The sequence below is a fragment of the Schistocerca gregaria genome, chromosome 2, assembly GCF_023897955.1.
Source record: "Schistocerca gregaria isolate iqSchGreg1 chromosome 2, iqSchGreg1.2, whole genome shotgun sequence".
NCBI classification, from domain to species: Eukaryota; Metazoa; Arthropoda; class Insecta; order Orthoptera; family Acrididae; genus Schistocerca; species Schistocerca gregaria.
In genome coordinates this window covers 393,792,919-393,998,809 of record NC_064921.1, presented here as the reverse complement: position 1 = coordinate 393,998,809, position 205,891 = coordinate 393,792,919, and the positions used below count along the sequence as shown (strand labels likewise).

Genomic DNA, 205,891 nt, shown 5'->3' with positions numbered 1-205,891 from the left:
GTTGTTGTCAGCCATCTTGAGCTTTGACGAAAAATATGATGACAGTGTAATACCCCTTCTAGCTCTACATTAAAGATCTGTCAAATATATTTGACGGAATATTTGATCACATCTTTGATCAAATTTTTGACAAAGAAATTTGATAGTGTAATACCAGCCTAACCAACAAGTGACCCCATGTTATGTCCAACCACTGCAGTACTTGTAAGTGCTTCCTCAAAGTGCTCGAGAGCAGTCTCTTCAAATGCAGCATCACCATGATGGCCCGCTAATGAGCACGTTTCACCAAGTCACCAGTAAATGTTTCAGGTGTGGGTGGCATCTTGCTGGGTACTGTTCCTCATACAACTTTCGAGCTTCATGCGCATTACCGTCAGCTATCCCATAAACAAAAACCATATCTTGTTGTTCTTCAAATTAATACTGTGCCGCCATTCTTACTGTATGACTAAATTGCAGGTGACGTGTGTGCTCTGAAGTGAAGCTTATGTATGAATGCCTCTGACTTGATATGGAGACAAACAGCAAGACCTGTTAGACACGTGTGCGTATTACATTGTGGCGTGATGGGATGAGGGACATTTGTAAGTGTGAACCGACAACCATAGCACTGCCTTTCTAACAGCAACAGGGTGATCCTATGGCCAATGCATGGCACTAAGTTTCCGAAGTTAAAAAATGGTGCATTGTCGACCTACACAATATTAGTAATTTTGGTTCCTACTGGCATCAGCTATCCAGGGTTAAAATGTTGACACAACTTTTCTCCACCCTGTATATACAGGCTCACAAAATGCTGTTGTGCATTTCAGCAGTACTGTGTGTGCAAACTAATTTTACATGCAGAAAGAAAAGTTACTTTTTGACAGGTAGTCGCCAACAGACTAACCTAGCAATGGCCTAACGGCAATGTGTTTACGAGACAAGTTCACATCATGTGGAAAACTTGTTGTGGAGAGTAATAAAACATTTATTTCCTTTATTAATGTAAACTTCCCGTTTTTCCATATGTCAAGAAGTGCACTCAGGACCGTCTTACCTTGCCCCCTATTCCAATCCGACAATAACGTGAGGTATGATCAAAAAGTAACAGGAATTTTTTTTGGGAGGGGGGGGGGGGTCTTCATATGTCTGATTTTCAGATTTTTTGTGTGTTTTTGACTGCTCAGCAAATTTTTACTTCCAGAAAATATGGGTCAAAGGTTTTGCATGAAAAATTGATTAAAGTGCAGAACTGCATTTGAAATGTTGCCTGGCTTTTGGCGAATTTACTATGAGTAAGTCAAGAGTTAACAGGTGGTATAAATATTTTAAGGGGAGCCAGAACAACCCATCTCCTCAATGTTAATTTTAGCAAATAGAAGGAACATTTTTTCCAAAACCATTAAACATATTGCTCTGAAATTTGGACCCTATGTTCAGCGAATATTTCTCTACAAAGTTATAAAAGTTGTGTGAAGTTAGCACACCTTTTTCGAGAAATATACATTTTTTTCATGGTTCTCGATAGATGTGCCATAGTTCATTGTTCAAAATTTGAGTAGTCCTGCATAATATAGCAAATTAAACAATAATGTATACGACAGCTGCTTCTGGAACCTTTTCCTTCTGACACAGTTCTTACTGTTGCCACAATAAATCACTTATGTATAGTTTCCAACCATATTGAGTATTGATCATTACAAAAATGTGACCATGGACCAATGGCGCACATTCTTGTAGCATTGTACAAAGCATTCAACTTATACATTGTGAAAATACCACACTTGACGTTATTGTAAAATTTACAGTGGATGGCTTCCGTTTATCTCCATGGTCAGCATCTATCGAATTACCTTCATACAAACACGATGCCAGGATTACTCACTTCCCCTTTTAGGTTCAGAGGAAACTAGAGTTCAGTCTTGTGAAAGCCAAAAAAGGAACTGTGGGCAGCCCTTCCTTTACTGATAGCAGACTAGGGAAATCTCACGCCTGTTTTTCTTCTTCGTACCAACAAAAGAAAAATCCTCCCTTCATAGCTCTTTTATCACTCCAATACTAGTAAACCAGTTGTCTGCTTTCACATTTCGACCTAACTGATATACAGGTTTACACAGTCACAAAACAACATCGGAATGTTTATTGCTCAGTTTGTACAATCCTTACAGTTGCAACACAGTGTATATTTCCAAATTGTAAAGGTAAAAATATTCAAGAATCCACAAAAGCATGGATTTTAAATCCATATTTGTTTGTTTTGATACGTACATATTGGCGAAAACTGTACCTTCCACAGAACTTCCAGCTTTTTGTCTACTGTAACATTTTCTCCGAGGGTATAAGATTGTTAGCGTGTGTGATTGTCTCCTTTCATCACAAATAGTGCGACTGTAAAATGAAAGGCACCCGACAATAAAATTGAAACGTTTTATGTTCATTACGCGGCGAAATTTTTCAATGCCATCCCCATCAGTTCCACGCAGATCTTCTACACTCTATCTGTTACTTTTGTTAACAACGGTTAAAAACAAAGAGACTGATGAAGACTTTCAATTCAATAACATCTATTGATTTTAGCCCCCCCTCACGCTGAAATGAAGCTTTGACACTCAAAATGCTGATTTGAATACAAAACTACAATAGACAAAGTATCGTCATCTATGAGGTTGTGCCTATTGTTCCAGGTCTAAATTTTGAATATTATCCTCTTCGAACAATATGTTTTGGATTTCTTAAACATGATCTGGTACATTAATTTGACGTTCAGACAGTGGACACTGGGGTTTAAACAATTCAAAAAGAATTTAAGTGCAATTTATATTGTGGATTAGCTTTGTACTACTAGCTACATTGATAAACAAATAAATTATTTGTCGAAATGAAATACGAAAGGCCGCAGTGGATGAAAATTAGCAATCGGCTCATATCCGTCAACAGAGCACTAGTGTCGATATTGCATCATATAACAATGAAAACATACAGAGAAAGGAAGCTATAACGAGAAGGCGCCAGTGCTGCCAATTGTTGACGTAACAATGAAAAGCATACGGAGAATGGATGCTATTAACCGCTGATACTGCCAATTGTGGAAAAGCAATTTACAGAAAATGTCAACGTGTATCAATCTGAACAGCTACGCCCGATTGATGGCGGTAGCATCAGAGTTAATAACAGCAACAACTGCACTTTTTGGGTGGCGCGCCCCGTGTCGTATAAAAGCGCTGCATTTCGCTCCTAGATCAGCCCCTAACGAGTAACACAACAATACTACTCACACTCCTGCGAATAATCATTATTCTCGTTCAGTCAGAGCTCTTGTGCAGTCGGCGCTGCTGTATAAGTGATATTCATGAACCGCAATACCCATAAAAATTTTCTTGAAGATCAAAGGAAGATGTACAGAATGCCGAGCCACTTTCGAAGGGATTGCTGTGAAGCGGCCAAAAAAGGACAACGATATTATTCTAAACTGCAGACTTTCAGATGCTATTAATCACCTCAAAAGAAGACAACTTCGTGGCACGAGAAGACAATAAGTAGCTGCTAAATTGGTTGATAACAGGATGCCTGCAGCTGTTTCATGAAGCGAAAAAATATGTCTTTCGGGGACATGATTCCTCCAAATTTATCAAATGCTGTTGTCTTGAGAAAGGCTAAAGAAGAGGAAAGGGACAAACGATTTGGTATAACTAGTAAACCATTTGAAAACCTGCAAATCGCAAAACATACAACCCATCAGGACGAAATTCACGCAATGTGATTGGACCCATTCTTCTGTATATATAGGCTGAAAGGTCAAATTCAGTTGCACAAATATTGTCATCAAATAAATAGCAGTGTATACGATTCAGTAGATGCTACAGGTGGCGTTGCATTTCGAGTTATTACACGATTTGGTGACGTCAAACAGGGCTGACTCTGTGGAAATTAAGTCAAAGTACATATACCTTTATCAGTACATTTGCATCCTTGAAGTAAACATTACTACTAAAGAGCCAAATATCGTCAATAGGTCATCAATCTGTTGCCCGACTTACCAGATTATATCCTCTACGAAAGACGCATCATTTTTGTCATTTTTATTTGTGGAAATCGTCAGATCTGGAGCTCCCAAACCAAAAATAATGGTAATTGATTTTGGTAAGGCTTTGTTGGTTGCCATTTCTAGAGCAATAACCAATTGCTCAGACTTAACAGATTATGAGAATAGGTGTTATAGTCATATTGTTTTGCATGAAAGAGTAATTCTAACATCGAGTTGTCTGAGAATATATTTAAACCATTTTATGGTCATGATATCGAGGTGGAAATGCTTATCAAGAGGTAAATCAGAAGTCAAACAACAGTATCTTCGCGTTTTGCCCCATATTTACATTATAATAGATATTCGTGATATCGAAAGAACTTTGCACTCACTTTTGCTTGTTGTTTTGGCTGAACATCTTGGTATTGATGAATGCAGTCAAGAATATTCACCAATGGAACCTCATCGCCACTTTTAGAGGTGGGCCACGTCATTTACATATTGTTATGAGGGTTTTTAAAAGAACTCTTTTGGTGCTATCCAGAACTGTCAACAAAAGGGTTGTGCCAATTTATTATAATGCAGAGCTAGCAAGTCTCTCGTAAATATTATCTCATTACTGTTATCCCTACAAAAACGTTATTACAGTTTTCGGTAGAACTCTTGCGGCCCTATTAAGAAACGCCATCAGATCTTTTGTACGAATTTATCACTTTTACATAACAAAAGTGAGTCCCACATTAAAGTAATGATCTCATATAATGTTTTCACCAAAAATGTTATAGCTTCCGGTAGAGCTCTGTGGGTACTATACAGAACTGTTCTACGAATTTTGTTTTCGTAGGGAAAGTATCAGATTAAAACAATTATCGCCAAAAAATGTTCTTAACATTTTCAATACAACTCTTTGGGTGCTATCCAGAACTGTTACACTTTTTTTCCAAACTTAGAAATAATTTTTTACTACATCAAAGTTTTACCGAGTTATTGTTTTCTTCCCGAAATTTCTGCAGAACTATTCGTGTTTTGTGTAGGATACTCTAAAACTGATATATATCTCAAGAACTATGAACAAACGCATATTTCTCGTAATAGGGGTGCAAACTTTACGGGAAATGCTCATAAGCATTCCTTATTAAATGCAGTTACTTCGTAAACAATTATCTGTGCAAAATATGTAACTAGCATTTTCGATAGAACTCTTACAATGCTATCCAGTGCTGTCATCAGAATTGTTGTACGAATAGATATATTTTTTCTTGTAGAGTAAGTGAGACCCACAATTAATCAATTATCGTACAAACTATTATCAACAAAAAGTTATTATGATTATCGATAGAAGTCGTGGGGTGTTACTCAGAACTGTTCATCAAAACTGTTGTACGAATTTATTTTTTTCTGTGGAGAAAGTGGGTCTAAAGTTAAAGCAATTATCGTATAAACTGCCATCGCCACAAAAAGATATTATTAGGATTTTCGATCAAACTCTTGGTGTTCCGTTCATACTGTCCTCAGAACTATTGTACGAATTTACTTTTTGCGATAATTGACAAAGAATGGTTTCGATACGAAAATTTTTTCGAGTATTGTTTTCTTCGCTAAATTCTGCAGGGCTATTGAAATTTTGTACAAAGAACTCTAGAACTATGGCATGTCTATCAAGAACACTTCACAGTAAGTGAAAAGGTTTCATCCTTAAATTGCAATTATCTCGTAAACTATTAGCTGCACAAAAAAATGTTATTGGGCTTTTGATAGAACTTGCGGTGTTAAGCTCTCTATACAGCTTAAGCATTTACGCGGACTTACTTGTTGAAGAATGCTGGTTCTGTTTTCTTGCAGCGCCCATGTCTTCTGCTAGCACCGGACGCTTCTCCTAAGATTTCACTGCTAGGAAGGGGAAATTTTCTCTCTCTCTCTCTCTCTCTCTCTCTCTCTCTCTCTCTCTCTCTCTCTCTCTCTCTTTCTTTCTCTCTTTTTCTTCTTATTAAAAAATACACTACTCTTAGAATATCATTCAATGCACCAGAACATATTTATTTCCACTTTATACAAAAAAACTAAACTTTATGACATAAGTCCACACATTACTGGGCACCCAGAATCAGTTAATTACACATTTTTGAACACAATTAATACATAAGCTATTATCGTGGCTGACTATCCACGTCCAGTCCACATAATCTCACAACAGCAGTTCAACGTCTAATAAGCAGTCACTATTTCGAGTCTCTCCGTTTCTTTTTTAACAATACAATGCTACATTACTCTTTGCAGCCGGCCACGTAGCTTCTGGGTCGTATTTGCTTATTCTTGGCAGGTTGGTCTTAACACTCGACAGCGCCGACAAATTATCTCCCTTCCAGTTTCGCCTGCACAAACAATAAATGGGTGCAGTATCCCATGCTCATCCTTACGCCCTGCTTTAAAATAACGTGTGTTCGAAACGACTGGAACACAAGTGTCTCCAGACTTTCGTAAAATTCTGGGGGCACTACAAACTCTCAGAGTTCTGTTCATAACTGTCCTCAGAACTGTTGTATGAATTTCCTTTTTGTGGAAATTGACAAAGAATGTTTTCGATACGAATTTTTTTTGTAGTATTGTTGTTTTCTTCGTCAAATTCTGCAGAACTATTCAATTATTGTACAAAGAACTATAGAACTAAGGCACATCTATCAAGAACTATGAAAAAAATGTGTATTTCTAGAAAAAAACGAGTGCTAACATCATACGACTGTTATAATGCCATGTTAAGAAATATTTATTGGTTTTTGTTTTACATTTACATGTTTTTTAAAAAACAGATACTTATTTTTTCTCTAAAATGTTGTACTTTTTCTTCTATAACTCTTTAATTATATAATATTTTTTACAGTTTGTTATAAAAATGAAGGAAAAGAAGTAAACAATATTGTGTATAAATTTCATTGGTATACTGTTAGCAGTTTTTGAGAAAATTTTCCTCAAAGATGGAAATTTTAAAGTTACAGGAAATGGCTTCCAAAGTTTTTTAATACATTCCTGCCCCATATGATGGATTATAAGCATTCTCTTCTTTTTCCAGTGTTAGTTTCCTTTTCACTGGTCTTTTCTTCCCTTTTGCTGCATGTTGTAGGCTTTTGTCTCCTCTCCGTGCACCTCTTAGTATTTCTTCATCAATTAGGCACATTGTGGAAATGATTCCTTAATTGTATGTTGCCACTGCATCTTACACTCCAAAATGCAATGTTTTTACTGTACAAACACTCTTTTTAGGAATCCTAATCCAAATTAAATAATTTAAACTTTCATTTGCATTTAGTGTTTTCCCATGTAAACACTTTTCCAATAAACTTGGCTGTGATAAATCTCTGAATATGGGTTTAATTACATCAATTACAGCATTTGGCGAACTGTTTTTATGGGCATATTCCTTTCCTGATTGGTACTTACACCATGAGTCATCACATGTGGGCCACATTGCATGTTGAGGGTGGTCATTTGTTGATGCAATATGAAAAAATAATGCCCATACTGCTCTCCTCATATGCTCAGCGCTTCTTGTATTTTGCCCAATTACACACACATAATACCTCTACAATCTATCAGTTGCTTCGTCTGTCAATCTTCCTCTTCCTCCAAGGGTCTTACCATCACTAATCTTCTGGGATCCTAATGTCTGCTTTAGTTTGCACAAGCGAGCCCCCATGCGCTTCTGCACATGTCCAATGCACTCCTGTTTTTTAATGTGAATTTCATTGCCATAAGGTTTGAGTTCCTCTACAGCTTTATATCCCTTGGAATCACCAGCTCCAAGATAGTTAGTGTATCATACATTATATCACTCCTGTGATCTGGAAAAAATTGTTTTCACTCACTGTACTTCCATCGCACCACCAATGCCGTGAAAATTTGCTTCACAACTTTCACTAGGTTCGTCCTTGGTATTGCCCTTACATTTACAATGTTTTGAGAGAATAGCAACATCAATTACTTTGCAACTGTCTCCACTGGTAGCTGTCACAACTCAATTTAGAGGTGACCTCTACATTGCCATGATCCATCTAAAGCAACAGTTAAATCTCTAAAATCCCCATTATCTGTCACAGCTTCTTCAACTGCTTTCTTCATTGTTGCTTAAGCAATATCTTCAACAGTAGATCCCACCAATTCATTATAAAATTCAACTTGGTTGGTGGTTTTGGCAAGTTCTTAATTCCACATAACATTGTCCGTGCAGCACTGCCCGTGCCAATGCAATGCAAGCCATACACTAGCCTAACATTATATCACTTTTACCACTACAAGGAATACTGTTAGAATTAGAAAATGGAACTTCTACAACACATTTGTTACACTTCAATAACATTATACATGCCAAACAAATGTGTGAAATTATTTTCAGTTCCAGTCCTCTTTCTTTGCAAACTTGGCATATTATGTTTCAAAATATTAGAGAGCAAGGAAATGTTAATTAATTCAATGACTTCATTACTGTCACGTTCATAGTTTTCTGATTTTTCTTTGCTGTTACAAAGTTTCTTGCTGGAAGAAGTTCTATCGCAGTCATTTGGGGTAGTCGGTGGAAGCAGTCGAAACAACAAAAGATCTTCTTCCACTCATTGTGCCTTTTCTTACACAGTCGATTGCTGAAATGGGGCATTTTGATATCCACAAACCAAATACGTATAACAGGTACGACCAAAATTCGTCAAATACGCAACATTGAACAACTAAACAACACAAAGCTAACTTCACAAGTCAACACACACGGTGTAGCGTTTATTAGAGGTGGCAAAAAATAACGTAACTGATAGAAATAACCGGTTACTGAGAAGTAACGGTTACTGCGATAACCGTTCCTCTGATACATGCAGTTACTTCAATAACTGTCTAATGTCAATAGTGCCTCGCGCCATCTGTTGACCGAAGATCGTACTACTCTTTCCCGTCTACTCATCGGAGATCTGGCTAGGAACGAAGGAGAGGATAGACCATTTGGAAGACGTTCTATAGGCCATGGGAATAACTGAGACTGCGCGCCACCTGTTGATAAGAACTGTGTACTATATCGTGCGCCTTGGTTACTTTTAGCACAAACAATTAAATAAAGTTAATGTCCGAGCGGTGGCTGATAGGAGCTGTAGTACAGGCATTAACAAGTACGGTCGTTCCCTTGAGCCACTGCCTCATATGTCAATTTAGCTTGAACGGGTAGTATAAAGAGAGGTACCATAAGGAATTCGAGCGACTATGGAAATAACTGACAGAGATCGGTATTTTCCTCTGGCAGCAATGAAATATCGGTGCCAGTTGAAATGGCTACGTATAATGCCTCATGCGAGACAGACGACGTCATGTCATGATATGACGTTATGATTCCTCGGGGCCCGCGAGCCGCTTCTGCTGTGTTTGGTGCAATTCAAATATATACTTCCGTAATACGAAAGTATGCAGCGTATATGTTGCTGCAGATCAAACGTCTTTCCAAAATTTCTCTCCTCTTTTTTTCATTAAAAGTCTTTCCAAAACTTGTTTCCCCTGCTTTTTTATTTTTTTCCCGCGAAGTTCTATGCCAGTGTATAAAACGTTATTTATTCTAAAGATTGATAAGTTTTACAGTTCCGAGGGAAAAATCTACGGAAAACCTACTGTCACTTAGCACGGAAAAAGTGTATTTTCGGCCAGGCAGAAATGCATTTTTTAAACGGCATATCCCGGATTTTTTTTCTTTGTCTATGTATACACCCTATTACTTTAATTGAAGAGTTTTGCTTGGACCCAGTAAAGAAACTTAAGAAGCCTATAACAGAAGGTCTGATAGAAATCATTTTTGATCATTTTTCTAAAATAAAACCATTTTATCAATACAGCAACACTCTTGCCTCAGTGGTAACACTGGTTCCCATTAGATCACCACAGTCAAGTGCTGTCGGGCTAGGCTTGCACTTGGATGGGTCACAGCCCAGCTCTGCCGCTGTTGGCAAGTGGGATGCGCTCAGCCCTTGTGAGGCTAATCAAGGAGCTACTTGATTGAGAGTTGGCGACACTGGTCACAAAGGCTGACAACAGCGAGGGGAGCAATGTGCTGACCACATATCCATCCACATCCAGTGACACCCAAGGGCTGTGGGTGACACGGCGGCCAGTTGGTACCATTGGGCCTTCAAGGCCTGTTCAGACTGTTTTTGTTTCTTTGTTTTTATCAATATAATATCAGAAAATCATTATGTCAACCATAAATATCTAAGATAAAGAAAGGGATAGTGATAGTTCAGATAAAGAATTTTTTGAATCATCAGAAACTATTAAAGAAGAGTAGACTCAGTTTGCTAAATCATAGGTCTATCAATTGCTGTAAAATTAGAAAACTAAGTGAATAAAAAAGATCTTTTCGACTTGAAATTTTGAGGAAGTGGTAAGTACAGTCAAAAAGAACATTGTGTTTTATTCAGTTGCTGTCGACGGTCCATAAGTAAAAATTATCAATATGCCGTAAAAGAACATGGAAGGTCTAAACCATATGATGATTTGAAAGAAAAGCTTGAAAACTAAATGCAATTTTACAAACAAAGAGGATAAAAGTATTTATCACTGCCCAATTTTTGGGGATGAGCATAAGTTAGTTGTAAATTTAATTTTTCAGAATGTTTGGTTAAATTAACAAGGTATTTAGTAAATGTGGTACCCATATCGATATTACAACATTGGCAATGGAATTGCATGTTTCTCATGGATGCCAATAGCGGTCATGCGGTTTCTGGCAGGCACAATGGCGCACACAAGCTGAGCGACACCTCCAGCGGCTCTGGACTATGAGAGCCTTCTTCCTTTGCAGTGTAGGACAGCTAATGGCTGCCACACACCCCACTTGTGCTTGGAGCCTGGTCGCTACATTGAGCTATGCAGGCACCACCTAGTCATAGCTCTGACTCCATTGTTTGTGCTTGATACAGCAAGCATCATCCCTGTTGACATTGAGAGCTGGACTTTATTTCTCGCTTTATTATTTGTAATAAGTCTTCATTCACTTGAAGAAATATTTTGTTTGTTGTATTCTCTACTCCGCTAATCATTTCTGCTCCTGCCCAGCTTTCCGATGATGACAGTTACTTCACCACTCAGTAGCCCACCTCTCCTTAGCATTGTGTATGAAGTAGTACACAACAGTAAAAGAAGAGAGAATTTTACGTGCGTAACAAATGAAAAATGCATCTAATTTCCTATATGAAATGATGATCGAAGATGTTATTAGGTTTTATGAAAATAATGATAACAGCCACGACGCCTGACAAAAAAGATTGTATCTGTGAAAGAAAATGGTACCAAGGTTCAAAGACAAGAAAGGTTAATATCATGTTATTTAAATGAATTATTCACTGAATTAAGAAAGGAAAATCCGGACATTAAAATTGGAAGGTTGAAATTTTGCGAGTTGAGACAGTGTATCATTGCAGGGGCATCTAGCACCCATAATGTTCGTGTTTATTTGCATCACCAGAATGTAAAGTTGATGTATGTGGCCAATCTTTGAGTTGATTGTAAAGACCTTTTAGAAGTTCTGGTATGCAATATATTGACAGCTACAATTGTATGATCATGGGGAAAATGTCAGGATTGTCCAAGCAAATAAGCTTTGTTTAACAACCTGACAAATCTAAAGAAGACAATTTGATAGTTACAATATAGAACACAAAGAATGTGTGACACGAGACAAAACGAAAACTGTGACAATCATAAAACCACAAGAAGAGAATTTTGAAGTGCTAGTAGCTAATGAAGAAAATCTGAAAATGCATCAGTTTGTTGCCAAAGCTCAAGATAGATTTATAAAGAACAAAAAGCAAACCTTGGCTGTTGATGGATGATTAGTTATTGCCAACTTTTCTGAAACTGTTCCTTCATTGTTCTAGATGAACTACACAGTCACCATAGGATAAACAAATGAGCCGTAGTTCAAGCATTTGTGTTCTGTTATAAACATGAAGGTAAACCAAAGTCACAGTGTCCGTGTTGTAAGTGACCACCTTGAACACGACACTGCAGCACTTTCCAACTGCAATTTACAAACTACATAAAACAGCACTACCCTTCCATAAACAAACTGATCTACTTCTCTCGTGGTGCTGCAAGCCAATATGGAAAAAAAAAAAAAAAAAAAAAAAAGTTATTAACATCTCCTCTCACAAAGAAGATTTTTGACATGATGTAGAATGGCACTTTTTTGCATCATGCCATGGGAAGTATGCATGTCATGGCATTGGGGTTACAGCAAAGTGAGCTGTCACAAAAGATAATCTCTAGTGGACCTATAAGAAACAGATTTTGACACCTCGATAAACATTTAAATTCTGCAAAGAACAGGTAAATGGTATTACCTAAGTTTTTGTGAAATTTGCGGTAGTACAAGAACTCTATGCTAATTTCCTGGAGGAAAGATTCCGTGCTTCTCCGAAGATTAAAGAGCTCAATCTTTTCATTGCTTCATATCCCAGTCTCAAAACTTGCTCATGTGTTAAGTTCCCATCAACATCCCCTGATAATAAAAATTTGTCAGTGACGAAAACTTATACCACTGACACTTCAAAATAAGGACATAGTGGTTTGTGTTTATGTTGAACAATGCTGGGTTGTCGAAGTTGATAATTTTGATTGTCAAAAACAAGATGAACATGTTACATTTTACCAGGAACAAGGAACTCATTTAAAAAAGTTGAGAAGGATCCAATTTGAATGCTGGTTGAAAGGTGCTGAAGAAGCTATCTCCCCAAGAATTTACAATTTAACATCCAAACTGAGAGGGAAGGAACAAGGAACTCATTTAAAAAAAGTTGAGAAGGATCCAATTTGAATGCTGGTTGAAAGGTGCTGAAGAAGCTATCTCCCCAGGAATTTACAATTTAACATCCAAACTGAGAGGAACAACATAGCAAAAACTAATAAAATGAGAAAAAGACAATACAGTTAACTGGCTCATTTTCAATAAAAAATAACATGTAATCAGATATGTTTAAATTATATAATTGATATACTTTTTTCCATTAGCTCAGATGTCACAGATGCTAAAAATTTATTTTTGACTCACATTCATAATTTAATTCCAATTTAATCTCAAAGTTGAAATTTTTCTGGTCCACTAACAAAGATACTGTAGACCACAAAAATGAAAAAAATCTGTTTTGAATTTGTTCAAGTGTAAGCTTCTCACCATTGATGCTCTACAGAAAGTAACTGTAGTATATAGCGTAATAGCACGAGAAGTATTAAGGCCGATAAATTATTCCTCCTTGGGAAAACTACTGCTCAAAAATTGGGTTTATTTAATTTGTGACCAATAACTTTGCGCTATTAAAAATATGTTAAGGAATAAATTCAGCTTGGTAATACCAGTTTTAGTTTCTAGGCCAGAGTGCTGAAGTAAATGCTTTTTATCTGCAAGGCCTAGAGCCACCCATTACTGAACAATTAAGGAAAGAACACAGTTGCTTGCAAATGTGAAAAAATGCTTATTTTAAATAATGTTTCTGAGTCCATTACACATCAATTTTTTTCTAAAATGCTCAAGCAACCAATGCTGGATCACTTGGTTTCAACTGACTTTCCACTGTCATTAACTACCAAGGGACAATTGTTGTGTAACACACCATGTTGGATACAATCTAATGTGCCAAAGTATTCTGTAGGTAAATCAATCCAGAATGACATTCCAGTTTCACTGAGGTGATCAAATACAGGGCATTTCAAAAATGACCGGTATATTTGAAACAGCAATACAAACTAAATGAGCAGCGATAGAAATACACCGTTTGTTGCAATATGCGTGGGACAACAGTACATTTTCAGGCAGACAAACTTTCGATTCAGCTGTTCAATTGTTTCTGGATTCTGGCGGTACACTGGTCTTTCAAGTGTCCCCACAGAAAGAAGTCACAGGGGTTCATGTCTGGTGAATAGGGAGGCCAATCCACGCCGCCTCCTGTATGTTTCGGATAGCCCAAAGCAATCACACGATCATCGAAATATTCATTCAGGAAATTAAAGACGTCGGCCGTGTGATGTGGCTGGGCACCATCTTGCATAAACCACGAGGTGTTCACAGTGTCGTCTAAGGCAGTTTGTACCGCCACAAATTCACGAAGAATGTCCAGAGAGCGTGATGCAGTAATCGTTTCGGATCTGAAAAATGGGCCAATGATTCCTTTGGAAGAAATGGCGGCCCAGACCAGTACTTTTTGAGGATGCAGGGACAATGGGACTGCAGCATGGGGCTTTTCAGTTCCCCATATGGGCCAGTTCTGTTTATTGACGAAGCCGACCAGGTAAAAATAAGCTTCGTCAGTAAACCAAATGCTGCCCACATGCATATCGCCGTCATCAATCCTGTGCACTATATCGTTAGCGAATGTCTCTCATGCAGCAATGGTAGCGGTGCTGAGGGGTTGCCGCGTTTGAATTTTGTATGGATAGAGGTGTAAACTCTGGCGCATGAGACGATACGTGGACGTTGGCGTTATTTGGACCGCAGCTGCAACACGGCAAACGGAAACCCGAGGCCGCTGTTGGATCACCTGCTGCACTAGCTGTGCGTTGCCCTCTGTGGTTGCCGTACGCAGTCGCCCTACCTTTCCAGCACGTTCATCAGTCACGTTCCCAGTCCGTTGAAATTTTTCAAACAGATCCTTTATTGTATCGCTTTTCGGTCCTTTGGTTACATTAAACCTCCGTTGAAAACTTCGTCTTGTTGCAGCAACACTGTGTTCTAGGCGGTGGAATTCCAACACCAGAAAAATCCTCTGTTCTAAGGAATAAACCATGTTGTCCACAGCACACTTGCACGTTGTGAACAGCACACGCTTACAGCAGAAAGACGACGTACAGAATGGCGCACCCACAGACTGCGCTGTCTTCTATATCTTTCACATCACTTGCAGCGCCATCTGTTGTTGAAAATTGTAACTACTGTAATTTCGAAAGTTTGTCCGCCTGAAAATGTACTGTTGTCCCAAGCACATTGCAACAAACGGTCTATTTCTATCGCTGCTCATTTAGTTTTTATTGCCCTTTCAAATATACCGGTCATTTTTGAAACACTCTATAAGAACTGGTGAAAAGACTCCACAGGCATCGAAATGCCTGAAAAGTCACTAGACTTAAATCCAGTTGAACATGTTTGAGCACTGATAGTCAAAGACTGAGAGCTGTGTCAAAAACTTCAACAGACTTTCAGAATCTTTTTTCTTCCTGTGTGGGAGAGCATTAAGTGGCTTCAGTGTATTAGTAGCTCACACATCTCTTCCATCCCTCAAAGTCTCAGTGAAATGTTGAACAACAAGGGGTGGTGGACTTTGTATTAAAAATATAAAAGAAGCACTGTTAAAGAATCACCTAACAGAAGAAATACTTCATCTGTGAAAGAAGAAAATATAAAGAAAAATAAATAAATAAATACAGCAATATACAGGGTGACAATTATTGAACTATAAAACATAAAATCGTCATATCTTCTAGACAGTTTGCATTAGCACGTTCAAACTGCATGGTTGGCCAAGGGACATGATGGGAACTGGTATGGGCATGCATGGTTTGGTTTAGCAACGAAGCCCAATTTGATTTGGATGGGTTCGTCAATAAGCAAAACTGGCACATTTGGGGGACTGAGAATTCGCATTTCATGATTGAGAAGTCTGTTCACCCTGAACGGGTGACTGTGTGGTGTGCAATCTCCAGTCGTGGAACAATCAGTGCAGTATTCCTCAATGACACAGTGACTGCTGAATGGTATGCAAAGGTTTTGGAAAATGATTTCATTCCCATTATCTAGGGTGACCCTGATTCTACACCTACATCTACATTTATACTCCGCAAGCCACCCATCGGTGTGTGGCGTAGGGCACTTTATGTGCCACTGTCATTACCTCCCTTTTCTGTTCCAGTCGTGTATGGTTCGCAGGAAGAACGACTGCTGTAAAGCCTCCGTGCACGCTCGAATCTCTCTAATTGTACATTCGTGATCTCCTCGGGAGGTATAAATAGGGGGAAGCAATATATTCGATACCTCATCCAGAAACGCACCCTCTCGAAACCTGGACAGCAAGCTACACCGCGATGCAGAGCGCCTCTCTTGCAGAGTCTGCCACTTGAGTTTGCTAAACATCTCCGTAATGCTATCACACTGTGGCGATTAGTGCACTCTTCTTTGGATCTTTTCTATCTCCTCCATCAACGCGACCTGGTACGGATCCCACACTGATGAGCAATACTCAAGTATAGGTCGAACGAGTGTTTTGTAAGTCACCTCCTTTGTTAATGGACTTCATTTTCTAAGGACTCTCCAAATGAATCTCAACCTGGTACCCGCCTTACCAACAATTAATTTTATATGATCATTCCACTTCAAATCCTTCCGCACGCATACTCCCAGATATTTTACAGAAGTAACTGCTACCAGTGTTGGTTCTGCTATAATATAATCATACAATAAAGGATCCTTCTTTCTATGTGTTCGCAATACATTACATTTGTCTATGTTAAGGGTCAGTTGCCACTCTCTGCACCAAGTGCCTATCTGCTGCAGATCTACCTGCATTTCGCTACAATTTTCTAATGCTGCAACTTCTCTGTATACTACAGCATCATCCGTGAAAAGCCGCATGGAACTTCCGACACTATCTACTAGGTCAATACATTTTCATACAGGGACTCGACCACACAACCCTCGGATTACCATTCTTCACTCTTCCCTCTGCGCCACACCGCTGACAAGATGTGGTTCACTCAAGGCAGATCTCGACTCCATTGAAACAGGAGTGTGTTTAATGTCCTGGAGGAGCACTGGCTCTGGGGTACCCAGAGGCCACTGGCATGTGCCTCAGTTGGCTGCCACATACTCCATATTTGAACACATGTGACTCCTTTTTGTGGGTTTTTATTAAAGACCCAAAACTATTACTGAACTGAAAACAGCCATTCAGGTGTTCATAGAGAGTATTGATGTTCCAACACTTCAGTGGGTCATGATGAGTTTCACTATTCGTCTGCGCCATATCATCATCAATAGTGGCAGGCATATCGAACATGTCATAACCTAAATCCGAATACCTGGAGTGACATGTGCATGTTGAACAAAGTGTGTGCATGCTGTAATTTGTAAATAATGTACAGTTTTTCCCATATAGTTCAATAATTGTCACCCTGTAAGTCACTTAAGAATCAAATCAATAAGAAGTACAGGGAAGGTAGAGCAATATGGCTGCAGTAAAAATTGAAAAGGAAATGGTTGTCACAAAAAGAAAGGCTGTCAACATTTAGAGTCTAAAAGGAAATCTACAGTTAAACACACTAGAGAGACTGGATAGATGGAAAGAGTACATTGAGAGCATCTGTGAGGGGGGAAAAGCTGCCTGCTGATTTGGTAGAAGAAGAAGAAGAAGAAGAAGAAGAAGAAGAAGAAGAAGAAGAAGAAGAAATGAGTGTCAAACTGGAAGATGGGATCAAGTATTAGAGCCAGAGTTTGACATAACTTAGGACCAAGCAAGGCAAATGTCATAGATAACATTCCTTCAGAATTTCTGAAATCAAAGACAGTTATTCAAGTTGGTGTGCAGATTTTGAGAATTGAAATATACCATCAGATTTTGGGAAGAAGATCATCCACACAGTCTCAAATATACCAGAGGCAGGTAAATGTAAGAACTATCCTACTATCAGCTTAACAACTCATGCATCCAAGTTCCTGATAATAATTTATACAAGAATGGAAAACAGAAGACAATCAATTTGGCTTTACAAGGTGTGGCTATAAAATAATGGGCCTGATGCTATCACAGAGTAACTGTGCATATGCCAAAGAAGAAGTTTTTGATGTGGCTGAGCAACAGTCATACAATAATTTTTAAATGGACACACTGCCATTTGACTGTATTGTTGTTTATTTAATTACAAACCAGGTTTTGGCCAAAACCTGCATCTTAATAAAATAAACAACAATACAGTCATATGGCGGTGTGTTCATTTAAAAATAGATGTGAAGCCTTCTTAGTCAGATATGGCATCTCCGATGTCTGCAGACAAATCAGTGTAGCTGTGGCCTTCGTTTGTGTAAGAGTTGTCGTTTTGATTTGCCGGAAACATCATCATCATCACTGTAATCATCTCCATCCAAGTATTAGGTGTTGTAGTCATCTGTTCCCATCTATCACTCATCCATTTCTTCGAGGTCTACCCAGTTCTCTGTATCCAGCTGGCCAATAACTCATTTTATTTTTTTGGCAATCTGTTTTCTGTCTGTCCACATCATCCTTCCATTTCATTTTATTCTCTTCTGTCTTCTTGTAAACTGAAAAGATTTTTCAGTTTGATCTTAATGTGTCATTCCTTATTTTAACCATTTTATTATATTTTTTTGCATATCTCATGATCATCATCTCTGCTGCTTGTGTATGTGATTTTTTTACTGTCCATGATTCGTAACCATATACAAGAGTAGGTACACCCATAACATCATAAAATTTCATGTGTTTTCTTGTTTTTATTCCCAAAGTTCTTCCATTTCCAATAAATAAAGCTTTTTCTGAATGTCTTTGTCATAGATGGGATGGTTTTCCATCCATATGAAAAACATAAATCATAAATCTCTAAGGAATAAACTGGAAAAATATAAGTGTAATGGAATTGGAAAAGCTTGTACTGAAACCTGTGTTTTGCTAAAAGACCAAAGTGTAAGGCGAAGACTGAGTTTTTGAGTGGTTCAAGCAGTTCCAAGATCGCTGAGAAGTCAGTCAAGATGACTCATGTGATGCACTGGAAGAACATGCAATGGCTTTTGCATAAGGACAGTGCATAGGTTTATACCACATTATCTGTGCAAAGGTTTCTAACAAAGTACAGCATCCCAATGTTGAACCACTCACCTTATTACCTGGCCTAGTACCATGTGACTTATACAATCCCAGGGTCAGATCTGCATTAAAAGGAACCAGATTTCAGTCCGCTGAATCAGTGGAAGAAAAAGCATCACACTTCCCCAAGTAGCTCACAGCAGAAGACTTCAACAAGCACTGTTTCCATCAATGGAAAATTCACATGGAGCTTTGTAGGAATGGAGGGAAGTATACTGAAGGCGACAATAACTAAATATGAACATTTTTGAAATAAAGTGTTTTAGACCCTGTTATTTTATAGCCACACCTCTTGTACTCCTTAAAATTACACTGCGATTGCAGTGGAATTGGGCGTTCTTGCCAGCCATGCTTCACAAGGTGCTGTGTGTACTCACAAAAAAAAGGGGGGTGGGCAGACAATGGAATGAGCATTTGGTGCTTGAGAAAAAACTAAGAGTGACTGCTTGCCTGCACCACTCAACTCACTGAAATGTCAATCACAAAATAATTTTAATCAGAATATATAAAAGGCAATGTCTTTTCTTGACAACTGAAGAAAGGCTAAAGAAAAATCAAGACACATTCATAGGGTTTTTCAATTTAGAAGCAACATTCAACAATTCAAAATGGTGCAAGATATTTGAAATTCTCAGAAAAATAGTTATAAACTATAGGGAATAATGTATAATGTAAAGCATGTGTAAGGGGCAATCAAAAAGGTCTATCCTAAGGTATTCCAATCAAGGAAAATCGTTGTGAGCATTGAGGCAATCATCCCACTGATGCACCAGGTTGAAGATAAATATTGGTAAAACGCCATGTCCTGCTGCTTGAAAAAGTCCATAATCGCCTGCTGCACATCCTTGCTCAACAGGGGCCGTCAGGGTCTTCTTTTAAGGAACTGAAGATGTGATAATCGCATAAGGACAATTGGGTTGTTGGGGGGGGGGGGGGGGGCACAGCTTCTTCTGCGTGACATTTGCAACAATTCTGGGATGTGCATTACCATGAAGCATGAAGCAACAGCATCCCCAGTTGTAGAATGGTGGTTTTTGACAGATGTGCTTCCCCCTATACATTCTTCATTCTCTGATGGTCTAACAGTGTTCAGCAGCCAAGAAGAGAAATATCACATTGGTCCTGTTTGGATTCACTTGGTAATAATGTAAGCAATGTTCTCATTTTCACATTTACAGCAACTCGATTTTAATTTCTTGAGATAAATCCAGCACCAAATTGCTTTTAAACTTATTTATTAGTATTCTGTTAACAATTTTGAGAGTGCTGTAGCATGTCTTCCCATTTTCAATTATTAAAAGTCTTTGAAGTCATTTTGACGAGAGGCACAGAAGTGAAAACACCTCAGCTCATCACAACAAGACTGCCAAGCCAGAAGAACAAAGTGAGTGACTGTTACAAAACATTTTCAGGCAAACAGCAGTCTAGCTTTCAAAGTAACATCGCCTCTTGCAAAGTTTCCTCCGCTTCCACAGGATAACCACAGCATTTGTGAAAAGACTATGTAACACCAGTATAATCTTATCATGAGATTGTGTTTGTAATGTCATTTAGCCAGAAGATGAGGTATTCCCTCGAAACGTGTAGCAAAATAACAACCAAAAAAACTTTACATACTAAAAGTTTTTACAATGTTTGATGTAAATATGAGTCTTCTCTGACATGGCATGTATTTTGTGCACATTTTATCCTTGATGTGTCTTTTCCGGTTTTTAAAAGAACTACAAATGTAAAAGAGTGACATGTTAAATGTTCTGTAAGTTGTTTCATTCATATTAAATGAAAGGCCAATTTGGAGATTCTGTCTGTTAATTATTGCTTTGCCTACATCCTGCAAAAGCAGTTCAGTATGTAGGCAGTAAAGCTTTTTAACTTCGTTTCGCAGTAGGCACACTGGCTAATTCCTGTTGCCACTGATTATTTTTTTATCCCTCCTTTTTCTTTAACCCTCTTAGTACCAATGGTTTTTGCCTGGAATCACCATTTTATTTATTTTGTTTTAAAGTACCAGTGCCTTTTGCATTCACTCTATTGCAAGAGAGACATTTAGTGGCACAATGAGGAACTTCTACAAACGTAGTGCATTGTATCAGTCGCAGCATTCATAGCAGGTGCCAACAATAAGATTGTGCTATATGGCATTTTTAGTGATCATATTGAGATCAGTGAAAGTAAGTATATCTAATTCTGTAATGTAAATTTGAGTTTTTTCGATTCTTTTGAGTGATTTTGAAATAAAACCATTGGGCCATATGTATTTTTGATACAAATGTACATCTTTGCCTGTTCTTAGGACTATAATTTGTTGTATGCATTATGAGTGCATGGTTTCAATATGTGGGATTGTGTAAGTAAAATGTGAAATTGCTTTCAAATATATTTTATATGATGAGTGGTTGAGAACTGTATAGTCCAGTGGTTCCCAAACAAAAGCACCTCCTTAAAACAATTGATTGTTTACTTTTTGCCATTTTATTCTTGCATTTATTTTTTACTATGATTGTCAATATTGCAAAAAAAAAAATTGTTTTGTTTTTGGGACTCAAAGAATTAAACTTGATCTGAATATGTAAGAACATACTCCTTGACCATGTGTCAGACACAGCAGTTCACTGTAATAAAAATTAAGAAATAAAATCTCTGTAGCAGTAGGATGATATGATACTCTGACTTCCATATAAGACTTTTTTTTTTAAGGCAACATGAGCTAGAAAATAATAAAGGCCAGAGAAAAGCATTCTAGAAAGTATACCCAGTAGGTCAAGATATTTTGTAATACATTTTGAAATTGCATACCACTAGCTTCTGTGTTAAATCCCTTGCACCAGTGCAGGAAGTAGAGTTAGTCGAGCTATCGTTGGCAGCATTATCCAGACTCTCCATGGCAAACATGTCGAAGATTTAAAACAAGTGGAGTAGTGGATTGTGCAAAATTCTACCAATGTGTTGGCCATAGATTTTTGACTTGCAGGGCTAGTAATCATAACTAAACTGAATATCTTAATTTTATGTATATAAATTTAACTGTTTAAATATCTTCAAATTTTATAACCAACATTGCAAAGAATAAGATAAAATGTTGTAACTAACCTAGTCTCATGAACTGATGGTCTGCACACAAGACAACTCAACCACAGCACCATTCCGGCCATTCTTCTTCATAAATCCCTCATACTTTATGCTTGTACAATATGCTGCATGAAGTTTCAAAGAAAAATACTGACCTGGTGCTGTGAGCAATGTAGCACTCATGCTGGAAAGGGTGACGTCAAATCGGGAAAGGTACAGTTGAGGACAGACAACACCCTTCTCCGAGTTGATTGTAGCATGGCTGACCATTATGTCAGTATTTGACACTGGTTTCTCATTATTCTGGAAAGAGTGCTACAAAACTTGTTTTTGTCCATTTCATTTGCATACCAGCACACATTCTAAGAAAATGGTGTAATTTTAGTGCGATTACCAGCTAGCATTTGTAGAAAATGGGCATTATTTTAGTGTGATATTTATAGTGTGTTGTAGCATGATAACCATGTCCCTCTGCACAAGTGTTAGAAGACACACTGCAAGTGTGAAGGGTACAGTAATAGATACACATACTCATGGTCAGTCTCTTGAAATGGGGTGTGAATTGTGTTTTATTCATCTCATGACGTACATTTGCAATCCATTTGGTTTGCGTACAGGAGACATGTCAAAAATTTATAAAACAATTACAATGATTTTTACATTAATTAATGATAGCACTATAATAAATAACAACACTATAAGGATATTTCTTGGAACATGTAACACATTGTACCCAGCTCAAATTTCCAGATTGTCCTGCATGAATTCATCCACTGAGTAATAACACTTCATTGTCAGTACCTCATATAGCTTTCTTTTAAGTGAACCTAAATTCATCTGCATCAACTTGTTCCCTTTTAATTTATTAAAAATTTTCATTCCCATGTATTGAGGTCCCTGGGCAAACAGTCTGAGGCGGTGGGTGGGGAGAATAAAATTTTCTTTGTTTCTGGTATCATGTGAATGGACAAAATGGTTTCCCTCAAATAAGTCGCGTCTGGAGTACAAAAATATAATAATCTCATATATGTATAAGGATGGCAGAGTTAATATTTTGAGTTTCCTAAATAATGGTCGACATGGTTCTTTGTGATTGGCAGTGCACATATTTCGTATGATTTTTTTCTGTATTTTTAGTATCCGCACTATGTTTGTCGAGTTACCCCAAAAAACAATACCATACCTAATAATGGATTCAAAGTAGCTTGTATATGCTACTTTCCGCGTGTCAATGTCCGTTGCAGTTGATAATATTTGCATTGCAAATGCAAAGCTGCTCAATTTGTTTGCAAGGTATTCAATGTGTGCCTGCCACCTCAAATTTTCATCTACTTTTAGACCTAAGAATTTGACTGAGTCAACTTCTTCTATAACTTGGTTGTTGTGTACAATCTTAATTTGCTCACATTTTGACTGTTTGGTTTTGAACTGCATCACGTGAGTCTTAGATATGTTTAGATTCAGCCCATTTAGCTGAAACCAAGTTTCTAAGGTACTGAGGGTACTGATCACAGATTTGAGAATTTTTTCTGAATCCTGATCTTCAACTAAGACAGAAGTATCATCTGCGAACAGAACTGATGGGGAGCTGATATTTAATGGTAAGTCATTAACATAAAAGAGAAATAGGACTGGGCCTAATATGGAGCCTTGTGGAACACCCTCAGTAATTTTTTTCCAGTCAGAAAAATAATATGCGCCATTTGAAGAAATGCTAACTCTTTGCTTTCTGTTGGATAAGTAGGATTTAAGCCATTGTAGGGCACTGCCGCCAATGCCATACTTTTCAAGTTTGTAAACAAGCAATGCGTGGTTTACGGAATCGAATGCCTTTGTGAGGTCGCAGAAAATTCCTGCCACCTTATTTCTCTTGTCTAATGACGTACTTATTTTCTCAATGAAACTGTTAACTGCATCTACGGTGTTTTTCCCTTGCTGAAAACCAAATTGATTGTTTAGAATAACAGAATATTTTGCAATGAAGTTTTGGATTTGAGCAACAGCAAGTTTTTCAAATATTTTAGATAGGACTGGGAGAATTGAGATAGGACGATAATTTCCCATGATCTCTCTTGATCCCTTCTTGAAGAGTGGTTTGACTTCAGCATATTTCAGTACCTCTGGGAAACAGCCCTCTTCAAAACATTGATTTATTATCTGAGCTAGTGGGTTTGCAATTCTATTGTGTACCACTTTAATAACTTTGGTGGGTATTCTATCCCAACCTGCAGATTTTTTGTTTCTTAATGTTAAAATAGCATTTTCTACATCCTCAAAAGAAACTTTTGAGAATTTTGTAAAGTTTTCAGAGTTTTTGCCTAGGCCAAAGGGATTTACTTTGTTGTGATAATCTGCTACATCTACATCAGATTTTGCTACATTTATAAAGAATTCATTAAAGTACTCTGGTATTTGAGTTGGATTTACAACAGTTTTTCCTTCAATGTCAATTTTTGGAATTTCTTGGTTACAGGCTTTAACACCTAACTCAGATTTAATGACTGACCACACAGCCTTTGTCTTATTTTTATGATTTAAAATTAACCTGTTGTTTGCCAGTTGTTTTGCTGCCTTGACAACTCTTTTAAATATGGTTTTATAGAGTCTAACATATTTAATGAAATTTATATCTTTATTATATTTTAGTTCTCTGTGCAGTTGCCTTTTCCTTACACTGGAAATTTTTATGCCCTGGGTAATCCACTTTACTGTATTTGTTATCTTATTGCTGCAGAGTCTAGGTGGAAATGTTTCATTAAAGTCTGCAAGAAAACTATTTAGGAATTTCTCAAAGTTTTTATCACTTGAGTTACCATAATCAAAAGGCCATGTTTTATCTCTTAGCTTCTCACTAAATGTTAGCAAGTTTTCTTTGCTAAAGTTCCTGCTCATATGGGTTCTTGTATGTGAAATGTTTGTGTCTGTCTGTGGCAGCTCAATAAACAATACATAATGATCTGAAATACCTAGATCTACACAAAATTTATACACATCTTCATATACATAATTAGTTAGAACATTGTCAATGCATGTTGCTGATTGCCCATTGTCCCTGGTAGATTCAAAGAAATTCAATTTGAAACCATATTTCTTAACTAAGTCAGTGAACCTTGAAGCTTGGCTACTATTACATGTGATATCAATATTAAAATCAGCAGCTATTACAACTTTTTTCTTTGTTTCTCTACAAAGGTCTTCTAGCATAATTTGAAGCTTAGATAAGAATAGTTCTGTTGTTGATGTCCCTGGAATTCTGTATATTGAGATTATTATAACATTTGCTAGCGAGTCCACTATTTCTACACAACAGCTCTCGAACACACATTCTTCATTTAAATAATTAAAACAGTTTCTGGTCTCATAATTTATGTCATTGTGTAGAAGTATACATGAGCCTCCACGTAACTTGTTTCTTCTACAAAAGCTACTTGCTAATCTGAAGTTCCCTATTTTGTTCAGAATTTTAATTGTCCCCTCAGTCAACCAGTGTTCATTTAAACAAACAACTTTAATATTTGCATATTCTGACAGAATGATTTCCAATTCATCTATTTTGGAGCTTTTATTATTAGAAGCATCAGTGTTTAAGCCATTTATATTCCAGTGGATAACATACCTACTTTGACTATTTCTTACAGGCTTTAGCATATTTCTTGCCAGATAATGGTTTGGTTTTTTCTTTCTTAATGCTACACACGTTTTTTCACCCCCATCACTACTTATAAGTTTCCCTTATTTTTTATGATCTGGCAAGTATCTAAGAACATCTTACTGAATATTTTTGAGCCCAACCTGTTCAGATGTAGACCATCTTTGGCAAGACACTTTGCACTTAGAAATTTGTTGGGATCAATAAAAACGACTCCTAGCTTATTGCACTGTTCTTTAATATCGCCGTTTATTCGCTGCACATAGCTGTCACTCACCGATCTCCTGTACACAATGCCACTTATTATTATTCTGGAATTCGGGTACAGTCTTCTGGCCGTTCGGATGAGGTTCCTTGTGTGGTTTACAATTTCTTCCTCACTGTTGGTTCGAAGCGAATTTGTTCCCACATGGATAAAAACACCTTTTGGATTTCTGCTATGCTTATTTCCTGCGTTCTCTCTTGAGTTTAAGACGTTGTTTAGGTGTGTATGCAATTGATGCGTCCTGATTCCAGGCCGAACGTCAATTTCGGAGTTTGGTACGATTATGTTTTTCAATAATGAGTCACCTATAATAAAAAATTCACTTTCTGTCTTATTATAATGCTTCTTTCTGTCTTTTTTGTACGTTACGCTGGTCCACTTATATTTATTTGGTACGTCAGTATCTTTAGTTTCTTTTTCTTTCGTAATGGCGGCTGAATTTTTTCGTTCTTTGTCAGTTGTATCACTCCGCGTATTTGCCGAAGTAGGTCCATCCAATACTTGAGTTTTTTCACATGCACAACACTTTTCACGTTTCAATGCTATATTTTCTTGCTTTAGTAACGTCAGTTCTGCTTTCAGAGCATCAATGTCACTTTGAAGAAGACGGATAATTTCGTCCTTAGAGCTTAGTGCGGATGTTAGTCGCGCATGTTCGTCACTAGTACAGTCGAGGCACGTCCACTGAATATCGTCATTTATAAATTTCAGACACACGTTTGCGCACTTCTCATGTAACCAAAAGCTGCACTTAATGCACCGAATTCCTTTGACTACACGTTTTTTACACTTTCTACATGAAGAACTATTTAATTTCAACTGATTTTGGAGCATCATATCACCACACAATCCTAACGGCGCCATCAGTAATGAAATATCAGTAAAACCTGTGCATTTTTATTGCTGCTTTTCATACTGAAAATCAGTTTTTAATAATTAAGAGCCTTTTGCTTATCTGTGACAAAATTAATTTGTTATTAGTATGTTCTTATTACTACTTCATGCTGATGTCAATTTCATTATTTGTCACCAAAGAGACAATTTTTAATTCATTAGACAACTCACTAGTGGCTCTTCTGTGGCATCATCATCGTATACATACAAAGAAATTCTTTCATGGGATCTAGTGGAAGATATAAATCAGTAGGGATCAGAAAAATTCGCATTTTGTTATAGATGTGAATTTTGCCTCAAAATGCCAAAATGCAAAATTAATCAATTGATGCTGTTTCATAGTGAATTGTATGCAGATGAGCTACATATCAGAGTCAGGTTGAAACAGCTTTATTATCTGCATACAATATCAAAACCGTAAGCAGTTATTGGCCTTGTACAACATCTGGTGAAGCCCAATTTGGAAAATACGAGTGTACGAATGCTACCATGCCAACGGGGACTGTTGAATGGCCTGTTTAATGTGCACATCACATAATGCAACAAAGTACTCAGCCTTGAGACATAGTGTTTATAAGAAGGAAACACACTCTGTGTGTGTGTGTGTGTGTGTGTGTGTGTGTGTGTGTGTGTGTGTGTGTGTGTGCTAAAGCTCAAAAAGATACTATAACGTGGACAGTTTTGACATACAAAATAAGCTGGTAGCTGATTTGAGCTGTAGCTGCATTGAATACCACTAGAGGTCGGGCCTGAATTACATCTTTAAGGTGAGATCAGACCCCCTATGCCATCAATGCTAAATTCTTTCAACTTTTAACCCATTATTTCTAAAACTGTTGAGGATACCGGTATCACCACCAAATTTTTACCAACTGATTATCTGAATGTATTTAGTTCACTGATCTAGAATGGAAAAAGTACACATAGTGGAAATTGAGATACATTTTTTTATAAATATACCTGTTTATTTGAACAAATTATTGTGTTTTATACAATATAGTATCAATTATATAACTCTCAAAAGACTGATTGTAGATCCATATAATCACCTCCTCTATATGAACAATCCCCATAAATTTTATGTTTATTGGTTCATGAGAAAATGAGTCTTTTGGATGGAAATTTAATTTTGAGGATATTCAAGTTCAAGTAAAAAGTCTATAGAAACACACCTTTCTTCTCTTTTTTTTTTTTTTAAAAAAAGGCTAGAAGCAGCCTGCTCCATAATCTGGTCCTCCTTCGCCTTAATTCTTCTTTTCTTTCTTGCCTCCTTGGTCATTTGCTGAGGAGAAATTTCAGCTTTATGCACTCTTAATCGGTTCATGGCTTCCAATGTAGTTGCCGTATTCCGCCCTATATTTATTCCCAGCTGATCCAGGACTTTTAATCTTCCATAATTCCCATCATTGAAAGAGGTAACTGCATCATGCACACCTAATCTTAAAAGTTTTTATGCCTTAACACACTTTTTGGAATCAGTGTTCACACAATATTGTTAATTGCATCGTTAACATTCTGTGTTTTACCATGGAGGCATTTCTTTACCAAGTCTGGATGTGCTAAGTCTCTGAATATAGGCTTAATGGCCTCCATTACTGCTTCAGGTGCCGAATGTTTATGCTTAAATGTATCTAATTTTCCTGCTGCCCCTGCTTTTCTATACTTGTGCCATGTATTTGGTGCAGGTGGGCACAAGCTATGTACAGGGTTAGTGTCTGTGGATAACCTGTGAAAGTATGTTGCCCTCACTGCTCTTTTCATGCTTTCCAAATCATGTGTGTTTTCTCTTATGGCTTTGCCGTAGTATTCCTGAAATTCATCAATAACTTTATCATTAAGCCTTCCAGCATATTTTATACTTTTACCACCTGACAATTTGGTGTTGCCATGTTTCTTTTTCAGCTGCTGAAGGCGGGCTCCCATCTTTTTCTTTACATGGCCTACACATTCAAGTTTTGTAGTAGGTTCATCATAGGGTTTGTTTTTTAAAACAGTGTTGAAGGATTTACAGTCTCCATCTCCCAGATGCACTGTTCTTTGTAACATAACTTTCTTACAAATGGGCAGACATACTGTAGAAATTCATTGCTACAAGATACAAAAAGTGTGCTAAAATAAGCAGTACATCTTCAATGTCTAGTTTCTTATGACAACTGTTAGATTTTTTCTGTTTCAGCACCCAGCATAGATACTGTTGCCTACCACCACCTGAACCTCTTCAAATCTTACCATCAACTTCAATTTCATCAGGGAGAGAAGAGTATTACTGTGAGCTACAGTTGATGAATACAGTGTTATACCCAGTCGTTTCCTTCCAGGCTACAGGACATTTCCTTATTTCCTCGAGCACTGTGGTAAAACACATAGATTCCCCTTGCAGTGTGAGAGGAAAATGATACTCACTCCCTCTAAACAATCCTGTCAGTATCAAATTAAGATTTCAACACTGTTTTTCTTCCAGCTGGATTGTGATGGAGCACAATTTCAAGGGGCACAAAATCAATAAAACACTACTGAGATTTCTATGAACAGGGCACATTTAAAAGAGAAATGTTTTTAATACTTCTTTACTAAAACGTAATTTTTGCCATTATATGTAATGCTGACTGACTCCAATGGAATGCATAAAGGACTGCACAATGCAAATAATAGCTAGCTGCAGTTACCACCATACCACACATCCCAACAAAATGAAAAAAGGCTGCAGCCTAACAAAATGAAAAAAAGGCTGCAGCCTAACAAAATGAAAAAAAGGCTGCAGCCTAACAAAATGAAAAAAAGGCTGCAGCCTAACAAAATGAAAAAAAGGCTGCAGCCTAACAAAATGAAAAAAAGGCTGCAGCCTAACAAAATGAAAAAAAGGCTGCAGCCTAACAAAATGAAAAAAAGGCTGCAGCCTAACAAAATGAAAAAAAGGCTGCAGCCTAACAAAATGAAAAAAAGGCTGCAGCCTAACAAAATGAAAAAAAGGCTGCAGCCTAACAAAATGAAAAAAGGCTACAGCCTAACAAAATGAAAAAAGGCTACAGCCTAACAAAATGAAAAAAGGCTGGACTTGTCAGAGTGGAGCCCAATTTGGACAATGAAGAGTGTCAATCAACAGTCCATAATATTGGCTAATATAAGAAATGCATTATCCTCAGTGAAAGACATTTAGAATGTGGTGTTGAATTATAGTAGACAACTATTACACAATGCCAGTTTTTAAAACATACCAGTTAATAAGATTATGACTTGTGTGATATGTATGATAGTTTCAGTGTGAACATGGCAAGTTTCATCTTTAATAAATCCATTAGGTTGAATTGAAGAGTTTTAAAAGATACAATGTAAAGATGTGCTGCTTCACTGCAACAACGGTTGCTTAGTTTCCATGACATAACTGCCTTTCCATAAGCAGGTGATGAAAGTTTGGATGCCACTAAAACTGTTCTGAAGCTCTCAGGAGACCTCAAAATCACTCTTCTTCCACCAGGATTTATAAGGCAACAAAAACAGTGTTTGAACAGTTTGTGTGACGGAACAAAGTGTTTAGCTCACAACCTAGTGCAGACCACCACCACCACCACCACCACCACCACCACCTACACCTCCACCTCCACCACCACCACAAGTCACTATATAAGCTTCCCTCGATGTAATGGAGCAGATCGGTGAAATTATTAAGACAAGCCAATTTAATAAATACTGTGTAATAAACTTTCTTTTGTCTGTATGGTTACAGTGTCTGGAGACAACAATGATCCCCACACCCTGTGTGTGTGTGTGTGTGTGTGTGTGTGAGTGAGTGAGTGTGAGAGAGAGAGAGAGAGAGAGAGAGAGAGAGAGAGAGAGAGAGGGGGGGGGGGGGTTGCAACAGTCTATTTTTAAATGTGCCTGACTGCTGTTCAACAGCACATTTATATGGTGAGTACCAATCTATCCTAGATCATATTGTAATTAAAAAGTAGCTGGTAACAATCATGTGGCTGCCGCAGAAGAAATAATTGTGGAAATATCATTTGAAATCTCAAAGATTTATTTTGTTTAATTATGAAAGAATGATTTATTTTAATGTCAATGAATACATTCATTGAAATTTAATGACGTATAAATGATATTCATTTTATTTTGTTGACTTGAATTATGGGTAGACAGTATATTTTTCTGTCTTCAGCAGAAACAAATTAGAAGAAGAAGAAGAAGAAGAAGAAGAAGAAGAAGAAGGGATTTTCTAGACTCGAGCAGCACACTTCAAATGACTGATCTTGTGCCTTGTTGATAGTCATTGAGAATGCAAGTCGAATGGGGAACTGCAGTCATCTGAAATCAAATGGCACAGTGGCAGAAATCATGGGAATGAGTGGAATGAGCTCATCTTCTCCTTTCAACTTTCCGTTAAAAATAGTTACCCTGATGACATTCAGCATCAGTTTCTTCACAGCAAGTCTTATTCCATTACACAGTTGATGGTGGATTAATGCTCTGCATAACATTCCACAAGAAATAATTGATACACTGGCTTTGCGCAGCAATTTGTGCAGTAGCACACCCAGAAGATCCAATGAATTTAAAAAAATCACTTGTATACTGAACAACTTTGTCCGTATTCATGTTGTCAATCAATTTACACATAATAGAATTGCCTGCAATTTGTTCTTGAATTGCATGGTTGACTGCACTGTCATCTATGTTTTTTTTTGCTGGCAAAATAGCACTTTCACAAAGCAACTTTTTTATTTTTATAATAGGGTGACAATTTGCGGAAACTTTCTGAAACAGTTGTTCGATGGATGGCACAATGATACAAAAGTTCAACGAAAATTAAATACATTTTGTGGTAGTATTGACTCATACTTTTACTTCACCGATGTTCAATAGCTGTTGTGAAAATGTGGCTGCAGACATATTGCACTGCAAATATACACGCACATTCGTCTTTAATGTACAAGGTGTACAACTTTGCTTCCGCCATTTGCCAATAGGTGGCAACAACGATAAGTAGTGGACGAAAGAAACAATTTGCAGACCTCAGGCAGTGATCTTGGATCTCAGGTCAATGTAACCTCATGCAAACATTAGTCACTTTGTGTTGCACCATAAAGTTTTTCTTGATTGGAAACGTCAGTAATTCTTGTCATTTGTGGGAGATGTTACTGTTTTGTTTCCATATGAAGAAAACAGCAGCTGAGTTTCATTGAATGCTCTCAAGTACGTATGGCAAGGGCACTATTAGTGAAAGAACATGTCGTGACTGGTTTCAACGCTTCAAGAACTGTGATTTTAACATTGTAGACTGGCTAGTTGTGGAAGAGAGAATGTTTTCGAACATACAGAATTGGAGACATTGCTGAGTGAAGACTCACATCAAACTCAAGAAGAATTGGCACGATTAGTGAGAGTGACACAGCAAGCCGTATCAAAACCTCTCAAGGCTATGGGCATGATTGAGAAAGAAGCCAAAACCAAGAGACGTTGAACAGCGTTTGGGTTTGTGAACAGTTGCTTCAGAAGCAAAAACAGAAGAGATTTATGCATCACATTGTGATTGGAGACAAAAAATGGGTTCATTACGATAACCCTAAACGCAAAAAATCATGAGGATATCCCAGGCATGCTTCCACGTCGACGGCCAAACTGAATATTCATGGCTCTATGATCATACTCTGCATTTGGTGGGACCAGCTCGGCGTCGTGTAGTATGAGGTGTTACAATGAAGTGAAACAATCACAGGTGCTCGTTATCGAATGTAATTAATGCATTTGAGCAGAGCATTAAAAGACAAATGGCCACAATACAGCAAGAGGCACGATAAAGTGATTTTGCAGTGCGACAACGCTCGACCCCACATTGTAAAAAGAGGTCAAAAAGTACTTGGAAACGTTAAAATGGGAAGTCCTAGGGGCAATAGAAGCTCTTATCTCATCCCATGCTGGATTGCATGTATATGTGATGAAAGAGTAGGGGCAGCTAAATGAATGCACATATGTTATGGCATATTCATGCAGATGTCGTGGGCATCCACTGAACATTGCTGGAAGTATGACCATTTTACCAGCATCAGAAACGTCTTCATCATTTGGAACTGCATCTTGTAAATGAATGTGTTCTTCTGAACACACACAACAATGTTTGATGTAAGCAAGTGAATAACAAATGTTTGGATTCAACTTTGGCATACATGTCTAATATGTATTGATGAAATAGTTGATGACTTTGCAGAATATGTTTTCTTTCATTCTGAGGTATCATTATGCAGTATGAATAATAATTTATTGCTGATACTTCTTTTATTGAGTTTTTCGCCTGTAAGATATATATATATATATATATATATATATATATATATATATATATATATATATATATATATATATATATATAGAGAGAGAGAGAGAGAGAGAGAGAGAGAGAGAGAGAAGGAAAATGTAAATTTCACTTACAAGTGTTTGAAAGTTAAAAGGAAAATAATATTTTCATTTGATAAAATGAAATAAAGATAGCTGTATTTACCTGTAACTGAGTTTCATTGATGGTAGCATCCAGCATGCTGTCCAAGTAATGTTTTGTCCACTCTTACTTTAAATTTGTGATTATCCACCAGTAAGTTGTTAAAGTTTTGCAAACTTTATCAATGCATTGTGTTGGAGGGAACATGTTAGCAAATAGGATATAATGTGGCATTTGGTACCTAGAATTGCATTGCAATGGTGATCCGTTTGTGCATCGTCACCCATACAGTAGATTTGTAGAAATTTACGTTCAGTGTCCAAAATCGGTAGAAATGAACCAAGATGGTGAGATATTTATTCTTGAATTTTGAAAGTAAGCATATACTGATTTAGAAAAACACTACCAGCTCTGAAAGATGTCATTTGAAATGCTGAATTATATTTGTGAATGTTCTGCAAACAGCATCTGGAACCAGATGAGCCACCCAAAAGCAACGACAACAGCAGATCTGGTGGTGGACACAATGTCAGCAATTTAATGTTCCCATTCATACAGCACATTCCTGGTGTTTCATTGTTGAAATTAAGTGAACTGCAATGCCCACACACCTTATCCATTTTGTTGATATTTACACTGGGATTAAAGTGTAGTGTCATGCCAGCAAGCTGCGCAACATGAGCTGCTTTCAATTGCAACTCTTACATGCTCAATGTTTTCACGAGTATGCAATGTCTTTGGATTAACAAGTTCTTCGTTGCTTTTGACAAAACCTCTTCAATTGCTTTTCTTTGTACAGGCAAGTGGCACTTGTCAGCCGCAGTTAATTTGAAAATGGGTGTAAAAAGCATGACTTGCACAAATACTATCATTTTGGTAAAAATTCTTTTACAGTGTATGCCCAATGCTCCGGTGTTCACTGCATGACTGCTATTTAATGTTAAAATGACAGGAATGTGGTCAGCTGCATCCCTGCCACTTTCCATCACCTTAGCACAATACCTGCTCTTTTCAAAATCTTTCTTTACTCTGGCACAACATGTATATTTGTCATATAAAGATTTTTTTTAGTACATGATCAAATGCTACAGCATAAGCATGATTTGGATTGGGATTTTTTTTTTAAATTATCAAGTCTTAACAAATCTCTTTTAAAAGAATTTAATTAAGACAATCCACTGTATAAATGAGCTTCAAAGTGCATACCACATTTTGTTCTAGTTGCGTAACCTGCGTTTACAAAACTTTTACATGGCAGCAACAATTCTGCATGAGGTATAAAAGATGTACATAGTGTGTCCAAATCACATCTGGCCACCTTAAATTAAATTTCATACCACTTCTATAAAAAAAAGATGTGGCAAAAAGGTCACTGCCACTGAATAGATACAGCAACACGCATCAGTACAAGATGCAACTTGACACCGAGCAATTCAGAAAAAGTATTATTTCCGTTCACCCCAACAGTAAGTGGCGTACCTCTTGCAGCAGATAATGAATCTGAAAACTCAGCAAATTACCAAATTATTGGACAATAGTTCAATCTGGCACCTGAAATTTGTACAGGCTTCTGCATGTCTCATAACATGGCCACAGATACAGAATTAAGGTTGTATTTTCTCCGTTCTGTTGCACAGGAGTAAGAGAGTCGAGATCTAAATCACTAGTTTTCTTTTTAATGAGTAACAGAGTAAATAGTGGAATCCAACTAGATGATTAACAAAAAAAATTGTACTTGGCTGCACTTTGGCTGCAGTTCAGTTTATGTTACTTTCTCCTCTTTGTATTCAGGCTTCCAAAACCAGTCAGCATCAACTCTTATAGCACTCAAGCATGGAAGTGGCAGCACACAGCTAGTTGTAACCAACTCTTAAGAACACACCAACAGCACAAACATCAGTGCTTGTTTATTAGACTGATAGTCATAACTTGCTTCTCACTTTTGCAGTACGCAACTCATTTAGCTGTTATCACTTGCCTTCATCCTGTTCATCTACATAAGGTTTTACAGTGTTGTAATGCTCTCCTAATCTATACATGTGTCTATGATATGTCAAAATTATACTCTTTTGGTCATTATATTCTTCACCAATCACAATAGTAGGTCCAACAGCTTGAATAACTTCTATAGGACATTTAAGTACATGTGATAGAGCACGCAGCTGAAACAAATGAGAAACAGTGTCTACATTTATTTCTACATATAAATACCATGTAATTATGAAATATGTAATCTAATACTGTGTTCCCAATAGCAGCTTAAGTATGGATAAATATGATAAGTCATGCTGCATGGAACTAAATATAAAAGAAATTCTAAGTGACCTCAACTAACTTGAAAATATGAATATTTAGTTACTCAAAGACGGTAAAAACAAATGATAAAAAATTAAATCAGTTTAATAAAAGAAAATATTATGCCAATTTAAAAAGAAAGCTTTTGTGTCATCAACCAGTTACAACATACCTCCACTTGTCCACCCCAACTGGATGTGTTGGCAATCTGATCACAGTATTCTTCATACTGTTCTTTTGAAAATGTATCCCCTGTCACAGGATCACTGAGAAATGGAAGAAAATCAGAGCAGTTTTTCCTTAAGAACTGACTGGTCAGCATCCTTAAAGTCTGATATCCCATTTCTTCTCCCCCAACTGCTGCCTGTGCAAAATCTATTGCACAATATAAGCTATGTGGAAGAAGAATTTTTAAAATAAGTTTTTTATTCTCTGGCATTCAGCCACTTCTACAACTTTAAAACATTTCAATTCCACAGTCATTTCTCAAGATGGATACTATAACTGAATTTATTACTTTACAAAGATTTTTCTCTTTCCTACTACAAATTTATATGAAAATGGAATTACATGATAAACATTATGACCCACTCCAGACATTCCAAATTTCATATAACTAATCATTTGGGCAAAGTAACTGCAAGTTTGAAGAATGAAACACGTATTTACAGTCACTGCCCAATGCATAGGCACTCTGTTTTGCACTTCTAATAGACACTTCAAGTTGTTTGCCCAGACACATCTCCCATTCACACACAAATTATGTTCTGTAAATTCCATCATGAAGGAGAGCCTTAATGAACTGTGCAAAGACCCAAGTTAAACAACAGCTGACAGAAGCAGCCAATACATACAACACCAAGAAATTGTGATTTATGATAATCCTCTCACACTCATAATTATATGAATTACTTCAACATTACTTTACATACGTATACCAGGAGAAAATCCATTGCTTTAGAGGGGAAAAAAGGCCTATGCTGCTCTCCTTGCTGAACTGAGCTGTCCCTTTTTTCCTTTATCTTCCACTTCATACAAAGATTTGTGTGTCTTTGCTGATTTAAGAGATTATTGATTTCAGCTACCTTTCCACTGAAAAATTAAAAACTTATTTAATATAAACATTAGTGTTAACCTTACTTTGCATCCCAGGGTGTAAACATTCCAATAAATTGTAGGACAAGTGGCTAATATGGTAGTACTTTACTTTTGTTTTACGTATCAACTTTACATAATATTCTTAATACTGGTTCATGTGGGGACATTAGGTTGCAAAACTTGTTTCTTGAAACCAGCATTGTGAAACAATGTCTGTCTATGCAACAACACAAGTTTCTTCTTCAATTTCAACAATTTAGAGTGCCCGGAGCATCATTCCTATCAGATATGAAAACTGCCCTGTCAATTCGTATTCATGGAGTTAAAACATGTTTGCTAGATATCAGTAAAAAATACAAGTAAAAGGGCTGTCGAAATTAGTAGTGGTGGAGTTAAGACTTGTCTACTCAGTAGCAATAAAAAAAAGGAAGGAACAAACTTGTTTAAATTCATGACTGGATAAGGACAAGATATTATCTCTGATGTTCAGTGACAAACTATTGTGAATTCCCCAGAAGCTACATCATCCAGCTAAGAATATCATCCCAATAAGTCACAGATCTTCAAACAGTACCGGATTCATTGAGGAATTAAGACGCTAAGTGCAAGAAGTGTTATTGTCAGAAACAGCAGTTCATATTGAATTTACTGTGGAAAGTGGAGAGTCTCATTTGTCTCTTGTTTCTATATCACATTCCAAACTCCACAACTGGCCCATTTATATCATATTTTTTAGTTTTGTACATATTAATTTTTCTATTTTCACCAATAATTACACATTATTTGGCTCACTTTTGTATTTGCGCAGGTGTGTGTGTATTGTAGTTTGCTATTTTGTCAGTATCTTCACAATGCTTTTATACTGACCTCAGAGCATCTACAGTATTTTCCAACTACACACAGAAATCTTTATTTCTAAATTGTTATTTATTCCACAGTGTAATCTGCTCAGTAATGTTGACATCATCAGTCCTTCAAAGTCCATATTATGAATAATTGTCTCAATTGCAGTACTGCACATAGTGTATTCCTGCAAAAATTATCATTAGTGTCCTGCAAGGCAGAGTTTTTATATATCAGTATTGGACTTCGTGGCTCTAAAACAATGGCCACAGAATAAATACTTTTTGCCTCCCCCCCCCCATCCCCCCTATGAACCATGGACCTTGTGCCATTGGTGGGGAGGCTTGCATGCCTCAACGATACAGATAGCCGTACTGTAGATGCAACCACAACAGAGGGGGTGTCTGTTGAGAGGAAAGACAAATGTGTGGTTCCTGAGAGGGGCAGCAGCCTTTTCAGTAGTTGCAGGGGCAACATTCTGGATGATTGACTGATCTGGCCTCTTGACACTAACCAAAATGACCTTGCCAGTAATGCAGGAGTAGGTTTAATAATGAATAAAAAAAAGTAAGAATGCGGGTAAGCTACTACAAACAGCATAGTGAACGCATTATTGTGGCCAAGACAGATACAAAGCCCACACCTACTACAGTAGTACAAGGTTATATGCCAACTAGCTCTGCAGATGATGAAGAAATTGAAGAAATGTATGATGAAATAAAAGAAATTAATCAGATAGTGAAGGGAGACGAAAATTTAATAGTCATGGGTGACTGGAATTCGAGTGTAGGAAAAGGGAGAGAAGGAAATGTAGTAGGTGAATATGGATTGAGACTAAGAAATGAAAGAGGAAGCCGCCTGGTAGAATTTTGCACAGAGCATAACTTAATCATAGGTAACACTTGGTTCAAAAATCATAAAAGAAGACTGTATACATGGAAGAAGCCTGGAGATACTGACGGGTTTAAGATAGATTAAACCATGGTAAGACAGAGATTTAGGAACCAGGTTTTTAATTGTAAAACATTTCCAGGGGCAGATGTGGGCTTTGACCACAATCTATTGGTTATGAACTGTAGATTAAAACTAAAGAAACTTCAAAAAGGTGGGAATTTAAGGAGATGGGAACTGGATAAACTGACAGAACCAGAGGTTGTAGAGTGTTTCAGGGAGAGCATTAGGGAACGATTGACAAGAATGGGGGAAAGAAATACTGTACAAGAAGAATGGGTAGCTTTGAGAGATGAAATGGCTAAGCAGGGATGGCTAGAGGACAAATGCAAGGAAGTAGAGGCGTATATCTCTAAGAGTAAGATAGATACTGCCTACAGAAAAATTAGAGAGACCTTCGGAGAATAGAGAGCCACTTGCATGAATATCGAGAGCTCAGATGGAAACCCAGTTCTAAGCAAAGAAGGGAAAGCAGAAAGTTGGAAGGAGTATATAGAGGGCCTATACAAGGGTGATGTTCTTGAGGACAATATTATTGAAATGGAAGAGGATGTAGATGAAGATGAAATGATAGATATGATACTGCATGAAGAGTTTGACAGAGCACTGAAAGGCCTGAGCCGAAACAAGGCCCCGGGAGTAGACAACATTCCATTAGAACTACTGACAGCCTTGGGAGAGCCAGGCCTGACAAAACTCTACCATCTGGTGAGCAAGCAGTATGAGACAGGCGAAATACCCTCAGACTTCAAGAAGAATATAATAACTCCAATCCCAAAGAAAGCAGGTGTTGACAGATGTGAAAATTACTAAACTATCAGTTTAATAAGCCACTGTTGCAAAATACTAACACAAATTCTTTACAGACAAATGGAAAAACTGGTAGAAGCCGACCTCGGGGAAGATCATTTTGGATTCCATAGAAATGTTGGAACACGTGAGGCAATACTGACCCTATGACTCATCTTAGAAAATAGATTAAGGAAAGGGAAACCTACATTTCTAGCATTTGTAGACTTAGAGAAAGCTTTTGCCAATGTTGACTGGAATACCCTCTTTCAAATTCTGAAGGTGGCAGGAGTAAAATACAAGGAGCGAAAGGCTATTTACAATTTGTACAGAAGCCAGATAACAGTTATAAGAGTCGAGGGACATGAAAGGGAAGCAGTGGTTGGGAAGGGGTTGAGACAGGGTTGCAGCCTATCACCAATGTTATTCAATCTGTATATTGAGCAAGAAGTAAAGGAAACAAAAGAAAAATTCGGAGTAGGAATTAAAATCCATGGTGAAGAAATTAAAACTTTGAGGTTCATCAATGACATTGTAATTCTGTCAGAGACAGCATAGGACCTGGAAGAGGAGCTGAACAGAATGGACAGTGTCTTCAGAGGAGGATATAAGATTAACATCAACAAAAGCAAAATGAGGATAATGGAATGTAGTCGGATTAAATCAAGTGATGCTGAGGGTATTAGATTAGGAAATGAGACACTTAAAGTAGTAAAGGAGTTTTGCTATTTGGGGAGCCAAATAACTGATGATGGTCAGGGTACAGGAAATATAAAATTTAGACTGGCAATGGCAAGGAAGGCATTAATGAAGAAGAGAAATTTGTTAACATCAAGTATAGGTTTAAGTGCCAGGAAGTCATTTCTGAAAGTATTTGTATGGAGCGTATGGAAGTGAAATGTGGACGATAAATAGTTTAGACAAAAACAGAATAGAAGCTTTTGAAATGTGGTGCTACAGAAGGATGCTGAAGATTAGATGGGTAGATCACATAACTAATGAGGAGGTATTGAATAGAATCGGGGAGAAGAGAAATTTGTGGCACAACTCGACTAGAAGACGGGATCGGTTGGTAGGACATGTCCTGAGGCATCAAGGGATCACCAATTTAGTATTGGAGGGCAGCACGGAGGGTAAAAATCGTACAGGGAGACCAAGAGATGAATACACTAAGCAGATTCAGAAGGGTGTAGGTTGCAGTAGATACTGGGAGATGAAGAAGCTTGCACAGGATAGAGTAGCATGGAGAACTGAATCCAACCAGTCTCTGGACTGAAGACCACAACAACAACAAATACTTTTTGATCTTATCTGCAATCCCATCTGCATGTCAACACAGACAGATTTCTAGATGCATTTAACTACCACTTTAGTTTATTATCCATATGGATACCTTGGGACTTCACACGTAGAATTCTGTCTAGTTCAGTCCACGTCTATTGATCTCCACATACAGTACACATAAGTCATTTTTATTTGTTTGGAACTGCGTGAAATGAATTTCTGAAAATTAGATGTTGAGCTGTTTGCTGTGGACCACTTCCAACCTTGTTCCGTTATTTTTCAGGCTGTGTCTAGTGTGGATGTGTTTGGGCCCTTTATCACTACCGTATTTACTCGAATCTAAGCCGCACTTTTTTTCCTGAAAAATGTTGGTAGGTGTCGCCACAACTAACTTCTTCCGTTAAATACATGTAGCGCAACACAGGTATGCTTTGCAAGCACAAAAATAAATACTGGCGCCAAAACCTCTGCGTCAGTAAAAAAATTAAAAGAAAAGGTAAAAGAATGCAAACATTATGCCATGCATTCTTTCGTGTTTGCTGTTATCTCATTTAAATCCTGTCTGCCTAATAAACTACGAAACTAGAGGAAGACAACAGCAAACACGGAAAAATATACATATAATGTCATGTTTATATTCATATTATTCTTATGCTGAATTGTGTTACAGTCAGAAATGAAGCACGGCAACTGACTAGATTTTTAAATATAAGATGACTAATTTCAGTGCAGAATGTAATGTACTAAAGAGGCGTCTGCAAAGATTTTCAAATGGAGAAAAGTTTTCGCTAAACTCTCGTTCAGAACATCATCTATCATACGCAGTCTATTATTTGGTTCTTGTTGATCATTATGAAAGAAAGCAGCAGTGTAAGTAACAACAAATAGCAGTCTCTTGCCATTGTTTCGCTTATGAGACAATTCCTCTCTTTCTTTTTATTGTAAGCTGTGATAGCGCGCACAAAAGCAAGCCATGCCGCAAGCGGCAACAGGGCATGAACACTCATTATCAGAATGCGACAAACAATGCATGACGCAGTACAATAATGCATTTTCAGTTTAGAGTGACATAAACCCCTATAACAAAGAGAACGGCACTTATCAGATCAAAGCAAAATAAGCAATCGATTCAAACCAGACGAAGCATGCAAAAAAGGAAGGGTACCTGTATAAATACGGACGGAGCGCCTGACACAGCATTGGCTACTTGGTAAAGCTTAACTGTCAAGCTTACGACTTGAACCAAACTACTGTAGTTGTATCTTCATCCATTCGATCTCAATTGTGTTTCACGTTACAATGGACCAACTTTGTTTCGATATGGAGGGGCGGTCTAAAACTTTTCTCTCACCTCGAATTTCGAGTCTCAAATTTCAGGAGCGGCTTAGATTCGGGAAAAATCTTTTTCCTTGATTCCGAGTCTCATTTTTCAGATGCGGCTTGGATTCGAGTAAATACAGTACACTTCTCAGCAAACCTCACTTTCAGAAGCATTCTCCGATACCCTAGGAAAATTATTTATATAGGTCAACAACAGAAGTGCACCAATCCGTGAACCTTGCAGGACAACATATTTAATATTTCCCCATTCCAAATTAATTCATTTGTTAGTGTGGCTCTTATTTGTTAAGACAAGATTCTCCATGCAACCACAAACATTCTTCGACAAAGGCATTGACCATCTCGTTCCACAGTGTGATAAATATTAACACCTATGGTGATTACTTATAGAATAATAAACAGTTTATTTACTTTTTTCGTTCTCTTTCATTTTCATGTCCCTTATATGCAGATAAAAAGTTACGGAGTTATCAAATTTGCCAAGAGACAATTTAATCTTTTTGCAGCCACCATGGGTCGTCTACACATTACCTTGTGTCTGTGGGCCTTTCTCTAGGTGCTTAATAGGTAGTACAGCTGTTGTGTGAACCGTTGTTGTGTGTGAATTCTAATAGGAGAGCCTCCTACTAGCGTTACTGGTGCACTTTCGCATATTATTAGGTGGTGTGATTGTTATATAAATGGCAAACAGCAGGTGCCATCTCAGTGTTATGTATATTGCTACAGCAAGATACAGCCACACCATTCTGTTTATCATGTTTATAGGTGGCTCCTACAGACAACTTTATAATGCTGAGGTTGACTATAATATTGCTACACTCACAGCTATCTCCCAACAATTATTCTGTGGTCCCACAGTTCTGTATGGTATTAAATATCATTTTGTGATGAGTAAAATGGATGGTGATGATCAAAACTGAGCTACTATTGCTGTTGTTCATAAAGTAAAAAATATGACAGTCATGCTCTTTCCTTTCACCCAGTTTCCCTCTTACTTTTTTCTTTTCTTTATTTTTTTCTTTGCCTATTGAGCAGCAACAGTCTCAAGCAGAAGCTTGACATTACATAGCCATTTCACACTTATTTTGCCTATTATTCCTTTAAATATTATGTACATATCAAATGGGGAACCTTTATCAAAGTTACTTTATTCTTGCCTAATACCCACTAACCAACTACTACACACTGAAGCGTTATTCTTTTTTTAATTTAATTCTATTTTATTTGAAAGCTCATTGTGGAGGACTATCCTCTTGGTACCCCTTATTAACTGAATGTTAACACCTGCTGCAAGTCCACCATAGCCAACAGATATTTTAAAAAGGACTGATGAAGCCAGTTCAATGAAATTCTCATGAGGATGTAGAGAAATAACCTTTGACATTTGCAGGCCCTGTGTATGTGGGCAAGCCTAATATGACTGAGGTGCAACAAGTGCCTCAGAGTTGCTTGCCAACAACTGTTTTACTCGATCAACAAATTTTGACCTTCAGCAATTTTTACTACAGGTTCTTGCTGACACAAAATGTTCTAAGATCATAATGAATGCACAATCGGATGATACATTCTCACTGTTGTAGCAGTAATAAGCTGACATATAATTTTCTTGCTGCTGAAGATGGGACATTTCTTACTTCAGGATCCTATTCTAAAATTAGAAGGAATTTCTATTGGCAGGAGTCATATCTAAAAATTTTAAATGTTTGTTTAGAGTAGAGAAGAATCTTTTCATTGCTTCTTAGCAAAGTGCTAAGAAGACCTGCAAAATTGTAACTAACCTAATTACTCTTCTGTTGATGGATCTGCAGCACAAAAGCACTTCTCAGATATATGAAGTGAAGTGTTTTCGAGGTTACCTGGAGCATATGGAACTACTCAAGTAGAAGTATTAATAGAAAATCAAGGGTGTATCCAACAGTTATAACTTTCAGCTAGAGCTGTACGCTGTTGGAGGAGGAATGGTGATTTTGAAATGAGGAAGATCACTGGAAATCTGTTCAGGAACAATGGTAAACTAAAGTCTGGAAAATGTGAACATCAAACAGACTGGGACAATGCGGACACAGACTGCCATGTTTGGAAACTGTTCCTGGCCGTCTATGATAGTAGGACATGTGATCAAAAGCTACTAATCACTCTTGCCATTATTTCTGTGGTTTCTTTATTCAGATAACCAAGACTGAGCTGACCTCGTTCCAGGCCTCTCTACACCACAAAAAAATCTGAGGAGGTACCAGGAATCAAACCCAGGTCATCTTGCACCAAAGGCTGTGATGTGGATGTGATCATTGATGATTATTTAATGTCTAAACTGTATTTTTACTTTTTTCTCAGGGCTGAGGTTCTCATCTAACCTTAAAATTGCCATTCATTTCCCATATACAGAATTGCTGCTCATCCCATGTACAGAATTGCCGCCTAGATGTTTTCTGACCCTTCTGCGCAACAAGTTTACCAGAAACAATATTTTTCCAGAAAATGCATCATTTTGGGTGTGAGTTGTTGTGCAAAAATGCTGAGAAATGTGACACTGGTGCATAAACCTGTTACTTCTATTCAAAGTTAACATGGGTTGAAGGTGAGTTAATTATAGTGAGAAAACAAATTTTTGAAAATGAAAGCAGTAAGCTCCTAAAACTCAAGGGGAGAAATATGTTAGGCAGAGGTATCCAACAGTTATAACTTTCAGCTAGAGCTGTATGCTTTTGGTGGAGGAAAGGCTACAAATTGTAATGTCACATATCCTATGCAAGTCAGTGTTCATTTGTTCATTCACACATTAATTCATTCACTGTGTTCTAGAAATCCCTTCAAGAATGAGAACCCTACGTATTTGGAATAAGTCTACAAGTACATTAACAATGCACTATCAATACATTGCTTATGCTTATGCTGGCTAAATGTAATTGAGTAAATTAGGAATAAAGCTGTTGCTTTGAAAATGCTACTACCTTCTCAGTTATATTAAATGGCAGTTCTTTATCTCCTATTGGGGGCTTAATGTTTACTTGATTACTTTTTTTATCTGTAAAAACATGAGTTTTGTTTGCAGTAGATTACTACTTTCAACACAGCTTCACAATGAACATTGTTACTTGGAATGAATCTAACAGAACTATTCACTCCATGAATCTACATGTTCAAATGATGTTAAAAAGAATCCAGTGCTCTAAGTTCTCCTCCCAACTGTGGAGTAATGAATTCTACTAACTAATGATAGGGATTGCTGAAAACTGCAATATCACACATTAGCTTTGACCCATAATGTCATCAAGATGGCCGATACCCCTACTTAAAGCTTAGACAATATGCGGCCACCATGACATCTCACATACACGCCAGTATACAAAAACACAAAATAAATTAATTGCAGAAACAACAATGAACTACTGGAATAAGCACATGAATCGGAGGGCTTTGGTAGGAGACAAACTAAATACACGACAATATTAATAATCAAGATGTACCACAACAAACACTAATGGACAAATCAACAAGTGAAAACCTCAGCAATAAACAAAAAAAAAAAAAAAGAAATAGATATCAGAAACTTCACTTGCCTATATAGCTCAAATGACATCCACAATATCACATATCAATAAAAATATAGTACCGGAAAATTCACTTGACCTATATATCTCAAAAGAATGAAGTCCTTAATACCAACAAACCACAACTAGTAGAACTAAGTATTCTCAAAGTCTAATCAGACCAAAAAGCCACAACACGCTCCACAATACCCACAACTATAAACTACTAAATAAGAACTTCAACTACCAACTCAAACCATAAAAAAACTATTTCGACATAAATTTAGCTACCTATATCTCAAAATTACATACATCAACAAACCTGCCAAATTTCTTACAATACAAATCAAATTCATGCCTTTGTAAATATAAAACAAATAAATACAGAACATACTAAGACAAATCTAATTTCTCCCTACCACAATACCTTAAACCACATCAAACAATCCCCCTCCCCCACGAGGTTAACCAACAACATTCGGCCTGTGCATTTTCCCAACAAGCTTCAAAAGACACTGAAAAGAACAATTTTCTGGCAAACTGTTCTTCCAATAACACTCATTAAGATGATACTATAAAGCAGAAGGCCACCACTTCTCTTACCCTACAACAGACTTCACAGTCCCACAATAATCCTCTATAGTATTGGTACAAGCCATCGCTCCGTAATCTTCCAACTCTACACTATGGTTCACCTATAAATGTCAATATCCCTTGTCCTAACTCCCAGTTTGAAGAACAAGAATCTACAACACTAGTCAAACCCTCTACAATATACCCTTCAACTAACTAAAGCAATTTTTTTTTGTGCTCCTCCCCACCACCCTAAAGACCACATGAGAATTCTCACCTCTGGTAACAACAACCCCCCCCCCCCCTGCCTCCCCACACCACTCACTCCCATGTTCCCACTGGATGATCACCCTTCCAACACTTAAGCCTTACTCAATGCAGACTCATCATTCTCTACCACTACTCCCCTTAAAGTCCACTCTACAGTTTATGAACTCCAAACACACCTCACAACTAAAAGAAAATCAATCAAACAAAAATCTACCACTGAAACTTGTTTCATGAGAACAAAACCAAATAGAAGAACAATACACCAAAAATAAGTTAACACAACAATACCCCACATAGTGAGGCAGAGAACATTATTGAAGGAACTGGATTACTCTGTGTCATCAATGTGCTATGTAGTGAGCAATGAACTAATCTGGGCATAGTGTACACAATTCTGACGGCAACCTGATCCTGAGCCATCTCTGTCTTTGATACTATTATGGCTTTCAGTGGTGGTGGCAGACAACTATTCCACAAAGTGTGCAGCAGGTTGTCTGCCATTGTCACAGAGTCCACCTCAGTATGCAAATGCCATAAAAACTGGAAGGTTTCTGGTCCCCTATATCTTCTTTGGTTAATGCTTTCCAGAGACTTTCCTCCTGTGAAGCAGGAACCTGTCAGATCAAGTCTCCTTTTAATTTTTCATTATTGTTTTTGAAAAATGTGTTTATAGTGAATAGTGTTGGCCATGTAAGATATCAGTGGAAATGGCAGAAGTAACCAAGACTAAAAACTAAAATGGCCTCACATATTGTCATTGCGTGAAACAAAACCAGCAACCAGGGTGCAGTAAGACATTTTATTATTGACCGCTTTTGACCAGTATGTCTGGCCTTCCTCAGAATAACAACCTGTGTTGAAATTTGTAGCAAACATGGGAGCTGCAATTTGCAAACAGCATGTGATGCCTCATGCTTTATTCATTTGCTTCCAAGGTCTACTAAATGGTGGCACTAGCATCTAGTACCTTCTATTTTAAAATGTTTTGAGATGTAGCAGTGTTTTAACTTTTGTTTTTATTGGTCAAGCCATTTGCACATGTTGTTTTAGGTTTGTAATAGCATTTGCGCAAATTCGTATAAGATACATAATGTAAAATTTCTTAATAACGCCTTATGGGCAAAATGTTCATAGTTGTACTAAGTGACAAGTTGTATAGCTTACTAGTGTTGTAAAGGAATGCATGGTATGTTTTAGATTATAGAGGAGAAGTTGTTAAGGTCTTTCTGGATATTCAGCATTTTTATTCTCTCACCCTCCATTTTATTTTTTCATTTTGTTGTGTTAAATATTCTTATTCCTATCTTTAAGCAGCACAAAGTACGCACTTTGACAAGACATAAGCCTATGCAAATTCACTTGCACATAGGCATCTCTGCTGTAGTCTTTCTTTCATTGAAGCCCCTATGCTTCTTTTAGCCTTTTGACTTAATACAATGGGTGTACTGACACACAAAAAATTAATGACTACAATTTTTAACACAGGTTGTAATTCTGAGGAAGGCCAGACTTACTGGTCAAAACCGATCAATCATAAAGTGACACAGTGCATCGTTGCTGGTTTTGTTTTAAATTTACTACACATAATCAAAAGGAACTGTTTGGACAACATAAATAAATTTTATATGTTGTTTACATTTGGTTGTGTGAGCAAGGTGCCACAGACTTTCCATTCCCTGCCAGATTGGACGAATTCCCATGGTGTATGTCTGTCTCACATCTACAGCATTTCAATCAGTTCCAACACCATGGATTTCACCTGGCTAGCTGAGGCACAGAAATCTGACAAAGAGCTTTGACACGTCTCAATGACTAATCGACAGTGTTGAAGTTGAAATTAGTGGATATACAGGCACCAAAATATACTATGACTTCTCAACTGGTAAATCAAGGTCATTCTTACTGGTAATGCTTTGCATGCCCACCTTTGACAACCTGCTCAACTTAAGGCATCTGGGCTGCAAGTCAACAGTTTGCCTACTCCCTCAACAATTCGTGTGGCTGAGTATAGAAAAAGAACATTGGAAATGGATCCACACCATGATGAATGCCAATGTAGTAAGATCAACCACCACATATGCTCACCAGCTGGGAACTTTCTAATGTCAAATACACAATTTGCACATCCAAATTGGACATGTTCTCCCAGCTAACAATGTTCTCAGCCACAGTGCATCACAAGACCATCAATTACTACCCAGTCAGCAACAGTAAGATTGAGCGCAGGCATTGCTCACTCAAGGCGTTCAGATTGGATGTCAGCACCAACAATATTGCTGGGCCTCCAATGACATTTAAACCCGATTTAGACACTTCAGGTACAAAACTAGTTTAAGCCAAAGCCTTGCACCTACCTGGAGAGTTTGTAGAAGCACAAACCCATCACAATCATTACATCCCAATACCAGCAACTTCACACTAAAACTGAGAGAACATGTAACCCAACTCAGCCCACATCAAGTCTCAAGGGATGGCACTCGCATCACCTGCATGCATCAAGCACATGCACTCACATCATTCTCCACACAACCAGAATCAGGTCTTCACAAGACACTGGCTTCCACAAGATGTTACAGCGAAAGAGATACTGGTCCATAGAGAGTAAAAACAGTGTATGTTCCACAGAATGAGTGACCACTTCACACTCAATGACCAAACCCATCTATACCAGCACCAGCACCAACATCATGGAGAGTACATTTCCCATAATGCTATTAGGATGGTACTCCGCTTCCCCTAGGGTCTGATGTAGTGAATGAACCACATTTCTCTCAGTGCAGTGTCAGTTGTGCACACATGGTGTGTGTTAATTACCATTATGATGCAGCTGTCCAACACCTCCCTGCGCCAGCTGCCTGAGGTGTCGAGATTGACAGCAAATTAACTCCAAGCCATCATTGAGATTTTATGGAGTTCTTTTGTGTATTTTTTCCAAACTATCATTAAATAATTTTGAACTGAAGGATATGTTTTGCTTTTGGGTAGGTTGTGTATCACCAAGCTATTTACTACAGTTTCCAGCAAGGAATTCCAGTGCTTAAGGAACATAATGCAAAGAGTGATCAAAGCTATGAATATTCAATTCGAAGCACCTCGAGCCAGAAAACAGATTGGTCGACGATGATTAATTCAGTATAATTATTAGCACTAAGGCCCACAACTTAATTACTCTTCTTTTGTGTAGAAATTGTTTTTGTGCTTCTGAATTTCTATGGTGTCTGCACGTCCTTGCATATTAATTATTAAATCCTGCTAAAAGCACAGTGTCAGAAATATATTTATGGTATACCAGTCTTAGTGTGCAATCTGCTAGTGCTAATTTATCGGTCTTGCCCAGGAGACAACTGCTCGTGTTTGTTAAGGTGGGTGCCAATGATTTTTTTTTTTTTTTTTTCCTGTAGTTCCTATGTACATTTGCCTCCTTTGATATTGTCCAGCATTTGATATCTTCTTTTTCCTTTTCCCCTCCACCATTCCTTCTATCCCTTCCTTCCATAAACAGTCCCTCCTCAAACAATGTCCAATCCAGTTCCGTTTTCTCTTTCTGATGTCTTTCAGAGTGTTTCTTTCTTCTCCAACTCTTCTTAATACTTCTTCATTCCTCGAATGTACTCGAGACATAAGCTGTCACAAAATAGCACCAAAATTTGCAAAAAATTTAAACTTAAGTCGGCAAAACAGAAAATACAAAAACGGTAACATAATAGAACTATTTTTCCTGTCAATAACTATAAGGTATACTTTCATGGACAATAAAGCAGAAAATCTTCACCACTGTGTGGAGAGAAGTCTTGATTTCTGAGGAGCTACTGAATGTTCTCAAGACAGTTGCTAAGCAGTGCATAGAAGTTAAGTCCATCAGTACTTGCAGCAATTCTACTCCCTTTCCTAATAATTACATGAGCAAAGTAGGTGAAACTTAATAGTGCTGTCAGTCTTAGCCTTCAAAAACTGTAAATTTCCCATTCCTTTTTACAAACAGCCTTACCACTATAACAATAAAAAAAAATTATACCATACCATTATTCTCCTCTTTTTAGAAGCTCTCATTGATCACAATACTAACCATTGGTGTAGGACCACTAGTTGAAAATATTGGAACAAAACACACGCGAGACAGATGGGGGAGGAAGGAAGGAAGGAAGGAAGGAAGGAAGGAAGGAAGGAAGGAAGAAGAGTGATGTGTAACATAGGTCTACTGCTGATAACCAAGTCTTCAGGGACAGAGCGATACAATAGGGCAAGGTTGGGGGAAGTTGGCCATGTATTTTTCCAAAGGAACTATCTTGGCATTGACCCCAATTCCTTTTAGGTCAGATGGAAGTTTGCATTCTGATTCCCCCACTAACACCCCCCCCCCCCCCCCCCCCCCCACCCCCCCCCCCCAAAAAAAAATGGCTTGCATACAGTCAAAAAATATCATAAAAAGTACCCTGTGTTGTGCCATGCTTCCAAAGATAAGTTACAAATAGATAACCAGTAAAGTGGTCTCACCAATCTCCATGTTAATCAAATTATGTCAGAAGGGGGTATACCTTCAACATTTTGCATGAAGACGTTACAGTAGTACTTACCAGTTGCCATCAGATGGTATTTCATGTAACATCAATTTCTTCTCTTTCAGAATTTGTTTTATCTTCTGCATTTCTATGTTTCTAGCTCCATGTACATTTTCTGTCTCCTGTATTGCTATTAATCTCTCTCTTTCCTTCTCTTTTGTTGCTTTTTTCTCTCTCCTTTTTTGTGCTTTTGTTATACGTTTCTGTAGATTTGGTCCACCACAATGTTCTTCTTCCTCCTCCTCCTCCTCTTCCATTACTTTTTCTTCAGGTTGTTTTTCATCTAAATGCAACTTTTCCATATCTGTTGACACCCCATTAACCTATGAAAATAAATAAGCCACTGTTACGTGAATTGAACATGTGTTGCGTGAAATGTTGAACATTAGTACATTCTTAACCTCCGTAATTCCTCTTAGTTTATCCAATTCCTCATTCTGTTTTTTCTCTAATTCCATCTCTAATGCAGCAATTTCCTCCATCACTTCTTTCTTCTTCTTCTTGTCACCTTTTGTTGCTGTCTTCTTAAGTGCTTGAATTTTACCTGGAGAAAAGAAAGCAGATTTTGTCATTATACCAGCAGAAAAGATGTATCAATAGCCCTACATAGTAAAATATCTAGTTAAAAAACATTGTCAATATTACACAGAACTGTGATTGCTTCTATATGAATTTTTATTAAAAAGTTTTGTGTACAACAATGACAAAAATTATAAATTAGGGGAAAAAAATACTTTAAGACCTTAAAAGTATGCTGCCTATCTCCTACTGCGAGAAAATAATGGCATGGGTAACATCAAAACTGGAATACTGTCCACAAGAGAACAATGATCAATTATAATGTGACATGCTGAGTGTAATATACCATAGAGACCATTCACTACAATAGAAATTCTTGAACTGTCAGGCAAAGTATCAGAAAACCCTAATATAACCAGAGTGAATCACCGAGCCACATCATCATCATTAGTCAATAATTTGCTCGTGTTATGGTTCATGCCATTCACAATATTGACCAGGTGAGAGAACATAGGACAGCGTGATGGATTGCCATCCTACGGGCCCAGGTTCGATTCCCAGATGGGTCGGGGATTTTCTCTGCTCAGGAACTGGTTCTTGTGTTGTCTTCATCATCATTTCATCCCCATCAGGTATGCAAATTGCCCAATGTGGCGTCGAATGTAATAAGACCTGCACCAAGGTGGCCCGATCTGCCTCGTAAGGGGCCTCCTGGCCAATGATGCCAAATGCTCATTTCCATTTTACCATTCTTGTGAACTGATCTCCTTCCAACCCAATTTGCATTGGTGCACTACAAAAGGGCTACTAATACCCGTTCCTTTCCTAGATAACAGAACTACATGACTCTTTTCTGTTGAATGAATGTACCAAATGGTGAGAGACACCCAAAGGGTTAGAGCATAGAAGGTGTTACCAGTTACAACAATGTCACATGTGCTACAGTATCCCCATGACATTTGAATCTGTCGAGTACTAAATGCCAGCTCTCACTGTGGTTCGCTCTCTATGTTAAAATGCAGGTCCCCCTGTAACTGTCTGGAAAGCTACTTCAAACGTTGGACAAATGCAATAACACCACACCTAGGTAAAATAACCAAAATCAATCTTCAGGTTGACATCATTTTGATCTTATACAACATGCTCTGATATTGTGCCAATAACAAATGCCCAACAGCACAAAATAAAACAAATTACCCTAAGTATCCTCAGCTACCAAAATGCGTTTGAATCAACTCATGTCAAAGATCTAGAATGTGTACCATATCCCGGTCACAAGGTTCTAATTTAAAACTTATAGGCATGGATTTGCTGTTCGTTCATAGTTAATACAAATCTGATCATATGATGTGCAGCCACCTTGGTTAATTAAAGAAACTGCACCAAATTTTATCCAAGAGTGAGCTTTCCAGGGACATGCAAAAAAATTACACTAAAAACTCATGTTTGTGGAACTTCTTAATTCAATATGTTTCTTTGATAAAGGAATTACTTTGCAGTTCCTTCTTCTCTTTTCGGTGTTTCATTAATAGAGTTTCTTCATCCATGAATTCCGTGTTATCTGCCATAGTCACTTTCTACTGTTCTCCTTTAAAAGAAAAAAATCGCGTACAATTAGCGAGGGCAAACCAAGTCTGCTGTCAATTTCACAGAAACGTCATCTCCTTGTTATATATTTCCACAGTCTGAAGTAGCCACTTCTCATATGAACACCTCCTGGCTCCTCCTACAACTCCAATGTCAACAACCCAAAGATCTTAGTAGTGCACGCGTGTGTGCACGGCCGCCTATATTAGAGGCCGGAGTCGTCAAGCTGACAACGTCGTACCCTGTGACGTCAGTAAGCTGGCTAGCGTGACCAGCTAGGCCGAGACTGAAGTTTAGATTCCGTCGAATGCAGACGACGTGTCAGATATAAATACGCAATCACTTTTTTTTGTAGATTTGGTGCCTATAAATAACACGGTTACCTAGAAAAGCTAATTTCTCACAGTATTACGACGACTTTGTCGGAATTACGCATTTTATTCTCGTTTCCTTGCAACGATGAACTTTTCAATAACTCAGATGTGCTTCATAGCAGTATAGCGTTTCTTACCCGAGATTTGGAGATACAAGTTCAGCAAACAATTTTGTGAGGTACCTATTAACATTATTTGCAGATTAGCAATTATTTCAGTCTGTTGTTTGAAATGTATTATCATGTTCCTTCCAATATAAATGACAAACTAATATAAAAGTTTCTGACAGCTGCAACATATCTTTCACACCTTTATATATGAGGGTGGCATAATAATAATTTTAACGAACGTTTTTTGTGTATTGTTCATTAGTATGTTAGATTTTTTTTAAAATCAAAGGTCATACACAATCTACACATCTTTCTGAGTCAGAATGAACTGCACAAAAAGCATGACTGAAATTTATCAGTGCATTAAAGTTTATTTCATAGTGGCCACCTCCTCCTTGCCAGTACTAATTATAGCATTTAAGGACTGAGGTTATGAGTAAGATAGAAGTTTCATAATTTTGTGTCAAAAGTTATGTAATGTTTTTAATATTCTATTAACTCCCTCCTTCTTGGAACATATTAAATGATCATTTTGGAGTTTGGTATAATTATTTAACAATATGTTACACATAATGGAAACCGGCTTTTTGTAGATATCAGTAAGTGGCCTTCCACAGGAGACATGAATCTGTTAGGGAATCTGAACACTGAGATGTAACCCTCTCCCTTGCTGGATGTGTAGTTGCTGTTCCAACCAGGAACACATTTTTCTGGCATCTGCAAATAGAATGATGCATTAATTGCTAACATCTTAAATCAAAGTACTGTTATGTAAAAATAGCAAATGAGAATTTGAGTGGACTGGTTTTTTCTACTGCTTGGACATCACGAAACACAAGTCCACAAATAGAATCAAATGTGTAGAAATATTCATAATATTAACACAAAATCACTTAGGAGACGATTCTGATACTACATTTATGTATTCAGAACTTTATTTTCAAATTATATCTACAATATAGTAGAACTTTTGTTGCAATTGTGTAGACGAAAGTCGATCACGTATCACACTTGCACATATACATGTAAAAACACTACAAACTTCTCAGAATTGTATACTTACATTGTGTTATATCTTCGACTGTAGTCACAACTACTTGCTATAATTTTTGCAAGTCCAGTATAGCATAATTACACTGCAGTGTCGCATTAAAACAGACACTGCGAAAGTACATAAATAACTGCTTCCATTCGCTACCTTATAGCCACAGCCATGCGGTAGGCCTTAACGTAACGTTGCCACATTTCAGTCCTCCGGCCTCTAATACAGGCGGCCGTGGTGTGCGGAATTTGGTCTACTGTCTGCTTGACCCGGCACGTGATCAAATTTGTGTTTTTCCAATTCGCCGTTTGCTATCCACGGATTTGTCAACCGAGTGCGCAGATGTGCCAATATGATTTGTCGAATTTAACCATCCTTTTGAAGCAAATAACGCGAAGTATTTTGGAATGATAGGAATGACCATCAATGCAGAGTTCTTTACATTGACCTTTCTTTCTTTCCTCGGGATTTGTTCATACGCCATCTACCTCATATACAAACTAGCTTTCTAAATGGTTATTCTGTTATGCACTTCCTTAATTACAAATATTAAAAAACTTGAGGTACGAATATATGACTGACGTCACCAGCATAAACTACTCATTGAGAGATTGTACCGTAATAATAAGAAAAGAAAACATAAAATCATACAAAAACCGTGTACGTACATAGTGTCTCTCTACAGTTAAGCCAAATATATTTAAGTGTTTAAACATCACATTTAGTACTAGGCCACTCATTTGCCTTAACAACAACACTGTTATAGATGTTAAAAGAGGAATCTTTGCTTTAAGGTGCGTACTGCGTACTCATTAGTCCAACCAAGGCCAACGAACGACAGAGACTGGATTCTGCTGAACTTTGGTCTCTGATGCATTGGCGTTCGGCTTCTATCCAACGTTGCTCCTGTTTCGTTATGTTTGTAAATTACTGCTTTAATTACAATTTCACGTGTCGACATTGTAAGGGTAAAGAGGCTTTAGCAGTCGTCGCGTGTACAGCATTTACAGGTAGAAACAATGCTGGTGGACGACATTTCTTTTAAAAACTAAGGAGCTGTGTGATGGCACAACATTAATGTCTGCCTTAAAGCTGAATTAGAATATGAACTATTTCATAACTTCTTTCCCAATGAAAGCTCCAGATCTCGAGTTATTACTGAATTGTGTAGGTCCTAAAATTTCCAAATGTGACATTTCTTTTAAAAGAGCTGTGCATCCAGAAGAAGGTTAATTGTCATTCCCGATTTTGTTTGTTTCTCTGTGTCATTCGCGGCGAAAAGGTATCAATAAAGACACCATTTTCTTCTCCACATCCTGCTCGTCACTTTCTACTTACTGACATATTTCCCCCAAAGCACACAGTCTTTTCACTTCGTTTTCATAATCATAGTTCTTAGGGCCCCATAAACATTTCCATTCACGATGAAACTCGTGTCAGCTTTAATGCACTCTCCATATTCCACTGTATACTCCATTATTTTTAAACACAGTAAATGCACACCCATATTGAGAGGATGCATAGCCTGCAGGGGAAACAGCGACTGTTGAAACTAATTTTTGAAGTACATCTACAAGTCACACTCAGTGTATTTTATTGACTAGTTTTGAACTTTAATCCAACCACTGTATTTTAAACTGTAAATTCCAGAGGTTCTGATGATGCTCTTGTTAAGTTAAAAAGTGAAGCCAGTCAATAAAATATACTGAGAGTGACTTGTGGCTGCCCAGAAAAACTTAAATATACACCTGTTCTAGAGACACACCAAATTGCTTCTGAACCAACGAACATTGGACGTAGCGTCCTTATCAGAAGAGGGATGCCAATTTCAATCAACCATCAACGCTTTGATCTTATTGTCAGCAGACAGAAATGCAACCAAAGTGAACCGCTTCATTGGCTCCGATTTGCAGCCCTTACATACTAAGAAAATCTTGGCCAGCGAAGCAGTTGGCTGTCGTTCATTGGTATTCATTGGCCTAGTGTGTATGCACTTTTAACCAACGGGTTGATAAAAGATTTTTCTTGTGTCTTGTAGCTGGTACATGAGAATAGTAGATGATTCCTATCGTCTTCTTTGTTGCATAAATCATATAACAGAGATTCCATTAATCCTATTCACCAAAGTTGGGTCGGGAATTTTCCATGAATAAGAGTACATACATAGCAATCGTTAATCGTAAAGTACTTTATCTAACAACTGGCCATGTTGTACTCCTTTTGATATCTTTGTCGAATCCCATAGTGTCTGCGATTCGTTTCTCGCTTTTTCTTGGATTACGTTCAGCGTTTCTTTACAAGAAAATCTGCCATACAGGATTTCGCCTAGGTTTATTACTCACTTCCCTTAGCTGTCTGCTGTTTGATGTGGAAGATTCTACTGTGCTCTGCAATCCATAAGAAAGGTATTACTATTCCTGCCTGCTCATTTGTAACAGCTTTTTAGTAATGACTTAATTATGTACACCACAATAAGAAAGAAGCAAACATTCAGTTTCCACTGAAATGTCATTGCAAGATAGACCAGAACTCTGTGTCCATGCTTGACAGATCCAGTTGGTTTTACATATGTTTGTTTTACACCTGTTTTACTGAGTTATGGCTTCCTCCAGTTTTTATGACGTGCATCTTATGTAATTTTATCTTTGTTTTTCCCTGACAGTCTGCTTCTTCTGTTATAATTCTACCAATGTTTCTTCACTCATACCTTTTTTGTGTATTTCTCTTGTACAGACTCTGAGAATGGTAATAAAATTAATAAATATGGTGATCAAAACTAATATCAGCTTTTGAGTGCTTTCAAAATGTCTGCAGCATCTCGTAGAGCCGATATTCATTTTGCTGCTTGGTTTTGTGAGGTTCATATCACCATATTACTTTTTGTGCAAGATCTGCTGTATTTTATTGTTTCCCTAACTGTGTTGCCTTTCATGTTGCCATCTAAGGTAAAGAATGTAGGGCTTCATAATTTTCTACAGGGCTGTATGTTGTGCATCCTACTTTATCACTGTCAGTGCTCTTTGATCCATCTGTACATATTTTCGTAGAATTGAGGAAAATAGTATTGAGCAAAATAGTGATATCAGTCTTCAACTTTGGAAACTGTTTGTACTGTATGATCTCATCAAAGATTAGTGCATTTTGTTCTTAGGACTGGTAGCCGAATGTGGCTGAGAAGCCTTGTAAGATATCGTATTTCTCTATTCTATTTTCAAACAAAGTGAATCATTCAAGAGATTTCATAAACAGTGGCTTCTTCTGTTTCCAGAGAAACCGTTACATTTTCCGGTATCTGGCCAATATTTCATTAGGTCATTGATTAGTGATATGTATCAATTTGAATTTTTTCACAAGCTTTACCCTTCTGGTGCTCAACAAGGAGAGTATTCCTAGGTGTGGACAGAATGGACCCAATGCGTATTCGGAGACAGTGATGCTGAAGTGTGTCCAGCTTCCATATCGAATTTCTTTCCTCATCAAGATAAAATATGCATTCATAATCCAAGATTGATCTCAAAAGACTCCTATATATGTTGAGCAAAGATTTTGGGTATGCTCCTCACTATGTGCTAGCCACACATCTCTGTGCATTCATCTTTTTTCTATCTTAGAAGAATCATCATTTATGTGAAGTCTCCAGGCTACTCTGCCTAGAACCTTAGCCTGATTGGGATATGTATTCCACCAATCTTCATACTAGTCAGACAATGTGGAACTTGTCTTCGCATAATAATAACTATCAATGATTTTTTTGGTGTTACCTCCCAACTCTCCTTCAGCCAAATCCTAAAGTGTGATACAGCATGACACATACCCACCATAATCAGGCTAATCTACAAACATTTATCACTTGTTTAGTATCTGCACAGGCGTGACAGTGGCACTACACTACAGAGCATGGATACTTCATGGGGAAACAGAAACCCATGAGGAAAAGGAACTAGCTGTGCAAGCTAATCTATGGAAAACAGATATTTCTTACCCACGTAGAGACAGCCATAGAAATGGCTCAGCACATGGCTGGTGCAGACAGCTAACGGCTAAGCACTCAGCAACAACTCACAACTCGAAGCACACGGCGAGGTCTGCAGTGACTGAACCTGTGGTAAGCACTGCCTTGCTTGGTTCACTGCTGCCTACACGTAAGCACCCCTGCCAACTGGTCAGCCCATACTAAATGTCATTTGCACCCTCCATGGCAAGTTTCTGCACTACCCTGCTACACTACACATTCCAGTGCATCTGCCTCCAGTGTGATGTGTGCTGGCAGGGGTACTAAGTCCCTCCTCCCAGAAAAGGACACATAGGTCAGAAAATTACCAGACTGGGGCTGTGACCACTGGCGCAGAACCAGAGAGGCCCCTGGAGAAACCAGCAATGGACTGACCAATGAAGGAGGTAACGCTGGTGCTACAGGCTTCCCTGGAAAGGTGGAAGGGCTCAGATGCTGTGTCAGTGGGAGTCCACTGGCAGCAGTGGAACAAGGTCACCTCCACTGGTGAGGAGGAGGAGCAAATGGAGGAGGAAGAGGGCAGATCAAAATCCATCGACTCCATATTGGCAGACAAAGGTGCGAATTTCATTGGAAGCTGAGGCTGCAGGCAATGGGAGGCCAGCAAAGGGCGTGGAGGGGGAAGAAATGGGGGGAAGTACGCCACTACAAGTGGGAGACCTCATCCATAACAATGTTGTGACCACTCTTGCTGTTTAGAAGACCACTGTGGTGATGTCTCAACAACATGCAGGTGCAGCTGACTCGCATGACAGATCAACTGTTCCCTGCAAATATCCACCATCTAAAACTGCCGACCATTGTGGCCCACCATGACGCCCAGCAGCCACCCCTGCTGCCCTCTGAGTGACTAGGCCCCAACAGCAGACCCATGAATTAAATGCAGCACTCCACATAAATGCAGTGGCATGTGACAGAGGCTGCAGCAAACCCAGGAGACCCCACAGCTAACACCTGTGCAAATGTTCTGCCAAACTGGAACTTCTCACTAGTGTTACCCAGTATGTGGCCAGTAAACTCGACAATGGATTGTCACGGTACAAAGCAGACTTGGACTTTTCGTTTGGTTATGAAATACGTGCATGAAATGCTCAAACTCCGAGTTAGAAGACAGTTGAAACAGGCAATAGTAACATGCTGGATACTATTGTGAAAACGAAATTCCTCAAACTACATTGATGCAAATTAACTACTTTTCTTGGACACAGGTGTCCTGGGGGATCTCTAAGTGGCAAAAATATCCAAAATTCCTGAACAATGACAGTTCACAATGTGGAGGATAGCTTGGGAAACTGGACAGTGTAGTTGTCGCCCTCAATCACACACTATCTAGAAATGGACTGGTGAAACCGAAATGCATCCTGTCCCAAGGGTGCTCTGCGACAGGACAAGAAGGAAACTGGTGTGGTGGTGCAGCCAGCTTATGTGCACAGACCCCAGAAGTCCACACCAGATGTTTGATGTTACGATCGATTGCCAGCCAGTAGGTATGATGTTGTGCCAGTGTCTTCATATGAGTTTTACCCTGTGTGAAACATGTAGCAACAGGAATATGCGAGGACACAGTACTGGTGGAAGGAGAACTCTACAGAATTGCTCCTCTGTGGAAAGTATGAGGTCCTCTTGGATTCCATTGAGACAATCACATAGGAGAAAAATGTAGGCCATGTCTGATCGATACCTGAAGAGATGGATTTCAGCAAACCCAATCGACAGTTGAAAGGATTTTCCAGAAAAGCAGGTAAGCAGCCTATGACTTCTTGTGCTGTCAAGGAAAACCCGACAGGGTTTACTGCAAAGCATCATCCAACGTGAACATGAGATCTTCCTGACAATCAAACTCTGGATCAAATTCCACAGGTAGTTGCTACAGTGTATCAACATTGGCATGCTTGGAGGTAGTGCAATGATGAAATTCATAGAAATAGTTAATGAGAAAGAGCTGCAATTGGTCGGCATTCTTTTACAGCAGCTTCGAATGAGAGCCAGATAAAGAAACCAATGGCTTGAATTCTTTAAACTCCAATATTAATAGCTAGGGCCTCCTTTTATATCTATGAATAATTACACTGTGCAGTGTCAAGTATCTTCAAGGCTTAAGCAATAGGTTGCTCGGTGCCATATCAGTTCAAACGAGACAGAATGACACCAATGCTATCCTGGGACATGTCACAGGCTGAATAGGTACAGTGTGGGGTAAGGTTGGGAATTGATTAATAATTGCTTGAATAGTTGAAAAATTGGTTGGAAAGAATAGTTGAAAGAAATTTGAAGGTAATGTATGAATCTGTACACAATCCTGGGTGAACTCTAACTGCTACAAATATCAACATACCTCCAGTATCAATATACTCATGGTCCCATAATTTGTATTACATACTGCTTCACATTAATTCCATTGTGTTTAGTATTGATTTTGACAATGTCAATAAAGGATCGTTCCTCCAGGATATCGCATAAATTCTTCTTGTCTGCTCCAAACCTCTTGATGCAGGATCTCGGTAGCGAGTGAATGATAAACAGATAGGAATGGACGTCATAAATATGCGAATAAATTTTGCTTTTGTTATAACTTTTTATAACACTTTTAATGTGTGGTTGAAAGACACATTTTTAACAATGATGGTATGACGGATAAGGCATATGTCAGTATGCTGCCACTTACCAAAACAAAAGGGTGAAGATACAGGAATTAATAAACTGAAGAGCTTATTTTTTATTTTGTTTCATACGGATATTTAACAGTGAATCAAAACATTATTCTTGCCACAAAACAATCTTTTAATTTACCTTTGGTAGGGTGTATAACCCATTCAGTTTACATATAGCTTATATATTAGAAAAGAAAAGAACGAAAAGTAATATGATTCAGTACAATTGCCCCCACTGTGTACTGACGTCATAAGGAAGTGCACAGTGTCTGAGCTTATTTCCCTTTTTGAGGGTTGGTAATCCTGGCCAGTATGAGCATAGGCTTTATTTTCGGCCATTAGTGTTATCCTGAATAGTTACCAATTTATATGGGCATGTCTGCTTCTTTTAATACATACATATATAAGATTTCTCTCCTAACGAAGTGCTTGCTGTAACCGCATAGTACCATTGAATTACGTTACCATCTGCACAGGGTTTAGGTTGCGAAGCATGTGCACGCGCCCCATCGTCCATTATTGTCAGAGTTCGCACTCAGCTGTTCAATATGAGTGTCCGTGTCGTACATTTACAGTAGCTTTCACTGCACAAATATGTGAAGATCGTATTGAGCGATGTGATCCTTTGTGAAATCTTCAATGGGGTGACAACTGATTTCCATAGTAGTGGCCCGAGGAATTTGTTTCACTTCGTCACTCTGACTTATTCAGTGGCGAGACCAGTCATACATCCGACATCCGTCAACAAGGTAAGTTCTGTGCTGCTTTTCCGACGTTGTTGAGAACAGAAAATTCATGTTACTCTAGATATTGCCTTTTTTAGTTTACCACGCACACACCCAAGCATTGTTTTAACACATGACACTTAACGCTTTGCAGCCAGGTTTCGTACGTTTTTGCACTGTGTTTTTGAGAGTCTTTCATACATTTGCATTACATAAAGTTTCTGTAGAACCCTTTCCACACACTGTACATATAACATAATAAAATACAAATACAATTACAAAATACACTTATCCCATTCATTTGCTGACATGCCAATATCGTCACTTATATACAGTATATCTATAATAGATACCACAATCTTCTCAGATAGTGAGGCACGGCCTTGCCTCTCTAGCATTCTCCAGGAAGGGTCTACACACTACATGGTTGAGGAAATTCCATCTAAAGGCATTTATGTGCTCAGTCACATCTCATTAATAGACTTAACTGTGAGCCTAAGAACAAAATAGTTTTGTTGAATGAGATTTTCACTCTGCAGCGGAGTGTGCGCTGATTTGAAACTTCCTGGCAGATTAAAAATGTGTGCCGGACCGAGCCTCGAACTCGGAACCTTTACCTTTGGCGGGCAAGTGCTCTACCAACTGATCTACCCAAGCACAACTCACACCCCGTCCTCACAACTTTACTTCTACCAGTATCTCGTCTCCTGCAGGAGAGCTTCTGTAAAGTTTGGAAGGTAGGAGATAATATACTGGTAGAAGTAAAGCTGTGAGGACGGGGCGTGAGTCGTGCTTGGGTAGTTCACTTGGTAGAGCACTTGCCCACGAAAGGCAAAGGTCCCGAGTTCGAGTCTCGGCCCGGCACACAGTTTTAATCTTACACGAAGTTTCATATCAGCGCACACTCCGCTGCAGAGTGAAAATCTCATTCTGGAAACATCCCCCAGGCTGTGGCTAAGCCATGTCTCCGCTATGTCCTTTCTTTCAGGAGTGCTAGTTCTGCAAGGTTCACAGGACAGCTTCTGTAAAATTTGAAAGGTAGCAGACAATATACTGGTAGAAGTAAAGCTGTGAGGACGGGGCGTGAGTCATGCTTGGGTAGTTCAGTTGGTAGAGCATTTGCCCGTGAAAGGCAAAGGTCCCGAGTTCGAGTCTCGGTTCAGCACACAGTTTTAATCTGCCAGGAAGATTCAAAATAGTTTGTTGTTTGTAAATACAACCCAAATCTGACGATACCAATCGTATCAAATACTTATTCAGTGTTTGAAAGTGCAGCTCAGTATTTACTTGTTACATCCATTGTATAAAAGATAACTACTTCATATGCTGAGGTTTACGGAGTTGGGTCATCAATACAATATGTTATGTACAATGAGTGTAAAACGATGTTTACATAAGTAACAAACGTGCATAAAAATTTCGATGTAAGTAAGGTTTCTGGTGCTGTCATGGGTAGTTGATACTCACATTAGCTACGTTTCCACTCCTTGATTATTTAGTAGTACTCAGCCTTAGTTGAGAATAGTGATATGTGACGTACTGCACCTGCTTTTTCTTCACATACTTTCACACTATCACATTCATACTTATCCTATACTTATCCTATTCTTAAGTTTATATGGTATCAAACATTCTAAAAGCATTTATCTTTCTTCACTTTACGGCGTGTCAATGCATCGTTCCCTGGAAGAAAAAAAACCTTAACACTAACTTAAAACTAAATCTTCATACATAAGTGTATAGTGGCTCGATGGCTACTAGTACCTCTTCATACTTTCAACCATGTATTCATTCACTTCAGTGCATAGTCATGCCATCACAGAACTTAACGTGTGCGTCTCTGCTCACTTTCTAAACCTAAAAGATAAAGTGTATTAGAGGCGTGGTGCGACAACTTATTCAGTTTGCCACTTATACTGTATTCGCTTGGTTATCTGCAGCAAGAATTTTCTCCTCCATCAAGAATAATTCGTGCATACACTTTCAATATTTAAATTTGTAAATATTGTTCATATATAGATATAATGTATATACTAGCGGACCTTAAGTAAATATCTCGTAGCTTAGCGTCCCTTTCCTATGAATGTAATACCTTAGCTTATCTTTGTGTGTGTGTTGTGTAGACAGTTGTAGTTGTAGTATAAACTCTGTCTTAATTTTCTGTGTCTTTGTTTATTCAATAGGCTTTACAAATACTCGTGCAGGCTGTAGCTCATCAGGTTTGCTTGTTTTGGGCGGTCCAACACTTCCAGTTGTGCCTGTCTGGTGTGCACGCACTTGTGGTTTGTTGAATAGCTTGCTCCTAATGCGCATGTGCTGCATCGCTCTGAGACCACTAGCGTCACAGCAAGTTGTGTATTGCAATGCACGCTATCGTGTATTTCAAAAGTTCATTTGTTTGTTTACAACTGGGGTACACACAAGGCGAAGCATTGCATTTAGAGTGTCGTCGTCTACAGGCAGAGATTCTTTCTTGTTACAACTACTTACCTTATTGCTTGTGCATTTGACATATAAGAAAAAAATCACAAACAAAAGTTTCCCTTAACAACTAACAACATAAACTCTGGAATGTGACTTTCCATTATCCTAAATCTAATATTATTACACATATATACATCTTTAGGGTATACAGCCCTTCTTCAAGATATAAACATTTTCAAGTCTTTGTGTGGGTAAAGTCACTTGTCTTTACCTGTGTTCATGCGTACCAATCTGTATGCAGCAGTGGAGGGGATTTGGGAATTTTATAGAAGTTGCCACTAACGGTTCAGTTTTGCAATTTTTGTGCATTTGGGATGCGTTCTGAGTAACACCTTTTATCCTGTATAAAACTGTGTTGTACATTTCAGCTTTATTTCATAAGTTACTTCCCTATATGTAGCCCAGATTTCAAGGTTGATTACTGCTTGACGTATTTTATCGTCTATTGATAATTCCGGTATCACTGTCTTGGTTAAAGGTTTCTCTCACTCGTCTACTTGTTTGCAATTGAACATCAGCTCATTTGGTGTAAATCCAGTTGATGTATTGGGAAGGTTGTTAACAACTCGTAAGAAAGGGGTGACATATTCAGTCCACTTGGTATACTTACGTCGTATATAGGTACTCAGGAACCTGTTAAATTCCTTAAACACTCTTTCTATGGGGGATGCCTCAGTATGAAATTTGGATACTAAAATGTGTTTGATTTTGTTTGAATCTGCAAACTCTTTCCATTTACATCCAACAAAATATGAGCCATTATCTGTTAACATGACTGCTGGTTTTCCTACTCTTTCAAAATAATCCTCTTTGATTCGCCTTATAATTGAACTGGCTGTAGTGTTCTGTAAAGCATGCGATTTTTCATATTTTGTGAACATATCATACAGCTCTTACCTGTGGGATAGGGTCCAGCCACATCCAATCATAACTTTTCTGGAGTTTTTTTTAGCAACAATGGGATGTAGTTCAATCTGTTTCCAGGTGTTAGAATGTTTTGCTTCTGGCAGACAATACACTTTCTTACCACCTGTAGTACTCTTCGTGTACATTTGGGGAAATAACATTATTTACCTATTTTGTCAGTGCATTTTTCAGTGCTGTAATGTTTCCAAGTATATATATATACGATAAAATCATCCACATATTACTCTGCAAAAACACACAAACTATTGTTCTTGTTCAGGATGATTCTTATGGAACAGAACACCTCTGTGAATAGTGAAAAACCCTTTAAACTTTTCATCACTGTCTTCTTGCTGCTCCATGTGTCTACACATGTGGACATTGTATGGTCAGAGTGTTTTGTTTAACATCAACATAGCTCTTATTTCACCTTCCTGCTGTAAAAGATCGTTAAGTTCCTCTAAGCCTAGTGGTAATCGAGAAAGAGCATCAGCTATTATGTTCTGATTTCCTTTTATGTACACTATTTCAAAACAAATTCCTGAATATACATACACCATCTGGCGAGCTGTCAGTGTAGCAACTTACCAGTTAGCAAAAACGACAGGGACTGGTGGTCACAGTACACCTTTGTGTGTTTACTCCAAAGGAAATATTCAAACTTTTTGAAGGACCAAAGTACCTCAAACCCTCCAACTCCATAACTGAATATGATGCAGCTGGTGAAGGTAATTACTTTAAAGATGAGTTTTCCCTCTTCTTCTACCATTTGAAAAAGGCATGCACCCAGACCTTGAGGAAACGTGTCAGTGCTTAAACAAAAATCCTTCTTCATGTCTGGTTGAAATAAAATATTAGCATTAATAAGACTTGCTTCATGTTCTCGAAATCAGTTTGACATTGCTTGTCCCATAACCAAAGTGTGTTTTTCCGGAGAAGCTTGAGTAAAGTATCACTGTTCATAAGTTGGTTAGGGATGAATTTCCTGAAAAATGAGACTAAGCCTAAGCATGCCCTCAATTGCCTCTTGTTTTGAGTCATAGGAGACTAAAATGACATCCCCATATACTGTCAACTTATTCAAAAGTTAGGGCCCTAGCACTTTGTCCAGAGCTGAGATAAATACACCTGCACTTACGTTCAATACAAATGGTAATACCTGAAATTCGAAGCTTCTGTCCCCACATAGGAAGGCGGTATATTTGTGACTTTGTATTTGTCAATATGAGGACCAGAGATCGATTATAGTAAGAAATTTAGCATCATGGAATTTTCTAAGCTTTTCCTCTAAATTGTCTGGACAAGTTCAAACTGGTACAATAATCTTATTGATGTTACGTGCGCCGATGACCCAAGCACACCTTGCCATCTAGATTACTCATGGCCAAAATAGGCCTTCAGTAAGGGGAAAATGATGGTTGTATTGCGCCCCATTCAGCCTCCTGTTAATCGCTTTTCTTACTGTTTCCCTCTTTGTCCATGGGATAGTGTACGATGTAGAAGGAAAAGTTTCCTGAGGATATACACCCATTTTGTTCGCAATATCCTTAATGATATATGGTCTTCTTCTCAAATACATGTATATAAGTAAGTATCAGTTCCTTAAGTTCTGCTTGCTACTCTTGAGACAAGCACTTTGATTCACTTACCTTTGTGTTTATTGTGTCGACGTTCACCTCTTCTGCTGCTGATTGTTCGTTATTGTATGTGTGTACAAACATGACTATGGGATTTACCAATTGGACATCTAAGTCGTAACTTCAGTCTAACGTCTATCAATACTTCCCCAGATTAGATCTATTGCAAATAATTGGTTATTTACAGTGAAACATCATTGGGCCTTTTCTATATCAATTTGTATTTGCTATGTGCTAAATGTATCCATACCAATTAAACAATCAGCTACTAATTTCTCTACTATCATAAAACTGCATTGTACAGAATACTGTCCTAATTGGACAGGAATTAAGCTTGTATTTTGACTTCTTTCGATTCCTGATCGGTGGCAGTTTGTACCTTGTAATTTTGCAATGACATTGTGGGTATACGTTCATGTTGTTTCTGTTCTTGAAAGAATCCCTGTGATATCAAATTAGTCATAGCACGTGTGCCAAGCACAATGGGCAAATAAAGCTAAAAATTTTGGCTTTAATAGTAGCTTGTACGCTGACCTCTGCCAAGTTTTCCTATGTAACCTCATTACTTTGATATAGATCGTATTTCACGTTACTATCTCGATCGTAACTGATAAAAACAAGTGTCAATCAAGCTCGTGTTCCCACTCTCCTCCCAGGTCACAGAACGAGTGTCTACTGAGATAGGTTCAAGGTTTCCAGCGGCGCTGTGGCATTAGTCGCTGGGCTAGGCATAACTTCTAAAATGCAGATTCTGAAAAACAAAAGAGAATCAAAAGGCAGAGCATAGGTGTTGTGAGCGTCGGGACAAAGACAAATAATGCACAGTCTAACATAATAGTCGCGATATTTCGTCTCGTTTTTTGTTACCCACAACAACGGCAGTGCCCCAAACAGCCAGCAAGGGACACTCCTGAACATAATACCGTTGGGGTACGAATACCATCGATTATATCGATTTGTAATAACTTCTTTACAATAGGGAGTGTATTTGGTGCCATAAAAATGGCCAATAACTAAAAAATAACACCTCATTCGTCATTCTTTAGTTTCATAAGAATTCTGAGGAGTACGGAACGGTTCATCACATGACAGTTTATTTATTATTTTCTTGTAATGTACAGTTAATTAGTAAATAGTTACGTTTTCTTAATAACAAAAAATTGCTAGTAAACACCAGAAGACCTGTAGTTTTGTGGAATGACCTCATTTATCTACTAAACAAAGTGGAGGTATGTTTGCTACACTATCAGCCAAACAAGGGAATGTGAGGCTTAGGAAACCTATATGGAATATAGTACAAACATTACTTAACGTACCAAATACGCCACTGCATCTGTATTTTAAGGGATAACCACACAGTCGTGACAGCAAATCGTCAAAAGCAATAAAACTGTTCCTCAACACAGAAGAAGGCAAATCCACAATATCGTTGCTAAATCTGAGCCATGAAAGGCAAAAATCTTCAACACATTCGCTTTTGAAGCAAAGGTAATTATATTTCCAAATATATTTATGTATTATATAGTCGAGTGAAGTGTATGAATGGGCGAGTCATTAGATTCCGTAAAAATTTTTTTTTAGATGTCCAGGAAAATGTCTGTGATAATAACAATAGCAAACAACAGACATATATGCCTTTCAGGCCTGAAATAAGTATTTATATTCTCTTGTGTTCATTGGAGAAAGCTGCAGATATATGCACATTCGAAAGTATTTCTTCTTGAATAAGTTGCAGCTTTTGTCGTTGAGTCAGTATGATTTAGCTCTTTTTACATCTGTTTCACGATAATTCATGTCTCTTGGAAATTTACTAACATATGGAAAGCGAAAATCTCCTCATGACGTATGTGATTATCTGTTTTCTCGCCGCTTGTGGTGCTAGTGTCGCTTTAGCTGCCAAACGATAACTTCCGCTGTGAGTGCTGTGACTGTACCGTACTGAACTGGAAAATAGTTCCGTCCAGTCACAAAACTTATAGTCCAAGCAGAGAGTACACAAACAGTACAACTCGCAACTCCTGAAGAAAGCTCCAGGGTCAGTCGTCGAAATGCAGTAAATAAAATGGAAACAACAAATCAGCTGTTCATTTGAAAGCACCCTATAAGGTATCTGAACGCTGATTCTTGAGATATTTCTACTCTACACTCTTTCCAGAGATATTTCTACTCTAAGTTCTTACTCTGTTCATAAAGACGTTGAATTAAGTCTACATTCTTTGGAGAGATCTTTAATATAATTCTAACAAATTATTTGTTCAGACAGGAGAGTTAGACGTTGTCTTAGCATAATCTTGTTATAATGAAGGCCGCAGCGAAAGGCGAAACAACATATCGAGATGATTTCAAGTGGCCTGAAGTAGAGGAGACTTCTTGGGAGCAAAAGAGAAAAAAAATGCCAGAAAAAATACGACCTTCACCTCTCTACCAAAGATTTGATACACATGGAGAAGTGTCATCTGAAAACTGGCCGCGATTTAACTTTTATCACAGAAAAAAGGAAATACTGGCTACTGATCCAAGAGAACCGTTCGAAGCAAAAGTAAGCAGTAAGTGAAAAATTTTTAATTCGAATAAGCTCATTTTTTTGTAACAGCTTGCATGTAAGCGACCTAGTACAATAATTTACTGTAAAGGTTGCTCTTAGTAAGTCGAATACGATCTGGGAACCACAGGCTTATTTTGGAGATCGAAGGGGAACCACACATAACATTTAGGCCTACAGTTGCGACACTCAGTCTCATTCACGATGCTGGAGCCCAATATGTCCACTGGTCAGAATGATTAACTGTCGAAGTTGTTGATTCATGTAACGCCAAATAAAGCGAAACTACGATTGGTCGACCAGTCACGAAACCATCATGTTCATCGACTTATTTATTAAGTGTTCCTGTTAATTTATCAACACAACTTTCTGTGCACGGTTGGCATGACATCTAAAGTTAGTCGTCTTGTCAATAGTGTCTGGCAACCTTTCGACAATATAACAATAAAAACATTCATTACAAGGGTTCAACTGCAATAGCATCCCCTCTCAAAATTTTGGTTGTGGTTACTGACAGATATTGAATGTGACCCGAGTTCTGGACTTTATGCAGTATTTAAAGAATTTTATGATATAAATACCTAAAACCACAAGATAAATTCAGTAAAGCACTATTATATAATACACTCATTTTCGATTGTTATTAATAATAATAAACTCCCTAGTCGCCAGATTTCTCAGAGTTACTTATAACTTAACATGAAGTGGAATGCCATCTCGGATGTGTCTCTCTTTTGTATAGAGGATATCTAAAGTAGTTTTACTCATTCAAAATTGATTTAAACTATTCTACTAGTGTTCTTGACACTGGAAACGTTAATTATTCTGTAATCTCTTGAACTAAAATCTCCATAAGTGCAATAATGTCGCAAGAATTACTTAATTGGACTATTGGACGCCTTTCTCAAAACCAGGGCAGTCACAGTTGCCATATTTAAGGTTACATAAATCTGGACAATCGCTTGAAGGCTCGGCGGCAGGTTTATAGTTCATTGAGTGTAGTAAAACAAATAAAAACGCGTTTATATTTATGTATTATTTTATTATTACTATTGTTACATAAAAGTTCCAGTAATTAATGGATTTGATTAATTAAATTCAAAGTGGAGTTGTAGGTAAGCAATTGCATTTTGCTAACATAATTTAAAGTCTAATACAGATTCTTCATAAGCTTTCTCATCAACACGGTTTCGTGCTATATCTAAATGGCACCCAAAAAAATTTTCAGCAATTCTTATCTGCAGATATACTGCCTCATTCTAAAATTCTATATAACTGGGTAGAAGTGGTTGTCGTGCCCTGCAACGCCAAGCTAGTTTTTACAAACATTCTGCACAAATTGGCACAAAAATATAAGTATGGTTCAAATGGCTCTAAGCACTATGGGACTTAACATCTGAGGTCATCAGTTCCCTAGACTTAGAACTACTTAAACCTAACTAATCTAATGACATTACACAAATCTATGCCCAAGGCAGGATTCGAACCTGCGACCATACCAGCAGCGCGGTTCTGGACTGAACCGCCTAGAACTGCTCGGTCACAACGGCCGGCTAATGTAGGTTTAAAGACATCTTACTAAATATGCGATTCCAAGTAGGTTTCATCATATGTTGTAATGAATAACAATGTCTAAATGGCTGTGGAACACTAATTACCAATCGACTAAAATAGGAAATTATTGCTGGGTAAACTTCAAAACTCTTTCGTATAGCTATATCCAAAGAAAGCCACCTTTAGTCATCCATAGTGCCAGTAGTGTCAGTGTCGTCGTAACTGCCGTCCGCTTCACGTCTGCTGTGCAGCGAGCTACCTTAATTTAAGTATTAACTGTATTTTTCTTACTTGTCACTTCTACTTCCGTGTCTTTTTGTTTATAGGGAGCTTTAATTTTCGAGTGCTAGTAATAGTGTTCCATAGATTTCCTGTTTGTTTTGAATACAGTCAGAGAGACTCTCTTTAGTCAACCATAGTGCTAGTGCCAGTAGTGCAAGTGTTTGTTTTGAATACAGTCCAGAGACAGGTAGTGCTATTTTCATTGTTTTCTACAAGAAGTGGCTAGCAACCACAGTTTAGTCAACAATCAGCCGCCTTTAGTGAATTAGCAGTCTAGTTAAAAGATGATTAACTCTCTACAGTAAATTGATTTCTTAGGATTGATAGGATGCGTGACTGCTGTGTACGGATGCAGGAGGAGCTGGCCACTGTTCGCGAACAGCTCAGTGTGTTGATGGCCGCGGTCAGCCGTCTTCAGGCTGCTGCCTCAGAGTGTAACGGCAGTGGGGAGTCTGGTGCATCGCATGGTACACCCCAGGTGTTACATGCTTCACCCACTGTCCCTGCTGTCGAGACATCTTCGCGGGTACCGGGAGCGATTGGGCCACCCTCTCCCCACGGGGAGTGGCGGGTTCGGCGGCGTTCGCGTCGCACGAGGCGGAGGGTAAATGTGGAGGCTGGGCGTGTGGCATCTCCCACTCTGCCTGTGAGTGGACATGTGGCCGATCCTTCAGTAAAGTCCGAGCAGGCACACGGGGGGAGGGGTTTATTAGTTATTGGGAGCTCCAACGTTAGGTGTTGCTCATGTCGGCGCCAATGACTCCTGCCGTCAGGGTTCATAGGTCATCCTCAGTTCGTACAGGCGGTTGGCGGAATTGGTGAAGGAGGAAAGTCTCGCTCGCGGGGTGGTATCAGAGCTAACCATTTGTTGTATCGTTCCCTCAACTGATCGTGGTCCTCTGGTTTGGAGCCGAGTGAAAGGCTTAAACCAGAGGCTCAGACGATTCTGCGGAGAGCTGGGGTGCAAATTTCTCGACCTCTGCTATCGGGTGGAGAAATGTAGGGTACCCCTGAATAGGTCAGGCGTGCACTACACGCCGTAAGCGGCTACAAGGGTAACACAGTACGTGTGGAGTGCACATGGGGTTTGTTTAGATTAGAGAATTCCCTCCCTAGGCCCGACAAGACGCCTCCTGAGATGCAGCAAGGTAGGAGTAGGCAAAATGCAACAGGGAATAACAATATTAATGTGCTAATAGTAAACTGCAGGAGCGTCTATAGAAAGGTCCCAGAACTGCTCTCATTAATAAACGGTCACAACGCCCAAATAGTACTAGGGACAGAAAGTTGGCTGAAACCAGATGTAAACAGTAATGAAATCCTAAACTCAGATTGGAATGTATACCGCAAAGATAGGCTGGACAGTGAAGGGGGAGGTGTGTTTATAGCGATAAGAAGCGCAATGGTATCGAAGGAAATAGACGGAGATCCGAAATGTGAAATAATTTGGGTGAAGGTAACTGTTAAAGCAGGCTCAGACATGGTAATTGGATGTTTCTATAGGCCCCCTGGTTCAGCAGCTGCTGTGGCTGAACTCCTGAAGGATAATTTGGAAAATATTTCGAGTAGATTTTCCCACCATGTTATAGTTCTGGGTGGAGATTTTAATTTGCCGGATATAGACTGGGAGACTCAAACGTTCATAACGAGTGGCAGGGAAAAAGAATCCAGTGAAATTTTTTTAAGTGCGTTATCTTGAGCAGTTAAACAGAGAACCGACTCGTGGCGATAACATATTAGACCTTCTGGTGACAAACAGACCCGAACTATTTGAATCAGTTAATGCAGAACAGGGAATCAGCGATCATAAAACGGTTACTGCATCGATGATTTCAGCCGTAAATAGAAATATTAAAAAAGGTAGGAAGATTTTTCTGTTTAGCAAAAGTGACAAAAAGCAGATTTCAGAGTACTTGATGGCTCAACACAAAAGTTTTGTCTCAAGTACAGATAGTGTTGAGGATCAGTGGACAAAGTTCAAAACCATCGTACAATATGCGTTAGATGAGTATGTGACAAGCAAGATAATAAGAGATGGAAAAGAGCCACCGCGGTACAAGGACCGAGTTAGAAAACTGCTGCAGAAGAAAAGGGAACTTCACAGCAAACATAAACATAGCCAAAGCCTTGCAGACAAACAAAAATTATGCGAAGGGAAATGTAGTGTGAGGAGGGCTATACGACAGGCGTTCAATGAATTCGAAAGTAAAGTTCTATGTACTGACTTGGCAGAAAATCCTAAGCAATTTTGGTCCTATGTCAAAGCGGTAGGTGGATCAAAACAAAATGTCGAGACACTCTGTGACCAAAATGGTACTGAAACAGAGGATGACAGACTAAAGGCCGAAATACTAAATGTCTTCTTCCAAAGCTGTTTCACAGAGGAAGACTGCGCTGTAGTTCCTTCTCTAGATTTTCGCACAGATGACAAAATGGTAGATATCAAAATAGACGACAGAGGGATAGAGAAAGAATTAAAATCGCTCAAAAGAGGAAAGGCCGCTGGACCTGATGGGATACCAGTTCGATTTTACACAGAGTACGCAAAGGAACTTGCCCCCCTTCTTGCAGCGGTGTACCGTAGGTCTCTAGAAGAGCGAAGCGTTCCAAAGGATTGGAAAAGGGCACAGGTCATCCCCGTTTTCAAGAAGGGACGTCGAAGAGATGTGCAGAACTATAGACCTATATCTCTAACGTCGATCAGTTGTAGAATGTCGGAACACTTGTTATGTTTGAGTATAATGACTTTTCTGGAGACTAGAAATCTACTCTGTAGGAATCAGCAGGGGTTTCGAAAAAGATGGTCGTGTGAAACCCAGCTCGCGCTATTCGTCCGCGAGACTCAGAGTGCCATAGCCATGGGTTCACAGGTAGATGCCATGTTTCTTGATTTCCGCAAGGCGTTCGAATAAATTCCCCACAGTCGTTTAATGAACAAAGTAAGAGCATATTGACTATCAGACCAATTGTGTGATTGGATTGAAGAGTTCCTAGATAACAGAACGCAGCATGTCATTCTCAATGGAGAGAAGTCTTCCGAAGTAAGAGTGATTTCAGGTGTGCCGCAGGAGAGTGTCATAGGACCGTTGCTATTCACAATATACATAAATGACCTGGTGGATGACATGGGAAGTTCACTGAGGCTTTTTGCAGATGATGCTGTGGTGTATCGAGAGGTTGTAACAATGGAAAATTGTACTGAAATTTAGGAGGATCTGCAGCGAGTTGACGCATGGTGCAAGGAATGGCAATTGAATCTCAATGTAGACAAGTGTAATGTGCTGCGAATACATAGAAAGAAAGATCCCTTATCATTTAGCTACAATATAGCAGGTCAGCAACTGGAAGCAGTTAATTCCATAAATTATCTTGGAGTACGCATTAGGAGTGATTTAAAATGAAGTGATCATATAAAGTTGATCGTCAGTAAAGCAGATGCCAGACTGAGATTCATTGGAAGAATCCTAAGGAAATGCAATCCGACAACAAAGGAAGTAGGTTACAGTACGCTTGTTCGCCCACTGCTTGAATACTGCTCAGCAGTGTGGGTTCCGTACCAGATAGGCTTGATAGAAGAGATAGAGAGGATCCAATGGAGAGCAGTGCACTTTGTTACAGGATCATTTAGTAATCGCAAAAGCGTTACGGAGGTAACAGATAAACTCCAGTGGAAGACTGTGCAGGAGAGACGCTCAGTAGCTCGGTATGGGCTTTTGTTAAAGTTTTGAGAACATACCTTCACCGAAGAGTCAGACAGTATATTGCTTCCTCCTACGTATATCTTGCGAAGAGACCATGAGGATAAAATCAGAGAGATTAGAACCCACACAGAAGCATACCGACAATCCTACTTTCCACGAACAATACGGGACTGGAATAGAAGGGAGAACCGATAGAGGTACTCAGGGTAACCTCCGCCACACACCATCAGGTGGCTTGCGGAATATGGATATAGATGAAGATGTAGTCAAATGTTTATTTAGCTCCATCCATTTCATTTGCGCAAAGGCTACAAACATCTTCAATGTTCCCTTCTTAAGATGGAAATTGAGAAACGATTGTAAAGTTTGAAAATCACAGATTCCATATCGAGGTCCAGTTGGTACATAGTGTGTTTGAATGTATTATTGAAAACATGAGCTGGGCATCTGGCTTTAAATACATCTGGATTTTTATCCTTCAGGAGTGTAAACGCAGATCTATTTTTTCCAAAATTGTGCTGTCGTATTATCTGCACTGAATGCTGAAACACATGCGATATCCAAATCAAACTTTGAAAGCATGGCTAGAAAAGCATTGCTTATAGCATCAGCCATTTCAAAATGACACTCAAAAAAACCCAATACTTTTGTCTGACAGCCATCTTCATAGGAGAAATACTGAATACAAATGGGATAAATTTTTCTATTTCCTTTGTTAGATGTATCTGTAGCGATATTGAAGCAAATCCATCACGACATGCTGTCATTGAAATTTCTTAGCTTTGGGACCAACTACATCTTTGACTAAACTTTCAGACTTAGTTCTGCTACAGGACCCCCTCTCCGTATTTTTTTCTGCAATAGCTGAACTGGGTAATATGCAAGGAAGCAATTTCGTGGCACTGCCTGTGGATCAGTATCAAATATTATAATAATATGTTCCTGTTAATTCAGCCAGGGTTATTGTATTAGTTTCCGCTGAATTACATTTCGAAAAAAAGTTGTCATTAAGTTCGATGTGTTTCTCGAAATCTGTTCCTTTTAATGTTCATTTCCATTTGCGTTATGTTTAACGTCGCTCAATCCGCCATGAGATATGGAAAAATCCTTATCGCAAATTTTGCATTGTGCGCAAAAATTTGAACTGCCTTTGTCTAACCATGAATCTGTAACCATTCATCACGAAATTTGCATAATCGCTTTGCCTTTTTTTTGGAGGGGGAGTACTCTCAGGTATTTTTTCAATTACTCCATCTTGGGTACCATAATTATTGTCATTTCCAGGATCACTCATTGTGGCAAACTGTTTTCTGAAAAGAGAGAAAAACATCACGCTGTTCTGTGCCAAATCATGTCATCATGGTGTCATCCAGACACCCATAAAATAAAATTAAAAAAGATTACAAAATTAAATAAATATGCATATAAATATTTATACAGAAATCCTGGCAAACCAGTTCCTAAAACCATACTTAATCAAAAATAATAAAACTAAGCTAAATCAATTAACTAATCAATTCAGAGTGTCGCATTCGATGAGAAAGATTTGTTATTGTATTACCTATGTGTAAATGCAATTTACATATTGTTTTTTTTAAATGCAAGGTGCGCAATATAGAAAGGAGCTGAGAAACTGTACTCCATACAGCAGACACAGGGCGGCATCGCTTGCTCTTATTTAAAACAAAAAATGCGCTTTCATTCAAATATCATGACAGTAAAAACTTTTCTTGGTATGATATTTTTACAATAGGAACTTTGCTAGTGCAAAAGTGACGGCCTCTCAGAAATACTTCTCATCCGATTTCAAGGAATCTGTTCAATATAAAAAGACTGAAACCTTAAACATCTCATAGTCATATATATTAGCTTGATAATGAACTTGATAATTTTTTTGTAATTCGTTATGTTTATGGTTCAACTTTGAAATAAAGTAAGCCATTGCATGTGCTTACGGGGAATTTTCATGTTACTACTAGTTTACATATGGTTTACTTTATATCATACATTATTGGCTTTGAAACGTAGCTAATATATCAAAGCTCTGTTTAGAGTTTGCCCTAAAGTGATATCTATTTTTATTCTCGAGTTATTAGTTTGTATGTGTAGCATAAGGTTATTGTGTGGTTCATCCAATTCTGTACTGTAGATAGTATAGATTGAAACAATTCTTAAATACATTGAACTGAACTACCCAAAAAAGAGGTACCTCCTTTACTTTCTTTGTATACATGGCAGCACTATGTAGCATTGATGTCGAGTACAGTTGGAATCGAAATGAAGCATTTTAGAACTACGAATAATCGTGTCGAATGAGGCTCGACATCAGAGCGGAAAACATAATTTGCAATGTCGAGCACCACTCGACGGCGGAGTGGAAAGGGTTAATATACACCCTAATTGTTGGTCATTGGCTTCATTGTTTCCACAAGGAGATTCGCACAATTCGCTGTGGCGCGCTGCCGCCCAGGGAGCGGCAATTTAACGTATTTGCTTGAAAAAGCTCCGAAAGCACACAAGCTGTCAGGCAACACTGAACACATACACGATATTATGAAATGCCTACTATTATTTATGAAAGTAAAAAATTACTTGTAGTTTTGAGGTACTCACCACAGTTATCAGATCATATAATGTGAATATAGGCCCCTAACACAGCTGTAAATTTTCCGAACACACGCATGTCTATGTGTTCTCTCGCCCCAACTGGCCACGACTGCCTATACAAGGAATGGGCGGGCTGGGGAGGGGGACAGTGAGTGGGATACAGGCCACGAGTGAGGTGTGTGTGACGAGCGCGGGATGGCAAACCGAGTGAGAGTTTCGTATGTCAACATAAGACAAACAAGTTAGCCGAGTTGGGACAAAACAGATATGCTGTCGGGATGCCAGACAAAACCGTGAACATCGGGACTGACCCGGAAAAATAGGGACAAGTGGCAACTCTTAGGGCAGTATACATCTTCACTCCCCCCCCCCCCCCCCCCCCCCTTGTGCATGTGGAAACACTAATGCCCAGTTTACACTAGCAAGTTATTGCAGCAATTTACTTGCACGGAGGAACTTGCCATGCTATATGCGAATGTAAACTTGCGACAGTAGCAATTTATTGCGGAAGTGACTTAATGCACGTTTTCAGCTTCCAGTGTGAACACCATACAAGAAATATCTGCAAGTAACTTACAGCTTTCAGGATTTATTTCAATTTCCTGCAAGCAGGAAGTGCAAGTTATAGTAAGTATGTCGTCTGCATAACACTCATATTTAACATTTTACTTAATGTGGTGACTTAATTTTATGCAACCATCTTACGTATTATATGCAAACAAATTTCAGAAATGGAGGAGAAACGGAAATGAATGTAGCATGATACAGAATATTTTATTGAAGCCGTGGATAGCTATCCCGAAATATGGAACGTGCATAACCGGGACTTTAAGATACAGTGAAGAAGATGAGCGCATTAAATGAAATCTCGCCGATATTCGACACATCTGTGAAAGAAGTACAGAGAAAGTAGCATAACTTGAAGACACATCCCCTTTGCCACCTGCATCCACTAGCTTGTTGTTTTAGGAGTCTAGAAAAGATGATGTGTAATTATAACATGTTCTACACTCCTGGAAATTGAAATAAGAACACCGTGAATTCATTGCCCCAGGAAGGGGAAACTTTATTGACACATTCCTGGGGTCAGATACATCACATGATCACACTGACAGAACCACAGGCACATAGACACAGGCAACAGAGCATGCACAATGTCGGCACTAGTACAGTGTATACCCACCTTTCGCAGCAATGCAGGCTGCTATTCTCCCATGGAGATGATCGTAGAGATGCTGGACGTAGTCTTGTGGAACGGCTTGCCATGCCATTTCCACCTGGCGCCTCAGTTGCACCAGCGTTCGTGCTGGACGTGCAGACCGCGTGAGACGACGCTTCATCCAGTACCAAACATGCTCAATGGGGGACAGATCCGGAGATCTTGCTGGCCAGGGTAATTGACTTACACCTTCTAGAGCACGTTGGGTGGCATGGGATACATGCGGACGTGCATTGTCCTGTTGGAACAGCAAGTTCCCTTGCCGGTCTAGGAATGGTAGAACGATGGGTTCGATGACGGTTTGGATGTACCGTGCACTATTCAGTGTCCCCTCGACGATCACCAGAGGTGTACGGCCAGTGTAGGAGATCGCTCCCCACACCATGATGCCGGGTGTTGGCCCTGTGTGCCTCGGTCGTATGCAGTCCTGATTGTGGCGCACACCTGCACGGCGCCAGACATGCATACAACCATCATTGGCACCAAGGCAGAAGCGACTCTCATCGCTGAAGACGACACATCTCCATTCGTCCCTCCATTCACGCCTGTCGCGACACCACTGGAGGCGGGCTGCACGATGTTGGGGTGTGAGCGGAAGACGGCCTAACGGTGTGTGGGACCATAGCCCAGCTTCATGGAGACGGTTGCGAATGGTCCTCGCCGATACCCCAGGAGCAACAGTGTCCCTAATTTGCTGGGAAGTGGCGGTGCGGTCCCCTACGGCACTGCGTAGGATCCTATGGTCTTGGCGTGCATCCGTGCGTCGCTGCGGTCCGGTCCCAGGTCGACGGGCACGTGCACCTTCCGCCGACCACTGGCGACAACATCGATGTACTGTGGAGACCTCACGCCCCACGTGTTGAGCAATTCGGCGGTACGTCCACCCGGCCTCCCGCATGCCCACTATACGCCCTCGCTCACAGTCCGTCAACTGCACATACGGTTCACGTCCACGCTGTCGCGGCATGCTACCAGTGTTAAAGACTGCGATGGAGCTCCGTATGCCACGGCAAACTGGCTGACACTGACGGCGGCGGTGCACAAATGCTGCGCAGCTAGCGCCATTCGACGGCCAACACCGCGTTTCCTGGTGTGTCCGCTGTGCCGTGCTTGTACAGCCCTCTCGCAGTGTCCGGAGCAAGTATGGTGGGTCTGACACACCGGTGTCAATGTGTTCTTTTTTTCATTTCCAGGAGTGTTTTTAATTAGCTTGTCGCTTTTCATTTTATGAGCATAAGAAAAAAAAACATTTTTATAATCATATAATCCTATAAAATGCAGTTTATTTCAATAAAAATTTAATTTCATTGTTGTTTTTTCACATACCTAAAAAATAATTTTCCCTTTTCAAGATGTCAAAAATGGCTCTACATACATCGGGTACAGCCAGATAAATCGTGATGACGGGAATATGAAACAAGTACATTAGGGACTTGTATGAGTCTCCTACAAAGAAAAGATTTCAAAATTCAACCTTTTTTTGGTTGTATGTTTCACATAAATAAATGAAAAGTCCTATTTTATTCGTAGCTCAACTGTAGCTATAAATCGTAGAGTGACTAGCAAACGTTCCTTTGCAGAAATAGCAGTACGGAAGTTTGTGTCTCGTTTTGATATGACGGGCGCTATTAAAGTCAACAAACACTGCTCATCATTTGAGGACATTCTGCAAAAGTTTTCAAAAGTATCCAGTCTCTCAATAGTAAGTTCTTGCAAAAGTTTATTATAGGCATCATTTTGCGATCTTCTCATTATCCACTGTCTTTTACTTTTTCACGTTTTTCATTACAATTACAAGAGCTACAGCGTATCTCACCCGCCTACTTTTCATTTTATACTTCGGCTGACACTCACAATGGTACTGAAAGCATACGTTGTTGACGCAAATTTCTTGCCAAAGAACTCGCGGAAAAATCTTGCTTGATCTTTGTGCTGCTGTATAAACACAGCTGCAAGCGGCTCGGCTCGCAATAGCTTGCAGCAATAACTTCTGCAAGCGACTTGCTAGTGTAAACCCAGCTGCATGTGCAAACATTCAATGTCTCTGGAAAAGTAGCTAAATGGTGTTAACTATCCAATCCTGAGAGCTGTATGACAGTGAGCCTGTAGGGTCTTTCATCAGGCAGGTTGGAAAGCCTGTATGTGTTTAAATGGTAAAGGCTACTGTGGGCGGGTGATTTTTGTCACTGTAACAAAAAAAAGTTTTCGTCAAAATGGAGTGCGCTAACAGTAGATCGAAGTCTGTAAACTTTTTTTCAAATCGAAGTGTCATTTGTCGATACATATTTTGAAGAGAAAGTCATTCATTAATTGCGAACTCGTGAAACTTAAAAGAAAAAAATCATAAAAATCAAGAGTGGATATATTCACTTTGGGGTGACACATTAGTCAGTTGAAAGTTTTACACAGAACTTCATAAAGTTCGACAACATCTAAAGAAATTTTTTTCATTGTTTTCGAACGAGTGCTGAAGTTTTTAACGAATTTCTTCGAATTTTACCTGCAATAACAAACAAAAATATGAACATGACAGTGCCTGTTCCAGCTATATAGAAGTTGTTGCGAGCACTTGAAAATATTATTCAACTGATTTCTTGGCACCCTTCAGTTTTTTGTCAATAAGTGTTGATCTTTTTTCTACTTCATCTATAGGAATATCATTACGATATTGTCTTCATCACAGTCATGTTATGCGAAGACGTTGTTGCAATGCTTGCGTGTCACTGTAACGGGAGTCGAAAAGCAAAAGGGGAGCAGAAACTGCACGGAGGATGACTGTATTGTCACCAGTGTGCGCATGGCTATCGAAACCTACCGGCACAGTGACATTTTTGTCGGAGGCTTCGTTGGGAGTCGGCAGACAAATGTGCCAACCGCTTTCAAACTTTACTGAAGCTGTTCTGCAGACCTTGTAGAACTAGCACTCCTGGAAGAAAGGATACTGCAGAGACATGACTTAATCACAGCCTGGGGAATGTTTCCAGAATGAGATTTTCACTCTGCAGCGGAGTGTGCACTGATATGAAACTTCCTGGCAGATTATAACTGTCTGCTGGACTGAGACTCGAGCTTGCCTTTTGCAGGCAAGTGCTCTACCATCTGAGCTACCCAAGCACGACTCTGCCAGGAAGTTTCATACCAGCACACACTCCGCTGCAGAGTGAAAATCTCATTCTGGAAACATCTTCCAGGCTGTGGCTAAGCCATATCTCCGCAATATGCTTTCTTCCAGGGTTGCTAGTACTGCAATGTTCGCAGAAAAGCTTCTGTGAAGTTTGGAAGGTAGGAGACGAGGTACTGGCAGAATTGAAGCTGTGAGGATGGGTTGTCAGTCGTGCTTGGGTAGCTTAGATGGTAGAGTACTTGTCCACAGAGGGCAAAGGTCCCGAGTTCAAGTCTCGGTCCGGCACACTGTTCTGATCTGCCAGGACGTTTCATATCAGCGCAGACTCAAACTGTCACTCTAAAAGTGCCAACCAGTTGTCACCTCGGCAGATGCATACTTCTGCGTTCATATCCACTGTCTGGACAAGAGTGACGAAACAGCTTCTGTGACAAAAATCATCCATGTGTATTAGCCCCAACAAGTTTCATATCTGTGACATTTGGTGTTGTGAGCATAAATACACTCCTGGAAATGGAAAAAAGAACACATTGACACCGGTGTGTCAGACCCACCATACTTGCTCCGGACACTGCGAGAGGGCTGTACAAGCACGGCACAGCGGACACACCAGGAACCGCGGTGTTGGCCGTCGAATGGCGCTAGCTGCGCAGCATTTGTGCACCGCCGCCGTCAGTGTCAGCCAGTTTGCCGTGGCATACGGAGCTCCATCGCAGTCTTTAACACTGGTAGCATGCCGCGACAGCGTGGACGTGAACCGTATGTGCAGTTGACGGACTTTGAGCGAGGGCGTATAATGGGCATGCGGGAGGCCGGGTGGACGTACCGCCGAATTGCTCAACACGTGGGGTGTGAGGTCTCCACAGTACATCGATGTTGTCGCCAGTGGTCGGCGGAAGGTGCACGTTCCCGTCGACCTGGGACCGGACCGCAGCGACGCACGGATGCACGCCAAGACCGTAGGATCCTACGCAGTGCCGTAGGGGACCGCACCGCCACTTCCCAGCAAATTAGGGACACTGTTGCTCCTGGGGTATCGGCGAGGACCATTCGCAACCGTCTCCATGAAGCTGGGCTACGGTCCCGCACACCGTTAGGCCGTCTTCCGCTCACGCACCAACATCGTGCAGCCCTCCTCCAGTGGTGTCGCGACAGGCGTGAATGGAGGGACGAATGGAGACGTGTCGTCTTCAGCGATGAGAGTCGCTTCTGCCTTGGTGCCAATGATGGTTGTATGCGTGTTTGGCGCCGTGCAGGTGTGCGCCACAATCAGGACTGCATACGACCGAGGCACACAGGGCCAACACCCGGCATCATGGTGTGGGGAGCGATCTCCTACACTGGCCGTACACCTCTGGTGATCGTCGAGGGGACACTGAATAGTGCACGGTACATCCAAACCGTCATCGAACCCATCGTTCTACCATTCCTAGACCGGCAAGGGAACTTGCTGTTCCAACAGGACAATGCACGTCCGCATGTATCCCGTGCCACCCAACGTGCTCTAGAAGGTGTAAGTCAACTACCCTGGCCAGCAAGATCTCCGGATCTGTCCCCCATTGAGCATGTTTGGGACTGGATGGAGCGTCGTCTCACGCGGTCTGCACGTCCAGCACGAACGCTGGTCCAACTGAGGCGCCAGGTGGAAATGGCATGGCAAGCCGTTCCACAAGACTACATCCAGCATCTCTACGATCATCTCCATGGGAGAATAGCAGCCTGCATTGCTGCGAAAGGTGGATATACACTGTACTAGTGCCGACATTGTGCATGCTCTGTTGCCTGTGTCTATGTGCCTGTGGTTCTGTCAGTGTGATCATGTGATGTATCTGACCCCAGGAATGTGTCAATAAAGTTTCCCCTTCCTGGGGCAATGAATTCACGGTGTTCTTATTTCAATTTCCAGGAGTGTATGTTGGACTCAGGTGGAACTCAAAGTGCTCTTTGGTTTCATATGTATTAATGCCAAGGAGTTTCTCGTTTGATTACTGGTCATTTTCTTTGCTTAATTTCCATTTGGTTTTTTAGAACTTATAGCAAACTGACAGAAGATTCAGCATCACCCACAGCATTCTTTGTACAAATTCCCTATTTGGGGACATGGAAAATCATTGTTATAGTTAGTTCAGTTTGGGGTAGAGATCAGTGTGGTCATAGAAATGGTAGTTTTACTACACAAATCAGGCATCATACATTACTTATTATATGGCATATATGTAAATTTTCACAGAATAGACAGCTATAACAAAGGGAACAGATTTTGCTGGAGTACACTAGCATTGTTTATATCATAGTGATTGGTAATGCTGTGTTGCTCAGCCCAGATAGTGAACTGTGAAAGTGTACTTATGAAGGATCATCCTCTCTACAAAAATCCTTTACAACTGTTGTGGCATTGTATGATTAGGAACAGCACAGCAGTAGTGTGCTTTATTCTTTGATCCTTGTTTTCTTTGTAATTACCAAAGAACGACATAAATGTGTTTTCTCACTTAAGTTGACTCATCGTTGAACACATTTTAATTAAAAACTCAATCCAATGATGATATTTGTGAACGGAATACTTTTTGTTTGTTCATGTATTATAAAATTTAAGTAACTTTTCTGCTTCAGATATTGGGTTTCCTATGTGTGAGATCACTTGAATCAACAGGAGCACTGCACAATCATGATACTGGTTCTACCAGAAATGCATCGAATAAGGTCACTGAATTATCAGCTGCTGGTTTCCAATGTGATTACGGCTGCATGACTGAAATTAACAGGCTTTGAATGCGGAATGGTAGTTGGAGCTGGACGCACGAAACATTCCATTTCGGAAAGCGTTAAGGATTTCAGTATTATGAGATCCACAGTGTCAAGACTGTGCCGAGATTACCAGATTTCAGCCATTACTTCACACCACAGACAACATACTGGCCGACAAGCTACACTACATGAAATAATCGCAGCAATCAGTAAGGGACGTAAGACGAAAGTATCCATTAAGACAGTGTGGCCAAATTTGCTTATTGGGCTATCTACATCTACATTTATACTCCGAAAGCCACCCAACAGTGTGTGGCGGAGGGCACTTTACATGCCACTGTCATTACCTCCCTTTTCTGTTCCAATCGCGTATGGTTTGCGGGAAGAACGACTGTTCTGAAGGCCTCCGTGCATGCTCGAATCTCTCTAATTTTACATTCGTCATCTCCTCGGGAGGTATAAGTAGGGGGAAGCAATATATTCGATACCTCATCCAGAAACGCACCCTCTCGAAACCTGGACAGCAAGCTACACCGCGATGCAGAGTCTGCCACTTGAGTTTTCTAAAAATCTCCGTAACGCTATCACGGTTACCAAATAACCCTGTGACGAAACGCGCCACTCTTCTTTGGATCTTCTCTATCTCCTCCATCAACCCGATCTGGTACGGATCCCACACTGATGAGCAATACTCAAGTATAGGTTGAACGAGTGTTTTGTAAGCCACCTCCTTTGTTAATGGACTACACTCTCCAAATGAATCTCAACCTGGTACCCGCCTTACCAACAATTAATTTTATATGATCATTCCACTTCAAATCCTTCCGCACGCATACACCCAGATATTTTACAGATGTAACTGCTACCAGTGTTTGTTCCGCTATCATATAATCATACAATAAAGGATCCTTCTTTCTATGTATTAGCAATACATTACATTTGTCTATGTTAAGGGTCAGTTGCCACTCCCTGCACCAAGTGCCTATCCACTGCAGATCTTCCTGCATTTCGCTACAATTTTCTAATCTGCAACTTCTCTGTATACTACAGCATCATCCGCGAAAAGCCGCATGGAACTTCCAACACTATCTACTAGGTCATTTATATATATTGTGAAAAGCAATGGCCCCATAACACTCCCCTGTGGCACGTCAGAGGTTACTTTAACGTCTGTAGACGTCTCTCCATTGACAAAAACATGCTGTGTTCTGTTTGCTAAAAACTCTTCAATCCAGCCACACAGCTCGTCTGATATTCCCTTACTAACAGCGCGGCATTGCCAGCAGAACCTCTCCTGGACTCATGACTGATAGTTTAGACCCTAGAGGAAGTAAAGATCATGACGTGGTCAGATGAGTCCCAGTTTCAGTTGTTGAGAGCTGTGGTAGGGCTCGAGTGTGGCACAGACCTCACAAACCTGTGGACACAAGTTGTCAACAAGGCACTGTGGAAGCTGGTGGTGGCTCCATAATGGTATGGTATGTGTTTATATGGAAAGGACTGGGTCCTCTGGTCCAACTGAACTGATTATTGGATGAAAATGGTTATGTTCAGCTACTTGGAGACTATTAGCAGCCATTCATGGATGTCATGTTCCCAAACAATGATGAAATTATGGATGAAAATGCGCCATACCACCGGGTAGAATTGTTCGAGATTGGTTTGAAGAACATACTGGTCAGTTTGAGAAAATTGTTTGGACACTCAGATCACTCAACATGAATTCCATTGAACGTGGGATGCTCTGAATAACTGGACATCACCCACTGGTATTTTTTGTGATCTCTCAAAGGCCTTTGACTGTGTAAATCATGGAATTCTTTTAGATAAGCTAAATCATTATGGTTTGAGGGGGGTATTGCACAAATGGTTTAATTCGTACTTAACTGGAAGAATGCAAAAAGTTGAAATAAGTAGTTCATGTAATGTTAAAACAACAGCTGATTCCTCAAACTGGGGGCTATCAAGTATGGGGTCCCACAGGGTTCGGTCATAGGTCCTTTACTGTTCTTGATATACATTAATGACTTACCATTCCATATTGATGAAGATGCAAAGTTAGTTCTTTTTGCTGATGATACAAGTATAGTAATAACATCCAAAAACCAAGAACTAAGTGATGTAATTGTAAATGATGTTTTTCGCAAAATTATTAAGTGGTTCTCAGCAAACGGACTCTCTTTAAATTTTGATAAAACACAGTATATACAGTTCTGTACAGTAAATGGCACAACTCCAGTAATAAATATGGACTTTGAACAGAAGTCTGTAACTAAGGTAGAATTTTCAAAATTTTTAGGTGTGTCCATTGATGAGAGGTTAAACTGGAAGCAACACATTGATGGTCTGCTGAAATGTCTGAGTTTGGCTACGTATGCTATTAGGGTTATTGCAAATTTTGGTGATAAGAATCTCAGTAAATTAGCTTACTATGCCTACTTTCATTCACAGCTTTTGTATGGCATCATATTCTGGGGTATTTCATCGTTGCGTAGAAAACTATTCATTGCTCAAAAACATGTAATCAGAATAATTGCTGGAGCCCACCCACGGTCATCCTGCAGACATCTATTTAAGGATCTAGGGATCCTCACTGTAACCTCACAGTATATATATTCACTTATGAAATTTGTTGTTAATAATCCAACCCAGTTCAAAAGTGATAGCAGTGTGCATAGCTATAACACCAGGAGAAAGGATGATTTTCACTATGCAGGGTTAAATCTGACTTTGGCACAGAAAGGGGTAAATTATGCTGCCACAAAAGTCTTTAGTCACCTACCAAACAGCATCAAAAGCCTGACAGATAGTCAACCAACATTTAAAAATAAATTAAAGGAATTTCTAGATGACAACTCCTTCTACTCATTGGCTCAATTTTTATATATAAATTAAGGGAGGGGAAAAAAAACTTAAACATTAGTGTCATGCAATATTTTGTGTAATGTGATATCTTGTACAGCCATGTTTCGTTGACCTGACACGTTCCACATCATTGCAAAGTGTCGTATTCATGATCTATGGAACAAGTATTAATCTAACCTAATCTAATTATTTATGGGACATAAGTGAGAGGTGAATTCATGTACTAAAATGACTCATGCAACACTTTCGCAATTAGAACAGCTATGGAGGCAGCATGGCTCAATATTTCTGCAGAAGACTTCCAACGAATTGTTGAGTCCATAACACATTGAGCTGCTGTGGTACACAATGCAAAAGGAAGTCTGACACAATATTTGAAGGTGTTCTATGGCTTTTGTCACTTCATAGTAAACCTGTTGCTTTGCAATATGGTCACATGCTTTCCTGCGTGAGTTTATGTCACAGTTACAATATTACTCAAATATGAACTCTTTGTGCAGCCTTTGCAATAAAGCACTAAAACATAAGTTAAGAAACTACAAAGTATACTGCTGTACTTTAGGATAAGAAAGCAGATGTTTCTTATTTTGAAAGTCAGTAACAGGTTGCTGGTAGACTTCAGGCTGGGAAATGAAGATTTCCAGATACTTTGCTGGTACTCAGAAGCAAAGCAGAATATACCTCATTGATCCTCTATTATTTATTAGAATATATGGCACTTCAAACACATCTAAAATATAAAAAAACATTACCTGTAACTTGTGACAAGTGATATATTATGTATTTGTCATTCATTATTGGGTTTATCCTTTAACTCTATAAATAATCTGTGAAAACTGCTGTCACTCAAGAAACCACTCTCCTGATCATTTAAATCATTTTATTTCACCTCTGACACTTTTTTTCCTCAATAAAAGTTGCTACTCAGACTCTTGAAGAAGTCTCTACAATACATCTACATTAGGGTTTCTCCCTATTCCATTCAAGTGTATGGCTTAGGAGAAATGACTCTTTTGATACATCTGTGCCTGCAGTAGTTATTCTAAACTTAGCCTCACATTCTATATATGAACAATACATAGGGGATTGTAATATGTTCCTAGAACTTTCATTTAATGCTGGTTCTTGAAACTTTGTTAATAGACTTTCTCAGGATAGTTTACATCTGTCATCAAGAGTCTTCCAGTTCAGTTTCTTCAGTAGCTCTGTGACATTCTTCCATGGATCATACTAACCTGTGACCACTCGTGCTACCCTTCTATGTAAATATTCAGTATCCCCTGTTAGTCCCATTGTTATGGATCTGACATACCTGAGCAATATTCTAGAAGAGGTCGCGTGAGTGATTCATAACCAATCTCCTTTGTAGACTGATAGCACTTCCCCAGCATTCTACCAGTAAACCAAAGTCACCACCTGTTTTACCTACAACTGAACCTATGTCGTCATCTCCTTACATATCCCTATGAAATGTTACACCAGGTATTTGTATGAGTTGGCTGATACCTACAGCGGCTCCTTGACATATAGAAATACAATACTACCTTTTTTAATTTTGTAAAGTGCACAATTTTATATTCCTAAACATTTAAAGCAAATTTCCAGTGTTTTCTCTAGTTTGATATCTTATTAAGATTTGACTGAATATTTAAGCAATTTCTCTTAGACAGTACTTCATTACAGATAACTGCATCATCTGCAAATAGTCTGAGGCTACTATTAATACCATTTGCGAGGTCACTAATATACAGTATGAACAGCAAGGATCCTAAAACACTTCCCAGGGGCACACATGAAGTTACTTCTACATCTGATGATGACTCTTCATCCAAGATAACATGCCACACCCTCCCTAACAAGAAGCCCTCAATCCAGTCACAAATTTTGCTTGATACTCCTTATGATCATATGTTTGAGAATAAGCATAGGTGTGGTACTGAGTCAAATGCTTTTAGGAATCAGGAAATACTGCATCTTCCTCATTGTCTTGATCAAAAGCTTTCAGTATGTCATATGAGAAAAGAGTGAGTTGGGTTTCACACAATTGATGTTTTTGGAACCTATGCTAGATGGCATTGAGATCATTCTGTTCAAGATAACTGATTATGTTTGAGCTCCGAATATGATCTAAGGTTCTACAACAAATCAGTGCCACAGATACTGGGCGGTAGTTTTGTGGATCACTTCTACCAGCCGTCTTGTAGACAGGTGTGACCTGTGCTTTTTCCAGAATTGGACACAGCTTTTTGTTTGAGGTATCTTTGATAGATTATAGTTAGAAGAGGGACTAACTCAGCTGCAAATTCAGTACTGAATCTGACAGGAATTCCATTTGGCCCTGAAGATTTGATCAGTTTTAACGATTTCAGCTGTTTCTCAACACTACTGACACTAAAGCTTAATTCATTTATATTTTCAGTAGCACGAGGATTAAACTGAGGCAATCCTTCTGGGTTTTCCTGTGTAAAGGAACATTTGAAAATGGAGTTAAGCATTTCAGTTTTGGTTTGATACCCTCAATTCAGTTCCTGTTTCATTCGCTAGGTACGGGGCACTAACTTTGGTGCCATTAACAGCCATTACAAACAACCAGAATATCTTTGTGTTTGTGAAATATTGTTTGAGAATACTCTGCTACAATAGTCACTGAAAGCATCATGTATTGTTCTCTTGACAGCCTAACATGTTTCATTCAGCATCTCTCTGTCTATAACCCTAAGCTTTGTTTTATATCTTCTGTTTCTTTAGAAGTTTCTTTGCAGTGACTATATACCGTGGAGGTCCCCTCCCATTACCAACTTTTATGCTTGTTGCAGCTACCAATGCAATTACAAATTAGTAACTTGAATTAGAACATCATGACATATTACTCGCTTGCGACTGGAGTTTCTTTCCTATTGATAGATGACAGGTCAGCAGTAGATTGAAATAATGCATGGAATTTGAGATGTGCAATTGTTTATCATGAGCTCAGATATCTTTTTCCCTGTGGGGACAGATTGTTGTGTATGGACCAGCCTAACATGAGTGAATGCAGCCAAGATAGTTTAACTTGTGATGATGTATGATGATGATACCATTGCAAAAGACAAGTTTCAGGAATAGCAGCCTGTCAGACTATACAGCTGCTTCGTTGAGATCTACGTGTACAGTGATTTGGCCTCAGTAGCATCACGCCTGTAACAAATAAATTTCTAGTTGCCTTTGTTTTGATAGTACCCAATAGTACCCAACCTATAAGTAGTTGGTGTTACACAAAAATCAGGTATAATTTCAGGTGCGTATTCCTCCTGTGTAACAGAAAACATTCATTACAATGTCTGTCTGTAAATGCTTGATTTTTGAGTCATGTCTTTCAAAATAGTGATATTCACTGAAATGTTTTTCTTCCTGGAGCTAGGTGCCTATACAAAATGTCCTCTTCCTGCTTGAATACAGGCCTCACATCAATGTCTTCAAAGCCCTATGAACATGACCCCAAATTTCAAAAGTATTGTGTATTTCCTCACCAATGGCCTTGCTGTAGTGGTAACACCGGTTCCCATCAGATCACCAAAGTTAAGCGCTGTCAGGCTGGGCTAGCAGTTGGATGAGTGACTATCTGGTGTGCTGAGCAAGCGGGGTGCACTCAGCCCTTGTGAGGCAAACTGAGGAGGTACTTGATTGAGAAGTAGCGGCTCCAGTCTCGGAAACTGACATATAGCCAGTAGAATGGTGTGCTGAGCACATGCCCCTCGATATCCGCATCCAGTGATGCCTGTGGGCTGAGGATGACATGGTGGCTGGTCAGCCTTCATGGCCTGTTTGGGAGGAGTTCAGTTGTGTATTTCCTCACATCCTGCCACAATTCAATTCCCAAGGGGTCCATATCAGGCACCAGAGATAAATACACCAATGATTTTAAATAGCCTCATAATTACAAATCTATAGGGTTCAAACTAGGTGAGCATGGAGGTCAAGCAATTGGGTCACATCTACCTTCCCATCAGTTAGGAAACATTTGATTCAAGTATCCATCAGCCGCATGTCTGAAGTGAGCTGGAGTACCATTTTGCAAGAAGTGAGCTTATTGACGAATTGTCTGTAGAGTGGCTTATTAAACATGAGGTAGGGTATTTCCCAGGAAGCTTGTGTGCACCTGTACCATAAATCTGTTGGCTACTTGAGGTCCCACTAACCAATCACCACTAACCTCAGGTCAGACCATATAAAATCAACCAGTGGTCTGGTTCTTGATATGTCAGATTTTGATAAATTCTTGTACATTTATACTAATAGTTCATTTTTGTATGAAAAATCCAAAATTAATTTATTTTGCAACTTTCATTTTTGAGGTATTAATTTTTAAAATCTTCAAAAGTCATGCATTTTTTGTTGGTTTCTGAAACCTTAAAATCTTCATATCTCAAAAACTCCTTGACTTGCAGACTTCAAATTTCTACTCGTTTATTCAGATTCTTGTAAGCTTGAAAAGTATGTGCTACTTGAAGATGTTAATAACAATGCTGATCTTTCCCAAGCCAATTTTCTTTTAATTTTTAAAATATCAGGAAAGGGTGGGGCTAGTATAGACACTTTTTATATTTCATGTTTTATCTTAAAATTATGAGAGGCAGGTTTTTGGTATTTAATATCTTTGGATTAACTACCTTCCACACTAAGAGAAGAATTAAAGCAGTTCTCTGTATCTTCACTGTTTTGACCATTCAGTCCATCAGGTGTAAATGTGGTAACTGGCTGAAACTGCAAGGAGTAGAAGTGGACAGTAGGTTTATGATATAAATAATGCAAAATTTTTGAAAAAAGTTTTATTCCTTATTAAATGCCACAATACATCAAAGTTAACCTAAACAAAACTTGTTTTTGTTTTTTAATAACTATTGCACATTTCAACATTAGCATTAAACTGCAGCATCCTTCCTTGCCTTCATGTCTCAATTGTTTTTGCAGAAGGCAGGTGACTAATAATATCAGACCTTTCCACTCCTGACAGTAGGGAATGCAAATACAGAGCCTGTTCTCTTTGTATTCCTAAATTGACCATCGTAATGTTCAGAAGTCTTTTTTGTGGAGAAACAAACCAAAACAAAATCATCAGACCTCACTGTCAACTTTTGTAAGGATTAGGCATCTTCCATTTCACAGCATTCCTTATCCTCAGATTTCAGTGCACTGGATGAAAGGGTTCCTGATTCACTATCTCTATCATCACCAATCTTATTTTTTTGCAGAAATCTTCAATACCTTCTTGATCTGAAATAAGGTCTTCTTTAAAGCTGGTCCCATTTGATCAATCACTCCTGCTTTTAATTTGTCTTTGACTAGAATAATAGTGTAAACTGCAGGAAACGTCATAACCTATGCTGAGAGGCGTGCTTTCATAACAGATATTGTACTCCACCTCAGCATGAGTGCACTGTGCTAAATAATGTACCTTAAAGAACATTACACGAGAATAAAACATGAGTGAGTGCTTAAATAATGATCAAGAAATGAGTATCTACATCTATACTCTGAAACCATCATGACATGTATGGCGGAGGGTACGTCCCACTGTTATAGTTATTAGGGTTTCTTCCTGTTCCATTCATGTATGGAGCACAAGAAGAATGATTGTTTGAATGCCTTTGCTGCATTCTGTGATTATTCTAATCCTATTCTCACAATCCCTTTGTCACTGATACATAGTGTATTGCAGTATATTCCTGGAACCATCAATTAAAGCCGGTTCTTGAAACTTTATAGACTTTCTCAGATTAGTTGATGTCTGCTTTCAAAAGTCTTTCAGTTCAGTTCCTTAGGTATCTCCGTGACACTCTCCCATGGATTAAACGAACCTGTGACCACTCATGCTGTCCTTTTCTGTATACATTCTGTATCTCCTGTTTTGGTATGGATCCCACACACTTGAGCAATATTCTAAAACAGGTCACATGAGGAATTTATAATCAATCTTCTTTGTAGACTGATTGCATTTCCCCAGTATTCTACCAATAAACGGAAGACTGCCACCTGCTTTACCCACAACTGAGCCTATGTGATCATTCCATTTCCTACCCCTACGAAGTGTTACACCCAGCTATTTGTATGAAATGGAAAATTTCAACAGTGACTCATTGATATTATAGTCATAGGACACTATATTTTTGTTTTTGTTTTGGGAAATCAGAGTTTTACATTTCTGAACATTTAAAGCATATACGCATATACACTCCCGCGCGCCACACACACACACACACACACACACACACACACACACACAATGTATGGGTAGGTGTGTGTGTGTGTGTGTGTGTGTGTGTGTGTGTGTGTGTGTGTGTGTGTGTGTGTGTGTGTGTGTGTGTGCGCGCGCGCGCGCGATTGTATACCCGTCCTTTTTTCCCCCTAAGGTAAGTCTTTCTGCTCCCGGGATTGGAATGACTCCTTACCCTCTCCCGTAAAACCCACATCTTTTCGTCTTTCCCTCTCCTTCCCTCTTTCCTGACGAAGTAACCGTGGGTTGCGAAAGCTTGAATTTTGTGTGTATGTTTGTGTTTGTTTGTGTGTCTATCGATCTGCCAGTGCTTTTGTTTGGTAAGTCACATCATCTTTGTTTTTAGATATATTTTTCCCATGTGGAATGTTTCCCTCTATTATATTCAATCACAAATTTCATTTGATACCACATATGATCCTACTTTGACATGGTACTGAGTCAAATGCTTTTTGGAAATCAAAAAATGCTTCAAATTCCAGACTGTCTTGATCCAAAGCTTTCAGTATGTCCTGTGAGAAAAGTGCAAGTTGGGTTTCATATAACCAATGTTTTCAGAATGTTCACTGGTTGGCATTGAGGAGGTCGTTCTGTTCAAGATACATGATTATGTTTGATCTCAGAATATGATCTAAGATTCTACAGCAAGTCAATGTCAAAGATACTGGACGCTAGTTCTGTGGATCACTTCTACTAAACTGCTTGTAGATGAGAGCAACCTGTGCTTTTTCCAAGAACTGGGCACAGTTTTTTGTTAGAGGTATCCATGACTGATTATAGGTAGAAAGTGGACTAACTCAGCTACAAATTCAGTATTGAATCTAACAGGGATTTGAGTGGGCCCTGGAGATATGATCAATTTAACAATTACAGCTGTTTCTCAACACTACTGACAGTAATACTTCTTCATTCATCTTTTCAGCAGTATGAGGATAAAACTGGGGCAATTCTGCTGGGTTGTTCTGCGTAAAGGAACATTTGAAAATGTAGTTAAGCATTTCAGCTTTTGCTTTGCTACACATATAAGTGCACTGAGACTTTCTCTAAAGTTTTCTTTTACATCAGGAGATGAGTTTAGTGAGCATTGCCATTTTTTGGCCAACCCTGTTACTGAGTCTTAGCCAAACAAGCTACATGCAGCTTCAATTTCTGTTTCAGTGGATTTGAGTTTTATGTCTACTGTACAAATACACATCCTTCATTTCCCATTTGCCTATTCTTTTGATATACACTTAAAATTTCCCCAAAAATCTCACCAGTATCAATTTCAGATTTAACCAGCTTTCTGAACCTAGTATTATGTGAGCTTCACTGCTTTGCACAAGCACTTCAAACTCTGGCACCCAATCCTTCAGCAGTTTACCATAAGGACTTTAATACTCTCACCTGTATGCATTTCTTTCAATCTTACACTGATACTCTCAGCTTTTCTACAGCTATCATTATTTGAATTGGATGGATAGGTGCCAAGCTAAAAAAAACCTTGTGTGCATCCCACACACAGTGAGCTACCTGAGTAGCAGCCTTCAATGTGTAGTGCACACCTGGCCTATTTAGGGGGACCCTACAGTTCTTAGTCTTATGGCACAAGTCCAGGCAGTTTCAACCTAGTTCATTACAGAACCTTTGAAGCCTCTGGTTTAGCCCTTCCACTTGACTCAGAACCAAAGGGCCATGATCAGTTCTGGAGATAATGCTGCAAATTGTGAACTTTGTTGAAACTCTGTGCTCAAGGCTGATGTTCACAGTCTTCTCAGCCAGTCACTGGAATGACGCAAGTATGACCTTGAAGATCAGACATCAGGCATCATTTGTTCCAACATGCACCATAATCTGCAGTTTGCACCATGTTACCTGAATGGCTGCTGGAATAGCCTCTTCTACATGTTGAATGAGGCCTCCAGGTGTACACACAGAGTGCACCTGGTGTCCTTTCCTGTCTCTTGCTGCCATTTCCCTAAGGGGTATCATCATTCACTGCCCATTTTAACTGCCAATGATTGTAACGTCTGTATCCTTTCGTGTTTGCCTCCTCTTGATATTGGAAAAAACAGGTTTCCCCATAACAGGTGAAGTAAGTCCCACTGGCACAGTTTCAGTGAAAGACAGCACCTCAAACTTGTTGGTTGGGGGGATCAGTACAACACCCTGAGTGCTCCCTGGCTCCTGTCCACCCTGTACAGGTTGCTTAGATCTATCATTGACATGCCACTGGCAGAGGATGTCAGAGGATGTGTGATGACAGATCCTGTACTTTCTGCAGAGGAGGCAGGTTCCAGAGGAGAGGATAGTACTTGAAGTACCTCTGTTACAGGTATCACAGGTGCACGACTCTCTTGGAGCTCTTCCATTATACCGATATGCAGTAGCTGTCAATCATTGATAGTAGTCGGGGTGATTTCATGGTGCTTATGAATGTCAACCAAATCATCTTATGTTAACGAATAGAATTCTCAGTGGGGCTGCATTTTGGCTCAAGCAGTGTATCACAAGGCAGTGAACAAATAACTTTAAATAAAGACCATTGATTATCAAAATGGTTCAAATGGCTCTGAGCACTACGCAACTTAATTTCTGAGGTCATCAGTCGCCTAGAACTTAGAATTAATTAAACCTAACTAACCTAAGAACATCACACACATCCATGCCCGGGCCAAGATTCGAACCTGCGATCGTAGCGGTCACTCGGTTCCAGACTGTAGCGCCTAGAACCGCACGCCCACTCTAGCTGGCATTAATTATCCTTCAATCTGTTCCACTAAAAAGTTGCTAATTCCCTATAAGAACTGAAGAAAATACACAAAACAAGATTTCTATTAGGGCTGTTGATATACTTTCCGGGATGTGAGGTTGTGGTCCAAGAACTTTTTCTGCTCCTTACGTTTCGTCCAGCGCAGTCCTGGACGAAACGTAAGGAGCAGAAAAAGTTCTTGGACCACGACCTCACATCCCGGAAAGTATATCAACAGCCATGTCACCCGGTCGTGAAAACCTTCATTCTACATTTCTATTAGGGCAACACAAAAACCTGTGATAAATATTAATAGTTTCCTAGTATTTTTTACATGTTAATTAGAATATCTGCTACAGTAACTAAATCACAAATGCTGATTTACTACAAATTGCTCATAGATTATGCAAAGGACAATGGTAGTTTCTGAAAATTCACAAAAACACTCATTTATCTACAAATAAATTCAGGGGTGATGTACTCTTTGGCAGAACTGTGAACCACAAATGCCAATATGCTATGAAACAAGTTATATTAGCCAAAACATTTGTACTGCTAATTTACAAAAATATAGTTCTGTAAACATTGGAACATTTTCATAAATAACATATTTATCACATAATTGTACAATGAAAGTAGACAGTCATTGTTTTGAACAAGGACAGATATCCTGTTCTCAAAAATTTTAAATGAGTGCAATTAAGTATAAGCCTATAACTGATGATAACAGTATGAGTTATCAGTGTGCTCACAAATGTTTGAAATTTCTCAATACATCACAATATGGGTATTGATTCAATCACAGAATGACTATGCAGCAGTAACAGTAAAATATGCAAATCTAGAACTTTAAATTGGCACATGAATCTTGTAGACATTGTCTCACACAAAGGAAAATTCCAAAGTTGGCTTTTATATGTAAATAAAAGTGTATTGCATGGATTTTTCATTTAGCTTTTTTTGTGCACTCTTCTACATTGGCATGCTGAAGAAGAAGACTGCAGCTTCAGTTTATCTTGGTCAAAATCACTAAAATACATTTATGTATGTTGAAACAGTAAATAATCCATTTGTCCTGATAATATGTTAGTATATTCAGTATAATAATAATACTATGTGATATAGTCAAGCATTGTGTCTAATGAGAAGAAAGAGAAGAAAGTCAGAGGAACAATAAAAAGAGTGAGAGTCACCTGAAATGTTTGAATTACAAAGTTCAATCAAAGTGTCTCCCTGTAAGCGTTTATTCTCTCTGCTAATACCTAGAGTGCTTGGTATATATATTAGCTGTATTTAATCAAAACCTGCATAACCCCTAAGGACTATCTAAATTACTTTAGTCACTTTATCATATCTGATGAGAAGTGTCTCCCTGTAAGCGTTTATTCTCTCTGCTAATACCTAGAGTGCTTGGTATATATATTAGCTGTATTTAATCAAAACCTGCATAACCCCTAAGGACTATCTAAATTACTTTAGTCACTTTATCATATCTGATGAGAAGTCCATTGACTCATTTGAGACAATTTCAAATTTGAAACTTCCTGGCAGATTAAAACTTTGTGCGCGACCGAGACTCGAACTCGGGACCCTTGCCTTTCGCGGGCAAGCGCTCTACCATCTGAGCTACTGAAGCACGACTCACGCCCGGTCTTTACAGCTTTACTTCTGCCAGTACCTCGTCTTTGGACTCCGCTGCAGAGTGAAAATCTCATTCTGGAAACATCCCCCAGGCTGTGGCTAAGCCATGTCTCCACAATATCCTTTCTTTCAGGAGTGCTAGTTCTGCAAGGTTTGCAGGAGAGCTTCGATGAAGTTTGGAAGGTAGGAGACGAGGTACTGGCAGAAGTAAAGCTGTGAAGACCGGGCGTGAGTCGTGCTTTGGTAGCTCAGATGGTAGAGCACTTGCCCGCGAAAGGCAAGGGTCCCGAGTTCGAGTCTCGGTCGGGCACACAGTTTTAATCTGCCAGGCAGTTTCATATCAGCGCACACTCCACTGCAGAGTGAAAATCTCAATCTGGAATTTCAAATTTGTCTAGAATTGATGGGTGTATTTTTTAAAAAAAACCTACTGACAAATCCACAATGTTTCAAATCATAGTTAACATTGTCAGAAATTGGTGTACTTAATGCGCCTATTTGAATGGTTAGACAGACATACAATCAAAATACCTAATACTTAATACTATGGGGTATGGTTTATATGATAAGGCCTACAGGCAAACAGATGGTTTTACACAGGACTGTAGTACCACATATATATGTATGAGGTGGTTTGGAGGTTACATACTTTCGATGAGTTTCCTCGTATTGTTCGTGGGAGTGCCAATATTTATTTTGTGATTGGAATAGCACTGCTCCCTCATTTTCCCATGTCCCTAAGCAGGAAATCAATTGTAAAACTGGCTGTGAATGCACCAGCCATTTCCCTACAAAACTTACAACTGTATCTCTCCAGTTTTTATTTAGTATAAACATTTTACAAATTTTCACAAAAAATGTTTGTTGTTGAATAAAGGCACAACAACAGAGTGACAGCAGTGTCATCAGGTGATGATTCATATGGTGCTTACATGAAACAGATAATTGTTCATAGAACAAGGATCAGCTAGGGAAAAAAGAAGTCAAATATTCTATCTGAAAAGAGTGCATATGATTAGAACATAGTCCTTGCCTGCACAGAGGTGTACAAAGAATAATAATAATAATGATACTATACTTTAAATACATAAATAATTGTATTGACAGGTGCAACATTTTCATCTCGTGATATTCCATAGAGAAATTGATTTCTTTTGTTATTGTCATCGTTATTTAGTTAATATCACCAGTCAATCACATTCACAACACAATTAAATGTTCCAGCAGTGTAACAAGGTTCCATTTTTCACACCTGCATCACTGTACATATGCAGCATTTAAGAGTAAATTTAATAGGCTCAGTACACAGTCACTTCCCTACAATGGTAGCAACAGTTCCTCATAATTGGCATATTTGTGGCTACATGGTACTGGCATTCACTGTGGGTGAGGTGCAATGTCACAGATATAACATTCACACTCAGTACACAAACTTTACACCACGCTGGTTGAGCACTGGCATCACTTCTGCACCACACTTTAAAACTTGACAATAATGTTTCCAGTTTGAGCTGTACACCCAGTGTGGTTCTTGGTTCATCAGTACATGACATCTAGTGTGCTTGTCCATGTGATGTTGTGACACTTTAAAACCCAGGATAATGTTCTACAATACACTGAAACAGCAACTTGGAATAGACACCGCACACACCTACTTCGCAATGGCAGTTTTTGAAAGTATGACAACACAAGTTTGGCACTCAGCACATAGCTGTAGCATAGTTTATTTACTTATTTAGTGCCTTTATTGTCACATTCATGGTTTTGGACTTGCCAAAGTGCACAACAATATAAAATATTACATATTTACATCATGTATAAAATCTTATCAATGGTATCAACACATCTTTATATCAAAAACATTATTCTGCTTAATTAGATTACAAAATTATATACACACATACAGATAGAATAAAAGCCAGCAAATCCCCTTAGTTGATTTTACTAAAACTATTAAATACCAGTATTTTAATTAGCTAGGCATAGTAATCTACAGCACAAAAGCTAGGTGCATAATTAGATACATACATGGATGAAAGAAGTTTGGCTTTATCCAAAAATTGTTTAATAATTATGAATTTTTGTTTAGAGAGTTGTGAAGCAGACCTACAGATTTTAGCAAAATTCCACGTATTCATTAATGCTGTAGAAGCTGTTGTTTATTAGTAGACTTTTTAGTTCTTTTTTGAATGTATTAATGTTTGGTATTTTTTGATGCTATCTGGTAATACACTGTACAGAATTTTTGGTTTCTAAACCGCACTGTCCTCATGTATTGATTTTCTGTGCAGACCCCTATGATAGTCATTCCTGTTCCTTGTTTGATAATTGTGGATCTCACTATTCAAAGCTGAAACTTAATGGTTTTTAATGAAGCAGATGCTTTCAAATATAAATATAAATGGTAAGGTCATGATTTTTAATTCCTTAAAGATAGCAACTTTTATGTAAAAATTATAATATTTCTTAATGCATTCACACTGAACACTTATAACCAGTGACACACCTGTGCATTTATTTACATAGTACTTACATGAAATCTACAGTGAATGTCCAAGCTCTCATCACTATAGCTGACTGGTGACAGTAGTAAAAAATACATACTTCCTGAATTGTAAAACCTTTCATGACACTTTTCTTTTTCCAATACATCAGCTCTTTTCATGAAGTAAAGCATATCCAAAGCTGATCATCTGTGCCATTTGGAAACAAAGAAGAGCACATCTGATTTTACTTCTCATCATATCAACTGCTGTGCCTAACAATACTAACTGAAGTTGCATATTAGCTGACTCATTAGTATCTGATAAATTTTTTTGCATAGATCACACACAGAAAAATAACTAAGTGTACTTGCAAAACAAGTGTATGGCAAATGAAAAGATTACACAGTGCACATAAAAGCAGAAAAATGCACATTTACACATACTTATTTACTGTGTAGGAACATATGACTCCATAGATGTTAAAAAAATGAAATGGTTATCATAACTATTTACAAATTTCTAAATACTAAACAATGTACATGTATGATCTCTCTAAGCTTAACATGACATGTTATATGGTTTTAGATCTTGAAAAGGATATAATCCTTTAAATCTTCCTGTTTCTGGATATTCTTATAGGTCACTACCAGGGTTTGGCATTCTAGTCACCACATAGGGATCAGAGTATAGCAATTGCCATTTTTTTAATTCCTTTTTGACTAGAGTGATGACCTAGGATGACAAGGTATCAGCACTTTGTCACCAGGTTTATATGTCACTTCATGTTTATTTTCTTGTCAGATAATCTTTTACATTGATTAGCCTTTTCAGTAAGTGTCATTACTGGTTGCCATACTTTGTCTTCCCATGCTACATTATCAGGTGGTAGTTTAGGAATTGGAAAACTCCACTCATTATATTCAAATTGGCTCAACATCAACTCTTTTGGTGTGCAGTTGGTCAATGTGTGTGGCAAAGTGTTCATGACCTCCTACCTTGAATTTTCCCAGATAGTGGAGCCAGGTACCCTGTTTATTATTACAGTAGGTCCTCATGAATTGATTGAATTCACAAAATACATATACTGCCTGGTTGCTTTGTGGGTGGTGATGTGAAATTAGGACTTGCTTAATACCACTTTATTGTAGTATATCCCTCCACTAGTTACTGGTGAAGATAGTACCACTGTCTGATAGAATAGCCTCGGTTTTGCCCAATCTGGGGATATTATCATTCTGAATTTTCTTCAGATTTGGCTCCCTAGTGGCTGTACACATTGCATACATTCATAAATACTTTGAAAAAGTGTCATAGAAACATACCACAAATTTCACACCTATCTTACTTCTTGGAAGAGGCCTGGTTATGTTGATGGCCACAATTTGAAGCAATTTAGTTGATATTATGGAGTGTATTTCACCTCTCCTGGTTGTTTTTGATGGCTTCACTCTTTGACAGAGATGACAAGGTCATAACTCTTGTTGTACTTTGTGTCAGAGGTTATTAAAATAGCAGTACTAGCTAATATTGCAAGCACACTTCACTACTCCACAGCGGAGTTTTCTAAAATAGCAGTACCAGCTAATCTTGTGAGCACACTTCACTACTCCACAGTGGCTCCAAGCACGATGGATGTACCAGAGAAATCTTTTCATTGCTTAATCAGGCATATTCACAAGCCAAGTGTTTGTTCCAGGATGCCTCCCATGGAACAGTACTCCTTCATGTGGTTGGCATTGTTCTCATAACTTTGCTAATGGATCATTCATTACAAGCTGCTAAACTCATAGACAGTTTATGTCAGCATCCTCAAACTGAGACATATTTTTAGACAAGTGTAAAAAGTACCATTTAATTACCTCATCTTTCATGACATAAATATTAATTCCAGTTTCTTGTTTGTTCACTGCAAGCAAGACAGTGCATCAGCCATGACATTCATCTGGCCTAGGATGTGTATTGTCTCACAAATATACTCTAGCGGAGACAAAGACCACATTGCAAGTCATGGATGTGATGGTTTGCAGCTGAGTAAATATTAACTGCCTGGTGGTCACAGTAAACTTTTGTGTGGTGGCCGTATAATTATTAGTGAATGCGCTTAAATACCCACACTACTGCTAATGCTTCAAGTTCAGTGATCATGTGTGATCACTCACAATTAATCAGCACCTTGGTTGCAAAACCAGTGGTGCAAACAGTAAGCCATCCATCTATATTTCGCAACTGCTCCAACTCCAAAGCTTCAAGAGTCTGGTGATAAACAGATATCTTTTGTCATATCTTGATGGTGTGAAAGGTCTGCTTCATTCACTGCCTGTTTATTTTCTGAAAGTGTCTTTGAAACTTTCTTGACCAATACCATTGTTCATATTCAATAGTAGTTGTGTTAATGGTGTACTATTTAATGTCTGATCTCTCAAGATGGGACAATAAAATGATACTAAGCCAAGAAATGATTTTAGTTGTTTTCTGGTATGTGGTACAGCAAAATTCCATACCACATCAGGTTTGATACCTTCTGCAGCAAGCATATGCCCAAGAAATTCAGCGCTACTACACCTGAATTTAGATTTTTGTTAATTGGCTGTTATGCTGGCACATTTAAACTTTTGTCACCTGCTGCAGGATGTCTATATGCTCTTCCCATGTATTGCTTCCAGTGAGTAGGTGGTCCACAGAGTTCTCCTACCTAGTTATACAGGTCCTAACACTGTATACAGGTTTGATATGAATACATTGGAGCTAAAATCGAGTCTGCACAGTGGTACGGTGAGATGATAAGTTCGTCACACAAATACGAAGTGTACAAGTATGAAATGCATATTTCAGGCACCAGATGTTGCATCAATGCAGTTTATTCTATAAAGATCTGACATGGTACCATTTTGTTCTGTCATCAATAAGTGTATGAGTAACAAATTGACAAATTAATGATGGTGTAAATAAAATAGAAAGAAACTTCCACATGAGAAAAATATATTAAAAACAAAGATTCCAAGACTTACCAAGCGGGAAAGCGCCGGCAGACAGGCACAATGAACAAAACACACAAACACACACACAGAATTACTAGCTTTCGCAACCGATGGTTGCTTCTTCCTGAAGAAGCAACCATCGGTTGCGAAAGCTAGTAATTCTGTGTGTGTGTTTGTGTGTTTTGTTCATTGTGCCTGTCTGCCGGCGCTTTCCCGCTTGGTAAGTCTTGGAATCTTTGTTTTTAATAAATTGACAAATTATGTGCATAGTGTTGTGTTATTGTGTAGTATGTCAAAATTTATACCGAGCAAAGAGCATTCGCGGTCAGCCTGAATTTTTTTGTTTTCATTTGAAGAAAACTTATGTTGAATCATACCAGTTAGTTTCAGAAGCTTATGGTGGACATGCTCCATCACAAGATATTTGTGAATGATAGTTTTGGCATTTCAAAAATGATGACTTCGATGTTGCAAACAAGGAATGTGCAAAGCTACCAAAAAAATACAAAGATATAGAATTGGAAGCATTGTTGAGCAAAGATAATTCACAGTCACAAAAACAACTTGCTGAACAACTGGGAATTAGTAAACAAGCTATTTCCAATCAGCTACAGGAGATGGGAAAGATTCAGAAGACCAGTAGATGGGTATCACATGAGTTGAACAACAGGCAAATGGAAAAGTGCACAAACACTTGTAAGATTTTGCTTGCTTGGTACAAAAGGAACCCATTTTAGCATAATATAGCTACAGGTGATGAAAAGTGGATTTATTTTGAGAATTTCAAATAAAAAAAAAAGGGTAGATGCAGGCACGCCATCCACATTGATTGCAAGACCACATCACTTTGGCAGAAAAATTATGCTCTGTGTTTGGTGGAGCCAGAGGGGGACAGTCTATTATGAGCTGCTAAAATGTGGGGAAACGGTTTATACTAAATGCCACCAACAACAATTGACTGATTTGAAGCATTTGCTGCTTGAAAAATGTGACAATACTGAAAGAGGCAATACAAAGTAATTTTTCTTCAAGACAAAGTTCATTCACATACAGCAAAACCAGTTCATGACATGTTGTAAGCACTCAACTACTCCATGCTGCTTACTCACCAGACTTGGCTTCTTCCGATTACTAGTTGTTTGCATCGATGGAGTACACACTTGCTGAGTAACATTTAGGTTCATTCTAAGATGTGAAAAAATGGCTCAATGAATGGCTTGCAGCAAAAGGGGAAAATTTTTACTGTCATGGTACTATGCCCGTAAGATGGGAAAGACATGTAAGAAATGGTGACACATACTTTGAATAAAGCATTATTTATCTTTATTCTGAATTTAACATGTTTTTTTAAGAGAAAAAACCACATTTTATACTTGTACACTTAGTAACAATGTGGTGTACTTGTGAGACTTCCTGGCTAGGGGAATCTGTCAGTAGGAATACTGAAGATCAATACAAGAAAAGTACTTCACACCATGAAAACATTGGATATTTTCCTCTAGTTTTTCTGGCCGAGTTCTGACTGGTACTAAAATTTGATTAATTGCCCCGGCATTAAGTATTAGACCCACACTACCTCCTGGTTTCATTAGAGCAGGAAGTGGGCTGCTAATGGGCTCTTATAAGGTTCAAGCATTCCCCAACTGAACATCTTGTGGATCTCTTTAGTCATGGCTAGCTGCTTGGTCCAGGGCACACTACAGGAAGTGTACCAGAAAGTCTGGTATGGATAAATGTCCAGTTTACATTCATACCCACAATTATTTTGGGGCCCTTGTCAAATACTGTAATATGACCTGTAAACACTTGCAGTTGTATGGTACGACTGATTCTCATGCGTCGGTATAGATAACATCCTGTACCTGTTCACATTGTATTCACTCATACTTTGGGCCAAAGTCTGAGGTCTCTCTGGCAGATTGTAGTCCCTGGCAGATTGTAGTCCCTGGCAGTATTTGCCATGGCCTGTTGCTGTGGTAATCAAGTCTATCATGATATGACCACAACCTATTTTCACATGGAATTTACATGCAGAGAGGCGATCATTGCATCCTTCTTGGCCAAAAAGTCAGTCTCTGCAGTACATTTGGTTGTTAAAGCATTGACGACGAGGAATGAGTGCTTATATTTCGTTTTCCCAAGCTTGATTCCCCTATAGCTTGAAGTTTTATTGGCTTGGATCTTGGGCTAATGGCTCCATGAATCTTGCAACCACTAACTCTTAATGTTGTGACTTTTTCCCATCCATTTATGATGTTAAATAGTCCAGCTACATCCCAGTGTCCAAAATGATAGTTATAGGTAAATTAGTTTCCATGGTACGGATGCTTGCACATCATATTTCACATGGTGGTTACAGACGTTGCACTTGCAGCACAGTTCATCCATCATGCTCACACATCTGTTATAAAGTAGTAAATGTAAATTGGTATCCGCATCCTTACATTCCACTGAGATCAAGTCAGCAGGGGGCCTGCAGGTCTCAATTAGTTTAACAGTTTAGTGTGATGATTGTCAAAGAGAACCTCTACTATATGCACTCCGTGTTCAATGCTGAGTGAACAGTTCTCACATCTTTCCAAATGATGATCATGCCATGTGAATTTGGTACTTGTTAGTGTAGTTTGGTCATGGTGTTCTCATGTCTCTCACAGTGATCACAATTTTTGTTTCCATCAAGAGACCACGGGCTGTAACCCACTAGTTGGAACTACTGGTATAATGATTGTTGCCATTGCATGATCTTCTGATGTTATTCTGGTGCTGTGGCTGTGTACTTTGTGCTGCCTGTGTATCTTTGTGAATCAGCTCTATTGCAACTTGCAATTTTGGACAGCAGATGTTGGAAATTTGCCTCTCTTCTTCAATTCACGGAAAAATGCATTTCACATTAGGTTGGTAGATGAACCTGTATCTAAAATTAACTGTCTGTCAATATTAAATATTTTAACCTCAATAATTGCTTGTACTTGTTCTTCCTGGATATTATTCATTGTATATAACTCATGCTGATACAGATCATCCTTGATGTCACCTTGTTTGTCAAATCTTACAAAACATGTTTGTAGTTTTGCTTTGCCCCTACTGCCAGAGAGGTCAATAGGCTGGGGCTTAACTACAAGCTGTTGGGGTTTTCCAAAGGCGTAGTGTGACTTAATTCATTACCTGGAGTAATTTCAGTTAGTTGCACAGTGTGGGTGTTTCGCCAGTTTGCATCGTTGGCTGCTCACGACATTCCTTTGTGAGTGCTCATGTTGTTATTAGTAAAAACTGCTGTTCCAATGCTTTGCTGCCCACAAGTTGGCTGCTGTACAGCTTAAGGCATGTCACTGTTGTCACGCATTGGCCACTGAATTGTTTCTGTTTATATTCAGCATATGGCCTTGTGATGGTGGATTGTAATTCAATTGTCCATTGAAATTACTCCTGTTGTTTGAAAATTTTTAAATCGTTTGTTTTTTCCGTTCCCGTTACTGTAATAATTACCTCTGTGTATGTAACTTCGCTGCTGTGTATACTATCCCTGTTGTATGTTTAGATCACATTTCACTGACTGATTTACGTAGCTATGTTGTTGTTGTACCTGATTTTCTATTTGCTACAGGTCTTTCCTTATAGATTAAGTCAATAGAATCAAGCACTGACTATTTTTGAGAATTTTTAAAATGTCTACCTGTGACATTGGGTTTGTCCAGTATCACGTCTTTTCAGGTATTTTTCAAAGTATCCGTATAGACTACTGTATTTGCAACAGTGGTGCAGGATTGAAAACCTTGCATCTGAGTCTTTATTGTACTGCCTCAGACCAGTATATGTTGAGGAAAGCTCGTTCAAATTGGATATAAGTGCTGCAACATTCGATCACTTCAGTTGCCCATAAAAGAATGTCACCTTGCATATATCCTATGACAAATCTGATTTTCTGCGCTTCCATCCAGTTATGTGGAAATACATGACAAAAAGCACTTATAAATACTACTGGGTTTATTCTTTTACCTTTGATAGTGAATGTAGGAAACTTCGATGACTCAGCAAACCTTCATCTGCAAAAATAGTTGGCATTTTCAGTCATATTTACGTTTTTATTATAGTTACCTATAATTCCGGATGGTAATTGCTCAGATGTTGGAGTTGTGGGTAAGTTTACATGTTGCTCTACAACTGTTATTAGAACCTGCTGTAGGACTCGTAACAGTTTGTGGATAAATACCGACAGGTTGTGGTTTGTTCACTGTAGCCTGTGTATTATTTACATGCATATTTCGAGATCTGGTAATATTGTCTTCTAAAAGATTGAGAATCCTACCTTCTGCGGCTTGTAGGTTAATGTTTACCTTGTTCACTATTTCATTTTCTTTTTTCTGAGTAGCTTTTACTGCTATATCTATGTATAACTTTCAATTGGTTACTAACTGCTCTGCAATGGTATTACTCTTATCTAACATATGTGCTTCAGTTTGATTAATGATATCACTTAGATTTTCATTGATCTTCCCTCTCTCCTTCTCAGCACATGCTGAGTCAACTTCTAATGTAGCTACCCTTAAAGCAAGCTCTTCTGCAGCTAGAGGTGCATCTTCATAGTCTTTGTTTAGTTTGTTAATGACAATGGTTACCTTTTTTACTGTTGAACACAACTGGTTTTGTGTGGCTTCAATATTTGTGTTTGCATCTGTGATTGTCTTTATTTGGTGTCTTACTACACCATGATGGTCGTTAAAAGAATCTACCTTCTGTTTTAACTCCATAATGTTATTGTTAATTTCAAAAAGTACTTCATGCTTTACTTGTTTTTTCATATCATTCAATTTTTTGTTGATATTTGGCTAAGTCATTGAACTTCTGTGAGAGCATGTCTTGCAAATCCTTGAATACTTGTTTTTGTTACATTGTATTTAGATCTTGTGTAACAGTGTTTTGTTGCTATTTTACCGTGTTCATATCTTGTGTCAAATAGTCAATTCTGGTAATCATATCTTGTTTCATATCCCTGAAATTGGTGCTCACATTATCTAATTTCATGTTTATATTAGATAATAACTGCCGTAGCAGTGCATCAGCTGTGCTACTCTGGTTGCTGTCAGCTGTACTTTCCAAGTTAATGGTTGTATTGTGAACAAGTGGCGTTTGTAACATATTGTCAGGATCTGTATTTGTATCACTCTCCAATGTCTCATTCATGAGCAGTATATCACTCTGGGAGATGCATGACATTGTCTTGTCAATTGTAAACATTGTGTCGCCAAGGTTATTTTGCTGTGGAGCATCACTATCATTTGTCACACCCACGACATGCATCTCTAACCTACTTAAGCTTTCTGTGGTAGGCATGCATCGTGCCTGAACTTCAATTGTTCGATCGTGCAATTCTGTGCCATCTTGGCTGATTGTGTTTTCGCTATTGCTATCAACAATGGACATATATTTTTCTGCCATGTCGTATGAATATGCAAAAATAAAAATTTCACAAAAATTGTAAAATTTCATATGCTAATTATTACACTTGATAATTGTAATTTATGTGATTTCAAAGGCTGTTTTATGCCTATTATGATAGGCAAGCTATTGTGTCACAATTATTTATGTTTTACTGACAACATGTATCACACTGAAAAATTCCTGTAAATTGTTCACAATAAAATTCAAGGAAGGGAATAAAGAGGAAAATGTTTGTATCTACATCAAAAGAGGTGCTACCAAGCATAACCACGCAAGCAACTTGTGTAGCTATCCTACCTTTGGTGCGCCGAACAAAAAAATTTACGTACACTGGGTGCAATTCTTATTTCCTTCCAAATTTTTCTTCTTAATTTTTTTCCTTTTTGCTTTACTTGCTCCCCATCATGATTCATGTAGACAGAAAATACAGGCAATTAGTTTTTATGACGAATAACAATGTCATAGAAATTTCTCAATATAACAATAGTTAACAAACTCTACTTACAACCAGTGCCCTGAAGATGTGGCATTTAGGTCACCAGTTGTGTAATAACAACAACAACAACAACAACAACAACAACAATAATAATAATAATAATAATAATATAATTAAAATGGAAAAAAATGAAGGCTAGTACAATTGCATTATTAGTAAATGTTCTGCGTGTACAAAATTTCATTATTCTTCATTCACTTTACCTTGCATCACTTTTTTTATTCTGTGTGTTTCCATCACTGTACATATTTTAATTATATTTATCATTTTCTGAAAGCTCTTATCTTCTGTTAATCATACAAAATGGACTGTGGACTTCCTCTCTTACATTTCAAATGTAGATGCAGGCAGTCGATTCCAAGGCCACCAGTGCCTCTCAAGATGAAGGAAATCCTCTTAACTTGGCTCCACTTCACTTCAATAAAAATACTTAATACATTTATTAAGTCATCTCTTATTCAGAATCACGTATAACACAAAACTCTTGTAGCATGTCATACTTCGAGCAGTACATCTTAACCATCCTTCTACATATGAGTAATTTTAACAAAATCATGTACAAAGAAAAGTGAACGATGTTTTTTGTTCATTTGTCTGTGCCTTATTGCACATTCATAACTAATGTCTTTCCGATGCTTATGGTTGGTCTTTGCTTCTGTCATTATCACTGTTTCTTTTTTTTCTTTTTCTTTTTTTTTTTTTTTTAATAAATTTTAACTTTACCATTCCGGGGTGTCTTTCACCAAGTACCTACACACTCAATGCATGATAGGCTCCCTGAAGTCTGAACAAGCTGTCCTTAGGGATGGGGTGGATTAGTGAGGCTTATCTGCTATCTGATGGGCGAATGATGTCAGCTTGTAACAACTCGTCCTCTGCCACCTTCACTGATTGGAGGTGATCAAGGGGATCAGCAGGCAGATGTCTGGGGCACTGACTAATCGACAGGCTGGGTCTAGAGTTAATGGAGTGCACCATGCCATTGTTGATGGCTGACAAGATAAAAAGATCGAGCCCCTAGTTGAGAGCTTGTCAGTGCAAGCCATGTGGAGGTCAATGTTCTGAGCAGCATAAACAATGTCAGATGTCAGCTGTAGACTGGAGCCAGCTTGCCTGAGTAAGGTGGTGGTCTGTGCATGCATGGTATTGGTCAAGAGGTTCAGATGCAGCACAGCCAGCAGCACTTTGTGCAGTTGCTGTTTTGGCCCAGGAGGCAATGGCATCAGATGGCTGGTGTATGCACTTGTGTGGCATGGTCGGCACTGCAGACAATTGGTCACAGTGCAGCTGACAGTGCTGGGGGCAATTACTGGCTCAGCATGAGAAGTGGCATACTGCACAGGTGCGAGTGCATTGTGGGCGAGATCATTCAGCACAGGTGCAGGTGTGGAGCAGGATCCGGATAGTGTACAGATGCAGACGTGGCATGGTGCAGCAGGCATCTTCTGACATGCGCATGAAGGTTGAAGGGGGGGGGGGGGGGGGGGGGCACTTAAGAGGTGAGTTACGGTAGTGCAAATGTGGCACAGATGACAGAAGGTGGCGAAGGAGCAGGCACAGAATAAGTGGCAGGTGATGTAGTGAACTGCATAAACTGTGAAGCGGGGGCAGTTGTGTCAGGTGACTAGAGATGTTGGGTTACAGGTGCAGGTGTGCAAGCAATGGAGGTGCTCGACAGTGGAGTGAGCCTCTGTAAATTCTGTGTCGATTCTTCTGCATAGGGACACTTTGTCCTGTTGGAGGTGATTGAGTATCTTTTATGTGCCAATATGCTCTCAACAGGTGCATAGTAAGTAGTCAGCATAGTCCACACACTGTTGTATGTTCGATTTTGTGTGCTTCACTGAGGGATAGGGGTGTCAGCATCATCACATCGGGGTGGTTAGACATGTGTACTGTCATCAGGGTGGTCAGGAGGCATGTAGTGAGCTTGTTTTACAAGCTGTAAGGGCACAAGATGAAAGGCTTGTAGGAAATTAGCACTCGGGACCAGCTCCATAACATCAGCAATGATGAACATTACATGAAGGTTGTAGCAAAGCTGAGGTCTAGAGTCTGTGTCTGGATATTGCTGACAGAGATAGGAAAGCCATTAGCAGCTGTCAAGTAAAGGCATGAGTCTTAAGATGTAGACAAGGCAGGTAAGTGAGGTGCTGTGCTGATCTGTGATCTGGTTGCGACCAGGAAATGTAGTCACTGTTGCGGTCAAGGAAGTACAGATGGTTGTTTGGAGTGACTTCGGAAGCCAGTAGGCAGATAGCAACTTTGTGTGTGTTGAGGTGGCTTACGCATCATTCATGGTTTGGGGGCACCTCTTGCGGACCACGAGGTGAGTTTGGGTAGCCATGAGGTTGATGACAGAGGTGCCCAGTGTCACTGAAACAGACGTTGTACCATCTGAGGTAAGACTGCAAATGCACAGCTGCTGATGTACTGGGAGTAAGATATCTGGAACTGAGTTTGTTTTGTGAACATCAGAGGTAATGGCTGCTGTAATGTCAGTCTCAGTGACTCTCAGTGGCTATATAAGGTCGTGTGCATGGCAGTGGAGTTTTCATATCCATACCTCTGTTGGGAACTTTCTTGATGTTAGGCCTATGTCAAGAAATGGCAAAAATGTGCTCAGCCAGGGCAGGCGGACTTTGGAAGACTGGTTACTAGTGGCAGGTAAAGTCACCTGCACCTGGGATGGGTGCTTGAATAGAGGATCTCATCATCGGTCATGATACATGGGTATATTTTGCTGTGAAGATGCTGCTGCAATTTGGAGGGGTTGCCATCCTGTAAATTTACCTGGTGTAGTTGCTCTTTGAGAGTCATAGCATTGTTTTGATGGCCTCCTATTTGTCCACTGATGGTGGTCCCAGGATGAGTCATAGATACTGTTAACTTGGGTGTCAAGGTGGATGAGTAGAGTGGTGTACTTTGTGTTGTTCATGATGGCATTGGAGCGAACATGCTTTTGATGATCGTGAACCACCGACATAGGTTGTCCATAAGGAATGGGAGAAATGTGAGCTGCAAAGCAGTTGACTGTTCAGTTTGGTGATGTGCTTGGAATTTGGCTGCAGAGCATGGGGAGAACTGTGGGTGGGTGTTGGCTGGTAATGCAGGTGACTGCATGGGCTGGAGGACAGGCCTTGCGGCACAGATGAGATAGCATGTGTATTGGGTGCACATGTGTCTCGAGGTCATCAAAACGTTGACAGATTGTAGAGGCAGATGTTGCGCTGCTAGAATCTGCAACAAAATCAATAACTGGATTGTCAGTTGCATTGCACTGTTGTGCCCTTACGATTTCTGATGAAGTTGCAATGTAAGAAAGGTCACTGTCACTTTTAATCACTTGGGTAACACACAGAGTACTGTCCATGTCTGTTAACAGTGAAGGGTGCAAGAGTTCAACAAAATTTGTGGTCAGCATAACACACTGATAGTGTGATGACCACATTGTCACGATGCAAATTTGCACTATTTTAGTGTTCACCCAAAGTTCCAGGTCACCAGTTTGAACTCTGGTACGTAGTGATAGCGAGTGATAGACAACACGGTAGCACAGAGTATACAACACACTTTATTTTATATAAAATCGATACATACATGTATACACCGTATAACACACTTAAAGTCACAGAGCAAACTGAACTGATATGATCAACCATAAGGGATAAGACTGCAAGCTGTTTTCTGGCCAGCAATACTAACATTCCCACAAATTTGATCAAATAAATATTAAACTAGCAACAGGACATAAACATCATCCATTTAGTAAACTGAAGAAGCAAGAGCTTTTTCTGAAATAGCAACTTTCTTTCTCATATATGTGACTGAATTTAGTAACATAATGGCAGTTTATTACTAATATGACTTGCAGATTACATTTCTATGATATTTTTGTGTTTTGATAATACATAACTTGTTCCACATCCCTGAAACATTTTTTCCTTGATTGTTTTTTGTGGAAAATGGTGAATGAATGAAAGAAGGTTGGAAGGAAGGGAGGAGTGTCCGAATGAAAACAGGTCACGCTGTAGCCCCTTTCATCTATTTGTGTGAGATGAAATATTGTCAAGCAGCCTCTGAAATGGGTAGCTACATTTGACATGTAGAACACTCCTCTGATCCAGTGACACACCAGTGTACAGTATTTGCAGTCTGTGCACATCAGAATGACAAAAGTTTTGCTCTTGAGTTACTACTGGTAGTTCATGGTTTGCTCTCTATATTTGGTAATGATATAATGTGTTAAGTATCTTGTAATTTTGTTCCTCTGGAAATCAATTTCTAAGAAGTTTATGTGTAATGACAAATCATTTATGAATGAGTACTAATGAAATCTTATTAGCACACTTAAACAAAACAGTGACAGTACCTGAAGCAACAACATCAAAAACAACAATTCTTTTGAGAGGACAAGAAAATCTTCACACCTGTGGACAGCAGAATGAGCATGCACACACAGAAACTATGGCAGAACTGTATACATTCTGAGGAGTCCTGATCATATAATAAAGTTTGTCAACATTTAATTCCACATCTGAGGAAAAAATTGCAATACCAAAACTGAAAGTAACAAAGCAGTTTCTGTGGTAATTAATGGTCAAATAAAGTGCTTATAAAATCCTTCACTGTAGCCTGCCTCATCTGAAACACACAGTCAAGACATCACAGCAATAACACCCTGTTCAATATATGTGCTGCTGCATGTAAACTATGATTTGGAAACTGACTCCTGGCTACTGGCAATGTTCTTTTTATTGTAACATTTCCTGCTTTAGCATGGAGTTGTCATGGTTATTAATAGGTCTGGCATGGTTATCATAAAGAGGAGCTGGTTGCTTTTCCTGTCTCCACTCCATTAATCACTGGGACTGCCCGCAATATTGTGATTCATGTGAGAGTGAGAAACTTTTTTTTTTTAATTTTTGCAAATTGTGTAACTGAAGCTAGACCTCAGTACCAGCATAGTGTTCACCTAGTGGAGTGTGGGAAACTGTCTAAAATCAAATCCCCATTGGTCAGCACCCCAACACGACTCTTTATCATCAATTTGCTGCGTGGTTTCAATCTAGGACCAGCACACCTTGCTGTCCCAGAAACAGCACTTTGACATGCATGACTGTTTGGGCAGGTCTCCAATCCACTGACAATAATGGAGGTTTACAATGTTTTGAAAACATTACTCACATTTCTAGCACAATCATGGGAGTGCATTCTATGGATGGTTGCAAACAGATTTTATGTGGACACCTCCTGTTATACACAAAGTTTAGTGCTTATGGATTTAATAGTTTTTGCTCATAGCACTTTATTTTATGTTATTTTATTTGAGATTGCTCACACATTTTGTAGATTAGTTCTGCCAAACTGATAAATATATTCACTTCAAATTTGCTTAACAGTATTTCATAAGCTCGGAATGTCTTCATAAATAATTTTGAGTTTTGTTTATACAATCCACGCATTTTCATTGATCTTGTATATTTTAAAATGCTTGCACAGGAACCATTAAGGGAGGATGATGAACTCGTAAGAAAAACTCGACCCCGTGTGGTAATGGCACCAGCACTCTCTCTTGACGATGCTGCTGAAGTACTTGGAAAGAATGAATTAGATCTACTACTTGCATACACTTACAACTCCACTTGGGGTAAAGATTCAAAGGAAGCTGCTCGTTGTATTCCCAAGAAACCTGTTTTAAATACGACATATGAGACTGATGCAGATCAAGTAAGCTTTCAAAACTTATTTGTTAGTAACTTGAATGTATAACATTTAAGAAACATGGGGGTGGGGAAAAATCAGAAAAGCAAATTTTAAGATGTGGTAAAATAGAACTTTATTTTTTACCAGGGCAAATGTTAGAAAATCACTTTTAAAATGCACAGAAGTGCATTAAAATAATGTTTTAAGAAGTCTAGATTTCAAAATCTCTCCCCCAGAAGGTCACAATATTGGAACCTCCTTTTTTTCAGCACTAGTCTTATGTATTATGTAACATGGGCTGCCACAACATGTACTTTTCATTCTACAACTGAGTTTAAGAACTGATTATGTGAATGATTTTTCATTCATCAGGGACCACAGTCATGAGTATTTTATGAAATTTCCACTATTTGAGTATGTGTTTTAATATTCATTTATTTCACACTATTTCAGTTTAAGCTGTGTTGCCATTATCAAGATCACATTATGTGATTATTTATTACAATATTACTACATCTGTAAATAGTTTCCTTTGCATTTTAAGGACTGAATATAGCCCATGAAAGAAAAGTAGGAGATTCAGTTGTTTCTGTACAGTATGTTTGGGGACTGGTTTTAAGAATATGCAACTGAATTCATTGGTATCCAGTGAATGAAACCATGAAGAAAACTTGTAGCACACTACAACATTGTAAATGAATAGTTGAGAAATTTATTTATTTCCACTGTTTGGTTATTTTAGACTTCCATATTTTCATTTAAATATCCTTCAATTAATGGTATGATGGCAACAGACATATTCAGTCACTGGACTTTTATTATGCAGGAAATGGAAATATGTGAAATCTTATCAGAACATCTCTCACAAAGGTGCAAGAAATTCTAGTCATATATTAAAAGCTGCCAGTGGCACCAAAGTTAGTGCATAGACACTCATTGATAACACAGTAACTGATGAGGGTGCATACCCATTATCAAAGATCCCTTTACAAAGTAAAATTCAGTAGCACAACCTCCTTTTCATTCTCATATCACTGGAAAGAAAAGTGCTATAGATGTTAGTGTTAGTGGCACTGAAAAATAACTGATATTGCAACAACTGAATAAAGCCCATGTACAGAATTAGTAATCCAGTTACTCCTTTCTTAAACACAATATACTGTATATCTGTGAACAAATATATGGTCCATGCCCAGCAACTGGAAGAAAGCATAGGTTATATCCATTTAGAAGCAGAGTAGCAGAAGTTACCCTCAAAACTATCACCATCTAATATCACTGACATCCATCTGTTGTAGAATCACAACATGTGCTAAGCCCTAATGTAATTAAGTGTGTCAAAGAGATACAACTCCTTTATCATAATCATATGGATTCTAAAACATTGGTCATCGAAAACTCTACTTGCACTCTTCTCTCTGACATACTGGATTTCATGGATCAAGGCAAAGAGTTTGATTATTATTTCTTAACAGATGAAAAGAATTTGACTCCCTTCACTCATTCATTCCACCCAACACAACCTCTCAGGCCAGTAGAGCTGCAGTTCCAGCACAATTTAGTCAATTAGTCAGCGACAATGTAGCCATGGTGGTGGTGGTGGTAGTTTGTGTGTGTGTGTGTGTGTGTGTGTGTGTGTGTGTGTGTGTGTGTGTGTGTGTGTGTGTGTGTGTGTGTGGTTTTGTGATAGTTCTGACAAAGCATTCACCAAAAGCTAGCAAAGTTCTCCGTACTGTTTATGTGTCTGCCAACAGTTCATTACACTATGTAACCCTTTTGGTATTACATTTTTTACATTTTATTTCTTTATTTTCCTTCAATTAATCCACAAAATTCCTCATCAATCAAGATCAGATTTCTTACTTTTTCTCTTTTAAATTAACTTTGCATCAATAACACAATAAATGACCTAGTTCTTGATTGGTCATTTCTATCAAATTGTGAGCTTTATTTATTTCTCCATGGATTTTATTAGCATCTTCTTTTACTTGTTCTACCTTTCTTGTAAGGTGATCCCTAGGCTTTTTATTCTCATGTGGTTGAAAACTTCGGATGGTCACCTGATCCAATTGTTATGCTGTCTTTAATTATTTAACCCTGTTTCCACCATATTGTACAATGAATCTATCCTTTCATTTAAGTGATTCCCAATCTGCTTTGTGTCTACTCTTAAGTCTTGTACTTGTTTATTGTGCTCTTGAATTGTTTCATCAATTTTTTTCATCAGCTGTTTCTAAGAGGTTAAACAGAGTGAAAATTCATCAGCAATGACATTTTTGATTGCACAGATGAAACAGTTTCTCAACTCTTGTGGTAGTTTATTTTTATCTCAGAACACATTTGAGTCTTCACATTAAAATATGTACTGCATACACCTATAAACTTTGTCGATATTCATACTTTTTTCAGTACAGATATGTTAATGTCTCTGGCTTTTCCTGGCTGAAGTAAAAATAAATAAATTAATTACAAAAATAAACAAAAATATATACTCTTCCTGAAAATATTTTGTAACATTATATTGTTTGTTCACCCACTTCTCACCATAACTGATTCCATCATGTTCTAGACTAGTTTTTTTATGACCATGATAGTACCACAGTTTGAAAAGAGATGACATCAATGACATTTCACTCTTCAAAATCCAATTAGTAGTTTCAGAGAAATCACAGTATTTAGAACCTATAATTTAACTCTGTTTTGAACATGGAAACTGATTGTTATCTTATGTAGAAGTTCATGTTGTTACACTGAACTGTCACATCAGTCTGATAGCTCCAGCTCAAAACATCTAAGAGAGTCTACTTACAGAAATGGAATAGAGGAGAATAGTTTAAAACTGGTACTAATAACATTTTCTACAAGTGCCTGGACCAAAACACAACTGGAAGACAAAGGATTCAGCATTTAAGGGTGATTCATCAGTTAACTACAGCATAGTTATGTTCTTGTCTCTGTCAGAGCCTTGAAAGAAAGAAGCACATCAAAAATTTAATGTATTTGTAAAACAGGAAATTGAGGTATAAAGACAATTAAACGATAACTTAGCCTCATGAGTTTAATGTGAAGATACACATTTGAATTGCACATATATATCAGTGACAGCAACAAAAAGAAAATCATAAAAGAATTTCATCATAAACACTTCCTTAACATGTGTTTGCAGTCACTGGTGTGAGGACTTCTGGACAGGCTGAAGAGAACCCTTCGATGTGGTATAACAATGTAGCTGCAGTAGTTGGGTTGTGGTACAACCACTATGGAGGGGTAGGGAGCCATTCTCTGCTCAATCAGGACAACATTCTGCTCTCCCACCTATGTTGGGGCTGTAAGGGGCTGGTGAGAAATGTGGCTGCAGCAAGATATACAAACTTCAGAAAAATTATTTATCATTCATCAGGCTAAATCAGATACAAGTGCATTCCCTCATATTGTCTCGTTGTAGGGGCATATAGAAGCTAAAAAGAAAATCCTTTCTTAAACACCACACCAAAAAGAAGGATCAATTGAAATGACAGGTACTGTACTCCACAGTAATGATCTTAAGTTACCAAAGAATAAAGTGGTTGGAGTATATAGGCCACCAAATGCTGATGTAATTCTGTTTATGCATAAATTTAGTAGTGTTGTTGGTCAGGCTCGTTCTAATGACCTTACTATATTAAGTGACTTTAATATAGATGTAAACTCAAATAGTATAGTAAACTTGGAACTCATTGATGTACTGGCCTCATACAATCTTGTAAATATAGTGAACTCTGACACCAGAGTGACGGACACCTGTTCCACTAGAATAGATTATGCTATAATCAACAAAGATGTCATAGATAAGGTAAATAACGTAACTTAGATTTTCTTTATTCTGACCACTTCTGTCAGATGATAGAATACAAAAATTCAGTTGTGCCTAAAATAACAAAAATTATGCTACAGATGCTGAATACCTCAAATATTAATGCTCTTAAAGACAAACTAGCGAATGAAAAATGGGATTCTGTGTACCAGATAAAAGGGTTGGATGAGAAATGGAATGAATTCTACTCAACCCTAATGCAGCATTATGAATATAGTTGTCCAGTCAGAGAAATCCAGAAGGTAGTTAAACACTGTCAACATGGAAGTAGTCCTAGACTAAAACTCGCAACAAATCTGATTAGGCTCAGGCAGCAAGTACATGATCTAAACCAGCTTTATAAAGCTCCTACTAAGCAGTAGTACTACTATGTATTAGTATATTATGGAACACTTTACCCCTTTCTCAATTACGGAACTGAACTATGGGGCTGTGCAGCTGATGTACATTTAAAGAATACTACTACTACAACTACTACTACTACTACTACTACAAAAAAGAGCAATAAGACATATACATGGGATGGGACATAGAGATTCATTTCGTGAAGTGTTTGTGCAGCACAGATATCTGACAATATATTCTCTGTACATCTTCAAAATAGTTGTATTTTTTATAAGTCAACCAACAGAAGCCATCAAGGGCAGTGATGTACACGATCACAACACTAGAACAAAGTGTAACTATTTCCATAACAGAAAAATGTTAAAAATGATTGATATAAGTCCATATATCAGTGGTTTGATTTGGTGTAACAAGCTAAAAAACTCTCTAAGAATGTACATGGGAAATGTTTTTAAAACAAAATTAAAATCTTTTCTAATAGAAAAATGTTTATATTCTTTCAAGGAATTTTAAGATAGTGATTTTAACATGAGGCATTAGCATATCAATTGTAATGTGATAAAAAAAATTAGACACAAGAAGCAACAGCTACAGAATATAGTGTATTTTATAAGTGTTAATATAGCCATAGTATTAAGTCTGACATTTGCAAAAGCCGTCATTGCGATGGCTCCACGCAAAGAAAATGTAAATAAATGTTGGACATTCATGCACACTGCTGTTAAATGGTATGCTGAAAAGGTACTGAGTGATACTGGTGTCTAGAAAGAAAGGTGACTAGTGGAGCATTCCTGCAGGCTGTGATCACTGTACTTAGCAGAGCCGTCAGCGGCCAGGTGAAGGCTGCAGTGTAGAGGCAGAGCAGCATGGCACGTCGAGCGCCCCAAGTTGGCTTATGAGTAGATGGCTGATGATGATGATGATGATGATGATGATGATGATGATGATGGTGATGATGGTTGCCCAGTGGGTGTTGGTGGGCCCTAGTAGTATGGCAACCATCTAGTTATGGTTACTGGCTTAAACCTATCTAGTGTCTTCATCTGCATATATAAATAACATCCTATTGACTGTTTCTTTGCCTACATGGTGGTGAAGGAATTCATCACAAATTGGTGCAATGCTCCAAAGAGAAGTCATTATGTGAACCTCATAAGTCACTGCTGTAATATTTTGCTTGCTATGTAGATCAGCTGTATTGTCAACTGCTTGCCTTTAGGGCAGTAAGTGGATCACTGAATCCTGGACTCACTTGGTATCATATTAATCCGGGCATACCACAACATAGCCTCCCTCTTCAGAGAAATGTGGTCCCCGAATTTAGCATGATGCTGTGCAGATGAAAGACAGCTAGAGAAGACAGTCAGATACAATTAGGAATAACAAGACTTTCCATAGCCTGTATAGTTCTAGTCAGTCGCTGATCCTGAGAACTATGTACATGGACTGTATATTGATGGTAGGATAGCTGATATATGTTACTTTCATCCACATTATTCAGGCCTGCACCCACTTTTCATGTCTACTAACCACTTTGTGCAATGTTCTCTGTACTGTCTTTTGAGTTTCTAGGTAAAGCTATTCCATATAACACTGATAGTACATGAAATCCACTTGTCCATTCTGCAGCAAAGTTGAACAACCTCTTAGGGATAGAGTTTTGGGATTCCAGTAGCTTTTCTACTATCTCACTATCTCTTCAGCATAGTGCTCCCTTTTGACTTATCTAAAATTACAGAATTGGTACGCAGTAACTTTAATCCTATATCTATCCTCATCAATGTACTTCTCATCATCAGTATTTTCATTATATTCCCCACATTATATGTCACCCTAGTGAACAGTTACATCTCATCATTACATCACAAAATCTGTTAATTACAGTACAAGCAGAAGAACTTGGCCAGAAGGTTAAGCTATTTTCAAGACAAATCTGTCACACAAGGTTTTCCAGGAAGAATGGTCAATATTCAGGGATACAATAGGTATCATCATTCAAAGCAAAAAAGCCCAATAAACATGGGCTCTAAAATGCTTATCTCAAGAAATGTGAGCACTTCTTCATTTTCAATACTGTGAAACAAATCTCTTCTACTGCATGCTCTTTGCTTTCCATATTTTGAGGCGTGGTGGTACAGGCCAAAACAAGGAAAAAATGTCCAGTGAACATGGGCTCCCAAGTGCTTTCCTTAAGAGCTACAAGAAATTGCCCCTCTTCACTAATGTGAAACAAATCTCTTCTACTGAACAAGTAGTCATGCTCTTACGGTCTGCATTTCAGAGCCCATGTTTAATACAATTTTTCACTTCAAATTATTGTTCCTGTCACGTCCATGACTATTGACTATTCCCCCTGGGACACCTTAAGAGTTACTACAGTCACATCGCTAACCGTAATGCATGCAGAGCTATCACCCAAATCTTATGACATCACCTCTCATCCCAGAAAGACCAGTTCCACATGTATACTCTATAAGCCCTGCGATATCACTGATGTATTCGACTAGTGACAGACACACTATCAACTTCAACCTGTGCTACCTTATTTCATCTATTATTATGTTCTTAGCATTTTCTCCTCATGGTTTGCTATGTTTTCCCCTTATGCCACACTTGATCTTTTGCCTGTATTCCCCTCCCCTGGTTCCATTAGTTTCCTCATGTAGATTATGTACTATCACACCAAGTGTATTTTGAGGGACTAGGAGTGGTATAATAATGATATTGTGGCTAATGACCCATCTTGTTTGAGTCAAACTTTTCATGATGGAAAGACAAAATCCATTACATTGTTGTAACCATGCAGTATCTTTTGAGACAGTGGTCTGTGCTGTATTGTGGTCTTTACCTAGAGGAAAGTATCACAGATAGCAGCAATAGGAGTGGAGCTTAGAAATGGAAAGAAGAAGGAAAAGTTCCAACCATGACTCAATCTCTCAGTGAACACCAAACCAGGTACCTGCTAGGGTGGATCCCTGGAGAACTTTTAAATTTATAACTTATATGTTTACTATTTACCTTCATCTGAACTTTCCTAGTATATTAGGGTTTCCATGTCTCAGCCAGACATTTCCCCTACATTTGATTATTGGCACAGGTAACATATCATATTGTATGACTCAGTAAATGGATCCACATGAGATGGTAGATTACAATGATAGCAGATAACCGGTTTCATTAGTTCATCTCTATGACCCTTTCTTGATGTCAAATACATATATTCCCAAAATAATTATGATATACCAGTAGGAAAGAAAAAAGGGAATAGATACAAAACTAGGAATGATAGAAACAAGGAACTTAAGAGTTTTACAGTACTTACATGCTACTATTACTCGTAGAGGTGTTGCTGACTTTGGTAGTACCTCAACCAGTCCTGCTTCTCACTCTAAAATACAATGGTTTGGTATGAAAGATGGAGTTTATGTAACTCGTTTTATCACATAAAGCTGGAGTGCATACAGATGCACACCCTTTTCCAGTGAGGGCAGCCTGGTGTGGACTCATGATGTCTTCATATTGGTGTTGCAATGGTAGGTGAGCTTAAGGGTCATGACACTGCAGAGTGATGTGAGGGGCCAGCTAAAGCTAGTGGAGCATTCCTGCAAGGCAGGAGCTACAGCACTGAGCACAGCTGTTTGTGGCTGGGTGAAGGCTGCAGTGCAAAGTTAGGACAGCACAGTGCACCAAACTCTGGACCTCAACATACAATTGGTGGGCTGATGATGACAATGGCTGTCCACTGGATGCTGGGAAGTCCAGCTATACAGCAGCCATCTGTTTATAGTCACTATCTCGAACCAGTCTGGTGTCTCACTTTGCATGTAAATTATTCCCTGGTGACTGTTTTGGACTGCCTGATGGCGAAATTATGCACCCCTAATTGCCACAATTGTACATTGATGGATTGCTACAAGAGCCTTACCACACATTGCCAAAACGTGTGGTGCACTTTTCAGGCCGTCCGTGCCATCAGCCATGACCCTTCGGAACAGTGAGTGGATCACTGTATCTCAGATTCCTCAGGTGTCATGGCATTCTGCCACACTGTGACCCAATCTTTCAAAACTTTCTGGGTCATTGGAAATCATGCATAAAATTCAGATTAGAGTTTACCACAGAGAGCAAAGTACAGTGGAATCAAATCATGTGTACTTTGCAGGTCAATTGATAATGCGTACATGTCGTATCCAGTGGCCAGAAAAAAGCTGAGTGAGCAGTTTCCTAGCCTCAATTAATTAGTGAGCTGAACATGCATCATGCTGGTACCATATACATCTACATATTTTAAGTGGTAATTCCTCTACGAGAACCACTAACACTTCACTAAGGAACTGTGCATAGCTTTCACCTGTTAAGGTTTCTCCAATGAAGTAATGGCCAATCATGTTACTTCCAAAATCCTGCACAAATAATCAGACTCCACTGTCTCTGATGTTCAATCTACCTCACCCAGTGCAAATTCTTAGTGGCCAATAATACATATTTTTTACATTCAGCTGTCCACGATTTTTAACTCTCTATCGCCTACGTGGGGCCCTGACAGAATTCAGGCACACTTTGTTTCCCTGCGCAATCACCATCTTGCCAATGGCCTTGCCGCAATGGTGACACCGTGTCCCGTCAGATCACCAAAGTTAAGTGCTGTAGAGCTGGGCTAGTACTTGGATGGGTGACCATCCGGTCTGCCAGGTGCTGTTGGCAAGTGGAGTGCACTCAGCCCTTGTGAGGCAAACTGAGGAGTTACCTGATTCAGAAGTAAGTTCAGCACTGACTACTGCAAATTGTTAGACAACAGTTGCAGAGTTGTGTTTCACAGTTCTTTACTTTCACTGTTCACAACCCCCCAACAATACACAGTTATATGGCCAATGCACTACTGTTTAACTTTCGAAAGCCTCAGTAATAGTTTGCAGGCCTACATCAGCATATTGCTACGATAGTTTACTGTTGAATATCTATGAGCAGTAAAAACCTAACCACACATTTCACAAGTCTTGCAGAATATTATGGTACTTATTGAACAGACATTGTCGTTATTCTAACACACAGCCTAATTGTGTTACACTTATTTCACAGTTAAGTTGCTGTATTGTTGTAGTTCTAACCACAACAGGTTTCTTGTATGAACTTGGCCATGAACTGACTGTTTCAGGACCAAGAATTGGGCCTTCATATGTCATCACAATAATAAGCACTGAAACATTGCACTGTTTGATGTTTAATTTACAGAAATTACAACAACAAAAAAACATAACTCATAAAATTAATTGACTCCATCAAAAAATTGTGTCTTTTTAACAGTTTCTTCTGCTACAAGGGTTAAGCTGTATTATTTGTTTAAATAATGAAATTAACAGATGTAGTTATGCAAACAATATTCTTGACAAAACTGGTAATTACTTTGAAATTAATTAAGAGCTGGCTTTGCTAACATGTTTTTCAAATAGAGACAAATAATACTTAAACAATGCTATTAGTTGTTCCTCAAAATGTTTATAATTAGTACAAAATTTATATTTGTTTGAAAGTTAACAATAGATTTTAAGTTACAAAACAATTACTGAGTTCACCCTATAACAAAAGATATTACTAGTAACAGTCAAAATAAATTAGAAAATCAATAACATACATAAAACAAAGCACAAAATTAGACCTGGTGTTATATTCTTTAAAACTGAGCGCTAACCTTTTCTTTTATGAATGACTTCTGATTATGTGATTCTTAATAAAACTCTTATTAGTTTCAGAGGGAACTGTCCCATTAAAAGGTATATCCCTATAAAACCTAATTAATGTAGAATGAAAGTTGTCACTTATCGACGCTTTCTCATTTTATTTTTGCAGTGGGGTACTCTACGCAGATAAAAATGCAGTTCAGAAGAAAGGCTCCCTTCTTTTACCAACATATTACATAATTTTCCTGTGTCAAAACATAAAAAATACCACTCAAAATGTAACAGTCAACAATGGGTTTTCATTATATGTATTGGCTAAGGAGCTTTCTGAATGTAAACTTACTTTTTTGAAACTATTCAGAAAAACAAAACAGAAATAATTCTTGTATTTCTCACTGTGGAAGCATTAGATCCTATGACATCAAGATTTGTTTACCAGCTCATCAAAATGTTCATCACCTTCTCTGAAAAGAAGAACAAAAATTTTATATTTATTGTTTCAGCATAATGTGTCATTCTTACAAAACAGAGAGATACTCATGTCATTGGCCCATACAATATTTCTATTGCATATTTGATGTAACAGGAATAAACAGCTGAGTTTTATTAGCCTTAGCTGAAAGTAAATGTCCCTACAAGATGTTGTTGGTAAAATCTTACCTACACCTTGGCTGAACCTCATGTGAAGTGAGGGTAAGCTAATGTGAGGATTAGGAAAACCCTACATCTAAAAATATGAATGATTCCTGGAACTAAAGAAGATAACAGTCATCTAGTCTCTGGTCCACCACCTCTCAAGAAAATGAGATTCCACATGTGTGACAGAAGAAAGGATAAGAAATCCAACAGCATATGCACCAAATGTAACCATCCAATTTGCAACGAACAGGAAAAACTATGTCAGTCATATCTGATGTGTAATGCTTGTGATTCAAAAAGTGAATCTGGAGAAGACTAATCCTGTGATTCAAATTTGCAACATTAGTTTGTTCCTATTTTCAAAGTTTGCGGACTGTTCAAGTTTATACACTTTTCCATCTTCGATTTTGGAGTAGTCAGTAGTACAAGTTGTTTTTGCTTCATCTCTGAAAAGTTAGTTTCCAAAACAGTTCCAGTTTTATTCAAAGTTTTCTCAAGTTTATATTTATCTTTTATGTCAATACAATGTTTTGAGTTTATATATTTTTCCACCTCTGATTTTGGTAGTCAGTATAGTTGGTTGGTTGTAATTCATTTCTGGTGGCAGTTTTCAAGAAATTTCCAAATTTGATGTCTTATATCTGCATTAGCAATGAACATATGTGAAATTTTGCAGTTACCTCTGCTTATCCCAGTAATAAGGCCATTTTCATGTTCAGTGTTCGCTCAAGTTTATATCTCTTTCTGGTATCAATAGAATACTTACCAGTTCTGGTTTCTTTTCATTGTGATATTCAACAATCTATCCAATCCAATATCATTTTCTTGCATTATTTATTATCTGAAAGGTTTGAATGCTTATTTCCATGTAGTTTCAGTGCTGCAAGCCACAATTTTACTTCCTGAGGCTTGAAATTTAGATGGTGTACTTGTAGGCACTCCTGCATGTATCATGTGGTGTTTTGATCCCAGTCTGGTGTAATTACGTGGCACTAGTGCCAAAAATGTGGTGAGTCCAGGCAGAACCCAAGTGGGAGATGGTGTTCCACTCTCCAACATGGATGACAGAGGGTTAAAGGTAGTTCGGTTAGTAAAAATAATTCTTTGATGAAAGAACCCATTGTACCGATGTCACATCATTCTATCCCACACTTTTGTGCATGTTCTGCAACCCTGCTGGTGTTCTGTGCTGGTGAAGTGTCATACAATACAGATGGAAGTTGATTATATGAACAATGTGAACAACACTGGACTCTCTTATTCCACAGGCAGCCACAGTTTGTCTGGAGATGACATGTGGATAATAAGCAACAGTTCCCAGAACATCCATTTTATTCTCTTGCTCCTTACTCTCTGGATGTTACTCCAATGCCCATCCAACAATATTTTCTTGCACATTTGTTGAGTTGGTATTTTTGTTTGACAACAAATATCAGTGTTGTTCTTATGTGTCTAAGTCAATTGTTCTCTTTGTGTTCCATCTACACTTTCTGTAGAGATGTACCATCTCTCGTTTCTCTTGGTTTGTGAAAGATATTTTTTTTTTCAAACTTACCAGTACTCAAGGCACAGGAATGACAGAGACAGAATGAAAATTACATATCCTCTGTGCCATTGTTGCACCAGAATTGCAGCAGAGCAACACATTGTTTCCTCCTTACCTGATGTGATTTATGTCCTCATTTGGGTATGAAATCTTGAACTTCTGCTATCAGTTTCAGATGAAAAACAGAGAAATAATAAGTTATTAATATTGTAATTACTCTGAAACTACCAATCAGATTTTGAAGAGTGAAACACCATTGAATTCACCTCTTTTTAAACTATGATATTAGCAGGAGAAATTGCTATAACTATATGGTTATACACATGACAACTGGGTGACTACAAACCTCATTCTTGGTGTTCATTAACTATCCAGACTGACTAAAATGTCAAGAAAATCTGTGAAAATGTTTTTGAAGACTGACAATGGACTGTTTAACACATGCAAAGTTAACTGAAATGTCTTGGAGGAGCATTCCACCATCACATGTGGGTGATTCGGGGGAGGGGACCAAACAGTGAGGGCATCAGTCACATTGGATTAGGGAAGGAACCATCCCAGCATTTACCTGAAGTGATTTAGGGAAATCATGGGAAACTTAAATCAGGATGGCCAGATGTGGGTTTCAACTTCATCCTCCCGAATGTGAATCCAGTGTGCTAACCACTGCGCAACCTTACTCGGTCCCAGGCCTCTGTTGTTAGCAATTACTGGTCCAGAAATTACCTTACAATTTCATCATAGGTGTAAGTTATCTCATCCCTTTCTTTTGGCCATCTGGAGATAGTGGAAATCTTTGACTCATACATGACATTAACTCTCCCCTGTAGTGAACACCATGGTAATTAACTGTAACCCACTGGTTGATAGCTAGGTCCAATAAATCCACTGTACTAGTTTCAACTCTGAAATTTTACACTGTGTGGCCCGTCCTCTTGATTTCAGTATGAGAAATGATGAAATTCCAGGGATTGGTAGAACATCCATCCAAGGATTTTCTTTTTCAATTTTTTGTTGTTGAAGAATTGTTCGTCACATAGAAGGTCCTTGTACTAATTACAATTTTTGCAGCAAGATCAGCAGAGTCTTTTGCTCTCTGAACAACTGGCACATTTTCTCTATTGCTCATAATTTTCTCATGGACAAGTCATTTGGCATTTCCCCTTTCTCCATCTACAAAGCAGTTTCACGGGATGTTGTGAAATACTTTCATGAAAAATCTCTGCCATATTTATAGGAGAGCAAGTTCAGAACTTTGCCATGTATCTGTTTTTAAATTCAGAGGCAGGACAATCACTCCATATTACTTCTTCATTGTTAGGTTGTTCTGAATTGAAAATACTATAATATAAAAAAATCAATGAAAGTAAAAACCGTTTTTGTCCTTATTCCTACTTTTGGAACAAATAAGGAATGTTTCACATTTTCCTTTAAAGAATAAGACTGCTGTAAATAACAGAACACTGTCTCTGGACCAAAGTGCAGTCATAATTTCTTTCTGGTATTCACATGAGAGAGACATGGCAAAATCAATCTACAAAATGCAGATACCATTGGTTTCTAGATTATCATTCTCAAATGCTGCAGACTGTATTCGTTTGAGATTTACATGGGCTTTAAAGCTTGACAGGTCTTGTAGAGTGGCTTCAAATAGGTCTCCAATCTGCCCTTCTTTAGCAGAAAGTTTTAGTTCTTGATCTGAATTTTCCCAGCATTTTCAAATAACTTCATCATCGCTGTTTTTTGGCATCAGCTAAAGTTTGCCATTACAGCAGACTTCACACCTATTTTGCCAGCAAGCTGAACTGATTTCCATCTCACACAGTATTTTCTCCCAGAAAGAGTCTGAATAGATTTAAGTTTGAAAATAAAGTTCTCATGTACTCTGCACTTGCACTGATTAGATGGATTACTTTTTAGAAATAAAACATTTTTTGGTCTCAATCCACAAAATTTGGTGAAATTAATAATGAGGTCTAGGTTTTCTTCTTTAAAATTGAGGGTGCTTCTTTCAAGAACATTATCAAGTAGATTTTCTGTATCCTTTTCTGATTCCATTCTCCCAAATAGTGATAAAGTCCTTAATTCCTGGGCATTTATATATAATATCTGGTCTGAGGTAGAAATCTCTCACTTTTGAATAATTGACTTTGGATTTTGCATGAGAATTATGCCCTTCTGTGGTTGATAGTGTCAAACCAGCACATTCTGCTAAGCATGTCAAAACTTCATTTTTTTTCCATATTGAAAGGGTAATGCTCTTGTTCTCCATATGGCCTTGTCCAGTGACTGCAGACATTGATATGACCCCCAGAGCCTTGAGAGAAGGTAGTGGGAGATCGCTGCTGAAGCTTATCATCCCTTTTCTTTGACCTCTGCAGTGTCTTCCAATCTCTCTCATACTTTAGGAGTCTGTCCAGCTCATTTCAGTCATGCCTTGTTTCTTTATCGTCCTTAATTGTGAGATCCACTTATTTTTCTGTTTTTGAAAATCTGGGTTTAATGTGTTAGTCACTGACTCATCTTTTGCATCCAACTTGCACTTGTACTAGCTGCCTTTGATATTGTGTATCCCTAGAAAGAGAGAAAATATTGTAGCCTTTATTGATGATAAAGTAGATGTTAAAAAACTGTTATTTTCACGAAAGTGTCAGCTTCTTTAATTTTGAGCTAGTCAGCTACACAAAGTCTACAAAACAAAAACAGACTAAAATAACAACAACAGTAATAATATTAAATAATATGACAAATGCATACAAACATATAAAGAACTGTACAAAAAAGACAACATAAAAAATACAGTTATCACATATGGGACACACTGTAATACCTAACATAACCTGCAACAGAAATGTGGTAAAATCATTAAAAATTATGGGAGTTTTTGACCATAAAACTAGGTTATAAAATAAATAAAAGAAGTGAAATTGTTGAACAATATGCACAACAGGCAAAAAATATGTTGTTTTCCATCAGATGTGGTACAAGGAAATTCTTAACTATGTGTGTCATGATTATTGTTCATAATTATAAGAATCATTGAATAGAATATTGTAAATGTGTTATCAAGTACTTACCTTCCACAAAGTACGGGGGCTATCCACAAAGTACATTACATTTTGGAATTAATAATAAATAAAGAATTGGAATTTTTTTATTATATACAGATGAAAGTCACACTTAAATACTACTATTCTACATAGTTGCCATTTAAATTAAGGGACTTATCGTAGCGATGGAGAAGCTTGGAAATTCCTTCATTGTAAAATTCGGCGGCCTGCACCTTCAAGAAGAGGTAACCACTTGGTTGAAGGCACAGGCGGCCGAATTTTACGACGAAGGAATTTCCTAGCTCATCCATCGCTATGATAAGTGCCTTAATTTAAATGGCAACTATGTAGAAAAGTAGTATTTAATTGTGGCTTTCATCTGTATATAATATAAATTTTTTCCAATATTTTATTTATTTTTAATTCCAAAACATAATGTACTTTGTGGATACCCCTTGTATGTGATACAAATTTCTAAAGAACGTTGCTGTCTGCCTACAAAGCCTCCACTCATAACTGCAAATTTCAGCAAAATTTCCTTCAATATGTTGAATTTAAAGTTTAAAGACACAATATTAGCACTTTTTATTCGGGGAAAATGTCCTGATTTCTGTGGAATCCTCCAGGAGCTTTTTAGCACAAAATTTGCCAAATGACAAGTGTGTGTGTCAAATTTGTGGCTCAGTTTTGTGACTAATCACTGAGAAGAGTATTGAGGGGATGCATGTTGTGCATTGAAAGGCATAGCTGTAATCTGACAGAGAACTGTTTTCCAAGATCATTACAGGTGACAAGTAACCACTCAACTCAGTGGAAAATATCTTGGTCACTTTGTCCATACAAAAGCTCCTCAAGTGAAATCAAACCTAAGACAATCCTCATTTGTTTCTTATGAAGACAGTCCTCATTTGTTTTTTGTGTCAGGAGACAACTTCTCTATTTGGAGGTTTTGAGATGGATGTGTAAGAGTGAGCATGAAAAAAAGATGCTTGTGGTCCAGATTAGAGACTGGTTTTTCCGCTATGACAATGTTTCTGCTCACACAGGTCTCTCATTACATCAGTTTTTGGTCAACAGCTGCTAGGTGCAGCCACAATACAAGTTTTCCTGATGGCAGCTTTGGTGGGCTGAAACACCACTGACATGAACTATGGAAATGCAGCATGCCTTTGAACACGCGTCTAAGGCGTCTGCGGCATCGGCCGCTCCCGCGGGTGCGAAGAAGGCGGCTGCGGCCAAGTCGCCGTCGAAGGTGATGAAGGCCGCGCCAAGGTTCCGACGAAGAAGCCGAAGGCGCCGCGCCCGAAGAAGGCGCCAACGACGCCGTCAAAGGCGAAGGCTTCGCCCAAGAAGAAGAAGTAAAAGGAGAGGGAAGGGTTGGCGGTTGGCGCTTGACACCGTCGTCTCGTCCCGTCCCCCAACCCCCGCCCTGTCGCCTAGTGGCACGCAACAGAGGCTGTCGCGCGGTCCCGCTTACGCAGAGTGCTTCTTTTCACTTACCCTGTACACACAATTTTTTTTGCTGCGATTGTGGATGCTAGTCAGCTGAAACTTGGCATGGCACTCACAAGAAAGTTAATGGTGTATGGCAATCCTTGGATTTTTTCTCATAAGTTCATTGATGCTCAGAGCAGGTGATGTGATTATGATCTGGAGTTACTCATTTTATACAAGACTGTCTGGCTTAGCGATTTTTGAAATTATAATTTATCAGTCAGGTTACTACAGATCTGAGACTCATTAAAGAATCAGATAACATAGTCACTGATTATTTTTTGTGCCTAAATGCAGTTTCCTGTACTACTGAATTAGATAAATTCACTGCAGCACAAGCAAGCAATACACAGCTATGAGAATTCATGGTAAGGACACGGAATGCAGCTTTAAAAAGTGCCTCTTAGCCAACCGCATAGGCCATTTGTACCCACTGTTTTTCACAAGTAAGTTCACGGCCTCACACACCTCAGAGGTAACAGCACAATTAAGCTTTTCAATATCAGGTATGTTTGGGTGAGTATGAAAACAGATTCTCTCATACAGACTAAATCATGCTTAGCTATCACATTCATAAACCAATAAATCAGTTTTCTTAAACAATACATCATTTCTCACACATTCACATTGACCTGGTGAGCCCATTGCCTCATCCAAAGGATCCAGGTTATCTTCACATCCAGTGACAGATATTCCCATTGGGCCAAAGCTGCTCCAATCATGAACATTTCCACAAGAACAGTAGCCAGGACTTTCCTTGCTACGCATCTCATTTGGTTTGGCTCTCCAGTGCATGTCACAACAAGCCAAGGATGGCAGTTTGAGTCTGTACAACTCCTCAACCTACTAAATTATGTAGATTCCAATACCATCACACCACTAGTTGCCACCTAGTCAGCAACAGCATGGAAGTGTGCTGCCATAAGATGCTCAGAGCCATGTTATGAAATATGATCTTATTTGGACAGTAGCACTAGCACTAATGCTACTTGACTCTGCACTGCAGTCAAGCAAGATATTACCTCTTCAATGGTTCTAGTGGTCAATAGAGAGACACTGCAGCTTCCATCTAAGTTTTTCCTACCTCAATAGCACCTCTCTACATCAGTATTGCTGTTTCTACTTAATAAGTTTAGAGTCAAACTCCATTCTTCACTGAACACTGGCATCTTGCCAAGGGAATACCAGTATTTTCAATCATAAGGATTTGAATAAGTACTCACATGTTATGTCGAGCACAGACACTGTACGTTGACCATTACAACCTAGTTATGCTTGACCTTACCGAGTTTTGAAGCATAACGAACATATTAAGCAAATCTGATAGAGCAGCAGAGCCTACAACAGTGTCACTTGAAAGGGTACAGCCTATTGATAAGCTATCATCTCAGAACCACTGTCCCCTGTCATCATATGAGATGAGCAAAGTCAAAAAGCTGCCCATTTCAGCGACACCTACACCACCATGATATTGAGAACTCCTGATGACACCTTTTCAGGACATGCCTCAGGAACCACTACTGCAGCTGGCAGTTTATATGAGGGGGAGGGGTGGGGAGGGGGGTGGGGGTGGAAGACAGGCTCTAGGTGGGAGCAGAAGTCCAATGATTGGTTCAAGTGTAGTGTGGCTCAGTGGATCACTGTTCAAGCCAAGTGGCACGTTTCAATTAGTTTCTGGTACCATTAGCATTCACTCATGTTCTGTGCACACATTAATATTGTGTAAATGTTTGCAAGCTGTGAAACAAATTTTGTTCTTATACAGCATTCCAAACACTTGTTATTTATTGTGGTTAACATAAACGCACAGCCATAATTTGTAGGCAGTGGTCACCAGCAGGTGTTACCGATTATGGACAACCACTAGAGGCTTATCTTCTGTTTTTTCCTCTCTGTGGTTGAATGTCCAAATAACATCACAGTGGTGCACACCAATTCGCTGCACAATTTATTGTGTTTGTAAAGATATAGCTCTTGGGAAATTATATAAATAATTTGCTCCTTTTTATTTTGTTTTATTCATCATATTTAGTAATAAATGTCAGTACATTCAAAAAATATATTTATCTGGGCATAAATGTTTCGGTGCACTTGTGTAGGTATATCTGCATTATAAGAGAGCATATTTTTGACCACCGAGTGAGATGGCACAATGGTTAGACACTGGACTTGCATTCGGGAGGACGACGGTTCAATCACACGTCCGGCCATCCTCATTTAGGTTTTCCGTGATTTCCCTAAATCACTCCAGGCAAATGCCGGGATGGTTCCTTTCAAAGGGCACGGCCGACTTCCTTCCCCATCCTTCCCTAATCCGATGAGACCGATGAACTCACTGTCTGGTCTCCTTCCCCAAACCAACCAACCAACCATATTTTTGACTACTGAAACTGAATGATTGAGTGGCAGAATGATAAGGAGAACATGACATTGTGATTGGTGTGATGGTTTTCATGCATAAATACACTGATGAAATACTTAAATTAATATGTGCCCCATACTGAAATGATGTGCAGAAAGTATGAATAACGTTGATTGAATTCAGCACCATGGTTTTATTCATGGATGAAGTAAGACAGTTTTTGTGTGTGTAATTGATACAAATTGGTGGGCCACCGGTGAAATAATGCATGTATTCTGTATCAGTTCAGCACAGTTTGAGGACTGTTCTTTGATGTGAATAAGCCTTGAACTGTGTAGTCTTGATCATTAAACTGAAACTGTTCTATGGGTGCCACAGTTTAGGCCAGTGTATAGTTGAATACACTCCATAAATACATCACTGCCACATATTTCAAACTGTGCACACTCTGGAACTGTAGCCTCATATCAAGCTCAAGACAACAGCTGTGACAGTGCACAAGTCTACTCATTACCTGCAACAGATAAATAACAGATCTGGACTCTGGAGACATTATATTCAATGCAGAATCATCAAATACCAACATCACATGTCATCGTCAGCACAGTATCTTGTAATTCTGTAACAGGATGAGTTGGAACCCAAAGTAAAGATTTTTTGAGAAAGACTGCTAGATAAATCATGCTCTCAGTTGCAAAATTAATGTAGTTCATTCACACGTGGGGCAGCATTTGGTCAGATGATCTTTTACATTATTTAAATTTAGGTTAACCATTCTGACTATGTTATTTACTGACAAACCTTTTGGCCATAAACTGATAATGCACATGTAGTACTTTACATCCTATACACAAGTGGCTGTACATAGCAATTTCCTGTAGTTAAATGAGAATTGAGAAAGAGGTTTCCTATTCTGAAAAATTACAATGAAAGTGATGATGACAACACAAAACCTATTTTGAGCCATTTAAAATCATCCCTCTGTATCTGAACAAGGGAAAATATTACTACACTGAAGAGCCAAAGAAACTGGTATAGGCAAATTCAAATACAGAGATATGTAAACAAGCAGAATGTGGGGCTGTGGTCGGCAACACCTATATAAGACAACAAGTGTCTGCTGCAGTTGTTGGATCAGTTACTTTTGCTACAATGGCAGTTTATCAAGGTGCAAGTGACTTTGAATGTGTTGTTATAGTCAGCGCACGAGCGATGGGACACAGCATCTCTGAGGTAGCAATAAAGTGGGGATTTTGCCATACGACCATTTCACGAGTGTACCATGAACATCGGGAATCTGGTAAAACATCAGATCTCTAGCATTGCTGTAGCTGCAAAAAGATCCTGCAAGAACAGGACCAACAACAACTGAAGAGAGTCGTTCAGTGTGACAGAAATGCAATACTTCCGCAAATTGCTGCAGATTTCAGTGCTGGGGCATCAACCAGTGTCAGTGTGCAAATCATTCAACAAAACATAATCGATATGGGCTTTCAGAGCCAATGGCTCACTCTTGTACCCTTGATGACTGCATGACCTGAAGATTTACACCTTTTCTGGGCTCTTCAATACTGACATTGTACTGTTGATGCCTGGAAACATGTTGCCTGGTCGGACGAGTCTTGTTTCAAAATGTATTGAGCGGATGGATGTGTACAGGCGTGGAGACAACCTTGTGAATCCATGGATCCTGCATGTCAGCAGTCGACTGTTCAAGCTGGTGGAGGCTTTGGAGTGATATGGGACCCCTGATATGTCTAGGTACAACTCTGACAGGTGACACATACTTAAGCAACCTATTGGATCACCTTCATCCATTCATGTCCATTGTGCATTTTGAAAGACAGGAATTCCAGCAGGACTACGCAACACCCCACATGTCCAGAAGTGCTACAGAGTGGCTCCAGGAACACTCTTCTGAGTTGAAACATTTCCGCTAGCCACCAAACTTTCCAGGCATGAACATTACTGCGCATATCTGAGATGCCTTGCAACGTGCTGTTCAGAAGAGATCTCTGCCCCCTCACATTCTTTAGGATTTACGGACAGCCCTGCAGGATTCATGGTGTCAGCTCCCTCCAGCACTACTTCAGACATTAGTCGAGTCCATGCCATGTCGTGTTGCAGCACTTCTGTGTGCTTGCGGGGCCCCTACACGGTATCATGCATTTGTACCACTTTCTTTGGCTCTTCAGTGTGAATTATCAATTCCACAGCTAATGATTATCATGATACACTGTACACACATAGAACACATGTTTTGTAGATAAGTGGTAACATGTCAAATCTCATTTGCACTTGAATATGAAATTATAATTATGTTTTAGTCAAGTAAGCTTGGTTTAGGTTTTAAATTCATTACTGTACAAAAATTTACTTTCATAGAAAATTCCAGAAAAATTGACATGTCATAAGTTCATGTAATTTGCTTCTATAATTTGTTTACCATAGAAATGATAGATGTATAATATTCAATACTGAATAAATAATCACTGTTTGTATTAGTATGAAAATCAATTTTTGTAATTGAAAGAAAATATTTTTTGAAATATTATATATAGCAAAAGATATTCAACTATAATTTGAAGTATATAAACAGAATGTCCAATTTGTTTTAGAACTCTTTTCATACTTCAAGTAATGGGAAAGTATAATTTTTAATTTAAGTTTACTGTGCTATATGTCTGTAAGTTTGAGCAGTTTCAAATAACATATTACATAGCAGAAAAAATGCCACAAATAAAAGAGTCTGCTTTTCCAGTTATACTGTTAAACTGCTGTTAACATAGCTCTGTGTACTTTTTCTTCTTCTTCTTCTTCTTCTTCTTCTTCTGCTCCTCCTCCTCCTCCTCCTCCTTCTTCTTCATTTATTCCAGCTGGGAAAATACCATATTGTTCTCACTTTCATTTTCCTTGAGGTCTAAAGTTCCGTACTACATTTGTTACTGATATTACTCTTTTCTGTCCTTGTAAATTCTAGTTTTAATCTTAGTTTTTTCCTTCATGATCCCCAAGTTTTTTCAGTTTCTAATTTTATGTGAGGATATTTTCCCAACTGATCCACCTTTTCTTGTAGGTCTCTCTCTATCACATAATACTGGATTAACTCATCCTCTTCTCCAGAAAGTAAAAAACAACTTTCTTTTTTTCATTTATTTGATCAACATGTTTACAAAAGAGAGACCTCCCTAGGTTCATCACTTTCTTCTATTTAGTTGTGTTTATAAATAATACAACAATGTCACATACCATACTCGTCATAGTTTATTATTTATTCACTGGCTACATTAAGTTTTGTTAAAAATTTCAGGTTCGTTACCAACCGGAAAAAACAGATACTGTTGAGTGTCCTCCATATAAAGCATTGCTGGTAAAGGTTCCAACAGAAAAACCTGAAGAGTAAGTATCTTGTTTAAGCAGCAGCTATAAAGTTGTATGAAATACAGTGAAAAGTCGTAATCATAGCAATATACAGACTACCTACTGGGGATACAGACATATTCATTAATCAATTAGAAACACTGCTTAACGTTCTTTTCACTGAAACAGCCATTGTAGTTGTCTGTGGGGATTTCAACATAAATCTTATGAATGAAAGTAGGCTAAAAAATCAGTTCCTAAATCTATTATGTAGTTTCAATCTGTTTCTGCACATACACGAACCCACAAGAATAACATATAATACAAACAGCCTTATAGATAATATATTTTCAAATGTCTAAAGGTTTTTTTAAATTACTGTTAACAGTCACAAACTTTGTTAACTATTGTATTATTTATTTATTTTGCTACATGTTTCCATGGAGTACCTTATCTTCAGGATAAATGGCATTACAAAAAAGATTATACTGATGTTACATAGTCTTTTCATAAATGCTGTGGTTAGATGAGGTACTCCCTCGAAACACGTAGCAAAATAAATAAATAATACAATAGTTAACAACGTTTGTGACTGGTAGCAGTAATTTAAAAAAACCTTTACATGTTTCTTGAGACAGTCACAGTCGAAAAATAGTCAAAATGACTTCAAATTATTTTCAAATGTACGATCCACAGAAGTAGAAGTAACAAATACTGATTTGGGATTATCAGACCATAATGCTCTTGTCCTCAACATTCCTTTGTGCCACTGCAAGAAAAAATGTACTTCATGTGTTAAAGAAAATTTTCCACTGAAAACTGTGTAGAATTTACGAATATCCTAACTAGCGAGTCCTGTGCAGAAGTGCTGTCCCTAACAAATACGATGCATATAACACTTTTTCTTCAATTTTCATGGGATATTTCTAAAAGTGCTTTCCAAAGAAGCTGTCAAGAATCACATCACATCACAATACAAAACGAAGTTCTTGGATCACAGCTGGATCAAAAACTTCTTGTGGAACTCTAAAAGACTAAACTCAAAATTGAAGACATCTACAGATCCACATTTATAGAATATGTTAAGAATTACAAGAGGGTATATCGAAAAGTAATAGCCAAGGCAAAATTTATGAGTAATGACAACTTAATAAGACAGTCTGATAACAAATCAAAAGCCATGTGGGGTACTGTGAAGACTGAAACAGGAAAGAGATGCAAAGACAGGGATATCATTCTCAAAAACACAGAAAATGTTGACATTAAAAAACAAGATTTGCCAGATTACATCAACAATTATTTCATAAATGCAACAACTTCATTAAGCTCAAAATTTACAAACCAAGAAAAACAGAACTTCCAAAAGCTGCTTGTAGCATGAGTACGGATCCAACAGACGATCATGAAGTGTTTAAAGTAATAAAAAGCTTGAAACCTAAAATGTCAGCAGGATTAGATGAGGTGCCTGTTTATATCATAATGATAACAGGTGCACAAATTGCAAGGCCCTTGGCATACATAGCCAACTTATCGTTTAGTGAAGGCGTGTTTCCGGAAAGAATGAAAATGTCAGAATTTGAAGCCATTATTCAAAAACAGCAACAAGCATCAGGTAGTAAACTAGCAGCCAATATCCCTCCTTCCGGGATCTTCCAAAATAATAGAAAAATTAATGGATGTCAGAATCAACAAATATCTAAATAACTGTAAGTTACTATATAGAAATCAGCATGGCTTCCAGGCAGGTAAAAATTCAGAGACAGCACTAACGTGCTACACTGAACAAATAATCAAAATCTAGAAAAAGACAATAGCACAGTAGGAATAGATTTAAATGTCTACAAAGTATTTGACACTGTCATTCATGTCATTCTTTTAGAAAAACTGGAATCATTAGGTATTCATGGGGCAGGGAAAAGTAGTTTGAATCATGCCTACAAAATAGAACACAGAATGTAGGACTGATGTCGGATTACTTCAACCACAACATAAATTTAGTATCAGATGAAAAAAAAAAGTGGAAATAGGAGTGCCACAAGGCAGTATTCTAGTTCCCTTGTTGTTCCTTGTCCACATAAATGACATTCAAACCTCAGATGGAGCAGCAAAGGCCATACTATTCGCAGATGATACTAGTGTGATAATAGGTGCACCAAAGCAAATGCTGCAACAACTACTGATCAAGTAATAAAGAATGTCCACACTTGGTTCAACCAGTTGACATTAAATTCAAATAAAACAAATTATATGCAATTTGAGAAAATAAGTCAAACTGAAAATATTAATCTGTTGCTGGGTGACAAGGCCATAGAGTGGTATCAGCAAAATTTGCTGGGGATTCATGTAGATGAAACTCTTATTTTTAATGACCATGTAATGAAACTTGTGCAGAAATTTAACTCAGCCTGTTTTGCTCTTAGAATTATCACAAATTTTTGTACTGCAGAGGGTGCCACGATGGCATATCTTGGCTATTTTCAGTCTCTTTCAACATATGGAAAAATATTTTGGGGTTCCACTACTTGCCATCTAAAACAAATCTTCCTATTACAGAAGAGGGCTACCCGAATAACAACACACAGTCATCCACAGACACAATTAAAGTCCTTACTCAACAGGCTTAAAGTTCTAACAGTACCATGTTTTATATGTTAGCGACCACCTTGCAGATTTTCAGACAAATGCCGACTTGCATAACTACAATACCCGAAATAGCACCGCACTCGGTACTCAGTGAACAGAAAGAAAACACACACACAAAGCCTTGTGAGCCATATTGGTACAAAACTCTACAAGATATTGCCAGCCAACATCAGAATGTTAGGAGATGAAAACAGATTTAAAGTAGAATTTAAAACATTTTTACTTGAAAAAAGTTTTTACTTCGTAAATGACTGTTTAGGCCAATAAATAATTCTGATAATGTTTATATTATAGCCAAACTGATAACACTGTCTTTCTTCCCCTAAAGTTTCTGTTAATTTTGTGCATCTGATAGACAGCTGTTGAGTGTGGTAAAACTCTTTACTGAGTTATTGTAATGAATATAGGGGCTTCCTGTTTAGGAAAGACAAAAGTAATGCCTTAGGGCAAACAGTCTATGCAGTTACAATACTGTTAGTATATATGTATAAAAAGTTGTACTACTGTATCTTGTGTGACCAAGTATTATTCTTTGCACTTTTTTTTGTACAACTTTGTATGTATTATTCTTTGTAGTACTTAATATAAAATTTTGTATGTTCCTTTTCCATAAATTGTTTCCCTAAATTAACATGTACTTTTTGACAACATCCAAACAATATTTACTGTCTATGGATGGATAAATAAATACATAAATAAAATAAAATAAAGAACTTATCAAGGGAAAAAAATGGATTTCCAATTAAGGTTATTCTTACTTTGTATTTTGATTTGATGTTATAAAGGGCTGTGAGCCTTTTTGGTTGGGCACTGGTTAACTTCAGCCCAGCATGTAGTGCATTTTTTTCATACAATGCTGTTCTGTGGGTATTTACATGGTATCTGAATTTTTATCTTGTATTATGCTGGTGTAGGTCACAGTTAAAGCTGGGGTTTATTGCTTTCACAAGAAATACTATTTTTGCTTTATATACATCTATACTGGTTAGCACTCCTAATTTTTGAAACAGATTCCAACATCGTTCTCTAATTTTAGCGCCACAAATAGTTCTGATAGCTTTTATCTGTGCTGTTAAAATATGCTTATGTTGGTTTGTGTCACTGCACCCCATATTTCTACTGCATAGTTTAAATTTAGTGAGAATAAAGAATGATAATCAGTTTTCAGTATGCACATATCCATGTAATATTTGCTAATCATGTGTAGTGCAAACATGTTTTCAGAAAGCTTACAGACTTAGGAATCTATAAGTGTTTGCACATCCCACTTGTGATTCTCCTGTATTGTGATTCCAAAGAATCTTGTCCATTTTTCCTTTTGTGCAGTGGATAATTTCATACCAAATTCTATTTATTTCCTGCTGTTAAATTCCATTATTGCAGGCTTTGAAGCTGTTAAATTCCATTATTGCAGGCTTTGAAGCAGTTACATTTAGCTAGCTTTAATTGAAATACTTAAATATTTCATTGTTAACACACTATCATATGTTTTGTGCGTGCATAGTTTATGCATCATGACCATGGAATGTCTTTTTAGAGTTAAGAGAATTGTACTTTATAGCAATAACTTAAGTCACAGAAGGAAGGGGTTCCCAACACAGAACCTTGAGATATTCCACATCTGATGTCAGTTTGTTTTAAGCAACATAAATTGTTTCCTGTTGCTCATGATTGATTGTATTAACTCACAGCCAGTTCCTCAAATACGCAGCTTACACAGCTTGTGAAGTAATATGGTGGTGTTGACACAATCAAAAACTTTTTATAGATCAAGAAACATTTCGCTAACTCCTTGTTCTCTATGGCAATCATTATTTCTCATCAATGATAAAATCTGCTAATGTCATAAAAATTATTTATTTCTAAAAAGGGGCATGCCTTCCTTTTAGTGGATTTTATCAGATATTTTGCCAATCCACCTTTTTAATGTGTTGATAGATTCTCTATCATAGCCTGCTGATTTTGTATTCTTTACTGTCCATATTATGTATGTTACACTCCTGGAAATGGAAAAAAGAACACATTGACACCGGTGTGTCAGACCCACCATACTTGCTCCGGACACTGCGAGAGGGCTGTACAAGCAATGATCACACGCACGGCACAGCGGACACACCAGGAACCGCGGTGTTGGCTGTCAAATGGCGCTAGCTGCGCAGCATTTGTGCACCACCGCCGTCAGTGTCAGCCAGTTTGCCATGGCATACGGAACTCCATCGCAGTCTTTAACACTGGTAGCATGCCGCGACAGCGTGGACGTGAATCGTATGTGCAGTTGACGGACTTTGAGCGAGGGCGTATAGTGGGCATGCGGGAGGCCGGGTGGACGTACCGCCGAATTGCTCAACACGTGGGGCGTGAGGTCTCCACAGTACATCGATGTTGTCGCCAGTGGCCGACGGAAGGTGCACGTGCCCGTTGACCTGGGATCGGACCGCAGCGAGGCAAGGATGCACGCCAAGACCATAGGATCCTACGCAGTGCCGTAGGGGACCGCACCGCTACTTCCCAGCAAATTAGGGACACTGTTTCTCCTGGGGTATCGGCGAGGACCATTCGCAACCGTCTCCATGAAGCTGGGCTATGGTCCCGTACACCGTTAGGCCGTCTTCCGCTCAGGCCCCAACATCGTGCAGCCCGCCTCCAGTGGTGTCGCAACAGGCATGAATGGAGGGACGAATGGAGACGTGTCGTCTTCAGCGATGAGAGTCGCTTCTGCCTTGGTGCCAATGATGGTCGTATGCGTGTTTGGCGCTGTGCAGGTGAGTGTCACAATCAGGACTGCATACGACCGAGGAACACAGGGCCAACACCTGGCATCATGGTGTGGGGAGCGATCTCCTACACTGGCCGTACACCTCTGGTGATCATCGAGGGGACACTGAATAGTGCACGGTACATCCAAACCGTCATCGAACCCATCGTTCTACCATTCCTAGACCGGCAAGGGAACTTGCTGTTCCAACAGGACAATGCACGTCCGCATGTATCCCGTGCCACCCAACGTGCTCTAGAAGGTGTAAGTCAACTACCCTGGCCAGCAAGATCTTCGGATCTGTCCCCCGTTGAGCATGTTTGGGACTGGATGCAGCGTCATCTCACGCGGTCTGCACGTCCAGCACGAACGCTGGTCCAACTGAGGCGCCAGGTGGAAATGGCATGGCAAGCCGTTCCACAGGACTACATCCAGCAGCTCTACGATCGTCTCCATGGGAGAATAGCAGCCTGCATTGCTGTGAAAGGTGGATATACACTGTACTAGTGCCGACATTGTGCATGCTCTGTTGCCTGTGTCTATGTGCCTGTGGTTCTGTCAGTGTGATCATGTGATGTATCTGACCCCAGGAATGTGTCAATAACGTATCCCCTTCCTGGGACAGTGAATTCACGGTGTTCTTATTTCAATTTCCAGGAGTGTATTTTGTTGCTGTTATTTGGCACCAAGTATATGATTTATTTAGCTGAAATGCTCTTATAATTATATTGAAGGTTGTTAAAATTGTCGTTGATGTATTTTCAAATAGAAGAAAAGGACTCATTAAAAAAAATTGCAATCTGATATTGGCATTTCATGATACTCTCCTTATAGTTGATTGTAGGATCACTAGCTGATCTGTCCTTACAATCTCTTATAAGTATAATTTTATAAACAGTTATACCCATGTTAGCCGAGTTCCTTAATGCTGTGGCTAGTATTTACTGTTACTTTCTAATAGCAGATCTTTGAAATAGTCATGATAGTTCTTAAATTTTACGCTTAGTCTGCTATTTTTGTTATTTTTCAGCACTGCACACAGTAAACGTCTAGGTTTCTCTCTTGCTGCTTTCACTTCATGATTTACCCAATTATTTTTTTATATTTCTTACGGTCATTCACTGACAAGGTCACTTCTAGGTGTGAGACATTAAAGCAATAATAAAAGTCTGATGGAAACTCACTGAAAGTAATGTAGGTTTTTGATACCATTGTAAACTTTTGAGCATACAGTTGAGACCTTCAACATTGTCATCATGGTGCAACATTACCTATGGTTAGCGGTAACTACTGCTGCTAGCAATCGAACAGAGGGTCAGTGCACAACCTGTTAAACGTTTCATCTGCACAGGGGTCAGTCAGTGAAATAATTATATCTAAAACAAGAGTAAATTATGTAATAAATGAAGTAAGGAATTAAGGCTATGATCCCTTGGGGTATTAAAGCTTATTTAGTGTATACTTGCATTATACTGTTGCTTTATTCATAGAAAATTGCTTTGCTATGAACAATGGTTCTACACATACTATACACAATGGTCCAATAGGAATCTGAAATAGTTCTAGCAGTGTAGTTGAAGGCAAATAAACAGTTCACTACATCAGCCACTGAAGGTACACTATGTTCACAGTTCAAATTCTCAGTTTGCAAACTGATAAACCACAGACTAGTTTCAGAATAATGCTATAAGCCTGTTACTACTGCAGAAATTGAACATATATAGCCTCCACGCCATTGTAGCCCATCCAACCCAGCACAGCTCCCACCTCTAGAAGACCTTGATATCTGCGTTGCATCTATTGTCCTGAGTTTTGTCATGCGACGCACTACTCTAGTCAAATTAATATCCATATACCTGACTGTCATTAGTTTACAAATACTTTTCATACTATGCAAATACTTCAACCAAATACGTTACACAGTTCTGTACACAATTATTCCTATCACATACTACTATACATTCTTATTACAATTATGAACTGGACTAGCAGTCACTCATCAAAACAACTACTCCTTCTTGCGTGTTTCACATTTTGTTATTCAAATTCCCTTACAATTATTAATACTCAAACTTATTATCACATAAACATAGGAATTAAATATCAGTACAAAGTACCCATGCAGAGGCTAATAGCTTTATGTATTTGTGGATAACTTTGTTTTAGGTACACAGTTTCACCTGTTATGCTATATACCCCCTCTTCATGAAGACATTACCTGAGTAATGGCTGCATGAAGTAGCACCAAGACTGCCACATCCATACTACTACTATTGCTGTTGCTGCTGCTGCTGCTACTACTACTACTACTACTAATGAATGTGAATTCAAATAAAACTGTTCCAAAATATGAATAGGAACTTCATGTGTTAAACAATTTGGCTTTGAAATAAGAGATATGTAACTAATTATGCATATAAACTGTAAGTGATCTGTACATTCTAAACATTTTTGTAAATTTCAGTAATAATTGGTCTCTCTGTGGGCATCAATCAAATCAAATTAAACAGGATTAATTGCCTGTCTCCAATTCCCCATCTCGTTGCACATCACTTCACTTTTACTGGTTATGGCCTCATTGCAGTCTTCCAGTCACTTCCACAGCATGGACCTCCTCCTTGAGTCCCAGTTCCGTCTGTGCTTCAGCAGACCACTTCCCTAGCATTGTAGTATAGCTGCCAGTGCATTGTACTCCTCGTCAGACGAGCCATATCCTGATATATATCAAAGAAATAACCAAAATCAATAGTTGCCTGTAACTTGTGACCCCTTGGCTTCCCAGTGGTCAGGCTACTCACACCCTCCCTGGTTTACTATGTGTCCACTGCATCAGCTCACAAGTGAAATATCTTAAAGCACAGAACAGGCACACAGATGAATTTCAAACAACGCAGATTCATGCTGAATCAATCTCACAATTGAATTACAATCATAGACTTCATAAACCAAAACATTTTACTTAAACATACAAATTATATGCTATTTTGCCCAGTGAACACACCATAAGTCCCAGCTCATTCAATATGTTTTCTTATTTCAATTATCACTATTAAAAAATTAATAATAAGTTATACATATTTCCCCTTACTGAACACATTTATTTTGGGTTTTGTCCACCTCACAAACTGGCACCACACCCATACACCTGTCTCAAGCTCTGCGTACAACTTTTGTTGCCGTACTAAGAACAATATATTGCCTCACAAAAGCTTCCTTCATACACACTAGTGTAAGTGCTCATACAGATGCAATCATCAGCATCCTCTTGTGTAATAACAAATCTGATGTTCAATGTATATGTAACCTCTCCCCCCCTTTTTTTACTCAACAAACCCCTTCAAAATCACAACATTTATTGAACATACAACATAAGCCCTACAAAATTTCTTCTAATTGCAAATACAAATAATAAATAATACACATTTCAACACTGATACATTAACTTATCTCCATTTTTAACCTATTCTGCATCCTACATATCCAATACTGCTGTAGTCTTTCTCTAGAAAATATTCAATAATAACCTTACCTTAAAACCTGTGCTTACATTTCTGTCTCAGGGTGAATTTCATTAATAACAATTCCATTACAATAATTATTTACCATTTTGCTCTTTCACTCAACATTAGCACCATAGTCACCAAACAGTACACCCATTGGTATTGGCAAATCTTTATAACTCCAAGAACATCAACACCTTCTAGTGGATTACCGCCAATAACCTTAGTATAGCACGAGCTCCTTCCGAGTAGCCCAGTAGAAAACAAAGTATTCTATCATCACAAACTTACAAAAACATTCTCCCTTTGAAAATGCCATATAATAATAAATGAAGAATACAGTCATCACAAACACACCGGAATGTGCTCCCTTTGAACATGGCCTTATAATAATAAATGAATTCCATCACAAAGTCAACAACACATGCTTACTTAAAGCAGGCTCCCATACAATAACTCTATAACTTCTATGCCACTAACAAAATTGCCCCACAACTCCATTTTTACATTTGTTACCACTTCTTGCTATGTTATTACCTGTGTTATAGACACCACAGTGACTGCAACTGTTACCAACCCACTGACGAAGTCAACTTTCACTCCATCCTCTGTACATTATCTTTCAGTTTTAATACAATACATACAAAATACATTACTTTTCTAATTATTACTATGTACATGCAATATATTCCTTCTGTTCAGGTATTTCTCTCTGATTTGTCATTACACAGTGTGGCAGAAACTCCAGTTTTCCAGCCTTTTACATTTGCAAATGAGTTTTCTCCATTAAACCAGCCTCAATTTCTTCCCTTATCTCTTTATTCATTATACATACACCCTAGTACCTATTCTCATCTTCAGTCTCTGTCTCCCCTTCGAATAGGTCATTAAATATTTCACTCAAATCCCCACCATTCAATTCCTCTCCCTCTCTTACGAATGTATGACAATGAAAGTAGTCATTTTTTGACAATATAATGTAACTGAATAGATAAAAAAAAATCTACTGAGCAAGCACCCACAAGAGAGAGAGAGAGAGAGAGAGAGAGAGAGAGCGCAAACACACACACACACACACACACACACACACAAAAGGTTTGTGACTAGGTTTTTTTCATCTATCCAATTACATTGTACTGTAAAAAATTGATGTCATCTGTTTTCTACCTCATGTGCTAGTAGTCCGATCGTGTATTAATCTGTAACACCTAGATTAATCGAAACTTTGATCCTATATCTTTTACGGTACTGATTTCCGTGCACATAGACTGTTATTTACGAATTTGCCTATAACAATTTATTTATAGTTTACTACACTGCAGGGCCTTCTCCCGATCATCTTTCGCCAATTTATTTGCAAATTTGACAGCTATTTTCTTTCCCACTGTCCACTTACCTTGTTTATACACAATTCTTTCACGTTTTTGTGTGTGTGTTTTTCGCCATACCGCTCTTAACGACTTTTACTGCTGTCTCCTTCATTATGGTACTTTATTTGCCAAGCAAAATAGTTTACATTTTCTCCTATGACTTTCTCTTTTTGTTTGCCCACTTTTTAAAATTCTGTCTCCTTTCTCAAATTTCCGTATCGATCTTTTATTTTCAAATAATTTTTTCGTATCATATAGACCACTACTCTAATGAGAAATTCGCATGCACTCATTGCCTCTTGTTAACCATTGTCTGTTTTCATGATTTTGATACGAATTTTTCCCTTGCCTATCATCCAGTTTTCTGCCTTTTCCACTCTGCCTCACGGTTTTTGCCACTCCCGCCATTTCTAACTCTCCAAACTGTCCTCTCTTGCCATGATGAATCACACCATATAATACATCCATTATTCTTGAAAACATGCTTTTGCACTATCAAAACTAACATCTCACACTCTGTTTCTTGAAACCTGCTTGTCCCTTGGATCTAATCCCAAAGGCCTAAAGACTGAAAGTCCCTGTTTCTGGATGTAATCATACTCTACACCAGGCTCTTTTACAGTTTAAATACAACAATCTCTTGCACTTACCCAAATAATCTGTGCCCTATATCCCTCATCTGCCAGTTTCCGCTCCAGCAGACTCCTCTTCTTCTACAAAATACTGCAGTTATGTGCCCTCACATGTATGGTATCATCCACCAAGCCAACTTTGGACTGCAACAACATGCCAGACTTCACCTCAAAAAGCTATCCCAGCTTTTCCTAAACTACCACAACAGTGGTGCTTCCCTTCCTGTCCCTCTGCAGTTATCCTAACAGCCACACCGTCAACCACCACTCCTCTCCTACCAAGCAAGCTTGGTGAAACTCCTTAACATCCCACAGGCTTTACCACTGCCTCCCAGACCAATAATAACTCATAATCTCAAGAACCATTCACAACAGTAGTGTGTTCTCAACCTCTCGACTAAAACACTCACCCCTCCTGAATTATCTGTATTATCCAAGGGCCTCACTGTCAGTGTTAACCATGCATGTAATCATGCTGCTTTGGTGAAGGACCTTCTTTCCTTTACACATAATGTCAACAGGAAATATCACTTTGCAACCCATTTTGAAAGGCTTTCCAACAGCAAACCTGACATTGAACCCTGCCTTGAACAGATCCAACCACAATTCTAGCTTCATCCACCACCACTATCTCAAAATCATCCCTTACAAGCCTTCTAAGAATTCCTCACATCCAGCATAACCCCTCCTCAGGTCCCTACACCATGACACTAATCTGTCCTCTGCAGAACTCCAGGCTCTACATTCCCTCTTTATTCCAAACTTATGACATCCTCCCCACTCACCTAAATTAACTTTATACTTACTAGCAATTACTTCAGCTTTGAGGGGCAGACATACAAAAGGATAAGGGGTACAGCCATGGGAACCAAGATGGCTCCTTCCTATGCCAGCCTCTCTATGGGTTGGTTGGAGGGGGCTTTCCTGGGATCCATAAGCCTTCTGCCCCTGGTTTGGTTTTGATACATTGATGACCCCTTTACCATATGGACTCACTGTGACACAGTCCTGTTAAAATTCCTGGAAACTCTAAATATCTTCTCTCAATTAAATTTCACATGGTCCTATTCCAAATACCATGCCACTTTCCTTGATGTTTATCTCTTCCTCACTGAAGGCCACCTACACACTTCTTCCACAGTAAATCTACTGACAAACAACAGAACTTACATTTTGACTACAGCCTTAGCATTCGTGGCAAACATATTTGATCAGATGCAGACTTTTTATAGCAATACACCATCATTCTTACCTCAGACTTTACTGGATATAATTACCCCAACAGCCTAGTTCAAAAGCAGATTTCCTGGGCCCTCACACCAATCCTGGTCTGCTGATACCTCCAAAAAAAAACCTTTGGAGCACACTATTTGTCACTCAGTTCTATCCTGGTCTTGAATATATTAATCAGCCACTTTGACAAGGTCATGGTCGTGACTTCCTAAAATCATGCCCTGAAATGAAATCCATTCTGTCTGAGATATTGCCCACCACACCTAGAATAGCTTTTCATTGCCCTCCCAACCTCCACAATATACTTGCCAGCCTCTATGCTCCTTCTGCATCCATCTCCCTACCTTAAGGTTCCTACCGCTGTGACTGTCCACGCTGCAAGACTTGCCTTATGCACTCTCCTACCACCATTTGTACCAGCTGTGTAACTGGAATAACATATTATCACAGGGAGAGCCACCTGTGAAATGACACAACAGCAGTGTTAGGCAACTGAAAACACAATGCGAGAAGCAGCACCAGTGCGTGATGGGAGTTGCAACTGGGTGGGGGTAAGAAGGAGGCTGGGGCAGGAAGGGGGAGAGATATTATGGTGGGGGTGGTGGACAGTGAAGTGCTCCAGGTCAGACGTAGGGCAGGGGAGAGGTGGGGATGTGTGCGTGTGTGTGTGTGTGTGTGTGTGTGTGTGTGTGTGTGTGTGTGTGTGGCGCACGCGTACGCGTGCATGTTGGCTTGTGTCTAGTGTTTTACTTGTGAGAGTCTTTTTGTTGTAGTGCCTATCTGTGACACAGCATCTCCACTATATGGTGAGTAGCATAATTGTCACATTCCATCCTGGATATTCCATTTTTTAAAGTTTCTGTATAATTATACTTCTTATGCACCTTGACAAACTGCACTGATGGAATTGCTTTTCCAATTACTTCATCAAACACGACATTCCTTAAATTGACTCTCTCTCTCCTTGTATATTGCTAACTTTCCTTCTTACTGGCTTTCCCTCATTTTCAGTGCCCTTACTTTCATTTACACTTCAACATTTTAATCCTGTATCTGTTTGAAATTCATATTGTGTGCATTCCTGCATGTGTGTCTCAGTAATCCCAAGATCACCAAATACAGTTTTCACATGAGTCCCTATTTCCTGTGCAACATCTTCCATTTCTGAACAGCATTTTGTAACTAATATCATCCTCAATATTATCAATAAATTCATTTATTTTGTCCTCAGTGTGATCTAATTCTTCGCAGGCTTCAAACATTTTTCTTTAATTCCCAATTCTGCTTCCTTATGACTCATTTCAACTTTCTCACAACCCAATTTATCCTCCCCAGATCACTTTCTCTAATTTCCTCACAAGAATTATTCACCTTTATTATTTCATCAGACATTGACAGCATATTATTAAACTTGCTATAAACTTATCTACTTTATCAACATGTTCACTTTTTAAATTCCCAACTTCAGACTTGATACTATCAACAATTTGTGACTTTATATCATCAAATTTTGATTCCGTTCTGCGAAACAGTTTCTCACTTAGTGAGTTGAAGAACTGAGTAGACTGATCAACCATGATTGACAACTAGCAGTAGAAGAGCTATACTGCAACTGATGTTGATACTTTGCTGTGATGCTGTGAAGTTGACTAATACTGCAACACGTGGAGCAGGTGACAATAGTTACTGCAGTGATGGCGAAATGAAAACGGTGTGGGATGGATGTTGTGGGGATAGTCAGATGCTGTCATGGTGATGATCTCAGCATATGTGTATGTGGCACAACGAATGAGAACAATGACACTGGCCTGTACTAATGTGGTCAGTGGTATCTCACAACTGCCACATCGACTAGCGGTAGCATGAACATAGCTGCTCTGCAAAACTCCTGCAGACAAGTGAAGTCCTGAATTGATGAAACAGACTGTGGTGCGAAATTTACTGAGTGGAAATGAAACAGTCTAATCCCACATAGAGCCCCAATTACAACATTACCTATCATTAGCAGTAACTACTGCCACCAGCAATCCAAAAGAGGGTGAGTGCGCAACTTGTTAAATGTCTCATCTGCACAGGGGTTTCATTGCTTTATGCCCTTATGTACACAGTTACTAAGGTGGCCTAAGGATCTGTCAGTGAAATACTGGTATATAAGGGAAGAGTAAATTATGTAATGAATGAAATCAAAAATTAAGGCTATGATTCCTGGGAGTATTAATGTAAGTTTAGCACATGTTGATATTATACTTTTGCTTTATTCATAGAAAATTACTTTGTTATGAATGATGGTCTTACACATACTATACACAATGCTCCAATAGGAACCTGAAACAGTTCTAGCAGAGCAATTGGATGGGGGGGGGGGGGGGCAGTTCACTATTATATCGCAGTCACTGAAGTTACACTATGTTTCACAGTTCAAATTCTCAGCTCGCAAACTGATAAATCACAGACTAGCTTCAGAATAATGCTATAGGCATGTTACAACCTCAGAACTCAAACATGTGTGGTCTTCAGGCCATTCTAGCCCACCTTATCTGCACAGCTCCCACAACTAAAAGACGTTCATCTCTGCCTTGCATCTCTGTCCTTAGTTTTGTCATGTGACTCACTACTCTAGTCAAATTAATATCCTTGTATCTTATGACCATTAGTCTAGAAACACTTTTCACAGAATTCACTTTAAACAAATACATTACACAATTTTGTGCACAATTATTCCAATCACATACTATTATATTTTCTTGTTACTTTTATTTTTATCTTAACACATTGCATGAACTGGAACAGCAGTCACTTGTGAAAACAACTACTTTATTCTTTCTTGGCCATTTCACATTTTGTTATTCAAATTTCTCTTCAATTATTAATACATCAATTTACTTTAAGATAAACATAGTAATTAAATATCAGTACAAATTACCCATGCAAGAGGCTAACAGCTTTATGTATTTGTGGATAACTCTGTTTTAGCTAACATTTTCACCTGTTATGTTACGATCGGTAGTTCTTTTTCTCACATATTGTTTCTTTATGCTCCTGAATATTTTCAGTTTCTGTCGGTATCCGACTAGCATGGTAGTCGGAAATGGCAAACTACAGAATGGATACATTATATGTAAAGTGAGATCTGTTAGTTAGTGTTGTCAATGCATGGTTTGATGTTACTGATCTCTCTGTTGGGCCACTTATCAGAGAAGTTATACTGAGCTAATGTTAGCATTAGTTTCTTTTGAGCTGGTGTCAGTAGACAGCAAGTGAATGTTCATATCTCTAAACCATCAGAGTTATCAGTCTCTGAAATGGTAGCCAACTTCTTGTGCTAATTGATAAGGCTTTGGAAGTTTTGTTGAATTAATTTGAATGTAAGTCTGAATTGCTAAACACTGGTTGGAGGTGTTACTTACCAGATAGCTTGCTTTTAAGACTATGAAAATTCTGCTGTATGATATTAAGGCTGAGTTTCTCCTACTGGGCCATATAGTGTGATTTATGGCTACCAACCTGTCCAGCAAGCTTTACAAGTTTCCATGGCTTACCAATAGTGGCTGTTTGTGTCACAGATTCTGTTGAGTGGGTTGCACCATGCCATTGCGTTGCACATGTGTACACCACTTTGTGGAAGATTTCATCTAATTTCATCAGTAATTAATCTACTAACTATCTTTTTACCTCTTTTAGTCATGAGCAAGCCATGAGTTTGTGCCAGTCCTTTTTGCTGACTATTTCCCAGGGACACATTGTGAAATTTATTACATATATTTATAAGCCTGTCGTTTGCTTTGTGTACTTCCAAGTTCACAATAGATTGTTTCATTAGATCATGTCTCTGTGGAATATTAACAGCAATTACTTTAGTGCCAGTTAACCTACTAAATATCACTTTTATGTGTGTGATAGTATTATTTACTTGATTTTAGCTACATCATGTGTGCATCCCATAACAACAACAAAGTCATTTGATGAGAAAGATTTACTGTCTTTTACAGATGGCTTCAGATCAGCAGAAACATGTGCTCCAGGTTGAATGTGTGCCATAGCCATAAAGTCATCTCATATACTTATGATATTTGGACTATTCTGTGACCATGACTTAGTCCTTTGTAGATTTTTGTATTTAATGTACTGTCACTAATGAACGAATTGATTTTACTGGTCTCATAGATAATTGAGTGACTCATATGTGACATGCTTATTGTAAAGTGAGGAGAAACCATGAAACTAACTGAAAGAGTCTATAAAGTTGCAGCTATTACATACATAGCAGTTTTGTGGAACAGCCTTAGCTGAAGAATTTACAAAACTGTGCATACATATTTTTGTATGATGATACTCAGTGATTAGGATGCATCTATACTCTGTTGCAAGCTGTGATAATCATATTATTGATAGAAAACCAACATTCCCTTAGGTCAGCATAAGCTATAATAGGACGTCCTTGTGTTAGAGAGTACTGGATATTACCCACACCCATCTCTGCATGTTCAGTCCTGTATTTATGCCTTCCACTTCTCTCCATTAAACTACACTCACAGTGTTTCCTTTTTGGTCTCCCCCTTCCTTCCTCTATTCTACCTATCTCCTCCCTCCTATCCCACTTCCAATCCATTCCTCCACTTCATGTGCCAGAACAGATTTGGCTGTCCCTTCTTCCTCACAGCTTTCCTTCCCTCCGCTCCTGCATGTCTCTTTCCTCTTCCTTGCTCCTCCCATACACACAAAAAACACAACCCTTCTCCCAGATGGCCCGAAGCCCTAAAATGATTTAGCTGACTGGGACAATGTAGACATGTGACGCATGCCATTGTGTTTTTTGGCTCTCAGTTCATGTCAGTGACAGTTGCAGCTCGCCCGTGAGACTACAGGGTATCCAGGGTCATGAGGACATGGTTTTAAGGAGTGTGGCATGCAGTAATGGGAGGAGGAAGCACAGCGAACATTGGACAAGTCATTAACCATGTGACATGCTGCAGCAGAGCTGGGTTGTGGACTCCTGGAGGGCACGAGTGAACCAACATCCAGGGCAGTGGCCCTGGTGCAGTGCTGTTTGGCCAGGATGAAACAAATCACTGCAGCTTGCATCCTGAAGGTTTAGCAGTTGAACTCCTAGATTCATGGTAATGTCATCAAATATTGTTCCTGGAGAATTTTTCAGCTACTTTTTATAAAACTCAAATTGCCATGCACTGAAAGGCTCAGGTTGTCTCCTGAGTTGTGTCTTAGTGGGCAAATATGAAGCATTATGACTAAAATTGACTGGCGTTGTGCAGCTGGGTTAGTACTGTTTTGTACCAATTAACCATTTCCTATGTAATTAAGCTTACTGTGTGTTTAAAAAAACCTAAAACACCATTAAAACTGCCTGTTGCGTGGCTGTACTGGTAGCCCAGTGGTGTCATTTCTGATATTTTTCAAGTTAAATGTTTGGATCAACATAGGCTGGTGTACTGTTTTAGCAATTAGTTGATACATGAGTGGCTAGAGGCATCTAGTTGAAATATTATGTGTAGTTATTATTCTTACAGCCATCTTTAACATGTTCTGGCAGTACTACCATATGCGTTGTTTCATAGTAATTTGTGGCAGTAAAATGGTTTATGTCAAGCCTTCAATCACACCTCTGTATTTAAATTGTTATTATTGAATACCTTTAAAACCTTCCACCTGTTATGTTGTACAGTTTGAGGGCTTATTCATTGATGAATAGTAAGCTTATCTCTGATTAAGTATCAAGCAACTAATGTCCATATTATTTCATGTGACTAGTTGGACTTGCATGTAAAGTGGTGTGTCATTAGTGCAGAAGTCACCAGTAAATGCGAGTACTGTTTTCATGTGCCATGTTGATCAAGGCGTGTGTGTGAGGACATCCTATTAAATGATTAGCTTCATTGATGTTTTAAATTGAAACCCCCAAGCACCCGTTATTGCTCAGGAAAATTGTTAACCTGCTTATTTTAGTGGTGGCTAGATCTGTGAAGTTGGTTAAAAAGAATTTTTTTTGGCATTTATGTGTAGCCAATAGTGGGATTTAATTTTTTTTATGCATTCCTGAAGTTAAAATGTCTAGTGCTGATTTGAATGGGTAAATTCATTTGAGAATTTAAAGTTGGTTAAGTGCTGTGTTAAACTTAAAATATAATCTGTCAGTATAAGCTGCTTGCATAGTTTGAAAATTTAAATGGCTAGTGCTGATTCACACTGATTCAGAGGTAGCTAGGTGCTGAGTTAAACCTCAGGTTTTGTTTGCACAGTCCTCAGATCAATAGTAAATTTATCTTATTGGCAAAATAAGTGGCTATTGGAGCTTTATGTAGGGAAGCCTAGTTAAGTGTTTTAAGGCTGCTACATGCCTATTAAAGTTTTAGTATTTTGAATGTTGTGTGTGGCTTAGTTGGTTATTCTCATAGAGCAGCTAGTGCCAATTGCAAGTTAGAATCATAATTGGTCCTTTTCAGTAAGACTGCTGAGAGAACTGTGGGGAATATTAAGGTCTTATTGTCTCATAATTATTCAGTAACAAAAAGCTAGTTGAACTTGGATTAGTTGTTAGCTTGTGTCATATTTTTAAGAGTGGCTTGGGCCAGTTGAAACTTGAGATCCTGATTGGTCAGGTCTTGTTGAATTAAACTGAAAATGAAATGTGTTATTTTGTAATGTGGCTAATGCCAATTGTATGCTGTTTTTCTTAATGACTGTGCACATTACTCAAGCGCTGAAGTATTATTTTGTCAATAAAGTAAATCTCTTTTTTGTGCTTAGTACTTTTCAGCCCAGAATCCTTAAATCCTAGCCACCCCTGCTGCCCCGAAGGGTTCCTCCATGCCTTGTTTCCATCATAGGACAAAGGGAAGGTTTCAGCATATATGACTGTGTGTGTTTGATGGTGTGTGTTTTAGCTGTAAGAAAGAGCAATGTGTAAAAGCTTAGGAATGATTTCAGTGTTATTGCCTGTTAACTACTTAGCACCTAATCATAAGGTGAGTATCTATCTTTGGACATTCAAAAATTCAGCTCTTATCAGTTAGGAAAAAGGTCAAGAAAGCAGAAAAGAATTTATTCTGTACATAATGCATGACAACAATTACTTGTGCAATTTGTTAAAATGCTGTGTGTACTAATATTTGAGCTCCTGTTTCTCATCTATAAAATGACTTCTCAGTTGAATCAAAATATACGTATGGTAACATTTAATCTGCACTAGATTAAGCACTGAAAAGATATGATGTAGTCTGCTGAATTGGTTATTTTCTGTAAGTCATTTCAGGTGAATACCGAGATGCTTTCTTCAACAAAATTAGGGTCACTTTCTGACCATCATCATTGTGGAATCTGAGCTATTGCATTGCTCCCTGGAAATTAATGATGCGACCTCAAGCTCTGACAAAGTATGAAATCACAGAAGGAAAAATCTACAACTGAATGAACAAAAGAATACCACAATTTGTAGGTTGAGTGTTGAATACTTCTCTGTCATTTTATAGGTCATATTCTGAACAGAGAGGGACTGAAGGGCAGTCAGACATCACAACTGAAAATTGTGAACTGCGGATTGCTCATGATCTGCCAAAATCGGGCTATTCAGGCTACATGCCTAAACATGTAGCAAATATTCCACTTTGCAAACCAAAATATCCTGTTACAGATGTACGGGTCTCTGTAAGCCAAGCTGTGACAATGTAAGCTGAACATTTTGTCAAAATGTTTTAATTTTCAATGTTCTCATAGTGCAAGTTACTAAACATATGGAAATATTTTACTGTTACAGGAGAACTGGATCAAAAGAAATCTGTTGATTACTTGACAATAAGAACATGCACAAGATAAATATTGATACTATTTTCACAGTGAAATAAATGTCAAAAGCTTTTACAAAATCTACGAAATCTGGAGTATTACTACTCCAGAAGTTTGCCTGAAAACACACAAAGCATTATATAACGTAAAATATTAAAGAATATAATAATTAGGTGACTCCTGAATCTAGTTTTAATTCAGTATCTAGCAAAAACACTGTTCTCTTGTTCTCTCAGACTTATTAACCTTCATTATAATAATTTTAAAATAAAGAATTGCTACATCATATTTTTAATAACATGTTGTGGTGCTACTGTTAACCAAACAAATAACCTGTTCTCCTCATTCCCACTAGCCATATTACATGACCATCTTTATCGTTCTGTCTACTGAACAATTATAATCTGACAAAAGTTCATTTTCCATATCTTACAATATGTGTATATTTTTAATATCACTATGCTTTTGAGTATGCACATATCCACAGCAGGGTGGTGATGCAAGTCATGCTCATGGCCATGTCTTACCAGGTATTTTCGCTCACAAAGTCATTGTGATTATTGTACCATGCTTAGTTCAGTATCCAGCAAAAACACTGTTCTCTCAGACTTATTTGACTTCATTATCATTATTTCAAAATAAAGAACTGCTACGTTACATTTTTACTAATAACTTGCAGTGCTACTGTTAAGTTAACAAATAGTCCATTCTCTTCATTCTCATTAGCCACATTACATGGCCACCTTCATCATTCTGTCTATAGCATAATTGCAATCCGACAAAAGTTCATTTTCTGTATCTTACAATGTTTGTACATTGTTAGTATAACTGTGTTTTGGACTATGCAGATATCCATGGCAGGGTGGCAATGCATCGCATGCTTATGGCCAAGTATGACCAGGTATCTTCTCTCACAAAACCACTGTTATTGATGTCCCATGCTGAAGACGTGTGTCATCCCTCATTATAGCTTACAGAGTGCAGAAAAATAAAATTAATGCACAGTATCTGCACATTTATACTTGACTTTTATTTTTGGTTACTCTTTTATTATTATACATATAACTTACGGATACAAGTATCATTCATTGGTAAGAAGATGAAGCACACACATCAATTCTCTGGAGTGGTATGTATACCCCCACCTGCATGAATGATTTCCCTGTAAATATATCTGCATGCTACACATAATATATAACATTTTCACCATTTAGAAGTCTTCAGCGATGAGTAATAAACTCTTTTGATACATCTCCCTACATGTGTTTACCCATAACTTATCAAATATGGTAATGATCCTTTGGTAACAATCATCTTACATCTTTATGAATATTGATACTCTTGGTTGATATTTAACTCTATGTTAGAAAATTAATGACAAATAGATTGTTGCAAGACTAATGTTCTTTATATATGGATGTGGCATTACTTAACCATGATAAACATTTCTGGTAAGTTTTTGATTTTGTTAATCGGGCTGCAAGACTAGTATATGCTGAAAATTTAATTTATTTTACAGACATCTTACTTTCAATACTGATTTTAGTAAACAATACCGATAGTTACAAGAAGTGAACTTGAAACACTGATCTTTCATAAATAAAGTAACAGACCCTAGCTTACCTTCCATTCCATAATAGATTTTATTTTGCCTTAAAGTTAATTTTGGTGAAATTACATTCTGAGGACTTAGAAATCTTAAAACTTTCGTAGAAATTCTATATTTCCTTTGCCTTTTTAGTCTATATTATACAGATAAATAATTTCAGATAGCATTCATTTCTTCATTATGTTCCTACTTACTTAACTCTGGCTAATATTATTCCACACAATTTTGGAGTGAGTCTAAAAAATAAATATTGAATTACTGTTTAAATTACTGTATATGGCTGTCACCATATTCCTCAGATTTATGTGACTTACCATTCCTGTCTGCTCTCCTTTTCACTTTAGAGATGGTGTCCCTACATAAAATTCCATCCAACCTAGACCATACCTTAACACAGGTATAGGTCCTCCTTTCACAGTACAAGTATCTGTAAGATGCCAAGTCATGTCTGCATGATGGTCTTCTATTTGGTTGAGTGTAGCATTTCAGTCATGCATGGGCAGAGTTAACACCAGCAGCCAGCCAGCAGCTGTGCTGCGACCAGGCGGCACTGGGCAGAGGGTCGCTTTCGGTAGAGGCAGCCTGGCCTGTGTCATTTTTTTTGTGATCTGGGCAAGGTGTCAGCATCCAACAGCCATTGAGTCCTTCAAATTGCTGGTACTTATGTGCACATGTGCAGCATGAATTGTGCTGAGTACAGGGAAGCATGAGGTGTCAAATGAAAGAGAATTTGACATGAATCCAATGAAATACAGATATAATCTGGAAATGTAATAAAGAGGAGATACAGACAGAAATAGATCTGAATACAAGTAATTCACTAAATAATTTATAACCTCTAAACTATTCATAATTACACCAAAGAGATCGAGCACTTATTTTGTAACTCTTGGTAAGATACATAAATGGGCTTATTTACTTGTTCAACAACTTTAATAATTAAGCTGTGAGAGACATTTTAACTGGAAAATTCATTAAAATCAGCATACCTTTTGAATGAAGGCAGATACCCTGATAGCCTGGCAGCCTTTGTTTGCAGCATCACTATCCACCATACACACCACATGAACGTTAAGGTCTATTATTTTTATTGTCCATTTTCATTGTTCTATGCTAAATTTGCGTAGTTTTGCCCATAATTTGAATTCTATTGAAGATACATGAATTCTAATAACAACAATGGAAAGACGAAACAAATTCCTATGAAAATAATGTACTGTTCATAACTGTACATAAATTGTAAATATTTAAACTTTGATTTGAGAGCAAATGGGGGGTCGGGGGGTGTGGGAGGTGGCAGATGTGGGAGGGAAAGGGGGGGGGGGGAGTGGAGCAACTTTGAAATCTTCAATGATTCTATGGCAAAATCTGCATATGTTTGCTCTCAAGAATTTTCTTCATTTTACCACAGATTTTTTAATTGGAAACCCCATTTGCAACATTGAATTCCTATGATGTATCGAACACGCGACTACTCAACATGTCACTGTGGCCATGGCTCAAGGTGAACGCTACTCTGCTTTTCCAATTAGAGTAAGTGTTCAAATGTAGTAACATCAACTTCAGTGCACTCAGTGATCTGCTTTTCAAATGACCATACACAAGACAGAAGCATATATGTGGAAATATCAGCACATGCATTTATGATGCAGTTTGTCACATCTTCACAGCCTGTTGGCACTTGATGGTACACCTTATCTTTTAAATATTCCCACAGAAAGAAATCCAGCAATGTCAAATCCAGCAACCTAGTAGGCCAATTAATAAGGCCAACTTTGCTGATTCACTGACCTATGTAAACACAGTCTAATACCTGCCATGCTTCAGGTGCGTAATGCACCATGCAACCGTCATACTGAAACCACATACATGTCCTTGGCAACATCCTGCAGTAGTACTGTTAGTTCCTGTTCCAAAAACATTTGTTATTTGCATCCATTCAACACGGAATCGATAAAATATGTACCAAAGAATTTGTCCCCCCATTATACCACACCATATATTAACCGACCAAGGACACTGATGGTCAGTATACTGTAACCAGTGAGGATCACCTACACTACAGTAATACATGGTATGCCGGTTTACGCTACCATGATTTGTCAATGCAGGCTCAACAGAAAATAGCACCTCGTCAAATAACAAGGGGATTGTTTGCATTTGTTGACACACCCATTTGCAAAACACTACCCAGCTGTTGAAATCAATGCCATGAAGTTCCTGATGCAGTGACATGTGGTATGCATGATACGTATGATGATGCAGTTTTGTGACAATGGTGACAATACTACCTACAGGCATATTGGAACCATGGTGTAATTGCTGGGCACTTATCCATGGTTTGTGGTGCACTGCCGCTACTAAATCTATTTCATTAGCTTCTCCTTTGTTTCCTTTTGCCGGTCTGTTGTCATCAGATGTAAAAGTGTTCATAACCTTGTAAAAGAACAAACTAGAGTAAGCTTTCTGGAAAATGCTCGACATACAAGGCAACAGCAGTCTTACTATTTCTCCTACATTCTCCGTAAATTAGGCTCATTTCAGGTTTTTCTTCCGTGGTTGCAACACACATCACAGACTTACACGTCTGTTCTCCAAATGATTGCAGGGTGTACAGCCAAGAAACACTGCTTAAGTTTTATAATGCTTAGAGCTGCTATCTGTTCTACATTTGCACAATACAGGAGCTCCGGCAGCATCGTACTGCCTGTTATGATATGTCACAGTTTGCCACATGGTGTCAAGTAGTCCACAGCTCGGTATATTGGAGGAATGCAACATTGCGAATGGAACTTCCTATTAGAGTTATGAAGTACTGGCCTGTCCTGTCCTCACAGCATGGAGGTGGGGCCTCAAGTGCCATTGGATATTCCAAGGCTATTGAGTAGTATGTCATAAATTATATTGTGTATCCATTTTTATTCCTCCATCTACAGTGCCATCTGTGGCGAAACAAAGAAAATGCTTCAGACAAAACTGATGTAGATTTTTCAGTGGAATAGTAATCTAAAATAACAAATGGGGGCTGCCATTGAAGATTTCAAAGTTGGCCTCTGCCACCCACACATGAGGTGGTATGGCGGTCGAGGGTGTGTTGTTGGATATCCTGCTCTGAGACAAACAAATTTGAACTATAACTTTTTTTGATCTAATGTGTTGTTTTCGAGATTTTCACACAGTACTTGGCATTTGGATGGAGGTAGACCATGTGCGTGTATTTCAAATTTTTACACAATGCACTAGTAAACGTTGAGAGTGCATAACTTACACTTTTTTATATGGCAATGTTCATGTTTACAGTGAAAACCAACTGTGAGAAAGAAAGTGCTGTGTTGCAAAAATGTATTGTTTCATTTTATTTCTCACAGTCAGTTTTAACTATGACTGCAAAGCATTTAAACCAAAAAATGTATACACAACTATCTGCTGTTTTGCTTTCTTTGTTGCAGTTGGTGTTAACAGCAAAGTTGTATTTAAGGCTTATTGGTGTATGATTATGAAACTACTACAGAATCTGAATCATCCAGAACTTTGTAATCCTACCCATTTGCAGAATATAACTATGCAAGATACTGACCTTGAAGCTACTATCATCACAGATCCAGCAGCTGGAGAGGTCTCTCAAATACCCTTATATCAATGGTCCAAACTGATTTACCCATTCATTCTAAGTGACTTCGATTTCCAATCAAGATTTTGTTTGCAATAACAATAAACTAGTCTCAAGATCAGAGAGCAGGAGGGTATGGACAAACAAAGACAGTGGGGAGTAGGTGGTGTAGAGATAGATAGATAGATAGATAGATAGATAGATAGAGAGAGAGAGAGAGAGAGAGAGAGAGAGAGAAAATAATATCTGGACATATATTTGATCCCCATACATATTTAGCAATTTTGTAGGATTGCCAGGTTCGCTAGCAGGTAATATAAGTTCACAGTATATGACAACACGCAGTGCTCACAATGTGGTTTAATGTCTTTGCATCAAACAAATGACAAAGTGAGCAAGTCGTGGTCCTAATTTGAATCATAAGGAGGTTGTTTAGGATTCTCTTAGAAGGCACATTGTCTCCTCCTTAAGCTTTTGATCTGCTGACAGCAGCTTTACAAGAAGAATGGCATTAATTTTTTGTAAAGCTCACACGCACCATCATTAAAGGTATCACATATCGGTTTCTGTGTTGTATTGCTGCTTCTCAGTGTTATCCTACACTATATTGTTAGATGTGTTGTAAAAACTGCCATATCTATTGTCACATTTAGGTTAAAGCAGAGTACAAGCTCTTCGATGAAACTGGATGTTGTTTATATAGTACCATTGGATAATACACTTTGAATGGTACATAATTTGACACACAACTTTTTGAGTTACTGCCCGCTAATTTTCTACTGATGCTTAAACAGCTTCCCTAGTGATAAAACTGGTAGTGTGTTTGCCAGTCCCCAAATTTAAAACTCATATAAGGAAACAGAAGTTCTTGGATTTTTTAAGAAACTCTGTTAATATTGCAGTTGCCCTTATGTTATAAATGAACAGGTATCAAAACATGCATAATTAAGGTCACGACTGCAGGTGTGCTCAGTTGATGTCAAGTTTTCGAAGTATACACTCCAAAAATGAATTCATGGAACCCATGTATTGAGGGCTCCAGATATGCAAGTTTTCATGTATCTGATTATCTATATATGGGGTTCATGGGGCCTGGAGATCACGTTACTGAAATGTCCAAACTGATTGGCAATTTTCCTCAGTAAATAACTTTAAACGGTTGATTGATTTATTCAGCAGCCATTTGATGTAATACATTTGATACATGTTGTATCTTTACATATAGGCATTGTCATGTTTTACATTGAAGTTGAGAATACATTACAATTTCACATATACATCTTCAAATTGATACTATTATAAAAAGTGATAATGATACATGTTAAAATCCCATAGGTTAATAATCATAATAGTCTACAATTATACAAGTTTATAATCATACATTATTTATTCATATTTTTGCTGTAGTCAAAATATCCCTTTATTGAATGAAAAGGGTTTACTTATACAGCTTCAAATTAACAATATTATAAAAAGTTAATAATAACACATGTTAAAATCACCTAAGTTAGTAATCATGATAGTCTAAAATCATACAAGTTTATTATCATACCTTATTTATTCATACTTTTGCTGTAATCAAAGTATTCCTGTATAGTATAGAATGGGTTTTCTGTCAGTATTGGTTTAATACCTTTTTTAAATTCATTTATGCTCTCTGCTTTTGTGATGACATTTGGTAGACAGTAATAGAGGCGCATTCCTATGTATGTAGTCCCTTTCTCATATCGGCTGGTCCGATGCTGAATTGCCCTTAGTTTCCAGCAATTCCGGGTTTCATATTGGTGTACCTGTTCGTTCGTTTGGTAGAGATTAATGTGTTTTTTAGTGAGTATTACAATTCTGTAGATGTAGACATTTACTACCGTTAGGATATTTAGTTCTTTAAATTTTGGTTTGCAAGTGGCTTGCAGGTGGCTTGCGGAGTACGGATGTAGATGTAGATTATGCGGATTGCCTTTTTTTGTATAATAAGGATCTTTTTCATATTTGATGCACTCCCCCAAAGCTCAATTCCATAGGACATAATGGAATTGTGCAAAGTAATATTTTATCAGAGTTTCCATATTAACAATTTCACTTAGCTTCCTAATTGCAAAACAAACCGAGTTAAGCTTATGACATACAGCATTGATGTGCTCTGACCAAGACAGTTTGTCATCTATGTAGAGACCTAAAAATTTCGCACTTGTTACTTGTTCAAGACTGTTGTCATTGATTTTTAATCCTATCAAATTTTGTTTGGGTCTGTTATTTTTGAAACAGATAAAATTAGTTTTCTTGTAATTTGGTACTAATCTGTTGTTGCAGAACCAAGTATCAAGATAACAAAGAATCCCTTCAGTGTTTAGAGCACATTCTTCTAAGTTTGCACCCTTTATCACAATATTGGTATCATCAGCATAGAGGATGGCCTTATTTTGGATGCCACTGGGGAGATCATTTACATAAATCAAAAAGAGTAGTGGCCCAAGCACGCTTCCTTGTGGTACACCATGTGTAATTTTCTGTGTGTCAGAGTAAAATGTATTTCCTTTTCATCAGATATTTCCACTTTCTGATATCTATTTGTCAAATATGAACTCAATAAGTCAAGTGCCGTGCCTCTGATCCCATAGAATTCTAATTTCTGCAGAAGCAATTCATGATTTACTAGGTCAAATGCTTTGGATAGGTCACAGAATATCCCTATTGTAGTTTCTTCCCTGTCAAAAGCATCTAGCACATAGTCAATAAGTTCCTTTGTAGCAGTAGTGGTGGACTTGTTTTTCTGGTAACCGTGTTGACTTCTGGATAATATTTTGTATGTTGTGAAGAACTTCATCAACCTGTTGTGCAGAATACGTTCAAAAATTTTTGCTATTATTGGTAAAATACTCACAGGCCTGTAGTTTTCTGGTTCTTTCGCATCACCCTTTTTATATAGCGGTATTAATCTTGCTATTTTCAGGCTTTCTGGAAACACCCCCTCTGCCATTGATTCGTTGAATAATTTAGCAAGTGGCTTAGCTATAAAGGTAGAAGACAGTTTCACCAGCATATTTGAGATCCCGTAAACATCCTGTGTCTTAGTGTTTTTCAGGTTGTTTATGACTCTAATTACTTCTGTTTCACTCGTAGGAAACAGGTAGATTGAATTACTTAATGATTGATTATTCAGCTTTAACCCATTTAAAGCATTATTTGCTGAAGTTCTGATATCGTCTGTCATATGCTTGCAGATATTTACAAAGTAGTTATTAAAGACATTTGCTATGGCATCTGGGCTTTTTATTAAGGTGTTATTCCATCTAATTTCTTTGGGACAGTCCTTTTTATTCCTTCTATGACCTGTTTCTTTATTTAAGATTTGCCATGCTGTCCTAGCCTTATTTTCTGAAAGGCTGATGGCCTTCTCAATAGCCTTTTTCTTGGCACATTTTATGACTTTTTGATATATTTTTTTGTACCTATCATAATACATCTTAAGATTTGAACCCTCTGTTTTGTACTTAACTAATCCATGCAGCTCTTTGAGCCTATTACTGGATACCATAATGCCCCTGCTTATCCAGTTATTTTGTTTTGTTTTACTAAAGACACATTTGTTTTTGTAGGGGAAAGCCTCATTGATGTATTCACAGTACTTTGTTATAAAAATACTAGCATTGTTTTCATTGCTTTTATCTAGTAGTTCAGTCCAACCTTCCTTAGCCAGATTGGTGGTAAACTTATTTATGTTTTCTTTGTGTATTGGCTGGTACTTAATATTATACTTTCTGTCCTTTAGGTTTAGATTTATGGTAATTATTTGTTCAGTATGGTCAGATAAATTGTTTTCAGCAATGTTTACAGTATAATTCTCTGATTGAATATTTGTGACAATGTAGTCAATTGAAGTGGCACTGTTAGCAGAGACTCTAGTCGGATCTTTGATTGTATTGTGCATGTTGAAAGATGTGAATGTTGATTGGAGTTCTTGCTTATGTTTAGAATCCTTGAGGTAATCAATGTTGAAGTCCCCGCAAAGTATTAGTTTGCATTTAGACTTAATAACCTTGCTTAATACTTTATCTAAGCTATTGAAAAATGTGATTAATTTACTGTCAGGTGATCTATAAACATTAATGATTACATATCGTAGATCAGAAAGCACAATTTCAATGGCAGAGCATTCAAATTCTTTTTCAATACTTAACTTACATAAATCTGCTCTACTTTTTACCACATCCAGTAGCCCATTTTGCACATAAATGCAGCTACCTCCATTTTTATGGGTTGTCCTACTGAAATATGAAGCTACTGTATAGTTTTCTAGCTTGAAAAGAGGTATTTCCTGTTCCTTAAGCCAGTGTTCGGTAACACATATGATAGATGGGTTGTTCACAGTTCTTAATAATGCCTCTACATTTAACAGTTTATTTCTAAGTGACTGAATATTTTGATGTGTGATTATTAGTTTTACGGAAGGACTGATTTTGCCATGCTTGTCCACAAAAAATCATTGCTTCGGTTACTCACTTTCCTCCTCCTGCTGGACTCACGTGTTGCAGATGACACTTTCTTGCCAGCTGGTGTTGTCGAGTCCACAGTTGCTGTTGTTTTAGTTGAGGGTGGTGGTGGTGGTGGCATTGCTTGTAGTATCAAGGATTCCACTTCTGTCAGTACTAGAGGTGATGAAGGATTTGCCTGATGACTGGTTGCTGTTGCTGTTAGTTTTGTCCCTGATGCTGGTTTACTGCTGCTACTTCTGCTTCTTTTGTTGATTCATCTGTTGGTGATGATGCTGCTGATGATTCTGCTTTTGTTGTTAGTGCAGCTACTGAAGATTCTTCTCTTGTTATTGGTGCAGCTGCTGGTGGTTTTGCAGTTGTTTTTGGTACTGCTGTTGTTATTGATTGAGCAGTTAGTGCTGTTTCCACTCTTGCATCAATTAGTTTCTCCTCTCCTTCATTTTGACATGGCATTAGGATTAGTTTATGGCTATTTGACTGCCTTGAGTATTTTATTGCTTCCAGTAATTCTTTGCACATCACTGTTTTCCCAAAGTTGTTTCTGTGCAGACCTTGCTTTGTGAAATGGCTTCTAACTGAAACTGTGGCCTCAACATATGTTACGTTATTGAAGCTACTACAGATTTTTTTGATTTTTCTGTTTGTACTAATTATCTCTTGGTTTACGCACGAAAACTCCAGCAAATCGTGCCTGTGTGGGATATTTAGCACATACACTCTAGAGTGTGGTACTTTTTCCAAGATTTCTTTCAGCGCTCTAGTCGCCCTACTGCTCTCATTCTTGTATACATCGTTTCCTCCGCCGATTATGACACATATCGAGCCTTTTTTAACTAAGGTCTCACAATCTTTCAATACTTCACGCAAAGGGGCGCCAGGCTTCGTTATTCCTGTTACTTTGTAATTTGATTGGTTGTATGCCATTATACTAGCTAAACCTCTTCCGTGGCTGTCTGAAAAAATAAAAATTTCGTCCATCACATTTTTCACACCTAATGAATTATTTCGTAGAGGACTTTCTTTTGAAACACTCTTTGTAGTCGTAAATTCTTTCGTAGTTTTCAGCTGTTTGAAAGCATCTTCGGCACTTACTAACGTTTCAAAATTATTTGATGTTTCAATTTCATAATTTCTATTGTTTTGATTTGTATACCTTATTTTAGGCCTAGTACACCGTTGATTTTCATTGTTTTGCTCTTTTTTAATGTCACTTATAATTGTTTCCAGATGATTTAAGCGTCTTTTCGCTATCAAAAGGTCCTGTTCCAATGTAAACAGTACATTTTCTTCCCGTATAGCGGCACGTTTTGCTAATGACTTCCATCGCACATCACAGTGTATTACACCACATTCACATAGTGGGCTTTCCGTTTCACAATGTGCGAAGCACTTTAAGTGTATCCACTTTTGAGTCGTTGAACACAGCCTAATACCATTTATGACTTTTTCTAAACACATATTACACTTTATACTCGAAAAATAAACGTTTTTCCCGGAGTCACTTACTACGACTTCTACACTGTCCGCCATCATATTAGGAATCTTCTTTCTACACGCTGTTGCAGACTATATACGCTGCTGGCCATTAAAGTTGCAACACCATGATGGCAGCATGAAACAAACACCAAACTGGCATTCTTAGACATATGAATTATTAGCACTTCAGGGCAACTAAACAAAGTAGGTAGGAGTAATACAATCCAGATTCCACATTAATGAAAGATTAAGGAGTGGTCCTCTCGTTCATTAATCAAATCTGAATGTTGGTTTTTTATGACAAAATGCTTCATTTAAGAAGGAGAAATTCTTCCAGGATGTTTCAGACGTCAACATTATCAAGACTGTGGCCTATTGAGAATTATGGTTATTGTCCTATTGAGAATGCGAATTATGGTTCTGCAATATTGCTGCTCAGTTGGTTGGGATCTCATGACTGTCATTCAAACATGGAATTGATAGGTTCAAGAGGGCCACACTCAATGCTATGCAGGATTTTAACAGCCCTGCATATCTTGTTATCTGCAGGACATATCAGTTGTTATCCGGACAGGATCGTGCAGCCACATCACATGCTTTGAGTCAGGAAATAGGCTTGTTTGCAGCAACACAAGACAGTGCATCCCAGCATTGTTCACATTTACCATTGTTTCGGCTACACCAAATTTTAAAATAAATTCGATTAGTTCACTTCCCACCACGAGTCACCTATGAAGACCCACAGTGACACACCTTTAATACCTTAAGCACACACAACATGCTGTCCCCTTCCAAGGGCCTGCTCTAAAAACCCTAGTCTTTCAGGGCCCTACGCTCGTGCAATATTACAGATTGCCTCTTCTCTATGTCTGTCTTTCATCTTATACCTCCTTACTGCACAATATAAGAATATTTATGGTCTCAAACATCTTTTGAGTTGGCTGAACAGTAAATATATACTCCTATAATCAAAAATTTCTAATGTTTTTCAACATAACTAATTATACTATACAATTTTGAAACTACATGGATTATTATTACTCTTCTTGTATTTGCTAATGAATGGTCTCAAGTCTTGAACACTTTACATACCTTCATCCTTTTCTGTCTCCAGGTCATTTAATATGGCTGCTTTTGGTGTGGCATCCTAGTTTTTAAGAACAGCTCCTCGTATAAATGGTGAACTTTATATAAGAACAACTCTTAAATAAAACTAAATCCCCTACTTTTTACTGTATGGGTGTGCCTTTATACTCTCTCTTTTTCCTTCTGTTGGCCTCTCTCATTACCAAATTATTCACATCACTGCTGAATAACTCCTGTGTACCAACATCCCCCTATGGCACTTTGACACACTTAAGGAGCAATTCTCCTTACATTCATTCTCCTACTATTTCCACTGGGGAACCCTTCGTAACTGAATGTAGCAGCACATTTAATACCTTTTCAAATTCTGTCATCATTACTGTCCACTGAGCAAGGTGGCACAGTGGTTAGCACACTGGACTTGCATTTGGGAGGATGACATTTCAAACCTGTGTCCAGCCATCCTGATTTAGGTTTTCCTTTATTCCCCTAAATTGCTTCAGGCAAATGTTTAGAGGGCACAGCTAACTTCCTTTCCATTCTTCCCTAATCCGATGAGACCGATGACCGTGCTGTTTGGTCGCCTAACCCAAATCAACCATCCAACCAAATTAGTCTGTCCACTTTGAATGTCTATCCACGTAATAAGTCTGAAAGTCTGCCCAATTCATGCATTACCCATGTTGCTGGATTACTTTGAGGATGAATTTTAGAAATTAAGATATAGTTCACACCTTCTACAAAAGGAACAGTACTTTTGCAACAAGTCATTATTAAAGAGAACAGACTGAAATAGTTGAGCTATATATTCTTCTTTCAAAAGTAACAGTTTTAAAGAAGTAACTGGCAGTACTGGCAATACTGACATGACTATTCAGTGTCCAAGACTAATGATTGTACGATGCTCAAACGTCAGAGAGCAGTACAGCCAAGGGCACAAAAAGTGAAACACAACAGATATGAATAACATATGTTTTTGAGTTGACTTTTTCATATATTTAAATTTCTGTTCATGAACAAATCTGCTTGTAGCAACAAGATTGGACTTCTGTTGCTAAGCAGTTAAACAGCCACAGAATTACAAGAATACATCATACAATCAGGACCAACTTATCAAAAGTGAAGATGGAATATGAACAGCAATGTGTAATACATATTCAGAGTGGTTATACTGACAATTCCAGCTGAGTTATCCAGTGGCAATCCAGAATTTCAGCTATATCTACTGAGATATGCACAATCAAAGCACCAATGACAAGCAGTCCTATGTACTGCTCAGAGTATACAAGGTCAGCAGCTGTTCATGAGATGTTGCAGTTTGCTGAACCGCTATCAGGCAGCATGCTAATACCCACAATAGCAGACAATGCCAAACAGCAAACAGCGTTGCAGTCACATGTGATGAGGCACAAAACTGTGTAACCTGGTGGGTTCAGAATTTTTTTTTTCCTTTATCTTTTCAAAGTACAGTGGTGTCAATGCGTGAATACATAGATTAAAGTGAATTATGACAAGTGCTGTTGCATACAGTAAATTACAACCAGGTCATTGCAGCAAATATAAAGACACCAATTCCACTATTAGGACAACTTACATAGGATATAGTTCACTATAGCTACATTATTAAGATGTATAGTTATACATTTATTTTAGTTTGGGATTGTGTGATGGCCCACATAGATCACAGTGTGACCTTGATAGAGTTACTGCTTGACAACAGTTGCTCACTTGTATATTACAGTTATACCAATGGACGAAAAGTTCATCCAAGTTGTAAACAGAATGATGTAAATGGACACCAGACTCACAAATTTAGAAACATGGTTTAATGAATTTACTGACCAACTTAATGGTGGAGTAGATACACAAGATAAGAGACTGAACATGATCCAGTTTCTGAAATAGACAGGTGGTTAGAGATAGCAGAAGGTAAACAAGACAGTACTTTAGAGCATGTACATCTTATAAAGGCAGAAAATGACAAATTAGTGCACAGAGTTGAGATTTTAGCAAAAGAACTCATAGATACCGAAACAATATTACACACTTATACTAACAAAATAATCGATGTTCTGTAAGTAATAATTAATGGATTGGAACCAAGATTACAAAAACTTGAACTGAGTACGGACATACATTATACAGCAGTATATTCTAAAAGTAAAGAATTAGTAGACAACATATTGACATCTGCAACGACAACATGCGCACTGTCAGCAACACTAACGGATCACAGTAATGATAGTTTTAATACAAACACAAATACAATGATATCATAAAACAGAGGAGACAAAGAAAGATTAAGGAAAGATGTACATGCCTTGTCATTAAGGAACAGAATAATACCTAGTAACTGTGATGACTTTACCATGACAATGAGCAAAGGATGAAACTGGAAATTTCCCAAGTTTTCATCTTCAGGCAATAGCCACCCAGATTTAATTCTAAAGTCATTAATGGGCATGTTACCTGATTCCTGGTCAGATTCTAATAGATAAGATTTGTGGTACACCACTTGATGAGTGACATTACACATTGGAGTATGTTACAGCTATAAGGATTCACAACTTACATTGATTTCAAAACAGCCTTTAAGTCTAAGTATTGCAGTGAGGGAGACAAAAAGAAACTGAGATTAGAACTTTTAGGATCAAAACCTTACAACAACAGTTCAGAGACTGGACATAGAGACTTTGTGGAATGGCATTTCAACAAAGCAAAATAACTATACGATCCTAAAAGCAAAGAACATTACATTATATGGCATGTAAGGGACATATGTTTAGGAAATGATTTGAAAAGTGATAAACTTACTGGAATATCTAGAACAGACAGATACTGCCAAGAGGCAAGCTGGAAGATGATACACAGGCAGCACTACCAATATTAATAATAATAATAATAACAATAATGATGATAAATGAAAAGCACCAGTTTGCTTTTGTTCTACAATATTGTAGAACAAAAGCAAACTGGTGCTTTTCATTTATTATAATGTTGTTCTACCATGAACTGACGGAAGATTCTGTTAATATAATAATGATAATAATAATAACAACCAAAACGGTAATGTTAACAGAGGACCCACCATACTAAAGAAGGGGCTACAAATGGAGGAAACAGGGTGCACAATGGAAATGATTATAAATGTTCAGGGAATAGATACAGAAATGGGAACAATAACAGAAATTATCACAATAACACATTTAATAGAATTACTGCTATGGAGAGGGAAATTTAATATGCGTCTGGAGAGAGATTTGGTCCTCTGAAGCGATACAAAACAACCCAAAAAAAATTCTTCTAGCTTAATTAGATATAATTATGAGCACACTTTAACAGATGTCTTACTACATGAAGATAATACACAAATTAAAGAACATATGAAAACAAAATTAACATTCATTCACTGTGAGTAACATAACTGTGGAAGTTATTTTAGATTCTGGTAGTGACATATCAGTGGTAGATTACCACTTCTTAAAGCGAAATAATTTGTTGGATGCTTTCCCTCAGTTACCAGTCAGAGGAATAAAGACAACACATATAAAAGGTAAACCAGAAAATGCAGAATTTTTTTGTCAAGTTTACAGTAAAAACACGTTTCAACAATCTATGTTTGTAGTGAAATGTTTAAATGTACACATGATTTTAGGCACAGATTGGTTGTTGGATAATAATTTACTGTTTAACTTCCAAAATGGTACAGCGACCTTCACATAAGGACAACATGTGGATTAAGCTGTCATGCATTTTGAGCAAAGCAACACAGCCAGATTAGGGATCACTTTAATGACAGAAGCTAAGCTGGAACAGGATGACAGGCACCAGTTAGATGTAGACCATGATAATAGGCACTAGTTAGATATAGACACAGAACAAGTGAATGAAACATATATAACTGAAAACTTTAACAAGTCACAGAATCATAAGAATTAATTAAAAGAAGTATACAGTTTTTTTTATTATGTAAACTTACACTATGTAATCAAAAGTATCCGGACACCTGGCTGAAAATGACTTACAAGTCCTTGGCATCCTCCATCAGTAATGCTGGAATTCAATATGGTGTTGGCCCACCCTTAGTCTTGATGACAGCTTCCAGTCTTGCAGGCACACATCCAGTCAGGTGCTGGAAGGTTTCTTGGGGAATGGCAGCCCATTCTTCACGGAGTGCTGCACTGAGGAGAGGTATCAATGTCGGTTGGTGAGGCCTGGTACGAATTCGGTGTTCCAAAACATCCCAAATGTGTTCTGTAGGATTCAGGTCAGGACTCTCTGCAGTCCAGTCCATTACAGGGATGTTTTTGTCATACAACCACTCCACCACAGGCCATGCATTATGAACAGGTGCTCGATCGTGCCATCCCCGAATTGCTCTTCAACAGTGGAAAGCAAGAAGGTACTTAAAACATCAATGTAGGCCTGTGCTGTGATAGTGCCACGAGAGAAGAGAAAAAAAAAAGGGTGGGTGCAAGCCCCTTCATGAAAATCACGACCACGCCATACCACCACCACTTCCGAATTTTACTGTTGGCACTACACATGCTGACAGATGACGCTCACCAGGCATTCACCATACTCATACCCTGCCATCAGATCGCCACATTGTGTACCGTGATTTGTCACTCCACACAACATTTTTCCACTGCTCAATCATGCAATGTTTACACTCCTTACACCTAAAAGGGCATCATTTGGCATTTACCAGCATGATGTGTGGCTTATGAGCAGCTGATCGACCACTAAATCCAAGTTTTCTCACGTCCTGCCTAACTGTCATAGTACTTTGCAGTGGATCCTGATGCAGTTTGAAATTCCTTTGTGATAGCCTGGATAGATGTCTGCCTATCACATTACGACCCTCATCAAATGCTGGCAGCCTTTGTCAGTGAACAGACAAGGTTGACTGGTACACTTTTGTGCTGTGTGTGTCCCTTCGCGTTTACACTTCACAAGCACATCAGAAACAGTGGGTCTAGGGATGTTTAGGAGTGTGGAAATCTCGCATACAGACATATGACACAAGTGACACCAAATCACCTGAGCATGTTTGAAGTCCGCGAGTTCTGCGGGGCACCCCATTGTGCTCTCTCACAATGTCTAATGACTACTGAGGTCACTGATATGGAGCACCTGGCAGAAGATGGCAGCACAATGCACCTAATATGAAAAACATATATTTTTGGGGGTGTCTGGATACTTTTGATATAATATGTATTGCCTTTACACATGTCTGCTTGTGTCTGTATATCTGTGTGTGTGTGTGTGTGTGTGTGTGTGTGTGTGTGTGTGTGTGTGTGTGTGTAGCTGTCCTTTTTTTCCTTCTAAGGTAAAGGATTGGAATGACTCCTTATCTTCTCCCTTAAAACCCACATCCTTTCTTCTTTCCCTCTTTCCTGATGAAGCAACTGTTGGTTGCGAAACCTTGAATTTTGTGTGTGTGTTTGTGTGTCTTATCAACATACCAACACTTTCGTTTGCTAAGTTACATCTTTGTTTATATATACAGGGTGTTACAAAAAGGTACGGCCAAATTTTCAGGAAACATTCGGTTGTGACAGTGCCATGACATTTAACAGTGCCGCCACGACAGTACGCACAAACGGCGATAGGGGTCGTTCCCCAACTCGGCTGAGTGCGGGAGCGCCACCTAGCTACGAACGGCGCCGGCTGCATGTCAAATAAGAGATACTGAGTTGTTATCATGTAACCAACTACTGTTTCTAAGTGAGTGTGTTTGAATATCCACGCAATTATTGGTGATTAAAGGTTATAACACTTTTGGCGACGAGGTCGGATATTTTCACTGCATTGGGGATTTGTGTGTTCGTGACGGGGCAGACATGGAACAGCTTACGCAAGTGCTCACTGAACAACAAACACAGCTGATGCCTGCTATTCAGGCATAGTCGACGCCGCTTACTCATTGTCTGTCTTCCTCTTCTCCGCCTCCATTCCCTCCTTATGACGAGGCCGTTGAAGACTGGGAGGAGGATTATGAGAAGCGTTTGCGGCAACACTTCTTGGATTTCGGCGTTGTCGACACTCCTATGTGTAAGTCGTTATTTCTATCTTGGATTTCCCCACGGATCTATCAGCTGCTATCTCAATTAGCCCCTCTGCGGGAACCTACCTCTCTGTCCTTCCAAGAAATGTGTTACTTATTGTCTAACTATTACCGAAAAAACACCCACGTCGTTGCCGCCCCCGTGGCGCTCTACCGGTGTCGTAAACAGCCCCATCAATCTTACCAGGCTTGGGAGGCGGAACTACACAGACTGAGTAGGAAATGTCAGTTTGTCACGGACATTCATTATGAGTCTTATGCTGATTCAATGGTTAGGGATACCATTCTACGGCTTGCACCTGATAAAGAAGTTCAGCAACGTGCGCTACAACTGCCAAACCCGTCGTCGTCGGAAGTTCTAAGCATCGCTCAATCCTTTGAAGTGTCTCACACTGCTGGCGCACAAATAGACGCATGGTGTGATGTAGGCACAGTACAGTCAACTTTCGACATGGACAATTTGCGTTTCACAGGAGAACGAAGATGTGGCAGCGGTTCACTCGCGTAAACAATATCAGGTTGGGCCGCAACGCTCGCAGCGAAAACAGCAACCACAGAAGCAGGTTCGTTCCGCACTTCCGTCTTGTCCACATTGTTTCATACAGCATGACAGGGCTGCGTGTCCAAAATGTTGGGCCACGTGTAATTCATGTAGGAAAAAAGGTCACATTGCTTCTGTGTGTCAGTCCCCTAAAGTTCCTGTTGACGAGGACGAGGCATCAGACATGGATGTTAACTGTGTGCTTTCTCAAACAAATAATTTGTTTCTTACTGTTCGTGTTCTGGATAAAGACATTCACATGCAAGGGGACACTGGCTCTGCAGTAACTCTCATTAATTCTCGCATGTATTTGGAGTTGGGCTCCCCTCCCTTGTCTCCAGTTACGCGAAATCTGAGAACTTATAATAAACAGAAAATTCTTATCATTGGCCAGTTTGATGCTTCCACTGCCTACAAGTCTGTTGTTAGGCCCCTCACATTTTATGTGGTGGATCATGTGGGCACTGAAAACCTGTTCGGTTATGATGCTTTCCAGTTGTTCGGGTTCTCCATTGATGATGATGTGCACCTCATATCTGAGGGTATTCCGTATCAACAGCTCGATGGATTGTGTTCTGAATTTTCGTCCGTGTTCTCTGCTGGTCTGGGTCGTGCCAAGGATTTTGAAGCCCAGATTACTCTTAAACCTACAGCTCGCCCTAATTTTTTCCGGGCACACCCTATTACAGTGGCGTTGCGTGCACCTGTCAAGGCTGAGATAGACAGGTTAACAGCTTCAGGGATTCTCCTTCCTGTTACCTCCAGCGAATGGGCATCTCCAATCGCGGTGGTTTCTAAACCAAACAGGAGTCTGCGATTGTGTGATGATTTTAAAGCCACTGTCATTGCTCAGAGCCTCATTGACACTTATCCTCTTCCCAGTCCTGAGGAGTTATTTACCAAGCTCGTTGGGGGCCAATTCTTTTCCAAACTTGACTTATCGGAGGCATACCATTAGTTGGCATTGGATGCTTCATCCAAGGAATTTCTCGTCATCAACACTCCTTGTGGGTTGTATCAGTACCAGCGGTTACCATTTGGCGTCGCTAGCGCACCAGCCATTTTTCAGCGGTGTTTGGAACAGCTCACGGCTTCCATTCCCAGCTGCATAAACTATCTGGATGACATTGTTGTCACGGGGGCCTCCACTGAGAAGCACCTTCGCAATTTGCATTCACTGTTTTGGGTTTTGCATTCGGCTAGGTTGAGATGCAATCTGGACAAGTCTCAGTTCTTCCAACCCTCCATTGTGTATCTTGGTTTCTACTTGTCCCGTGAGGGTATACGTCCTCTACGTCATCACGTTGCGGCCATTAACGCTCTACTCCGGCCGTCTACGGTCAAAGAACTTCAGGCGTTTCTAGGCAAGATTGCTTATTATCACAAATTCATTCCATTTGTGGCAGCAGTAGCTCATCCTCTGCATCAGCTGTTACGCAAAAACGTCCCTTTCTGTTGGTCCGACGAGCGTGAGCAGGCTTTTGTCCGCCCGAAGGCTCATTTGCAGTTGGCGTCTTGTCTTGCAACATTCCGTCTGGGTCAGCACTTGGTTCTGGCGACTGACGCGTCACAGTATGGCCTAGGGGCTGTTCTCCTCCATCGGTATGAGGATGGTTGGAACAACACATCGCCTATGCTTCCAAGACCCTCAACAATGCGCAACGGCGTTACTCTCAAATCGAAAAGGAGACGCTCGCTATCATTTATGCTCTTTTGTATGGTTCTAAGTTTTACCTCATCACCGACCACAAGCCGCTGGTCTCTCTGTTCAGTCCCTCAGCATCGCTTCCGGATAAGGCACCTCACCACCTGCAATGTTGGGCCTTATACTTGTCTCGTTTTCTCTATGAGATTTACTATCACCCCACGGCCCAGCACGCCAACGGTGACGTATTGTCGCGATTGCCGATGGACCCCGACCCGGTTTTTGATCGTGATGAACTACTCTGTTTCCACATTGATGAGGAAGAACGTCGTGCAGTTGAGGGTTTTCCACTTACAGGTTGGCAGGTCAGGTGGGTACTGCATGGGACCCGGTCCTGCGTCAGGTGATCGGTTTTGTTCACCAAGGTTGGCCGGACAGGACCAAGGGCCGGGTATCGGATCCCCTTCGCAACTACCATGCCTTGCACCTTCGTCTGTCTGTTCGTGATGGTGGTGGTGTTCTGGCCACGGATGGCGCATCTCCACGGGTCGTGGTGCCAGCCTCTCTTCGCAAAGGTGTTCTCAAACTGTTGCATGAAGGCCATTGGGCTCTTTCTCGGACTAAGTCCCTGGCCCCCGGCACATTTATTGGCCCGGGATTGATTCGGTCATCGCCCACATGGTTGCTGCATGTGGTCAGTGTGCTCAACAACTGGCTGCACCTCGTACAATGCCCTCTCCGTGGCCTGATCTGGCACAGCCATGGGAATGGGTGTGCATGCTGACTTTGCCGGTCCCTTCCTCAGTACTTATTGGCTACTGTTGATTGACGCCTTCAGAAGTTTCCATTTGTTGTTTGATGCCCATCACCCACCACAGTGGCAACGACACTGGCTTTGTCCAAAATCTTTGCGCTAGAAGGTCTTCCATCCACGATCGTCACGGACAATGGCCTTTAGTTCTCTTCGCAGGCCTTCCGTGATTTTTGTACTGGACAAGGGATTCATCATGTTACAGCACTGCCCTTCCATCTGCAATCGAATGGGGAGGTCGACCGCCTTGTCCGCACTTTCAAAAGCCAGATGAAAAAATTCCTTATCGATTTTTCCACAGATGACGCTCTGCTGCAATTTCAGAGTTCTTATCGCTTCAGGCCTCTGGATGATCGCAGCCCTGCGGAACTCTTGCATGGCCGCCAACCGTGCACTCTACTGCACCTGCTTCACCCTGTCAGGCCTTGTGCTGTGTCCCCTAGTGCGGGAAAATACTCTGTGGGTGCTGACGTGTGGGCACGAGGGTATGGATCTCGCCCTAAATAGATTCCAGGGGTGGTCAAGGCTCTTCGCGGCCGCTGGCTTTGTGAAATACGTACGGCCGACGGCATGGTTGTTCGCCATTACGACCAGATGCGACCACGAGTGGTGGCCACGCCGGTGCCACCGCCCCTCCCTTTGCCTCCACCAGCCCGAGAAGCCAGTCCTGTCGCTGCTGCCGATCTACTGTACGTGCTGATGCAGCCGACATCGCTACCGCTTCCGAGTACGCCGGAACCGGCCCCAGTCGTGACGCCGCCTTCTCTGGGACCCATCTCGCTGGAGCACACCCCCAGGTCCATGACACCTATGGATGCTGCTCCGGAGTTTTCACCCATCATCTCATCCAGGAGGCTCGTTCCACACACGAGCTTCCGTCTTGGACATTTTCGACCATACTCTCGTGTCTCTACACGGGATCTTCTCGGGGCCTCACAAGAGGCCATGGATGTCTTCGCACTGTCCATGTCTCCAAGGAAGTGAGTGTTCTTTTTTGTTTTCAAGAGGGGAAAAGTGTTGTGACAGTGCCACGACATTTAACAGTGCCGCCACGACAGTACGCACAAATGGCGATACAGGCACTCCGCAACACGGCTGAGTGCAGGAGCGCCACCTAGCTATGAACGGCGCCGGCAGTCGAATAAGAGATACCAAGTTATTATCATGTAACCAGCTATTGTTTCTAAGTGAGTGTGTTTGAATATCCACACAATTATTGGCGATTAAAAGTTATAACACATTCCTCGCAACAGAATGTACCAGTGTGACTTCAAACACTTTGTTACAGGAAATGTTCAAAATGTCCTCTGTTAGCGAGGATACATGCATCCACCCTCCGTCGCATGGAATTCCTGATGCGCTGATACAGCCCTGGAGAATGGCGTATTGTATCACAGCCTTCCACAATTTGAGCACAAAGAGTCTCTACATTTGGTACCGGGGTTGCGTAGACAAGAGCTCTCAAATGCCCCCATAAATGAAAGTCAAGAGGGTTGAGGTCAGGAGAGCGTGGAGGCCGCCTCTACTAATCCATCGGTCACCGAATCTGTTGTTGAGAAGCTTACGAACACTTCGACTGAAATGTGCAGGAGCTCCATCGTGCATGAACCACATGTGTCGTACTTGTAAAGGCACATGTTCTAGCAGCACAGGTAGAGTATCCCGTATGAAATCATGGCGGTGAATCGAGGAAGTACAGTACATACTGACTAAACTAAAATTAAGCGTTTCCGGACACAAGTCCACATAACATCTTTTCTTTATTTGTGTGTGAGGAATGTTTCCTGAAAGTTTGGCCATACCTTTTTGTAACTCCCTTTATATACATACAGGGTGAGTCACCTAACATTACCGCTGGATGTATTTCGTAAACCACATCAAATACTGACGAATCGATTCCACAGACCGAACGTGAGGAGAGGGACTAGTGTAATTGGTTAATACAAAGCATAACAAAAAACGGAAGTATGTTTATTAACACAAACCTATGTTTCTTTAAATGGAACCCCGTTAGCTTTGTTAGCACATCTGAACATATAAACAAATACGTAATTAGTGCCGTTTGTTGCATTGTAAAATGTTAATTACATCCGGAGATATTGTAACCTAAAGTTGACGCTTGAGTACCACTCCTCCGCTGTTTGATCGCGTGTATCGGAGAGCATCGAATTACGTAGGGATCCAAAGGGTATGGTGATGGACCTTATGTACAGAAGAGACTGGAACAGCACATTATGTCCACATGCTAACACCTTTTTATTGGTATATTTCACTGACGCACATGTACATTACCATGAGGGGTGAGGTACATGTACACACGTGGTTTCAGTTTTCAATTATGAAGTGGAATAGAGTGTGTCCCGATATGTCAGGCCAATAGATGTTCAATGTAGTGGCCATCATTTGCCGCACACAATTGCAATCTCTGGTGTAATGAATGTCGTACACGCCGCAGTACATCTGGTGTAATGTCGCCGCAGGCTGCCACAATATGTTGTTTCTTATCCTCTGAGGTTGTAGGCACATCACGGTACACATTCTCCTTTAACGTACCCCACAGAAAGAAGTCCAGAGGTGTAAGATGAGGAGAATGGGCTGGCCAATTTATGCGTCCTCCACGTCCTATGAAATGCCCATCCAACATCCTGTCAAGGGTCAGACTAGTGTTAATTGTGGAATGTGCAGGTGTACCATCATGCTGATACCACATACATCGACGCGTTTCCAGTGGGACATGTTGGAGCAACGTTGATCATTATGTAGAAATGCTACGTATGTTGCAGCTGTTTGGGCCCCTGCAATGAAGTGAGGACCAATGAGGTGGTCGCCAATGATTCCGCACCATACATTTACAGTCCACGGTCACTGTCGCTCTACCTGTCTGAGCCAGCGAGGATTGTCCACAGGCCAGTAACGCATGTTCTGTAGATTCACTGCCCCATCGTTTGTGAAACCTGCTTCATCGGTAAACAGGTAGAACTGCAACGCATTCTCTGTTAATGCCCATTGACAGAATTGCACTCAATGATTAAAGTCATCACCATGTAATTGCTGATGTAGCGGCACATGAAACGGGTGGAAGCGGTGACGACTCAGTATGCGCATGACACTACTTCGACTCAGTCCACCGGCTCTCGCAATGTCCTGTGTACTCTTGAGTGGGTTCATGGCAACAGCAGCTAACACACCAACTGCTCCCGCTTCTCCTGTGATGGGCCTGTTACGGACCCGTTTGCGTGCTATGACCATACTTGTTGCATACAGTTGGCGGTAGATGTTTTGCAATGTGCGGCACGTTGGATGCTCTCTGTCCGTGTACCATTCTGGATACACCCTGCAGGCTTCAGCTGCATTTCGTAGACACTCGCCATAGATGAGTATCATCTCCGCCTTTTCAGAGTTCGAATACACCTTGGTCACAGTTCCTACAACACTACACTATCACAGACGTCCAGTAACACGGTGTACTACAGTTGGTCTGCGTGCGGAGACAAATGCAGAATAACAATAGCAGCAAGCGCTACATGCGGACACTGCGACAGCTAGACCAAACCACAACAGTGCACTACAGCCACACTCAAACACGGTCGTCATCGTAAACATGTCCCTGCAGATGCTGCTCGCCGACTGTGGCCCGTGTTTGTTACAATACGCAACTGAATGTTGGAGGTTTCAAGCGTCAACTTTAGGTTACAATATCTCTTCCTTAACTCTTGTGCAGAGCGGTGTGCAGTATACTTGGTTGGTTGGTTGTTTGGGGAAGGAGACCAGACAGCGTGGTCATCGGTCTCATCGGATTAGGGAAGGATGGGGAAGCAAGTCGGCCGTGCCTTTCAGAGGAACCATCCCGGCATTTGCCTGGAGTGATTTAGGGAAATCACGGAAAACCTAAATCAGGATGGCCGGAACGGGATTGAACCATCGTCCTCTCGAATGCGAGTCCAGTGTCTAGCCACTGCGCCACCTCGCTCAGTGCAGTATACTGCTGCATCCATTTTCAATAAGCTACTACTCAAAGTAAAAAAATCTTAGCAGTAATCCAAATGTTTTCAAATTAAAACTGAAGAGTTTCCTCATGGGTCACGCCTTCTATTCTGTCGAGGAGTTCCTTGAAAAATTAAGCAAATTCTTGTTGTATCGTTGATTGCATTTACTTAAACTTAAGGATTGATTTTTTTTGGGGGGTTCATAAACATTTTATTTTTTCTGTTATTACTTTTATGTTGTAATTTCATGTACTGACACATTCCATGACCTTGGAGATTTGCTCCTCAATTTGGTCCTTTGGAACTTGATGTGTAAATAAATAAATAACAGGTTTGTAACCTATCCCCCATGTAGTTCAATCTGTGTATTGGATGGGCAATAAAGGAAACAAAAGAAAATTAGGAATAGGAATTAAAATCCATGGAGAAGAAATAAAAACTTTGTAGTGTGCCGATGACATTGTAATTCTGTCAGAGACAGCAAAGGACCTGGAAGAGCAGTTGAATGGAATGTACAGCATCTTGAAAGGATGATATGAGATTTAAAGAAATCAACGAAAGCAAAACAAGGGTAATGGAATGTAGTCAGATTAAATCAGGTGATGCTGGAAATCAGGTGATGCTGGAAATCAGATTACGAAATGATCCACATAGAGTAGTAGAGGAGTTTTGCTATTTGGGGAGCAAAATAACTGATGATGGTCGAAGTAGAGAGGATGTAAAATGTAGACTGGCAATGGTAAGAAAAATGTTCCTGAAGAAAAGAAATTTATTAACGTCAAGTATGGATTTAAGTGTCAGGAACTCTTTTCTGAAAGTATTTGTATGGAGTGTAGCCATGTATGGAAGTGAAACATGGACAATAAACAATTTAGACAGGAAGAGGAGAGAAGCTTTTGAAATTAGGTGCTGTGGAAGAATGCTGAAGATTAGATGGGTAAATCATGTAACTAATGAGGTGGTACTGAATAGAACGGGGAAGAAAAGAAATTTGTGACACAACCTGACTAGAAGAAGGCACCGGGTCGTTGGACATATTCTGATACATGAATGGATCACCATTTTAGTACTGGAGGGAAGTATGGGGGGTGGGGTGGGGGGCTAAAAATCACAGAGGGGAACCAAGAGATGAAAACATTAAGCAGATTCATAAGAACGTAGGCTTCAATAGTTACTTGGAGATGATGATGCTTGTACAGGGTAGAGTAGCGTGGAGAGCTGTAGCAAATCAGTCATTGGACTGAAGATCACCATGACACATACACACACACACACACACACACACACACACACACACACCAACAGCAGCAGAAAATGCTGCAATGGGAGAAATATTCATTATAAAAAGGAAATTAGGGCAGAGAGTGAGCTAATGTGTACAGTTCAGTGATAGGCTTGTTTTCAGATGTGACAGCAAACCAATGCCGTCAACAATAATTTAGGTACACATGCCAACACTGCAAGCAGAAAATGAAAAGATACAGAAAGGACATGAGAATATTGAACAGGTAATTCAGAATGTAAAAGGAGATGAAAGTTTAATAATCATGGGGGACTGAAATGCAGTTGTCGGAAATGGAACAGAAAAAAGGGTTATATGAGAATATGGGCTTTGCAGTACAAATGAGAGAGGAGAAAGACTAATTGAATTCTACAATAAATTTCAGATTGTAATAGAGAATACTTTGTTCACGAACCACAAGAGGAGAAAAGTACTTGGAAAAGACTGGGAGACATGGGAAAATTCCAGCTGAATTACAATGTGATCAGACAAGACATTCTGAAATCAGATAGAGACTCAGATCACAATTTAGTAACATGATGAAGAGGAGGCTGAAGTTTAAGAGAATCATTTGGAAGCCTCAGTCTGGAAGGAAGTGCGATATTGAAATAATGAGGAATGGTGAGACGCATTTGAAGTTCACTTAAGAATGTTGATACTGTGATAAGGAATGCCAGACTAGGCAGTACAGTTGATCAGGAGTGGATATCTCTAAAAAGGGCAATCACAGGTTCTGGACAAACAAACATAGATACAAGGAAGGTAGCTCCGAAGAAACCTTGGGTAGCAGATGAAATACTTCAGTTGATCTGTGAGAGAATTGGGTACAAAAATGTCCAGGGAAAGACAGGAATAGAGTAATTCCAAATCCCTTAGGAATGAAATAAATAGGAAGTGCAGGAGAGCCAAGATGAAATGGCTGCAGGAGAAATGTGAAGAAATAAAAAAAGAAATGATCATTGGGATGACTAACTCAGCAAACAAAGTCAAAAACAAAGTCAAAAACAACCTTCGATGAAATTAAAAGCATGGGTAAGACTGCACTGAAAATTCCTCTTTTAATTGTGTTAAATGCAGAGGAGAGGGCAGACAGGTGGAAAGAGTACATTGAAAGCTTATATGAGGGAAAGGACTTGTATGACAACATGGTAGAAAAAGAAATGAAAGACACAGGGTATACAGTATTAAATTCAGAATTTAAAAGATCTCTGGAAGTCTTGAGCGCAAATGAGGCAGAAGGGATGGATAACATTTAATCAGAATGTCTAAAATCATTGGGGGAGGGAAGTGGCAACCGAATGACTATTCACATTGCTCTACGATACTGGCTACTTCCCATCAAACATACGTAAAAAGATCATCCACACAATTTTGAAAACAGCAAGACCAGGCAAATTCAAGAACTGTTGCACACCTTACTGAACAGCTCATACATCCAAGCTGCTGACACGAACAATATAAAGAAGAATGGAAAGGAAAATTGAAGATTTGTTAAATGACTATCAGTTTGGTTATAGGAAAGGTAAAGGCCCCAGAGAGGCATTTCTGACAATGTGGTTGATAATGGAAGCAAGATTCATGAAAAATCAAGACAAATTCATAGGATTTGTTGATCTGGTAAAAGCATTCAACAATGTAAAATGATGCAAGATGTTCGAAATTCTGAGAAAAATAGACATAAGCTATAGGGAAAGATGAAATATGAGTAATATACAACATGTACAAGAAACAGGAGGGAACAATAAGACTGGAAAACCAAGAATGAAGTGTTCAGATTAAAATTTGGAAATTTGTAGTAAGGTCTTATGGGACCAATTTGCTGGGGTCATCGGTCGCTAAGCTTATGCACTACTTAATCTAACTTACACTATGGACAACACATACACCCATGCCTGAGGGAGGACTTGAACCTCTGACAGGGAGGGAGGGGGAGAGGGGAGCCACGTGGACCATGAGAAGGTGCCTAAGACTACGCGGCTACCCTGTGCGGCTGAGATTAAAAAGGGTGTAAGACAGGAATGTAGTCTTTTGCCCTGACTGTTCAATCTATACATTGAATAAGCAATGACTGAAATAAAAGAAAGGTTCAAGAGTGGAATTAAAATTCAAGGTGAAACAGTATCAGTGATAAGACAATGCTATCCTAATGGGGGGGGAAATATATCTTCAGTGAAGGTGAAGAAGAATTACAGGATGAATTGAATAGAACGAACAGTCTAATGAGTACAGAATATGAACTGATAGTAAATCAAAGAAAGACAAAAGTAATGAGGAGTAGTACAAGCAAGAATTATGACAAAGTCATGAAAATTGGTGATGACAAAGTCGATGAATTCTGCTACCTTGGAAGAAACACAACCCATGATGGATGAAGGAAGAAGGACATAAAAAACAGACTAGCACAGGCAAAGGGGGCACTCCGAGCAAGAGAAGCTTACCAGTATCAAATATAAGCCTCAATTTGAGTATGAAATTTTTGAGAATATTTGGGGCACAGTGCTATATGGTAGTGAGTCATGGACAGTGCGAAAATCGGAACAGATGAGAATTGAGATGTGGTGCAACAGAAGATAGTTGAAAATCAAGTAGAGTGATAAAATAAGGAATGGGAGGTTTCCCACAAAATGAGCAAAGAAAGGAACATATGGGAAACAGTGACATCTACAGCCTTTTGTTCTTCTGAAGTCCACATATATCCATATCCATTATGTCTCTACACAACATAACTCATTTACTGTAACTGAGTTACACCCCAGACGTGTGGCACAGGACAACATTGTAGTTTGATGAGCGGTAGATTTATGCATCAGTAATGGCCCATCGATTCCAGTGTTGCACCATCCCATAAAAAAAACTTTTCGATATAAAAATCAGGAAAACTGAAGGTGTACAAGTTTTCTCTTCTAATTTAAAATCACATTTTGGCATTGTTTCAATTTTTATGGTCTTGTGGAGGCTGGCTTAATACGTTTTCTAGTTAGTTGAATGCAATTATTACCCACTACCCCACTTAAATTACTGAAAGCTGAGTCAAGTCAGAAATATTGCAAACAGCTAGTGAAATATAGGATGACCTACCTTTGTTATCTGGTAAGCCTAATACTACTGAAGTGTGGGAGGTGCATGAGAGATTGTCTCATAATAATTGTTTTGGCTCACGAGTATGTGTCCAGCACATTAGTAAGTATCATGCATTAGGGTTGAAGTATTTTTCTTTGGAATCGAAACAGTTATGTCAAAATCTCCACTCCATGTGTCAAACAACATTCCACCGCTACACCACGTGGTGGCTGACAAATTTTACAATAACGTACGGCTGACGGCACAGCTGTAATGACACACACACACACACACACACACACACACACACACACGCACACACGCACACACGCACACACGCACACACGCACCTCATAAGTTTTGTAATGATGATGGTGAGCAGGTAAGCTACTGTAGCTATGACAATAATGTTAGCTGCCCTCACGTGTCTGGCTGCTGCCAGGATAAGCATAGTTTGTAAAGTGCTCACATTACACAGAGTATAGCAAGGAATAAAAGTGTCTTCCCAAATATGATAAAGCTCGAAAGTCAAAGAGTAAATAGCTTTTTTGAAAGTAGATATTTTTCAATAATTTACATAATATTATTCAAATCAAGAAATATCTTTTACTACACACTTTCTAAAGTAGCCTGTGTCCTTCATTGTGATTCAAGCTATCTCCATATCAAATTTCACTGAAGTTGATTCAGCGGTTTGGTTATGAAAATGTAACAGACAGAGTTACTTTCACATTTCTAATAATAGTATGGCAATATGGACGATGAAAGTTACACGAGTCTGATCAGGAATGTGAGGGCGAATGGCACAGTATTAACATTTTAACTCATGCTCTGATCTGATCTGATGAGAATCATCTGCGCTGTGTAAGTCTAGGACTTTAGGACTTCAATTTATATTTTGAAGAAAGCTGCAGAATATGTCCTGCCATAGTTTGATTTCCACACAAGAAGTTAAAGAATCTAAATGGCTGTAACTTACGGATGTTGATCGTTGAACATCTCTTATGAAGTTTAGCCAGACCTATAGTTCATCTATGACCTTGCATCAAATCCAGAAAGTGTTGCATTTTGAACACACATTATTCAAAATGTCTAGCTGAAAATTTTAGTTTAAAATGTACAAATGTAGCAGCGAGTACTCTAACCAAAGATTTTACAATGGTTGTTTTTTGGCCAAAAGTTGGGCACAAATGCCTTTAGCTACCACAAATTCATTAGTGAATAAACACCCTTTTCCTAGTTTCGTAACCATTTTCAAATAATAGTGACCTCGGCTAAATGTCCCAAGAAATTTCTCGGTGGTTACCTCCATTAATGTATTTATTTGAAAGTTAATGATGATAGCTGTTTGTGCAGAATCACCCTAGTATGGGTGGCAAATCCATATGCTTTATATAAATGTTTATGCACTGCACATACTTTTTTTCATCACTTTGCATGAGAGAATACAATTCACATTCTTACCACACATATATCATCCAAACTGAGTAAACACTCAAAACAACATTAATTGAGTGACAATATTTAATCAATAAATGAAAAGTGATGTGAGCAAGATCTCTTGGAAATCTACCATAGACACTAACTAACCTTCGAGCCGGGCTGTGCATACGTAATATCAATCTTACACTGATTTATTGTTTCAACATGCAACACTGTAGAACAAAGAAAAAGCATAACATTACATGACCTCTACTTGAATGTACTAAAAAGCATTTTAAAATCTACATCAGATCATGTAATTGTATCTAACTACCTACCTACCTACCTACATACATACATACATATATATTAAGAATATATGAAATAATAACAAAGAGCATGTTCACTGATTTTTTGTAACATTTTATTACAGAATGTCTTTTTTACATAATAGCCAGCTTATATACCAACTGAAGCCAAATTGCAGTAAAGCAATTATGGAATTAATATTTAACTTTGCCTTTCCCATCAGTACTTGTTTGTGTTAATGAGGCATACAACTTTTTATTGCTGATATCAAACACCTTTCTTCAAGAGGAGGAGGAATTAAGGGTTGCTATGGTGGTGGTGGTGGTGGTGGTGGTGGTGGTGTTGGTGGAGGAGGAGGAGGGATAAGAAATAGTATAACATATAAAACAATTAATACTGTACAAGTGTTTAGACATTAAAATATTAAGAAATAAACCTTTCAAAAAGCATAACAATTTGTAGACACTAAGTTAATAACTCTATTTTATAGACAAAACACAGATTTACACTTAAAACAATGCTACACTCCCAGTACCATCACCACTTTGACATGACTGACAAACAAACAAACACACACACACACACACACACACACACACACACACACACACACACACACACACACACACACACACACACACAGAGACAGAGTATGTGCAAATATCTGTAGGAATGTTTTCCCGTATTTTACCTCTAGAGTTGCTTCAACAATTATGTACAATAATTCTGTGTGTTAATAAATGACTAGATTATTACACATATCCCAATAATTTACATAACTGCTTCCTCTCGAATTTGCAACACAGAGTGGGATACTATTTAAGTTAAATTATTTTCATACAGAAATATAACAACATATATTCAGTCTGTCATGTAGTTTGTACTCAGTTTCAGGATGACAAAGTGCTGTACGTTCCAGTACAACCACTTGAGCAATACCGTCAGACACTGTGTACTGTCTTCTCTTGATAGGAGACATGCTGTCCACTCGCTCTCCATTCTCAAGGACCCCTGTAACAACAGCACTGAGATGTTCCAAATTTTTTCTATCATAGGGCAGAAAGTGATCAAAGTTCATTTAATAGAAGGATAGATGAACTACAAAATTCCTTCTGTATCTAACAAGCCAATAATGTGGAAAAGTGCATATTCTGGAGAAGTGTAATGGTAATTATTGGTAGATAAGAAGAGTCATACTACTGACTACCACGTAAAATGGAAAATGTGATTACGACACACAAAAACATCAAATGGATGGTAGGTATACCAATTTCCTGATTGCCAGTAAGGTGAATCCAAGATAAGTGGCAAGTGAAACCTGAACTTGCCTGTCAAACTGTTGAAGCAGCTTGGGTTTTTATAAACAATAAGGAAATACTGCTTCTTACATGTAGCATAGTTTAACAATATTATGAGAAGGGGAAGTTGCTACTCACAATATAGAACAAATGCTAGAAACATATACCATCATGGAGACATTACTAGCTTTTGTGCCAACACATATTCATTCTCTCTCTCTCTCTCTCTCTCTCTCTCTCTCTAGGAACAAGGTTTTAAATTGTAAGACATTTCCAGGGGTGCATGTGGACTCTGACCATAATCTATTGGTTAGGAACTGTAGATTAAAACTGAAGAAACTGCAGAAAGGTGGAATCTGGATAAACTGAAAGAACCAGAGATTGTAGAGAGTTTCAGAGAAAGCATTAGTGAATGATTGACAAGAACTAGGGAAAGAAATACAGTAGAAGAAAAATGGGTAGCTTTGAGAGATGAATTAGTAAAGGAAGCAGACGATCAAGTAGGTAAAAGGTTGAGGACTAGTAGGAATCCTTGGGTAACAGAAGAGATACTGAACTTAATTGATGAAAGGAGAAAATAAAAAAAAAATCAGTAAATGAAGTAGGCAAAAAGGAATACAAATGTCTCCAAAATGAGATCAACAGGAAGTGCAAAATGGCTAAGCAGGGATGGCTAGAGGACAAATGTAGGGATGCAGATGCATATATCACTAGGGGAAAGATAGATACCGCCTACAGGAAAATTAAAGAGACCTTTGGATAAAAGAGGACCATTTGTGTGAATATCAAAAAGTCAGGTGGAAACCCAGTTCAAAGCAAAGAAGAGAAAGCAGAAATGTGGAAGGAGTATATAGAGGGTATATACAAGTGCAGTGTACTTGAGGGTGATATTAAGGAAATTGAAGAGGATGTAAATGAAGATTAAATGGGAGATATGATACTGCATAAAGAGTTTGACAGAGCACTGAAAGACCTAAGTCAAAACAAGGCCCTGGGAGTAGACAACATCCCATTAGAACAACTGATAGCTTTGGGAGAGTCAGCCCTGACAAAACTCTACCATCTGGTGAGCAAGATGTACAAGACAGGCGAAATACCCTCAGACTTAAAGAAGAATATAATAATTCCAATCCCAAGAAAAGCAGGTGTTGACAGGTGTGAATATGGCGGCCACTGAGTGACGCGCGTTTCTTCGGCTCGCGAGTTTTTCCGCTCATTGAAGGTGTTACAGAGAAGTGCGGCAGTCCACAACGTGTGCATCCGACTAAACAAGTGTTACTTGCCGTGGTGTATTGTTCTCCGTTGATTACCACAAGTGATAAGTGATAAGTGAGTGAAAAATGGGAAGAGCACGAGTAAGCGGCAGCAGGCGAGGCTACAGGGGTGCAGGCAGCGCGGGCGCCCGGTCTCCGGCGGCAGGTGAGGCCCCGCTTCCCGACATCGGGGAGCTCGTCCGGTCCCAGGTGAGTGCGGCGCTGCACAGCAAAGACACGCTAGACGTAATCGTCCAATCCATCACGGACTCCGTGACGGCCGCGGTCATGGACAAACTACAAGAGTCTGTCGGGCGCAACAGCACCGAAATCCAGTCTCTTAGAAAGTCCCTGGCCGCACAAGAGAAAAAAGCCGCCGACCTAGAGGCTAAACTGTCTGCTGCCACCGATGAAATTGAGCAGTATCAGCGAAGGAACAGCTTGCGCTTGTTCGGGGTAGCTGAAAACGATCGCGAAAACACCGACGACCTGGCCATTAGCCTCGTGCGTGAGAAACTTGGCGTGCAGATCGACGTGGCCGATATTGACAGAAGCCACCGTGTTGGGCGCAGGACACCAGGTGCCATGAAACCCAGGCCCATAATAATTAAATTTGTGTCTTACCGGAAAAGAGCTGAAGTGTTTGCTCAGAAAAGAAAACTCGCCAAGAGTGGGGTTACCCTGAGGGAAGATCTGACGCGCGAAAGACTAAAAGTTTTGAACGCTGCGATCACACAGTTTGGCCTTCAAAATGTATGGACCCAGGATGGCAGGATCGTAATCAAGACGGAAGGAGGGAGGAAAACGGTGACAAACATGTTCGAACTGAAAGACTGAGCGAAATCTCGCGAGACACAAAGTCTCATATTGTAATCTGTCTAATATAAGTTAATTTTTTTATTCTTTCTTTTCAGTTTTTTACCTTAAATACTGCTCCGTTATTTCTATAAGTACCATAAGTACTCTATTTAAAATCAGTCAATTGTTTCACAAAAATATTGTTTCTTTATTTGTCTATTATAAGTGCTCATGTATATTCATATTGTCAGTCAAATGGGAATTAACATTCTCCATTAACAGGAATCTCCTCACAACCGCCTTTCTATATCTGTTATTTTCATCTTCGCCACTACCACTACTACTACTATTATCTTTTTCGTAACCACTACTGCCACTTTCCATCTTTCTTTTCGCTCCCTTCTCCTATACTTCCAGCGTGTTTTTCACCTTTAGTTCACAGACGCTTGAGTCAGTCACAACCTTGGACACCTGTAAACATGTCTTCCCCCGCGAAATCCAGCTTTTGTCCCTCTTCCGGCCAGCAGGTAAACGGAGCGCGCTCGGTCCTACAGGCGGCCACAATGGGACGGACCGGTTCCGGCGGCGGGCTCTTTGTGGCCCACGCGAACGCGCAGTCGCTAACGGCTCACTTCGACGAGTTCTGTGACCTGTTCTGCCAATCGCTGTTCCACATTATCCTCGTCTCGGAAACTTGGTTGAAACCAAACATTTCTTCCGAATCGCTGGTTACTCTCTCCTAAGGGCAGATCGTGAAACACGACGCGGGGGTGGTGTGGGTGCCTATGTTCGCTCTGATCTGACACCTACTGTGCTATGCACATCGGATGCAAAGGGCGAAGGAGAAGCAGAGTTCTTGTTTTTCGAAATAAATACATCAAATCAGAAACTGCTAATTGGAGTAATCTATAAACCTCCAAACGTCGGTGCCATGTCCTCCTTTCAGTCTGCCCTGTCCTCACTCGTGACACAGTATGAACACATAATCATTATGGGCGACACGAACATCGACTTACAGTTAAAATCTCCCTCTGCCGAAAAACTAAGGCGACTGTTCCACTCCAATGATATGAGTTTAACACCGCTGGACCCAACTCATCACACGCCACACAGCCACACAATCATAGATATAATAGCAACAAAGCGACCAGATAAAATAATCCGCGCCAATCAGACATCCGCTCCGGGACTCTCTGCTCATGACGTGATATTTTTAAATTACTCAATGCATACTACCAAAGAAAAATCTCACCTGGTAACCTACAGAAACTTAAAAAATGTTAACCATGACGCTCTTCAAAAGGATTGCTCAGACATCCCTTGGCATGATATAAACGATGAACCGACTTTAGACGAAAAAATTCGGCAATTATGTCGCAAAATTATTGCACTGTATGATAAACATGCTCCTCAACGCACTGTTAAGGTAAAGAGAGCTCCCGCTCCGTGGCTCACCACTGCATTACGTCAGTTAATGAATAAACGTGATGCTGCACATAGGGCCTTCAAGCGTAACCCAACTCCCGAGGCGTACGAAGCTTATAGGAAACTCCGAAACAGAACCAAGCAAAGCGTGAGGAATGCCAAAATCAGACATGCCCGCTCTGTCGTATGCGGCATATCAAAACCTGCTGCATTGTGGAAAAAGCTGCGCAGTTTCGGTATAGGGAAGCGAAGATCTGACGCTGTTTATCAAGCGTCTGCAGAAGAATTAAACGATTTCTTCTCAACAGCTGCAAACTGCTACGCAGCGACAAATTACCAGCCCCAAGATATCAATCTCTCGAGAGACAAGTTTTTCCTAAAACATGTCACTACCGGCACAGTACACAAGGCAATTATGAGAATCTCTTCCGAGGCAGTAGGAAATGATGGAGTGAGCATTGGCATGATTAAGAACGTCGTAGACACTATTATTCCAGTTATCACAGACATCTTCAACCTGTCTCTTGTCAGTAGTACATATCCTACTGAGTGGAAGCAAAGTTTAATCCAGCCTATACCCAAGACTGACAACCCTAAGTCGCCAGGTGACTACAGGCCGATCAGCATACTACCTGCAATTCCTAAAGCCCTAGAGCACATCGTCCATGAACAACTGACGGATTACCTCAAAACTCATAACGTCCATGACGAATATCAGTCAGGCTTTCGAAAGCACCATAGTACAGCAACCACATTAATCAAAGTAACTGATGACATTAAACATGCTATGGACAGACGTGAAGCTACTATCCTAACACTGCTTGACTTTAGCAAGGCTTTTGACACAGTTGACTTCGATATATTACTAATTAAAATGAAACAGCTGAATTTCTCAAACAGCGCAATACAATGGTTCGACAGCTACCTCAAAAACAGAAGTCAACAAGTCATTTGTGGGTCGGAAAAGTCATCATGGAAAAGCGTGCGCTCTGGAGTTCCCCAAGGCTCCGTCCTTGGTCCACTACTCTTCTCACTGTACATTAATGATATTTCTTCAGTGATTCACTCCTGCAACTACCATCTTTATGCCGACGACATCCAACTGTACATAAGTGCAAGCCCCAAAAACATTGCTGGCGCAGTAGCGAGTATGAACGCAGATCTTTGTTCTGTTTCTCGATGGGCACAGAACCTAGGTCTGAAACTAAACCCCAAGAAATCCCAGGTCATACTTATATCTCATCCAAAGTTAATCAGCCGGTACTTTCGCGAAACAGTCCCTAAAATACTCCTCAATGGTACCCAACTACCATACCAAAAAACAGTAAAAGACCTTGGAATAATCTTGGATGAACACCTAAACTGGGAAGAACAAACAGTCACAGCTTGCCGGAAATCGCTCTCCTCCCTACATGCAATTCAAAAGTTTAGAAAAATATTTCCAACCCATGTTAAACAAAAATTAGTCCAAACACTAGTCTTGCCTAATCTTTACTACTGCGATGTAGTTCAACACGGCACAAATAGTGAAAATTCTAGATGCCTCGAGCTAGTGATGAATGCTTGCGTTAGATACGTGTGCAATATTCGGTTGTATGATCATATCAGTCCTTCATACTCCCAGCTAGGTTGGACACGCCCACATACGGCACGCGATCTCCACACGATGTGCTTACTTCATCGATTTCTTAGCCACTGGTGCCCCCAATACTTATCTTCTCACATTAAACACCTATCGTCATTCCACAATCGCAACACTAGATCGGATACGTCTATCATCTTGGCTGTACCTTTACATAACACAAAATCTTTCTCCGTGTCATTCTCCATCTCAGCCATACGACTATGGAACGCGCTCCCCTGTGATCTGCGTCTTATCCAGAACTACTCAACATTCAAGAGGGAACTCAAAGCTTACATATTAGGGACGGTATAACCACCATTCTTGTGCCCCTCCTATCTCTTTCTTTCTCCTCTCCATCACAGCTTCGAATTTTACCGTTCTATTTCTCTTCCTCTAACCTATCTACCTCTTATATATCTCTTTCACCCCATTCTATCGTCTTATGTCTCTGCTCGATGAGAATAACTCACAAGCTGCAAGAACATAACGAGAAAATTCCCAACTAACAATGGGACTGACATTCAGAAAAGAAAAGTATGTTTACTTTCATATACATAGTCACTATTATTATTATTATTATTACTATTATTATTATTATTAATATTAATATTATTATTATTATTATTGATTGTTATAATTATTTTTTATTGTTATAATTATCATTATACTACTGTTATAATATCTATTTTTTTCTTTAACATCAATACTGCATAATAGGCTATATGTCCTTAATGTTAAGTAGAAACTGTAACTCGTTCAACCTGAGTATGCCTGGTTAGGTGTAAGAGAGGGCCTGAAGGCCCTAATCTTGCCAGGTAAAATAAATGCATAAATAAATAAATAAATAAAATTACCAAAGTCATGGCTGCAAAATACTAACACTAATTGTATACAGACAAATGGAAAATCTGGTAGAAGTTGACCTCAGGGAAGATCATTTTGGATTCCATAGAAGTTTTGGAACATGTGTGAGGATTTTCCTGTACGACCATTTCACGAGTATACCGTGAATATCAGGAATCCGGTATAACATCGAATATTCAACATTGGTGCAGCTGGAAAAAAATCCTGCATAAAAAGGGTCAACGATGACTAAAGAGAATTTTTCAACATGACAGATGTGAACCCTTCTTCAAATTGCTGCAGATTTCAATGCTGGGTCATCAACAAGTGTCAGTGTGCGAACCATTCAATGAAAAATCATTGATATGGGCTTTTGGAGCTGAAGGTCTATTCATGTACCCTTGATGGCTGCATGACACAAAGCTTTATACCTCACCTGGGCCCATCAACAATGACATTGGACTGTTGATGACTGGAAACACGCTGCCTGGCCTGACGAACCTCGTTTCATAGTGTTTTGAGCAGATGGAGGTGTACAGGCATGGAAACTACCTCATAAATCCATGCTCATTCCATGTCAGCATGGCACTGTTCAAGCTGATGAAGGCTCTGTAATGGTGCGGGGCATGTTCAGTTACAGTGATATGGGACCCCTGATATGTCTAGATACAACTCCGACATGTGACATGTACGTAAGCATCCTGTCTGATTACCTATATCCAATCATGTTTATTGCGCATTCCAATGGACTTGGGCAATTCTAGCAAGACAATGCGACATCCCACATGTCCAGAATTGCTGTAGAGTGGTTCCCAGAACACTATGAATTTAAACACTTTTGCTGGCCACCAAACTCTCCAAACATGAACATTATTGAGCATATCTGGAATGCCTTGCAATGCACTGTTCAGAAGAGATCTTCACCACCACATACTCTCACGGATTTAGGGACAACCCTGCAGGACTAATGGTGTCAGTTCCCTCCAGCACTACTTCAGACATTAGTCGAGTCTATGCCACATTGTGGTGCAGCACATCTGTGTACTCACGGAGGCCCTATATGATAGTAGGCAGGTGTGCCAGTTTCTTTGGCTCTTCAGTGTATGTGTGTTAAAATCTTTAGATAGGAGGAGTGGATGGGATTAGCTGCACAATCAAGTCTGAGAGAACCTCTTTGTCTAATCTGTCTAAAATTACTTGAGCAGAAAGAGAAGGAACCCAGGAGTGGTATCTATTGTTCCAAAATTTTACTCTCATGTTCTGCTGTAGTATGGACGCCATTTTTGCGGTGAGGTCGGTCTCTCTCTCTCTCTCTCTCTCTCTCTCTCTCTCTCTCTCTCTGACTTTCTGTCAAAGTGAAAGAGCTTGCAGTTGGGGGTGGGTTGTTCCTTGAAGTATTTGCTGATTCCCTCAGGGAGACATTGGCATCCAGATGAACAGTTATCATGTTAAACATCTACGACCAAGGTCAAAGCTTTGATGGCTGTGCACATGACCATTTAGGTGTGTTCTGTGCTACAATGAATCCAGCCAGTCCTACCACTGGCATGTTTTAACACCATCACAGGCAAGGCCACATATGAAAACACCCATGTTAATCAAAGTAACTGCAGTTACTGCAAGAAATTTTAAATTTTATGTGGGCATTGTCTGAAATTTGCAGTGCCCACGAATGAAAACATGAAACTGTAGACCATGAACAAGTTTTACTCCCCAGTGGCAGTGCATGCTGGTCAGCAGAACATAAATAGTTTCAGAGCTATTCACAACCTTGTACTCCTACTTTAACTTCCTAATGACACTCACTTCCTGTTCCTGAATTAAAAGCTGGTATATTCTGTGCAGATGTGGACTGTCCTGCAACAAAGCTTATAGTGTCACAATCTTTCTGGTGTCAACACTAAGTATCCCATCTAACTCTGCCCTTTCACATCCCATTTCTTATCTCCTATTTCATCATCTTCTATCTCATACTTCTCTGTTCTACCTTGTTGCATACCACATTTTTTATCACTGTATTAATTTGACATGTTAAAACGCTGCATTATGAAGGAACTCAAAGGCATTTCTGATACTTAACTTCACTGGTTAATGACCAATAAGTGGTCCTAATTGTTATAAAAGTAAACTTCAATAGAAGAGTGTGAATATGGCAGCTGCTCACGAAACTTTACGACAAGGTGAGCTGTTACATCCTTTTTGCCACTTGTGGCTTGATATTTTCACCAAGTACTAAAAACTGATATTTAATGCAAAAGCAACCTGCAAGATGTAAATGAGGATTCAGGCAGAAGTTATCGATATGAGCAACCTACTTGTGCTGATTTTATAGATTTTCAGTTAAGCTTTTCAAATATTTTTGGAAAAAAACCCTGGAAGAACAGCAGCTGTAAGATAGGATTTCAAATCTCAGTTTATTAAGGCACATCAGTAATAGCATGAGAACTCTAATTTGATGGACAGAGCAAATAGAGAACTGGAAAGAGAATGAAGTAAGAAGACGAACTGATAATTTACGTAACCATAGAATAAATTTTAGGAGGAATATGCCTCAGCTGAAACATCTTAAGTTTGTAGATGACACTGTTATCAAACTTTCGAGAATGAATCTGCATTCTGCAGTGGGCTGTGCACTAAACTGAAGCTTCCTGGTGGATTAAAACTGTGTATCAGACTGGGACTCAACTTGGGTTAGGTTCTATGTTTGAATCCTGGTCCCGCACATTTTTTAATCCATCAGGAAGTTTTATTAATGACACTTGTTTACTTACTGAGAGTTGTGGAAAGAACGACTTTTTAGTTGAGCTGGAGATGCACATTACTATTTGTTGTGAAAATAATTTACTGTCTGCCACAGTTACAATATAATTTGAAACAAAATATCTGGTTTTGGCTGGTATCAGCCATCCTCAATTCTACAAGATAAATAAGTTTAAAAATTAAAGATGAGCTAGCTAGATTATGTCACAATTAAAAAAAAATGAATTGACAAAAAGTTGTTATTTCAGCCAAGTGGGGGGTTAGCAAGTTAGGAGTGATAAGAATCACTGATCTAATTATTCCAGTGCTGTCTCAGTCACCATTAATAAGGAAACATCACCAACTTAAGATCATATTCTAAGGAGGAAAAGGCACACATACAAGGTATCTGCTCCAGAAATTGGCCCCTCTTCAAAAATTGGTCAATTCTGACAGCATACAGTAATGACCTTCCGAAAGTACAGCTTTTAAAGTTTTGCAAGCACTGGTTGTTTATCAGTCGCTCCGCCCCGCTGCAGCCGCCTAATGCCTGACCACAAAGCACTGTACAGTGGAGACAACCAGAGCCCTCTTAAGTGTGGGATGTTGACTGTGTAGGAAGACAAGACAAGACAAGACAAGACAAGACAAGACAAGACAAGACAAGACAAGACAAGACAAGACAAGACAAGACAAGAGGAGAGAAGAGGAGAGAAGAGGAGAGAAGAGGAGAGAAGAGGAGAGAAGAGGAGAGAAGAGGAGAGAAGAGGAGAGAAGAGGAGAGAAGAGGAGAGAAGAGGAGAGAAGAGGAGAGAAGAGGAGAGAAGAGGAGAGAAGAGGAGAGAAGAGGAGAGAAGAGGAGAGAAGAGGAGAGAAGAGGAGAGAAGAGGAGAGAAGAGGAGAGAAGAGGAGAGAAGAGGAGAGAAGAGGAGAGAAGAGAGAAGAGAGAAAAAGAGAGAAGAGAGAAAAAGAGAAAAAGAGAAAAAGAGAAAAAGAGAAAAAGAGAAAAAGAAAGAGAAAAAGAAAGAGAAAAAGAAAGAGAAAAAGAGAAAAAGAGAAAAAGAGAAAAAGAGAAAAAGAGAAAAAGAGAAAAAGAGAAAAAGAGAAAAAGAGAAAAAGAGAAAAAGAAAGAGAAAAAGAAAGAGAAAAAGAAAGAGAAAAAGAAAGAGAAAAAGAGAAAAAGAAAGAGAAAAAGAAAGAGAAAAAGAAAGAGAAAAAGAGAAAAAGAGAAAAAGAGAAAAGGAGAAAAAGAGAAAAGGAGAAAAAGAGAAAAAGAGAAAAAGAGAAAAAGAGAAGGAGAGAAAAAGAGAAGGAGAGAAAAAGAGAAGGAGAGAAAAAGAGAAGGAGAGAAGAGAAAAAGAGAAGAAGAGAAGAAGAGAAGAAGAGAAGAAGAGAAGAAGAAGAGAAGAAGAAGAGAAGAGAGAAGAAGAGAAGAGAGAAGAGAGAAGAGAAGAGAAGAGAAGAGAAGAGAAGAGACAAGGGGGAGGCGTCGAAAACTTGTACGAGAACACATTATCCTACGCAAAAATAGTAAGTAATAGGAATGTGTAATATGTCAACTTCCCACACATACACATTCAGTATTATATTAACAACAATCTTGTAACAATATTCTGCAGCTACATATACATCTCAAAATGTAAATGAATAAACCTAAGCAACTGGGCAATTATTATAAGATGAAGTTAATGATTTATGATTAACAGCTTAATAATGCAAAACGTGCTAAAGATTTGCATATCTCCTGCAAATGTACATCATTTTAATAATGCTAGTTCTAATACCAAGAAAAATAATACGCAACAGTGATGTTAATAACTAAACAGAACTTCTGTAACTGTTTAATGACACACTAATTCCATTTCATTCATTTACACTTGCACGGTGTGTACACGGACAAGGGTGAAAAATCCCAGATTTTTCTTTGATTTCCCAGTTAAAAATACACTTTCTCCCATGTGAAAATACATTTTTTCCATGGTAAGTGACAGTATACTTTCCCTCAAAACTGTATAACTTATCACTCCTTTGAATGGTTATGGTTTTGTACACTGGTGCAGAATTTCAGTGCACTTTAGAAAATGAAACTCAGGGGAAAAGACACATTTTGGAAAGATCTTTGATGTACAGCAACATGTACGTTGCATATTTTCATATTACAAAAGTATAAATTCAAATTCCACCAAACACCACATGTTACTTTCTGAAGCACTGAAATCGAGATTGCGATGTGTTTTTGTAAGCCAGTCATAGCTCATGTCACGTGATCTCACTAGTCAATGACAGTGGATATTCAGAGCATAAAACACGTGATGTAAGTCAACAAACATCAACATCATTATTAAGTAGCGTGAACACACAAATAGGAAAAGCAAGAAGCAACACTTTCACATATAGTGTTGATATTTTTTGTTCATGTTACACATTAAGATACATCACAAAATGTGTCAGCAAAATTTTTAATGACGACGTAAGTGTCTGATCTTCTGGACTTGAAATTCTTCTATATGGACGTAATCAGAGTGTTGACTACATTCTCGCAAATAGTTCATTTTGCGTGAAAGGAAATTTACTTTGATAGTACCGCTTTTCAAACAACTATTTGCAATATTTTCCTGTGACATGTTAGAAATAGGTTCATTTCAGCAGTTGTCAGAGAGGTCCAGATAATAGGTGTCACCGCACTTGCGCAGCTATGACAACGCAGGAAGCCCTTATGTTCCTAAGGGTAAAACATTAAAAGATCTTACATTATGACATAAAATAAACAAGACATCAGAGGATACTCCAAGAGCATCAGTATTTCATGAACCATTTTAAAATGCATAGTTCAATTTTAGTTGACATTCATATGTCTATATTCGGATGTAATTTTTTTTGGAGTACCAGTACTGTATTATCTCATGTTTGATTCATTATTATGGCATAATGCCATACATGCTATAAGATGAAAACGTGCACTTGAACTACTCCAAACATTTGAAACTTGCCAATAGTGTGGAATTAAACACTAAATTTCAAATAAACTGACAAACTCGGCAGAAAATATTAATAAATGCCAAATTTCTTTAACAAATCAACAAAAATAACTTCATTGTTCTGCAAGGCAATTAATGTTTGATGGTCAGAAAGGTAAAAATAAAAACATATTTTAGCCTTCTGTAATTATGTGAATGTATTTTAATTCACTCAATAGCTCCCGGCCACAGAAATCTGTTTTGTTTTCATTTGATGTTAGAGCAATGAACGAAGAGGAAACAGCAAAATCACTAAACGTAAACATGTGTCACATTGGACTATTCACCTCCCCACTACAACGCAAACTGTTCTGTACTAGCCCTGGATCAATGATATTTTCGAAATGGGGCAATACTAGATAGATATAAACAGCGACTGGCATTCACCCGTTCTGCTTTATTCTGCTCAGCTCGTATAGCCCTGCCCCCTTTTGTCTGCAGGAAGAGTTATTTCTAGATTTGATGGGGATTCCCCTGGCAGAGGCATCATGTACACTATGCACGCATTCAAAAATCAACATGCGATTCATTGAGAAATCAACTTAGAATGTGCTCAAAAATGAACAGGGATGCATTTTAAAATAATATGAATAATTGATAGACCAATGTGCACTGGATGCTAGGCACTTTGTGAAACAAGGTTTTTTCCTCAAGAATATGAATCGCCGCCTGGGACAGATACCCAGGTTACCCCCCAACCTCTAGATCCAGGCCTATTGTGCACGCATGAATCTGGCATCTTGGTTGCGGCAGTAAAATTTTTTCAGGTAGCATCTGGCTGCTTGCTGCTACTGCTTATATAGTTAACAGCCACTCTTTTATAGTCATGATTGGGAAAAGATACTACTCATACACGACTCAACTGCGCATGCACATGATCTTGCTCACAAATGCTCAAATGAATCTAATGTAAACAGTTGTGATGCCACGCTCATCGGAGGCAATTTGTTGTTATGAAGCATTGCATAGACTTCCTAAGACCTTTGACACACTGCTGCTGGCAGACGCTTGTATGAGCACTGTGTGGTGTTGTTGTATATGGCGCATATCCTCTGCAACTTAAGTTTTATTTTCTTTTTTTTTTCTCCTCTCATTCATGTTTTGTTGCTGCAGTATTATTCTGCTGTAGTGAAATACAGAAATATCCTTTGTTAGAGTAATGGTCTTTACCAGTCAAAATTACAAAAATTTAACTGGAAACTAAAACAAAGGAAAATTCCCAGAATTCTAAGAAATTCCTGAGTTAATCCCAGTTTTCTGCCAGATGAACAATTCTTGGTTTTTCCTGAAACTCCAGGTTGTCCCGGATAATATACACCAGACTTGTGGATCACAACAAAAAAAATGTTGAAAGTAATGAGAACTCTGCCACCAGTTACACTTCACTTCAGAAAATGTGCACAATGATCAAAGCATGTTACCAGTGTCAAAACAGTAATTCACAAAGCTCTTACTCACTGTGCTGTATAGTATGTCATGCCCAGGCATCAGGTGGCTCTAGTGGCGTGAAGCGAGTGACGAACGACCAACACGCTTAAAAGTTTAAAAGTTGTAACTTCTGAGGACTATAACTGTGTACTATCAGAATTACGCCACAAATTTTCATGTGGGATCAATTACTGGGGCTGACATCTTGCAAGTGTGCTTTTTTTATCCTTAAACTGTGAGGTCAGGTTGGTGATGTTTCCTTGTAAGATCATTGTTACAACAAAGGTTGAAAGACTTCCACACAGGCAAGTAAGAAAAGATAAAACATGTTACTTGCATACTGTGAGTTGTACACTGTGGCAGGATGTTAGAGCAGCAGTTTCCCACTGCAGAGCACATGGCTGGTGGTTGCTATGGGGCCACGGCGAGCACCTAGCATGTACGTGACGTTGGAAAAACCCAAGTGGATGCTTGGCAGGGGCACATATGGCCACGATTGTGCTCTTGGAGAAATGTATATGCCACAGAAAAATTGATAAAAACAGAACAGAGAGTGACACGAAGGTGCAAGTTGGCACTCATGGACAGAAAAACATGTAAAGCTAAGTTATCTAGACGCACCACAAAAATGTTACTGTTGTCTTAAAAATTGTAAATTTATTCAAGTTCAAAAGCTAATATCGGCCGATTAATATGAACAAAGTGTCTACGGATGAGGCTAGTAGAGCTGCATCAAGCAATCATAGCCAATTTAGCAAAACATGTACCAATTTTGAATGACAGGTCGGAATATGGGATTCAACTAAGAGAAACTGTGTTTTTGGTAATAAATGAATTTAAAGAGACGAAACTAGCTGCAGCAAAGTTTAAAGGGGTAGATGAGTAATTAAGTATGTTTTTGTATTTATTTATGTTACGTATCAAAAATCTGGGAAAAGCAATATAAAGCCACAAGACCATAGTGAAAAAACAGTAGCAGATACAAAAAATTGGACTTTAAATCGTTATTGCCTGGAAAATTTCCATATTTTTCAATATATCATATGAGTTTTTGTATTTAGTTTTAGAATATTTGTAATTTTTTTCAAACATTGTTTTGAGTTATACAGTCATTTCAAGGCTGGAAAGGGGAAGCCATCGTTGAGGGCAGTAGAGTTTGACGAGGCTAAGAGCTGGACATGGCGCCCATCTATGGGTAGTAGTGAGTTGGTAGCCACCTTCGGGGACAAGTATGTATGTGGCGATGTTGGTACATGTGTTGCTAAATTGGCTACGATTGCTTGATGCAGCTCTACTAGCCGCATTCGTAGACACTTTGTTCACATTAATCGGCCAGAGCATTGCCAAGATATTAGCTTTTGAACTTTAATAAATTTACAATTTTTAAGACAACTATAACTTTTAAACTATTACATATTTTTGTGGCACCTCTAGATAATTTAGCTTTACATATTTTTCTGGCCATTAGTGCCAACTCACACCTCTAGTTCTATTTTTATCAATTTGTCTGTGGCGTATAAATTTCTCCAAGAGCCCAAACATGGCCATATGTGCCCCTGTCAAGCATCCACCTGGGTTTTTCCAATGCTGCGTACACACTAGCTGCTCGCCACGGCCCAACAGCAGCCGCCAGCCACGTCCTCTGTGGCGCGAACCTGCCACTCTAATCTCCTGCCACAGTTTATAAGCTCACAGTGCACACAAAAACAGACCTTATCTTTGCTAGGACCTTTAACTTCTAGACTGACCCAGTGAATATCCAAAATGTTTCAGCAACGTTTGCTGAATTGAACAAAACGAACTTGCAAATTGTGTATATAATGTTTGCAGAGGAAGACAATTTTAAAAAACTAGATCAATGCTTTAATTAGTCTACTACACAAGAAGAGACACTGTCAAGAGGTAAAAAGCTATACACCTATCAGCCTACATTGTGTAATATACAAGTTTCCAACTAAAATTATTACTAATTACAAACAAAAGCATATTTTAATCAGTAAAGAGCAGCAGCTTTATTAGTGAACTAGCAACCTACCCTGGCTCTGCACAGGTCACTAAATAGCTACAGCTAAACAGCTTGTCTACTAAAGCAGCAATAAATTATATGCACAAACCTTCCTCATGAATCAGTCTACTTGTCAGTGAAAACTGTATCAAAAGTCCTGCAACAGTTGAGTAAATTAGCCTTCACATAAAGATGGAAAAACACAGCTGAGTACTTTAATTTATAATATGAATAGATATATTCAATATATTAAGGAATTTAGAATTGAAAAGAGTAGGACAAGTAGATTTCACATAATTGAAACTATTCTCAGCAGTCCCACAGGAATATTTCAGATTCCTGAAATGTGAAAATAAAGATGCAATACATGTTAATGGAACATAAGGAGTCGTCTTCATTTTGCCATTGGTATTGTTCGTTGTCCTCTAGTAAAGACAAACGTCAACAATTAATGGGGGACCTCAATAAAGTATGTTTGCAGGTAGGCTTGTAAATCAACTACAGTAAGATAAACTAATATACTGAAAAGAAACTAGTGCAAACTAACAATGAAGTCATAGAAACAATTGATCAGTTTTTCAATTCAATACATTCAAAGACACCGACTTTATGTTCAATATTAAGGAATAAAACAGAACAGTAAATATGACCTTCAGTCTT

The 205,891-nt window shown here is 38.8% G+C and overlaps 4 protein-coding genes across 8 annotated transcripts in view; 2 read left to right on the top strand and 2 right to left on the bottom strand.

The window, feature by feature from the left end:
* Positions 1–34,337: 34,337 nt before the first annotated feature.
* On the bottom strand, positions 34,338–53,090 carry LOC126322078 (deubiquitinase OTUD6B-like). Its single transcript, XM_049994256.1, has 5 exons — positions 52,737–53,090; positions 51,127–51,269; positions 50,741–51,048; positions 35,660–35,879; positions 34,338–35,354 (listed from the first exon to the last, which is right to left on the bottom strand). The coding sequence occupies exons 1-5, from the start codon at positions 52,810–52,812 to the stop codon at positions 35,163–35,165; spliced, it is 939 nt and encodes a 312-aa protein (XP_049850213.1). The 5' UTR covers positions 52,813–53,090; the 3' UTR covers positions 34,338–35,162.
* Positions 53,091–68,983: 15,893 nt separating this feature from the next.
* Positions 68,984–157,701, top strand: LOC126322094 (uncharacterized). The gene is made up of 5 exons (XM_049994257.1): positions 68,984–69,311; positions 114,941–115,168; positions 137,422–137,510; positions 157,089–157,283; positions 157,373–157,701. Exons 1-5 carry the CDS (start codon positions 69,072–69,074, stop codon positions 157,398–157,400), a joined length of 780 nt encoding a protein of 259 aa, XP_049850214.1. The 5' UTR covers positions 68,984–69,071; the 3' UTR covers positions 157,401–157,701.
* A 31,198-nt stretch (positions 157,702–188,899) lies between these two features.
* Positions 188,900–205,891, bottom strand: part of LOC126321992 (maestro heat-like repeat-containing protein family member 1) — a 262,008-nt gene continuing 245,016 nt past the window's right edge. For 4 of the 5 annotated variants that reach the window (XM_049994248.1, XM_049994247.1, XM_049994250.1 and 1 more), the window contains one exon: positions 188,900–189,812. The gene's annotated coding sequence lies outside the window, so the exon portion shown is untranslated. Of the gene's footprint in view, positions 189,813–205,340; positions 205,389–205,891 lie in introns of all 5 variants that reach the window. The other variant, XR_007558737.1, reaches the window with a different exon arrangement.
* LOC126335796 (uncharacterized) overlaps positions 197,488–205,891 on the top strand; it is a 9,655-nt gene continuing 1,251 nt past the window's right edge. Inside the window, exons 1-6 of the mRNA XM_049999260.1 lie at positions 197,488–197,545; positions 198,180–198,222; positions 198,301–198,431; positions 199,051–199,106; positions 199,400–200,280; positions 203,472–203,531. Coding sequence (XP_049855217.1) covers positions 197,488–197,545; positions 198,180–198,222; positions 198,301–198,431; positions 199,051–199,106; positions 199,400–200,280; positions 203,472–203,531 — 1,229 coding nt within the window. The remainder of the gene's footprint in view (positions 197,546–198,179; positions 198,223–198,300; positions 198,432–199,050; positions 199,107–199,399; positions 200,281–203,471; positions 203,532–205,891) is intronic.

What these genes read in the sequence shown, in the direction of transcription:
- LOC126322094 (XM_049994257.1), top strand. Translation starts at nt 69,072, where the DNA reads ATGAAGGCCGCAGCGAAAGGCGAAACAACATATCGAGATGATTTCAAG. An exon ending in GAGAACCGTTCGAAGCAAAA is followed by an intron (nt 69,312 to 114,940) that starts GTAAGCAGTAAG and finishes ATGCTTGCACAG; the next exon opens with GAACCATTAAGGGAGGATGA. An exon ending in CCAACAGAAAAACCTGAAGA is followed by an intron (nt 137,511 to 157,088) that starts GTAAGTATCTTG and finishes GTCATTTTATAG; the next exon opens with GTCATATTCTGAACAGAGAG.
- LOC126322078 (XM_049994256.1), bottom strand. Translation starts at nt 52,812, where the DNA reads ATGGCAGATAACACGGAATTCATGGATGAAGAAACTCTATTAATGAAA. An exon ending in AGAGAAGAAGGAACTGCAAA is followed by an intron (nt 51,270 to 52,736) that starts GTAATTCCTTTA and finishes TCTTTTCTCCAG; the next exon opens with GTAAAATTCAAGCACTTAAG. An exon ending in ATACCATCTGATGGCAACTG is followed by an intron (nt 35,880 to 50,740) that starts GTAAGTACTACT and finishes TCTTCCACATAG; the next exon opens with CTTATATTGTGCAATAGATT.